Genomic DNA, 260,479 nt, shown 5'->3' with positions numbered 1-260,479 from the left:
CTCTTATTCTGTGTCCTGTAGTCTCATCCTCCCAATGCTTTGTGTTCTTGTATAAGAAAATGTTATTTAAAAAAACAACAGCATTTCTTCTTCGCCTTGCAGCTTCCTACATGCTTCAGTTGTGGAAGTAGTAGCTTGCCAGCTATTTGAGGTTAAGCAAGAGGGTCAATGAAGGCGCTGCCTCCTTCAATGCCTGAGAAGCCAAGCATGTCCCCTACACCCATAGGGATACATGACAAGACTCCCAACAACTGATTGAAAACACAGACAGTCCTGAAAATCTATATATGAAATGGATTTCTTCCATATGGGACATGCATATGATAAAGCTTGATTTACGAATTGTGCACAGCAGGAGATTGGTAGCAATCACTAACAAAGAAAAATAAAATTTAAGCTAATCCTAAACTACATGCATTAAATATGAAAAAAGACAGTTTGTAAATTAATAATAATAGGTGGGCAACAAATGTAGTTTGGACATGGTGGATAGCAGAATGATTCATATCCTGAACAGGAAGGAGGGTGGTGGAGACATAAAATGTCATTGCACAGCTCCATGAAAGTTACAACCTAAAGCTTTCTAGACACTTATTCTACAATTTTCTCTAATACATCTGACTGTGGTTAAGCATAGGATTACTGAAACCACAGAATGCAAATGATCAGAAAGAGAAAGTCTACTGTCAATACTTACATAAAGATTTCAGGGGCTGAGAAGAGGCACAACTCTCAGTAAGACAGCTCGCAGCTCTTGGAGAGGACAGAAGTTCCATTCCCAGCACCCATGTTGGGCCACTCACAACCAATCGTAAACCAAGCTTTTGGGGATCCAGCACCCTCTTCTGGTCTCCAAGGAAGCTGCACACATATGTGCATACATATCTACAGACATACACGCATACATATAAATAAAAATAAAATAAATCTTTAAAAAATAAAAACTTACAATTTGCTAACTTTCCTGTGGTTGCAAGTGACAGGACTTCACTGTTAAGGGCATTTGGGAGGCAGGTGACACTAGACTGGATGAAGGGTTCCCACACTGTCTAGTTAAATATATCTATGAGGGTGTGTTATGGCATAATATTTTTGTACACTGCGAAGATGTGTCTTTGCCAAGGTGCCTTCTGGTTGGTTTAATAAAAGGCTAAATGGCCAATAGCTAGGCAGGTAGAGGTTAGGCAGGACTTGTAGACAAAAAGAGAACACAGGGAAGAAGAAGGTTGGAGTCACCAGGCAGACACAAAGGAAGCAGGAGGTGAATATGCCATGTTGAAAAAAGGTACTGCCATGTGGTAGAACATAGATAAGAAATATAGGTTAGTTTAATATGTAAGAGCTAGTTAGCAATAAGCCTAAGCTGTCAGCTGAGTATTTATAATTAATAATGTCTCCGTGTCAATTACTGAGGAGTTGGCAGTCCCAACAGAAAACCCCACCTACGAGGGTATTTCAGGGTGAGACCAGCAGGGCTGAGGAGAAGATAGACCTCTCCCCGTTGTGGTGGGCATCATCCAATCCACCGAGGGCTGAACAGGACAAAAGACAGAGGAAAGAGGAATGGCAAGCTCCTCTGTTCTGCTGCACTGTTTGGCTTGAGTAATTTCCTCCCATCTTGTCCCACCATTGGATGGAGACTGATCTTCCATTCTCTTGATGTTCAGGCTTCAAGCTGAAACGAAGTTATACTAACAGCATACCTAGGATTCTAGACTGTAAGTACCAGAAAAACAAAACCCATATGTAAACATGGCTTATATAATACATAATATGTAATTATGTATAACATATATCCTATTGGTTCCATGTCTATAGAGAAGCCTTAGTTACAATCAAGAAGTATAATTCCAGCTCCCCAGTTATTTTGCCTCTGTCACCCACGGTGACAAAGCAACAGATTCTTATCATGCTGCCTTTTACCTGTCCTCCAATCAATAAACGAAGCTAAGAACTGTCTTCACATACCTAAGTTACAGTAGTTCTACATGACAGATACAGAAAAAGTACATATAAATGCTAAATTTTGAGAATGTTAATCATAGCCTTTCTCTAACTCACCAGGAAATACTTCTTAGCCCTCAGTATTAAGAACAGAATGGAAACAAAGATTTCCATCAAAGATGAGGTACAGAAATTGTCTGAAAACATGTTTAAAAGTTTTTGTGTAAGCCAGGCACAATGGTGCACACCTTTAGTCCCAGCCCTTGGGAGGCAGAGGCAAGAGAATCTCTGGGAGTTCCAGACTAGCCTGGTCTACAAAGTGAGTTCCAGGACAGCCAGAACTACTAAGTGAGACCCTGTCTCAAATATATATATAAAATACACACACACACACACACACAGGAGGCCATGGGATGGACTGGATTGGACTGGACATACACAATGGTCCCAACTGACCAAACTGAGCGAATTCAATCACAGTTACTGAAAGTGGTTGGTGGACTCAACGCCTTGTGGCCAAGTATACAAGCTATAACTGAAAGGCCAAGGCCCCAGCAGATCCATAGCCCTAGCACAATCCATGAACACCACCCCGTCTCTGAGCCCAGAGCCAGTGAAAGAAACACACCCTGGATTTGGGACCTGAGCCAGAGAAAGAAACACTTTACCCTGAACCCAGAACCAGAGGGGCGGAAAAACCCACTTTGCCCCTAGAATTAGAGCCTGTTAAAGAAATTTGCCCTATTCCTAAAATTGGAGCCTAAAAGTCAAATAGGACTGGAGAAAGAAACAGTTTGGCCCTAAATCAGAGCAGATTCTGCCCCTGATTAAAAAAAAAAAAAAATCCTTGAGTAACTTATAGTCCAGAGGCATGACCTTTCTGAACCTCCAGAGGGGACAGCCAATCACAAGCCTGCAGGCTTGGAATTCCCCTCACCCTGGGGGCAGCCAAGCGTAAGCCTATAGGCTTGCAATTCCCCAAGCCTGTTCTTCTATGAAAACCCCTCCCCACACCACTGGGGGGGTCTCTTCTGCTCTGTGCCTGTTGCTGCACTGTGCTTTCAAGGGACAAAGGGACCCTGTTTAACTCACAATACTCTTTGCTTTTGCATCAAATTAGGTCTCGGTGGTAATTCAGGGATCCTAAATTTGGGCACAACAATAACGACTGAGCAGTTAGGCTCTAACCACCTGATTGACTGACTAGGTTGTAGCCAATCCAGTGGTTTTCTTTACCCCCAGATCCCTGCCCCTTCTGTATCACATGATCACAATGCTTGGCATTGTTAGAACCTGCTCTGACTCTGGGAGTTGCCTTATTCAACTCTTGTTGATAAAGAAAACTCTTTTCTTGTGTTTTGCTCCAATAAATTCTATTAAATTGGATTGATCTAAAGAACTTTCATCAAATAGAAAATGAGATTTTAAATTAATTTATTCATCTTTTAAAAATTTATTTTTAAAGCCTTTTTTTTTTTTCATAACAACCTCTTTGAAACTTTTTATATACCTTCCAGGGACACCTATATAGTTACTTAGGGACCAATCCATCTGTGACTGATATTTTGATTGGTTTATTCTCCACAAATAATATGAGTCCACAAAACAGAATAAAAATATATAACCAACTTCCCTGGCTTAGGAGTCTGGGAATGAACGTCAACCACAGCTCTTCATTATAGGGATGGCTATCTTCTCTGCTGAGACCTGGCCCCATACGGTCTAAGGACAGTCTAAGACTAAATGAAGGTCGTGGTGGCATTTAGTGACTGCTTCCAAGGAGCCTTGTATCTCACTCATGTTGTCAAGTCAGAGATTTTTATAAGTAGGAAGGAGGCGATTGGAGGCAAAGGCGGGGTGAGGCAGCCTGCCCATACTCCTGATTAGGACTCAGGAGGAAATGCGCAAGTTGGAGTGTGCAGCTATATCTTACGCCTGCAACTCTTGCTAAAAGTTGTAGAGTTGAACCAACCTCACAGAACATCTTGAGTTTTTCCATCTGAATGTTAATTATCTTAATTGAATTAATTTTACATAAAACTTATCCTTGGGGACATTAGCTGTGTGATGATAGCATCTACTTTGTGCATCGGAATCTCTTCGTTTTTTTTAGGAAAAGGATAGTAATAGTTTTTTCTTTGTCTCACTGAGAAAATCTGTGAGCTAATTAGGAAAAAAAAAAAAAACAAAAATGGTATCTCAATACTTCTCCTGACACCTCTGTTCTCTGAGGCCTTGTGACCTGCCTGGGGAATTCAGGATTCCAGAAATTTCTAGTGTATGAAGTCACCACATCCTGTCAAATTACTCACAAATACCATTATTCTCTTATCTGCTTCCTTTAACACAATTACCCGGATGGCCTCAAGACTTCAAGACGGACAGAATCAAATCATCAAACATTCGTTATTATTCATAGTCTTAGCATGTTGATAAGCAAGATGATGATCCCATGGTGGGTCCAAGTATTAAAAGTCACAATATGAAGCTTTTAAGTTGCATAAAGTTGTCAGTAAAATTCCCTGTTCCCATTCCCTTGGTTCTGGGTGTGGAGCACACAGGCTTGGAACCAGCTAGGACTGCTTGACCTTTTGCCTCTCAGGGAGATGTTGAAACTATCTCACAAGCAAGGCTGCCGAAACACAAAGCAGGCTAGCTCCTTCTCACACAAAGGGGGTTTATCAGCCTTGTTTCTGCTAATGGGGTTACAATCTCACTGAGGCAAGTGAGGCTCAAAATGGAGGGCAGAGTTTTCCTGGGGAGTCCCAGTGTGGGTGAATGATCAGCGTGTGCAAATAGCAACTGCAGGTCATAGGAGCCTCACCTTTAATCTAGTCCTAGCACTCAGGAAGCAGGGGCAGGCAGATCTTTGTAAATTTGAGGCCGGCCTTATTTACAGAGTGAGTTCCAGAACAGTCAGAGGTATACAGAGAAACCCTGTCTTAAAAAAAAATAATAAAAAAAAGCACCTGCAGCTTCCTCCTTCAGGATGCTTACAGACAGCTGCAGACTAGGGGCCTGCAGAGACCCCCTACAGAGGCTAACTAACCTCGCCTTGTGTGGTCATCTGATAAAGACGGAGGTTTCAGGTTGCTGGTGTAGTAAGTGCCTGCCACAGGACCACAGCTTTCCCCTACACGCGTCTGTGTGTCTGTCTTTTCTTCACTCCCTCACTGCCCATTGTCAGGGTTCCAGGACCCAAGTCTTAAAACTGCCTGAGAAATTCCAGGTGAGATATAATGCAAGTACCTTTGAGACAGATCCTGAGGTGAGAGAGAGCAATGAGGAGGAGCACTTCAACGTGGGACATCGCTACCTCCATATGGAAGACCCCACATTGCAGCAACCACCGGTGACAATGAGGCGAGAGACAGATTTAACTGCAAGCATCAGCTCGTGTGTGTGTGTGTGTGTGTGTGTGTGTGTGTGTGTGTGTCCCTCCCTACCTTTCTCTTTTATGTCTCATGTCTTAGTGTATGAGTTTCTCATCCTTCCTCTACCTGGGTTAATATTAGAGGTGTACACCCCCACACCTGGTTTATGAGGTGCCAGCATTCACAGCCAGGAGTCTATGCATTCTAGTAAATGCATCGAAACACTTCCAACTGATCTACATCCCCGAGGACCCAGCTATCTTCGTCGGGGTTTCTAATGTTGTGACCAAACACCATGACCAAAAGCAAGTAGGGGAGGAAAGGGTTAATTTGATTTCCACTTCCACATCAGTGTTCATCATTGGAGGAAGTCAGGACTTGAACTCAAACAGGGCAGGGTCCTGGAGGCAGGAGCTGGTGCGGAGATTGGGGGGAGGGGGGCTTACTGGCTTGCTTCCACAGCGCTGACTCAGATTGTTTTCTTGGAGAACTCAGGACCAGCAGTCCAAGGATGGCACCAACCACCATGGGCTGGGCCTCCCTCATTGGTCACTAATTAAGAAAATACCTTACCTCTGGATCTCATGGAGACATTTTCTCTACTGAATCTCCTTCCTCTCTGATGACGCTAGCTTTTGTCAGGCTGACACACAAATCCAGCCAATATATCAGCTTTCCCGTATCCCTAGCACAACCTCCAAGCAGCCTGGCTCTGCGATCAGAGCCCCGGAAAGAAACACACCCTAAAAATGGGACCAGAGCTATGGGAAGAGATATTTTGTCCCTAAACCTAGAGCCAGAGAAAAACTCCCCAGACCCTGAAATCACAACCAAAAGAACACACTAAGCCCCTAGATTCAGAGCGTGCCAAAGATATTTGCCCTAGTCTAAAAATTAGACTCAAAAGGGTAAAAAGAACCAAAGAAAGAAACACAGTCTGGCCTCAAAATCAGAGCCATCTCTGTCCCTGACACAAAACCATCCAATCACTGAGCAGCGAAAACGGACCAATCACTGAGCTCCTAGAGGTTTGACCTTCCCCTCAGGCAGGTACCAACTGTTAGGAATTGCCCTCCACCTGGAAATCCAGTTACATCATAGGGGGCAACCAATCATAAACCCAGAGACTTGGAAGTCTCCAAACCTCTTCCCCTATATAAACCCCACCCCTCTTTTCACCACTCAGGGGCTCTCCTGCCCTGTTCCTGTCGCTGTTCTTGCTGCTGCTGCCACTTAGGACAGAGAAACCCAAGATAACTCACAATAAAGACTCTTTACTTACTAGTTGGATACGGTGGGGATGTTTTGGGGATCCGGACTTTGGGCATAACAGTGTGTATATATGTAGACAGTGTTTTGTATGTGTGCCTGTGTGTACATTAGCATGTGTGAATGTAGACGTGAATAACATAGCAAACGTGGAGGTCAGAAGACAGCACTGGGTGTCCTCATTGGAGACTTTATTGTTTTTCCACTGTATATCATGGCTAGCTGGCCTGTGAGACTCCAGGGATTGTCCTGTCTCCACTTTCCATCTCCCTGTAGTAGGGATGGTATAACAGATGCTTGTACATGGGTCTGGTTTTTATGTGGACGCTGGGGATTTGAACTCAGGTCCTTATCTTTTCACAGCAATTATTATTAACCACTGAGCAATCTCCCCAACCCCAACTTTCCCTCCTTTACAGAGGACTTGGTCTAAGACAAATCCTTTAAATGGATCAGAAAAGGGAAGGAGTCCTCTGGAATTTGATGGTGGTGTGTGGTGTGCAGGATTCACAAAGGCAGTGTTGGGAACCTGGGAACCCTCCTACAGCTCTTAGCTCACTCCTAATCTGGGAGGAGGGCTTTTCCTGATTAACAATGCTGGGCTGTGACCGCCAGCTCCCTCCACTCACGCCACTGACTACCACTCTCAGGCTCGGTGTGAAGGGGCCCAAACTTGTGAATAAAGAAACTAAAGACACAAGAGGAAAGGACACAGAGCACAGGCGGCCTCTCACTTCAGGTTCTCCGTTAAGGTTCCCCTCCCAGGAAGAAGAGAAAAGGATTCATGCAAAAAGACAGAAAGAGAGAGAGGGAGAGGGGGAGAGAGAGAGAGAGAAAGAGAGAGAGAGAAGAAAATTTGACTGTTCATAGGACTGAACATTTGTCGTGTTCTATTACCAGAAATGTCAACAACTTGCTTGAGATAGGATCTAGCTATGTAGCCTGTGCTAGCCTGTCTTCCTGCCTCTACCTTCCAACTGTTGGCCTGGCAGCCATGTACTACCTCAGAAACAACATGGCAGTTTTTCATCAATAGACAAAGAAAGGTTGCCCTGCCCCACTAAAGAACTGAGGGAGATAAAATTTATGATTTTTGACTTTAAGTCATATTCACTAAACCTGAGGGTTGCAGTTATTATTCTTTTAAAGCAGAGGGTGACCCAGAGGCCATGTCTGGTGACCCAAGGGGCAGCAGCAGGCCACAAGGGGCAGCCAGTCCTACCACCTGAGGGCTCCACAGAGCAGCAATGGTCACCCCAGGTCTCAATGGGACAACCTGTCCCACTAGGGGCTGCAGCGGTGGCAGACCATGGCGGGTGAGAGATGGACAAATACACCATGCAAAGAGAGAGTGTGTGTATAGAGTTTATTTAGTGGGTTATGGAAGGGAAGGGGGAAAGGGCGAGGGGGGAGGAAGAGGAGGGGGAAGGGGGTGAGAGAGAAACAACAGCCAACTCTTCAGAAGAGGGACAGGAAGAGAGAGAGAGAGCACGGGCTCAAGGAAGCAGAGTATTTGAAGATCCGCTGGCCTAGGCAGAATGGAGGGGGGTGGTCAGGGCTTGTTTCTTAAGGGGACCGGGTATCCAGTTGACAGGACAGATCATAACAGGGACCTGTCTAACTGAAGCAGTGAGCTGCCAATTCAGTAACAGACTTTGTCTCAAGTAAACAACATAGAAACAAGTAACATCTACCTCTGGCTGCTATACACACATACGCATGCATGCATGAACATCTGTACACATACATACATAGATATACACATGCATGAACAGCTGTACATACACACACTTGCATGAACACCTATATACGCACACATGCATGAACATATGAACACAGTCACACACACAGGCATACACATACATGAACACATGTAAATACAAACTCATGCATGAACACCTTTACACACATACACATGCATGCATGAACACCTGTATGTGTGTACACACACACACACACAGAGATTAAATGCAGCAAGCAATAAAGTCCACATTACAGGCACTAGGGTGCTCTCTGGTTCTGGTTGCAAACGGAGTGAAATGCAGTTTGGTGTAGTAGAGGAGAATTGGTTCAAAATGTCTGCTGCGTACTGTGATGCTGGACATCTGTTCGTCCATCTTTTACTTGGATCTAGTTCTGATAAATATACCATTCTCTATGACTCATCCTCTGGATTCCTAATCCACTTTATTTTGTTTTATTTTTTTCCCCACTTGACCCAGATCCTAATGTGTCCACAGTTCTGAGTGGGAAAACAAAAGCACTAAAAGCAGAGCTGTCTTAAGAGCAGGTCTAAGCTCGCTGGTTCCCTTTTACTCCTCATCAGTTTCCCTTGATGTTTATGTCTCCCATAATTCCTCTCTTTCATTCCTAGAGCAATCAATTTTAAAATTATTCTGAAGCACACATGAGTTCCCTGAGGAGGGAAGTCGAGAAAGCTGGCTTTCTTCTGATCTCATTTATCTAGTACATGTTTGTTTGTTTGTTTTGAGCGGTGTGTGTGTGTGCGCGCGCGCGCGCGCACCCGTGTGCCTCTCATACATGCATGCATATGAACGGCAGTAGGCAACTTGTGGGAGTTTTTCTTCTTCCACCGTTTGGGGCCACATTGAACTCAGGCTGTAAGACTTGGTGGGAAATGCCCCGCCCACCAGGCCATCTCGCTGGCCCTACACTGCGTTTTCAGTTTTGTGTTATCTACTGTGTATTCCATGCCATGGGGGAGGGTACCTGCCCAGCACATCTGTGTCAGTTCTCTCTTGCCACCTCTCGGTAGGTTTTGAGCGTAGAATTACATCACGAGGCTCACTGTACGGGTGCTTTACAAACCACTAGAGAATCTTACCCAGCTTCTTTGTTCAGAGACAGTTTGTCTCTGCATAGTACAGGCTGGCCTTGAACTGTTGTTGGTTGCTTTCTTACTCTTTTGGGGGCCCGCCATCCAGCTCCCAAATAAACACAAAGACTTATTATCCCTTATAAATTACAAATGCCCAGCCTTAGCTTGGCTTGTTTCTTGCCAACTTTTCTTAAATTATCTTTTGCCCCTGGGCTTTTATCTTTCTCTGTTCTGTATACCTTTCTTTACTTCTTACTCTGAGTGGCCATGTAGCTGGGCAGCTGGGTAGCTGACCCCTGGAGTCCTCCTCTCCTCCTTGTCTTGCTTCTTCTTTTGCCTCCTTTTTCTCCTTCTATTTTTTTCTCTCTGCCTGCCAGCCCCGCCTATCCTTTCTCTGCCCGGCCATCAGCCATTTGTCTCTTTATTAAACAGGGAAAGTAGCACAGCTTCACAGAGGGAAATAAAACAACATAAAGGAACGCAACACATCTTTGCATCATTAAACACATGCTCCGCAGCATAAACAAACGTAGCACACCTTGAAATAATATTCTACAACATTGAACTTTCAGTTTTCCTGTGTCTGCCCCCCAACTGCTGCCAGTCTTTATTGCTTCATATGCTCAGAATCGTGTGCAATTAATGTCTCAAAAATATTATTGTTGTTTAAGTAACACTTGAAAACCATTTTTCCTAGACAGTGACAACATGGTCTTGTTTTTAGATTCAATCAAGGTTTTTTTGTTGTCGTTATTGTTTTGTTTAGAGAGAGAGAGAAATCCCACAGAGCATAAGTGTGGAACAGAGGGTGAATAATGACAGCCAAGCTCCTAAAGTAGTGGGAGTGTGGACTTAACATCTGGAGGGAGAAAAGAGATGAAGGGGCTGGGCCTGCTCCCCATCTTCCAGAACAGCAGCAGCATTGCTACCTCAGTTCTCAATGGGAAGAGTTAAAAGCAAAGCGAGTTCTCAGAAACAAAACCTCAGTAAACTCTCTCAGAGATATAGCCAATCACTGCGAGGCAGCACACACCTGCAGTTAAATTTCTCTGTAGGCAGAGACAGCAGAATCATGAGGTTGTGACCAACCTGGGCTACATAGCAAAACCATATTTCAAACACATACCCACACAACTTTTTTAATTCTTAAATTATTTTTTAATAGCTGTAATCCAGAACTGAAGAAAAGTATTCAGAAACAGTCTCTGCTTCTAGACCATCGGTTTTCAGCCTGTGGGTCGCGACCCCTTTGTGGATCAAACAACCAACCCTTTCCCACCTAAGACCATCATCATATCAGATATTTATATCACGATTCACAACAGCAGCAAAATGACAGCTGTGAATAGCAATGAAAATGATTTTATGGTTGGGGGTCACCACGACACTAGGAACTGTATTAAGGGGTCACGGCACTAGGAAGCTTGAGAACCACTGTTTTAGACGTAGTTCTGATACTTTGATACTGTCACAGAACACATTTGAAAGCCCCTACAAGGTTACCTGGGCCAGTCTCATTTCCAGACATAAGGAAAGGCTAGAAGGGCGTTGGGTTCACTGTCTGTGTACGGGTGACCTACATCTGCTGATGGAGCGCTGCCTACCCCAAGTGGAATCTTTTCAAAATAGATCTTCTACCCTAAAAAGAATTATTTTGGGACCTTCAAAGATAATGCCTCAGAAGCATGATATCCCTGGTGTTTTTTTTCCTCCTCTGTGTTTTTCTCCCTACATATGGAATCTCTGGCATCGCCTATCCAAAGCACTCAACACTGAAGCTATTTGGGAGAATCCATGGCTGAAAAATATCCATGCATAAATTATCCATTGCTATTTTTAATTTGAATTTGCATTAACTATTCCCTGTTTGCCTCTCCAATAAAGAAGGTGGGTAAATTTTGCTAAGCAATACTCTTCTGTTAAGTAAGAGTTAATTGATATGTCATTCTCTTTCCAGTTTTTCTAATGAGTCCTCTTATTCATAGCCAGATCTTTGAAGGCTGAAACGGGAGAGGATAAATCATCTAATAATAGCATGTACTGCTTTAATGCTTTCAATATCGTTTGCTGTTTCCCTGTCACTTTTTTGGTACAACTCTGTCCTGAGCACTAAGTCACAGCAACACACTTGAATAGGGCAGGTTCTGTCCTCATGGCTCCCACCACTGGCAACCCCAGAGACAAGAGTAATGAGTAGTTCTCAATCCTGTCTGTGATTGTCTTCCCTTGTTAGAAGCATGAAATATGGACCAGTTTACCTGGATCCTGGGCCTTTGCATGTGGAATATTGCCATGGCCACATTGATCCTCAGGGCTCAGTTAGAACATTTGAAACATCTAGTTAGCCTGTGATAGAATATCCCTGAGGGTCCCAGCTATTTGGTAAGTAAGCTAAAGCAGAAGGAACAGTTACACCTAAGAGTTTGAAGCCAGCCTGGGCTACAGAGCTCAAAGAAGCTGTTGTGAGACTTGAATCTCCCTTCTCTAGTCATCAACAGAGGGCAGGACAGGGTGCGGACGTGCAGAGGTGCCTGTGGGACAGAGCCCAGCTTTTTACAAAAGCAGAAGCTGTTATTCACTCTGCTCACCTGTAATGATTGGAAGTGGAGATCTGCCTGGCAAGACCTTCTTTAATTCTTTTTTTATATTTATTTATTTAATATGTATACAATATTCTGTCTGTGTGTATGCCTGCAGACCAGCAGAGGGCACCAGACCCCATTACAGATGGTTGTGAGCCACCATGTGGTTGCTGGGAATTGAACTCAGGACCTTTGGAAGAGCAGGCAATGCTCTAAACCTCTGAGCCATCTCTCCAGCCCCCCTTCTTTAATTCTTATAACGGAGAAAAATTCATAGCTCAATAAAGACAACAACAACAAAACAGAATCTTTCACATTTGCATGATTGTCAGGTATGGATTATACTGGTCAACAAAGATCTATAAAGAAAAGCATTGAGGTCTAATATTAATAAAGATCATAGTTCTATGTAAAGTTAATAGGATCAGACAGGGTGAGCCTTTCTAATTCTTGGAAAAATCGTTGATGTTACATGCATGTCATATGAACAGCAAGTACCAGCCTGGAAGAAGTGTCTACGAGGACCTTTGCCTTGACGTGGCAAATAAATCCCACCAGAGAATTGTTTGATCTACTTATTTATGGTTCCTAGGTCCATTAGAGATCCACATTCCATACCCTTCTCTTTAATTCTCTAAATTACAAAATCTCTAGTTGTACCTGATAACTTTGCAAACAAAGCAAAACATTGGAGCTGGAGAGATGTTAAGAGCACTGACTCTTACAAAGGACCTGGGTTCAGTCCTCAGCATCCACCTCCTTCCTGTAACTACAGTTCGGGGCAGGGGGGGGGAGATTCCATCTTTATGCTCCTTGGGCTTCTGTACATACAGTGCACATATATACATCTGGCACTTACACATATACATAAAAACGAATCTTTAAAAACAAAACAACCATATGTCAATAGGGAGTTATAAGATCCTTAAAATGAGCATAATAATAAGCATTGAGAGACATGAACCCAGAGTATTAATTATTTTCACATACATACCAATGACCAAAATAACAGAGTGAACCCTTTGAAAGAGGAAAAGATTTATTTTGCTCAGGATTTCAGAAGGCTCAGTTCACAGTCACTTGGTTTCGTCACTTAAGCAGAACATCATGGCCATGGGAATATGTGGCAGAGGACAGATCACTTCCTGGTACCGAGGAGAGAGAAGAAGGCAGGTCTGGGAGAGTAGGCCTTCCAGAGAATGTCCTCAGTGACTCACTCCCTCCATACAGTCTTAACCTCTGAAAGTTTCTAGAACCTTGCAAAATAGTGCCACCCTCTGGAAGCCAAGCATTTAAACACGTGGATCTTGCAGGGTGGGGGGGTACATTTTATAATTAAGCATATTATCAGGTTGTAGGCCACTGCACCAAGACAGAGGGCAAAGTCAGGTAGGAATGACTCTCCCAGTAAAATGGCAAAGCTTCTGTTGGAAGAAGAAGAACTCAGGAAGAGGCTGTACAGGGGAATCCTAAGTGAGCAAGAATGATAACAGAATTCCCCAGGGCAATTGCGACACTGAGTTCCTGTCCTGGGAGTACAGGTGTCTGTGTTAAAGTTCCAGACTTCCAATAAGTGTCCAGCTGTCTGCAACTCAGGGTGGAGAGAGGCAGGCAACTCCCAAGGCCTGCCTTCAGGGCAGAGAGGAACAGGTCAGACTTGTTCCTGCTTATCCTGCTCTGAGGGGTAGAGACTGATCCTGACAGCACTATGTGGCATTTTGCAAAGCTGAGCAAAAACTGAAGTCTTGAGTGACTTCGGAGGTAGAGATGCTTCACTGTCTCTAAGGGACTCCACAGGTAGAAATTCAGGATGCCATGAGCAGGAAGAAGTAGATGCTAGCTCAAACTTTTTCCTTCCTTGTATAAACTTACAGCCTGGACAGCACACACAGGCAGGGTCATTGCTCAAGACTCTTCATACAAGCATGGAAACAAAAATACGGTGTGATAGTCACTTTTCAGGTGCTGTGACCAACCAAATACCTGACAGCAAACAACTTTAGGGAAGAGACATTCATTGAGGTTCATAGCATGGAAGGCATGGCAGAGAGCAACACCCTCTGTGGTGACAGAAGCTTGCAGAATAGCTTGCTCATGTCTCAGAAGATCAAAAGCAGAGGGGTCAGGCTGAACCAGAGCTTTAGCTAGAACCCATAAGCACCAACTCTACAGTCCTGTGTTTACTGGGTAGTTTGAGTGTCCAAAATGTTTCACAATCTCCCCCAAAACATGCCACCAGCTGGGGACCAACTGTTCAAATACGTTAGCCTGTGGGGGACATTTCACACTCAGGCCACAACAGATGGTGTTCACAGGCTGATGTCACTGATATCACAAGCAATGGAGCTCTGCTGTCTCATCTACTTTTTCTGTCCAGGCTTCTACTGATGGTGCCAAGCTCTTCGAGTACCCCTCTACACACTCACTGCCAACTGTGTCCCCCCTTTGGCCAAAGACGACCATTGTGGGGTGACTAACTACTGAGGACAAGAGACTCTTAGACAAACTATATCTACTTGGCTAAAGCTCAATAGTCAGCCATACAGAGCACCCAAGATACACATCCTCAGCCAAAACCCAATTACGTTTCTCAGCCCTGGTCAAGGCTGAGAATCCAGAACAGCAAAAGGGAAAAATCTAGGCTAGAAAACAGGAGGAAAGAATCAGTATCAAGTTCTGAAGTCTAAGGATGAAAGCCAGATGCAAGCTGCCAGAAAGGAATAAACGAAGAAGCCAGCGTTTAGAGCCAGGAGTCAAATGACCCCAACTTTACAGTCCAGACCCAAGTCATCAAATCATAGCCTTGGTCTGGTTGAGTGATATTAATTATTGAATGGGATGCAAGATGGTCAGACTGGAAGATCTGCAAGTAGAATGTAAGAGCCAAGTTTTGTTAACCCTCAGCTGTTCAGTTTCTTATCCAAAAAATTGAGGCTAGCTCACCAAAAGTTTAAGGAAGAACTAGAAATTCAATTTTCACTAAAGCCAAACTTATTCTCTCACCTCCATCAAGATAAAGCAACAGAAGGACTTTTAAGCACCAAATTCCATATCCTGATAGCTGGAGTTAGCAAAGACTCTGGACCACACAGAGGACCTGGTGGGTTCTGGACCACACAGAGGACCTTGTAGGCCAAGCAAAAGCGGAACCTCACTGCAGTCAACTTGGCCTTCATTTCATCGTGCCTTTTCTCTCCAGTAAGGCATGACTTCTGGAAAGCCTCTAAGAAGCAAAATCACTCCTGTCATCATTTCTTCTTCTGTTTCCCAGAGGAAGAGAAAGGAAGGAGTATGAGACTTGAAGGAAGGAGGCCAGCGGGGCAGTTAGATACTGATGTACATGAAGATGAACAAAAGCAAATCCGAGCTTGTGTGGCATAATGGGAACGTGGAACACTCAGCCCCAGACTGACTTAAGTTTAATCTAGGAACTAGAGAGGGTGGCTCAGCAGTTGGGAGTATATACTATTCTTGCTGTGTGCCCAAGTTCAGTTCCCAGCACCCACATCCAGCGGCTCAAAATAGCCTTTAACTCCAGCTTCAAGAGATCCCATGCTCTCTTCTGGACTATGTGGACACCTATATTCACTTTTGCATGCATGCATGTGCACACGCATATCCATGTGTACACACACAATAAATTAACTAATTAATTAATCTTTAATTAATTAATTAAACTAAACCTAATGGCGGTTGGTTGTGGAAGACTCAGTTCTTTCTTACTTCCTGTGTGTGACTCTTCCTGGGTGACATGAACAAAAGTCTGCTCCCCAGATAAAGCACCAGCAATAAACCTAAGAAACAATTCCACCTAAGTCAGGTCTATCTCAGAGCTGTGGGAATTACTTACAAGAGCATGGGTGGTTCAAAGAAATCTGCAACATTGAAAAACTCGCTCCAACAAGGGTGAAGATTCATCATGTCCGCATCCTTGGAGATCCTTGTCTAACGTGCTAACGTGCAGAGAGCTTCAGGAAGGAGTCTCTGTTTCGTTACCAATTATCTACTGCTTCTGTAACTTCCTGGAGTGGCCATGAAAGTCATCGCTTTCTAAATTTCCTGAGTCTTGTAAGTTTCAGGATGTTCTTGAGCCTTCTAAGTTTTAATGACTTCCTGAGTCTTATGAGGTCCTCTTTTCTCTCCAAGAGTTTCAGAATGTCCCAACTCAGAGAAAAAACTACACAAGACAGTTCGAATAGCTGTTTCCCATGAATCAAATATGCCCTCACAAAGTTGGGCTGGTGATCTATATTGAATACTTTTTAAAAAGAATAAATGGACAGGTGGTAGTGGTCCCCACCTTTAATCCCATACTTGGAAGGCAGAGGCAGGCTGATCTCTGTGAGTTCAAGGTCAGCCTGGCTCCAGGACAGAGAGAGTTCCAGGGCTTCCAGGGCTACACAAAGAAACACATCTCTAAAAAGAGAAAAGAATAAATGAACATATGCATCAGTCAATCAACTAAGTATGGAGCTGTGTAATCTCATCAAAAAGGGAAAATCTTAAGGTAAAAATAAAAGAGCTGCTCCTTCTATGATTAAGAGAGTCACAAATGTGGCTAGAGAGACAGATCAATATTTAAAAGCACTGGCTGCTCTTCAAGAGGACCTGGGTTTGTGTCTCAACACCCACATGGTAGCTCATAACTATCTGTAACTCTGATTCTAAGGGATCTGATACACTCTTCTGACCTCTGCAGGCACTGCATGCATGTGATGTATAGACATACAAGCAAGCAAACACACACATGCATAAGATAAAAATAAACAAATTTTAAAAATGCATATTCATAGACACATACACATATGAGAAAGAGATGACCCCCCTAGTAAAATGGGGGAAAAAATCTCAACCAAGAAAAAGGCAAGGGCCAGATGATTTTAGCACAGAATTCTACTAGACTTCCAATGCCAACACTCCTCAATTTAATACACAAAACAGAAACAAAAGGAACATTGACCAATTCGTTTTATAAGGTCACAGTTACCTTCTACACAAACCAAATCAAGATCCAACAAAGAGAATTATAGACTAGTCTCCCTTATGAATATAAATCCAAAAATACTCAATAAAACACTTTCAAACCGTGACCCTCATGCTCCCAATTTACTCAGGAGATCTTGACTGGGGGTCACAAGAGAGAGTAGAAAGTGGGGAAGAGGAAAAGAGGGGAGTCCTTCTATATACGCATGACAAACAGACTGAGAAAGAAATCTGGGAAATAACACCTTTCACAATGGCTTCAGATATTCTAAAATATCTTGGGCTAACTCTAGACTTGTATGATTTAAAAAAAAACTTAAAGTCTTTGAGGAAAGAACTTGAAGAAGATATCAGAAGATGGAAAGATATTCCATGCTCATGGTTCGATAGGATTAACACAGTAAAAATGACCATACTACCAAAAGCAATCTACAGATTCAATGCAATAACTACCAAATTCCAACACAAATTTTCACAGATCTTGAAAGGACGACTTTTAGCTTCATATAGAAACATACACACACACACATACACACAACCGAGTAAGTGAAACAATTCTGAACAATAACAGAACTGCTGGAGGTATCACTATTCCTAATTTCAAGTTGCACTACAAAGCTATAATAATAAAAACAGCATGGCATTGGCATAGAAATAAAAAAGTAGATCAGTGGAATGGAATTATGACTAGACATAAATCCACGCACCTATGGCCACCTGAATTTTTGATAAACAAGCCGGAAATATGCACTGAAAAAAAAAGAAAACATCTTTGACAAATAGTGTTAGTCAAACTGCATGCCTTCATATAAAAGAATGCAAATAGATCCATATCTATCACCCTGCACAAAACTCAACTCCAAATGGACCAAAGACTTCAACATAAAAGCAGATACACTAAACCTGACAGAGGGAAAGTGGGGAGTAGCCTTGAACTTGTTGGCACAAGAGAAGACTTTCTGTTAGTACAGGCACAAAGATCAAAAATTAATAAATAGAACTTCATAAAACTGAAAAGTTTCTGTAAGGTAAAGGATACTTTAAGTCTTTTGGACAAAGTGGCAGCCTTGACAGTGGGAAAAGATTTTTATCAACTCCATATCCAATAGAGGACTAATGTCCAAAATATGTAAAGAACTTAAGAAACTAGGCTTAAAAATATAAGCATTTTAAAATATGGGGTTCAGATCTAAACAGAGAATTCTCAATAGAGAAAAGCAAATGACTGAGAAACAAACACTTAAAGAAATGTTCAACATCCTTATCCATCAGGGAAATGTAAATCAAAACTACTATGAGATATTACTGTGCTGGCTAGACTTATGTCAACTTGACAAACAAACTAGAGTTATCTCAAAGGAAGAAACCCTCAATTGAGAAAATGCCTTCATAAGATCTGATTGTAAGGCATTTTCTTAACTAGTGATTCATGGGGAGAGCCCAACCCATGGTGAGTGATTCCATCCCTGGGCTGGTGGTCCTGGGTTCTGTAAGAAAGAAGGCTAAGCAAGCCAGGGAATGCAAGTCTGTAAGCAGCATCCCTCCCCGGCCTCTGCATCAGCTCCTGCCTCTGGGTTCCTGCCCAGTTTGAGTTCCTGTCCTGAATTCCTTGAACAGTGCTGTGGAAGTGTAAGCTGAATAAACCCTTTCCTCTCCAACTTGCTTTTTGATGACAGTGTTCATCCCAGCAATAGAAACCCCAATAAAGACAGACACCACATTACACCTGTCAGAATATCAAAGGTCAATAACACAGCTCATGCTGGAGAGGATGTGTAACAAGATGAATACTCCTTCATTGCTGGTGGGAGTGAAACTTGTATAGTCACTATGGAAACCAGTGCAGTAGTTCTTCAGAAAGATGGAAACCAATCTACCTCAAGATCCAGCTATACCACTCTCGAGCATGTACCCAAAAGACACTTCATGACAAGACTGTTTGTTCAACCGTGTTCATTGCTGCTCTATTTATAATAGCCAGGAATTGAGCATGACCTAGATGTCCCTCAACAGAAGAATGTGTAAGAAAATGAACTATGTTTGCACAATGGAGTATTACTCAGCTGTTAAAAAATGGCATCATGGACTTTGCAGGCAAATGGATGAAACTAGAAAACTTTTCCTGGGTGATGCAACCCAGACCCAGAAAGATAAATATGGTATATATTTACTTATCTGTAGATATTAGCCAGCAAGTAAATGATAACCAGGCTACAATCTGTAGACCCAGAGAGGATAGATGCAGAGAAAGGAGCAAGGCGGGAATGCATGAATCTTCCTGGAAGGGGAAAATAGAATAGATTTTATGGATGGACTGGGAGTAGGGAGGACAGGGATGGAAGGATCTGGGGTGGGGGGAAGGGAAATAGGATTGAAGGAGCAAATGTAGGAAAAGACAGCAGACTTGAGGAGCGTTTGGGGGTGGATATGGAAAACTAGCGCAGTAGAAACTTCCTAAAACATATAAAGGCAATCCTAATGAAGTCTCCAAAAAATTGAGGAGACAGAGTCACAACTGACCATATCTTGCTACCAAACTAATCTTATAGTACAGAGACTGAGTTACATCCAATTGAGTTGTTAGCCAAAGGATCCCATAGGAATCCCCAAACAACCCTGGCTATTGTCAAGACTGTAGGTTGCTCTCCACAAAATGACAGCAAGGCCCCATTGTTGAAGACAACACCCACACAACTCATTAAACATGGAGAGGTAGAGCTGGTGCCTACATGGAACACTTCACCCCTATGTTCTGGTGTCTTTGATATGGGAAGATACTCTGTAGGCTACCAAAAGAGAAACATATACAGAAATCCAGCCAAAAATATTTTTTTATCTACAACATTGTCCTGACTACAAAATATACTAAGGCAAATCTTATGGGAGTAACCAAGCTTAAGTCTGATTTGACTTAAGGCTCACTGTATGAGATATCCTATTCCACATGAAACTGCTTGGGTGACCAAGAACCATAGACTAGATAGCCCAGAGACCTAGGGTAAAACAAATACTACTGGCCTTAAAAGAAAAAAAAGTAGTGATAAAATGGCTCCTAATGATATTCTGCTATGTTCTGTTCAACCATCATCAGAGAAACTTCCTCCTGCAGCAGATGGAAACAAATACAGAGACCCACAGCCCGACATTATGCAGAAAGAGAGAGAAATCTTGGAATACACAGTTCTAAATGGGATGTTTTCATGAAATCCCTCCCCTCAGAAGCTCAGGAACCCCGAGGAAGAGATGGCAGAAAGTGTATGAGCCAGAGGGGATGGAGGAAACCAGGAGAACAAGGCCTTCTAGATCAACTGAGCAAAGCTCATATGAGCACACAAAGATTCAAACAGCAAGCACAGGGCCTGCGCAGGTCTGCACCAACTCCTCTGCATATACAGTATGGCTTTTAGTTTAGGGTTGTTATGAGACTCCAGAGTGTGTGAGCAAATGCGTCTCTTAGTCTTGTTGGGCTCTTTTCGTTCAATTGGTTTGCCTTGTCCAACTCCAATATGATGGGTTTTGTTTTCTTTTATTATATTTTATTTTGTTATCTTGTTGTTATCTCTTAGATGCCTGTTCTTTTCTAATGAGAGACAGTGGATCTGGGTGGGAGGGGAGGTGGAGAGGAACTGAGAGGAGTAGAGGGAGGGAAAACTATAGTCAGGGTATATTGTATGAGAAAAGAATCTATTTTTGATGAAGGGGTGGAGAATGGCTTTCTCCAGTGTCTATACAGCAATTTCTACTAAAAGTCTAAATGTCTCATCAATAAGTTTCAAACATCACTATTTCTTTGATGGGCAAACCCAAAAGGGTTGTTGAATTGCTGAATGTGATGGCATGTGGAAGATAGTGAGGGATGGGAGGGTAGCGGCCTTTGAGGTTTGAATTCCTTGACATTTAGAGAAAACTACATTTTATCACATTATCTGAGTATTTTCCCAAGATTGAGTCTGATTTTCAATAATTTTGCTAAGGAGTTGCATGGGATGGAACAGTGAGTCCTTTCTGTTATCCTTCCTTCCTTCCTTCCTTCCTTCCTTTTTTGGTTTTTATTAAAGAAATGTTACATTCTTAGAATTTTTCCTAAATACATATATTAAAATTTCGGAGACCTGTTTGATTTCTAAAAGATACTTGATTTTTCCAAACAATAAATCATTATAGAATTAAGTACAAATTGAAATATAAGCCATAACTGTAGGTGTTATATAATCCAATACACGGGATGAAAAAGACACATTCAGCTGTACAAACAATTCACTTAAAGCATCATTCTGAATATTGAATGCAATTCTAACTTCCTGCCAAACTGCATCCATAATCCATGGAGCTAAAAACATTTCCTAAACTGTTGGCCATTGTCACACCCTTAAAACTTTCTCTAAAGAAGAGGATTATGTTCTTCCTTCCTTACCTCTTTCTTTCTTTTCCCTCTCAATAGGTTAATCTTTGCTTTAAAATTAAGGTCTTCATATGTACCCAAGGAAGTAACTCATCTTCCTGTCTCAGCCCCACAAAGGGCTGGGCCTGCAGGTATGTGCCACCATATCCAAATTTTCCCTTCTGTCTCAAATGGGTGATTAGGAGGTCAGCACTTCTGCTCCAATTAGAAAGGTTACTCTCTATATCATCCTCTAGTTAAGGGTTTCCAGAGTTACTGAGAAACTCATCTCGTTGGTGGTGGCCTCACCCAATAATTCGTTTACTCCTGTTCAACATCTCCAGCTTTGGATCCACAGTCTCCTCATCACACCCTAAACCACTGTGGTGGTGAGCTTTGCCTGCCTGATACAATCGAGAATCACTTGGGAAGAGGCTTTCAGTAAGGGACTTTCTACATTGTGATGGTCTGTGGGCGTGACAGCAGGGGCATTGTCTTAACTGAGCTAATTGGTCCAGAAAGACACAGTCCACTGTAAGAGGCACCAATCCCGACGCAAGACATCCTGAACTGGATAAGAAATCAAGTTGAGCCGGGTGGTGGTGGCGCACACCTTTAATCCCAGCAGAGGCACGCGGATCTCTGTGAGTTCAAGGCCAGCCTGGTCTACAAGAGCTAGTTCCAGGACAGGAACCAAAAAGCTACGGAGAAACCCTGTCTCTAAAATCCAAAAAATAAAATAAAATAAAAAAAAAATCAAGTTGAGCACCATCAAGCAAACAAATGAGGATGTCTATGGATGTGATACGATAAATTATCTCAGTTTTCCTGCAGCGATAAACTATAATTGGGAATCATAAGTTAAAATAAATCCTTTCACCTTGTCACTTTTCGTTGAGGTATTTTATTCACGAAACTACAGCATTTCAATCTGGAAGCTCAGTGTTTACATCTCAAATTTTAACGTTTTCTGGCTGGGGCACACTTTCCTCCCCATCCTTCTCCCCTAGTATCCCTATCCCCCCCCCCCACCAAAATACAACCCAGCAACTTAGGGTCAGCTCATGTCTCATCTCTTCTCACACCCCTTGTCTATTTCCTTGATGGCCAAGACACGATGCTTCAAACACTGTCTATTTCCGTTCTGTATCCTGCCACTGTAATCATGCTCACGGAGGGAAGACATCACCTTATTCCTCCTCCAGTTCTGTATCAGGTGAGCAGCTGTGACTTCCAGGGCGTGAGCCAGTTCCGCATGACTTAGCTCTTCAACATGGAGGAGCACATGTATCCCAGCAGAGACGGCAGCGTGTGATCTCCCTCTCTCCTCAGCCAGTCTCTTGAGAAACCAAAATAAAGTTCAGAGCTGGACCAACTGGCTTATTTCTGTAATCCCAGTACTCAGGGGGCTGAAGCAGCAGGACTGTGCATGAGAGTGGGACCAGCCTGGGCTACACAGTGAGTTCCAGGCTAGCCAGAGAAGATAGATGAATGAATTTCAGAACAGTGGCTCATTACTCAAAATTCAGCTGCCGAGGTCTCATACCTTTTCTCTATGACAAGCTTGCAGCTGTTGGGATGAACAAGGACGACCAAGACACACTGTGATCGCGACCTCTGGCTTCTTCACCAGGGTGGCACTCCATTCAACTCTACTTTTCTCTCAGCCTCTGTTTCTATTTTCTTCCTCAGCTAAATGATCAACCACCCATGCATCACAAGTTCAGCTCTCCAAGAGAGAATCTAATGTGGCTTCCAAACTTTCTTTGAAGTGCTGCTTTCTCTCAGGACCCCTTGATGGTGTGACCCTGTAGAGACTCCCTCCATGCCTTCCTAGAAATGACATGTGATGGGGTCCTTCCCATCCAAGAGGGCGGTGAGAAACCAGGCAGACTGAGGCACTGCCCTGCCAGTACTGAGCAGAATGGTTTCAACTGTTAGTGACACAACATAATGGACCGAAACCAAATGCTCATTTCCTTAGAGAACAAGAAATCTGAAATGGATGGTTCTAGATTTCAGTGGCTCTGAGACCCTGACAGGGACATCTTTTTGCCTATGCACAGTTTCTAAACAGTGGGTGTAGTTGAATGAACACATCATTTTCTTAAAACTTCTGCTGATGCCTTCTGGAGAAAATATTCTATCTCGACAACAAATGAGTCACAGTCCCACTTCCAGCTGCAAGGGGGGATAGGGAAAGTGAGTTGGTAGATAACTTTGCAATGTCACCAGGGGAAAGTGAACTCTAATGACAAAGTCAAGGTGGCACATTGTATAGGTCAAGTCCCTGCCCAAATAGACAACTGCAACACACTACTGCAAGGGATACAGTCGCTTACTAAAACATCACTTTGGATAAGTTATGAGATCTATTTGAGGCTCAGATTCCTAAAATGGAAAATGAAGACTCCTGACTGATATTAAATAATGTATGTTTAAATGATATATTTTTAAATAATAGATTTTAAAACTCAGCTTTCATACTTGATATATATATATATAAACACATGTATACATATATAACAAATACTGATACATATCAAGATTTCTATATCAAGATATATAATGAGTATATATGTATTTGTTGCATAAAAATATGTGTCAAGAATCAACATTGTTTATCTGGAATATTATCCTTTCCATTTTTGTTGTTTGTAAAAAGGAATAAAACGAGGTCAATTTGACATGCAAAGTAAAAGTAAACATGGAAAAATTTAAACACAGACATGATAGGAATTCATTTATAATGCAATCATACTTCATTGTGTTTAGGGAAAAACTCACAACTGCATCTAAGCATCTAACACATCCTCTTCTGGATTCACCTGGTTTACCCATTGTCCCCCACACTGAGGCTGGGCATTGTGGAGCAATCTTCCCTTCTTTGCTGGAACTGTAGCAACTTAAACTCTTAATGTCCTGTGCACTCTCCCAAGCCCTCTACTGCAGAGTCCCAGGAACTACAGTTAGGGTCATTTCTCATTTGAAACAGAACACATCAACTCCAGTTTTGCCTCCAGGTTTGCTTTTGTCCAAATGGTCCAAAACAGTTTAACATCCAATTCTCACCCCTGCATCTTTGACAAGATAACAGAGGAAATTTTCTGTAATGGGTTCAACTTATTCACATTTGATATAAAAAAAAAACTCTATCAGATGATCCCTGAATAAATTACATTCCAGCTCCATTTATGGGTCCTTTCCTTGTCAACCATGCAAAAGACCTTCCGTTCTCTTCTTTCTCCCACAACTTGTCATCACAGGTGCCTGCTGTCTGCCCAGGATCCCAGAATTCTTCCTAGGAGTCAAAACTCCTCTCAAAGCCCACCTTCTCCAGGAAACCTGAATCAGTAGAGTGTGAATTTTGTTTCTGATCTACAAAACAAGACCAGATGAATGTCTGGTATTGAACAAGGCTGAAAAGCAACAGATAATAATAAGCTTTTTTCAATGAACTAGAACCCTTTCAGGCTTGCTTATGAGGTCTAGACTACAGTGTTCTCTCTCTCTCTCTCTCTCTCACTCACTCTGTGTGTGTGTGTGTGTGTATGTGTGTGTGAGAGAGAGAGACAGAGAGAGATGCGTATGTACATGTCAGATATCTTCTGCAGTGTCTACTTTACTTTTTCAAAACAAGATTTCCTCACTAACTTTGGAGCTCACTGTTTTATTTAGGTTGGCTAGTCTCCACACCCCCCCTTGTGTTGGGGTTACAGATGTTTGCGGTCACAACTAGATATTTATATGGGTTTTGGGGACCTGAATTCAGGTTCTCAAGCTTGCAGGGCAAGCACTTTGCCCATTGAACCATCTCCCTAGTCCCTAAAGTTCTCAAAGCCCAACTCACACTGACTCAAAGGAAGAAAGAGATAACTCTCACTTTAAACCTTAGTGGTCTTTCTGGCACTCTGCGCTGGGTGGCAGAGGTGCCGTTGGTCTCTGGACTGGTCTGTCACCTCTTCCTCTCAACTTTGGAGGTGGAGCCTCAATTCCAAGACAGTAACAATCTCTCATTAATGTCTTGTTCTTCAAATAATGTTGCAGTGAATGTCTTTGCAAGTTTCTCATAGTAGTTTTGCCTCTCTCACCATGGGAGATTGGTCCTGAGACAGTGATACCCTGTAGTTACCCAAATCCATGGATGCTCAGATCCTTTATATGAAATGATGTAGCATTTGCATATAACCCATGAACATTTGTCCCTATACTTTGTCATTTCTAGATGACATGTAATGCCCAGTACAATGTAAAATAGTCATTATATCATATTGTTCTAGGAACAAAAAAAGTCTGTCCATGTTCAATATAGACTTTATAATAAAAATAATAATAATAAAAATATTTTCCACCTTTAGTTGATTTAATTCATAGATATAGAATTCTCAGATTCAGAGGGCTGACCAGATGTACAAAGGGTAAGTTCTCCATAGATATGGCAAAATTGTTTTCCAAAGGATCTGCACTAATTGGTGCTTTGGCCAGCAGTACAGAATCCTATCCATTTCCTTACATAGTCACCTTGCATGCTCATTCTTTGACCTTTACCACAGACCAGAAGCCTGCTTAGGAAAACCAACTCGCTTAGTCAGAAGACTGGATGGATACGTCATCCCAGATAGGTAAAGTTGAACCCGCCGAGATGTTCTGAGAGAAGGGAAACATGGAAGGAAGAAAGAAGAGAAAGAAAGAAAAGGTGAGAGAATAAATATCTTCAATATGTGTGGGAAATGATGCCCTAAGTTTGGATTACAACCTGACCGGGGTGAGGCTACAGCACTAGGTGGATGTGAACTTGGTCTCCTGTGTGTAGACTTGGGCCACACTGCTCCCCATGGTGAGAGTGAGCTTCTAATCTTGTATCAGCAATGACACTTTAATGTTGAGCTGATGAGGTGGTTAATCATGTTCGTCAACCTATGGAATTTATAATCACCAGGGAATCAATTTCCGGACCTTTCTTTGAGGAATTATCTGGATTGGACTAATGGAGCGGGAAGACCCATCCTAAATATGAGCAGAGCCATTACATGCGTTGGGATCTAGAAGTGAAAAAAAAAGGGAAGAAGTAAGATGAACACACGCTTCCATCCCTCTATGCTTCCTGACTTTGGGAAGGTGTGATCAGCTGCCACACCCTGATGTCACAGTGGACTGTGACCCCTGGAACTAGAAACCAAATGGCCTCTTCATCTTGCAAGCTGATTGTCAGGTTTTGTCTCAGTACCCGGACAAGTAACTAACACAGACAATGCCAGCACACAAGTGAGCTAACCGTCTCCATGTTGCATTTTCACTATGTTGAAACAGGCACTTTTTGAACAAAATATGTCTTCAGAATTCGTCAAAACCAGGGATCTATGACAGCCTCCAAGCAAATCGGACTTCTGCTGACTCCATGACTTCCCATTCAGGGAAAGCTACAAGATGTCTGTATGGACCAATAGTGTTTGGATTCTCTAGAGTCCCCTCTTCAAACTATCATCAGGAAGAACACGTGAAAAGAAGACGCACGTTTCTTTATGCTAAGAACTTTCCACTTAACTCTTTCTTTCACTTTGAAATCAAGCCCCTCTGCCCCTGAGGGGACCTTTAGAATCCCTGGCTTTGTGGGAGCCTAGGCAGTTTGGATGCTCACCTTACTAGACCTGGATGGAGGTGGGCGGTCCTTGGACTTCCCACAGGTCAGGGAACCCTGATTGCTCTTCGAGCTGATGAGGGAGGGGGACTTGATCGGGGGAGGGGGAGGGAAATGGGAGGCAGTGGCGGGGAGGAGGCAGAAATCCTTAATAAATAAATAAATTTAAAAAAAAAGAATCCCTGTGAATTCCTAACTAGTCAGAAAAAGCACTGGGACATTCACTGTATATTCATGATTAAGAACAATTGAGCTTGGGGACATCTTCTCTGTCACTTTTTGGTCAGAAAAAGCCACAGTAAAATTTCACAGGGTCAGGAAACATAACTCATTTATGTCAGTGGATCTAAGATAGTAAATATGTAAGTAAGTATGAACAGTTTGTAGGTGCCATGCTATCACAATAACCACGGCATGGAACCCATCTCCAGTTGAATGGATGAGGAAAGCATAGTCTACACACACCATGGTATTGCATTGACCATCAAGAATAACGAAACTGCATCACTAGTAGGAAAATGGACAGAACTGGAAATAACCATGCTAAATGAAATAAGCCAGATTCAGAATTATTAATTTTTTTTTTTTTGGTTTTTCAAGACAGGGTTTCTCTGTGATTTTGGGTATTGAACTCACAGAGATCCACCTGCCTCTGCCTCCCGAGTGCTGGGATTAAAGGCGTGTGCCACCACCGCCCGGCTGTCATATACAGTCTTAGTTACTCTTCTATTGTTGTGAGGAGACACCATGACCAAGGCAACTATGCCAGAAAGCATTTAATTGAGGGCTTCCTTACAGTTCCAGAGGGTTGGTCCATGATCATCCTGCTGGGAAGCACAGAGGAAGTCAAGCTGGTATGGTGTTAGAGCAGAAGCTGAGGGCTCCCATCTGATTCGTTAGTGGTAGTCAGGGGGTGGGGAGGAGACCTGTCAGGGGCTTTTGAAACCTCAAAGCCCACCCCCAATGACACACCTTCTCCAGAAAAGCCACGCCTCTCATTCTTCCTAACAGTCTACCACCTGGGAACCAAACATTCGAATGCATGTGCCTAGGAAGGATATTCTAGTTAAAAACCACAATTTGTGGTATCAAGACAGAGAGAGAGAGACAGAGAGAGAGAGAGAGAGAGAGAGAGAGAGACAGACAGACAGAAATAATTTGAAAGTAGAAAGGGATTGACGGACGGTGGTGGCAGAGAGTTCAAGGCCAGCCTGGTCTACAAGAGCTAGTTTCAGAACAGACTCCAAAGCTACAGAGAAACCCTGTCTCAAAGAACAAAAAAAAAAAAATTTAAAAAAAGTAGAAAGGGAGCTACATGGAGGGGGAGGGTGAAGGGGCCTAAAGGAAGGGGTAAGCAAGAACAAAAATGATAACAAGAGGGGAAAAAACAGCAAATATATCATGTTCTGTCTCATATGCAGAACTTGTATTTAAATATATATGAATATTGCATATATGTGTTTATATACTATGTGAAAGCAGAAAGTGGATTATGTAAATCGGTAAGGGGAATAAGGAAAGATGATGGGGGAAAATAGGAGCAAAGCACAATGATATAAATGTATGAAAATATTATAAAGAAAACTATTATCTTGTATGATCACTAAAAAGTATGACAGCTGGTACATTGAGAACCCTTTAATCCCAGCATTTGGGAGGCAAAGGCCGAGTTCAGTGAGTCAAGGCCAGCTTGGTGCACAGAGTTTCAGGGTAGCCACGGCAGTATGGAGAGAGCCTGTTTCAAACAAACAAGCAAATAAAACAACATAATGATGATGAAACAGCCGTGGATAGAATGTGGCCCTGTGATCAGGATCAAAGTGTCTCTGGTTTCGCCAATGACAACGAACCTATTTTTATCTTAGGTAAGGGATGCAATTCCCCCAGTTTCAGTTATCACCTATTATGAGAAATGTTAATGACTATGTGAGCTATATAAAAAAGAAGCCATAGAAATGAAACAAAAAAAAAAGCAGAAGTAGAAGCACTTTGAAGAAAAAAAGGACTGTGGTAATGTATAATCATGATAGAGTAACATCATAATTACATGTAATTCAATTACCAAAGTAATCATTATATAGATATAATTTTTTCACAGCATTACATACTGTATTAATGTAATATGTTATTATGATACAATAATTACAAATAGAATGTAAAACTCTTGTTAGAAGAGTTCTGCTTAATAACATTGAAAGAAACATTTCCTAGGGGCACTAGCAAAGACTGGGCAGACAGAAGACAGGAAGGCTTTAGGAATACACAGGCATGGTTTTGAACCCTGATTCACACTCATGAGTGAGTGTGGCTAATTTATTTTAGCTTTCATATCAAAGTTTATTCCCTTTTTACTGAAACAGATTCTTTTCTCATACAGTTTCCCCTCTCTTTAATCCTCCCAGGTCCTCCCCCACCTTTCCTCCCCTCCGATGCATTCCCTTTCTGTCTCTCATTAGAAAACAACAGGCTTCTAAGAGATAATAATGAAACATAACAAAATAAAATATAAGATAAAACAAAACCCATCATATTGAAATTACACAAGGCAAACCAACAGAAGGAAAAGAGCCCAAGAAGAATCAGAGACACACTCATTCACACACTCAGGAGTCCCTTAACTAACACTAAAAATCACTAACCTGAAAGCCAGAGTGTATATGCAGAGGACCCGGGGCAGACCTGTGCAGGTCTGAGTCTGCTGCTCCCGTGAGTTCATACCAGCCTTGTTCAGTTGGTTTGGAGGACCTTGTTTCTTGACGTCCCCCAGCCCCTCTGACTCTTACACTCTTCAAAGCCTCTTCCTCAGGGTTCCCTGAGCCTTGAGGGGAGGGATTTGAAGGATATAGTCCATTTAGAGCTGTATATTCCATGCTTGCTCTCTCTCTCTCTCTTTCTACCCCCCCCCATCCTGTGTGTGTGTGTGTGTGTGTGTGTGTGCGCGCGCGCGCGCGTATTTGGCTGTGGGTTTCTGCATTTGTTCCCATCTGCTTCAGGAGGAAGCTTCTCTGATGACAGCTGAATAAGGCACCGATCGATGAGTATAACAGAATATCATAAGGAGTCATTATATCACTTTTTTTTTTTTAATTTTTCGAGACAAGGTTTTGCTGTAGCTTTGGAGCCTGTCCTGGAACTAGCTCTTGTAGACCAAGCTGGCCTGGAAGTCACAGATTTGCCTGCCTCTGCCTCCTGAGTGCTGTGGGATTAAAGGCATGCACAACCACTGCCCAGCTCACTACTTTTTTTTTTTTTAAAGATGAGTAGTATTTGTTCTACCCTAGGTCTTTGGGCTATCTAGTCTATGGTTCTTGGTCACCCAGGCAGTGTCATGTATGAGGTCCATCTTGAAGAGCAGGCCTTGAATCAAATTAGACATTGATTGGTTATTCCCACAAGCTTTGTGCCACCATTGCCCTGGCATATTTTGCATTCAGGACAGCACTGTAAATCAGAAGTTTTGTGGCCAGGTTGGTGTATATATTTCTCCTGTGGTAGCCTGCAGAGTACCTTCCCATACCAAAGACACTAGAACACAGGCATGAAGGTTCTATGTTCAGCTCAACCAGCTCAGCTACTCCATGTTCAATGAGTTATGCTGGTATTGTCTTCAAAACTGGGGCCTTGCTGTCATGTTGTGGAGAGCAACCTATAGTCTTGACAACAGCCCGAGTTGTTTGGGGATTTTCATGGGACCTCTTTCGGCCAACAACTCAACTGAATGTAACCTAATCCCAGTGCTGAAGTTTCATATGGCAACAAGAGATGGCCAGTTGTGACTCTGTCTCCCCTACTCTTTGGAGACTCATTAGGACTGGCTTTATATATTTTAAGAAGTTTCTACTGCACTGTTTCCATACACCTCAAATTGTCCTCAATTCTCTCTCTCCCAGCATCCCCCACTTCCTGATGCCCCAGTTCCAGTGCTGCCTGCCCCCAGTTCACCTGGAACATCTATTGTATTTCCTCCTCTCAGGGAATCTGTGTCTACCCCTCCAGTCCCTTCCTCCATACCTAACCTTTCTGGGTCTACAAATTGTAGCTTGCTTACATTTACTTAACAACTAATATCCACATAGAAGTGAATACATACCATATTTATATTTCTGGGTCTGGGTTACCTCATGCAGGATGATTTTTTTTTCCAGTTCCATTCATTTGCCTGTAAATCTCATGATGTCAGTATTTTAACAGATGAGTCATACTCCATTGTGTAGATGTACCACATTTTCTTTATCCATTCTTCAGTTGTGAGACATCTAGGTTGTTCCCAATTTATGGCTATTGTGAACAGAGCAGCAAAGAGCAAGAGTCTCTTTAGTAAGATGAAGCATTCTTTGGGTAGCGCTATAACTGTATCTTGAGGAAGATTGATTCCCATCTTTCTGAGGAATTGTCCCGCTGATTTCCATAGTGACTGTACAAGATTGCACTGGAGTGTGGGTAAATTCTTTTAACATCTCTTACTCTCCATTTTCCGATTGGAAAATTGTACAGGCAAAGTAAATGCAAAACCTATTTTCCAACATGTTTAGAGGAAGTGTAAGTCCCAGTCTCGCACCTCCATCCCGATCCCTGAGCTCGCCAAACCTTGATCCCGCCCCCTAGGAGGGGCAAGGTAGCCTGCCAAAACTTTTGACCACTTTTCCCCAGTCTATTTAAACTGCTCCCCGGAAAGTCCCTGTGTGGTCTCCCCTAACCCCCACCCCATGGCCGCCTCCTTGGTTTCCGCGTTCCCCTCGGGGCTACCCAAGAGCACAGGAGTCCCATTAAAACCTGGATTTGGCTTGTTGTGATTTGGCTTGATTGGGATTTTTGCGTTGGCAGAGAGCTTGTATTAGGAAACTTCCTAACAGGAAGTTCTAGAGTTCTGTTATACAAGACTATACTTATAGTTAATGATACTTTATTGGGCATTTTAAGATGGATTATGTGGGAAAATCTTATATTGTGTTCTTGTCACAATTAAAATTTCAAGTAATAATACATACAAAATAGATGTAGGAATCACTAAGGACTTTTAAGAGTAGTAGTTAAATATTGTTAAATTTTGGTTATATGGGCTGAGGATGTAGCTGAATTGATGGACTGTTTGTCTAACACAAAGTCCTGCATTTAATAGCCCAGCAAAGCCTAAAACCTGGTTCAAGGTCATCCGTGGCCACAAGCAAACTACAAGGCCAGTCTGGGAGGTGTGAGACCTTGTCTCAGGAACAAAACAACCACAGAGAAAGGGTTTTGTTTTGTTTCTTTTTGGTTTCCTTATCTTTCAATAGACAGTAAGGTCAAGATTAGCAAACAGCTTCTGTGGCAAGCATTCTGTTATAAACTGCCAGAGTTGCAGGCTTTGCAGATGGCTGTCCTGACTGCAGACGGAAGACCCTTCCTGAGCACAGTCTACCTTCTCACTACAGTTTAGGTGTGAAGTTTGGTCTGAATCCAAGTTGGAGAGCTTCTTCTAGCATACCTTCTGGAAGCTGGATGCTGTAAAGTCTGGTTTGGAATTTGGCACCAGTGAGCGTGAAACCTTAGTTGTTTAAAGACATTATTTACTCCTTTGTGAGGTCAGGATTTGGTTAGCTGTCTTTCATGTTTTTAGAAGAACTTTGATAGAGAAATAAACTGCATCGCACAGTAAGCCTCCCTAGACCTGCAAGAAACATTGGGGCTCTATTTGCTTTGTCACATAACCACCCACCGCCCCTTCATTTATCCACACTCAGTAGATTCTGAAGCAGCGCAGAGGCAATGTGTTGCTAAATGGTGGCAATCTGGGTCCCGGGTGGAAGTCTTGATTTGTAGCAAAGGCTGATTTCTGTCCTGTAGCTTGTCAACATCACTGAGCTCACAGTTGAGACGAGAGTGGTATATCTGAGCTCTGTAGAAGTCAGTGTGGGGGGCTGGAGAGATGGCTCAGTGGTTAAGAGCATTGCCTGCTCTTCCAAAGGTCCTGTGTTTAATTCCCGGCAACCACATGGTGGCTCACAACCATCTGTAATGAGGTCTGGTGCCCTCTTCTGGCCTGCAGACATACACACAGACAGAATATTGTATATATAACAAATAAATAAATAAATATTAAAAAAAAAGAAGTCAGTGTGGTACAGCACCATAAAATGTGTGCTCATTTTTATGGCTTTAGCTTTTCCTTTTTCTTTTTTTCTTTCCTTCCTTCCTTCCTTTTTTTTTTTTTTTTTGAGGGGATGAGGCAGAGCCTACTGCTATGTATACTAGAAAAGTGTTCAGCAGCTGAGAGGCACCCTAGCTCTCTTTGCCACTGTTAGTTTATGGACATTAGTGTCTCAAGTGAAGATAGCTGAGTGTCTTCCATGCCTCCTCTGTCCTTCATAGTAACTTCACCTTTAAGACAATCTTCCAGGGACAGCCAAAAGTCCTAATCATTCAGAGTAACTCAAGTGGGTACCATACTCGGTCTCCTTCCCTGGGAATAACAAATCCATCCCATCATTTGCTTCAGAGCTATAAAGATTGCACTCCATTACACACCAATTGAAGGTTTATCATGAAGAAGCACCTTTGCCTCTATGGCATCTTAGACAATCTTCTCCCTTCTACTCCTCCCATCTCTGGCCTTTGGCGGACTAGACATGAGAACCAGGTACTCACATGTAATTCTTGGGAGAAGTCTCCATTTAAGAAATGAATCGATTGCATCTCTCTTTCCTACCATTGTTCTTTGAGCTCACAGTTTCCATAGTCTCTGCTTACAAACCAGGAGAAATAAGGCAATAGAGTCACCAATTTGGCAGCTTTCTAGCACTTCTAAAAAGAACTGTAACAACGCCACATGCTTCATAGATGTCATCTGTGTTTATTTTGAAATATGAGATTTGGAAGCATTGCTCCTAGGGAACTGCTGGTAGACCAGGCCTGTGTTTATAGAGATCAGAAAGCAGTGTGGTTTAAAAGTGCCCTTGTTTACAGAAGGAAGGAACCTCCCAGCCCCAAAATAAGAACAGTCATCCTTCTCCATGGCATCATCTGTGTCTTCTAGAATTTTCAGTGAGGTTATACTTTGAAGGCCAGATCAATGCACCAACACTGGGGTTTTATAGTATAGCTAATCTGTATTACCTACTGTGCCACTAACAATAAGAATAATATACACAGAATAGTCAGTAATGTGAAGTAAAAAGCAGAATCTGAATTGCCATAAAAATGCATTTCAAATGTACACTTTCTTCATTTTCCCTTCCTTCCCTTTCATCTTTTTCTTATTTTGGATAGGGTCTTCTGTTTAGCCCATGCTGGCTTGGAACTAGTAATCTTGCCTCAGTTTCTCTAGAATTGGGATTACAGGTATGTTCTCCAAGGCTCAGGGCAAACACGTAATTTGCAGAAGTGCAAGAGTGGTGTGGAATTACTTTTCAAAAGAGATGGAGAAGGCAAACACAAGTCCAGAGATCCATTGTCAGGGATGTCACCGTAAACTCTTGGTTGGAATGAGTTTTTGAGGTATACTCAGGGGCACAGACAGTGAGCACAGTTAGCAGTAAGAAACGAGTCATTTAAAAAAGACTTCCTCTTGGTCTCTGCTTTAATTTAGGATGGCAGGTACTGCTGTGTAGTCAGATACTTGGAATTTTGGGGTTGTAACACCACGCCTACTTATTCCCCACAAGTCTGTGGGGGTGAGGCATGGTGTTGACTTCTGCTGGTCTCCCACACATACCTGTGGCCAGCTGGTGGACTAATCAAGGACTGGAGACCAGATGTGGCTAAGCCAAGCTTTTGCCCACCGTAGGGAAGTACTCAAAGAGACAGAGGAGAACCATAAAAGGCCTCAGTTACCCCATTTCTTAGTCCCCTTATGACTTTATACTCATTTCTCTCTACTGACTTTTGGACCGACCATATCCTCACATTCTAGGCTCAATTCCTTAAACCTCTCTTCAGGTGTTTTGATATTTCCTATCTTCTGGAGAAACAAGTTAGTTTGGTAAACAAACATACAGACTCAAGATGAATCTCTAAAGTTCAGTTTTAATCAGGTATTTCCTTTGGATACTTATTGTTATCTCTCTCTCTCTCTTGATTCTCTATAGTCCTAGACGTCCCCAGCCCACTTCTTATTTACATTATGGTGTCAGAGAAAAAAAAAAAGAGAAAAAACACTCAAATGTATTTTTGAGGTCCAGCGCTATGTCGCTTTACAACTAACATGACTATTCTCCCATAGACAGATTCATTTGTATACTTTTTCATAACCTTGCATACATGGCTGAATTCCAAGTCCGTGAGAGACCTTGTCGCAAAACAACTAGTAGATGGCATCTGAGGAATGAGTGCCAAGGTTGTCCTCTGGCCTCCAAATACCCAGGCACACCTGTATGTGCATCTGCACACATGAACATGGACACATACACATAACTTTTATAATTGTTTTGGCTTTAAATTGTACGTTATATAAGTGTTGTGTCCCTGGTTACACTGAGTTGTATCACTCATACCTACAAGGATTGCTACTGCTGGAGAACAGAAAAGAAAGAAGTGGGCCAGGGAAGGGACAACAGGCATGGAGAAGACAGAGAAAAACCCTTTGGTATTCTTGCTAGTGAAAGACTCTAAATGCATTTGTAAGCCCCCTCAACCCTAAGACATTTTTCTAAAACCTTACACTCACTCTATCTTGGAAAGGGACAGTCGCCCCCCCCCCCCCCATACTGGACTGCTTATCCTCCTGTGTCCTTGTAAATAACCACATACTGGACTGCTCATCCCCCTGTGTCCTTGAAAATAATCTTCAAACGTAACTCCATTTTGGGAATTGAGGCAAATACAGCCCACAGATGTTGACTCAGTTCCTGATGTATTAATTTAGTCACTGAACCAAAGGGCAGGATGGACCACAGATGCTCTCCCTTATCACCTGACCACGCAGCTATTCTCCTGCCCTGGAATAGACCAATCACTGCTAGTAACCCTTTGAATAAGCCAATCCAATAAGTTGGAAAACAACCTACAGCCCCTCCTCCCCTTGTGTCTGTGGCTTTTCGCTTTAAAAGATGGGCTGTAACAGCTATCGATGTCCTTCATATCCCGAACCTGAAGGACCCTGTCATGACAGAATAAAAATCCTCTTGCTTTTGCATCAATTTGTGGTTATATGAATTGTGTCTGGAGCAACTCTTCCCTGATGTTTGGACATCTAGTCCAACACTAGGAACATACATGGAGCAGTTGCTATGGACGCCAACGACCGGTTCCTCACACACTTCAACACCGTACAATTCAGCAACGTTACTTCTGCTTGTAGTTTCTGGCAGAACTGAAAGCGAGGTCTGGCTTTTACAGTATCTAAAGCATGGGAGAAACACAGTGCCCACCAATGGGCGAACTCCTAAAACACGTACACAACAGAACGCAATGTAGCTTTCAAATGGAAGAGGAAACCCAACACACGCTTTAACATACAAGATGTTGATTTATGTGAAATAAATCAGTATAAAAAATTGAAGAGCTTATATGATTTTTTCACAATAATCAAATTTATGTAAACAGAAAGTAGAACAGTAGTTGCCACAGAAGATGGAAACGGGAGCTGTTTAATGATATAGAGGTGCAGTTCAGCAGGAGGACAAATGTTCTAGACATCAGAAGTATGCTGTGAAAGCAAACTCCATACTCTGAAAATGGCTGACAGGAACTTTTATGTTGTGTATTTTATGGAAAAAAAAAAGCAAACAAGACCATCTACACAATCGTGTCTTCTTCTAATAGAAGATGAGCCAAGTGGGAGGTGAAAGTCCCAAGAGTCACTTTTAACACACTGGTGAGCACTCTGCAGAAGTGTTTCCCCCTCAACTAAACCTTGGATTTCATCTCCCCGAAGCTGCCACTTGGCTCTGACTCCCCAGACTCCTGGATGAAGCCACAGACAGAGGAGTAAAGCCCCTTTGAGACACTGTTTCTGGACATGATAATAGAATTTAGGGCTCCTCCAGGGCTGTCCTGAAACTGTTATCTCCTGGAAAAGATTAGTATTCTGCCAAAAAACATTTGACTTATATAAGGCTTCAATCTAGCACTGTGTAAGTGCCTGGCACAGCTCCTTCCCATGCCGCAGAACAGCCGCTCCCTGCTTGTCATTATTTCCTGATGTTCACTGGATTCTGATGCCCTCTTCTCCAGGATTGTTTCCTCAGTCTCTTCCCCACTTAGGCAGTGTTTCTTGAAAGCTGAAATAAAAATGTGCTCCTTTTCCTATGCCTTGGAGTTTGAAAACTGCTTGAGAGAACCTGTTGTAGGCACGGATCTGAGTTCAGAGGACACCTGACTCATGTGTCCCAGGATAAAAGACTGCACCACATGGTTAGACGTAGAGAAAGTTGATTAAGAAAACGTGAGGCCACAAGTCATATGACCCTTTGCAGGACCCTTACAGAGCAGCAACCTCGCACATATTTGAATACAATATGTTTTTCTTTCTTTGCTTTTCTTTTTTAAAATTTTGCTTTTTATTTTACATGCCAGGCCCAGTTACCCCCTCCCTCTTCTCCCACCTCCCCCATCTCCCTCATCCCACACCTCCATCCATTCCTCAGATGGGGTAAGAACTCCCTTGGGGGAGTCAACAAAGAATGGCATACCGAGTTGAGGCAGAACCAAGCCCCCCCCCCCCCCCAAGGCTGAGCAAGGTATCCCATCATAGGGAATGGGCCCCCAAAAGTCAGTTCATGAACCCAGGAAAAGTCCTGGTCCACTGCCAGTCCTGCCCCAACAGATCAAGCCACATAACTGTCACTCACATTCAGAGGGCCTAGTTTGATCCTATGCAGGTTTCACAGCTGCCAGTCCAGAGTCAGTGAGCTCCCACTAACTCAGGTCAGCTCTCTCTGTGGTTTTCAATCCCATGCTCTGTGAGCCAAGGGGAAGAAAGGCTCCCAGGCTGTCTGCCTACTTTCCTTCACATGATAATCCTGATGTTAACTCCCAGTCCATTCTCCTGTCACAGATCCCTGGGACAGGTTAAAAAGCAGCTCTCATAGGATCCCTCCTGGCTAGGTCTCTGTTGCCAGGTTAGTTATTCAGCTGCTTATGTTCATAGAGATGAGGGCAGGAATCTCACTCATCTGTGTCTGCCTTTACCCTCAAGTCTGTATCTTCTGGCCTCACTGACTGTCTCAGAAATGGTTGCAACTGTTAAGGACAAAATTGCATTTTCTCTATGTTTGGGTCCCATTTATACTTTTTCCAAGAACATCAAACAAATGTTGGACTTTGAAGTTGCTCTGCAATTTTTGTCTCTTGGGCATTCTAGCTCATAGCATTTTAACCATATTCTCTTGTGTGTGTGTGTGTGTGTGTGTGTGTGTGTGTGTGAGAGAGAGAGAGAGAGAGAGAGAGAGAGAGAGAGAGAGAGAGAGAGAGAAAGAGAGGGGGGGAGCGGGTTCCCCTCATTGCATTAAAACATTAAAATTCTCGGGAGGCTTGTGAGGATTTTTTCCTCTTCATAGAGTTTTGGTAACTTTCTCAGCAATTGCCAGCATAAGACTGCCTCACGGACTTCCGGTGGTCTGGCAGGATCTTTTAATTTTTCCTATCTCTGGAGAGCAAAGAGTTGCTGTGGGAAGCATTTATCAGCAGTGACTTTCACCTGCATCTTATCTGGGACACAAGGGAGAGTTTCCTTCCTCTATCCCCAGCCCTTTTATTTTTTCCCTGAAACAAGTCTCTTGTAGCCTAAGATGTCCTTGACCTGTGTAAGGGTGGACGCTGGTCCCAAGAACTCCTAATCCTTTTACCAGGCTTGGGCCACCAAGCTTGGCTTCTTTCCTTGCCCGTTTTCCTGATAAGAGGAGGATTTCGACAACAATTAGACCCGTTTGCTTGGAGGTCTAGGTCACGACCTTCACGTAGAAGGCAGGACGACCGGCCAGAAACTACCCAATCCCCCCCTCCCACCCCCAATTGGAAGTCAAAATGTTCTGTTCTCAGCGGAACCCATCTAGATCAAATAAGAACCGCTGTGGTAATTTTCTGTTTAGGGCTGAGGTAGCTTGCAACAGGGAGGTGGGGAGGTTGGAGCACTCTGACTTTGTCTTGATAAGCATTAGATATGGAAAGAGCGAACGGAAAATTTTCAAGTACGTGTGGGAGAGAAGGCAGGGAGAGCGTCAGGAAATCGCAGGCCTGAGTGAAAAAAATTCCGGCAGCTGAGGAACACATGGACGTAGAGGATCGCGAAACCAGTCCTCGCAAACGCTGACGTCCAGCACAGAAATCCAGCACCCGGTGACCTAGACCTCCAGGAGCGAAGCTACGAACGCAGCCCCGGGCAGGCCACGCCCCACCCCCTGCGGCCTCGGTCTCGGCTCGCCAGTCGTGCCCCGCCCCCACGCTCAGACCTCAGGGCTCGAGACTGAGGAGGAAAGGGCAGGCCTGGTCGAGCCCTCCTGACGGCCCAGGTGGGCGGGGCCGCGCCAGCTGAATGGGCCCGAGCCTGCCAGCGAGGTGGGCGGGGCAGTGTCGGCCGAATGCGGCCGAAGCGGGCTAGCGGGATGGGCGGGTCCTCGGCGGCTGAGGCGGAAGCGCGAACGCGAGACCCGCGGCGCCTTACCCGCTGAAACAGGCGGAAGTGGGCAGGCGAGCTGGGCGGGGCCATGGCTGCCGAGGTGGGCGGGAGCGGACGGGAGAGGCGGGCGAGCCGCTGAAGGGGGGGGGGACTCGACACTTGGGCGGGGCCCACGCCGACTGAGGCGGGCGGGACGGCGGAGACGGGCGGGAGCCGCAAGCGAGCGGGCGGGGCCGGACCGGCCGCGGTGGGCGGGACCTGTGGGGTGGGCGTGGCCGCGGGCTCCACACTCGGGAGCCCGAGGGTGGGCGGCACTAGAGAGAGCCGCGGCCGCGCCCGCCCTGTCGCGCCTCGCTTGCCGCTCGGAGCGCCGCCTCCCCAGCCGCTCGGAGCCGCCGCGATGGCGGAGGACAGCGAGTCTGCGGCCAGCCAGCAGAGCCTCGAGCTGGACGACCAGGACACGTGCGGAATAGACGGAGACAATGAGGAGGAGACGGAACACGCCAAAGGGTAGGAGGGGGCATGCGGACGCGACGGGCGGCAGGGCGGGGACCGCGCGCACCTCGGCTCCGGCGCCGGCTCGCCCGGGGGGGCGGGGAACGGGTGCCCCTCGCCCGGAGGTTCCGCTCGGCGGTCGTCGCGTCCCGAGACCATTGTGAGGTGCCGGGCTCCCGGCTCTCGGGGAGCGCGCGGGGTGGGCGAGGCCCGAGGTGGGCGGGGAGACTGCGACTCGGGCCCAGGGACCCGCGTCTCGGCTGTCACCTGCCGCGCGCCCCCGCCGGCCGGCCTCACCCCGCGGCGGCGAGCGGCTCCGGGTGGGAGCCCAGCAGGGGCGCCAGGCCTTTCCCTCCCTTTGTGGCGGCGGCGCCCTGGGCCGCAGGGGCGAGCGGGATGCAAGAAGTGCCGCTTGCGCCTCGACATCCTTCTAGTACTTTCTCGCCATCCCCTTCCCCCCTAGCCGCCCCTGTGGAGACGAAACCCGCAAGGCCAGGCGTGCGGAGTGGGAGAGGGATGCGCCCTTGGCGATCTCCGGGTTGCGCAAAGTTCTGCCTCCTAGGCCCCGCGAAGGTCGCCTGGGGGGGGGGGGGGTCCAGGTCCCGGCCGCGATGCCCGAGGACATTCAGCTTTGCGGCCTCTGAGCTAGTCCGTAGAGCTTTCTAGAGCCGAGCCGACGGGCGGACTGAGTTCCCGCGGCCGCGACTTTATCCTGTCTGCAGACCTGGCGACTGACCCCCAAAGCCAAATGTACCAAGTTCTTTTAACACTTGACCGCTTTCTCAATCTGTGCCTGCCCTCTTTTCTCCCCTGCAGACCCGATTCGTTCCTCTCTTGGAGAAAAGACTGCTTCTGGTTAAGGCTGGTATTGAAGTTCTGGTTTAGAGGCGGGGATTGGGGGATCATTTTAAATAAAGCCCCGTGGCCTTTTGTAGGTACTGTTTGCCTCAGCCTTTTACCCTGTTGGATTCAACCATGCGCTGGCACAGAGCCGCTACTGCTGCCCCTTAGAAGTGAGATCCTGCGAACCATGGTGACTGTAGAAATGGGTCAACCCAAAAACACGCTAGGGGAGCCTGAGTCACAGATGACTTATTTATTCAGTTCATGGAGAATCTTTCAAGTATTTGTATTTTATTCAACGTTTACTTTAAGCTATATTTAAGAGAGGCGGCTTTATTGATCTTGAATATGTTATAAAATATTAGATGACAAATGAAGGAAAAGAAAAGCTGACTATATGTATCTCCCTTTGGCAAGTTGCTTTTTAATTTTTTCAGTGAGCAGTTTAGTGGCAGCTGCAAGTACTGAATGTTGTCATTCAAGTCTAGATTTTTTTTAAGCCAGAAGAGGAAATTCTACAGAAATCTGAGCTTTAGTTCTGTTTATGAGTAATAGAAATTTGTCTGTGATAGCCAAATATGAATGTATTTTTGAAACACTAGCTCTTGCCAGAAATCGGTCCAGATGAACGCTGATAGATACCTCAAATAACTTCAGCATCTGTCTTATCTTTCTGGGGAGACCCTGGACCTCTCTTCCAGTTTCTTCTTGTTCTGTGTCTGCTTGATATTCTAGGTTGGGGTTTTAATTAAAGCTTCCTTGCCTACACAGTCGAGGATACCCTTGATACAAAGAATTACTAGTGTGGAAATGGGACTATCTGATAACTTGCTCTGTAGACTGTTGACGTTCCCAGAAGAGCATCCAAAGGTATTTTGGGGCTCTCTTCAGAGGCTTCCTGATTTATGCATCAGCACATTAATTATATGCTACTATGTTTAATCAAAATTAAAAGCTGCCCAGTGGATTGGATTGTTTTAAACCAGGAATAGGCAATGTGATAACAGCTTGTAGTTGGAAAAGATTAATTTAATAGATTTATTGTTATCTGTTAAAATGTAGAGAGATAGTAAAACTCAAGTTGTTGTTCTCGGTGAAATGCCTTTTTTATTTTTATATTGCAATTTAAACAGTACAATTTAAGGAAGTCATCCTGTTTTATTTGGCTCACGAATTGATAGTGCTCTGTAGAAACTCAGATTTTTTTTTTTTTTAAGTAGCTCAGGTTTGTCAGTGTTAAAATATGGGAAACTTTTCTCTCCTCATTTAGCCTTTTCATTCTCCACTAGTCTAAATAAACAACAAACAATGAGCCTTTGGAGAATGAGTAGATAATGCTTTACCTCAAATAGGCAGAGTATTGCTTCTGAGCCAGTAGACAGTGGTCAGTATGTAGAGCAGTAATTTGTTCAATAGCTCCCCTGTGGCCTGAAAGGATTAATATGCACCCAACATTCAGTATGATGCATTTACAAATCGTTTTAGCTTACCACGTTGAAACTATAGGTTCAAATAAAGGAAAACTACCCAGTAAGATATTACTATGCTTTTGGTTTTGTAGAACTTTCCTTATTGACTTTTTATTTCACTTTATGAGTAATATTGAAAGTCCATAAACAAAATGTGAAGTTTTATGTTTAAAACAATAGTTTAATTACAAAATACTTGAAGGTCACCATTTTCATGGTATTTTTTTTGGAAAATGTACTCTAACTGTTTGGTCCATAAACCAAGATGGTAACAGCATATCACTCTAAAAAGTATATGCATTCTCAAAATATTGCCAAAGGGAGAGATTGCCACTTTTAACTAGTGAGGTGATAGCTCAGATAATGTAGTTTTACTATTTTCAAATAATATGTAGAAAATTATAAGTAGGGTAATTGAGACCTGTTTTAGTAACTTGCTTTACCACATGATTTAAAAGTGGGATAAAATAAATAGGTATCAGTAAAGAGCTTAAGGAATCTTGAAAATTTCCGGGCAAATTAAAAGTCAGGATGACTGAAGATTCCATTTCTGTCCTGAGAAGCAATGGCAGGAAAGAGGTTATCTACAACATTACTAGGAACTTGCCAACCCAGGTGTGAGACTAAGGAGGTAATCCAAGATCCTTCATGCTAAATATTCCTCTCATTCTTTGTTCCGCCTTCTCAGTTTCTGAAGGGACTTGGTAAAACTGTTGAAATTGGGCACAATGTTAAGTCCACTAAAGCTCATGATCTTGCTCCATTGAGGTGTGTTTCTCTAGTTGTAAACTACATCCTAGAGGGCTCCTTAAGCTTTACCCTACACTGAGTACTGTGCTAGTTAAATACCTGAGAGAAACAGTTTAAGATTGAAAGATTGATTTTGATTCAAAATTTCAGGGCTTCCTGTCCATGGCCTGTTAAGTGTTTTAGGACAGAAGCCCAGGATAGAATGATTTGAAGGAGTAAAGTTGCTCACCCGTGACTATCAGGAATGGGGGTGGCAAGTATAAAGATATACCTCCCTGGTAGAGCACATGCATTTTGCTCTGAGTTTGATACCTGATACCACAAAAAGCTTTAGCCAAGTATGGTGGCACATGTCTGCAATCCTGTGCTGTGGGACAGAAATGGTCTTTTATTGGCTAATTTGGCCAATAGCCAGGCAGGAAGTACAAGAGGGGCCATGAGAATAGGAGAATTTTGGGAAGAGAAAAAAACTTAGTCTGCAGTCTTCATCCAGTTGCAGAGGAAGCAAGATGAGAATGCCTCGCTGATAAAAGGTACCAATCCACATGGCTAACCCAGACAAGAATTATGGGTTAATGTAGGATGTAAGAGTTAATAAGAAGCCTGAGCTAATAGGCCAACCAGTTTATGATTAAGATAGACCTCTGTGTGTTTCTTTGGGACTTAATGGCTGCAGGACAGAAACCTCAATCAACAGTTCTGGCCTAAGGAAGCTGAGGGGAACCTTGAGTTTGACACTAACCTGGATTTCATAGCCAGACATTATTTAAAAAAAAAAAGAAAAAGAAAAGGAAGCTTGAAACAAACAATAAGTCATTTTATGTTGATTTGGGGTTCTTTGGACATATTCCCAGGAGTGGCATAGCTGATCCATAAAGTAGTTCTGTTTCTATTTTATTAGTATTATTTAGGAACCTCTATACTGATTTCCATACAGGTTAGGCTGATTTACATTCCTACCAGCAACATATAGGAGCTGCCCTCCCACAACCATCCTGGTTACCATTTGTTGGCGTTTGCTTTCTTAATGATAGCCTCTCAGACTGGGGGTGAGATGTTTCATTCTATTTTTTATTTTATTTTTTTTGGTTTTTCGAGACAGGGTTTCTCTGTAGCTTTGGTTCCTGTCCTGGAACTAGCTCTTGTAGACCAGGCAGGCCTCGAACTCCCAGAGATTCACCTGCCTCTGCCTCCCGAGTGCTGGGATTAAAAGGCATGCGCCACCACCGCCCGGCTAATTTTTAATTCTAATGGAAGAATGCTGATTGGTTTTCTTTCTTTTCTTTTTTCTTTCTTTTTTTTTTTTTTGATTTATTGACATTTTGTGTTTCATCACACTTGCCTGTTCATTCCCTTAGCCCATTTACTGAGTGGATTGTTTGGTTCCTTGGTTTGGTGGTCTTTTGAGTTCTTTATGAAGTCTCAATACTTCTGTCAGCTACAAAGCAGCAAAGATTTTCTCCCACTGTAAGCATCTCTTCACTTGTATAGAAGCCTTTTTAACTTCATCAGTCCCATTTGCCAGCTTCTGCTGAGCTGCTTCAGAAAGTCCCTGCCTTTGCCAGTATCTTTTTTTTTTAAATATTTATTTATTTGTTATGTATACAATATTCTATCTGTGTGTATGCCTGCAGGCCAGAAGAGGGCACCAGACCTTATTACAGATTGTTGTGATCCACCATGTGGTTGCTGGGAATTGAACTCAGGACCTTTGGAAGAGCAGGCAATGCTCTTAACCACTGAGTCATCTCTCCAGCCCCCTTTGCCAGTATCTTTAAGTACTTTCCTTACCTTGCCCTCTAACAATTTCAAAGTTTCAATCTTACATTAAGATATTCTATTGTTTTTTTTTCTTTTTTTGGGGGGGGGGTACAAAGTAAGGGGTATGGATCTAGTATTATTCTTTTACATATGGATATCCAGTTTTGCCAGTGCCATTTATTGAAAGGGCTGGCTTTTCTTCAAAGTAGAGTTTTAGCATCTTTGTTTAAAAAAAAAATCAGGTGCCTGTCATTGTGGATTTTATTCTGTATCCTCTATCTATTCCACTGATCTACAAGTTTGTTTTTGTGCCTGTACCATGCATGCTCTTTTTGTTATGGCCTGTAGTGTATCTTGAAGTAAAGTACCACCAGTATTTATTTATTTATTTATTTATTTTTTGGCTCAGTCTTGCTTTGGTTATTCGGTGTCTTTTGTGCTTCCAAATGAATTTTTTGAATTTTTGTTGTTGTGTCTATGAAAAATGTTGCGACTTTGACAGTAATTGCATTGAATCTGTAGACTGCTTTTGTAAAACATATTAAAAATTCTTTTCTTAGAAAAATAAAAATCCGATCCGGGCGGTGGTGGCACATGCCTTTAATCCCAGCACTCGGGGCAGAGGCAGGTGGATTGCTGTGAGTTCGAGGCCAGCCTGTTCTACAAGAACTAATTCCAGGATAGGAACCAAAGCTACAGAGCAACCTTGTCTTGAAAACAAAAAAAAAAAAAAAAAAAAAAAAAACAAACAAAAAAAGAGAGAGCCTGGCGGTGGTGGCGCACGCCTTTAATCCCAGCACTCAGAGGCAGGTGGATCTCTGTGAGTTCAAGACCAGCCTGGTCTACAAGAGCTAGTTCCAGGACAGGCTCCAAAACCACAGAGAAACCCTGTCTCGAAAAACCAAAAAAAAAAAAAAAAAAAAAAAGAGAGAGAGAAAAAAAAAGAGAAGATCCAGTATGTCCTGAAGATCAAATCTTTTGTTGTTTGTTTTGTTTTTGAGACAGGGTCTCAGTGTTAGTCAGGCCAGTCTAGTCTGGAATTTACTGTGTAGTCTGGACCAAACCCCCTTCCCTCAGCCTTCCTTGTTCTAGGATTACAGGTATGAATTGTCACATACTTTGGGATTAAGAAACAAAAACAATAAACCTTTCTTGTACCACCCTCGAGTGCGGGGAGGGAGGTGAAGATAACAGTGTACTGGCTATTGTTGAAACTGGCTATGACCACTTCCCTTAGTCAACTGCATGGAATCAGTGAGAAAATGCAGAAACATAACTGTAGCTCTAAATTCTCATCATGGGAAATTTAAGGGGTTATTCAAAGCTGCTCTTTTTGAAATGTGATCTGCTATCAAATGTATAGATGGTAAGATAAACAGCCCCAGTCCAAGGGATCTCCTCGATCAAGAAATACTGAAAACAGTGCTCAGATATCAATTAGGACTTGCATCTTTGAGGATGATGTCACCTTTGGCCCAGAGCAGACTTTCCCCAGAAGCTGGCTGAAATACAGAGTTTCTAAGGACAGGATACTTACTTTGCCATCTTTGTTAATCACTGTCAATGTATAGCACTTTTTTTTTTTTTTTTTTTTTTTTTGGTTTTTCGATACAAGGTTTCTCTGTGGCTTTGGAGCCTGGCCTGGCACTAGCTCTTGTAGACCAGGCTGGTCTCGAACTCACAGAGATCCGCCTGCCTCTGCCTCCCGAGTGCTGGGATTAAAGGCGTGCGCCACCACCGCCCGGCCCAATGTATAGCACTTTTAACAGTGAAAAGCTGTTCAAGTTAAAAAAAATCAATTGGTTTGTCATCATTCCATTTGAATGATTATATGAGTTACTGGTTATATAAGTAAAACTCGTAAAACTCGCAGATTAAAATATAAAAGTAAAGTATACAGAGAGCAAAATTCCTTGGTTATCCTATTTCTTTGTACCCCAGTTTAATTGATAGTGTATTGATTCACAATTTAGTATTTGCCCAGTCAATGTAAATAAGATCATGCTTTATGGGATTCATTTGCAGCCTTGTTTTTCTACCATGATTGTTTGCTAGCATGTTTTGAGAGGGTAGAAATGCCCAGTGCAGTGTCATTATTCATATGGAGCTGTTGAGCACTTGCATGTGGCTAGAGTGCCTGAGGAACAAACATTTCAATTCATTTAAATTAACTTACCAAAAAAAGCCTTCCACAGATGGTGACTGTCATATTATACAACTCAAATAATATGTACCTTTGAGTTTCCTGTTTTTAAATACTTAAACATTTATTTTCGTCTTTAGCAGACTATAACATTTTCATTTTTTTTTCCTTCTAGGAATTCGTTAAATTTTTAACAAGCATGTTTTAACCATATTTCTTTATCATTGTCACATTTTTAACCACTACCAGCTAGGCACACGTCCCTGCAGTCTCAGCATTTGGGAGTTAGAAGCAGAAGGATCAGGAATTAAAGGTCATTTGCCCCACAGTAAATTGGAGGTCAGGCTGAGCTCCATGAAACTTTATCTTAAAAAACAAAAACAAAATTGTAACCACTGTCTAAAACATTATACCATTTTACTTTTTGTTTTTGTTTTTTTGATATAGGGTTTTACTGTGGCTTTGTAGCCTATCCTGGAACTAGCTCTTGTAGCCTAGGGTGGCCTTGAACTCAGAGCTCTCAAGTGTTGGAATTAAAGGTGTGTACCACCACTGCTTTTACCACTCAATTTTATTTTTGGTGCTCCTTCTTAATTTTTTTATTTTGTAATTTACCCCATTCAGCTTGCACCTTTTTCATTATAAATCTTCATTAGAGTTACCACTAAAGCACATAACAGAATCTATAGTAGACTGTTTTGAAATTTCCTCTGCCAACTGAATCAATCCAGAACTCATAACTCTAGCCTCAGGCAGACTTTCAGACAAGGGCAGAAGCAACCACTTACGTCACCAAAATATCGTAAGACCGATTTCTAGGCAACTTAAACTTCATTTCATGTGAAACTTCTTGAACTTCCTCCCACTCCGCTCCATCTTTCACCCCTTACCCCTATTCAAATCATTCTTAGCACCTCTGTATGCCATACTCACCAGAGTCCAGATTCCTCCAAACAAAAGCATGGTCAGGTCTATCAAAGCAATACTTTAGTCCTTGGTACCAACTTTCGTCTTGGGTTTTTTTTTTTTTTTGATTTTTCGAGACAGGGTTTCTCCATAGCTTTTGGTTCCTGTCCCGGAACTAGCTCTTGTAGACCAGGCTGGCCTCGAACTCACAGAGATTCACCTGCCTCTGCCTCCCGAGTGCTGGGATTAAAGGCATGCGCCACCACCGCCTGGCTTTGTCTTGGGGTTTTTATTGCTGTGAAGAGATACAGTGACCACGTTTTTCTTAAAAAAAGGAAAATAATTTAATTGGGGCTGGCTTACAGTTTTGAGGTTCAGTCCACTATCATGGTGTGACATCGTGGCATTTGTAGTTGGTAGAGCATGAGACTCTTAATCTTAGGGTCCTGGGGTCGTAACCCACGTTGAGCACCAATTTGTAGTAGGAGGCCACTTGTTCATTACCAGCCGCCCAGACCACGAAATAATCACTCAGAAACTATATTATTTGCAACACTGTTTGGCCAATAACTTAAGCATATTTCTAGCTAACTCTTATATCCTAAACTAACCCATCTCCATTAATCTGTATATGACCATGTGGCTGTGGCTTACTGGGTAAATTCCATCCCTGGCGTCTGTCTCTGGTGGGGCTACATGGCTTCTTTTTGACTCTGTCAACTCTCTCCATATATCTCTTTCAGCCTGGCTTTAGTCTGTTAAGCTATTGGCCAAAAGCAACTTCTTTATTAACCAATGGCAATAAAACATATTTACAGCATACATTACCTCCCACATCAGGCATACAGGCAGACATGGTGCTGGAGAGGTAGTTGAGAGTTCTATGTCTTACAAGCAACTGGAAATGGACTGTCTCACTGGGAGTAGCTTGAGCAAAGGATACCTCAAAGCCCACCCCCAAAGTGACACACTTCTTCCATCAAGGATCTACTCTAATAAAGCAACATTTCCTAATGATGGCACTCCTTTTGGGGGCCATTTTTCTTAAAAAATACCATATACTATAACCAAGGGGTTTGAATATCCTTATTCTTTCTATATCACCATTCTTTTGTTTTTAAAGCAAGATAAAATGGCATATACTATAGTTAATAGATGATAAATATCCATGGTTCTTCTCAAGTCTGTCCAGGCTGCTGTATTATTTGACCTTTCCATGTCAGAGATGGAGTGAGCTGGTTCCAGTGGCAGGTTTGACCAAGGCCCAAAATCCATCCCCACCTCACATTTCCAGCTCAAGATAGCAAAGTTCAGAATTTATGTGGATCTTTCGTGAGTAATCTCAGGGAAGAGGGACATGGAGCTCTTCTTAGAGTTGGAGAGATTTTTATGGAGAGGCAACATCATTTCCACTGTTGGCGTTTCTGGACTTAGTGATCAAACAGGATTCTGAATCAGACTTCACTGAATTTCCGTGTGGAACCTTTTTCTAACAGGGTTTCTTTCCTCTTTTACTGTCCCAGTGCCTGCTCAGCATTTTGTCTACCCAGGCTTGTGACATCTCTTTCTGTTATGTGTTCTTTCAGAGCCTGTGGCCTTCTGTAGCAAGCAAATTCCAATTAAGCAGCTCTTACGGTTCTGGATCTGTTTAGGTCTCCCTGATCCTGGTACCCTAGGCATAGTAGTTCACTAGCTAATATTTTTAAAAGGTTTCATTGAAATAAAATTTACATACCATGCAATTTTCCCATTGAAAGCTTACAATTTAGTAGCCTTAATAACATCTACAGACTTGTACAACCATAACCACAGTCCATTTTAGAAATGATTTTTATCATCCTAGAATGAAATCCACATCCCTAAGCAGTCCGTTGTAGTCAGATCTTTCTTTGGGCCGCCAGCTCACAGATAATGACACCGAGACTTATTGTTAATTATGAACACTTGACCTTAGCTTAGACTCATCCCACCAGCCCTTATAATTTACATTAATCCATTTATTTTAATCTTGGTTCTGTCACATAGCCCCTTACCCCATTTCTTCATACTGCCCATGCTGCTTCCTCCAATGCTGGTATCTGGCTAGCAACTCCTACCTTTTTCCCAGATTTCTCGCTCTACCTGGAAGTCCTGCCTATACGTCTGCCTAGCTATTGGCCATTCTGCTTTTTATTAAACCGCTCACAGCAATACATTTTCATGCAAAGTACAAATATCCACATCAGTCCATCCCCTAGGCGCTCTCTACTAGTCACTTTCTACTTGCAACAAAAGCAGATCAAGACAGCTTTTCTTTGTAAAGTTTATGGTGAGGAAGGGAAGGCAACAGGAGCAGTTGCAGAGTGCCCACATTGCATCCACAGTCAGGAGGACATCATTGCATGCTGGTGCTCAGTTTGTTTCTCCTCCTTATGCACTTTAGGACCCCAGTCCATGAAGCAGAGTCACCCACTTTTGGTGTGGGCCTTTTCACCTCATTTAGCCTAATCTATTTAATCCTTCACAAAAGCTCAGAGGCATCTCTTTGGTGATTCTAGACCATGTGAAATTGACAATATTAGCCATCCTACTCTCCTGCTCTGCTCCTGACAACTACAAATGTATCCTGTTCCTGTTTGGACATTTTATATAATAGAACCATTTAATAAGTCAGCTTTACAACACTGGCTTCTTATACTGAAATATGTGTGTATAAGTGCTGCATTTTTAAATTTTTGAATAGTAATCTATTATATGGATATGCATCACTTTCCTTATCTGTTCATCAGTTGATAGGTTTCCATTTGAGGTATGAATTTCCACATACAAATTTCTGTGTAGATATATTTTATGTTTGTTTGTTTAGAAACCTGAGAGTATAATTGTTGAATTACATTAGGATTATTGTTGAAAGTTCTGAGGAGGGGATGGAGAGCTGACTCTGTATTTAACAATGCCTGCTGCTGAGCAGGCACATAAGAATCCAGGTGTACCTTGCAATACGACTTTAACCACAGCTCCCATGGAGGAAGAAACAGGAGGATTTGGGGCTTTACTGGCTTCTAGCCTAGAGTAGGGAATGTGTACTCCAGGTACAGGGAGAGATTCTGGCCTGAGAGGATTGTTCAGAGAGTGATAGAGACGGATATCTGACACCTTCTTCTGGCCTCTTGAGTGTTTAGAAAAGAGCACACAGTCACAAACATGCGTGCACAATTACAGATAAATAAATCAGTTCTGAGGAACTCAGAAATTCCAAAAATGGATTATTGTTTTGAATTCTTTATAGTTCAGCTTATCTTTGTCTTTGTATTATCTTCAGTATTACCACTACTCCTCTTACTATTATTATTATTAGTTGTGTATATGTCTATGACTGCTTGTCTGTAGGTGCCCATCGAGGCCAGAAGAAGGTGTCAGAATTCCTGGAACTGGCTTTATAGAAGGTTGTGAGTTGCCCAGTGTGGGTGCTGGGACCCAAACCTGGGTCTTTTGCAGAACTGTAATGAGCTGCTCTTCAGCCACTACTTACTGTCACTGCCAGTAGTCATATTTTGAGGAGTAGGCTGGCCCCAGACACATGATTTCTTTTAGCCTTGCTGTCTTGGATGTTGGCATTGCAGTCACACCATTTTGATCCCTTCACTGTTTTTTATTGTTGTTGTCTTAATAATATAAGGATTACTAATATTACTAAGTAATATGAGGATATACCCCTGTCAACTCTTACTCCCTACCCTAGTTTTCTTAAGGCTTCTGAGAAATGGAAAGTAGCTTGACCTCATTTAAGGATTGGGAAGGTTGGAATAGGTATACAAAATTCGAAGAAGAGATAAAGCATTTGGTGCCAGCTTTTGTAGTTCATTGCCAGTTTTTGATGATTAGGTGAGCAAGGGAAGGGAGAATTTATAAACAAGGCCTAGTTAAAGTTGAGTATATTTTCTTCATTATACCAAAATTAAAAAGTACCAGTTTAAGTGGGTGTAGTAGCACACACTTTAAATCTCAGCCTTTGGGATGAATCTGATTGAGGCAGATGTGTCTTTATAAGTTTGAGGCCATTCTGGTCTACATTGTGAGTTCTAGGTAAACCAGGACTGTACAGTAGAGACCTTGTCTTTAAAGAAGAAGAAAAAGAAGAATTCTTTCAGCAAAGAATTTAGGGAAGAAGTTTGGGTGAGTAGTATTAACTAACTCTCAGAGTTTAATTAATACAAAGTTTCATCACATTACAGTCCTAGTTTATATTATAGGTGATAAACTTATTTAAGGATTTTTTATGAGATAATCTGGTATTTTTGCTTCTGATGTCTCTGTATTCTCTCCAATATCTTAAATATATATTTGCTTGAAAGCCACACATGACAAACGTGTGTACACTGAAGATGATTTCATAAAGTTTCAAGCATGCACACAATCATGGATACTCATTCCCTATCCTACTGTAAGAAAGTGCTTTAAAAATCTGGGCTATTTAGACTCCTGGTGGTTTCTAGAAAAGGGTTCTGACAGAGAGGTGCTGCCTGTCTTAAGAAGCAAGGGTATTTCTTCAGAGACTTCAGCTTCCCTATGAACACAATACAGTGCTGAATATTAAGTAAAAATTTAGAGAATGTTTGGTATTAGGTTCAGTAATCTTTACAAGAAAGGTGGGGCAAATTGTTACTTTTCAGGGGGGTTTTACTGTCTGGCGGTACATGACTGGAGCTACCCTGAGAGCCAAACATTATACACCAGTCACTCTTTCAGCCGGGTAGTGGTGGTGCACGCCTTTAATCCCAGCACTCGGGAGGCAGAGGCAGGCAGATCTCTGTGAGTTCTAGACCAGCCTGGTCTACAAGAGCTAGTTCCAGGACAGGCTCCAAAACCACAGAGAAACCCTGTCTCGAAAAACCAAAAAAAAAAAAAAAAAAGGTATTTGTTATATCTTTTAACAGGCGGCATTAGGAACTCTTGATGTCAGTATGAACTGATTTCTTTTATTTCATGCACATACACATGCATCTACATGTGACTCCCACATAATCACAGTACTGTCACCACTTCATAAGGTGCCAACTTAAAAACATCTAGGAGGAAAACCTAAAGTATCCTTGTTCCAAATCAGAATATCCCAAACCAGGCTTATCTACAGCATGTTTCTAGCTCCAGTACCTGGCTCTGATAACTCATTTCAGTCCAGTTGTCAGTCAACTATTTATGGGCCCCCTTAATCACCAGATAATTTTAAATATAAATATGTTGATCGTAAGTTTGATTCTACCGATGAAAATAAACTGCTCATTTTGGGGTGGGAATGCATTACTATTTTTAGGCCACCAGGGTACCACTTGACAAGGTCTTAATAGATCCTCAGCAGTAAATACTGCTTTCTATTTTAGGGTTAGGAACAGGGAAACATGAATCTACAGCTGCATATGTTTTTGTATTTTGGACTTAGAAAGGAATGAATTATCCATGTAAAATGTAATGCTTATTACTTTAACACATGAATAACTGATAAAAGAAGGAATACTGTATGATGGTGGGCATAAAGATTATTGTGTGCTAGAGTGTGAAATAGTAATGGACAACCTCACAGTTGTTGCTTAAGTCAGTGAAGGCATATTTCTGTCTTACTGCACAAATCAGAGCTCTTCAGCTTCTGATTCACCCAGAGACCTTGGCTCCAGGACAAAAGACTCCTTGGCATGGAAGTCAGGACAGCCAAAAGAGAGTATATGGCTCTGTTTGTTTATAAGGCAAAAGCTGAAAAACCAGCCTGGGATACATACTAAATTTGAGGTCTGCCCAGCTTAAATACTGAGAATCCTGTCTTTAAAACAAAAGGGAAGGAAAGAAAAGGACCTTTGGTTCCTAAAATGGAGAAGTGCTGAAAGGTAGGGGTTGGAACTTGGTTGTAAGATGTTGGTCATGTGGACTGGGGGTATCCTTGTGAGTAATATCTTACCCTTGCCCCTTCCCATATTCTCCTTTCTATGTGTGCTGGTGGCCCATTGTAGTCTGAAGATACTCCAATCACCATGGGTTTCTGCCCACATGCATGGTTGCCAATTAGCCATAAATTGAACCTTCTAAAACCCCGAGTCCAAACAAATCTTTACTCTCTTATGTCGTCAGATGTTTCCATTACAGCACCACAAAAGTAAGTTCTACAAAGTCACAGTTGGAGTCAGACTTTGGGCCCCCTGAGCTGGATCTATGTGATTCACTTACATGGATGGTCACTATGCTGGACCTGAGCCAGAAGCTCCGTTTCCAACTCAACCAGAGAGTCAACATGGGCCTCATCATCATGGCAGATTCTTAAGGGAGCCAGGCTTATGAGAGTGTTAGAAGAAGGGATGCATGGCCTTTTGTGACCTGAAAGTCACATAGTGCCACTTCTACTACAGTCAGAGCAAGTCAAAGGTCACTTAGTCCCAAAGGAAGAGAGAAGGAGCTCCAGCTCTCCATGAAAGATGTCAAAAAAAAAAAAAACCTGCTTTAAATCTGCTCACAACTGCAGCAGCATCTAGGGATGCTACAAGCCACAACATACAGTAATTAGTCATCTTTTCCTGAGCAATTTATCAGAGCTAAGTGGTTAAGGTTAAACCGTAATTCAAGGAAATTTTGACGTTATTGCTTTGTGAATAAAGTAATGTTTTGTTTTTTTGCTGTATATTTTCACTGTAGCTCTAATTCCCTTTCTGTTACATATTTGGGAATTAATTCCCACAGTTCAGAATTGTTTCCTGTGTTTTGGGGGCTTACTAATCACATTCCCCTACTACATGTGAATACAGTTTCCCTCTGCCAAGCCTTTGTTCTTCTCTCCTGGGTAATTGCAGAGATCTGCCTTCTGCAATTATCTTTATCAGCAGTCAGTGTTTAGGGTTCAGGCAAGAACATTCCATTTAAGATATTCACAGATATCCAAGGACATAGAATTACTTCTTGCCCAAGCTGCTGCTCTGGTTTTACCTCATTAAAAAATTCTTAATTCCTAGCCGGGCGATGGTGGCGCACGCCTTTAATCCCAGCACTCGGGAGGCAGAGACAGGCGGATCTCTGTGAGTTCGAGACCAGCCTGGTCTACAGAGCTAGTTCCAGGACAGGCTCCAAAGCCACAGAGAAACCCTGTCTCAAAAAACAAAAACAACAACAACAAAATTCTTAATTCCTTACACTCACTTTCACCTCACCTCAGTTTACTGATGACTTTTGTTCAGGAAGTTTACTGCTTGTGTTTTACTCTCAAGGACAGCAGAAGAGATCTAGAACCACAGACCCACTATGCCCACAATCAGAACAGCTTATAACAGCATACCCTGTTAGTATGATAGTTTAGAGGTCTGGGTCTCCTCTGTTTCTACTGCCTAGAGCAATAATAAACATAAACTCCAGACTTAGGCACATAGAAACTGCAGCATCTGGTGAATGCTAATCAGATCAGGAGCCATTAGCTTCTCCTGACTGTTTACGTAGGTGCCTGGTTACCCAATATCCTCTATGCATGCTGGGAGAAAAGAAGCGGTGGTGTGTAGTAATAGGGGCAGCAGGGCTGCGTTCTCAGCACCCCCGGCTAGCTTATGCCCAAAATAATTACACAGACACTGTATTCTTTTAATCACTGCTTGGCCCTTTAGCCCTAGCCCTTACTGGCTAATCCTGTTATCCCGATCAACCCATCTCTAATAATCTGTGAGAACCGGTCTTACCGGGAAGATTCTAGCCTAGTCCATCCTGGCTTGGAGCTTCATAGCGTGCATCTGCCCAGGAGCATGGCGTCTCTCTCTGAGGCGTCTCTCTCTGGCGTCTGCTCCCGAGAGAGCTGTGGAGTCTCTGACCTCACTTCCTCTTCCTCCCAGCGTTCTGATCTGTTTACTCCACCTACCTATGTCCTAACCAATAAAATGGGCCAGGGCAGTTCCTTTATTAGCCAATGACCTTCCTCCATCAGTGGTGGGCTAATTTAAAATACTATCTCTGCCCTATTCATAATTTTACCATAAAGTTTTAAACAGTTACACTGAATAAAGTATTTATGATTGAAACAGCTAGCAGAAGCCAGAAGATAACAGTCTGGGGTTTTGTGAGGCTCAAATGAGATTAAGTGCAGCTGGAGAGATGGCTCAATATATAAAGTACTTGTGAGAATCCCCCAAAACCTACATAAAAACTGGGCAGGCATGGTCACCAGCTGTAATCCCAGCACTTGAGAGGCAAACTGGGGGAATCCCCTAAGTTAGCGGGCTACCAAGACTGTCTAAAATATGTGAACTTTTGGTTCAGTGAGAGACCCTGCCTCACTTAGCAAAGAGGAAAGCAATCAGGAAAGATATCCAATGTCAGCTTTGGGTTGATACATGTGCATGTATTTGTGCATGTATGCATACTATATACATATACATTAGAAAAATGAGAATGTGTATTCTGAGTACTAAATAAATAGGTATGGATGGATGCTTTCATAAAGGGAACCTGTACATTATTTTTAGGGAATGGCTGATAGAAAGGAGGCATAAAGAACCAATTCTTGAAATGACATAAATAATCAATAGGGAAAATGTCTAGCCCAAGTCTTGATTTAATGATTAAATAAATGGAGTCTGTGAATTTCTCCCAACTCTGTGTTTAAGACTATTTCAAATGAGAAAACATGATACAAGTACAGTACTCCTGAAGGGGGAAGACAGTGATACCCTCTTATTTCCTGCTGATGCACATGGAAATCAGTGTAGTATTTAGGGGAGAGTCTTAATTACTTACCAACACTCAAAGCATGGTCTTTGAACTAGCATTTCTGCCTGTGGACAAGCCGACCCAAAAGTAGGAAGATAGATGTGCTGAAATACTTCTGCACTAACAGCCTTTTTTGTACAGGAATGTTTCAGCAAAATCTGGCCAGTCTCCATGCAGCTCCTGGGCAGATGTAGCTTACTTAGTGTAGACTCCCAGGAAAAGAAGAGACTAGAGTAGGTTTCACAATTTTACGTTTCCAATTTTGTTAGAAAATGATAGGAAAATGAAAATATGATTAAAGAAGACACATTTGTAAGCAGATATACTGGAAAACTACTGTCTTTGAGAGAGTATCATAAGGCTTCGAGTATACATTAATGACTTTGAATCTTGGAGGATGACTGTATATATTCTAATTAGGTAGAAGTCAGGAAAGAAAATAACCAGGGACAAATTGATTTACAACAGTGGAGCAAAACCAGTTGATTCCATTACTTTCTCCACATAGGCAAAAAATGTAATGATAATCTTTGATGTTAAATTTTATTGTACCTTCTATGAAATTCATGGTAGAGTTAGATAGTAAGTGAAAATTTTTAATCTTGTGTCTCTGGTTTTCTCTCTTTTTCAGAATACAGCAATGGGAAGGGTTCCAAATAAAAATATTTTATTCAATAATATTTTTGATACTTAGGAATTTTTTTTTGAAAATATATTACGTTTTTATTTAGTGGTGGTGGTGGCGGCGGCAGTGTGTGTGTGTGTGTATGTATGTATGTATGTATGTGTGCATGCGTGCACATGATATAGTGTGCCTGTGGAGGTCAGGACAACTGGAGGAAAGGAAAGCAGTTTTCTTTCCACCCTGTGAGTCCCAGGGATTGAACGCAGGTTGTCAGGCTTAGTAGCAGGTATCTTTACCTACTGAGTCATTTCACTGCCACAAACCTTAAAGATTTTATTGATCAACATAAAATTTTTAATTAAAAGAAACTTTCTCATGTGGAAAAACTGTTTCTATTGCTTTAAGGTAAGTAGTTTGATGTACTAGGGATATAGCTCAGTAGTAGAGTGTTTATCTAGTATGTTCAAAGCCAAATAAATATGAAAAGGATGAATAGTGTCACCCCAAAGAGGTACCTATAATATTTTTATACACGTAGGTCTTTTTCTAAGATTTATTTTTAATGTCTATGAGTGTTTTATAAGTTTGTGCACCATATGCATGTCTGGTGCCCTTACTGGCCTAAAGAGAACATTGGATTCTCTGGAACTGAGTTACAGGCAGTTGTGAGTACAGTGTGGGTGCTTGGAACCAAACCCAGTTTCTCTGCAAGAGCAGCCAGTGCTCTTAACCTCTGAGCCATCACTAACCCCAGATGTATGTCTTAAGGGCTAAGTAAAAAGTAGGTTAGTTAGAGTTGGAGTGATTGTGAATGTTCTTTGATTTCGGTTATAAATGTGGTTTGTGTCTACAGTTTTTATGTTTAGGAAGCATCTGAACACTAGCTATATGACAGAGCAAGAACCAGTGTTTGATCATAGACATTTCAACCTGACACTCTCATATCCCATGCATCCTAACATAGTTGTCCTTCACTGTGAAGATCACATGGGTTTTTCTAAGTAATGGCTTTTATGAACTCAGTTTTATATAATGATTTTTTTCCTTTGCTTTGTTTTTCTCTCCTTGCATTTCCTACAGAAGCCCTGGAGGGGATTTGGGAGCAAAAAAGAAAAAGAAGAAACAGAAGAGAAAAAAGGAGAAGCCGAATTCTGGGGGTACCAAGTCTGACTCTGCATCTGACTCCCAGGAGATTAAAATTCAGCAGTCTTCAAAAGTGAGAGCCTGTTTTCTTGTCACAGCTGTTGTTTCCCAATACAGAAGAAATGGGTTTGGGTGCCCTTTGGGTTAGATGTGTAGCGAGTGATTCATTTGGCTGTGTTGAATGGCAGTAGTAACTGGAGGGTATTTATAGCTTCCCTGAAGCTCATGGTGATATCTGCATAACCAAGAGGTACACACTGGGCTTCTGTATGTGTACAGACATCTCATCTCTTCTCTGTGTAGTAGTATGTAAATTATAGTCATAGAAGGATGTCTCTCTGGGAGCCTGGTAGGAGTTTTTTGTTTTTTTGTTTTTTGTTTTTGTTTTTCTGTTTTTGCTTTGTTGTTTTGTTTTGTTTTGAAGTTACACTTAATCTGTGATTACTTTTAGTTCAGAAGATATTCACATTTTAATTTTTCTGGGTGTCTGTCTAATTACCTGCATAGCACAACGCCATCTGGCAGCAGATTTCAGCGGGAGCAGCCATGGGTAAGTCTTCTGTTGACTTTGAATCAGCCTGGTCTGCAGTGGCCATCCCTCATGCCATTGCTAAGGGTGGGAAACACCTCCTCATGTTCTCCCTTAGGACACCCCTATTTTAGACCAAACTTGTTCATCTGGGTCCCATGTTGGCAGATAGCCTGCTGAAGAGCTAGTTGTGTTGTACATAGGTCTGGTGATGCAGTTGGCAATTACCTGTTTGTGGAGATCCCTACTTCCTGTCACACAGGAGAACACGGCCCTGGTGGTACAGGAAACCAGAGCCAAACAAACTGAATAGAAAATAACAACAAATATGACAAATGGTTGTAGCTTCAAGTCAATCTTTCTGGGCCAGTAGCGCCAAGATCTGGCACATGGCCTGACTCCATTCCTCACATCGTATTGCTTATCTTTGAATCTGTTTCCTTATCCTGGAAAGCCCATTTCCCCCAGTCTGTAGAGTTGTTATGAAGTTAAAGTGACATCTTTTTAAATGAAGATTGCTTTGTTTTCTAAAGTACAGTGCACATGGCAAACAGCACCTGTAAATTGTGTGGATATCAGTTTTTATATGAAGTTTATATTATGTCACATAAATCAGTCTTTGGAAACTTTTGTTGTTGCTACCTGCTTTATATGAAAGAACTAGGAGTCTCTTGCCCTGAGTGACTCTGAGGGAAAGAACACAGTTGAATCTTTTGCCTTAGCTTTCCTCTTGACCTCAGGTGATCAATGTTCCACTGGACAGAACTTCCACCATCAGCTTGCAAATATTTTCCCATTTCTTGGTGTTGCTTCAGCAGATAAACGCATCACTTACCTGCAGTTGTGGGCAGCTCTTTGCTTCTACCACGCCATTGGCTTTACCCTCAGGGATTCTAAGCACTCACTCTGGGTACTGATAAGAAACTGCAGCCAACTGAGTGAGAGGAACTACTACTGCTAATATATATATGGTAGAGAGTTTGTTTTTTAAACATTAGAAGCTAATGTTTAATGAAACTGCTTTAATGTGGGATTTTGTTTATTACATTTTTCTTAAAAGCTGAAGTTTCTTCCACCCCACTCCTGTAAATTTATAGCAGGTATAGATAATGCCATACGATGACAGTAGATATATTTAGAGAATTATCTGATTTACACTTAAGGATTAAAGTTAAAATACTTGTCTGAATTCTTAACAGATTTCTATATGTGGTGCTGGGGGTTGAACCCAGGGCCTTGTGCATGCCAGGCAGGCACTTTACTGCCTGAGCCACAACCCCAACCCTTTTTACAGACATTCTAGTGGCAGAAGACTTGGACAGATTTCTCCTAAGGTATTCATTTTGTAAAATAATGGGCAAAGAATGTAGCTGATATTTAGTATTCTTTAGGAAGCAGATATGGAAAGAAGTATGAATTTCTGCCTCTTAGGTAAGAACATAATAGTGGGCAGTTAATTGGGGGCTAATGCACATTCTCGCCTTTCTCCCCAGGTGGTGATACTATGGAAGGTGAATGGATAGATTTAAGAATGTATCATAAGGTGAGCGTGGTGGCGCCCGCCTGTAATCCCAGCACCCAGGAGGCCTAGGCAGGAGGATTGTGAGTTTCAGGCCAGCCTGAGCTACATAGGGAGACCTTGTTTCAAAAAAGAAGAAAAGATTAATCCTAAGGCCGAGGGTGTGGCCCAGTGGTTGAGCATTTGCCAAACATGATGTGCAAGGTTTTTGCATTTAATCCCCAGCATTTCAAATAATCACAGTCTTTAAAAAAAAAAAATTAACTGTGAATTTCCTTACTTTGACATAAGTTTAAAAGTTGTATATTTATTTGTACCAATTTTAGAAAGCACTTAAATAGTGAACATTTGGGGAAAATGTGTCACAAATGGCCATTATTTGTAGCACAAGTCAGCCTGGTGACACTGCGTAGATAGCACATATAAACTACTCTAGGGACTCCCTGGAGCTGGAATATCATTGGCTCCTACAGAACCAAGATGTTGCTTCATGATCACTTCAAAATAATTTCCTTTTTGCTGTGTCTTGGAAGATTTAGCCCAACTATCAGAAAAGAAAATTTACTATAACAAACTCAGTACAGGCTCTGTAGACAGATTTTTTTAAGCCTAGATTCTACTTTGCATTTTCAAGTCAGGTTAAATGTATTCAAGCATTAGTTGAACTGTGTTGTAAGCTCGGTTCCTGTTGTAGGTCTCTTAGTAGATTATGTTGGAAGTTCAAGTGGTTATTAATTTTCTTATCTTAGAAATCAGTTACTTAAAGTGTTAGAAAATAAAATAGACCAAAGGTGGTTGTTTTTTTAATGCAAAAAATGATTGAATTAAAACTAAGCACTTCACATGAAGTTATGTATGAAATCAGCAGGCCAAAAGAAAACTGGAATTAAAACAACTTACATACATGAACTAAGAATAGCTAGATACACACTATTTTGTTGTTATAAGAGAATAATTACATTTGAGTATTTACGCTAAGAAAAATTGACAACATGGCTGAAAAAAAATGCAGGGCCATATGTTGTGGTTCATGCCTGTAACAGTTTCTATTTGAGAGGTTGATGTGGGAAGATCTCATATTCAAGGTCAGCGTGGCCAACTTAGTAAACCCTATCTCTAATTTATCAAAAAGCTGAGATAGATAGTGGTAGAGCCTTTTTTTGTCTAACATGTATGTGGCTCTGGGTTCAATTCTTAGTACCACTTCCAAAAGGGATAGAAGGGAGGAAGAGGAGAGAGAAAAGGAGTGCAATGATTAGAACAGGAAAGTATTCGCTATAATTTGTATGTGTCGTTAAGGTATGGCCCTATCTTTAAAATAGCTTCTAGACTCAGTGGCAGTAGAGCTGTGCTCATGGGAGCTGAGTGGAGGCAGTAAGCTGTTGGCCTGCTCCAGTTAGACTTCATAGCTTTATCTACTAGGTAATGTCAAGAACCTAAAGAAACCCAGTAAATAAGGCAGCTACAGGACAGCCTGTTTTGTACTTCAATTAGAGAAGCTTTTCAAGTTATAAAGGGCTTGTTCAGAGCACAGATTTCAGACTCAAAATTGAGCAGAAGTCCAAAGTTGTTGGAGAGTCCATTGTCCCTGTGCTTCATGTTCAGTGTACTGATACACAGCAAAATCTAATGGCTCTGAAATTTCTTCCATCCATTTCTAAATCACAATGGAAAGTATTATTTGAGTGGTATCAAAATCCTTAAATTCAGTTGTTTTACATATTGGGGGAAAAAGCCACTGATTCTATATCCAGTCCCAGGTCCTGTGTCTCATTTTGAATGTAATCTCAGTTTCTGTGTATTATTATTACATTTGAAGAATTAAGTAGATGGGAATCTGTAAGAGAAAACCTGGAATATGGACTTTGAGAAAGGAATTTTGGAATTAAAATACTGCCCACTTTATAGATAAGAATATGTTTTACTTAAAAATGAGGCTAGTTTTCCATACTTCTGTTGAGTGAATAAGCAGTGGTTGCCAAGGATTATGGTTTGCAGAGCAGCTTTTTTTCTGCCTTCTGTCTCAGGGCTCCTCTAGTGTGAGAAAGGCTGGGTATGGTCCAGGAGAGAGTAGTAGCAGGGTTAGTGGTTTCTTCTTAACCATTTCCTTCCCAGCATAGCCCTAAGGTTCTCTTTTCTTTTTTTCCCTCTTTCCCTTCTAATCATCTCTTGTCTGTCTAGTTTCTATTCTAGAAGTTGTTTCCTCTGCCCCTCCATTGCTGCTGCAGAGCATTAACGCTAACAGCACAACCGAGGCTCCTGGCTGCCTGGCTGCTGTGTGACAGTAATGCATGCCTGCATGTCACTTTTTGCCTTCTTTTCCCAAAGGAACAGTGGGACCGGCACAGATGGGCGGGAATCTGAAGCAAAGGGTGCTTCTGTGTACTTAGCATTCCCAAACCACCAGAGTCCCCATTGAAACTCCATCACAGTGGTCATCTGCAACAGTGCAGGTGTTTCATCTCGGTATATTCACAGAGAGCCTTCAGCAGGCTTCCAGGAGGTGGGACAGTGTTTAGGAGTTGCAGCCTCTGAGGCCAATACACAGAGTTGCCCTGTGTTCCAAAGTGGTGGCAGCTTCCTCATATCATGTGTCTGTGTCTCTGCTCTCCTAGAATCCTACCATCCCTATTCAGAAGCTACAGGACATCCAGAGAGCAATGGAGCTGCTGTCTGCATGCCAAGGCCCAGCCAGGAACATTGATGAGGCCACAAAGCGCAGATACCAGTTCTGGGACACACAGCCAGTACCCAAATTGAGTAAGCTCATATGCGTGTTTCCACAATCCAGCGTGAAGACCTGGACGCAGTCTTGTGTCATACACTCAAAATTAACACAAAAGATAGTATCTGTCTTCTTGAAGTATAGATACACTAGTAGGGACATTTGTTTTCAATAACACTGATTGTAGCCTAATTGCTGTTTCTGTTATGTTATCCAACTGTCCCATATTTGAAATATGTATATATCATAATTTTCTATTAGACTTTCCTATATGTATGTTTACAATAAAATATATAATACACTGTATACTAAAATATACTGTATATAATATATAAAAATGTGCTACGTTCTGCAATATAACTAATATATAGTTTATATAATATATAATCTACATATATTATACAGAAAGAGAGTTGGTTTTTTTTCTCTCATTGCTGTTCATTGCTTCTGATCTTCATGAAGTTGTTTTTTTCCTAGGTATGGTATTTTGAAGAATTTTTAAAATTTTTTATTGGATGCATACGACTGTTTTGCTTGCATACATACATAAGAGCCATTTGTATGCTTGGTGTCCATGGAAGCCTGAAGAAGGCAATGGATCACCTGAAAGTATAGTTAAAGATAGTTAGTTGTGAGGTATTGTGTGGGTGCTGAGAACCAAACTTTGGGTCCTCTGCAAGAGCAGCAAATGCTCTGAACCTCTGAGCCATCTCTCTAGCAACCCCTCTGTCTCCCACCACTTTTTTTTTCAGCATTTCCTACACCTCAGGAATTCTAAAGGACTCAGATTAAAAAAAAACTTCTCTATAATATCTCACTAAGTGGATAATTGTGTGGTGCTGAACATGTAGAATAGGGGGAACACGAGTCAGATGATCCCAAACTAACTCCAAATAGAGTATTCTAAGGTTTTTCTTTATTAAAAGGGAAAGCTCACAGAACAGGAACGGGTGTCAAAAATCAAGGTGTGGAGCACAGGAAGCTAGGGGTGAGTGGGTGGGATTGTGACCTTTTGGCACCCCAAAGCCACGCTTCAACCTGGTCCAGCCTCTTAAAGGCCATTGGCTGAAGGAGGTTCCTCATCATCCCTTTTGTCTAAATAAGAGCTTCAAACCCACTACAGAATTGTATACAATAAGAACAGATATCATGTATAAAAATTAGAATTATAACCAGCATAAACTATTAAGCAAGGAACGTATGCTAAATGTTTTAATAATCATTCTATCCTAAGAAGTCTAAGTCTTGTATTAGAAATGGCTTAGCTAAATCATAAGAGGAAAGTAACTATGACTATCTAATCTTTAACCCCTTCGAAGGGAGAAGGGAGATAATATTACTTGAGTAGGCCGGAAGTACAGTCAGACGGCTTTCAAAATGTACAGTAGGTGACAGAGACAACTGACTACCTGATGAGTCACCCAAAGTCTCATTTGCAGTGTTGGAGCAACCAACGTTGGCTAAGACCTAGAGTAATTGACAGACCATCTTTAGAGGCAGGAAATATTTTTTAAAACTATCTTACCCTATCTTGGCAAGGTTTGACAGTCTTTTTACCCTGTTTGTCTAGTCCAGACAATGTGTATTTTGTCAGTGGTCGAGGCATGGGCAGTCCCTTACCCAAAGGCCAGTTTTGGAAAGAAGAAAACAAGCTCCAAGTGGAGTGTCTTTAGTGCTCAACTTTTTCTTGGGCATAGATCAATGCTGCCAGGAGCAATTGTGTCTCATGTCAACAGAACCCTAAATTATTTAAATGCCATAGTCTACAGTTATTTGAAGTAGTTGAAAATTACCTATCAATGTGGAATACAATCTCTATGTATCTAAAAAACCTGATTAGTCTAACTATATATGGATGACTATAGACCTATAACTGCTTAATACCTATATAGCTTAAATACTAAGACTTCTATGAATATTAAACAATCTTTAAACCACTGTGCAACAAATGAGAACAGTGACTTAAAAATGTAAACAATGTACAAGTATCTTCATCGGAGGTAGAAATGTATAGTGCAATATGATAAATATATCCTAAAATGTATCAGTATACAAAATTTCTTAAAGAGAGGTAGAAACATGCATGCATACAATCTGACAAAATAACTTTGCATAGGTGTACAAATATTATAAACAGAAATAGGAGTATATTCAATACAACAAATATAATTTGAATTTATATCAATATGTAAGAATCTATGGGCTGGAGAGATGGCTCAGTGGTTAAGAGCATTGCCTGCTCTTCCAAAGGTCCTGAGTTCAATTTCCTGCAACCACATGGTGGCTCACAACCATCTGGAATGAGGTCTGGTGCCCTCTTCTGGCCTGCAGACATACACACAGACAGAATATTGTATACATAATAAATAAATAAATATTTTTTAAAAAAAGAATCTATACCAATGTAAATTGTCCATAAATAGCTCACAAGTATGCACGCTATTACTCACTATTATTATTCCTATTATCCCATTCAGTTTCCCCTTTTTTCTTTCCTATTTTACAAAGGTGAGATTATTAATAATATGAAAGCATCCAAATTACATGACAGCATAAATGTCCTACTTTGACTTAGAATTGTGCCTACTAACATGTTGATTATTTAGGTTCCAATCAGTATATAAAGGGTCACTTGCACCTAAAACTCTAAACATCCCAGTTATATACAGATAATCCATTTTGATGCTATAACTCGAGTAATGTTTTCCTGAGCATTGGAAGTATCAGTTAGGTTTTTCCAATCCTTTCCCACACATATCCACACCAACAGCTAGAGAAGGACATCATCTAAGTAGGCAAGAAAGGAATAAGACTGAAAATTGGGAGTATGCCTCAGTGCTAGAGCACTTACCTAGGATATGAGGCCCTGGACTCATCTCTTACACTGGGAAGGATGGGAGTGGGTCTACCTTTTTTCTTTCAGCTTCTAGAAATGTGTCTGGTAATGGAGGAATATTCTTTAGAATAAATTTACAAAGTCTTTAATGACACCTAATTAAATACGTATTAGTTGAAGGATCTAGATTTATTGATTGTGGTGAATGTGGTTCACTAAGCTGCTTTCTTGCCATCCAGAGAAGACACCTAATCTCAGGGCTCCTTTTGGGAAGAATTGCCTGGGGCTCATCCTCCTTTCCTCTCCCTGCCCCCAGCCCTTGCCCTAAATTTTTACAGGGTTCTCAGAATGCTAGAGCTCCTAGTATACCTCAGTTCAGTCAGAGACCATGTCTGCTGAGGGAGTCATGTTGTGCAGAAAAGGAGCCCTGACAGAATACATAGAAACTGCCTCTCTAGTTCTGTCTGGGGTGTGACACAGTCCAGGCTAAACACACCCAGCTGCTCCAAGGTGCCTGCATCTTGTAAGCGTTATATAGGCTTCATGGGGATTATATATATATATATATATATATATATATATATATATATATATAGTGACCAGGAATTGAGCCACAAGGGTTCCCAGGAGAAAGTCTGAGGACCTGGTGCAAGTCGTGCACTTCTTTTTTTTTTTTTTTTTGGTTTTTCGAGACAGGGTTTCTCTGTGGCTTTGGAGCCTGTCCTGGAACTAGCTCTGTAGACCAGGCTGGTCTCGAACTCACAGAGATCCGCCTGCCTCTGCCTCCCGAGTGCTGGGATTAAAGGCGTGCGCCACCATCGCCCGGCTAAGTCGTGCACTTCTTGTAGAAGGATTCTATAACTAGATGTACCGGATCCATACTCCGCAGATAGTAAGTAATTGCCAGGGTCACAGGTCAAGAAATGGTCATGGAAAGTGGGACAGAGGTAGAAAGGAGTTGTATAAGGTGATCAAGCAGAACAGAGAGCTTCTATAGCTTTCATAGGAAAAAAGCTTTAATTGTTGAAAATTGTGAGAAAACTGTGAGAAAATGACTTGTGAACCGAGACATTCCCAGGGACCAACATCTTAATGACCAGAGGACAAGGCCTCAGCAAAACGGAATGCCCTGAACTAAGACAAATTCTTAAGGTCAGAGGCTATCATACTGGGAGCAGGACTATGGAGATATGCAGAGATGCCAGGCAGGCTAGAGCCACAGAGAAGCGTCTACATTTTATTCTAAATTACACACTTAATTCAGAGAAAGAATTGGAAAGGAGAAGTTAAGGGCTGGGCTGATTTAATTGTAGCGTGCTTGCCAACTACAAACAAAGCCTTGAGTTTTGTTCTCAGCACCGTGTGGTTACATGCCTGTAATCCTAGCATTAAGGAAGTAGAGATAGTAAAGGTAGTGTGGTAGTCCAATTGTAATTGGCCCCCATAATCTCATAGGGAGTGGCATTATTAGGAAGTGTAGGGTCTTGTTGGAGTAGGTGTGGTCTTGTTGAAGGAAGTATGTCACTGTGAAGGTGGGCTTTGAGGTCTCATGTGCTCAAGGTACTGCCCAGTGTCTCAGACCACATCCTGTTGCCTATAAGATGTAGGAATCGCAGCCACTTCTCCAGCACCATGTCTACCTGTGTGCCACCATGTTCCACCATGATGACAATGGACTGAACCTCTGAACTGTAAACAAGCCACCCCAATTAAATGTTTCCTTTGTAAGAGTTGATGTAAGGTCATGGTGTTTCTTCACAGCAGTAGGAACACTAACTAAGACAGGTAGGGAGAAGTAATCAGTTTAGAAATTTGTGTTAGGTTTTGCTGCTGGAAGGCCTCCACACCCTCAATTTGTGGATGTGAAATAAAAAAGAGAGACCATTTCTAATGCTGTTATATCATGCTTGTATCGCTTATGGTTGTGGTTGTAGTGTAGTGCAACCTAGGGCTGAGGCTGAGAAATTATTTTATAATGTCACTATGTGACATTCAGTTTCTCTTTTGCTTAACTGGTGAGATAATAGTCCAAAGGAATCAACAATGTGTTAGTTATTCCTACATAGCATGCACTAATATAGCTGCTCTTACCATTTGGATTATTTTGAGCTCAAATGTCCAAAATCTGAAAGTGTCCTTTAACTTCTGTTGCTATTTGTGGGATTGTCAGATTATTATGTAATATGATATCCTTTCTTTTTCCTTTTTTTTTTTTTTCCCAGATGAAGTCATAACATCTCATGGTGCAATTGAACCAGACAAGGACAATATCCGCCAGGAACCGTATTCTTTGCCACAGGGTTTTATGTGGGACACTTTAGATTTGAGTAATGCTGAAGTGGTAAGACTTGAATTCAACAGCTACATTCACTGTCATTGTTCTAAGGTACATTTACTAACATGGTGCTCTGAGCACCTTAGACAGTACACTTTTTTTGTCTTTTAGCTGAAGGAGTTGTACACTTTGCTGAACGAGAATTACGTGGAAGATGATGACAATATGTTCCGCTTCGACTATTCGCCTGAGTTTCTCTTGTGGTATGCCTGGCTGGTCATGGGCCATTGATTGGTTGTTGACTGAGGAGGTTTTGTTTGGTTCCTTTGTTCTTGGATCCTGACTGGTGTTTCTTTTCTCTACCTCAGGGCTCTGCGTCCCCCAGGCTGGCTTCTGCAATGGCACTGTGGGGTCCGAGTGTCTTCAAATAAAAAGCTAGTAGGTTTCATAAGTGCCATCCCAGCAAACATTCGAATTTATGACAGGTATGTGTTAAAGCCTGTGCATGTGTGTTTGTGCACTCCAAATTGTAATTAAAACAGGCTTTTAAAAGTTACACAGTATAGAACCAGGGTGATGGAGCTCGGTAAAAAGTGCTTGCTATGCAAGCATGAGGACCTGAACTTGGATCCCATCCCCACCACCCATATTAAAAGCCAACTGCTATGATATATGCCTGTAATCCTGGAATTAGGGTAGCAGAGACAGGGAAATGGAGGGTGCCAAGAGCTTCTTGATTGGTCAAGTTATTTGAATCTGTAAGCTCCAGGTATAGTGCCAGTCCTGCCTCAAAAATAAATAAAAAAATAAAAAATAAATAAATAAAATTGTGGAGAAATAAATAAATAAATAAAATTGAGAAAGACAGTAGATGTTTACCTTTAGTGTTGCCGGCTTGTGCCATGTAGTAAAATTCTAAATCAAAAGAACCAAAGGACAAGAAATGTAGCTCAATTGTAGAGTGTCTGCCTGGCATGTGTGTGGCTTTGGGTCTCTGGTGCCAAAATAAGTAAGTCAATGATTACTAAACTTGGCTGTTGATAGCAAGATTGCTTGGGAGAGCTGTTTAGGAGCTCTTTGTACACTGATACTGTAAACTTAAAAGTCTAATAGTTAGATTTATTTAGGTTTTTCTTTTTTAGTTAAAGGAAAACTTGGACAAGAGGTGAGAGAACAGTGCTGTCTTTCTATCCCTCCATCTGTCCAACTATACCTCACTCCACTTTCCCATTGATCCTCCCTCCCTCCCTCCATTCATTCATTTATTTATTTTTGATTTTCCAGACAGGGTTTCTCCGTAGCTTTCAGTTCCCATTCATTCATTCATTTATTTATTTTTGATTTTCCAGACAGGGTTTCTCCGTAACTTTCGGTTCCTGTCCTGGAACTAGCTCTTGTAGACCAGGCTGGCCTCGAACTCACAGAGATCTGCCTGCCTTTGCCTCCCTAGTGCTGGGATTAAAGGCGTGCGCCACCACCGCCTGGCTCTCCCTCCTTATTTTTATTTTACTCTCTGCCTCTCAATCTCATACATGCACACAGCTTTATTTATGTATATAATTATGTTCATAGAATAAACAAAGTCATCAACAGGTATTTCAGAAAAAATTAGCAATTTTAAAGGCGATTATAAACTCTGTCCAAAGGATAAATGTATTATACATTTGCTCTGGATTGCCAGCCCTAAGTCAGGTACGCAGATAAGAATATCAGAGGTCTAATAGCTAATATGTCTGTTTACCATAGTGAGCTGCCTAGCTGAACTGATAAAAGCATGTGCTCTCAAGAACACTTAAGCCGGGCGATGGTGGCGCACGCCTTTAATCCCAGCACTCGGGAGGCAGAGGCAGGCGGATCTCTGTGAGTTCGAGACCAGCCTGGTCTACAGAGCTAGTTCCAGGACAGGCTCCAAAGCCACAGAGAAACCCTGTCTCGAAAAACAAAAAACAAAACAACAAAAAAAAAAAAGAACACTTAAAATACACACATTCCTCACGTCAGAACTGAACTTTGAAGTTCTGGGAGGATTATGGTAGCTTGGAATAGTGTCAGCTCTGGTCTGATGAAGGCCCTTCTCCAGGGATCTTGGGGAATCTGTCATGTTTGAACAATACCTTGCCATTTCTACTTTAGAGTGGATGGGAGTGGTGGGATATTATTTAGTTGGTTTTGTTGTTGTTGTTATTGCTGTGTTGGGGTTTTTATTTGCTATATTTGTTTGCCATAATTATATATGTTGCAGGAAAAAACATACAGGAACACTTCTTGAGACCTATCTGATCTAGCATCTAAAATTATAAAAATAGACCAAAGTTTTAAATTCTAATTGAGGTCAATTAGAATTTGATTGATCATTGTAATCTAGATCTCCCTGACCTAGAGTTGACCATTTTGACAATGGGTATAGAAAATGGTATCTAGTCTGATTTTGTGAATGCCTGCACAATGCAGTGTTTTTCGGGATGCTTTTCATGGTCTTTTTTTGGAATTTTATAAAAATGTTGCCCTGCTTTTTAAAGTGTGCTCTAATTGTCCCGTCTGTTTGTCAGCGTGAAGAGGATGGTAGAGATCAACTTTCTCTGTGTCCATAAGAAGCTGAGATCCAAACGGGTAGCTCCAGTGTTAATTCGAGAGATAACTAGAAGAGTGAACCTAGAAGGGATCTTCCAGGCTGTTTATACTGCTGGAGTGGTTCTTCCTAAACCTGTTGCCACATGCAGGTAATAGCACCACACAAACATCAGAAGTTTCCCCTTTGCCAGATGGGATGGGTTGTAACTGTTCTCCTCTGATTTAATCCACAGGGATTGGGCTTGCTGGGGACAGTAGTTTGTTGGTATCTGATGTAGAGACAAAACTCAAGCCATTGACTCCAGTATTCAGTATATCTTGTAGCACTCTCGGTTGTTATTAAGTGTAAAATTTACCCACTAATGATGCTAGATTCACGTTTCCATGTCTGCTCCGTCTGATGTCTGTGCATGGGGAAACCTGTGGTGTCGCAGTCTAGAAATGCCCATCCAGTGTCACACTGCTAAATGTGACGTGTTGTCAGTCAGAAGTCTGAGGGTTCTTGTTGGCTAACCAGGCTCGCAGAGATTACTCCAGAGGGAGTGCAATCAGACTGTTAGTGGTCTAACCTGCTTTTAAGACATCAAAAAATAATTTCCTTCCACAAATTCTCTTGATTCAAGTAGGATGAAACTTGAAATGAATATAGTACAAAACTGTAAAATCACTATAGCTTACTAAATTATTACATTAGTAAATAAACAGAAAAATTGGCATCATAGGTATATTTCAGTAAAAATAATGTATTATATACCAAAACTGAAATCAAATTGAAGGATTTCCTCAGAATTAGTTTTCTTTGATGGTATCTACTAATAGGTATGGTTTATTTTGCAGGAATATTTTCATGATCTTAAATTTCTTGTTTGGTTTGCCTCACAAAATCACGAGGCTTCTTAAAATTTACATACATCTTTTATTAAATAAAATACAAAATATAAAATGTGTAATATTCTTATTTAGGGGAAGATATGAAAGACCACAAACTCCAAAGGAACATATCTAGCAGCAAGTCAATTTTATGCCTTGGGTTTTGTTTTTCTTTATATCTTCAGACAAATTAATACATATAAAATGGCCAGCGCCATCAGTGCACCTGGTACAACGTAAGTGTTAAATAGATGCTTCTAGAACAGCTAAGACAGAGTAAAACCTCCATTGTCTTCCAGGTATTGGCATCGATCCCTAAACCCCAGGAAACTGGTAGAAGTGAAATTTTCTCACTTGAGTAGAAACATGACCTTACAGAGAACAATGAAGCTTTACCGACTTCCGGATGTAAGTAAGAGGAATGTGCTACTTTCTAAGTTTGTAACCATTGACGCTTTTGACGTCAGACTGAAGCTGTGCCTATAGCTGGGAAAGGAGAATGCCATAATTTTTGAGCATTGCCACTTAATGAGGGAGAAAAGTTTTTTGTTTTTTTGTTTTTTTCAATTGTTAATGTTTTTGTTTGATTGATTGTTTTTGAGACAGGGTTTCTTTATGAAGTCCTGACTGTCCTATAGAACTAGGTCTGTAGAGCAGGCTGACCTCAAACTCAGAGATTCCCTGCCTCTGCCTCCTGAGGACTGGGTTTAAAGGAGTGCACCATCATGTTACACTTTGTCCCATAGAACTCAGATTCCAAGCTTAAAGAAAAGATTTGGGCCGGGCGGTGGTGGTGCACGCCTTTAATCCCAGCACTCGGGAGGCAGAGGCAGGCAGATCTCTGTGAGTTCGAGGCCAGCCTGGTCTACAAGAGCTAGTTCCAGGACAGGAACCAAAAAAGCTACGGAGAAACCCTGTCTCAAAAAAAAAAAAAAAAAAAAAAAAAAAAAAAAAAAAAAAAAAAAAAAAAAAAAGATTTGGGAAGTGAAAATAATGTATTCGTTTATCTATTATTTTTTTTTTTTAAAAACTTTTTAGACAGAATCTTGCTGTATAGAAGTGACTGTATATAGCCTAGACTGTCCTCAAAAATCTTAAAATCCACCTGCTTTAGTGTCTGGGGTTACAGGCATAGGCACCAGTCCTGGAAGCTACCTTGTTTCGTTTTGTTTGGTGTATGTAGTGTGGAACATGCTCATAACGTCTGTGGGTGCCCATGGAGTAAATATTGATGTGAAGTCAGGGATTGATATCAATGTCTTTCTCTACCACCCCATTTTAATTATTGAGGTAGGGTCTCTCACGGAACCCACATTTGGTTAGACTAGCTAACAAGCTTACTCTAGGGCTTCCCTATCTCTGTTTTCTGAATGCTAAGATTACAAGTGGGCCACCAGACCCATATGGGTGCTGGGGATCCAAACTTCAGTTCTCAGGTTCAGCAAGCACTTTATCCATTGAGCTGCCCCCCCTCCCTTCATCTTTTTAAACTACTACTAGAGTCATGATATGAAAAATTGTTGTCGCATAAAAAATTTAAATATAGTTGAGTGATACATTATGTATCTTTTGCTGATTGTCAGAAACCAAACAGCTTCAAACAGCTGCTTGGTTTGTTTGTTTTTCTGAGACAAGGTTTCTCTATGTAACAGTCCTGGCTGTCCTGGAACTCACACTGTGGACTATTAGCCTCAACACAACTCAACAGAGATTTGCCTGCCTCTGCCTCCTGAGATTAAAGATGTGAGCCACCACTACCCTGTTCTCTCTCTCTCTCTCTTTTCTTTTAAACAGTTATGTTTAAACCAGTCATTGTGACACATTCCTATAATCGTAGCACTCAGAAGAAGACTGAGACAGGAAAATAAAGAGTTGAAGTCCAGTTTGGGTTACATAAAAATACTGTGATTTGGGATTGGAGAGATGGTTCAGCAGTTAAGAGCACTGGCCTCCACATGGTAGCTTGTGGCCATCTGTAATTTCTGGCCTCTGTAGGTGCCATTTACACATAGTGCACAAATATACATGCAGGCAAAATATCCATACACATAAATAATTAATTTAAAAAAACATGTCCTGTCTAAGCAAAAACACCATGCACATTTGTTTTCATATGTGTTCCAAAGAGCACACCACTTAACTGAATCTTCTGCTTCTGGCCATCTGAGTGTCAGTCAGCCAGGACCAGAGCTGTGTATACTTTGACTGGGGAAAGAGCCACTTTTCGGCTCATAGGGCTGTTAAAAAGACTGATTTTCCTTCTGGTTGGTGGGCTCAGAGCCATTTCTGCTTGTCAGCTGCCACAAGCTGTTCTCAGTTCCTTGCCACAGGGTCTTCTCCACAGGGCAACCCATAGCCTGGCAACTTATCTCAAAGCCAGTAAGAGCTGTTTATAGAAGGGGGGTTGTGCCAATTAGATGAAAAGCAAAACCCTCTTCCATGGAGAGGGGAGAAGATGGAAGGGAGCAGAGAAAAATGTATAGTGCAATAAAAACAATTTAAAAAACATTCCAAAGAAAGAAAACCAGAACCCTGTACAGCCAAGTCCTAAAAGAGATGTCCAGTCACTACTGTTGATTGGAACAGTTCAAACCAGACATGATCTCTAAAAGGTGGACTGTCCTGACAGTCTCAGCTACAGATAAGATCTCTGATGTGCTGTTTTGTTATGTGAATTGAAATTAAAACTGCATCCATGCTTAATTTTTCACCAGGAAGGAATGCTGCTCCACATTAGTCTCCCAGGACTCTGTATTAGGCACAAAGCAGTCTAGTGTATATGTAAGGAAAATATTCACATGGAGGTTACCTAAAATGGAACAAAGGAAAAGCAGTTGTATTACCTATCCCAAGTTTATTTTGGCTAGTAAAAATACTCAACTTGGCCTTTATAGTTCATGCATAAAAATTAATCTCACAGACAACAAAGTTTGGTAAATTGGTGGTGAATCACAAACAAGCTTTTGTTCTAAAAGCAGACTTTGGCATGGTTCTAACAGTTGGCAATGTTCCTTCTGTAGCAGCCATGTTGCCAAAGTGTTGAGTTTTTTTGCCGAGTAAGCTTAGGTTTATAATATGCTTTTACATACATTAATCCATTTATTTTTACATCTTTAGAAGTTAGTACTTCTTATTTCTATCATACACATGAAAAATTGAGGTTTAGGAAGGTTGATATTTAGCTCAGGGTATAAAACCAAAAACAGTAAGACCTGTGATGTCCCATCCTCAGCTTCAAAGGTTTCCGTTAGACCCCTTTCCTTATGGTGCTTGCTCTCACACATTCCTGTAGGAGTACCATGGCCCAGGCTCGCAAGGTGTCCCACTGTGCCGTTATTACCATATACGTGAGATCAGAAAAGAACAGTTATCAAGGTTCCGGCAGATTTCGTTAACATGTTCTAAGCATCTTTCTTCTATTTCAGTTATAGGAAAGAGGAATGAAGAGTAGTTTAGTTTCATTCTGTTGCTGATTTAAAAAAAACAAAACACAGAATGACCAGAAACAGCTTTGGAAGGAAAGGGCTTATTTCACTCAGACTTCCAGGTCACAGCCCATCATTGTGGAAAGTCAAGGCAGGAACTTGAAGCAGGAATGTTGAAGCAAGACTCATAGAGGAATGCTGTTTACTGGCTTACTCTGTGCCTCATGCTCAGTTAACTGTCTTATATGGACCAGGCCAACCTCCCCAGGGATGGTGCTGCCTACAGTTGGCTGGTCCTCAGTCATCAATCAGAAGAGTCCCTCAGGTTATAGGTACAAGCCAACAGGATCTGGGCAATCCCTTGGTTGAGGTTCCTTCTTCCCAGGTAACTCTGGGTTGTGTCAGGTTGATAGTATAGACTGAATAGCGTAGTAGTTGGTAAATAAAGAGGGAAGAGAGAGCAAAAGAAATAAAAATACAGATAATAGAAAGTTGAAAGATGCCAACAAGCAATCACCCTGATGACTCTTGATTAAGGATAGATGGTGCAGCTGCTAACAATCAAGCCACTTGTACCACTCAGTATAAGGGAACCTTCTGGAATATACACCATGGTTGTTTCTTTTATACCATTACCATTTTTCTTACAGTTCTTTTGTGTCTTAGGCATAGACTTCTGAACCTAGGTACTAATGTTTATCAGGCCAGCATTGTACTAGAGAATGAACATTTATTATCTCATGCACTTGCTTGAGCAGTCACAGGATGGCGGGCTATTATCCCTATCATAGAAGCTGACATGGAAAACCAAGATTGGCATGTGGAGTCTGCTTTGTAAGAACAGAGCTGGCCTGGCACTCATTGTGGCTAGCATTTCCCAAAGGCTAGGCTTACCTAAGAAATATATCTTCCTGTGTCTCCCTGCTGTTTGATGTGCTTGTTTATTTGAAGTTCGGGATTAAGATGGAGGGAGGGGCTTAAAAATAATTCGAAGTAGATTAAAAAGTAGGATTAATCAACCAGCATGTCTATGCTTTGTGCCGTTAAAAGGGATACACTTGCTAGGGCGCATTAAAGCATATGGTGTTTTATATTTTTAATAGCACTTGATGATCTTAGTACTTAGAAACTCCCTTCTTTATCATATAAGTAACCATAACCATTACTGCCAACTATCTCCAAATCAGCTCATACCATGTTGACAGGTAACACTTTTGTTTTTCAGTGGAGTCTGAGTTTTTTCCTTATACAATTGTACATACAAGCTTCAGATTATGTGGAGTTGAAAAAATAATTGATACTAGTTGAGGCTGAGAAAGTACCTAATTCAGACACAGAATTTGCTTAGGAAATGTAACTTGCTCCTATTAACCAGGAAAGTTTCTTTGCTTTATATTGAACTCCCAGAAAACTTGAGTGTTTTATTCAGTTATACAAAAGCATCCTATTTTTACCTCAGTTTGGGTCTTCCCAGTTATTCTTGAAGACTGTCATAATTGTCTGATCTATGAAGCATCCTAGCTGAAAATATTGTCTTCTTTTGTGCCGCTTGTATGTGCTGTTCAAGCCTTCTGTACTGAGCTACATAACTCGGCACAAGAGAATTTTTAGGTAACTTTGGCATATAGACACATTTTAGATGGTTTTGGTCTTTAACTAGCATTCAAAAATACATATTTATTTTACTTATTTCCCTGTGGGACTGGACATTTCTTTTTGCAGTACTAGGATTTAATCCATTGTTTTGTGCACACTAGGCAAGCACTTTACTGGGACTAGATGTTTCTGATCTTTCGAAAGCCACAAAAAGATTAATAAAAGTGTGAGCTGCTTATTCAGTGTTAGGGATTTAGTTCTCCAACTTTAGATAATTAAATGGTATTTTAGTTGAGGTTCCATGTGTTTATAGAGTACGTACTCCATCCTTGAGCAGCTTGTTGTAAACGCTCAACCCTTGGGCCTGGAAATGTAAAGCATCCATTGCTAGCTTCCTTGCCTTCTCCCACACTAACCAGTAATCAATCAACACTGTTGGTCATAGAGCCTTGGAAACATCTCTAACCCTCAGTAGTAGTTGATTATAGCTGCCACAAGATAATAGGGTACTTCAGAAATCATAATATTCTAATTCTATGAGTTTTATTGTTTTGTGTTTTTTTTTCAAGTTTACCTATTTAGTTGTGTGTATGTGTATCCATTCGCATGCATGGTGCATGTGTAGAGGTCAAAGAATAGCTTTATAGCGTTGATCACAGATGCACACCACCATATCTAGCCTTTATAAAAATGTGGTTTCCGGGGATCAAATCCAGGTTGTTAGGCTTGTATGGCAAGTAGTTTTACTTGCCTAGTCTTCTCCCAGGTTCTAGGGGTTTTTAGTTTAGAAATATTCACAAGTAATTGAGAGCAAAAAAGTATATTAGCAATATTTGTGCTACTTCTTAAAATTATCCAATATTTCTTCAAGTGGAAAAAGCATAAAATTTGATGCTGTTATTCATATCTGTTAAATTCTTGTTATAGCAGTTTGTAATGTTCCATTTAGTTTGTTTGAATACAAAGATAGGACACAACCTAGACAGTGGTGGCACACGCCTTTAGTCCCGGTACCCTGGAGGCCAGCAGATCTCTGTAAGTTCAAGGCCAGCCTGGTCTACAGAGCAAGTTCCAGGACAGCCAGGGATACATAGAAAGACCCTATTTTGGTTTTTGAAAAACCAAAATAACAACAGCAACAAGAATATAGGACACACATTGCTTATCGACTTTATCTTCGTTGAGAGTGCAGGCTGTCATACGTTTGCCAGGTGCACTGGTGGAGTTCAGAGGACAGCTTGCAAGAGTTGCTTCCCTCCTTCCATCATGTGGGTCCTGGGGTTGAATTTATGTGCTCAGGGTTGGCAGTGGGCTTATTTATCCCCTGAACAATCTCACTAGCCCTCATCATCTTTCTTTTTATCCAGGCTCAATAAGTTGCCCAGACTAGCTTTGTACTCACTGTATATTCCAGTCAGGCCTTGACCTTGCAATGAATTCTCATGCCTTATCCTCTCAAGTAGCTGGGATTATATAGGCCCAACCATTTAGACCCAGCTTTGGGTTTTAATGGATTCATGGTATACTGCAGGTTCTGATTCACTAAGGCAGGTCTGGAGCCAAGAGTTTTCAGTTCCGAAAATTTCCCATAGGTACTGCAGGCCTGTGGGTCACACTGAGCATGAAGTAATTTTATTTTACTCCTCTTCATTGTACTTCTGACTTTGCTTTATTTTCCTTCTAACAAGGTTACAAAGACTTCAGGTTTGAGACCAATGGAACCAAAAGATATCAAAGCAGTCCGAGAACTGATCAACAGCTACTTGAAGCAGTTTCATCTAGCTCCTGTGATGGATGAAGAGGAAGTGGCCCACTGGTTCCTCCCCAGGGAACACATCATTGACACATTTGTGGTGGAGGTAAAGATAAGCTGATAAAATAGTCCTGAGAACAGGTTAAAGCTTCTTTGAGGAGGATTGCAGCATGCCCATGTCCTTCATCCATGACTACTGCCTTTGCTAGCCCTACCACAACTGCTTCTAGTCCTGGGTTTGAGCGTTTTCCCTAGTTACTAAAGGGAAATTAGGGTGCTTTTCTTTGTTTGCTGTGCATTTGGTCTTCTCATTTTGAAAAGCTAGTAATTACTTTTGCCTCATCCTAGATAGCTATATTCCAGAGTTTAATATTATTTGGAGTTGTGTATAGCTGGCTGGATCTGAACTGCCATTAGTTGACACAGATTCAGCCCCTTAATTCTTGTTCAAGGAAGGGAAGGAAAAGGAGCCGTCTGTATTCTCTGACCGTTGCCTTAGTGGGACTTAACACCTTTTTTTCAACCTTGATTACAAAGCTTGGAATTGGTTGTTCAGATGGTGTCTCGCTCGGTGGATTGAAGTGGAGTTGAACTAAGAAAATGGGATTTTTTGGTAAGCAATTTGAAGACAGTGGAGAAGGCCAATAGAAGTGATTCTAGGGATTTGTTTATATCACTTGTAAACAGAACTGTTAACTTAGCACTGTCAAGCATTGTCAGAACTTATGATCATAGGTCCAGTTAGGGCAGTCTTGGAGAGACTGGCCCATGGTGAGAATGATCCACAAGACATTTATAAAGAACAAGTGAGCAGACAGTTTCAAAATTTGTATTTCTAAAAACTCTGTACACAAATCTTTTTATACTTGTATGTCTCCGGAGCCTCATAAACTGCCCAATCTCAGGACTTAATAGCTAAAGAATTACTCAGAACCCAAGAGAGTTTCTGCTATGGATTAGGTCAATAGTTATTTACCATACTCAATAATGTAACAATAGTAAAGCCATTGCATGTTACCTAAAGAACATCAATACATGAAAACTAATTTTTCTCAAACCACAAAGATTAGTGAAAGAACAATTTTACGTTTTTAAAAGTGCGTGCCCTTTCCTTGGTTTTGCTTTCAATTCATTGTGACATACTACTACCTTGATTGAATTACACGAAGAAGATATCTCCCAAGAAGTAATGAAGATTTGAAAATAGTGGGTAATTTAATCCTTCATATAATTGCTGTTTTTTTCCCTTGTGAGATGGGGTCTCAGTATGTCACCAACTCAGGCCCACTATGTAATTCAGGCTGACTTTTAGATTCTTTTTATCTTATGAGTATGGGTGTTTTGCTTATATGCATGTCTGTGCATTACATTATGTCTGTGTCTTTGGAAACCAGAAGAGATCCCCTGGAACTGGAGTTATAGAAGGTTGTGAGCTTCCACGTGGGTGCTGGGAAGAGAACCTGGGCCTCTTGTAGAGCAACCAGTGCTCCTAGGCACTGAGCCATCTCTCCAGCCTCTGGCTTTAGATTGCTGATTCTCCTGCCTGAGTGTCCTGATTCCTGGGATTACTAATGTACAGTACCACACACAACTCTTTTAAGATAATTATGAATACTGTGACCGGAAATTATCAGTGAATTTCTATTCTCTTGATCTGAAACTCATTGGTCTGTTGTCCCCCCATCTTTGTCCTCTTTCTTTCTCTGTGTGCCCCTTCTCCCCAGCAGTTTTTATACACACCACGCAGATTCTCTACCACTAACTTATATCTGGTTCTTCAAATGAATCTTATTTACATACAAGTTTGCAACATCATGCATTGGCCTCTTGGAAAATGTAGATTTACTGAGCTACATAGATCTTTCAAATACTGACATTTCATTTGATAGTATTTAAAATTACATTCATGGGTAAGACCTTTGTCATCAGAAAGATTATAAGGTACCATATGATAGAGAATATGATTTTTTTTATCCTTCTTTAAAAGTTTAGCTTAGACCCTGAGATCTCAAATGTTATTAACAAATCTTATTCACTTCTAAGAAAAAGTGCTAGATACCAAGGCTAAGTGGCCATGTGCTTTGAAATGGTGTTCTATTCACCACTGGGTGGCTAACTTGGCATACAGCTTTGTTTCCTCCTGGCAGCAGACCATATATACTCCAGTGTGAGTGAGGAAGGCAGCTTCTGGTCCTCAGCTTAGAGGCTGCAAATCTGCTCCTGTGACTGTCCTTGTCATTGTGAGCATTGACTCATCAGTCGGCCTGGAGTAACTTTCCTTTAGGACCTGCTTTGGAAGAGTCTGAATATCTCCCACTAACACTTTGACTAAACTGCAGTCCACTTATTGGTCTTTACTTAGTATAAAGGACTTAAACTGGGTTATAGAAAAGAAAATCTCAGTTGTTGCTCGTTTAGACAGAAAGTTTTGCGTAAGTCATAGGTCAGCATCAGCTGAATGCTTGTTCAAGGAAACACTCACTTGCTGTTGCTTACCTCTGTCCTTCAGAGCCCTAGTGGGAAGCTGACTGATTTCCTGAGCTTTTACACGCTCCCCTCCACAGTTATGCACCATCCCGCTCACAAGAGCCTCAAGGCTGCCTATTCCTTCTACAACATTCACACAGAGACTCCCCTGCTGGACCTCATGAATGATGCGCTTATTATAGCCAAGTTGGTGAGTGTTGTTGCTTTTGTACTACAGGGCTCTCCTTAAGCAAGTCAACTTAACAGAAAGGTCCTCTGCAAGAGCAGTGTAGCTCTTGACCATGAAGCCACCTGTCTGGTCCCCTTCCCCAATTGTCTTTATAATACAATCTTCTAAGATGGTTCTTAGTCTTTGGCTTTATATTGTAGATACTTAGCCTTATAGGTGCATATTTAAGTTATTGTAGAGGAAATGATGTTATACAGAAATATATACACAAAGAATACATTAAGCCATTGGTATTTTAAACTTTTTATATTGGCAGAAAGGATTTGATGTATTCAATGCACTAGATTTGATGGAAAATAAAACCTTCTTGGAAAAACTCAAGTTTGGTATAGGAGATGGCAACTTACAGTATTATTTGTACAACTGGAGGTGTCCAGGGACAGACTCGGAAAAGGTGAGTAAGCTTGTTATGACAGTTCCATACCAGCTTCCTTCAGGATAAAGGGGCTTTTACTATTTCTGGGGTGGTACAGCATATATGGAGGTCAGTGGACAGCTATGGGAAGTCAGTCAGTACTCACCCTCTACCAGGGCTCCAAGGACTGAACCAAGGTCATCAGGCTTGTGTGGCAAGTGCCTTTACCTTCATAGCCAGCATCATGGCCCAAGGGAACTTTTAAAAACACAGATATAGTGTGCTCTATTATAACTCAATTTCCTCTTCCATTTATTTGGTCTAATCCCATTTTTTTTTCTTTCTTTAGGTTGGACTTGTTCTACAATAGGTGGATATGTTACTTATAGAAGGCTGACATTCTCATTTGTTAATACTCGATTTAGTGAATCCTGGAACTGCCATTCCAAAGAAGAATAAAAGCACAAGTTGAGTGAAATTGAAGTAGTTGCTAACAATCAGAACAGATGGCCAATAGTACACATACCTAGTTAGGATGTTGAGAGCCAATCTCTGCTGTTGACAGATGTGTGGGAGGGATGAAGGTGTCCACAGAGTTCTCATGGTAAAGAGAGGATGTTGTTCTTCCACTCTAGAAGTGGGATTGTTTCTCTGTGAACCAAACAGAAGTGGTGGCATCATGTTAAGAAAACCTTTGCTGTTAGGAGAGTCACTGCTGCTTTTCTGTTTATTAAGTGGTGATACACTTGTATAACAGAACAAGGATCCATATGTGTATCACCTTACATAATGCTACTGGGAATGTTTATAGAATTGACATGTGGTAGATAATTACGTATGGAGCAATATGAAAATGTACCAGTGACTTAGCACATTTATTATTCCATAAGAAGCATAGTAGCCAAATCAGCAAACATAACAGGTCTATCCCATAAGCATAGTAGCCAAATCAGTAAATATGCAGGTCTGTCCTTTGCTCTTCGGCAGGTCAGTGGATTGTTTCAAAAGCAAAATTTGGGCAAATGTTCAGCATGCTCACTAAAGAGTACACACCGACTGACCAGACCTTGAGACTGCTTGCAATCTCATTACTCAGCAGTGTCAAGGATGTATGAGGGAAAGGAAGTAAAAGCTCTAAGGTCAGATTAAATGCCCAGGAGTATAGTAGTGCTGTCAGCACACAGATGGTTTGAATGTTTTTATTATGCAAAATTGCACATGTTCCTTTATGCTGACTTTAATTTATCATGAAAATTGTCATGCTAATGGAAAATGTCTTACTTGTAAATACGTATTCATAATTTTGTTACTGATGTTGTTTTTACCTAGAATTTGAAAAACAAGTTTCACAGTGTACATATGTGTGTATATGCTGCCACTAATCCAAGGGAAAGTAAAATACTAAATAAGGCCATTGTATAGACTGGCCTTTGAGTCAGATGCCGCAAAGTAGATACTTCTTCCTGCCTTTACTACAGTGCCTCCGCCCCAGTCCAGAACACTACTTCAGACAATATGGCATTTCCTTCCCTACTAGAAAGGACTCACCAAATGTTACTTTTAGGTCGAGTCTTACCTGTTGGCTGTTCTGTACAGCTAGCAAGTTGAGAATGGTCGTTATTTTTTTTGAATGATTAGGGGAAATGGCCAAAAAACTGACATTTTTGTAGCATGCAAATCTTAGGAAATTCAAGTTTTATCAGAATACAGCCACATCTTCATTTATGACCTACCTATGGCTGCCTCATGCTACGAAGGGAAATTAAGTAGTTGTGATAGACTGGATTGTATTGCCTGCAAAGTTAAAATAGTTGCTGTCTGGCTGGCCTCTTAGCATATTTACGTACTGAGGTCCTAAGTAGGCCACAAATTGTGCCAGACCTGATAGCACCACTAGAGGGAGCACCTGGGCCTCACAAGTGGTGCAGAAGTGGGACCAGTACTGTCTGTCCCTAAAGACACATGACAGATTTCTTATTTCATATGGTCCATGCCCAACTGTCACATTTTTAAGAGAACATCTTCAGAAAATTAAACTACCTATTCATTGGAATACTGTTTAGAAAGACAGTATTAGGTAAGCGAGTTTAGTGAATCTGGATTTACAGCTCTTTGGAAATTGTTTCACTCCTTTTTTGTCTTAAACAAATTGAGTTTTCAGTTAGAAATGCCAGTCAGGAATTTTTTCATGGGCTTATTTACCTCATGAGGAAGCTTTTAAACCATCCCTTTAGAGGCTTACTGCACATTGCAGTTGTTAAAGAACTCATCGTTTTAAATACACTAATAGTTAACATTGGCATATTCATAATTTAAGCACATGATCCGTATTTTACAAATCAGTAACCAGTGCAATTGCTCGGATATAAAAATAGCTGTTAAAACCAGATACAAATGCAAAGTCTTCAGAGTTGTGTTTAAGTTGCCCCGTCTCTATATCCAAAATGTATTATAAGGTTTCTTTTCTTCAAAAAATGGAAATTTGTCAGATAGAACAAAGCTGGCACAGCCCATGAGTTCAACCAGAACTTGAGGTAAAAGTTTTAATATCCCATTTACTTCCTCCTAGAATGATTTTCAAGACACATAGTCAGTTCCTATCCAAAGCACTGGCAGCTTCGTTTCCTAGCCGGAAGACCCATTGAATCTCTCCTCTTGCCACATTTCACCTAAGTTACTACTGTAGTTAATTTTTGTTGTTAGTTTTACTTTTTTTTGTTTGTTTTGGTGCTGGGGATCAAGCCAGGGATTATGTGTGCTAAGTACATGTTCTATCACAGAGCTATACCCCCCAATGTATTTTGATAGATGTGTTAAGTATTGCAAGGAAATTAATGATATGCAGGGAGGGAATTCTTATTGAAATAACCTTATCAGGCTTTTCCCCCCTGTATCAATCAAGTCTTTCTCCAAGCTTGTGTCAATGCTTACCTACAAAGAAAGTCAAATTACCACAAGTAAAAATGGTATGCCGCTTTTGAAGACAGTGTACTGCTTAGCATTTAGTGTCTCTCCCTTACAACTGAGCACCTTCTCCAGTTGTTGCACCCACCTTATTAGACCATGTCTGTGGCCCATTTTCCAAGTTTGGTAGAGAAATGTTAAGTGCTGTAGGAAACTATGTTCTTGCAAGCAAGCATTGTACCAGCCTTTAAAGCAGTGAATTTATACACGCATGGACATTAGTCTCAATAAACTTTGGTTTTGTTAATCATCGTTTTTGAGTGTTTTCTGTACTTCATTGTTTTGTTTCAGTGTACCTGTTCCACCCAGTTAGAAAGACTTGCCATATCTGAAAGAACAACTCCATGCAGGATCCTAAGAATATATGTAAACATACTTTATTTGTTATAAACCTTATTTAGACCATATCCTTTAATGAAATGATAAGTTCATACAAACTACTTTGAAATGGATGTTTTACTTTTGGGTGGTTTCCTTATCTTATTAGGGTTGGGAATGAGTTTCTTTATTTTAAGGGGTTGTAGTATTACAGCTGAGTCCTGCCCACCTTCAGCAATCTTTCTCTTACTAAGTTTTGTAAGGTCATCAAATGAAGTGTCCAAAATCTCTTTGTCCTGGCTTTCCAACAATTCAATCTCTAAATTGTCTTTAGGATCTTGGGTTCTGTCTTGAAGCCATGGCACATGTAAGCTGGGCACCCTGGGAATGATGGCTCTTACTTCCTCAGCAAAGTCCATGGTGTTCTTTCTGAAGCCCAAGGCTAGCACACATTTTAAGCCAATGACAGGAGCAATTCTCTCGCTGAGCTGAGGAACCTGACAAGCAGGAACAGTTCTGCTTATACTCAGCTGAATCATGTGTGAGGTGATGATGGCAGGCTTGACTGACTTGCACACTAGAACCAGCAGCAGTTCATTCCTCTCCAGAGCTCTGGTGACTTCATTAACACCAATGACCAGCTGTTTTCTGACATGGGCTGGCGTCCACCCTGATACCTGTAGACTCCCATCATGCTCCTTCTTCAGATGCTTACTAATCTCAACATCTGGGGTACATCTTTGCTTTTCTACAAAAGGAGTTTTCTTCCGTTTCTTATCTTCAATTTTCTGAAATCCAATTGATTTAAACTTGTCTTCGAGGGTCTGTAATATAAAGTGTATGTCCTCTCTCTCCAAGGTGCTCCAGGAAATGACATATGGGTTGTTCAGTGATGTCTTTACAACCAGAGGTCTAGTCTTCCGAATAGATCCCCTCTTTGGTGCTTGAGGGGCTGCGGCCATCTTGAAAACCCTTCAGAAAGAAGCAAGATGATGAGATTCTCATGTTAGCAAGGCAGGTTCTGAGTATTTTGGTTCTATTCTCCAGTCTCGTTTTTTTATTCCAGATTGATATACTGTAATAGCAAGTCTAAGGCCCAATGAGGTAACCAGAAACATAACTTTTATGGTAAAATGAACTAATTTTAATTTCCCCTATTTTTTCATGGTATCAGGCAATGTGTGAATGGCTGATGTTAATTTGTTAGCTTCTTCTAAACTCTAGCTGGTGCCTTCCACTCATTTATTTTTAAAAAAATTAGTAACATTGAATAGGTTTGTGGATCACATCATAGAGCACACGTAGGGGTCAGAGGTTCTCTCCTTCTACCATGGAAGTCACAGGGAGAACTCTGGTCACAGGCCTTTATTCTCTGAATCATCTCATTTATCAGCACATGCATTGAGCTTCTCCATTGGGCAGATGGTGTTCTAGGCACAGCTGCGGGTAGGCAACAAGACCCTGTGCCCACACAGAGCTTATACCCTTTAATTTCTGAAAGTAATCATTAACCTATTTCCATGGCTAAAACTTCTATACTTTGTTAAGTCTCCTTCCTCCCATGATCTCCCAGGTTCCTTCCTAAAACACTCGGGATATACTGGCACATTTTTCCCTTTACATGATCACATGACTACTGCTTTGGCAGGCAATTTCATGAAAACTAAAAAAAATATTTGTGATGAAATAAAGATTAATCCATTAGGGAGAAATAAAGGGCTAGGCTCCTTCCGAAAGCATATTAAAAGCCATTGGCCTATTCATAATCTAGAGACCATGGTATTAACCTTAGAGTTAGTTAGGATGTTCTCAATCGCTCTCTAGTTGAGCATTCATTCATTTAGATTCAGTTTCCCTTTCCCAAAGGCAACTGTATACTTCCTTCTCAGTTTTCTCATTCCTAGAGTTCATCTGAGGGCTGTAAAGACCCAGTTGACAAACTTTAAGGAAGTCCCCTCTGATTAAGGGTCTTCTAATTCAGGGTACTTTCCACAACCCAGTTCTCTAACCCATGTGTAGGGTTCCCCAGTGTGTGGGTGGGTTAGGAAGCAGACTCACAGTCCAAACTGAGAATTAGTTTTTCTGAAGACTTCCTTGAATTACGGCTCCATCTCAGAAATAACAGGTAGCTTTTAGGAACATAAGGGTGGCTTATTCTCACCCTAGAGCTATTGAGCTGTGGGGGTGCTCCCGAGCCATGGGGGCTGGTAAGAAGATGCCCAGGTGAATTGGGTTGCCTTTCCAAACTACAGCCCTAAGAAATGGTATTGCAGACTCATTCCCCATCCTTATTCTTCTAGTCACCTTCATTCCAATGAGACCTGCAGCCTTGGTCCCATCAGTGCTACCCACTGGTATTAATACTTTTTCCTTCCCATTACTGCACTGCACTCTCCCAGTCAACTCATTAGCTCTGCTCCCCACAAACTCGGATTGAAAAACAAAAAGTCATCCAAATCTAGTGAGGTGACTGCCAGGAACTGGAAAGATAACGGCCCCACGACAGCTTTTTTCTTTTCCTTTTTTTTTTTTTTTGGTTATGTTTTTTGAGACAGGGTTTCTCTGTAGCTTTGGAGCCTGTCCTGGAACTAGCTCTTGTAGACCTTGAACCCACAAAGATCCGCCAGCCTCTGCCTCCTTAGTGCTGGGATTAAAGGCGTGCGCCACCACCGCCCGGCTACAGTTTTTACCAAACTGCAAATCAGTTACTGTATCTGACTAAACCATCCATTGGTGTAAGAGGGACATTCACACCTAAGATGTGCTGCAACCAAGGGGCAGCAAGATTGGGATCACTTCTCTGATACACAGAACCTGAAAGGGGAGCTTTAAAAGCTCTGTCTGCATAAGGTGACTGCCATGCCATATGAATTTTTTAAATGCTGATTAATAAGAACGGACCTTCACAGACAGAAAAACAGGGTGGACTTGCAAGTGCCTTGTCATCTATGTCTGCAAGCTGCTAGTGCCTATAGGATCAACTGCAAACTCAAGGGTTCCCTTTTTTACCCTCCCATTTCTCATAAGCTTTTCTCCTTTCACCCACCAGGCATATTATAGACTCGGCCTATTTAATGAAGCTTCTGGTTTCTCATGTCCGTATTCGCGTACACCCTGCCTAGGATACTACTCATAACCACCACACCGTTTCTTCATCAAATTCTTAAGGATTATCTTTGATGCCCGAAGCCATTAGGCTTTAAGCAAAGCAAAAGCCTCTGCGGGTAATAAGAGCGGCTGGCTCACTTTAAAACCAGAGTAGTGAGAAGGCAGGAGAGGCTTTTTCCTTAGGGTCAGGAAAAGGCTTTCTGGAGGAAGCGAATGCTATCTAAGAATTGCTTCCAAACGAAGTAGGAAGTGGGCAGCGGTGAATCCCAGAAGAGTATTAAAGCAAGTTTAGTGTCGCTGGGACAGAGGTGCTGGACTTGGAGTTACAGGATAAAGACAAGATGGTGGGCTCTAGAGTCTTGCAGTATTTAGCGCGATTAGAAAGGCGTCGCAGAAAAGACGCTGACTTTGGGAAGGGACCCTGGAAAGGCTGTCAGCAGCACAGAAGCTCCCGTGGTTTCGGGAGACTCAGGGACACTCACGTAACACCACACGAAGGAACACCCCCTCCCGGGGTGGATCGTGAGAACAGTTGGAAAGGGCCGCAGGGAGACCTGGAGTTGGGTGGCCGCAGAAGCGGGCACAGCCCCTTTCCCACCCGCCCCGCCCCGCGGTGACCGGGGTGCCCACGGGCTGGGACTCGGACCACGGGCGCGTGCCCACCTTTGCAGAAGCTCCCTGCGGAGACCACGTGACAGATGGATTCCTTGCTGCGACTCCGCCGTCACTGAGGGCACCAGTGTCGCCTCCACGTGCGCCTGCGCCGCGCCTGCGCAGAAGGATATCCCTGGCTGCCTGCCCTCGGCATGACGTCACACCCAGTAAGGTACTTAAACTGCAGCTGGCGACAGGTCGATCCGGGTGAGGGTGGGGGTGGGGGTGGGGGTGGGGGTAGGGGTGGGGATGGGGTGGGGGTGGGGGTGGGGGTGGGGGTGGGGGTGGGAGGAATCCCTAAGCGCGGAACAATGCTCCAGAGCAGCACTGCACAGGCTTTTAATCTGTCTCGCGAGAGTCTGTGGTTGCTGTAGTAACCAGCCGCTCTCGCTCGGATGCTTGTTTAAAGTTCTTGGATCCTGTCTTTCTGGTTTAGCCCAGTTGCTTTAGCCTTGGAATTCTGGCCCGCTATCTTTTTTCGTTCTAGGATCACAAAGTTCCAGCCCTTTTAGCCATCCATTCTCTGCACATGTCCCCGCGCCACGAAAATTAAATAAACAGGGGTTGTAGGGTTGAATGTAATTACGATTTATGTCATCTTGACAGCCCAGCATGTCTCTTTAGAATCATAGTCTCCTACCCTGGTCCTCAAAGACCCACTTCCATCTAATAAGGCATAGTCCATTCACTACAAACTTTGTAGGAGTGAAATCGCTGGCTTAGGCACTAACTCAGTATTAGCACATAAGGAAATATAAACTTTTTCAAGAGTAAATGGACCACCTTGTATCCCCAGAGGCAGCATTTGAGGTGGACATCTGTTACATATGCCATGTGTTTCACCTCAGATCTACGGGATATATTTGATCCTTCAACTCATATGGCCAGAAATAAGTAGAAAACAATACGTCAGGCTCTGGACACAATTGTAGTTGTGATCATACACAGCATGAACTAGGAAGTGGGTTGGCTGATCTCAGGAGGGGGTCTCTGTACAGGCTCAGGTCAACATAGTCCTGGTGGAAGAAGCTGCAGCCAGTACTTTCTACACATGTTGAGTTTGCTGCAGGTCACCCACTTGTCAATATCTGTACTCCAGCCAGAGGAAGGCAGTGACGTTCCCGTGAGTGAGACACGTGGTGGTGCAAGTGTCAATTCACGCGGGACTTCGGCTTCACATTGTTCAGCTGTGGGCCTCTGTATTTGTTCCCATTGGCTGCAGGGGGAAGCTTCTCTGATGAAGGCTGAGGAAGGCGTTGATCTACGTACGAGTATAGCAGAATGTCACTGGGAAACATTTTATTGCTATGCTCCTTTTGCAGAATCAGTATTTGGTTTCCCCCAGGTCCCCAGCTTATCTAGACTCTGGTTCTTGGCCACCTAAGCAGTGGCAGGTATGGGTTACATCCAGTAATCCAGTTAATCCAGTCAGGTATTGGGTGGTTACTATCATGAGCTTTGTGTCACAATTGAGCCAGCGTAGCTTGCATGTAGACGGGGTAGGGGTGGGGGGGTTGCAGCTGGGTTGATGTTAACCTTTCTCCTTTGGTGATGGGCAGAGTACCTTCCAGGACCACTATCTCTAGTCGGTATGGGTTAAGGCTCTAGGTAGGCAACAGCTTGACATCTGTGTTCTTTGGGTTGTGTAGGTGTTGTCCTCAGCAAGAGGACCTTACCATTAGTTTGTGTAGAACATCCATTAACCTTGACGATAGCCTAGTTTCTTCAGGAGTCCCCATGAGGCCACTTTGGCCAACACTTCAATTAAATGTCACCCATTCCCAGTACTTTGGAAGCTTCATTAATGACTACTTGATCATGCGGATGGTCTTTTTGATGTTTCATGTATTTGGTTTTTGAAAGTATTTTATTGAAAAATTTTGAGTCTATTTTCATTAGGGATATTGGTCTGTAATTCTCTTTCTTTGTTGAGTCTTTATGTGGTTCGGGTAACAGGGTAACTGTGATTCATAAAATGAACCAGACAATGTTCCTTCTGTTTCTATTTTGTGGAATAATTTGAGTATTGGCATTAATTCTTCTCTGAAGGTATGGTAGAATTCTGCACTAAACCATGTAAAACCATCTGACCCTGTGGATTTTCGCTTGGGAGACTTTTAATGACTGCTTCTATTTCACTAGGGTTTATAGGCTCATTGAACTTGTTTAACTGATCTTGATTTAATTCTGATAGGTGGTATATATCAAGGAAATAATCCATTTCTCTTAGCTTTTGCACCTTGGCAGAGTATAGGTTTTTAAAGTATGTCCTTATGATTCTGTGTATTTCCTCAAATCCTGGAAATTCATCCTCCATATCTATAGGCTTGTATTGCTGTCCCAGAACCATCAGCTGGACCGTAGAGATCCCTTCCTTTATAAATCTTATGATATTGTTAATGATGCAAGGTCCATAAGTCAAGGCCAATGGTAAGAAGACCTAGGGCCCACTCAGAGCCGAAAGGAGTATAGTTAACTAGGGTGACCAATTGAATAAGGATTTATACTATAATATGCTTCTTTCCTACTTTCCTAGTTTTATTTGATTAGGTTTATGGAGGCTTTTATGACACCTGAGTGGTTAGCATAAAAACAGCATTGTTCTCCCAGAGCCAGATATAGAACCTCCCCCCATTGAAGGAACAGTAAGTCTAAACCCCTCCTATTATGGGGGGCCACCCCAGCTAAAGAAGAGAGTGATTCCTCCAGATGGGTGATGAAATTTCTAGGGTGGCTGTGTCTGCATCTATGGCTGTGCTTGAAATCTTATAATTCCGATCTTGGAGGATTAGAGCTGAGGTTTCAGCGCCTATGAGAATGGATATTAGGACAGCTGGGAAAACCTCACATTTGGCTTATCCAACTGGTTGTAACTGATGGAGACTTCCTCAGGGAAACAAGCTATTTTTGTGACCAGCTGCACCAAGACAGAAACCCTGAATATCAGTTAAAACTTGCGCATGTATGCCGGGAGTTAAACCTGTGGTACAGGCCCACCAAGTATCATCCGGCAGAATTAAATATCCTGTCCCCAGTGGGTTGAGTTTCACTGCAGAATCAACATAGTTAGGTGGGGTTCGGCCCATGCAGAGGCTGTTTCCTGTTACCGATTGTAGTGTTAGTCTCCGTCTGCCTGAGTGTTGCCATCTGCATGACTGCGTGTCAGGGGAGCTGGTATAACGTCCCTGTGTTGCAATCTCCTCATTATAGTGTGGTCTTGTGTCTAGGGAGAGTGAACGAGCCCTGGTGAGTCTTTGCTTTGAGGCATTCAGAACCAGATAGGTATATCTTTGTAGATTAAAGAGGCCTGGATTAGAGGGTTGATTTGTGGGGGTAGAATCAGTTGTCAGAGACAAGGTCTTAGTTTTAAAGGCTTAGATTTCTTAGGCTTTGCTCTTTTTGACATTTGGGTGTTCATTACCCTATTGAGGCCCAAAGGCTTTTGTGGCTGTAGGGGCTGAACGTCTAACTGGAGATGAACAATGTTCCTGGGTCTTCCCCTATATCATCCCACCTGGTCATACAACCTTAAACCCAGGTTTTTCCTGAAGCCCAACTAAACATTTTTCTACCAGCACCTGTGAATTGAATTAATATTTGGTTACATGTCCCTGCTCCAGCAAACTTAGTTCATCAAGCACTCAAACATCTTGGTTGGTCTACCTACTTTCCCTTGACAAGGTCTCCATTCTTTGGGGCCTTCTGCCAGATATGACCCGTGGAGACACAGCTCCATGAAGCACAGAAATAGTCACTGACTCCTCCACTGGCCTCTACCTGTCTCTTTATCTGTTATACCCAGGACAAACATTAAAATGGGTGACTTCTTGTAATGTAGTATCACACACCTCAGTCCAACCATAAAGCATCCCCAAGTCAAAGTATAGATCAGGTCCCTATAGGTACTGCATGGGAAGTCCAGCTCAGGATCCTTCCCGTGCCAGCATTGATGATTTCCTAGGTGAGAATAAAGGGTAGGTGGGGGTTGTGGTCCCCTAGAGTGACCAGACTGGAAAGCCCCTGCAGGCACATGCTGAGGAAGCATAGGGACAAGCCCGTCACTTAGCTGGATTGGTGAGTTTCTGAATTCTCAATTTTAAAGAATCTCATGGAGGTGCAATGGCTCTCCAGGGTTGACTTCCTCTGGAGCGTAGCCCTTAGGATCAGCGTGTGGGTCTACGGGCTTCACATAGGGATGGTGACTCCAAGTAGGTACTTCGTCTACTTTGACAGCTGTGAGCATTGTCAGGATGACAGTGTAAAGTCCCTTCCAACCACCCAAGGGCTCTTTTCTGTGTCTCTTGATGATCACCAGATCTCCTGGCCAGAACTGGTGGGGCACAGTGTTGTGATCCAGCTGCCCTCACTCCCCGTGACTGACAGTGGAACTTCCTTGTGGTCTGTAATTGACAAGGATGTTTGTGTTCTTTCTGCCTTGTGGTTTTCCGCAGAAGCAGTAGGGGTATAAAAGGCTTTAGCACTGGGCAAAATAAAGCTTGCTGTTTTTCCACCTGAAAGCCTCCGTGTCTCAATCCTGGCGCACCACCCCCCCCCCCCCAGTCTCAGCTATCCAGGCTGCACTGGCTGCAGCAGCACAGGATACAGTACCTTCTTATAGATTGCACACAGCTGAGGCCAGAGTTGTTTCTGCACCTGAGACGGAACTTTAAGGGAGGAGAGAAATCTTTGGTCATCAAATTTAGCCAGCAATTCTGCCCTAAGATTAGGCAGAATGGGTAGTGACCTGACATACATGATCACCAGTGTGGTCTGGCCTAGAGTCTAAGGAGAATGGCAAACCCAATAGGGAGCAAAGGGGAGGAGAGACACCTAGTCACTGCCAGACTCAAGGGGTAATTTGGTTAAGTTCTCCTTTGTGGCTGGGTCCATCCTTTCTACCTGACCCAAACCTTGGAAACACTAAGCACAATGAAGTTTTCCAATTGGTCCCCATAGCCTTAATTAGTTTTTGTGTTACATGAGAGACGAATGCAGGTCTGTTATCTGAGCCCAAGAGCACAGGGAGGTCATACCTTGGGATAATTTCTTCCAGCAACTTCTTGACCACCATGGCAGGCTTCTCGTGCTTAGTTGGGAAAACCACAGTTCATGATGAAAAGGTATCAATAAAAACTAACAATTATTTATAGCCATACAGGCCTGGCTTGGCCTCTTTGAATGAAGTCAACTTCCCAGTTAGCTCTGGGCCAAGTTCCTCTCTCTTGGTGTCCCGTTCTCATGACTCCACTTTTTGCATTAACAAGACGGCATGCGGGTCATCGACCTACAGCTTCTGCTGTTTTGGCCTTAAGGTCAAAGACCTTAAGATGCGCTCTTCTCAAGAGGTCCTGTGTTGTTCTTTCTCCCAAGTGAGTACTCTGGTGTATTTGTCGGACTGGCTGAGTGGCAAAGTTTGATGGGAGGATGATCCATTCATCGGGGTCCCGTGTGCACGAGCGTATTCTCTGGAGCCCTTGGTCAGTGTAAGCTGGAAATTCTAGCAGTGTGGGTGTTCCCATCTTTGGTGGTGTGGTCAACAGGATGGCTGTTCTCTGGAGGGCAGCCTGCTTTGCTGCCATGTCTGCCCGACTCTTCCCCCTTGAGATTGGGTCCTCTCCTTTCTGGTGCCTGGGGTAGTGTATGGCAGCGCTCTCTTGGGGTAGCCATATTGCCTGTAAGAGGTATAAAATCTCCTGTTTGTTCTTTTGTAATAGTCTTTCCTTCCTCGTTCACCATTCCCCTCTCCCTGTAGATGGCACCATGGACATGGATCGTGTCAAATGCATACCAGCTGTCAGTACAGATATTAAATCTTTTCCCCTTATCCACTGCACTGCCTTTCTTAGAGCTATCAGCTCGGCCCTCTGGGCTGATATCCCAAGAGGTAGGGCCTCTGTCCATATGACTGCTGCTTCAGTTGTAACTTCTGCTCCTGCATATCTGATACCATTTTTGATGAAGCTACTGCCAATTGTTAAATCATGTTAGCTTAGCCCTTCACAAAGGGGTGTTCTTAAGGTCTGGTCCGATCCATGGAGATGGCTCAGGATATCCAGACAATCATGGAGAGGCCAGTCCAGGTCCGGGTCTGGGAGAACGGCAGAGTTCGAGGCACTGCTGTGGGTGTATTGATCCTGGGTGGGGTTAAGAGCCAAGCCAGATGATAAGTCAGTGGAGCATTAGTAAGTTATCTACTAGGAGGATGTTTGTTTAAGAACCCCCCTCAACAGCATGGTGTGGCCACTTTAAGAGTTGGCCCCAAAGTTAGTCTGTCTAGTAAAGCTGATGCTGCCATTATGCATAGGCAAGGAGGCCAAGTAGTAGCCACTGGATCCAGCCTTTTTTGGACAAGGAGGCTACTGGTCTTTTCCGTGGACCCAGGGTTTGTATCAGGACCACTTTGGCCACTCCCTTCTTCTCATCCACATCAGGTGGAAGGGTCTGGTGGTGTCTGGTAGCTCCAAAGCAGGTGCAGTCAGTAGAACAACCTTAATTTCACTGAAGGCCTTTTCTATCTGTGGGGTCTAATTGAGGGGAGTCCCTTCCCATCGTGGCCTCATAGAGGCCGAGTTAATTCAGCAAACCCAGGGATTCAAGCCTACAGAACCCAGTGGACCCCATTCTCTCACCTCTTGGCGATTGCTGTGTCTGGAGACCCTCTCGATGGTCTCTTTCCTTGCTTTTGACAGCCATCTTTTCCCCCCCCCGCCCCCCCCCGTCAGCATGTACCCCAGGTAAGTTACCTCAATCAGGCAGAGTTGAGCCTTCTTTGCTAATACACTATACTCCAAGTCTCCTAAAGTTCTAAGCAGCCCTTCAGTGGCAATTTTGCAAGCTTCTAAGTCAGGAGGTCATGCACATACTGTCATGAGCTGATGTTGGGTTGGGCTTATCGGTAGTCACTCTAGTCCTCATGGAGGACTCATCAAAGATGGTAGGAGATGTCTTGAACCCTTGGGACAGTCGTGTCCAGGTCAGCTGTCCATTGAATCTGTCCTCTGGATCCATCCATTCAAAAGCAAACATAGGCTGACGGGCTAGAGCCAGTGGCAGGCTAAAGAAGGCATCCTTAAGGTCCAACGAACACAGTGTAGATGACCCGTTCTGGAGGCAAGACACTTAGAAAAGTATAGGGGTTGGGAAGTGTTGGAGGAATGTCCTCAACCCTTCTACACCTCCCAGAGGTCATGCACTGGTCTATAGTCATCGGAATTGGGCTTTTCAACCAGTAACAAGGGCGTATTCCAGGTCCCAGGTCTCTGAGGCACTTAATATGGGGAGTGATCCCCTGTGGGCCTCTCTGGGCATTGGGTGCTGTTTGACATGCGTTGGCATTACACCAGCCTTCAGTTGTATTGGTAGTGGGGTGTTGTGCTGCAATCCCAGGTCCCCCGGTTTCTGCCCATGCTTGTGGAATTGTTGGGAGCCAATTTTGAAGCAGGTCTCTACTGTCTCTTTGATTTGAGGGGCCCACAAAAAATTTGTATTCATCCACTAGTGACCTGGTGAGCACGTGTATTGACTCTCCCTTTTGATCAATCACTGATATTCCAGTCTGGTCAAAATGGATGGGGCCCACAAAAAATTTGTATTCATCCACTAGTGACCTGGTGAGCACATGTATTGACTCTCCCTTTTGATCAATCACTGATATTCCAGTCTGGTCAAAATGGATGTGGGCCCCCATTTTAGTTAGTAAGTCTCTTTCCAACAGTGGTGAATATGGGCTCTCAGGGATGACTATAAAAACGTGGGGCACTCGGCCCTGTCCTGTGTCCACTGATCTTCCAGTAGTCCACAAGTGCTGGTTCATCCCTTTAGCCTCTTGCAACCAGGACTGTGTTGGTGACATTTTGCTAGGGGTTGTTTTAGAATGGAGTGTTGTGCTCCTGTATCCCCCAGAAAAATCTATGGGTTTACCCTCCACCTTTAGGGTTACCCCAGGCTCAGGAAGGGGCTCTCAGCACTGTCGCCTTCAATCACTTATCTCTTCCAGTTCCACAACCTTCACTCTTTAGCCCTGTAATTCAGGGCATTTATTCTTTCAGTGACCCAACTTCCTACAGCAGGCACATTGGTCTTTCTGCAGACTAGGACTATTGCACAAACTTTGCTTTAGACCTTTCCCTTAATGGGTGAATCTGCAAAGGTCAGTGCCTGTCTTCTAGTCTCTGGGCTTCTTGAGGCAGCTAGAAGGACTTTGTGTGCCCCTGTGTCTGTCTTTCTAAAACTCTTGTGAGCCCCTTTGTCTGCCTTCCTTCCAGGGTTTCCCTATTACAAAGTACGTTCTCAGCAACCACAAAGCATCCAGCCAACCTCTTGCCTTCAAAACCTGTTGTTCTCTGCAACTTCCGGCAGATATCTGGTGCTGACTGGTTGACAAAGGCCAGGCTGACTGCAGACTGATTCTCAGGTGCTTCGGATCCGAGGGTATATAGGTCTTACAAGCTTCTATCAGCCTCTCTAGGAATGCTCCTGCTGTTTCTTCAGGCCCCTTGAAGTATCTGACTGACTTTGGACAAATTTGTGGGCCAATTCGAGGCAGCCTGGAGATCCCCTGTTAGAGTCTGGCGGTAGACTTAGCCTTTCCCTACCTTCCTCTGTGTTGAAATCCCAGTTGTGTTGTGTCACAGGAAAACCATTATTTATGAGGTCTGCATTGGTGGTAGGTCTTTCATCTGGGCCTGGAACCAGTTTCTGAGCCTCTGTTATAATCTGGCCCCTCTCTTCAGTAGCGAAGAGGACTTGGAGCAACTGGAAACAATCATCCCATGTTGTCTGGTAAGTGAGAAGGACAGAATCCAACAACAGGTCAGTAAGCCTGCAGGCTTTTCAGAAAGCTCAGGATTTTGTCATTTCCAATTATGAAAGTCGCTAGCGGCAAAGGGCCAATGACTCGGTGCTGCCTGCCCTCAGCATCAGGTGGGCACACAGCACACAATGAAAGGGTCATGGAGTCAATCCCAGCTGGTGGGTCCTACCTTGGAGAATGCGCACGTGTAAGAGAAGGCCCCTCCATGCCCCCAACCTTCCAATTTTTCCCATCCCAGCATGCCTCTGGGTAAGGTGGTTGGATTGAAAGGAACTCTCCAAGTTGCCTGGAGAAGGAAGACAGGGTACAGGGATGCAGTAGACAGTGGCCTGTTCTCCTCCTTTAGTTTTTCCTTTTTGTTCTTCAGTCACAGCCACAAATGCCCCTAAGGGAGGGAGAAAGGGTTTTAGCTGTGCAGGGGGTTTTCTATAAGATATTGCCAGGTGGTAATATAAGGGACCTGTCAGGAAGCCCCTGTGACCCATAGATTATGTTCTTGACTCAATAGACAGTTGAGAGGTCAAAGTTTCCCTCTTCTGGCCTTCCTACCTTCATTCCTACAAAAGACAAGGAGTTTTCCCATTTGGACCACTACTCCCTAATCTTCAGATGCCTATAGCCAGATTCCGCCTGTAACCACCTCTAAGTATGGTGGTCTCTGAGCCTCTGCCTTCTCTTCATGAAATACAGTCAAGATGAATAGAGAGTTGTATGAAATTGAGCAGAGGTGTGTGGGCCTAGTAAATAGTATTACTCCCTCTATGGGTTCTGAGAAGGGTCAGCCAACAGGAAGCCATCCTCCACCATACAACAGGCCTGAGCTCCTGGGACTGTAGTGCAGGAGGGAACATGGGAACCTTCAAGTTCAGTCATATTTCAGAGCAAAGTCATGGCTGGCGGAGTAGGAACAAAGTGACTGATGGAAGACATCTAACTGGTTGGAGACAGACAAGCTGAAGAAGAAAGCTGTCACAGGAGCCTGTGTTTTACACCATTTGCCCAGCCTCTCTGTGCATTCTGGGGTAGCACACCAGTGCATTCAAACAACCGCAAGATGAAGATACTCAGAACCATGGCCAGAGAGATGACTCAGTAATAAAGTGCCTGCTGTGGAAGAACGAAGACCTGAGTTTGGATCCCTGGTGACCCATGAAAACCTGTCATAACAGCTCATGGCTCTAATCTCCTTGCTACTGGGGGCAAAGATAAGATGATCTGAGGGCTTTATTGGCCAGCCAGTCTAGTGAAATAGGTGATCTCTGGGTTCAATAAGAGACATTGCCTCAAAAAGCAAAGTAAAGAGAAACAGATGATGGCCAACATTGCCTCCACAAGAAATGTACCTACACACGAACACATGCACATGCATACACCACACACATGAAACGGCCAACATTGCCTCCGCAAGAAATGTACCTAAATATGAACACATGCACATGCATACACCACACACATGAATGCACATACACATGGAGACTGTAAAAAATAACCAGGAAAAAAGCTGTTCCTGTTTTCAGTGCGTGTAAATGTTTTCCTATTGTTTTGCAATGGAACGGGACAGCTGTCCACACAATGTGAACACGGCCGTACGAGTTGAAATGATCTAGAGTGGGCTTAAGACTTATGTGAGATGTAGGTGGAAGATCTGTCCATCATCCAGCTCCCAAATAACGACATGGAGACTTCTTATTAGTTATAAAAGTTTGGCTGGTAGCTTAGGCTTGTTACTAACTGCTGCAATTTCAGTTAACCCATTTTTATCAATCTACAAGTAGCCACATGACTCATGACATTTACCTGTCCTCTTCCATGTCTTGTTCCATCTCCACCTGACTGGTGACTCTGCCCTTCTTTTTCCAGAGTTATGGCTGCCTGGCTCTCCTGCATATACCTACTCCAGCCTAACAATTGGCCACTTAGCTCTTTATTAAATCAAGGAGAGAAGCTCATCTTTGCAGTGTACCAAAAGATTATCATACAACAGGGAAAAAACCTATAGATTATTGCGAACACTCCACTATTTTCTTCAAGGGACTTGAGCATCTACAGGAATGAGTTACGTTGTATGGAGACCCAAATCTAAGCACTGTGAAGTAATGTCCTTTGTACAGAATGGCAGAATGGCAGAGAATGTGCACTTGTGAACGATACTTCAAACCACTCCAGATTGCTTCTAAGACAGAGTAAGGGCAGTGTGCATAGTTGGTAGACTGTATAATTTAGGGGTTATTTATAGGAAAAGAAATTTTTATGTATTCAATACAGATGCAAACTGTTTTACTAATATTTTTGTTCCGAGGTTGGTGGAATTCACAGATGTGGAACAACAGGATTCTAGGACAGACTGTGTGCATTAATTATTTATATGTATATCTACATATATGAACACAGCATTGTGTTTATCTCTATATATATTCTATTGGCTGTCTGCTATGAATAGTTCCAGGTAATGAAAAACCAAACATAGTTTTTTTTTTTTTTTTAGCATTCTCTTTCTCTCTCTCTCTGTTGCCCTTTTCATTCCTTTTCATCTCCTATTGTGCTTGTCTAGAGTAGACACTGAAAATATCTGAGTAAAGCCTCCCTTAAGCTGCCAAAGCCCAGGGCACTCTGCATCCACCAGGGATGAGTTGTGGTGAGTACATTGGTGTACTCTTTGGCAGGGTCCTGGACCGGGAAGGAGGTCACAGGACAGGGAGCAATAACGCTTGCTAGTGCCAGCTCCAAGGTTCTGGCTTCAAGCCTTCCTTTATTTTTTTTTAATTTTTATTTATTTATTTATTAAAGATTGCTGCCTCCTCCCCGCCACCGCCTCCTATTTCCCTCCCCCTCCCCCAATCAAGTCCCCCTCCCTCATCAGCCCAAAGAGCAATCAGGGTTCCCTGCCCTGTGGGAAGTCCAAGGACCACCCACCTCCATCCCGGTCTAGTAAGGTGAGCATCCAAACTGCCTAGGCTCCCACAAAGCCAGTACGTGCAGTAGGTTCAAAAACCCATTGCCATTGTTCTTGAGTTCTCAGTAGTCCTCATTGTCCGCTATGTTCAGCAAGTCCGGTTTTATCCCATGATTTTTCAGACCCAGGCCAGCTAGCCTTGGTGAGTTCCCAATAGAACATCCCCATTGTCTCAGTGTGTGGGTGCACCCCTCGCGGTCCTGAGTTCCTTGCTCGTGTTCTCTCTCCTTCTGCTCCTGATTTGGACCTTGAGATTTCAGTCCGGTGCTCCATTGTGGGTCTCTGTCTCTGTCTCCTTTCATCGCCTGATGAAGGTTAATATTCAGGAGGATGCCTATATGTTTTTCTTTGGGTTCACCTTCTTATTTAGCTTCTCTAGGATCATGAATTATAGGCTCAATGTCCTTTATTTATGGCTAGAAACCAAATATGAGTGAGTACATCCCATGTTCCTCTTTTTGGGTCTGGCTTACCTCACTCAGGATAGTGTTTTCTATTTCCGTCCATTTGCATGCAAAATTCAAGAAGTCCTTGTTTTTTACTGCCGAGTAGTACTCTAATATGTATATATTCCATACTTTCTTCATCCATTCTTCCATTGAAGGGCATCTAGGTTGTTTCCAGGTTCTGGCTATTACAAACAATGCTGCTATGAACATAGTTGAACATATACTTTTGTTGTATGATAGGGCCTCTCTTGGGTATATTCCCAAGAGTGTTATTGCTGGGTCCAGGGGTAGGTTGATCCCTAATTTTCTGAGAAACCGCCACACTGCTTTCCAAAGTGGTTGCACAAGTTTGCATTCCCACCAGCAATGGATGAGTGTACCCCTTTTTTCCACAACCTCTCCAGCAAAGGCTATCATTGGTGTTTTTTATTTTAGCCATTCTGACAGGTATAAGATGCTATCTTAAAGTTGTCTTGATTTGCATTTCCCTGATCGCTAAGGAAGTTGAGCATGACCTTAAGTGTCTTTTGGCCATTTGAACTTCTGTTGAGAATTCTCTGTTCAGCTCAGTGCCCCATTTTATAATTGGATTGATTAGCCTTTTATGGTCTAGTTTCTTGAGTTCTTTATATATTTTGGAGATCAGACCTTTGTCAGTTGCGGGGTTGGTGAAGATCTTCTCCCAGTCAGTGGGTTGCCTTTTTGTCTTAGTGACAGTGTCCTTTGCTTTACAGAAGCTTCTCAGTCTCAGGAGGTCCCATTTATTCAATGATGCCCTTAATGTCTGTGCTGCTGGGGTTATACGTAGGAAGTGGTCTCCTGTGCCCATGTGTTGTAGAGTACTTCCCACTTTCTCTCCTATCAGGTTCAGTGTGTTCGGACTGATGTTGAGGTCTTTAATCCATTTGGACTTGAGTTTTGTGCATGGTGATAGATATGGATCTATTTTCATTCTTCTACAGATTGACATCCAGTTTTGCCAGCACAATTTGTTGAAGATGCTCTCTTTTTTCCCATTGTATACTTTTAGCTCCTTTATCGAAAATCAGGTGTTCATAGGATTGTGGGTTAAAGTCAGGGTCTTCTATTCGATTCCATTAGTCGACTTCTCTGTTTTTATGCCAATACCAAGCTGTTTTCAATACTGTAGGCTCTGTAATAGAGTTTGAAGTCAGGGATGGTAATGCCTCCAGACGATCCTTTATTGTATAAGATTGTTTTGGCTATGCTGGGTTTTTTGTTTTTCCATATAAAGTTGATTATTGTCTTCTCCAGATCTGTGAAGAATTTTGATGGGATTCTGATGGGGATTGCATTGAATCTATAGATTGCTTTTGGTAGAATTGCCATGTTTACTATGTTGATCCTCCCAATCCAAGAGCAAGGGAGATCCTTCCATTTTCTGGTGTCCTCTTCAATTTCTTTCTTCAAAGACTTAAAGTTCTTGTCAAATAGATCTTTCACTTCCTTGGTCAGAGTTACCCCCAAGATATTTTATGCTATTTGTTCAAGCCTTCCTTTAAATCACTCTGCACATACAATAGAGAGCCTGGTGGGTTTTCTTTTTCTCTTTTGTGCAACGAAGTTGGAGAACTGTGAAATGAAATTCTTTAACCTCTTGGAAGCAGCCAGCAGCAGGCAGTAGGAACTGACAGCAGCTGTCATTAGAGAGTCCCAGCACAAATGGGGTCAGAGTGCCGGGAGCATTTAAAGCACCTCAGAAGATCCCCAGCAGGGATGGCCCATGGCTTGCCTACTATGACTTTGTTTGGGTCTTTCAGAGGAGGAAGTATTCACACTGAGCGAACCTGCGCATCACTGATGAGACAAAAGGAATCCAAAATAAGCTGAGGATTTCAGCTCCCTTCCTCCTCCACAACAGCAGCCCCTGTTCAGTGTCAGGCCTGGCAAACATTGGTGCAGTTCTCTTGGACTCAATGAGTGTTTCAAGAGGGAACTCTTTGGACCTAACTTCCTTATCTGCTTTCCTGCCCTTGGTGTTCCCAGAGGAGTCAGGTGACTTCTCATGGCCTGAATTCCCTGGAGTGTGCGCCTAGGGACTCTGCCAGGTGTTTCCTAAGACAGCCTATTTCTGAATCACCTTTCAGGCATTGCTATTTCTTGCCACTGGTGAGGCTTAGCATTAGTTAAAAAGAAATGAACCGGCCAGGCGGTGGTGGCGCACGCCTTTAATCCCAGCACTTGGGAGGCAGAGGCAGGCGGATCTCTGTGAGTTCGAGACCAGCCTGGTCTACAAGAGCTAGTTCCAGGACAGGCTCCAAAACCACAGAGAAACCCTGTCTCAAAAAACCAAAAAAAAAAAAAAAAAAAAAAAAAAAGAAATGAACCTTCTAGGTAGTGGTGGTGCATGTATTCAATCCCAGCACTTGGGAGGCATAGACACATAGATCTCTGTGAGTTTGAGGTCAGCCTGGTCTACAGAGTGAGTTCCAGAACACCCAGGGTTATACACAGAAACCCTGTGCAAAAAACATAACAAAACAACAAAAACCAAAGAAGCAAAAAAACTAACCTGCCTGGAAAAACACAGTACAGGTACACCAAAGGAAGAGTACAAACTAGAGCATATCATAAGCTCATGTCATATTGCTTGCTCAGTTAGCAGAGACAAGAAGTTTCAAAGAGGAGGGGCCAGGCCTGAGCAAGAGACAGTCCACTGAGCTAAAGTCCTCATCCCACCTCCAGTCCTCACCCGGTGCAGTGTGCACATGTTCTAACCTTTTCCAGATGAAGTCTAGACTGAGCTGTGGTACACTGGAGTTTATATGCTTGAGTATGTGTGTAGGAGCACTCCCCTGCTGGGGCGTGTGGTGACCACAGACTGACCTCAGAACATCTTCCTCCAGCTTCCCACCGTATGTTATGCCACAGTCTCTCACTGAACCTGGAGCTTGCCAGTTTGGCTAGACTGGCTGAGCTCCCAGAATCTGCTAGACTCTGCCCTTCAGCACTGGGGTTATGGACCCCTGCTCCACCACATCTAAGTTTTTACGTGGTTGCTAGTGATGTAAACCCAGGCATTCATGCCTTTTCAACAAACACTGTACCCAGTGAGCCATCTCCACAACCCCTAAGTAGATTTTTATCCTGAAATGCTGGTCAATCTCTGTGTTTGGAAACCCAAGTTCTCACACTGACTTGTTCTTAATGCCACAGTTAGTGAGTTTATGTAATTACCACTCTTTCTTTATTGCAAGCATTCAGTTGTGTGGGAAGGATAGTCTCGAAAGCATCAGGCTTACGGAAGCAAATGAAGGAAACAGGAAATCAGGAGCCTCAAGATCTTCTCAAGTGTCTCCTCCAGAATCAAGTGCAGACTTCTGTAAGATCATTTGGGGTCCACAGGTGTGGGGTTGTGTTTGGTAACGTCATATTCTCCTTTGCTGCAGTTGTTCAAGCTGGATTTCCTAAGAGCAGGCTTGAACAACATCAAAGGTTAATGTCTTAATATGTTCCATTTGTTCTTGAAATTAAATGAGTATTTAAATCCTGGAACAGCCTTTATATTGAAGTAAGGGTTTTCTCAATCTAAGCCATTGTTAACGTGATGGGAATTCTAAGCCTTCTGGGACTGACAAGAGGGTGAGCAGGTGACTAGGACTATTCTAATACAGCTCACCCCATGGAGAGGAAAATGAGCCCTGTAACCATGGCACAGGCTCCATTTCTGTTTCTGGGCTCCACCTCAGCTGACTTGTGAGTCACGTGCATCCTTGCTGTGGAAAAGAAAGAAAGGCTATAGAACAAGGGACAGAAGAATCTAGTGCGTCCTAACCCACACGTTCTCCTCACCCCCTCTCCCAGCAGAGACTTCACACACGCTGGTCTGCACATTCTGAGATCTTTTGAGAGCACGCCTGCTCATATCCATTACTGCATTCCTTATGTCTCTTACAGAAACATTACTGTTCCATGCTGTAGCTTTAAAGTTGTATTTCTTTTTTTTTTTAAAGTTGTATTTCTTCACTCAGGACTATTTGACTAGGACTGTGAGAATGCCCAAAAGGCACAAAAATCAAATTCAGGAAAGACAGATGTGAATCATGAAATATGCAGATATTTGTAAGAATTTAGCTCTGGCAGGTGGAAGGGAGGAGGAGATAAAGGGGCATTCCAGACAGGAAGTAGCAAGTGTACAAGCCTGTCAAGTGGGAAAGATGAGGCCAAAAAAAAAAAAAAAAAAAAAAAAAAAAAAGAAATATGGCTTCCTTCCCTAGGTTCTGAAAATCTTAGAGAAATTCTAGTGTCTGTATGACAGATAAACCAAAGTCACATGAGGGAATCAGTTAAGAAATGGTTGGGTTTAATAAGAATGCTGATGTTCCCTACACTGGAGGGTTGTGTGTGTGTGTGTGTGTGTGTGTGTGTGTGTGCACATGCTCATGCAAGCAAAAGTTATAAAGAGCAGAGACAGATTGTCAGGCGAATGTGGCCAGTCATTTATCTGACAAGGTTTCCTGAGAACCTTCTATGTGCCAGGCTCTGTCTTAGGCCCTGAGAACTCAGCAGTGAAGAAAGGAGTGTGGCTGAGCCTCATGGAGCTCACATTTTGGGAACAGGAGAAGAGCAGTAGAGGACATGTGGTTCTCAGCCTGCACCACCATCATCCACCAACTGCTGAGCTGCCTCTGAGAGCTGACCCTTGTTGGAGGAGGCTGCTTGGTTACTCGTTCAACCCGGCCACCCAGAACCAAAATAAACATACAGAAACTATATTCAGTCCAGTCCTCCCCACCTACCTAAGTTCTGCCCTATCAATAGGCCAAGGCAGTTTTCTTTATTCATTAATGGCAATCACAGAGGGGACTCCCACATCAGACCCTCCAGTGGATTTGCTTGAACTGTCTCATGGTGGCTTCTGTAAAAAACAAAACAAAACAAAACAAAAAAGCTAACGAAACAACAACAACAACAAAAGACCTGTTCCTTCTACACTGTATCATCTAGCAGACACTTCAAAGATTAAAATATATATTCACTGGTGTTTATTCTTTTTGCAACGCAATTGATTTTAGGTTTACACTTTTATACAAGTTCCTTTCCAATGTAAACATCTGTAGCCCACAGTCCTTGTGTTTTGAAGGCCTCTGAATAACAAAAGGGTAAAATCCAGGAATGTTTGGCTAACTTGACACTGTGGGATCAAGATGTCTGTCTGGACTGCCGCAGATCATTGTGATCCTGGCAGAAGGTTCACTGGTCAAACTCACGTTTTGTGTTAGTCCCTCCAGACAGGAAAAGGATGATCAACCTGAGGCTGTGAAATTCTAACCTGTTTGACCTGCACCTTTATCCAGGCTTTGGCTGATAGTTTGTATTCACGTGGCCACCACACAAAGACATCTGTAACCCGATTTACTGAGTAACCTGTAGCTTAATATTACAGGATACTCTTGTAGCCATCGATCAACCAATCCCAGCAATGATGCTTCAGCCAATCACAGGCTACCATTGAATCACATGGTAGGACCAGCTGCCTGCAGCCAATCAGGCTGCCTGTTTCTGAACTGTTCCCTGCTCTTTGGCGGTTTAACTGCCCGGTCTCTGGTGCTGCAGGATGGAGAAGCGCTCAGCCCTTCTTAATCTGTCTGCTGACAGGTGTCCTGTAAGGATCCCCACCAGCAGAGAACCTGTCTTTGTCCTCTGTGGCGTTTGCTGGGAATTCAGAGGTGCTGGAGCTGCTGAGTCTTGAATGAGAAGCTGAGTTGCCCAGCAGTATAGAAGTCACAGTATCTGGGGCCTCTGACCTCCCCAGAGCTCAGTGTTACACTGTTAACTGTAGCCCAGCCTGAGAGTCTTGCAGCATCTGGCATTGGGAGGAGATAGTGACAGCAGATTTCAAAGCATGGGAGGGGTGGAGGAGGCTGAGGGGACCAGAAAGGGGAGGAGGTTGCTAGGGCAGTGCAGACAGGGAGAGCTGAAGGGGTCCTTGGAATTCTGGCTCTACACCACACCTGTGGACTCCCAGGAAGGTGAAGGCCTCCACATTGTAGGTTAAATGGCCACCACCTCCAGGTTCCTGACTCCCCCTCCCCATAGCCATAAAGGTTGAATTTCTCTCTGATTTCAGAGTCCATGCAACCTGCTCTGTTGCAGACACTTGTTCTCACTGGAGAAGAATAAAGAAGTGGTTGACATGCGTGGTCCTATGCACACATTTTCAGCCTTCCAGGCAGGTGAGTCCACAGCAATCAACACTTTGTATTTCTTTCAGTGCCATTGTCATTCATTTACCTTATTGAACGCTTAATTATCAGTGAGGGTTTGTGTGGCTTGGCTTTGCCTAACTGCAGTTAGTTGAAGCAAGTGTTCTGAACACAAGCTCGTCAGGCCTGAGCTGTGATCTTGATAGGTCTGATCATTCCATTTCAAAATCAGGAAATTCATACCTGGATGGGGTTTTGGCATGTGACCCCGTCTTGAGTTGAGGACCATCTGTATATGGTTTCAAGATTTCAAAGAAACAATCTGAGGAAGTAGGTAGGACTCTAGAGTCAGGGCTTCTCTCCTTCCCTATCTTCCCCTCCTCCTCTAATCCCACACATCTCAAAGGAGGAATTTCAATCTCTGGATGATTATATGGTGGACAGTTTGAAACTGGGATGATTAAATGAGAGTAGAACTATGTTAGATGGGATTTACTTAATGTCAGTCATAAATATCTGCTTTAGTGATGTAAATATCACTAAAAATATTGGTAAATCTGAGTCCTAAGAAGTTTTAGGAAAACTTAATAAAACATATCACAGAGAGAGTCAAATCCAGACAGAGGAATTTGATGGAGAAACAAGTTCAGTATTGCCGTATAAGAACAGAGAGGAAGAGAGCATAAGGTTTTCAAACAGCCAACTTTAATTTATCCAGTCATCTTACAGGAACAATTGCCAAATGATAGATTTCCCCAAGGCTATGCAAGAGTTAAATGGACTCTTGTGAAAATGTTAGATTTAAGAAGGTTCAAGGAAGCAATAGTCTCATATAGCATGCATTCACCTTTTGTGAAACAGGTGTTAAACTCATGGTCAGTTTGTAAGAGAATTCTCCCTAAAGACAGCATAGACTTGATTAAAGCTTTCTCAGGGCCTGGCCAACAATTGCAATGATGTTCCTGATTCTGAGAAGAGGCTTAGACCATTGAAGAACAAAATAGGGTTAGAGGTATGGAAATCTCCCAAGATCAACTTCCTAGAGAGGGAGTTTATGATGATGCACCATGGCATTCTCTATATGATGACCATGCCATGGATTTTTGCCATGCAGCAGCTTTGAATGCTTGGGGCAGAATTGGAGAAACAGGAAAAAAAATGAGTCATCTACTAAAATCATGCAGGCCAAAGGAAGGCGTCACAGATTTCTTCCAACGACCAAATATATCAGTAAATAGAATGATATGAAATTCAGAAGCTATACAAATAATAATTGAATATATGGCTTTTGAAAATGCTACTTCTCAATTAAAATGATAATTAGGCCCATTTAATTTTTATTTTATTTTTTTAAAAAAGGAAAAAATTATCTTTTTCCATTTTATTACCAATCCCAGTTTCCACTTCCTTCACTCCTCCCATTCCCTCCACCTTCCCCCCATAGTCCCCCATCTCCCCATCTACTCCTCAAAGAGGGTAAGGCACATTGCTTTGTGGAAAGTCCAAGGGCCTCCCCACTATATCCAGACTGAGCAAGGTTCCATCCAATGAGAATGAGTTCCCCAAAGCCAGTGCATGGAGTAGGGATAAATCCTGGTGCCACTGCCAGTGGCCCTGCAGTCTGCTCCAGCCATCCAACAGCCAACCACAGTCAGAGGCTCTAGCTTGGTCCTATGCTGATTCCTTCCCTGTCCAGCTGGAGTTGGTGAGTTCTCATCAGCTCGGGTTAAACTGTTTCAGTGGGTGTCCCCATCGTGGTCTTGACCTCTTTGCTCATATTCTCACTCCCCTCACTCTTCCATTGGGCTTTGGGAGCTCAGCCCAATGTTCTGCTGTGGGTCTCTGCCTCTGTTTCATTCCGGTGCTAGATGAAGGTTCTATGGTGACAATTAAGATATTCATCAGTCTGAATACAGGGAAAGGCTGGTTTGTCCACCCTCTCCTCTATTGCCTTGGGTCTTAGCTAGGGCCATCCTTGTTAATTCTGTGAATTTAGAGTCAGGTTTCTTGCTAGCCCCCATAGTGCTCCTTCAATTAAAATATCTCTTTCCATGCTCTCATCTCAAATATCCCATTCCCTCAAGTTCTCCTCCCCTTCCACCCTCCCTTCTTCCCTCATCCCCATGCTCCCAATTTTGTCATGGTCACTGCCCCAGCTCCAAGGACACAGTGGATCTATGTCACCATGAGGAGTTTATAGCACACTGTTTACAGAGCCTATTTAAGTTCAAGACCCCCAGCAAGAGCCAGAGTTTCATGCAATCAGCACAAACCTGGAAGCCGACTCTTAAAGAAGCTGGTCAGTTTTGCTGCTAAGGCTGAGTCTGGAAGCCTTCTCTTAAAGAAGACGTGCCTCTGCTCGTGGCCAGAAAATAGAGCCTACCTGAGAAAATGCTGCTACCAATAAGCCGTCCTTAACACTGCTCTTTCGTCTCTTAACTCTGTTCTTTTGTGTCTCAGATTCCTTCCCAAGTTCTCTCAGGTTTTATGTGGATGTAATTGGCCTATGTTTGCACCATTATTTAACTGGACACTGATAGTTAGTTCATTTCCCAGCCCTCAGATCTGAAATAATCACAAAGAAAGTATATTAATTACAAAACTGATTGGTCAATGTCTCAAGCTTATTTCTAGTTATCTCTTATATTTTAACATTACTCATTCCTAACTTCTGGCCTTTCCTGCCTTAGCTCTAACCTTTGTATTTCTACCTTCACCTTATGCTCATTGTACCCATAGTCAGATGGGTACTGTATACACAATGTACCAGAAGAAATCACAAATGACCATGGGTCTCTGCACCTGCCACGTCATGAAAAGTTGTCAGTGACATGCAGGCCACCATTCTGAGATTGAAGGCAGACATAGGATAGAGTAACATGGCTTTGATATCCAGGCCAAGCTGGGAGGGCCTGGAAAACTCAGCTGGTTGCCCATCTCCAATTAGTTGAGTAGGAAGTCCCTAGGGTCCCTAGGTCCTTTATTCTTCGTCATGATATCCAGAGGCCATGATTCATCTGCTGTGAACTCAAGGATGCCACACTACTGTCCTGATGACTGTGCCTACTTTGTGACTTGGGTAGACACTGGGCTGGCTCTCTGGTGCCTCTGTACACAGCTACACAAAGATCAGGTGAGAGCAGATCAGGAGAAAGACAAGGTTAGATGACGTTTAGGCTGGGGTCTTACGTGGTTGACTTAGCACTCTCTCCAGTCCTAAAAATTTGTTTGTTTTGGTCCTGTAGGGTTGACTCAGCCCAAACACCACCCTCAGAAGGAAATCTAAAGACTTTTGTTTCCTTCGTTACAGTATAATTGCCACTAACTACAATGACGGAACTAGGAGATGGTGAGACCTCAAACGGCACTATCACCTCTTTGTCGATTCATATCCTCTCCGGAAACAGTACTCCAAGGTGGACCAGATACAGACCTTTCCCTGTGGCCTTGCACTGCAGACAGGACCTCAAGATAAATCATACACAGAGAAAGTAATGCCTAAAGATTTCCTTGCTTTCAGATGGGGTCGCATTTGCTTTTCCAGATTGTACCCTTCTACATAGGCAGTGCCTCAGACAAATGGACAGGGCTGCCTGGGACACATAGTGCCTGTACCCTGTGCTGATAATCGCTGGCTCAGGACACAGGATCTCTGCATATAGGATGACCCACGGCTTCCATTTGCCTTTGGCTGCTTGACCATGTACTTTAGGATTGGAGTGATGAACACAGCTAGTATTTGAATGTTTTGTGTTTTTGGGAATCCTGTGGTGGCAGACATGCCAACACACTGGGTCTTGAGCTGGTTCATTGTATAGAGTTTTCTTTGCAGGAGCACATCTATGGATAATCCCCAATTTCTCTACTGGAGTCTATCCAACAGAGCTTGTGAGGTCCTGTTCTTAGCGACCTGTTGGGTCATGAAGAGTCTGCTCAGGACTGACCCTTGGTTTTGTGTATTGGAGGATAAGCCCTTGAGCTGTTGTGCAGAGTTCTCTTGCACTTTAACTTTGGAGGTCAAAATGAAAATACAAATCTTTTTATGCTGTGCCCAACGGTCTTTTGATAGCCATGTGACCTCTCAGTTTGTCTAGGACTTGTCCCTGCATTTCTGTCTGGGACTTCCAGGCCCCTCTATTTTACTGTTTGCATTAAGCACATGGCTATGCCATGCTCCTGGGGTTTTAAAATATTGGGGACGATCCCTTCTCTAGAGAGGAAAGGATTCCTGTCCTGGGAGCCTGACTTGGTTGTAGCAGGCACAGTCGTGAAGCCTGACTGAGAGGCTCTGGAGGCGAGGATATCTGCAGCAAGCAGAACCTCGGGGGCACAGTCTTGAAAGGACTTCCCAGTGGCACAGTCCTGAAGGACAACGCCAGCGGCCGAGCAGTGAGTTGTGCTCAGGCCCGAGTCTTCTGGATCCTGGGGAAAAGTCTCCAGCAATTCACTGTTTTGAGACTTACCCTCATCTCTGCAGATTCCGTGGGGAGTGCTCACTCACAGGACTCTTCCTCTTCTGTGCCCTACAGCCCCTGCTATCCCTGGTGCTTGATGCCTGGGATGTCACACTGATCTCCCGAACTGAAACTTCTTTGTTCATTCTCCTAAAGCCACATCCTCACTGTCCTGTGACTCACAGACATGGCTTGACTAGGGTATATTTGCCTCTGGATGGTCTGTGCAAAATCCAAGAACCATATCACTGTTCCAGGCTCTGCACACGATGCTCTGTGAGGTGGACACTAAAGTCGTACTCTACTCATGGTTAGTTCTGTTTCATTACCTTAAATGAGGAAAAGCATTTGCTTTTTTAGATCATACCATTATGCAGTGCCTATGACAATGGACAGGGAAGCCTGGGGCCCGTGGTGCCAGTGCCCTGCGCTGAGAGTGGCTGTCTACGGACCCAGTTTCTCTGCACATAGGTTGGCCATAGTACATCCATTTGTCTGGGAAAGGTTGACTGTACCTTTAGGATTGGCCTGGGAACAATCGCTAGTGTTTGTTTGTTTTATGTTTTTCTGTCATCGGAGGTCATGGGGTCATGTCCTTCAGTGGCCTGTTGGGGGAGAATAGTCTGCTCATACTGATACTTGTGTTTGTGTCGTGGCTGATAAACCATTGACTTTCCGTGGAGAGTATTTCTGCAATGTTTTTTGGGGTCAATATGACAATAAAAAGCCTTTTATCCTGTCCCCAAAATTCTTTTCATTATTATTTATATTGTAGGCTTCTACAGGCCTCATCTCTATAAGCTGTATGTCCTTTCTGTGACTTGTATATTCAGTTTTGTCATTATTTGGACAAAAAATACGGCTATGCCATGTGTCCCGGAGTTTGGAAATGGTAGGGACGTTCCCTTCTCTTGATAAGAAAGGATAAATAAGGGCCATGGAGTCTACAATAGGTGAACCTAAAGAAGCTAAGTAAGAAGGTGAACCCAAGGAAAAACATATAGTTATCCTCTTGGCTAAGGGAAGTAGACCAAATTGCCGGGGAGAAAATTAGGATCTTGGGGGTGGGGTGGGATGGGGGTAAGGGGAGATGGGGAGAGAAAAGGTAGAAGGGAAGGAGGGGGGACTTGGGGAATCAGGAGAATTGGGATAAAGGAAAGGTGGATAGGGGCGCACGGAACCACAATTCTTAGTTAAGGGAACTACTTTAGGGTGAGCAAGAGATTTGACCCTAGAGGGGCTCCCAAGTGCCCAACATGAGGTTCCCAGTTAGTTCCTTGGGCAGCTGAGGATTGGGAACCTGAAATGACCCTATCTAGAGCAATACTGACGAATATCTTGCATATCATCATAGAACCTTCATCTGGTGATGGATAGAGATAGAGACAGAGACCCACACATGAGCACTGGACTGAACTCCCAAGGTCCCAATGAGGAGCAGAAGGAGGGAGAACATGAGCAAAGAAGTCGGGACCACGAGGCGTGCACCCACCCACTGAGACAGTGGAGCTGATCTACTGGGAGCTCACCAAGGCCAGCTGGACTGTGACTGAAAAAGCATGGGATAAAACCGGACTCTCTGAACATGGCGAACAATGAGGGCTGATGAGACGCCAAGGACAATGGCACGGGGTTTTGATCCTACTTAATGTGCTGGCTTTGTGGAAGCTTAGCCAGTTTGGATGTTCACCTTCCTAGATATGGACGGAGGGGGGAGGACCTAGGACTTACCACAGGGCAGGGAACCCGGACTGCTCTGTGGACTGGAGAGGGAGGGGGAGAGGAGTCGGGGGAGGGGGAGAAGGGTGGGAGGAGGGGGAGGGAAATGGGAGGCTGGGAGGAGGTGGAAACTTGTTTTTTGTTTATGTTTTTTTTTCTTCTTTTCTTAATAAAAAAAAAATTTATAAAAAAAAAAAAAAGGATACCTATCCTGGAAGGATGACTGGGTTGTAGTGGGCACAGTATTGAGGCTGGACTGGGAAGTCCTGGCAGCCAGGATATTTGCAGCAAACCAAAGCTCTGGGGCACAGTCTTGGAGAATATTTTGTACAACAGTCTACGGGACAATCCCAGTGCCCAGCAATGAGGTGGGCTCAGGCTCCGGTCTTCTGTATCCTGGGAAATAGTTCTCCAAGTGGATGGACTTTCACTGGTCTCCAGCGATTCCTTATTGATGTCAGAGACAGTTAGCCATTTCCCAGCTTCCACAGGGAGTGCCCACTCTCAGGAGACTTCCTTCTTTGCCTCTTCCAGCACTCTTGTGTGCCTGCTACTTGGTGATTGGGATGCCACACTGACCCTCCAAACTGACACCCCTGGTACATTTCTCTGAAATCACAGCACTTGTATCCACCACACCCTCACTCTCCTGTGACCCAGAGGCCTCCTTGACTAGGCCTGGACTTGGCTCTGGATTGTCTGTCCAAGATCCAAGAACCGTATCCCTGTGCCAGGCTCTGTCCATGAGGAATCCTACCGGATGGCAGAAGGACAGTTACATGTGGACAGAGATTCCACAGTGCGAGTTCTTTTTGTCACGTCCTCTGCTGGGCCTTTCTGAAAAGGTTTTCCCCGGATTGGACATTTGGACAATCTCTAGAGTTCCAGAAGGACAAAGAGGCATTGCCGGACTGTGGAAATGGCAAAGCCTTGTTCAATTGAAAACAAATATGATGTGCAGCCTCTGAGGGGCAGGCTCCATCTGTGCTACTCCAGGCTTCTTGTAAGAAGTGTTTCCAGCAACTTGTGAGTGCTGGGATTGAAGAAGGAAGGCCCATTAGAAGTTCTCTTGCAGCTTGTTGAGGGATTCAGAAAAGGTTATCTCCTCGTTTCCTTATACTCTTGAGTTTTCCAGGGATAAAAATGGACGTTCTGTTGACTGAGCTTCCTGACTATTATTGTTTTGGCGGTTAGTACTATCTCTGTCTTTCCTATTCAGAAGAAAGAGGCACTTAAGATACTGTTCTATTTCTTTACTCATTGTTTGATTATTAAGAGTTTGTGCCTGCTGGAAAGTCCTTGAGCAGCCAGTACATTTAGTAGGAATCAGAAATGAATAAAAATGCCTGCAGCAGCACAACTGTCATCATTCTAGAGTCTAGGAAGGTTGAATGCAGCTCCTGGTCCCCACTTCTGACCTTTCTGCAAGTTTGGGAGTGGCTTTCATGACTAAGTGTGAGAGTGGGTGGAGACACTGCCAGAGCACTGGGAGGATCCAAATGTAGCTTAGCAGTCTACAGTTAGCTGGTATGGTCAAAAAAGGCTAAAAAAACTCTCAGTAAAAGAGGTGGAGAAAAAAATCCTCTAAATAGATTCCAGTGTGTCTTAAAATGTGCATTGACTCTAGAAAGAAAAAAATGTGTAATGGCAGTCATAGCGAGAAATAAATTAAAAATAATAAAGTTTTTTTAAAAGCTTAAAAATAAGCTGCCACATGAAGATGGGAAACACACAGGGAGTCTGGTTCCTGTATTGTATTGTGTTGATTTTTAATTATTTTTGATTGCTGAAAAGCAAAGGTCAGCTGCTAAGAGTTCTAGAATTAAAAGAGGGATTGTGGAAATAAACCAGTCTAGTTATTTTAAGAATGTCTAACTTTAAAAAATGATAAAAAGAAATGTATTTGTCAAATGGAAATCACAAATGCATTGGAGAAGAGACTTTTCTTCTGTTTTCGCAGGAAAGAAGAGGCTATGTGTTTGATCCAGCTTGATTTGGATCTAGTTTGATCAGGGAAGGCCTCCTGAAACTTGCCAGGTGATACCTATCAAAAAAAGTTATAACTGATATACCTAGGGCTTGGTCACCATCTCAAACTCTTTCTCTGGGACCCTAAAGATACTTCGCCCATATTCAGCAGGAAGTAGTCTAGAGAACACAACGTCCACATTCTCAAGAGGAAAGGGGATGTGGGTGGTCTTTGGTTATCTTGTGGTTCATGGATGTTTGTTATTATAATGTTTATATAGGAATATAGAATAAAAAGAAAACTATCCCAGATATTTTGTATCAGCATGCATTCTGTTATGTAGGTACATATTCAAAGTCAATTTTGTTACACTGTATATATGTTTTCTTTCCTGTTAAAAAGAATTTCATGTTGATACAAATTTAAGACACTTTTTGTTGCAACACTGTGTATATGTTTCTACTCTTGTTTAAAGGATTTTTTGTTGATAAGATTTACGTTTATTTTTGTTACAACATATTGTATATATGCTTCTGTTCTTTCTTAAGGTACTCTACCTATGCAGTTCATTTTAAAAATGTAAGGTAAAAGATATTAGTTATTAAAAAGTGTTATTATGAACTATTTAGGATAATCAAGAAACACAGGTCAGTAGTTAATCATCTATAATATTCTAATTTGTAGATATGCTTGGTTTGTTTTCCATATCATATAAGATTTATTTTAAATAGATAGATGGACTTTAATCCTTTCAAAGACGTATAGAATTTTGAATGCTTGTCAATTTAGGGCTGTTTCTTACAATGAGATACACTTGCTCCTGGCAGCACTATTTACTTCAGAGATGATGGGCATTGAAGAATCTCCTAGTGGAGTTTGCTGTCATTGTGACGAGATTAGCCAGTCGAACAAGAAGATGTTCTATGTTCTGGCTTGGACTATTTGAAAGTATATTGTATATACTGGGCATGCAGTACCAACAGGAAAGGGATCATTGAACTTTGCCAGACTGAAAAAGGTGGGAAAGTCCTTCAGGGTTCCTGCTTTACAGAAGAAACTACCAGACATTCTGCAGGACACATAGGAAAGTGACTTACAACAGCTAATATAGAGGAGACAATCATTCAAATATCCTGTTTAATTTAAAGGCCTTTTGGATTCTATGGGCCTGTATGCTGTTGATGGATTCCCCAACATTGGAAAGGAAATTTGAGTGACTGTCCAGGCATTCAGATGTTTTTGTCATTTCTAGAGATTTTTGAAGTCATTTGCAATGCACATTTTGTTTTTTAATTATCTGGGGTCTTTGATAAAGTTGAAGACCAGATATAGTTACAGGGTTTTTTTTTTTAATGATAGAAGGTAAATGAGGTATAAAACTGTAGATTGAATAAGATAGGAAATAATGGGGTATTTTATTTTAATGTGCCAGACACAAATCAACTAGAATTCATTACATTATGAATGTAATCTTTACTTGATAATTGTTCCTATTGTATCCAGTGTTACTATATTTAGAAAAAGAGGAAATGTTGGGGAATATTAGTTTCAGGTGTTACTTTTGTTTATGCCTCGTTGGTTTAACTCTGTGAAGCTGTGTTAATGTGCCTGTCTATAATACCTGATGGTCTTCATAAAGAGATGAAAGGTCAATAGAAAGGCTGGAACAAGAATAGTTGGGGCTAACAGGCAGAGATCATAAATAGAAGGAAAAATCTGAGGGAAGAGAGAACAAGGTGCAGGAGAACAAGGAGAAGAAGACACCAGGGCCAGCCATCCAGCTACACAGTAAACCATGAAGAAAGAAGCAAAGATGGGTATACAGAAGTAGAGAAAGATAAAAGCCAAGAGGCAAAAGGTAGTCAGGTTAATTTAAGTAAAGCTGGCAAGAAACAAGCCAAGCTAAGACTGGGCATTCATAAGTAAGAATAATCCATTACATATGCTTACTTGGCAGCTTGGTGGGCCCCCTGAAAAAAAAAGAGCAAAAACACCACGCAACAGTTTTCAGCAAATGGTCTGTAAGAGAATTGTAGACATATTAATGGAGGGAGGATTAACAAAGATATCATGAAAGCAAAGAAGGCATCCCTAATCCTAGATGAATCTGGAAGCTTCTCTGACCTCCCTAGGCAGGGAGAGAAATAGGGAGGAGAATGAATAAACTTGCAGAAAGAAGAAAGGATCCCCAAAAGGCTACGTGATGATTTAGATGGGTTTCAGCCTCCCAGGTGACCATCCAGTCTCCTATCCTTCATCCAATTTAGTCCTCTGTGAATGGTGGGATTAATATAGCAAGGAACCTATGATGATGGAGTCCTTGGTGTGTTCCTGCATGGACTCTTCCCCAAGTGCCTAGTGTGGGATTCCACTCTGTATTCTGTATATAAGTTTTATTACTATTGCATAGTAAAGAAGGTTTGTTGGCCTATGGCAGGGAAGAATATGACTAAGAAGGAAAACTAAACTGAATGCAGAAAGTAAGAAGGCAGTTCCAGGCAGATAACCACGTAGCTGCCAAAGGAGAAGGATGCCAGAATCTTACTTGTAAGCCACAGCCTCATGGTGATACACAAATTAAAATAAATGGGTTAATTTAAGATTTAAGTGCTAGCTGGGAATATGGCTGAGCCATTGGTCAACCAGTGTTGTAATTAATATAGTTTTGTGTAATCATTCAGGTCTGGGAGACCAGGAAATGAAAGCACAGTCTCCAGAAAATGGTGTCCAGTTATTTGGCACAAGTTTCCACATAAAGCCTGAGCAAGCAACAACAACAAAAAAGATTCTAGACAGAAAAGAACAGATCCAAGTTGTGGCAATTAATGTGGCTTCTACTTAAATCTCCATCACGAAGCTGGACTCTCAAAAAGCTAAGTAAAAGGATGAAGCAAACCATCAAAGCCAAAGCTTTAATCCTAGATACATCACTTAGCAAATTAAAGGCCTGTGTGCTAAGAAAAAAATAGAAATATACAGGAAAGAAGAATTCATTAAAAAAAAAAAGAACCTCTAAACACAGGGTGATTATGGTGTGATTAAATTACAGTGTGCTTAAAATATACATAGGCTTGGGAGATAAAAGAAAAGAATAGAGAAAGTCCATTAAAAGAAAAGAAAAAGAGTAGTTGGGTATGGCACATGCCTTTAATTCCAGCACTTGGGAGGCAGAGGCAGTCATATATCTTGAGTTCAAAGGCAGCCTGGTCTACAAAGTGGGATCAAGGGTTGCCAGTGCTCCCCAGAAAAAACATTTTCTAAAAAAACTTATCAATAAAAGAAATAGAGTAAAAAAATTACATAAAGATGGAAAATAGACAAAGGGTCAAGATTATGTATAATATTGTATTTTCTTTGAATTTTTTGATTGTGACTAAGCTAACTATAGAGAGAAACTTCATTATACGGACTGCAAAGTTAGGCCAACATATTTATTTTAAAGGTATCTTGACTTTAGATTTTGAGTTGAAGTATATGTTAGTTTGGAAAAGAGATTCTGTGTTTGTTTTCACAGAAGAAAAGAACCTATGTATTCCTTCCAGATTAATATTTTTGGAAAAAGACCCCTGAGAGTTCTCTTTGAACCCTAAAAATACTTTGCCCAACAATCAGCAGGAAGTAGTTTTAGCAAAACAACACCCAAATTCCCAAAATGATTTTTTGTGAGGTTTTGTTTTTATTTAAAGTGGTTGATTATAATAAGTTAATGGTCACAGACAATCTCTATCTCAAAAAAAATGGTGGGGGATGTATATAAAAATAGAAATGAATGCTTTTCTTGGTATGGACATTGGTTTATGGATATAAATTTAAGGTCAGTTTGTTATATGCATGTTTCTACTCTTGTTTAAGATATGTTTAGACAGCTTATTTAAAAATGCAATGTATAGTTAAGAAATACAGATTAGTAGGTATTCTTCTATAGTAATCAAACTTTTAATTACATTCTGTACATTTTCTGGATATACATAGATCTGTAAGATAATCTTCAACACCTCAAAGACCTATAGAATATGTTATTAAAATTTTTAGGAACTTAGAATATTCTTGACAGTGAAACATGTCTGCTTCTGGCAGCAGCAATTACTTCTGAGAGATTGATGGGCATTGAAGAAATTCGTTATGGAATTTGCCTTCAATGTGACAAGCTAGCCATTTGGGCAAGGAACTACTCTTGTCTGGACTGCTTAAGGGTACACTGTATAAACTGGACATGCAGGATTCACAGAAAAATGACTGCTGGACTTTCTGAAGGTTCTATGGTAATATGCAAGATATTCATCAGTGTGGCTATGGGACAAGGCCAGTTTAGGCACCCTCTCCTCTACTGCCCAAGGACCAAGCAGGGGACATCTCCGTGGACACCTGGGAGCCCGTTTAGAGCCAAGTCTCTTGCCAACCCTAAAATGGCTCCCTTAATTAAGATATCGTCTTCCCTGCTCCCATATCCACCCTTCCTCCATCTCAACCATCCCACTCCCCCAAGCTCTCCCCAATCCTCCTCTTCGCCCTTATCCTCCCCTTCTCCTTTTCCCTCTACCCCACCCCCACACCCATGCTCCCAACTTTTGCTTCTAGTTTCCAGGGGGATCTATATATGTTTTTCTTTGGGTTCACCATATTATTTAGCTTCTCTATGATCATGAACTATAAGCTAAATGTCCTTTGTTTTTTGCTAGATTCAACTAATGAATGAGTACATATCATATTCATCTTTTTGGGTCTGGTTTATCTCACTCAGTATAGTGTTTTCTATTTCCATCCATATGCTTGCAAACTCAAGATGTAATTGTTTTTTTTTTTTTTTACTGCTGAGTAGAACTCTATTGTGTATATGTGCTACACTTTCATTATCCATTCTTCCATTGAATGCACCGAGGTTGTTTCCAGGTTCTGGCTATTACAAATAGTGCTGCTATGAACATAATTGAACAAATGCTATTGTAGTATGATTGGACATCTCTTGGGTATATTCCCAAGAGTGGAATTGCTGGATTCTGAGGTAGATTGACTCCCAGTTTCTTGAGAAACTGCCTCACTGATTTCCAAAGTGGTTGCACAAGTTTGCATTCCCGTCAGCAATGGATGAGTGTTCCCCTTATTCCACATCCTCTCCAGCAAGCTTTATCATTGGTGTTTTTGGTTTTACCATTCTGAGAGGCATAAGATGGTATCTCAAAGTTGTTTTTATTTGCATTTCCCTGAATGCTAAGGAAGTTGAACATGACCTTAAGTATCTTTTGGCCATTTGAACTTCTTCTGTTGAGAATTCTGTATCCAGTTCTGAACCCCATTTTTAAAATTGGGTTATTTAGAATTTCAATGTCTAGTTTCTTGAGTTCTTTATATGTTTTGGAGATCAGGCCTTTGTCTGATGTGGGGTTGGTGAAGATCTTTTCCCATTCAGTAGGTTGACTTTTTGTCTTAATGACAGTGTCTTTTACCTTCCAGATGCATCTCAGTTTCAGGAGATCCCATTTATTCACTGTTGCTCTTATTGTGTGTGCTACTGGAGTTATACGTAGGAAGTGGTCTCTTGTGTCCATGTGTTGCAGACTACTTCCCACTTTCTCCTCTATCATGTTCAGTGTGGTCAGATTTATATTGAGGTCTTTAATCCATTTGAACTTGAGTTTTGTGCATGGTGATAGATATGAATCTATTTTCATTCTTCTACAGGTTGACCTCCAGTTATGCTAGCACCATTCGTTAAAGATGCTTTCTTTCTTTCATTGTATAATCTTAGCTCCTTTATCAGATGTTCATAGGTTTGTGGATTAATATCCAGGTCTTCCATTCGATTTTGTTTCTCGACATCTCTGTTTTTATGACAATACCAAGCTGTTTTCATTACTGTAGCTCTGTAATAGAGTTTGAAGTCAGGGATGGTAATGCCTCCCGAAATACTTTTATTGTATAGGATTGTTTTGGCTATGCTGGGTTTTTTGTTTTTCCATATAAAGCTGATTATTGTCCTCTCAAGGTCTGTGAATTTTGTTGGGATTTTGATGGAGATTTTTGTTGGGATTTTGATGGGGATTGCATTGAATCTATATATTGCCTTTGGTAGAATTGCCATTTTTACTATATTGAACCTACCAACCTAAGAGCATGGGAGATACTTCCATTTTCTGGTATCCTCTTCATTTTCTTTCTTCAAGGTCTTAAAGTTCTTGTCAAATAGATCTTTCACTTCCTTGGTTAATGTAACCCCAATATACTTTATGCTATTTGTGGCTATCCAGAAAGGTGAAGTTTCTCTGATTTTTCTCTCTGCCTCTTTATTCTCTCTGTGTGTATAGTGGGGCTACTGATTTTTTTGTTGATATTTTATCCTGCTACATTACTGAAGGTGTTTATCAGCTGTAGGAGTTCTTTGGTAGTGTTTTTGGGATCACTTATGGACACTATCACATCGTCTGCTAATAACAAAGTTTGACATCCTTTCCAATTCGAATCCCCTTGATCTCCTTATGATGTCTTATTGTTATTGCTAGAATTTCAAGAACTATATTGAAGAAGTATGGAGAGAGTGGACAGCCTTGTCTTGTTCCTGATTTTAGTGGAATGGCTTTAAGTTTCTCTCCATTTAATTTGATGTTAGCTATCGGCTATCTGTGTATTGCTTTTATTATATTTAGTTATTAACCCTGTATCCTTAACTTCTCCAAGACCTTTATCATAAAGGGGTGTTGAATTTTGTCAAATGCTTTTTCATCATCTAATGAAATGATCATATGTTTTTTTATCTTTCATCTTATATATATGATGGACTACATTGATAGATTTTCATATGTTGAACCAGCCCTGCGTCTCTGGGATTAAGCCTACTTGATCATAATCAATAATTTTTGATATTATCTTGGATTCAGTTTGCCAGTATTTTATTGAGAATTTTTGTGTCGATGTTCATGAGTGCGAGTGGTCTGTAATCCTCTTTTTTGATTAAGTCTTTTTGTGGTTTTGGATCACGGTAACTGTAGCTTTTTAAAAAGAGTTTGGTAATGACTCTTCTGTTTCTATTCTGTGAAACACATTAAGGAGTATAGGTATTAGCTCTTCTTGGAAGTTCTGGTAGTATTCAGCATTAAAATCATATGGTCCTGGTCTCTTTTGGTTGGGAGGTTTTTGATTACAGCTTCTATTTCTTTGTGACTTATAGGTCTATTTGAATTGTTCACCAGGTCTTGATTTAATTTTGGTATATGGTTCTTATCTAAAACATGCCCTTTTCTTTTACATTTTCCAATTTTGTGGCATATTTTGTAGTTAGTCCTAGTGATTTTCTGAATTTCCTCAGTGTCTGTTGTTATGTCCTCCTTTGCATTTCTGATCTTGTTAATCTGTGTGTTCTCTCTCTGCCATTTGATTAGTTTGCATAGGGATTGTCAATCTTGTTGATTTTCTCAAAGAACCAGATCTTTGTTTCATTGATTCTTTTTTTTTAAAGATTTATTTATTTATTATGTACTCAGTGTTCATCCTCCACACCTGCAGGCCAGAAAAGTGCACCATATCTCATTACAAGTGGTTATGAGCCACCATGTGGTTGCTGTGAATTGAACTCAGAACCTTCGGAAGAACATTCAGTACTCTTAACCTCTGGAGCCATTTCTCATTGATTCTTTGAATTGTTTTCTGTTTCCATTTAGTTGATATCAGCCCTCAGTTTGAGTATGTCCAATCTTCTCCTCCTGTGTGAGTCTGCTTTTTTTTCCTAGAGCTTTCAGGTGTGCTATTAAGTCTCTAATGTGTGCTTTCTCCATTTTCTTTATGTGGGCACTTAGTGCTTACTTTCCTCTAAACACTGCTTTCATAGTGTCCCATAGGTTTGGGTATGTTGTGTCTTTATTTTCATTGAATTCAAAGAAGACTGTAATTTCTTTCTTTATTTCTTCCTTGACCTAAGAGTGGTTCAGTAGTTGACTGTTCAGTTTCCATGAGTTTGTAGACTTTCTGGGGGGGTTGAATTGTTGTTGAATTCTAACTTTATTCCATGGTGATCTGTTAGTACACAGGTGGTTACTACAATTGTTTTTGTATCTGTGGATGTTTGCTTTGTTTTCGAATATGTGATCAATTTTTGAGAAGGTTGCATGAGATGCTGAGAAAAAGGTATATTCTTTTCTGTTTGGGGGGGGGTGGGGAAATTTTCTACAGAAGTCTGTAAAGTCCATTTGATTCATTACATCTGTTAGTTCTCTTATTTCTCTGTTAAGTTTCTGTCTGGTTGACCTGTCCATTGGTGAGAGAGGAGTGTTGAAATCTCCTGTGCCTATCTCCTATTTGGCCTTAGGAGCCATAACATCATAGGTGAGTGCAGCTGTATGTAGCTTTATTTGGATGTTCTGGGGTTTGAACACAGGTCTTTAGGATTGTATAGTAAATGTTATGTGTGTATCACAGACCTGAAAACTCAGGAAGCTCTTTTTAGTTGTTAACATATACTACATGTTGGATATGAAGAGTTTCTGAAAAGGTCTTGTATTGAACGCTTGGTCCTAGCGGGTGGATCTCATCACAGAGAGGTGATTGAACAGTGACAGCTCTGACACGATCACGAGACTAATCCACTAAAGCTGTCATAAGTTAGGGGCATTATTGAAAGCTGAGAGAAAACTCCTGAGGTGCCAATGTCTTTTATGGTTATGTCTTAGGTCAATCTCAAAGCTAGATTGTTTGGTGTCCTTCTTCAATGTTTCCATTTTTCTCTGCTTCCAGGAAGCGTTGAATTAAACTGTGCTAGTCCATCATGTGCAACTTTGCATATCTTCTACTGCAGGCCCAAAACTATGGGGCCGGGGAACCATGGACTACAAATCCCAGCAACTGTGAGTCATAAAACTCTTCCTATGTGAAGGCTTCTTTGTCTTAGGTATCTGCCATGAATTTCTAACATGATGCATTAAAAACTGCAATGCATTGTGAGTCTTTGTTGGCTAAGTAAGGACATTATATGTTTAGTTCCCAAACTCGTAGGGTAATAACTTCTTGTTGCATTGTCTCTGACAGAAGAAGGAAAGAAATGGAAGAACCCATAAGCCCATATCCTCAGAGAAGCACCATTTGGACAGCTCATTTATTTATTTATTTATTTATTTTTGATTTTTTTGAGATAGGGTCTCTCCGTAGCTTTTTGGTTCCTGTCCTGGAACTAGCTCTTCTAGACCAGGCTGGCCTCGAACTCACAGAGATCCACCTGCCTCTGCCTCCTGAGTGCTGGGATTAAAGGCATGCGCCACCACCACCCGGCTGGACAGCTCAATTATTATGACAGTTAGCTGTTAGCTTGTTTGATCTGAGTCCCCTCCTGCCTTCTTCCTCACTTGTGATTTAAAAATGGTTAGTTAGAGTCATTACAAAATATAATTCTGTATAGACTGCTTGCTTAAACATCTGGGAAGCCCTATTTTATTCCTAGTACTATGGAAATATGCCTAGAATCTGAGTCCACATTTGAGAACTTTTGTTATGGTGGCCGGACAGGATATCTGCAGCCAGCAGAACAATGGGGGTTCACTCCTGAAAGTACTGTTGGAGCTGATTGGTGCTGTAGCTTTGGGAGAGAGGATGGATCATGTGCCTGGATTTGGATTAAGCCACTGGTAGCAATAAGGACCAGGACTGATTCTGAGTCAAATGTTTGGATTTGACAATTGATGAAACAAGGAATTCTGAGAAAGAGCTGTGGAGTTATGATAGTCCTCACTTGTTTAGGGGTGTAATAGATCGTCTGTTGGATTAGATGGGGAGGTGATCTAGTGGGGATGCTGCCGTGTTGACAGTAACCACGGGGGACTCATTGGAGAGAAAGTAGAAGTCCCAGAAAAACTGGACCATTTCTGCTGTAAATTGTTGTCTAAAACCTGGTAAGGGAACTTTCAAGAACTTGAAAACTGCTCTGATTTGCAGTTTCATCTGCAAACGGAGCATGAGGTGGTGCTGACCTGCTTCCGGCTTCACTACTAGAGGATATGGTCCATGCAGCTTAAGGCACAGTCAGATCTCTCTTTTCATTTCCACTTCCAAACTTTCAGTAGGAACGCTATTCCTAATCTGAACTTCCAGCATCTCCTGGATATCAGGGTTGATAAAAGAGAGTTCCCAGCCTCCATCTGCCTGTATGTGGAGCCTGTCCCTCAGCAAGGCTTCTTGGATGCTGAGGGAAAGTTTCTCTTGCTAGGACTGACCATGTGAGGATTTGGGGTGGCACCAGGTTTTGGCAGCTACCTGGTACCTGGAAAGGCCTGAGGCAGGCCTACTTGTGTCATCAAGGCTTGTAGAGATTGAGGTGGACCAGCTTCAGTAGTCAAGGCATGTGGCGGTTGGGATGGAAGCTGAACCTTAGGGTAGGGTCTTACCTGGTTGACTCTTCACGTGCCCTACTCCTAAAGACTTCTTGTTTATGTCTTCTAGGGTTCATTTTGACTCCTCCCTGCATACACACAAACACACATTCACACGCGGGCATGCATGTGCACACACACACACACACACACACACACACAAATCCTAAAGCCCTTTATTTCCATATTTACAGTATAAATGACTCTAATAACAGTGATGGATCTTGAGGGTGGTTCTGACCCCCTTTGTGGAGCCATGTCCTCTCCTGATGCAATACTCTAAGGTGACCACATGCAGACATTTCTTTGTGGCTTAGCAAGCAGATATAACCTCACAATAAAACATACTTAGAGGAAGTAATGTCTAAAAGTTTAATTTGGGGATAGACTTCTTTGTAGATCATACTTTAATGCAATGTCCATGCCTCGGACAGTAGACAGGGATCCCTGGAACATGTGCAACATGGGCTCTGTCCTAATAGGAGCTGGCTAGGTAGACATGGTCTCTGGATGCCAGGGCCTGCTTGTTACCGTAGGGCATCCCTCCATCAGGTTAAGGTTGACTCTGAATCTTGAGCTTTGCATGACAAACTGTGCTAATGTTTTTTTGAATCTCTGGCTATGGGTCATCGATGGTACACCCTTGCATTTTTCTTTGGAGTTGTCTGACACTTTATATTTTGGGTTTAAAATTGATAGTAAAACTGTCTTCATTCTATCCCAAAACTTAACATTATTTGATGTGTATGCTTAGTCAGGCTTCATCCCTTTAAGTTGTATATCCTGCCTGGGAGGACTTCTGTATTTATCTTTTTGGATATTTGTGACATATCTATGTCTATGCGTGTGACTCCTGTATTTGTAATACTTGAGGACATTGCTATCGCTTCCTAAGAAAAGGGGACCTGTAATGGAAGGTTGGCTTGATTGTAGCGGGCTCAGTCTTGAGTTTGCACTGGACGGCCCTTGAAGCCAGGATCTCTGCAGCAAATCACAACCTCCTGGTTCCAGTGTTGGCATAACTCGCCAGTGGCACAATCCTGCAGGATGACGGCAGCCACTGAGCAGTGAGGTGTGCTCAGGCTCAAGTCCTCTGCATCCTGGGAAAGGTTTTAGGTAGATTTCCACTTGCCTCCAGAAACTGATTGATTTGAAAATCAGCCATCTTCGCAGTGTCCATGGGGATTGTCCACTCACAAGATTCTTCCTCCTCTGTCTCCTCCAGCTTCCTGGTACCCCTGTTCCTTGAGGACTGAGAAGCCCCACTGATCTCTTGAACTGAGACCTCGTTGTCATAATGTCTTAAAGTCTAGCCCTCATTCTTCCGGATTCGGCCTGATTAGGCTCTGGGTATTCTTCCCAAAATCTAACAAGTGTATCTTTGTGCCACGCTCTACCCATGAGGCTCTCTCGAGTGGACACCGAAGTCACATTGTACCCGAGGGCAGTTGTAGGGGCTTCAGAGGGCCCAGAAATGTTACTAGGTGGAGAATCTCTCAGGAGTGCTGTCTGGAGGGCAGGACAGTTCTGTGTGGACTGAGATTCCACAGAGAAAGCTTTTGTCTTCATGTCTCATTATGGGGATTACTGGATGGGTTCTCCCAGGTTACTGGCCAGTTGCATGATAGAGTTGTCTGTAGAGTCCCAAGACAGAGACTCAATGGAGGACTGTGGAAAGGGTAAAGTTGTGTCCTTCTTCATCTTCAAAATATGTATCGTCTTGAGGCCTCTGAGGGGCAGGCTCCATCTGTGCCTCACCAGGTGTCTTGTAATATGTGCATCTAGCACCTTCTGGGTGCCCAGATCTAGGAAGGAAGGCCCATTAGTAGAGTTCTTTTTAGTGATTGCTCCATTGAAGGATGGTTTGTTTGAAGTTTCCAGATTTGGCTTGGAGATTTCAGATGGGACCAATGAGTGCATGGTCTACACATTTGTCATAACAGACTCTGCCTGACAACTCAGTGTCACTGGTCTGCTTTCTGTTAGGATTTGCGTTGTTTCTCATGGTGCCTCCTAGCTGTTTCTTTCCTGGTCCCACTTTGCAGGTCACTTGTTTGGCATCTCATGTGTCAAGATTCCCCTTTTGTCTCAGAGAAGGCCTCAAGAATTTTGCCCAGGGAACCTTCTGGGGGCCTGTGCAGATCTTTTTCCAGAGCTCTTCCCAGAGGGGTTGGAAGATCCTTGTGTGGGGTCCTCCATGGTTGTAACATCTTTTGACCTTTAAATGAGACAGTCTGTAGATACTAACCACTTTCATTTGCCTGTGCTGAGGGACATGAAGTCCTATGATTAACTTCTGCCTGACCCAGGCCAAGAGATAGCTGAACTTTGGGGGGCCATGGACCTTGGTGTTGTATGAGTCTCTTTTTGAAATCTTCTTCTGTCTGCTCCAGTAGCTTGGGGATAATGTAATCCCCCTGGAGATGGACAACAGACCCCTGACTGTTGCAAGCCCCAACTGTTGGAAGTCTGTTGATTAAATGCTTCCTGTGATTTTTTTTAACCAATACTGGCAAATCACTCCAGATTTCTTGGTGTTTCTTCAAAAGGTAGCGCTCTAGGTGTCGATCACTAGGTGAGACAATAAATTGGGCTCTCGGAGGCATAAGACGAGAAGCCCCATCTTTCCTAGTGGAGCTGAATTGCACGACAGCTTTGAGAGAGAGGATGGGTCATGGGCCTCGGCTTGGATTCTAGTCTCTGATGGTGTTCGGGACTAAGAAAAATTTAGAGTCAAAGGATCGGATTTGACCAAGTGTTGAAGCAAGGGCTTTGGAGAACAGAGCTGTGGAAGGCCTTTAGTGTTACCGTGTAACGGGCTGTAAGTAGAGAGTCCATTAAACAAGATGGAGGGGGGATCTAGTGGGGACCCTGCCATGTTGACAGCAGCCACTAGGGACTCACTGTGGAGCCAGGGGAGACCCCAGTAAAGCTGCATATATTTGTCCTTTAAGTCATTAGCTATGACCTTCTGGTGACCCGACAGCTGCTCAGAATTGTTGTCTTTGCTCGAGAAGAGCCGTGAGGTGATATTGGCTTCCTTGCTGCTGCAGACATGCAGCATACTGCCCATACAGCCATAGGAAAGGTCTGATCTTCCTTTTCCTTTTTCCTTGCAAAGTTTTAGTTGGACTCTTTTGCGTATTTGTACTTCAAGCATCTCTTGTATAACAGGGCTGATGAAAGAGGGTTCCCCAGGCTCTATCTGGCTGTCTGTGGGGCCTGTCCAGAACGAGGCCTTGTGGATGGTGAGAGAAAGATCCTTTTGCAAGGACTCATCCGGTGAGGAGGTTGAGCTGCACAAGGTTCTGGAAGTTACCTGGTACCTGAAAGGGCCTGGGGTAGGCCTCCTTGAGTGTTCAAGGCCTGAGGTGGTTGAGGTAGGCGTTCTTGAGTGTTCAAGGCCTGAGGTGGTTGAGGTAGGTCTTCTTAAGTGATCAAGTCTTGAGGTAGTTGAGGTAGGCCTGCTTAAATGGTTAAGGCCTGGGGTGGTTGAGGTAGGCCTGCTTAAATGGTCAAGGCCTGGGATGGTTGAGGTAGGCCTGCTTAAGAAATCAAGGCCTGGGGTGGTTGAGGTAGGCCTGCTTAAGAAATCAAGGCCTGGGGTGGTTGAGGTGGGCCTGCTTAAATGGTTAAGGCCTGGGGTGGTTGAGGTAGGCCTGCTTAAGAAATCAAGGCCTGCAGTGGTTGAGGTAGGCCTGCTTAAATGGTTAAGGCCTGGGGTGGTTGAGGTAGGCCTGCTTAAGAAATCAAGGCCTGCAGTGGTTGAGGTAGGCCTGCTTAAATGGTTAAGGCCTGGGGTGGTTGAGGTGGGCCTGCTTAAATGGTTAAGGCCTTCGGTGGTTGAGGTGGGCCTGCTTAAATGGTTAAGGCCTGGGGTGGTCAAGGTAGGCCTCCTTGAGAGGTTAATGCCTGGGGTGCCTGGCATGGGAGAAGGCAAACCTGGCCGAGTTTGTGAGCTCTGTGAGGTCACTGCCATTCTGAGATCTGGCATGGGTGGAGGATAAGCCATAGGATCCAGAGGTTGAGATGGGTAGGAAGGTGCCCATTGTTGTGGTGGTGAATGCCGCCCTCGGTTGTCAAGGTCTCTGGTGGCCAAGAGGTCCACTCAGAAGTCTGTGACTCAATCGGTGAGGAATTCATCAGGACAGGAGACAATAGTTTAGAATCCTTGAGCAACAGGTGTTCGTTGCAAGGAGCAGAGGAAGTCTCTAGGGATGACATGGTGGCCACAGACTTCCCTGTGGGCTGCCTAGGTGGCAGGTGGGCTTTGACAGCATCGGGTTTGAAGGCTTCACCTGAGGCATCTTGTCCTAAATGCTGGCAAATGCTGATGGAATTGATAAGCCTCTCTGGCATGCTGTAAGAGGCAGGAGAGATGATTGCAAGCAGGAGCTCATGGGGCCAGGAGGTGGGGCTAGATGAATAGGGAAGGACCCTCGCAGCCCATCAGAACCATTGTTCAACACTCTGGTCTTAGGAGACCTTGTTATCTTAACCTCCAGGGCTGTACTCATTTCCCACCCATTCAGAGAGTTCCTATTCCCAGGATAACTGTATGCCCTGGTCAGTGGTGATCACATAGAGACAGTAGGAGTGAGCCAGACAGAACTGTAGATGGCTCACCTGTGCAGATGTGAACCCAGGACCTTGTCCTCCTTAGGTTTCTTCCTGCTGCCTCTGTAAGCTGGAGTTGGAGACTGGGTTATTGGTGGGTATAGGAGGGACTGGGTATCTTACCCGAGGCTGAATGAACTGTCCTTTCCGGAGAAATGAAAGTTAAACAGGAGCTCTGTTATCCATGAGCAAGGCTGGGTGCCCAAATGCATGGAGAGCTGGGCACATGTTGGGAAGGACAATGCCATGAACCAGGAGCCTCCACTTCTAATGACCTCCGTAGGCGTCATTGTCTCCCTGTGGAGGGCAGGGAAGGACCAGAGCTCTGAGAGAGGAAATTGTCTCTCAGAAGGGGCAAACCACCAATTTACCTCCAAATCCAGGCAGCATGGCCCCACTTCATCCCATGGCACCACTTCCTGCCACACCATCCCTCCCCAGGCAGTACCCAGTCTGGCGGTCCATAGCTTCATTCCAAGCACAGGACCTGGGAAATGTCTTCAACTCTGGGTTCCTTCCCAGGAGCTGTCTCCTCGAGGGTCCTGCAACTCATTAGTGTTATAGTAGGATGGGGGGCTGAAGTCACCTCGCCAGGGGAAGAAAGTAGCCTACCTTTCACAGTCCTGATTTTCTTCCTGACTTTTCTGTGCTCCTTCCTCAACACCTGAGAGAGAGAGGAGAGACAGAGAGAGAGAGAGAGAGAGAGAGAGAGAGAGAGAGAGAGAACCTGCGGCTCCATTCTGTGGGCAAATATGTGTTCTTTTTCTCTTGGAAAACTCAAATGGGGACCGTCTCTGTGAGAGCCACATGGATGTCAGTGTTGTTCTGCTCAGGGACCAGAGGCTCAGCTCTAAAGTACCAGCAGTCACTTCCTGATGTCCTGGAGGTCATGGCCCCCTTCATATCAGCTCGATCAACCCTATAAGCTTGGATGTTAGAAGGGGACATAGAAACCATGGCTCAGAACCTTTCCTTTCTCTGAGATCCCTATCCAACCCAAGAACGCCCCCCCCCCCCCGACCATCAAGTCACAGGGCCTCCTCCAGGTATGGATGGTCTGAGAGCAGACATCTTGGAGCCCACTCTTCCTCTCCCCTACCTGCCAGGTCTCAAGAGGATAAGGTCCGGCTCTTGGCTGAGATGCCCTCTCTCCACCTCCCTATTTGATTCAGAAAGTGAAGCCTGGAGAGAAGGAACTATTCTTCCTTGGGTTGGACCTAAGGCAAACTTACCTTCTGTGGGGTGGTGTTTTCTGCTGGTGTAGGTGAGGGTGAGTCAAGGGGGAGGAGGGGTAATAAAAGGCAGAAGAGCCCCAGCCCACACACAAAGGCAAGAATCATGTCCATTGCCCAAGTGGTGGAGCTGGGGGTCAGCCATGAAGTTTCAACGCTTTCCAGTAGAGAGAGAAAATTCTCCATCTGAATCGCCCTGTTGCTCTCAGGCAACTGAACTCTGAGAGTTCTCTCTGGGAGTTGGCAGCTGGGTCAGGTCCACATCACAGAGCTCCTGTCTCCCTGTCACAAAGGGCTCCTGGGTGTGGGAGAGGGGCGCTAGGAAGAGCCTACCAAACAATCACTCCCTGTCCTCCAGCCTGGATGGGCTGCATCCTCCACAGCCTTTTGTGTCTGTTTCCAGTTCCATCTGCACACTCCATCAGAAATGGAGTCTTGTCCAGTTTCTCTTCCTCTCCTATGCCCAGACAGAGGCTTGTCCATGTTCTGTGGGCTTCAGACCTCCTTGTCTCCTCCAGTGACATACCTCCTTCAAATGGCCCTGCCTCCTAATTCCTTCAAAAGTTCTACCAACTACAGACCAAGCACTCAAATATATGAGCCTATGGGGGTTTAGTCCACCCACCACAGTCCATTCTCTGGCCCTCCATAGGCTTGCAGCGATCATAAAGCAAAATTCACGTAGTCAAAGTTCAAAAGTCCCCATAGTCTTTCACAGTCTTAACACTATTTCAAAGTCCAAAATCTCTTCTGAGACTCAAGTCAATCTCTTAAGTGTAACGCAATATACAAGTAAAACTCAAATTGCCGGTTTCAACATACAATGCCACAGAAAACATATTTCCATTCCTAAAGGAGAAAAGAGGGTGTTGTGAGGAAAGGCTGGAACAAAGCAAAAGCAAACCCCAGCAGGGCAAAGCCCAGACTCTGCATGTCCATGTCTGATATCAAAGGGCTCTTCTGCTCTCCAGTCCTCTCAGCTTAGTTGACTGCAGCACACTCCTTCTCTTGGGCTGTGTCCACTCCTGTCAGCAGCTTTCCTTGGCAGAGATCCACAACTCTGGCATCTCCAACATCCTAGGCTCTCCAAGGATTCTAGGCTTCACCTTTATAGCTCATGTATTGTCCTCTCTAGGCCTCCATGCAGGGACACCCCCGACTTATGCCTGGTCTCAGCAGCTTTCCTTAAGCACAGAGGATGATCCCACTACCCCTTACTCAGGTTCCCTTCGTGACTCTATCACCAGAACCACATGACCAAAGTAGCCAAGCGTTGCTGGCCGCTTAGCGTGAAACCTGGAACCTGGACCCTTCTTGAATCTTCTTTAGGGAAGAGTCATTCCTTGAGGTATTTTCTTCCCACCGTTGCAGGATTAGCTGGCTGGGGCCTTGCCCTGTGGGTATGCCTCCCTTTACTTCCTTCTAATTTATCTCTTCAGCACCAAGCAAGGCTCCAACACTACATTTCTGGTGCTCTTTGTCCCTTCTAACTGTACCTTTGTATTTCCTTCTGCCCTGTTTGATCTTTCTCATTGTAGGTGTGCATAGCAATGATTGATCTTTAAAAACCACACAACAGAGACAAGAGTAAACTGTCCTGAAACCTCTCTGCCTTGAATGCCTTGGCACAGGAGACCAGTTCCTAAATATAACACCAGTAGCACAGACACTGAGAGCAATAATTAGTAAATTGGACATCCTGAAGCTGAGAAGCAACTGTAAGGCAAAAGACAAGGTCTTTAAGACAAAACGGCAACCTAGAGAATGGGAAAAGATCTTCATCAACTGCACATCTGATAGAGGGTTGATCGCCAAAATATATAAAGAACTCAAAAAAACTAGACATCGATATACCAAATAATCCAATTAAAAATAAGGTACACATCTAAATAGAGTGTTCTTAACAGAAGAATCTCAAATGGCTGAAAGACAGTTAAGGAATAATTTCAAATTCCTTAGGCATCATGATAGAGCAAATGGCAATGACAATAGATGGCAATTCACACCTCTCAGAATGTCTAGGATCAAAACAGTGGCCACAGCTTATGTTGGGGAGCGTATGTGGAGTAAGGGGAGCACTCCTCCACTGCAGGCCAGAGTTCAAACTTGTGCAACCCCTCTGGAAATCAGTATGGCAGTGTATCTGGAAACTGGGAATTAACCACCTCAAGACCCAGCAGAAGACAGTTTCTTCATCAGGATCAAGAAGAAAATGAACAGCATCGTTAATGTAAGACTCTGCTCTGCACCCTAAGCATTTATTTCAGGGATGGTGTGTCAAAAGCATAATGGCGAAGGGTGGGAGGAACAAGCACACTAAGACAGTTTACAGGACCGCACACGGGGCAAACCACTGCTGCTGCAATCTTACCTTGTCCTATCCAGAAAGATTTGAAAATCCCTCTGTTGGGATCCTCAGAGCCCTGTGCTCAAGTGTAGTCACCGTATCCTGGGTGCAACCCACACTACAGAAAGACCACCGAGTATTTAGCTTACACAGTGCAGATGTTATGGTTTCTGTTTACCAAAGCCTCATGCTCATTGTTCAACAGACCACGGAGGACTTGCCAGCCGGCAGTGCCAATCAGCTCTGAAAGTGGCAAACTGCGCACCAACTGCCATACCCCTGCCCTGCTCTGACCCCTGCCACTCAATCTAGCTTGTACTTTCTTGATGAAAAGGCCACTCACTCACCGTCCAGATTTCTAGACTCACAGAGGAAAGATCTCAGGACTCCCAGGTGAGTTCCAAAGCCTGGGGAGACCTCTCTTAGCTTCCTGCAAACAACCTCTTGAGGAAAAAGAAAAAAATTGAAGTGTGAGCCAGGAGCAGAGAGATAATAATCTAGCAACTTTTTCCTAGTAGAGGCAGCCTAGGCCCCTCCTCTGAGAGACTGGGCTGGTACAAGCCGTCGTCCGGCTCCGCCCCTCAGCTTCTGTGACCAGTTAGAGTCTCCCATGCCGAGAGCACAACCTATAGGAGAGGCTGGAGGAGGAGCTCTTCTCTCTAAGCAAGTGGCCAAACCCTGGGGACTGGGACCCAGAGCTGGAGAGCCACAGCCTACTTTACCTCATCACTATGTCCCTGCAGGTAAGCCAGATCTGGGAAGGCTTTGCAGGAACAACTCTCCAAGGAGTGCTCTGATGGAGCGAGAGGAGGCATGACGGCTCTGGGGCAGGGCAGAGGCAAGTGGAGCGCTCAGGGGCGCCCAGCTGTGACCCTGCAGTCACTCCCCACACCTGCCTAAGTGTCTTGTTATTTCACCTTAGACTGCACTGCGCCATCTGTTGACAAGGACCCAGGTTCTCCATAGCAACCCCTCTGGGCTCCAGGGATGGTTTAAGTTACACAGACCTGAAAAATTGACAAGCTTCCCTCCTTCACCTCTCTCTCAACAACTCGGGCAAGCAGGTGACATCCACAGGGGTCTCAAGTCCCCTTGCTCTTGGGACCTCCAGAGGTTCTCATAGGCAAGGGTTTGGTGGCTGGCATGGCCTTGGCATGGCTAGTTCCTCTATGAAGTATAACCTACCGTTTTATTGACAGAAGTGGAGAGAATACAGATGAATAAATTAAAAACCAGGAGAGCCTTCCCCTAGTAGACAGCCACATGGTAGGTTGCTTTCTTAGGTCTTTTTTCCATTTGTGTGATTATAGGTATGTGAGCATTATACATTCACGATTTGCTTATGTAGCGGTTACCTTAGGAACACTTCCTCACTATGTCACCTTCTAAGATGCACATTGTTAATGCTTACCATATTCTATCATGAGTATAGCCAACTTCTTTAACTATTTCTTCAGGCAGGATGATATCACGGCTGAATGACATTCCCCAGAGACATTGTGGTTTGCATCTCCCTCTTAGACTGTGACATGTTAATTCTCCCTCCCTCTCTCCCTCCCTCCCTCCCTCCCTCCCTCCCTCCCTCCCCCCTCTCTCCCTCCTCCCTCTCTTTCTCCCTCCCTCCCTCCCTCCCTCCCTCCCTCCCCCCCCCCTCTCTCTCTGTGTGTGTGTGTGTGTTTGTACACCTCAGTTATCGTCTTCTCTCAGAGCAGAGGAGTGGGGCCAGGTGCCTTCTGGCAAACTTGGTTATGTGAATTCAACCCTTGGCACCCATGTAGTTGACAGAGAACTGACTGTTGTCTTTGTTCCCTAAGCTGCACATCCACACCATGGTCCCTGTGCATGCGCACTCACAAAACAGGTGTTGGTGGCCTGTGCCTTTAATCCAAGCACTCAGGAGGCAGAGGCAGGTGGATCTCAGTGAGTTCAAGGCCATCCTGGTCTACAAATCGAGTTCCAGGAGAGCCAAGAGTGTTATGCAGTAATCCTGTCATCAAAAACAAAAACAAAAAAGAAGGAAACAAAGATTCTAGTTTTAAAACACATGCTTACTTGATATCAGCATCAGTATGATCAAAGAATGCTTGAATTATAGCCACTGCAATTGTTTATACTTGAATAAAGTATTACAGATGAACTTTTGTTAAAACGTATGCTTATTATTTCAATTTGAAATCCTTACAAATGTAATAATATAACAATAAATACAATACGTTCTGGGGGAGAGCGGTAGTTCAAGCCGGGTGTAGTAGTACACACCTCTACTCACAGCACTCAGGACTTGGAGACAGAAGGATCAGGAATCAACATCCATGCTTCGCTACACAGCAGCTTCAAAGCTACACTGTACTAATGAGGCCCTGTCTCAGAACAAAACACACACCAAAACAAAGTAGTTTGAGCAGAAAAGAAAGATGAAGGCAGGTGGGAAGTCCATTTAAGAAATAAAGGGGATTTGGCTTGTGTGGTTCAATTGGTAGGGCACTTAGTATGCGGGAGGTCCCTGGAGTCATTTGCCACCACTAGAAAAACTGAAGGGGGGTGGGATGTTTTAAGCCTGGATGTTCTGGGATAGCCTGGGCTTAACACACATGCACACACACACACACACACACACACACACACACCAGTCTATACTGTTAGTTCATTTGCACACTGAGAGAACGGGAAGTAAGGACTTGTTACAAAGACGATACCCAGGAAAACCTGGCAGGTAATAAAGATGTGGTATTTTTATGAATTGTATTTGGTCTAAAATTATTTCAAAAATCAAAATTGTAAATAAAGTAAACAATATACTGAAAAGCCAACATCTAGTAGCTGGTTAGCATATTTAAAGCTCTTCTCTCTTCAAAATGGAAATGGAAGAAGATAGACATTATGTGCCTCCTGGTAGCTGTTAGTGGCTCACTAGTTGAAGGGACAGTGAGGGTGCATTCACTATTGTTCTAGAAGTGAAAACACGGATGGAATTCCTAATTCAGTTATAATCTCCCAATTTTATATGTAAATTGTAATATAGGCCTTTTGTTTATTTTATTTAACTCAGGCTAGCCTCAACCTTTGCCTGATCCTACTGCCTCAGCTTCTCTGTTGCTAGGATTACAGGTGTTGCTTCCACACCTGGCGGGACTGTCACCTTACTCAGACGTTTCCTTGCTCGAAGATGGCGCTAAGGCAGTGGCCTGGGTGTTGTGTGTTTTCTGGGCAGTAGATGCAGCTCAATAGTAAAAAGCTTGCCAGAGACCCTAGGTTTGATTCCAAGACACAACAAAAAATGGTGGGGCAGCAGGGGAGTGGTGATGTTTACACCCAGAACACACACACACACACACACACACACACACACACACACACACTTGTGTGACTCAAATAACTGAGGGATTTATCTTCCTCATGCAGTCCTTCATCAAGGGAGACTTGCTCAAAGGGATTTACCAGGCTGATATGTAAGCTGACTGCTCAGTTCACTCTCTACAAAAGTGAAGGGAGGCAAACTGTGAGCCCCCTTCAGAGGCTGTCTTCAGAGGGGTGAGCTTTGAATGGAAGGATCCAGAGGCCACAGGGTCATTCTTTGAGATTCTGTCCTGTGCCCATTATGGGAATCATCACAACCACAGGAAGGGTGGGGACAAGAGGGCATTGGAGCACACTCGTGACTAGAAGAGGGGCATTGTTCGCAAGTGAGAGGAATCACAACGACACACATTCAATAAGAATGCGGGACACTCACATAGCCAAAATAGAGACGCCAGCCACACAGAGTCCAGCTCCCTGGGCATGGGAACATAAGGAGTGTGCCATTACCTTTGCCCAGAATGCTTTGAAATTCACTGCCAATGGCAACACATAAAGATATATCACTGTGGTAATATTCTGATCCACCCACCAGGATCTAATAATGGTCTGTGATCAGGTTCTTGCCAACAGTCAGCAGACAAGGGTAAAGAGTTGTGTCTGCCCTTTATTGTGGATGATCAGGGGAACAAACTGATGTGATTCGGCCCACCCTTTATGTTCGACCCTGGTGAATTCTGTCTGGATGGTCAGGACTGCCTTTGCCAGCTCTTGTCTTCTCACTGGATTCCTGTGCACCCTTTCCCAGGAGTCACTGCAAGCACCAGCCTCTGAGGCAGGCTCCTCCAGATGTGTTTCCCGGTAGCTATAGTCCGGCTCTGTGCTCACACCAATGACTGCTAACCAACTTTTTTCTTTCTAAAGTGATTGCTCTTCAGCATTTGTTATAGAGGGAGGGAGGAGAGCAGAGAGGGGAGGAGAGGGAGATATTGCAAAACAAATTTTTCCTCGTGATAAGACACATTTGCCACTCAAACCAATGTAAGCTAAACAGCTTTACTGGAAGACAGTTGGCATGAGACTTACAATAAAACAATTAGATTTCATGTGCATGTCTTACTTGCAGGTGTGTATACACACCACATATGCACGTTTTGTGTTCTTGTTGTCTTTTGTCTTAGGCTAATTTTGAGCAGGCCGCACAAGACGTGAGGAAGCTGAAAAGAAGACCGGAAGATGAAGAACTCAAAGAACTCTACGGGCTGTACAAACAGTCCATCCTCGGAGATATCAACATTGGTGGTACCTGGTGCTTGTTTTAGACAAATAGATGGGCTTGCTTGAGTGTCTGTAGAAGTGTACAGTGAAAAGTAACATTGCAACTCTCTCCTCCTCTTGACAGCATGTCCAGTAATGTTAGATATGAAGGGCAAGGCCAAGTGGGAAGCATGGAGCCTCCAAAAAGGTTTTTAACTCTTAAATAAGATAAAAAAAAACCCTTCTTAATCTCGACTTACACAAGTCAGTTAGATAACGTGTTTTTATCTCTCTAGGTTTGTCGAAGGAAGATGCCATGAGTGCCTATATTTCTAAAGCAAGAGAGCTGATCGAGAAATACGGAATTTAGAACTTGACAGGGGAGACAGATCTCCTTTGAAAGCTTTCATAATAGCCACATGGTGTGTAGGGGGAAATGCATTGACAACTGTATAAATCTTGTGTATTTTCCTAATAGCATGCATTCTAATACTTTGGACTATGTCAACATAATTACCTAATTTTACTTGCTTGTGAAAGGTGACTTTAAAAAGTCATTTTGTAGTCTGCATATAAACTTAAATAAATATCTGTTTCCTTTTTGCGTTTAAGTCTGTGTATGGGTGTTCATATGTGTGTGTTACACATCATGTATGCGCGCATGTGGAGTCCAGAGAATCACCTTGGCTGTTATTCTAAGATATGTTATTTGCTTCCTGTGAGGCAGGGTCTCTCCTTGCTTGGAGCTCAACAAGTATGCTCGACTGACTGCCCCAGATATCCTCTTCCCTCTGCCTCCCCAGGACTGGGGTTACAATGTGTTCCATCATGATTGGCGATCTGGGGCTTGAACTCAGGTCCTCATGTTTATAAGGCAAGCACTTTAGTGACTGAACCATCTCCCAGCCTCAGTGTTTGTTTTCTTGACTTAATCTGTTCATATACGATGAGTTAGTGCTACTGGGCAAAAAGAAAAGTTTGCTCAGAATGAATAGCAGGCAGACTATTCTGGATGCTTCAGGAAGTGGAACCAGGAGAGTCATGGGTTAAGAACAACCTAACTACATGAGACCCTGTGTCAAAACTGGAAAGCCTAATACTGAAGGAGAAGGTGAGTAGGTTGGAGAAACAGAACAGTTCAGTTCCTTTGCTGCACCGTGTACTGCGGGCTCCATGAATGTGGGCACTCTGGAGTGATGGGTGGATTTGCCTCCTGGCCACTTCCTGGCTTCCTATATGATATGGACAAGTGACCTAACCAGGCTGTGGTTTGGCTGCCCATGGAAGGGCTCTGAGTGCCCGCCAATCACTGCCGGGGCAGCAGGAACACAGGACAGCTGGGTTGTAAGCACCCCGAGGTCTTCCTATCACGATGGACAGTAATTGTTTAGTATTGTATTTTCTTAAAAAGCTCTTTCTTATGCAGTAGGTCTAGTGTATATTTCTATAGATTCTATAGACTACATTACAACTTGAGTCACAGTGTGGTGATGGAGAAATGATCAATACCTTCTGTCCATCACTCTTGCCCCTAGAATAATGCAAGAGGCTTCAGGTGTAACCCCACCTGAAGTGAAGACACTTTGTTGATAAAACTTTATATAAAAGTCAATCAAATTAGATTTTAATTAAAGGATAAAGGACACTAGCAGAAGTTTTCTTCCTCTAACAATATTTTTATTTATCCTTTGAACTTTGCCTAAATGCATACATGTGTTTTGATCATATCCACCCGTCACTGGCCTTTCCAACCCGCCCCCCACGGATGTCCTTCAATGTGTACCCCTCCCAATTCTGTGCCGCTCTTCTCATTTTCTTTGTAAACAGCGCACTGAGTCCAATTCGAGCTGCCTGCTGTGCCACCAGGGAGCACACGGAGCATGAGTAACCGACCAGTGGGGTGCACACGGAGCATGAGTCACCGACCAGTGGGTTCCCAGGGAGCATGAGTAACCCACCAGTGGGAGAACACGGAGCATGAGTAACCGATCAGTGGGTGCACAGGGAGCATGAGTAACCGACCAGTGGGTGCACAGGGAGCATGAGTAACCGACCAGTGGGTGCACAGGGAGCATGAGTAATTGACCAGTGGGAGAACACGGAGCATGAGTAACCGACCAGTGGGTGCACCCAGAGCATGAGTAACCGACCAGTGGGTTCCCAGGGAGCATGAGTAACCCACCAGTGGGTGCCCAGGGAGCATGAGTAATTGACCAGTGGGTGCATAGGGAGCATGAGTAACTGACCAGTGGGTGCACACGGAGCATGAATAACTGACCAGTGGGTGCACACGGAGCATGAGTAACCGACCAGTGGTTGCACAGGAAGCATGAGTAACTGACCAGTGGGTTCCCAGGGAGCATGAGTAATCCACCAGTGGGAGAACACGGAGCATGAGTAACTGACCAGTGGGTGCACACGGAGCATGAGTAACCGACCAGTGGGTGCACAGGGAGCATGAGTAATTGACTAGTGGGTGCACAGGGAGCATGAGTAACTGACCAGTGGGTGCACACGGAGCATGAATAATTGACCAGTGGGAGCACAGGGAGCATAAGTAACCAACCAGTGGGTACACATGGAGCAGGAGTAACCGACTACTGGCCACATCCCCCAAAGAAAAGCAGCCCCTTCCTTCTGCAGCTGTCAGCTACAGCAGCTCCTCAGCTTCCTGACCCTTAGCATTAGCCATTTCCCAAGATAGAGAGATGCTCCATGAAGAAATCCATCAATGTGCACCTTCCAATCTCTGGACACTAAAGTGCTCCATCTCAGGAGCTAGAAGGACAGCTTGTGATTGGTTTGCATATTGAAGGCCCATCTAAAAGCAAGCAAGTAACGACACTTCCAAACACTTGGTTATATAGTTCTTGATGAAGTTCTCGTTGTTAGGTTCCAACAGATAAAAGTGGTCACCTGGCAGCATGTGGCTGTCAACCTTCCCGCTGGTTATGTCTTCCCAACCTAAGGAATATACAGCATTGTATTTAGTAACCAATGGCATCAGCCAATGACAGCAGAAGACATACTTCCAGGTACTATTTCACTAAAAGCTGACACTCAGTGATAGAGTTACCTCCAGGGTCTCAGGTTCTGTGTATCCCGTGTTTTTTGTTTCTTTAAGAGCTGCCAGAATTCAGTGGTGTGACCCGTATCTTAAATTTTACAAGAGACCAGCATCTCTTTGTTCACACACAGGAAATCTTAGGCTGATTTTCTATGCGTTTCAGTGAATGTTAGCTGACATATGCCGAGAACCCTCCAACACATCTTTCAAGAAAATACCCCGAAATATAAAAGCAATTTCACCTTTTATGTCCTTTACTGTATCTTCAGATCCAAAAAAGCATGTTATGTCCTGAGAAAGAAGAGCCTCCGAGGGCGTGTCAAAGCTGTAAATGTGAAAAGGCTGTTTGTAATTTCATTTTTTTTTTTTTTTTTGGTTTTTCCAGACAGGGTTTCTATGTGGGTTTGGAGCCTGCCCTGGAACTAGCTCTTGCAAACCAGGCTGGTCTCGAACTCACAGAGGTCCGCCTGCCTCTGCCTCCCAAGTGCTGGGATTAAAGGCATGTGCCACCACCGCCCGGCTTGTAATTTCATTTTAACATCCCAGTCTTCTCCTCTTCCCGACTTCACTGAAAGGAAGCAGGGTATACAGCCTTGCTTCTTCCTTTTCTTTGGCTGGTCCCAACAAGGAAGATAATCACAGGGACTGCCTCTCTCCATTAGAACAGACATGAAGTTCATGGGGAAGGAGACAGAGCTGGGAGAAGTCACAGGCTTTGATCTCTCCCAGCTGAAAGTGGGCTAATGGTCTGCACCTTGGTGATGGAGATGGAAAGGGCTGAGAGATGCCTGTGGGCCTCGTGTGATATATTTTAAGAAGCTGAGAGCTAAGGAGTGGGGAGGGCAGGGCAGATTTGGAACCAGGAAGGAAGGAAGGGAGATGAGAGAAGATTCAAGAGCAGATTGGAAAGCGCCTTTGGAGTGTGGAGGAAGCTAACTGTGAGGAGACAGCCCAGTGTGAGTCCCTGAGAAGAGTGTGAATGTTGAGGGCACTTCTCACGTGCAGAGGGCCATCCCTGGGTGACTCTATGTTTGTGCTACTCAGGCTACTTGGAGTGAAAAAGGTCAATGGGTGCCATGCTTGTTGTATATTCCTTTCAAAGTGACTTTTTCTGGGGCTGTGGAGATGGCTCCACAGTTTCTGCTCTTGCAGAGGACCCAGGGTTTGGTTCCTGGTGCCCACCTGATAGCTGGAAACTTGTCTGTGTCTTCACTTTCAGGGGAACCAATGCCCTCTTCGGGTTTCCTCAGGCACTGCATGTATATGACACTTAGATCCATGCAGACAGAAGACCCACACACATACAATAAATCTTTAATGTGACTTTGGGTAAGAAATGGGCTAAACCTAGCGTGATATCATTTAATCATTATAACCCCATAAGGTGTTACTAACGTTTCACTGCATAGAAGAAACCCAAACTCGTAAATGCATATGCTCAAAATCTCACAGCTGCTAACAACCTGGATAGAAAATTTATTTTAAAAGATGGGCTCTGAGGAGGGCATGTTTGTCCACTGAGTACATTTTCATTATGAAGGCTAGTTTTTCATACATAATTTCATTAAATTTACATGATGATATAAACCTGGAAACAACTGAGATGCCCTTCAATGGAAGAATGGATGAAGAAAGTATGGAATATATACACATTAGAGTACTACTCAGCAGTAAAAAACAAGGACTTCTTGAATTTTGCATACAAATGGACGGAAATAGAAAACACTATCCTGAGTGAGGTAAGCCAGACCCAAAAAGAGGAACATGGGATGTACTCACTCATATTTGGTTTCTAGCCATAAATAAAGGACATTGAGCCTATAATTCGTGATCCTAGAGAAGCTAAATAAGAAGGTGAACCCAAAGAAAAACATATAAGCATTCTCCTGAATATTAACCTTCATCAGGCGATGAGAGGAGACAGAGACAGAGACCCACAATGGAGCACCAGACTGAAATATCATGGTCCAAATCAGGAGCAGAAGGAGAGAGAACACGAGCAAGGAAGTCAGGACCGGGAGGGGTGCACCCACACACTGAGACAATGAGGATGTTCTATCGGGAATGCACCAAGGCCAGCTGGCCCAGGTCTGAAAAAGCATGGGATAAAACCGGACTCACTGAACATAGCAGACAATGAGGACTACTGAGAACTCAAGAACAATGGCACTGGGTTTTTGATCCTACTGCACGTACTTGCTTCGTTTGAGCCTAGGCAGTTTGGATGCTCACCTTACTAGACCTGGATGGAGGTGGGTGGTCCTTGGACTTCCCACAGGGCAGGGAACCCTGATTGCTCTTTGGGCTGACGAGGGAGGGGGATTTGATCAGAGGAGGGGGAGGGAAATGGGAGGTGGTGGCGGGGAGGAGGCAGAAATCTTTAATAAATAAATGCTAAAAAATATTTAATATATGAACATAAAAAAATAAATTGTTTCTCAATTAAAAATTATTTGTGCCTAGGCATAATCCCAGCAGTCAGGCTGCTGAGGCAGGAGGATAGCAAGTTCAATACCCATCAGGCCTACAGAGCAAATTCATGACTAGCCTGGGCTACACAGTAGGTTCATATATCAGAAACCCAGGAGCTGGAGCAGTGCCGCAGTAGGAGAATGCTTGCTTAGGCTGCACAAAGCTGCGGGCTATGCACCTCCCACACCACCCAGAACTCATAAGCTGACCTGTATGACTGTCCCAGTGTGATGTTTGGTTACTATGAAGACTATAGCGAGGAAGTGACGCTATCCACCGTCTCATACACTTGGCCTTGTGATGGAGGGAACATTTAGAACCTGCTGTCCTCATATCAGCTGTACGATATGACGCCCAATGGATCTTGTTAAAACTGTGTTCTTGTCAAGTGGAGCTCAGGGCTCTGCTCAGTGACTCCCCATTCCTCCCCTCCCCTCTGGCAGATGGACGCCTCCATCTATCCCTACATCTATCTGTTGACTTTTATAGATCCATATATGCAAGGCTGTGCCATGTTATCAGATATATAATTTGTAAATACTTTCTCCAGATCTGTAGGTTTCTTTGTTGATTGTTTTCTTTGCTGTGTTTTCAGATCACATAAAAAATTTATCATTTAAAAATAGTCATGAAATTTCTCTGTATATTTCCTTCCAGAATTTCCCTAAATTCAGACCTATTGTTTCTATGGTTTCCTTAAATTCATTCTGAATTACATATATATATATATATATTTCACAAGATTTTTGTACATAAACATACACATATATTATTGTATGTGTGTGTAAAGTAAAAATCCAATTTCCTACTTTTACATTGGATATCCCATATCCCAAAATTGTTTATTAATTAAAGAGACTGTACTGGGCTAAAGATGGCTCAGTGGGCAAAGATGCTTGCAACCAAGCTTCATTACCTGAGTTCAATTCCTGGGACCCACACGGTGGAAGAAAAGAACCAACTTTCAAAAGTTTCCAAAGTTATCTGACTTCCTCATGTATACTTATGCATGCGCATACACATGCCTCCCACACTGAGAGTAAATAAATTAACGAATAAATAATAGTTTAAATGTATTAGAATGTCCTTTCCCCATAGTATATTCTCGGCATTTTCCTGTTTAGCGTATATATATGAATTTATTTGTGCCCCTTCTAATTCTCTGCATTAGTTGGTATGTCTTTTCTTATGCCAGTACTATGCTGTTTCAATTCCTAAAGCTTTGTTTTTGGTTAATAAAGTTTAAAAGGATTTTAGGTGATAAGGGAAAGCAGAGGCTGCAGAGGTGTCTCGTTGTCCCTGCTCTTGGCAGCCCCTTGCCCTCCCAATGGACGCTTCTTTCCAAGTTACTGCTTGAATGACAAAGGCAGGGGGATGGTGAAGACAGCTGAACACAAACTGATCTTTCTGTGCCAAGAACGTCTTAAAACACTGCCCTTAGCAAACCTCAAGACAACAACATAGAGTTCCGGACTGTAGCCGCTGTTGCTACCGACTCTTCCACAGACCTGCGTGTGTTCTCTAGTTGCCTTCCTTCCTATGGCTCTATAGTGTGATTGGAAATCAGGTGTGGCGAGACCCAGTGTCGCATTGTTTTTTGTTTGTTATTTGTTTGTTTTTGTTCAGGACTGCTTTAGAAATTTGGTCTTTTGTGCTTCCATATGAATTTTAAGAATTATTTCTCTATTCCTATGAAGACTATCACTAGAATGTTAATGGGCACTAAAGGGAGTATTTAGATCGTAACTGAATACAGCCTTTAGAGTATTAGATTCTCGTATGCACAGCCTCTGTGAACTGCTGATCTATACCATTCTTCATTTTCTTTCGGGTGAGGTTTCAAGACAGAGTTTCACTATGTAGCCCTGTTTGTCCTGGAACTCACTCTGTGGACCAGGCCTGCCTCGAACTCAGAGATCCACCTGCTCCCTGAGTGCTTAATGTTGAGATTAAAGGAATGCACCACCCCCACCTGGCCTGTATTTTTCTATAAAAATAAACTCATGCGCACGTGCATGTGTGCATGCGCGTGCGCACATACACACACACACACACACACACACAGAAAGAGAGAGAGAGAGAGCGAGAGAGAAGAGAGAGAGAGAAGAGAGAGAGAAACAGAGAGAGAGAGAAACACAGAGAGAGAGAAACAGAGAGACAGAGAGGCACCTTTCTGTGTACAACAGAAGTTAAATACCTGTGGCCAAAAAATACAAACGCTTTATTCTGGACCACGGTAAACAGAGCAGGCACAATTTCATCAACTATCTGGGAGATGTCACTTGCGAACAGTTCTTGGGATCGAGTTTCTCTTCCAGCCAGCCTTACCGAATGCACTGGAAGAGAAAGTCACTTACACACAAAGAGGACTCTGAGACGCTGTAAACAGGTTAACACAGATGGATGAGATGCCATGGCCTTGTAAAAGGCCTTATATTCACATGATGTCAAAGAAGCAGATAATGGTCAAGCACGGCATGGTCGCTCTGAGGTCAAGCTTGGTTCTCACTTGATTGGAGCTGGAGGCCAGTAGGAGACGTGCTTCTGATGGATGTGTGACAGTTTTACCAGGTGGTTTCCCACCTACATTCCTGTTTGAGTTCCTGCCCTAACTTTTCTCAACAATACACTCTATTCCGGAAGTGTAAGCCAAATAAACGCTTTTTACCCCCAAGCTGCTTTTGGTCATGGTCTTTATCAGAGACACAGAAAGAAAACTAAACAGCATCCTTTTCAAATAAATGAGAGTACTTAGAATAAAGTCATTAAAATCCATTCATGTATGAATCACAGCATTTTCTTCTTTCAATAAATGAAGAATTTGAGCTGAGCTTAATTACAGCTGGAGCCAAAAGAAAAGATTAAGAAATTGTGTGTGTGTGTGTGTGTGTGTGTGTGTGTGTGTGTTTTATTTCAAGACAGGTTTTTGTAGTCCTGGATATCCTGGAACTAGCTCTATACCTCGGGCTGGCCTCAAACTCACAGAGATCTATGTGCCTCTGCCTCCCAAGTAGTGGGATTTAAGACGTGCACCAACACTAACCAGAAGGATATAAAATTCTTGAGGGAACAGAGAAAAGTTGGGAAGACACCAACTTTTGCACCAACTTAAAAATAAAGGGCTGAAGAAAGAAAGGGATGGAGCTAAAATTCTATAGTAACATGAAGATATCAAAGCATAAGAAAAATATTGAACCAGCAAGCTAAGTAAACAAGATACCAACGCTTTCTCGAAACTACAGTTCATTGTATCAACACAAGAGGGCACTCGTGAACTAAGAAAACTGAATTAGCAAGGCATCCCCTCATACCCAGCACTACTGCTTAGAAGGAAAAATTCAACACAAGAGCAAACCTAACACCAAATACAAAAAGGGAAGATCAGACTTCTCTGTCCAGTGAAAATATTTATTAAGGAACTCATGGAGGAGAACAAACAATGCTCCCAAGTGAATTAACTCCAATAAGGGATGTAAAAATGATCTTTGTAATTTGGAAATTTAAAATCCTTACTAGAAAGAGACAACTGCACAAAATTGTCAGGGAAAAAAGTTGAATAAGAAGACAAAAGTTAATTTTTCAAAATCGAAAAATAAATCCTTTCCTTGTGATCAGACAGGGCAACGTATCTGTGGATACAGAGAACCGGAATGAAATAACTAGGGAAAGAACAGAAAACAAAGTAGGTTGCCGGGGAGGCTGGAGAGAAGGCAGTTAAGAGTATGGCTGCTCTTCCAGAGAACCTGGGCTTGATTTCCAGCACCCACACTGTGGCTCAAAACCGTCTCTAACTTCAGGCCTGGGAAATCCAATATCAGGCCTCCGGGGGTACCTCACTGACATGGGACAGACACCAATACAAATAAAATAAAAGGAAATCATGACAATAATAGAAGATTGCCAAAAAAAAGGGGGGTAGCAGTTATGGAAGTCAGAAAAATTCATAAGAAATCATGTAAAACATCCTTGAATAGACAGGGAACCCACAATAAAAGAATGTAGGGTCTTCAAGATGGCTCAGAACATAAAAGCCACTTCTGCCTGATGACTTGAGTCTGGCCCCTCACTCCCTCTCCCAGCAGAGACTTCACAGATGCTGGCCTGCATTTTCTGAGATCTTTCAGAGCATGCCTGCTCATATTCATGAGTGCATTCCTTATGTCTCTTACAGAAACATTACAGTTCCATGCCGTAGCTTTAAAGTTGTATTTCTTCACTCAGAACTATTTGACTAGGACTCTGAAGATGCCCAAAAGGCACAAATATCAAATTCAGGAAAGACAGACCTGAATCATGAAATACCCAGATATTTGTAAGAATTTAGTTCTGGTAGGTGGAAGGGAGGAGGAGAAAAAGGGGCATTCCAGACAGGAAGTAGCATGTGTCCAAGCCTGTCAAGTGGGCAAGATGAGGCCAAAATAACAACAACAAGAACAACAACAACAATAATAATAATAAACAACCATGGCTTCCTTTCTAAGTTCTGAAAATCTTAGAGAAATTGTAGTGTCTATATGTCAGATAAACAAAAGTCACATGAGGGGATCAGTTAAGAAATGGTAAGGTTTAGTAAGAAGGTTGATGTTCCCTGCACTGGAGGTGTGTGTGTGTGTGTGTGTGTGTGTGTGTGTGTGTGCACAGGCTCATGCAAGCAGAAGTTAGAGAGAGCAGAGACAGACTGTCAGGTAAATGTGGCCAGTCATTTATCTGACAAGGTTTCCTGAGAACCTTCTATGTGCCAGGCTCTGTCTTAGGCCCTGAGAACTCAGCAGTGAAGAAAGAAGTGTGGCTGAGCCTCATGGAGCTCACATTTTGGGAACAGGAGAAGAGCAGTAGAGGACATGTGGTTCTCAGCCTGCACCACCATCATCCACCAACTGCTGAGCTGCCTCTGAGAGCTGACCCTTGTTGGAGGAGGCTGCTTGGTTACTCGTTCAACCCGGCCACCCAGAACCAAAATAACCATACAGAAACTATATTCATTATATCACTATTTGGACCATTAGCTCTGGCTTCTTATCGGCTAACTCCTACATCTGAATTTAACTCATTTCTATTAATCTGTATAACAGTATGAGGTCATAGTCTACCTGCACAATTTCAGCACGTCTGTCTCTGGCAGGGGATCCATGCCTACCTAAGTTCTGCCCTATCAATAGGCCAAGGCAATTTTCTTTATTCATTAATGGCAATCACAGAGGGGACTCCCACATCAGACCTTCCAGTGGATTTGCTTGAACTGCCTCATGGTGGCTTCTGTAAAAAACAAAACAAAACAAAACAAAAAAACTAACGAAACAACAACAACAACAACAACAACAAAATACCTGTTCCTTCTACACTGTATCATCTAGCAGACACTTCAAAGATTAAAATATATATTCACTGGTGTTTATTCTTTTTGCAACGCAATTGATTTTAGGTTTACACTTTTATACAAGTTCCTTTCCAATGTAAACATCTGTAGCCCACAGTCCTTGTGTTTTGAAGGCCTCTGAATAACAAAAGGGTAAAATCCAGGAATGTTTGGCTAACTTGACACTGTGGGATCAAGATGTCTGTCTGGAGTGCCGCAGATCATTGTGATCCTGGCAGAAGGTTCACTGGTCAAACTCACGTTTTGTGTTAGTCCCTCCAGACAGGAAAAGGATGATCAACCTGAGGCTGTGAAATTCTAACCTGTTTGACCTGCACCTTTATCCAGGCTTTGGCTGATAGTTTGTATTCACGTGGCCACCACACAAAGACATCTGTAACCCGATTTACTGAGTAACCTGTAGCTTAATACTACAGGATACTCTTGTAGCCATCGATCAACCAATCCCAGCAATGATGCTTCAGCCAATCACAGGCTACCATTGAATCACATGGTAGGACCAGCTGCCTGCAGCCAATCAGGCTGCCTGTTTCTGAACTGTTCTCTGCTCTTTGGCGGTTTAACTGCCCGGTCTCTGGTGCTGCAGGATGGAGAAGCGCTCAGCCCTTCTTAATCTGTCTGCTGACAGGTGTCCTGTAAGGATCCCCACCAGCAGAGAACCTGTCTTTGTCCTCTGTGGCGTTTGCTAGGAATTCAGAGGTGCTGGAGCTGCTGAGTCTTGAATGAGAAGCTGAGTTGCCCAGCAGTATAGAAGTCACAGTATCTGGGGCCTCTGACCTCCCCAGAGCTCAGTGTTACACTGTTAACTGTAGCCCAGCCTGAGAGTCTTGCAGCATCTGGCATTGGGAGGAGATGGTGACAGCAGATTTCAAAGCATGGGAGGGGTGGAGGAGGCTGAGGGGACCAGAAAGGGGAGGAGGTTGCTAGGGCAGTGCAGACAGGGAGAGCTGAAGGGGTCCTTGGAATTCTGGCTCTACACCACACCTGTGGACTCCCAGGAAGGTGAAGGCCTCCACATTGTAGGTTAAATGGCCACCACCTCCAGGTTCCTGGCTCCCCCTCCCCATAGCCATAAAGGTTGAATTTCTCTCTGATTTCAGAGTCCATGCAACCTGCTCTGTTGCAGACACTTGTTCTCACTGGAGAAGAATAAAGAAGTGGTTGACATGCGTGGTCCTATGCACACATTTTCAGCCTTCCAGGCAGGTGAGTCCACAGCAATCAACACTTTGTATTTCTTTCAGTGCCATTGTCATTCATTTACCTTATTGAGCGCTTAATTATCAATGAGGGTTTGTGTGGCTTGGCTTTGCCTAACTGCAGTTAGTTGAAGCAAGTGTTCTGAACACAAGCTCGTCAGGCCTGAGCTGTGATCTTGATAGGTCTGATCATTCCATTTCAAAATCAGGAAATTCATACCTGGATGGGGTTTTGGCATGTGACCCCGTCTTGAGTTGAGGACCATCTGTATATGGTTTCAAGATTTCAAAGAAACAATCTGAGGAAGTAGGTAGGACTCTAGAGTCAGGGCTTCTCTCCTTCCCTATCTTCCCCTCCTCCTCTAATCCCACACATCTCAAAGGAGGAATTTCAATCTCTGGATGATTATATGGTGGACAGTTTGAAACTGGGATGATTAAATGAGAGTAGAACTATGTTAGATGGGATTTACTTAATGTCAGTCATAAATATCTGCTTTAGTGATGTAAATATCACTAAAAATATTGGTAAATCTGAGTCCTAAGAAGTTTTAGGAAAACTTAATAAAACATATCACAGAGAGAGTCAAATCCAGACAGAGGAATTTGATGGAGAAACAAGTTCAGTATTGCCGTATAAGAACAGAGAGGAAGAGAGCATAAGGGTTTCAAACAGCCAACTTTAATTTATCCAGTCATCTTACAGGAACAATTGCCAAATGATAGATTTCCCCAAGGCTATGCAAGAGTTAAATGGACTCTTGTGAAAATGTTAGATTTAAGAAGGTTCAAGGAAGCAATAGTCTCATATAGCATGCATTCACCTTTTGTGAAACAGGTGTTAAACTCATGGTCAGTTTATAAGAGAATTCTCCCTAAAGACAGCATAGACTTGATTAAAGCTTTCTCAGGGCCTGGCCAACAATTGCAATGATGTTCCTGATTCTGAGAAGAGGCTTAGACCATTGAAGAACAAAATAGGGTTAGAGGTATGGAAATCTCCCAAGATCAACTTCCTAGAGAGGGAGTTTATGATGATGCACCATGGCATTCTCTATATGATGACCATGCCATGGATTTTTGCCATGCAGCAGCTTTGAATGCTTGGGGCAGAATTGGAGAAACAGGAAAAAAAATGAGTCATCTACTAAAATCATGCAGGCCAAAGGAAGGCGTCACAGATTTCTTCCAACGACCAAATATATCAGTAAATAGAATGATATGAAATTCAGAAGCTATACAAATAATAATTGAATATATGGCTTTTGAAAATGCTACTTCTCAATTAAAATGATAATTAGGCCCATTTAATTTTTATTTTATTTTTTTAAAAAAGGAAAAAATTATCTTTTTCCATTTTATTACCAATCCCAGTTTCCACTTCCTTCACTCCTCCCATTCCCTCCACCTTCCCCCCATAGTCCCCCATCTCCCCATCTACTCCTCAAAGAGGGTAAGGCACATTGCTTTGTGGAAAGTCCAAGGGCCTCCCCACTATATCCAGACTGAGCAAGGTTCCATCCAATGAGAATGAGTTCCCCAAAGCCAGTGCATGGAGTAGGGATAAATCCTGGTGCCACTGCCAGTGGCCCTGCAGTCTGCTCCAGCCATCCAACAGCCAACCACAGTCAGAGGCTCTAGCTTGGTCCTATGCTGATTCCTTCCCTGTCCAGCTGGAGTTGGTGAGTTCTCATCAGCTCGGGTTAAACTGTTTCAGTGGGTGTCCCCATCGTGGTCTTGACCTCTTTGCTCATATTCTCACTCCCCTCACTCTTCCATTGGGCTTTGGGAGCTCAGCCCAATGTTCTGCTGTGGGTCTCTGCCTCTGTTTCATTCCGGTGCTAGATGAAGGTTCTATGGTGACAATTAAGATATTCATCAGTCTGAATACAGGGAAAGGCTGGTTTGTCCACCCTCTCCTCTATTGCCTTGGGTCTTAGCTAGGGCCATCCTTGTTAATTCTGTGAATTTAGAGTCAGGTTTCTTGCTAGCCCTCATAGTGCTCCCTCAATTAAAATATCTCTTTCCATGCTCTCATCTCAAATATCCCATTCCCTCAAGTTCTCCTCCCCTTCCACCCTCCCTTCTTCCCTCATCCCCATGCTCCCAATTTTGTCATGGTCACTGCCCCAGCTCCAAGGACACAGTGGATCTATGTCACCATGAGGAGTTTATAGCACACTGTTTACAGAGCCTATTTAAGTTCAAGACCCCCAGCAAGAGCCAGAGTTTCATGCAATCAGCACAAACCTGGAAGCCGACTCTTAAAGAAGCTGGTCAGTTTTGCTGCTAAGGCTGAGTCTGGAAGCCTTCTCTTAAAGAAGACGTGCCTCTGCTCATGGCCAGCAAACAGAGCCTACCTGAGAAAATGCTGCTACCAATAAGCCGTCCTTAACACTGCTCTTTCGTCTCTTAACTCTGTTCTTTTGTGTCTCAGATTCCTTCCCAAGTTCTCTCAGGTTTTATGTGGATGTAATTGGCCTATGTTTGCACCATTATTTAACTGGACACTGATAGTTAGTTCATTTCCCAGCCCTCAGATCTGAAATAATCACAAAGAAAGTATATTAATTACAAAACTGATTGGTCAATGTCTCAAGCTTATTTCTAGTTATCTCTTATATTTTAACATTACTCATTCCTAACTTCTGGCCTTTCCTGCCTTAGCTCTAACCTTTGTATTTCTACCTTCACCTTATGCTCATTGTACCCATAGTCAGATGGGTACTGTATACACAATGTACCAGAAGAAATCACAAATGACCATGGGTCTCTGCACCTGCCACGTCATGAAAAGTTGTCAGTGACATGCAGGCCACCATTCTGAGATTGAAGGCAGACATAGGATAGAGTAACATGGCTTTGATATCCAGGCCGAGCTGGGAGGGCCTGGAAAACTCAGCTGGTTGCCCATCTCCAATTAGTTGAGTAGGAAGCCCCTAGGGTCCCTAGGTCCTTTATTCTTCGTCATGATATCCAGAGGCCATGATTCATCTGCTGTGAACTCAAGGATGCCACACTACTGTCCTGATGACTGTGCCTACTTTGTGACTTGGGTAGACACTGGGCTGGCTCTCTGGTGCCTCTGTACACAGCTACACAAAGATCAGGTGAGAGCAGATCAGGAGAAAGACAAGGTTAGATGACGTTTAGGCTGGGGTCTTACGTGGTTGACTTAGCACTCTCTCCAGTCCTAAAAATTTGTTTGTTTTGGTCCTGTAGGGTTGACTCAGCCCAAACACCACCCTCAGAAGGAAATCTAAAGACTTTTGTTTCCTTTGTTACAGTATAATTGGCACTAACTACAATGACGGAACTAGGAGATGGTGAGACCTCAAACGCCACTATCACCTCTTTGTCGATTCATATCCTCTCCAGAAACAGTACTCCAAGGTGGACCAGATACAGACCTTTCCCTGTGGCCTTGCACTGCAGACAGGACCTCAAGATAAATCATACACAGAGAAAGTAATGCCTAAAGGTTTCCTTGCTTTCAGATGGGGTCGCATTTGCTTTTCCAGATAGGCAGTGCCTCAGACAAATGGACAGGGATGCCTGGGACACATAGTGCCTGTACCCTGTGCTGATAATCGCTGGCTCAGGACACAGGATCTCTGCATATAGTACGACCCATGGCTTCCATTTGTCTTTGGCTGCTTGACCATGTACTTTAGGATTGGAGTGATGAACACAGCTAGTATTTGAATGTTTTGTGTTTTTGGGAATCCTGTGGTGGCAGACATGCCAACACACTCTGTCTTGGGCTGGTTCATTGTATAGAGTTTTCTTTGCAGGAGCACATCTATGGATAATCCCCAATTTCTCTACTGAAGTCTATCCTACAGAGCTCGTGAGGTCCTGTTCTTAGCGACCTGTTGGGTCATGAAGAGTCTGCTCAGGACTGACCCTTGGTTTTGTGTCTTGGATGATAAGCCGTTGAGCTGTTGTGCAGAGTTCTCTTGCACTTTAACTTTGGAGGTCAAAATGAAAATACAAATCTTTTTATGCTGTGCCCAACGGTCTTTTGATAGTCATGTGACCTCTCAGTTTGTCCAGGACTTGTCCCTGCCCTTCTGCCTGGGACTTCCAGGCCCCTCTATTTTACTGTTTGCATTAAGCACATGGCTATGTCATGCTCCTGGGGTTTTGAAATCTTGGGGACGATCCCTTCTCTAGAGAGGAAAGGATTCCTGTCCTGGGAGCCTGACTTGGTTGTAGCAGGCACAGTCGTGAAGCCTGACTGAGAGGCTCTGAAGGCGAGGATATCTGCAGCAGATACCTCAGGGGCACAGTCTTGAAAGGACTTCCCAGTGGCACAGTCCTGAAGGACAACGCCAGCGGCCGAGCAGTGAGTTGTGCTCAGGCCCGAGTCTTCTGGATCCTGGGGAAAATTCTCCAGCAATTCACTGTTTTGAGACTTACCCTCATCTCTGCAGATTCCGTGGGGAGTGCTCACTCACAGGACTCTTCCTCTTCTGTGCCCTACAGCCCCTGCTATCCCTGGTGCTTGATGCCTGGGATGTCACACTGATCTCCCGAACTGAAACTTCTTTGTTCATTCTCCTAAAGCCACATCCTCACTGTCCTGTGACTCACAGACATGGCTTGACTAGGGTATATTTGCCTCTGGATGGTCTGTGCAAAATCCAAGAACCATATCACTGTTCCAGGCTCTGCACACGATGCTCTGTGAGGTGGACACTAAAGTCGTACTCTACTCATGGTTAGTTCTGTTTCATTACCTTAAATGAGGAAAAGCATTTGCTTTTTTAGATCATACCATTATGCAGTGCCTATGACAATGGACAGGGAAGCCTGGGGCCCGTGGTGCCAGTGCCCTGCGCTGAGAGTGGCTGTCTACGGACCCAGTTTCTCTGCACATAGGTTGACCATAGCACTTCCATTTGTCTGGGAAAGGTTGACTGTACCTTTAGGATTGGCCTGGGAACAATCGCTAGTGTTTGTTTGTTTTATGTTTTTCTGTCATCGGAGGTCATGGGGTCATGTCCTTCAGTGGCCTGTTGGGGGAGAATAGTCTGCTCATACTGATACTTGTGTTTGTGTCATGGCTGATAAACCATTGACTTTCCGTGGAGAGTATTTCTGCAACGTTTTTTGGGGTCAATATGACAATAAAAAGCCTTTTATCCTGTCCCCAAAATTCTTTTCATTATTATTTATATTGTAGGCTTCTACAGGCCTCATCTCTATAAGCTGTATGTCCTTTCTGTGACTTGTATATTCAGTTTTGTCATTATTTGGACAAAAAATACGGCTATGCCATGTGTCCCGGAGTTTGGAAATGGTAGGGACGTTCCCTTCTCTTGATAAGAAAGGATACCTATCCTGGAAGGATGACTGGGTTGTAGTGGGCACAGTCTTGAGGCTGGACTGGGAAGTCCTGGCAGCCAGGATATTTGCAGCAAACTGAAGCTCTGGGGCACAGTCGTGGAGAATATTTTGTACAACAGTCTACGGGACAGCCCAGTGCCCAGCAATGAGGTGGGCTCAGGCTCCGGTCTTCTGGATCCTGGGAAATAGTTCTCCAAGTGGATGGACTTTCACTGGTCTCCAGCGATTCCTTATTGATATCAGAGACAGTTAGCCATTTCCCAGCTTCCACAGGGAGTGCCCACTCTCAGGAGACTTCCTTCTTTGCCTCTTCCAGCACTCTTGTGTGCCTGCTACTTGGTGATTGGGATGCCACACTGACCCTCCAAACTGACACCCCTGGTACATTTCTCTGAAATCACAGCACTTGTATCCACCACACCCTCACTCTCCTGTGACCCAGAGGCCTCCTTGACTAGGCCTGGACTTGGCTCTGGATTGTCTGTCCAAGATCCAAGAACCGCATCCCTGTGCCAGGCTCTGTCCATGAGGAATCCTACCGGATGGCAGAAGGACAGTTACATGTGGACAGAGATTCCACAGTGCAAGTTCTTTTTGTCACGTCCTCTGCTGGGCCTTTCTGAAAAGGTTTTCCCCGGATTGGACATTTCGACAATCTCTAGAGTTCCAGAAGGACAAAGAGGCATTGCCGGACTGTGGAAATGGCAAAGCCTTGTTCAATTGAAAACAAATATGATGTGCAGCCTCTGAGGGACAGGCTCCATCTGTGCTACTCCAGGCTTCTTGTAAGAAGTGTTTCCAGCAACTTGTGAGTGCTGGGATCGAAGAAGGAAGGCCCATTAGAAGTTCTCTTGCAGCTTGTTGAGGGATTCAGAAAAGGTTATCTCCTCGTTTCCTTATACTCTTGAGTTTTCCAGGGATAAAAATGGACGTTCTGTTGACTGAGCTTCCTGACTATTATTGTTTTGGCGGTTAGTACTATCTCTGTCATTCCTATTCAGAAGAAAGGGGCACTTAAGATACTGTTCTATTTCTTTACTCATTGTTTGATTATTAAGAGTTTGTGCCTGCTGGAAAGTCCTTGAGCAGTCAGTACATTTAGTAGGAATCAGAAATGAAGTAAAATTGTGAGAAACAGCACGACTGTCATCATTCTAGAGTCTAGGAAGGTTGAATGCAGCTCCTGGTCCCCACTTCTGACCTTTCTGCAAGTTTGGGAGTGGCTTTCATGACTAAGTGTGAGAGTGGGTGGAGACACTGCCAGAGCACTGGGAGGATCCAAATGTAGCTTAGCAGTCTACAGTTAGCTGGTATAGTCAAAAAAGGCTAAAAAAACTCTCAGTAAAAGAGGTGGAGAAAAAAATCCTCTAAATAGATTCCAGTGTGTCTTAAAATGTGCATTGACTCTAGAAAGAAAAAAATGTGTAATGGCAGTCATGGCAAGAAATAAATTAAAAATAATAAAGTTTTTTTAAAAGCTTAAAAATAAGTCGCCACATGAAGATGGAAAACACACAGGGAGTCTGGTTCCTGTATTGTATTGTGTTGATTTTTAATTGTTTTTGATTGCTGAAAAGCAAAGGTCACCTGCTAAGAGTTCTAGAATTAAAAGAGGGATTGTGGAAATAAACCAGTCTAGTTATTTTAAGAATGTCTAACTTTAAAAAATGATAAAAAGAAATGTATTTGTCAAATGGAAATCACAAATGCATTGGAGAAGAGACTTTTCTTCGGTTTTCGCAGGAAACAAGAGGCTATGTGTTTGTTCCAGCTTGATTTGAATCTAGTTTTATCAGGGAAGGCCTCCTGAAACTTGACAGGTGATACCTATCAAAAAAAGTTATAACTGATATACCTAGGGCTTGGTCACCATCTCAAACTCTTTCTCTGGGACCCTAAAGATACTTCGCCCACATTCAGCAGGAAGTAGTCTAGAGAACACAACGTCCACATTCCCAAGAGGAAAGGGGATGTGGGTGGTCTTTGGTTATCTTGTGGTTCATGGATGTTTGTTATTATACTGTTTATATAGGAATATAGAATAAAAAGAAAACTATCCCAGATATTTTGTATCAGCATGCATTTTGGTTTGTAGGTACATATTCAAAGTCAATTTTGTTACACTGTATATATGTTTTATTCCTGTTTAAAAGAATTTCATGTTGATACAAATTTAAGACACTTTTTGTTGCAACACTGTGTATATGTTTCTACTCTTGTTTAAAGGATTTTTTGTTGATAAGATTCACGTTTATTTTTGTTACAACGTATTGTATATATGCTTCTGTTCTTTCTTAAGGTACTATACCTATGCAGTTCATTTTAAAAATGTAAGGTAAAAATACTAGTTTTTAAAAAGTGTTATTATGAACTATTTAGGATAATCAAGAAACACAGGTCAGTAGTTAATCATCTATAATATTCTAATTTGTAGATATGCTAGGTTTGTTTTCCATATCATATAAGATTTATTTTAAATAGATAGATGGACTTTAATCCTTTCAAAGACGTATAGAATTTTGAATGCTTGTCAATTGTTTATGACAATGAGATACATTTGCTCCTGGCAGCACTATTTACTTCAGAGATGATGGGCATTGAAGAATCTCCTAGTGGAGTTTGCTGTCATTGTGACGAGATTAGCCAGTCGAACAAGAAGATGTTCTGGCTTGGACTACTTGAAAGTATATTGTATATACTGGGCATGCAGGACCAACAGGAAAGGGATCATTGAACTTTGCCAGACTGAAAAAGGTGGGAAAGTCCTTCAGGGTTCCTGCTTTACAGAAGAAACTACCAGATATTCTGCAGGACACATAGGAAAGTGACTTACAACAGCTAATATAGAGGAGACAGTCATTCAAATATCCTGTTTGATTTAAAGACCTTTTGGATTCTATGGGCCTGTATGCTGTTGATGGATTCCCCAACATTCGAAAGGAAATTTGAGTGACTGTCCAAGCATTCAGATGTTTTTGTCATTTCTAGAGATTTTTGAAGTCATTTGCAATGCACATTTTGTTTTTTAATTATCTGGGGTCTTTGATAAAGTTGAAGACCAGATATAGTTACAGGGTTTTTTTTTTTAATGATAGAAGGTAAATGAGGTATAAAACTGTAGATTGAATAAGATAGGAAATAATAAGGTATTTTATTTTAATGTGCCAGACACAAATCAACTAGAATTCATTACATTATGAATGTAATCTTTACTTGATAATTGTTCCTATTGTATCCAGTGTTACTATATTTAGAAAAAGAGGAAATGTTGGGGAATATTAGTTTCAGGTGTTACTTTTGTTTATGCCTCGTTGGTTTAACTCTGTGAAGCTGTGTTAATGTGCCTGTCTATAATACCTGATGGTCCTCATAAAGAGATGAAAGGTCAATAGAAAGGCTGGAACAAGAATAGTTGGGGATAACAGGCAGAGATCATAAATAGAAGGAAAAATCTGAGGGAAGAGAGAACAAGGTGCAGGAGAACAAGGAGAAGAAGACACCAGGGCCAGCCATCCAGCTACACAGTAAACCATGAAGAAAGAAGCAAAGATGGGTATACAGAAGTAGAGAAAGATAAAAGCCAAGAGGCAAAAGGTAGTCAGGTTAATTTAAGTAAAGCTGGCAAGAAACAAGCCAAGCTAAGGCTGGGCATTCATAAGTAAGAATAATCCATTACATATGCTTACTTGGCAGCTTGGTGGGCCCCCTGAAAAAAAAAAGAGCAAAAACACCACACAACAGTTTTCAGCACATGGTCTGTAAGAGAATTGTAGACATATTAATGGAGGGAGGATTAACAAAGATATCATGAAAGCAAAGAAGGCATCCCTAATCCTAGATGAATCTGGAAGCTTCTCTGACCTCGCTAGGCAGGGAGAGAAATAGGGAGGAGAATGAATAAACTTGCAGAAAGAAGAAAGGATCCCCAGAAGGCTACGTGATGATTTAGATGGGTTTCAGCCTCCCAGGTGACCATCTGGGTGGATGTCAACTCCAGTCTCCTATCCTTCATCCAATTTAGTCCTCTGTGAATGGTGGGATTAATATAGCAAGGAACCTATGATGATGGAGTCCTTGGTGTGTTCCTGCATGGACTCTTCCCCAAGTGCCTAGTGTGGGATTCCACTCTGTATTCTGTATATAAGTTTTATTACCATTGCATAGTAAAGAAGGTTTGTTGGCCTATGGCAGGGAAGAATATGACTAAGAAGGAAAGCTAAACTGAATGCAGAAAGTAAGAAGGCAGTTCCAGGCAGATAACCACGTAGCTGCCAAAGGAGAAGGATGCCAGAATCTTACTTGTAAGCCACAGCCTCATGGTGATACACAAATTAAAATAAATGGGTTAATTTAAGATTTAAGTGCTAGCTGGGAATATGGCTGAGCCATTGGTCAAACAGTGTTGTAATTAATATAGTTTTGTGTAATCATTCAGGTCTGGGAGACCAGGAAATGAACGCACAGTCTCTGTTCAGAAAATGGTGTCCAGTTATTTGGCACAAGTTTCCACATAAAGCCTGAGCAAGCAACAACAACAAAAAAGATTCTAGACAGAAAAGAACAGATCCAAGTTGTGGCAATTAATGTGGCTTCTACTTAAATCTCCATCACGAAGCTGGACTCTCAAAAAGCTAAGGGAAAGGATGAAGCAAACCACCAAAGCCAAAGCTTTAATCCTAGATACATCACTTAGCAAATTAAAGGCCTGTGTGCTAAGAAAAAAATAGAAATATACAGGAAAAAAGAATTCATTAAAAAAAAAAAGAACCTCTAAACACAGGGTGATTATGGTGTGATTAAATTACAGTGTGCTTAAAATATACATAGACTTGCGAGAAAAAAACAAAAGAATAGAGAAAGTCCATTAAAAGAAAAGAAAGAGTAGTTGGGTATGGCACATGCCTTTAATTCCAGCACTTGGGAAGCAGAGGCAGTCATATATCTTGAGTTCAAAGGCAGCCTGGTCTACAAAGTGGTATCAAGGGTAGCCAGTACTACCCAGAAAAAACATTTTCTAAAAAAAACTTATCAATAAAAGAAATAGAGTAAAAAAATTACATAAAGATGGGAAATAGACAAAGGGTCTAGATTATGTATAATATTGTATTTTCTTTGAATTTTTTGATTGTGACTAAGCTAACTATAGAGAGAAACTTCATTATACGGACTGCAAAGTTAGGCCAACATATTTATTTTAAAGGTATCTTGACTTTAGATTTTGAGTTGAAGTATATGTTAGTTTGGAAAAGAGATTCTGTGTTTGTTTTCACAGAAGAAAAGAACCTATGTATTCCTTCCAGATTAATGTTTTTGGAAAAAGACCCCTGAGAGTTCTCTTTGAACCCTAAAAATATTTTGCCCAACAATCAGCAGGAAGCAGTTTGGGCAAAACAACACCAAAACTCCCAAAATCATTTTTTTGAGGTTTTGTTTTTATTTAAAGTGGTTGATTACAATAGGTTAATGGTCACAGACAATCTCTATCTCAAAAAAAATGGTGGGGGATGTATATAAAAATAGAAATGAATGCTTTTCTTATATGGACATTGGTTTATGGATATAAATTTAAGGTCGGTTTGTTATATGCATGTTTCTACTCTTGTTTAAGATATGTTTAGACAGCTTATTTAAAAATGCAATGTATAGTTAAGAAATACAGATTAGTAGGTATTCTTCTATAGTAATCAAACTATTAATTACATTCTGTATACTTTCTGGATATACATAGATGTGTAAGATAATCTTCAACACCTCAAAGACCTATAGAATATGTTATTAAATTTTTTTAGGAACTTAGAATATTCTTGACAGTGAAACATGTCTGCTTCTGGCAGCAGCAATTACTTCTGAGAGATTGATGGGCATTGAAGAAATTCGTTATGGAATTTGCCTTCAATGTGACAAGCTAGCCATTTGGGCAAGAAACTACTCTTGTCTGGACTGCTTAAGGGTACACTGTATAAACTGGACATGCAGGATTCACAGAAAAATGACTGCTGGACTTTCTGAAGGTTCTATGGTAATATGCAAGATATTCATCAGTGTGGCTATGGGACAAGGCCAGTTTAGGCACCCTCTCCTCTACTGCCCAAGGACCAAGCAGGGGGCATCTCCGTGGACACCTGGGAGCCCGTTTAGAGCCAAATCTCTTGCCAACCCTAAAATGGCTCCCTTAATTAAGATATCGTCTTCCCTGCTCCCATATCCACCCTTCCTCCATCTCAACCATCCCACTCCCCCAAGCTCTCCCCAATCCTCCTCTTCGCCCTTATCCTCCCCTTCTCCTTTTCCCTCTACCCCACCCCCACACCCATGCTCCCAACTTTTGCCCAATGATCTGGTCTGCTTCTAGTTTCCAGGGGGATCTATATATGTTTTTCTTTGGGTTCACCATATTATTTAGCTTCTCTATGATCATGAACTATAAGCTAAATGTCCTTTGTTTTCAACTAATGAATGAGTACATATCATATTCATCTTTTTGGGTCTGGTTTATCTCACTCAGTATCAGTATAGTGTTTTCTATTTCCATCCATATGCATGCAAACTCAAGATGTATTTTCTTTTACTGCTGAGTAAAACTCTAATGTGTATATGTGCCACACTTTCATTATCCATTCTTCCATTGAGGGCACCGAGGTTGTTTCCAGGTTCTGGCTATTACAAATAGTGCTGCTATGACTATAGTTGAACAAATGCTTTTGTAGTATGATTGGACAACTCTTGGGTATATTCCCAAGAGTGGAATTGCTGGATTCTGAGGTAGATTGACTCCCAGTTTCCTGAGAAACTGCCTCACTGATTTCCAAAGTGGTTGCACAAGTTTGCATTCCCACCAGCAATGGATGAGTGTTCGCCTTATTCCACATCCTCTCCAGCAAGGGTTATCATTGGTGTTTTTGGTTTTACCATTCTTAGAGGCATAAGATGGTATCTCAAAGTTGTTTTTATTTGCATTTCCCTGAATGCTAAGGAAGTTGAACATGACCTTAAGTATCTTTTGGCCATTTGAACTTCTTCTGTTGAGAATTCTGTATCCAGTTCTGAACCCCATTTTTAAAATTGGGTTATTTAGAATTTCAATGTCTAGTTTCTTGAGTTCTTTATATATTTTGGAGATCAGGCCTTTGTCTGATGTGGGGTTGGTGAAGATCTTCTCCCATTCAGTAGGTTGACTTTTTGTCTTAATGACAGTGTCTTTTACTTTACAGATGCTTCTCAGTTTTGGGAAGTCCCATTTATTCACTGTTGCTCTTATTGTGTGTGCTACTGGAGTTATACGTAGGAAGTGGTCTCTTGTGTCCATGTGTTGCAGACTACTTCCCACTTTCTTTTCTATCATGTCCAGTGTGGTCAGATTTATATTGAAGTCTTTAATCCATTTGGACTTGAGTTTTGTGCGTGGTGATAGATATGAATCTATTTCATTCTTCTACAGGTTGACCTCCAGTTATGCTAGCACCATTTGTTAAAGATGCTTTCTTTCTTTCATTGTATAATTTTAGCTCCTTTATCAGATGTTCATAGGTTTGTGGATTAATATCCAGGTCTTCCATTCGATTTTGTTTGTCGATATCTCTGTTTTTATGACAATACCAAGCTGTTTTCATTAATGTAGCTCTGTAATAGAGTTTGAAGTCAGGGATGGTAATGCCTCCCGAAATACTTTTATTGTATAGGATTGTTTTGGCTATGCTGGGTTTTTTGTTTTTCCATATAAAGCTGATTATTGTTCTCTCAAGGTCTGTGAATTTTGTTGGGATTTTGATGGAGATTGTTGTTGGGATTTTGATGGGGATTGCATTGAATCGATATATTGCCTTTGGTTGAATTGCCGTTTTTACTATATTGATCCTACCAACCTCAGAGCATAGGAGATACTTCCATTTTCTGGTATCCTCTTCAATTTCTTTTGTCAAAGTCTTAAAGTTCTTGTCAAATAGATCTTTCACTTCCTTGGTTATTGTAACCCCAAGATACTTTATGCTATTTGTGGCTATCCAGAAAGGTGAAGTTTCTCTGATTTTTCTCTCTGCCTCTTTATTCTCTGTGTGAGTATAGTAGGGCTACTGATTTTTTTGTTGATATTTTATCCTGCTACATTACTGAAGGTGTTTATCAGCTGTAGGAGTTCTTTGGTAGAGTTTTTGGGATCACTTATGTACACTATCATATCGTCTGCTAATAACAAAGTTTGACTTCCTTTCCAATTCGAATCCCCTTGATCTCCTTATGATGTCTTATTGCTATTGCTAGAATTTCAAGAACTATATTGAAGAAGTATGGAGAGAGTGGACAGCCTTGTCTTGTTCCTGATTTTAGTGGAATGGCTTTAAGTTTCTCTCCATTTAATTTGATGTTAGCTATCGGCTATCTGTGTATTGCTTTTATTATATTTAGTTATTAACCCTGTATCCCTAACCTCTCCAAGACCTTTATCATAAAGGGGTGTTGAATTTTGTCAAATGCTTTTTCATCATCTAATGAAATGATCATATGTTTTTTTTTCTTTCATCTTATTTATATGATGGACTACATTGATAGATTTTCATATGTTGAACCAGCCCTGCGTCTCTGGGATTAAGCCTACTTGATCATAATCAATAATTTTTGATATTATATTGAATTCAGTTTGCCAGTATTTTATTGAGAATTTTTGTGTCGATGTTCATGAGTGCGAGTGGTCTGTAATCCTCTTTTTTGATTAAGTCTTTTTGTGGTTTTGGATCACGGAAACTGTAGCTTTTTAAAAAGAGTTTGGTAATGACTCTTCTGTTTCTATTCTGTGAAACACATTAAGGAGTATAGGTATTAGCTCTTCTTGGAAGTTCTGGTAGTATTCAGCATTAAAATCATATGGTCCTGGTCTCTTTTGGTTGGGAGGTTTTTGATTACAGCTTCTATTTCTTTGCGACTTATAAGTGTATTTGAATTGTTCACCAGGTCTTGATTTAATTTTGGTATATGGTTCTTATCTAAAACATGCCCTTTTCTTTTACATTTTCCAATTTTGTGGCATATTTTGTAGTTAGTCCTAGTGATTTTCTGAATTTCCTCAGTGTCTGTTGTTATGTCCTCCTTTGCATTTCTGATCTTGTTAATCTGTGTGTTCTCTCTCTGCCATTTGATTAGTTTGCATAGGGATTGTCAATCTTGTTGATTTTCTCAAAGAACCAGATCTTTGTTTCATTGATTCTTTTTTTTAAAGATTTATTTATTTATTATGTACTCAGTGTTCATCCTCCACACCTGCAGGCCAGAAAAGTGCACCATATCTCATTACAAGTGGTTATGAGCCACCATGTGGTTGCTGGGAATTGAACTCAGAACCTTCGGAAGAACATTCAGTACTCTTAACCTCTGGAGCCATTTCTCATTGATTCTTTGAATTGTTTTCTGTTTCCATTTAGTTGATATCAGCCCTCAGTTTGAGTATGTCCAATCTTCTCCTCCTGTGTGAGTCTGCTTTTTTTCCTAGAGCTTTCAGGTGTGCTATTAAGTCTCTAATGTGTGCTTTCTCCATTTTCTTTATGTGGGCACTTAGTGCTTACTTTCCTCTAAGCACTGCTTTCATAGTGTCCCATAGGTTTGGGTATGTTGTGTCTTTATTTTCATTGAATTCAAAGAAGACTGTAATTTCTTTCTTTATTTCTTCCTTGACCTAAGAGTGGTTCAGTAGTTGACTGTTCAGTTTTCATGAGTTTGTAGACTTTCTGGGGGGGTTGAATTGTTGTTGAATTCTAACTTTATTCCATGGTGATCTGTTAGTACACAGGTGGTTACTACAATTGTTTTTGTATCTGTGGATGTTTGCTTTGTTTTCGAATATGTGATCAATTTTTGAGAAGGTTGCATGAGATGCTGAGAAAAAGGTATATTCTTTTCTGTTTGGGGGGGGGTGGGGAAATTTTCTACAGACGTCTGTAAAGTCCATTTGATTCATTACATCTGTTAGTTCTCTTATTTCTCTGTTAAGTTTCTGTCTGGTTGACCTGTCCATTGGTGAGAGAGGAGTGTTGAAATCTCCTGTGCCTGTCTCCTATTTCGCCTTAGGAGCCATAACATCATAGGTGAGTGCAGCTGTATGTAGCTTTATTTGGATGCTCTGGGGTTTGAACACAGGTCTTTAGGATTGTATAGTAAATGTTATGTGTGTATCACAGACCTGAAAACCCAGGAAGCTCTTTTTAGTTGTTAACATATACTACATGTTGGATATGAAGAGTTTCTGAAAAGGTCTTGTATTGAACGCTTGGTCCTAGCGGGTGGATCTCATCACGGAGAGGTGATTGAACAGTGACAGCTCTGACACGATCACGAGACTAATCCACTAAAGCTGTCATAAGTTAGGGGCATTATTGAAAGCTGAGAGAAAACTCCTGAGGTGCCAATGTCTTTTATGGTTATGTCTTAGGTCAATCTCAAAGCTAGATTGTTTGGTGTCCTTCTTCAATGTTTCCATTTTTCTCTGCTTCCAGGAAGCGTTGAATTAAACTGTGCTAGTCCATCATGTGCAACTTTGCATATCTTCTACTGCAGGCCCAAAAGTATGGGGCCGGGGAACCATGGACTACAAATCCCAGCAACTGTGAGTCATAAAACTCTTCCTATGTGAAGGCTTCTTTGTCTTAGCTATCTGCCATGAATTTCTAACATGATGCATTAAAAACTGCAATGCATTGTGAGTCTTTGTTGGCTAAGTAAGGACATTATATGTTTAGTTCCCAAACTCGTAGGGTAATAACTTCTTGTTGCATTGTCTCTGACAGAAGAAGGAAAGAAATGGAAGAACCCATAAGCTCATATCCTCAGAGAAGCACCATTTGGACAGCTTATTTATTTATTTATTTATTTATTTATTTATTTTTGATTTTTTTGAGATAGGGTCTCTCCGTAGCTTTTTGGTTCCTGTCCTGGAACTAGCTCTTCTAGACCAGGCTGGCCTCGAACTCACAGAGATCCACCTGCCTCTGCCTCCTGAGTGCTGGGATTAAAGGCATGCGCCACCACCACCCGGCTGGACAGCTCAATTATTATGACAGTTAGCTGTTAGCTTGTTTGATCTGAGTCCTCTCCTGCCTTCTTCCTCCCTTGTGATTTAAAAATGGTTAGTTAGAGTCATTACAAAATATAATTCTGTATAGACTGATTGCTTAAACATATGGGAAGCCCTATTTTATTCCAGTACTATGAAAATATGCCTAGAATCTGAGTCCACATTTGAGAACTTTTGTTATGGTGGCCGGACAGGATATCTGCAGCCAGAAGAACAATGGGGGCTCACTCCTGAAAGTACTGTTGGAGCTGATTGGTGCTGTAGCTTTGGGAGAGAGGATGGATCATGGGCCTGGATATGGATTAAGCCACTGGTAGCAATAAGGACCAGGACTGATTCTGAGTCAAATGTTTGGATTTGATAATTGATGAAATAAGGAATTCTGAGAAAGAGCTGTGGAGTTATGATAGTCCTCACTTGTTTAGGGGTGTAATAGATGGTCCGGTCCGTTGGATTAGATGGAGAGGTGATCTAGTGGGGATGCTGCCGTGTTGACAGTAACCACGGGGGACTCATTGGAGAGAAAGTAGAAGTCCCAGAAAAACTGGACCATTTCTGCTGTAAACTGTTGTCTAAAACCTGGTAAGGGAACTTTCAAGAACTTGAAAACTGCTCTGATTTGCAGTTTCATCTGCAAACGGAGCATGAGGTGGTGCTGACCTGCTTCCGGCTTCACTACTAGAGGATATGGTCCATGCAGCTTAAGGCACAGTCAGATCTCTCTTTTCATTTCCACTTCCAAACTTTCAGTAGGAACGCTATTCCTAATCTGAACTTCCAGCATCTCCTGGATATCAGGGTTGATAAAAGAGAGTTCCCAGCCTCCATCTGCCTGTATGTGGAGCCTGTCCCACAGCAAGGCTTCTTAAATGCTGAGGGAAAGATTCTCTTGCTAGGACTGACCATGTGAGGATTTGGGGTGGCACCAGGTTTTGGCAGCTACCTGGTACCTGGAAAGGCCTGAGGCAGGCCTACTTGTGTCATCAAGGCTTGTAGAGATTGAGTTGGACCAGCTTCAGTGGTCAAGGCATGTGGCGGTTGGGATGGAAGCTGAACCTTAGGGTAGGGTCTTACCTGGTTGACTCTTCACGTGCCCCAGTCCTAAAGACTTCTTGTTTATGTCTTCTAGGGTTCATTTTGACTCCTCCCTGCATACACACAAACACACATACACACGCGGGCACCCATGTGCACACACACACACACAAATCCTAAAGCCCTTTATTTCCATATTTACAGTATAATTGACTCTAATAACAGTGATGGATCTTGAGGATGGTTCTGACCCCCTTTGTGGAGCCATGTCTTCTCCTGATGCAATACTCTAAGGTGACCACATGCAGACATTTCTTTGTGGCCTAGCAAGCAGATATAACCTCACAATAAAACATACTTAGAGGAAGTAATGTCTAAAAGTTTAATTTGGGGATAGACTTCTTTGTAGATCATACTTATTGCAATGTCCATGCCTCAGACAGTAGACAGGTATCCCTGGAACATGTGCAACATGGGTTCTGTCCTGATAGGAGCTGGCTAGGTAGACAGGGTCTCTGGATGCCAGGGCCTGCCTGTTACCATAGGGCATCCCTCCATCAGGTTAAGGTTGACTCTGAATCTTGAGCTTTGCATGACAAACTGTGCTAATGTTTTTTTGAATCTCTGGCTATGGGTCATCGATGGTACACCCTTGCATTTTTCTTTGGAGTTGTCTGACATTTTATATTTTGGGTTTAAAATTGATAGTAAAACTGTCTTCATTCTGTCCCCAAACTTTACATTATTTGATGTGTATGCTTAAGTCAGGCTTCATCCCTTTACGTTGTATATCCTGCCTGGGAGGACTTCTGTATTTATCTTTTTGGATATTTGTGACATATCTATGTCTATGCGTGTGACTCCTGTATTTGTAATACTTGAGGACATTGCTATCGCTTCCTAAGAAATGGGGACCTGTAATGGAAGGTTGGCTTGATCGTAGCGGGCTCAGTCTTGAGGTTGCACTGGGCGGCCCTGGAAGCCAGGATCTCTGCAGCAATCACAACCTCAGGGTCCCAGTCTTGGCATAATGCGCCAGTGGCACAATCCTGCAGAATGACAGCAGCAGCTGAACAGTGAGGTGTGCTCAGGCCCAAGTCCTCTGCATCCTGGGAAAGGTTTTAGGTAGATTTCCACTTGCCTCCAGAAACTGATTGATTTGAAAATCAGCCATCTTCGCAGTGTCCATGGGGATTGTCCACTCACAAGATTCTTCCTCCTCTGTCTCCTCCAGCTTCCTGGTACCCCTGTTCCTTGAGGACTGAGAAGCCCCACTGATCTCTCGAACTGAGACCTCGTTGTCATAATGTCTTAAAGTCTAGCCCTCACTCTTCTGGATTCGGCCTGATTAGGCTCTGGGTATTCTTCCCAAGATCTAACAAGTGTATCTTTGTGCCACGCTCTACCCACGAGGCTCTCTCGAGTGGACACCGAAGTCACATTGTACCCGAGGACAGTTGTAGGGGCTTCAGAGGGCCCAGAAATGTTACTAGGTGGAGAATCTCTCAGGAGTGCTGTCTGGAGGGCAGGACAGTTCTGTGTGGACTTTGATTCCACAGAGAAAGCTTTTGTCTTCACGTCTCATTCTGGGGATTATTGGATGGATTCTCCCAGGTTACTGGCCAGTTGCATGATAGAGTTGTCTGTAGAGTCCCAAGACAGAGAATCATTGGAGGACTGTTAAAAGGGTAAAGTTGTGTCCTTCTTCATCTTTAAAATATGTATGGTCTTGAGGCCTCTGAGGGGCAGGCTCCATCTGTGCCTCACCAGGTGTCTTGTAATATGTGCATCTAGCTCCTTCTGGGTGCCCAGATCTAGGAAGGAAGGCCCATTAGTAGAGTTCTTTTTAGTGATTGCTCCATTGAAGGATGGTTTGTTTGAAGTTTCCAGATTTGGCTGGAGATTTCAGATGGGACCAATGAGTGCATGGTCTACACATTTGTCATAACAGACTCCGCCTGACAACTCAGTGTCACTGGTCTGCTTTCTGTTAGGATTTGCGTTGTTTCTCATGGTGCCTCCTAGCTGTTTCTTTCCTGGTCCCACTGGGGAAACACTTTGCAGGTCACTTGTTTGGCATCTCATGTGTCAAGATTCCCCCTTTGTCTCAGAGAAGGCCTCAAGAATTTTGCCCAGGGAACCTTCTGAGGGCCTGTGCAGATCTTTTTCCAGAGCTCTTCCCAGAGGGGTTGGAAGATCCTTGTGTGGGGTCCTCCATGGTTGTAATATCTTTTGACCTTTAAATGAGACAGTCTGTAGATACTAACCACTTTCATTTGCCTGTGCTGAGGGACATGAAGTCCTATGATTAACTTCTGCCTGACCCAGGCCAAGAGATAGCTGAACTTTGGGGGGCCATGGACCTTGGTGTTGTATGAGTCTCTTTTTGAAATCTTCTTCTGTCTGCTCCAGTAGCTTGGGGATAATGTAATCCCCTTGGAGATGGACAACAGGCCCCTGGCTGTTGCAAGCCCCAACTGTTGGAAGTCTGTTGATTAAATGCTTCCTGTGATTTTTTTTAACCAATACTGGCAAATCACTCCAGATTTCTTGGTGTTTCTTCAAAAGGTGGCGCTCTAGGTGTCGATCACTAGGTGAGACAATAAATTGGGCTCTCGGAGGCATAGGACAAGAAGTCCCATCTTTCCTAGTGGAGCTGAATTGCACAACAGCTTTGAGAGAGAGGATGGGTCATGGGCCTCGGCTTGGATTCTAGTCTCTGATGGTGTTTGGGACTAAGAAAAATTTAGAGTCAAAGGATCGGATTTGACCAAGTGTTGAAGCAAGGGCTTTGGAGAACAGAGCTGTGGAAGGCCTTTAGTGTTACCGTGTAACAGGCTGTAAGTAGACTGTCCCTAAACAAGTTGGATCTAGTGGGGACCCTGCCATGTTGACAGCAGCCACTAGGGACTCACTGTGGAGCAAGGGCAGACCCCAGTAAAGCTGGATATATTTCTTCTCTAAATCATTAGCTGAGACCTTTTGGTGACCTGACAACTGCTCTGATTTGTTGTCTTTGCTCCAGTAGGGGAGTGAGGTGATGTTGGCTTCCTTGCTGCTGCAGGCTTGCAGCATACTGCCCATACAGCCATAGGAAAGGTCTGATCTTCCTTCTGTGTTCCCTTCCATGGTTTTAGTTGGACTCGTTTACTAACTTGAACTTTGTGCATCTCCTGTATAACAGGGCTGATGAAAGAGGGCTCCCCAGCCTCTACCTGGCTGTCTCTGGGGCCTGTCCAGAGCAAGGTATTGTGGATGGTGAGAGAAAGATCCTCTTGCAAGTGAGGAGGTTGAGTGGCACATGGTTCTGGATGCTACGTGGTACCTGAAAGGGCCTGAGGTAGACCTACGTGAGTGTTCAAGGCTTGAGGTGGTTGAGGTAGACCTACGTGAGTGTTCAAGGCCTGAGGTGGTTGAGGTAGGCCTGCTGAAGGGATCAAGGCCTGAAGTGGTTGACGTAGGCCTGCTTAAGAAATCAAGGCCTGGGGTGGTTGAGGTAGGCTTGCTTAAGAAATCAAGGCCCGGGTTGGTTGAGGTGGGCCTGCTTAAATGGTCAAGGCCTGTGGTGGTTGAATGGTCAAGGCCTGGGATGGATGAAGTAGGCCTGCTTAAGTGGTCAATATCTAGGCTTGCTGAAGTAGACCTGCTATAGTAGTTAAGGCCTGGGGCTGTCGAGATAGGCCTCTTGAGAATTAATGCCTGGGGTGCTTGTCATGGGAGAAGGCAAACCTGGCAGAGTTTGTGAGCTCTTTGTGATCACCAGTATTTTCCAGTCAAACTCATGAACTTCCATGTTGGGATCTGCCATGTGTAGAGGACAAGCCACCTGATCCAGAGGGTGAGATGGGTAGGAAGATTCCTGTTGGGTGGCGAATGGCATCTTCCAGTTGTCAAGGTCTCTGGTGGCCAAGAAGCACTCTCAGATGACTGTGACTCAATCGGTGAGGAATTGTGCAGGACCTTAGACAAGGGTTTTGAATCTTTGACCTCATTGCGAGGAGAAGAGGAAGTCTCTAGGGATGACTTGGTGGCCATAGACTTCCTTGTGGGATGCCTAGGTGACACATAGGCTTTGGCAGCATCTGGTATGATTGCTTCATCTGAGGCATCTTGTTCTAAGTGCCGGCAAATGCTGGTGGTATTGATAAGCCTCTCTTGCATGCTGTAAAGGCAGGGGATATGATTGCAGGCAGGAGCTCATGGGGCCAGGAGGTGGGGCTAGATGAATAGGGAAGGACCCTCGCAGCCCATCAGAACCATTGTTCAACACTCTGGTCTTAGGAGACCTTGTTATCTTAACCTTTAGTGCTGTACTCATTTCCTACACATCCAGAGAGCCCCGATTCCCAGGATAACTGTATGCCCTGGTCAGAAGTGATCACATAGCAGACAGTAGGAGTGAACCAGACAGAACTGGAGATGGCTTACCTGTGCAGAAGTGAAGCCAGTACCTTGTCCTCCTTTGGTTTCTTCCTGCTGCCTCTGTAAGCTGGAAATGGAGACTGGTTTATTGGTGGGTATAGGATGGACCGGGTATCTTACACAAGACTGAATGAACTGTCCATTTAGTAATGAAAGTTAAACAGTTCTATTATCCATGAGCCAGGGCGTGTGCCCAAAGGCATGGAGAGCAAGGCACATGTTGGGAAGGACAATGCCATGAACCAGGAGCCTCCACTTCTAATGACCTCCATAGGCGTCATTATCTCCCTGTGGAGGGGAAGGAAGGACCAGAGCTCTGAGAGAGGAAATTGTCTCTCAGAAGAGGCAAACCACCAATTTACCTCCAAATCCAGGCAGCATGGCCCCACTTCATCCCATGGCACCACTTCCTGCCACACCATCCCTCCCCAGGCAGTAGCCAGTCTGGCGGTCCATAGCTTCATTCCAAGCACAGGACCTGGGAAATGTCTTCAACTCTGGGTTCCTTCCCAGGAGCTGTCTCCTCGAGTGTCCTGCAACTCATTAGTGTTATAGTGGGATGGGGGGCTGAAGTCACCTCGCCAGGGGAAGAAAGTAGCCTACCTTTCACAGTCCTGATTTTCTTCCTGACTTTTCTGTGCTCTTTCCTCAACACCTGAGAGAGAGAAGAGAGAGAGAGAGAGAGAGAGAGAGAGAGAGAGAGAGAGAGAAAATGCAGCTCCATTCACATCTATATTGTGGGCAAATATGTGTTCTTTTTCTCTTGGAAAACTCAAATGGGGACCGTCTCTGTGAGAGCCACATGGATGTCAGTGTTGTTCTGCTCAGGGACCAGAGGCTCAGCTCTAAAGTACCAGCAGTCACTTCCTGATGTCCTGGAGGTCATTGCCCTTTTCATATCAGCTCAATAGACGCTATAAGCATGTATGTTAGAGGGGCACATAGAAACCATGGCTCAGAAACTTTACTTTTTCAGAGGTCTCTAACCAACCCAGAAACACTGCCCCTGACCACCTAGGCACTGGGCTTCTTGCAGGTATGGATGTTCTGAGAGCAGACATCTTGGAGCCCACTCTTCCTCTCCCCAACCTGCCAGGTCTCAAGAAGATGAGGTCCAGCTCTTGGCTGAGATCGTCTGTCAGCCACCTCCCTATTTGATTCAGAAAGTGAGTCCAGCAGAGAAAGGAAACTAATCTTCCTTGTTTGGGGCCTAAGGCAAACTTACCTTTTGTGAGGTGGTGTTTTCTGCTGGTGTAGGTGAGGGTGAGTCAAGGGGGAAGAGGAATAATAATAGGTGGAAGAGCCCCAGCCCACACACAAAGGCAAGGATCATGTCCATTGCGCAAGTGGTTGAGCTGTGGGTCAGCCATGAAGGATCAATGCTTTCCAGAAGAGAGAGAAAATTCTCCATCTGAATTGCCTTGTTGCTCTAAGGCAACTGAACTCTTGAGAGTTCTCTCTGGGAGTTGGCAGCTGGGTCAGGTTCATACCACAGACCTCCTGTCTCCCTGTCACAAAGAGCTCCTGAGTGTCTGGGAGGGGTGGTAGGAAGAGCTGACCAAAGAATCACTCCCTGTCCTCCAGGCGTCACATGAGCTCCATCCTCGACAGCCTTTTGTGTCTGTTTCCAATTCCATCTGCACACTCCATCAGAAATAGAGTCTTATCCATTTTCTCTTCTTCTCCTATGCCCAGACAGAGGCTTGTCCACATTCTGTGGGCCTTCAGACCTCCATGCCATCTCCAGTGACAAAAGAGACCATGTGCAAGTGGGCTGGTATCTTAAAGGCTATTGGCTGAAGGAGTGGAAGTAGCTCCCACAGCACCTCCCCCTTTTGTTTAAGGAAGAGAGTTCCAAACCCAATTCAAAACAATATACACTAGGAACAGATATCAAGTATAAGATTAGACTGTCAATCAGCATAAACAATATTAAGCAAGGAACATATGCTAAATGTTTTAATAAACATTCTATTCTAAGGATTCAAAGTCTTGTATTGGAGATGACTTGGCAAGATCATAAGAGGACAGTAACTACTACTAATCTTCAACCCTATCGACTGCCTGAGAAGGGAGATATTATTACTTGAGCAGGCAGGAAGTACAATCAAGTAGCTTCCAAAGGGAGCAATTAGTGACAGTGACAATTAGGTACCTGAGCAATCACTCAAAGTCTCATTTTGCAACATTGAAGAGACCAACTTTGGCTATGGTCTAGAATAACTGACAGACCATTTTCAAATGCAAGAAAATCTTCAAAACTGTCTATCCTGTCTTGGCAAGATGTGACAGTCCTGTTTATTCATTTCTGTATACTATATCTTGTCAGTGGTTGAGGCATGGGCATTTCTTTGCCCAAAGGCCAGTTTTTGCCAAAAAGAAAACAGGCTCCAAGTGGAGTGTCTTTGGTGCTCAACATTCTCTCAGGCATAGATCAGTGCTGCCAGGAGCAGTTATGTCTCATGTCAACAAAACCCTAAGTTATTTAAATGTTATGTTCCTTGAAGTGGTAGAAGATTATGTATCTATACAGAATATAATCTCTATGTATCTAAAGAACTTGATTAGTCTATGTATGACAAACATAGATGACTATTGATCTATAATTCTTAATTCCTATCTAACTTTTAAAGACTAAGACAATAAACAACAGTGCAATAAATGAGGACAATGACTCCAAATGTAAACAGTGTATAAGTATCTTGATCAGAGGTAGAAATGTACACTGCAATATAGTAAATACATATGTATATATATATTTGTCAATACATAAAAATGTTTTAAACAGAAATAGAAGCATGCATGCATACAATATTCAATATAATTTAACTTTGTATCAATATACAAGAATCTATACCAATGTAATTGTCTATAAACAATAACTCACAAATACCAATCTATTATCCAATTTTCCCTCTTTTTCTTTAAAGAAAGTTCCCTGAGCTTAAAAAATTCCTCTCCCAACCCTCAACCGTATACCAATTATAATCAACCCCTAAATGATGTGCCAAAGCCTGAGGACTAACTTTGCTGGGAGAGGGGACATTGTCCTCTAGAATTACTTCCAGCTGTCATGGGGGCGACGTTGTTTCTAGGGGATCCTGTGAAAGTAAAATAATAGTTAAATTTCAAGATAATGTCTGGTAAGATTGCAATTAGTCTCTGAGTATTTTGCGGAGGTCTGGGCAAAACATTGGAAAAGATGTGCACCATTTTAGCTAACCAAGATGGAACCATCTTGTGCAGCTGGTACCCAAAACAGGTCTTGTAGCAGCGCTATCAGTATCATGACATCATATCAACTAGGTGGAGTTGTTGTTATAGGGCCCCATTTCTTCCTGGAAACTTCAAAGATTACTGCAGGAAAATTCATTGTTCATTGTGGAAAACTTAAACATTTTATATATATATATATATATATATATATATATATATATATTCAATGAAAGGTATGATAATGACAAAAATAGATACGAAGAAAAGCAAAGATGTTTTCTAAATTCTTTTTTCTTTCTGTCCCATATCAAATGGCTTTTGACATGAGATAGAAACTCTGGGTTTTTCTTTTAACAACATTTTTAGATTTAAAGAAGGACAGAGCTGTTGTCCAAATCTAAAACCAGCTCTATATATTCATAAACATATACATACATATATATAGATATAAATATGTATACATTGTATCATTTGTAATTATGAATCATATTTGATTGTCTTGATGATCCTTATTGGATAGTTATTTTTCTACCTGTCATCATTCAAATATCAGGGGTTTCTTGAATTTTTGAAGATGAGTATTTTCCTGCAAAGACAAGAACAGGACCCTGCCCCCATCCTAAATGCTTTTCTTACCACCTGTATGGTTATCAGCAGTGTGGATGAGCTACCATTTCTCTGTTTCAAGAGGTTTCTCCTTTTCAAAGCAAATCTTTATTAATTTTGGTGGTATCCATAATTTTTCATCTTCTGTGGAAACAAGAGCAAACCACTTCCCAAACGTAGTACATCCCCTGGTTTCTATGGTGAGGTCAACGCATCCTTGAAATATACTGGTTGATTCAATTCAATATACTTTTTCCCCAATTATCCAATGCCTCTCCGCTGCTGTTGTTCCTAGATGCCCCTCAGTGGAAGAACAGATAAAGAAATTGTGGAATATATACACATTAGAGTACCACTCAGTAGTAAAAAAAAAATGACATTTTGAATTTTGCACGCAAATGGATGAAAATAGAAAACACTATACTGAGTGAGATAACCCAGACCCAAAAAGATGAATATGGAATGTACTCACTCATTTCTGGACTCTAGCCATAAACCAAGGACATTATGCCTATATTTCACAAGCCTAGAGAAGGAAAACATGGTGAACACAAAGAAAACATACAGATCCTGCTGGAAATTGGAAGCAAACAAGATTGCTGGGCAAAGGTGTGTACATGTTAGTGGGGGAGGGGTGGGGCTGAGGTTGGGAGAAGGGAAGAGAGGGAGAGGGAAGTGTTGTGGGAGCTGCGAGCTGCATTCCTGCCACCCGCTTCCTGGCCGCTTGGCTAGCTTATACCCCAAAATAACAACACACAAACTGTATTCTTTTTAAACACTGCGTGACCCATTATATCTAGCCTCTTCTCGGCTAACTCTCGCACCTGGACTAGCCTATTTCTAATAATGTGTGTAGCACCCCAAGGTGCACTTATGCTGAAGATTCTAGCCTATGTGTATCCTGGGTCGGGGCTTCATCGTGGCTGCCCCAGAGAGGAGAGCTATCAAGTCTGAGCTCACTTCATCTTCCTCCCAGCATTCTGTTTTGTTTACTCCACCCACCTATGTTCTAACCTATGAGGGCCAAGCAGTTTCTTTATTTTTTAACCAATGGCCTTCCTCCATCAGGGAAGGGAGAAAGGAAAGACTGGAGAGCTTGGGGGAGTGGGATGGTGGAGATGGAGGAAGGGCAGATATGGGAGCAGGGAAGAAGATATCTACATTAAGGGATCCATTTTAAGGTTGGCAAGAGACTTGGCTCTAGAGGGGTTCCCAGTTGTCCATGGGGATGTCCCCAGCTAGGTCCTTGGACAGCAGAGGAGAGGTTGCTTGAACTGTCCTTGCCCCACTATCACACTGATGATTATCTCGAATATTACCATAGAATCTTCATCTGGTGACTGATGGAGATAGAGACAGAGAGCCTCATCAGAGCAATGGACTGAGCTCCTAAGGTCCAGTTGAAGGGCATAAGGAAAGAGAAGATGAGCAAGGAAGTCAGGACCGCGATGGGTTGGTCCACTGACTGAGGCAGTGTGCCTGTTCTAATGGGAGCTCACAAAATCCAGCTGGACTGGGTCCGAACAAGCTTGTGATCAAACCAGACTCTCTGATTGTGGCTGACAATGGGGACTGACTGAGAAGCCATTGATAAAGACACTGGGATTTGTTTTTATGGCATGTTCTGCCGGTTTGGGAACCTAGTCTATATGGATGCACAGTTTCCTAGGCCTGGTTGTAGTGGGGGAGGGCCCTGAACTTCCCACAGGGCAAGGTTCCCTGCTCTCTCTCAAGCAGGGAGGGGAAGGGAGAAGGATGAGTGGGGAAAGCGGGAGGGGGTTGGGAGGGGGGAAGGAACTGTAAATACTTGAATGGAAAACCAAAAAAAAAAAAAAAAGAAAGAAAATTCAAGGTTAATAAAGCATTTTGCGATCTATTTCTGGGGGTATTTTCAGTCCCTTTTTGTTTGTTCAGCATATCCTTTATAGTACAATTTGACCTTTCTATAACTGCCTGACCTGTAGGATTATTTGGTATACCTGTAATGTGCTTTATAGTATAATAAGCAACAAAAGGTTCATTTTTCTAGATACATATGCTGGACCATTCTTGGTCTTTAAATGTGCAGGAATACCCATGATGACCATACCTTTCAATAAATGTGTGATTACTGAATCAGCCTTTTCTGAGCTCGGTCAGTTGCCAATTGAAAACCTGAATAGGTGTCTATGGTGTGGTGTACATATTTCAATTTTTCAAATTGCATAACGTAGACCACATCCATCTGCCAGATTTTATTCCTTTGAGTACCATTTGGGTTACTCCCTGCAGACAATGGTGTTTAATTATAGAAAAAACAAGTAGGACACCTCTTTATAATCTCCTTAGCTTGTTGCCATAGAATAGAAAACTCTTTCTTTAATCTTCTACTATTGACATGATTTTTTTTAACAAAGAAATATCTCTTTAATGATGGTACACAGCCATCTCTGCCTGAAACTCAAGGAAGAACCAACTTAGACAGATTTTACATTCCACATGTGCTATCATCCTCACGTGTCTTTTGGGTTCATGCTCCATGTTAGACTTTGAACAATTCAAAAGAGATAGGCAATCTGTACGTCTAGCCACCCAGGCAGACAGTAGGGTTAGACAGCAAAGATATTCCAAGAACAATTTTTTAAGTACACCAATGGCATAAAACAGCGACAGAGTCCTGTGGTGAAGGTCACAGGGGATGAAGAAGATAGGACAAGTAGAAGGTAGAGAAGCAGAAAGTAGCTGAGCAGTGGTGGCACAGGCCTTTAGTTATAGCAATCTAGAGGCAAAGAAGGCAGATCTCTGGAAGTTCGAAGCTAGCATGGTCTACAATAGCTAGTTCTAGGACATGGTCAGAAGCTAAAGAGAAGCTCTGTCTCAAAAAATAAAAAAAAATAGAAAAAGAAAACAGGAAAAGAAATGAAAAGATAAAAGATTGGGTGGGGATTTCTTGCACATGCTAAGTTGCATGCCAAATAAGTTTCTTTTTTCTCTTTTGCTTTTCAAATAATTTTTCAGGCTTTCTGATTTTTGTTTCTATTTTTATTTTTAAAAAATTTTAACCTCCTCACATCCTCTCATTTCCCTCCCGCCACCCTCCCCTTACCCCTCCCTCTCCAGTCCTAAGAGAAGTCCTAACAGAAATGCCCTGCCCTGTAGGAAGTCCAAGGCCCTCCCTCCTCCATCCAGGTCTAGGAAGGTGTGCATCCAAACAAACTAGGCTCCCAAAATGCCAGTACATGCAGTAGAATCAAACCCTGGTGTCATTATAATGAAAATCTGAGGTCTGCAACATACTTCCAATCAATAATTGATCAATTTCCGCATTACCTTGTGCTAGAGGATCAGGCAGACCTGTATGGGATCAGACGTGTGTCATGTACATATGACAAAGCCTATTCCTGTTTATGTCTTGAACCAGGATAAACAATGAAGTCAATTCTGTATCATCTGGTATAAATTCAGCGGTTTGAATATGCAAGATGACTCTTTCTGTATATTGTGAATATATAACTATATTAACAGGTTCTTTAAAATCCCTTAGCACCACAAGAATGGCATATAATTCTGCCTTCTGGACAGAATTATAAGGCTTTGTTCCACCTTACTCAATTCTTCTGATTTGTAACCTGCTTTCCCTGATTTATTTGCATCAGTATAAAATGTACAGGCTCCAGTTGTTGGTGTATCATGTACAATTTGAGGAAAGATCCAAGAAGTTCTCTTCATGAGGTTAAATCTATCACTTTAGGGATAGCAGCTATTAATTTCTCCAAAAAAGTTATCATAAGATCTTATCCATGGTTCATTGTCTTCCCATAACTTTTTTTATTTCCTCAATAGTAAAAGGCCTATAATTTCTGCTGGGTCTATACCTGCTAGTTGGCAAAGTCTTAGATTTCATTTTATAATTAACTCAGAGACTTTTGCCATGTAAGTTTTTAATTTTTTACTTGGTTTATGTGATATAAATATCCATTCTAAAATAATATTTTTCCTCTGCATTAAAATCCCTGTAGGAGAAATTCTGGAAGGTGATATGACTAGGATACAACTAAGATTTGGACCCACCCTATCCACATGGGTCTCCTATAATTTTTCCTCAACCCTTGTCAGGTCCTTTTCTGCTTTAGCTGTTAATTCTCTGGGACTATTCAAATCTTTATCACCATCTAAGGTTTTGTTTAAATGAATTATTAGATCAGGTGTTATCCCAAGAGCTGGTGGTAGGCTGGAAATGTCTCTTAACAATCTTTGAAAGTCATTAAGAGTCTGTAACCAGTCTCTCCTAATTTGTGCCTTTTGTGTTCTAATTTTCTGTAAACCTATTCTGTAACCTAGGTAATTAACAGAATCTCTTCTTTGAATCTTTTCAGGAGCAATTTGTAATCCCCATTTAGTCAAGACTTTCTTTACTTCTTCAAACATCCTTTCTACAGTATCTTAATTTGAATCAGATAACAAAATGTCATCCATGGAATGGTAAATTATAGATTTAGGAAATTGCTTACGAGTTATTTTCAATGGCTGACTTACAAAATTTTGGCACAACGTGGGACTATTGAGCATCCCCTGTGGGAGGATGGTCCCTTGATATATCCTAGTAGGCTGAGAATTATTATAAGTAGGCACTGTGAAGGCAATTTTTTTCTATACTTTTCTTGTAAAGGTATAGTAAAAGAATAATCTTTCAAATCAATAACTATAAGAGGCCATCCTTTTGGTAATTCATACATGGAACCAGAAACCCAGAATCCAGGGGTAGAGAACTGCAACCCAGAAGCCGCGTATGCCTTCACGTGACAAAGAGTCGCCCCGAGGGGTTGCAGTGTTCGGCTGCCACTTGCACTCTGACTTGTGCTGCTTAAGCACTGCATTGCAATGGGGCATTTAAAAAAAACCCTCAGAAGAGAGCAGACCAGGAGGGCAGAGATTTTCCAGGCCCATGGAGCCCAGGAGTTGTGGAGTTTAAATCGACGTGGGGAGGCAAATGATAGTGTGTGTCAGGACTTGAAGCTAATCCCAGGCATGTAAAGAGAAAATATAAAGAATTGCAGCTAGAAAAGCCACTGTGTGATATTCTATATTGAACTGCTGGCTCCCCACACAGGTTATGGCTAAGGGTGGGCTCATACCAAGCCAAGCTGTGTGCAGGCAGCCAATCAGCGGGAAGGGGGTTTTCTAAGACCAAATGTTGGGTACCAGATGAAGGCTTAAGTCACAAATAATACGATACCAGTTTGGAATTATGAATAATAAAATGGTTATTTATTTAAAGGGAAAAAGCTTACAGATTACCATCCTAGACAACAGCCCTCACCGTGATCAGGAAAGGAATCTAGTAGCCAGAAGAAGAACCAAGCAAGCACACGGCTACGCTGCTTTTTAGAAGAAAAGTTACCACAATCAAGAGGTCTGGTATCTTAAAATGTATTGGCTGAAGGAGCTAAAATAGCTCCCACAGCACCCTATGAATTTATTTATTTTATGGTTTCTGTTTACCAAAGCCTCATGCTGATTGTTCAGCAGACTACGGAGTAGGTGCCAGTCGGCAGCACCAAACGTCTCTGAAAGTGGCAAACTGCACGCCACTGCCATACCCCTGCCCTGCTCTGACCCCCACCACTCAATCTAGCTTGTAATGTCTTGATTAAAAGGTCAAACTCCTTTTGTATTTAGTTGCCTTTTCTATTCATTGTTCTTTGAACTACCTACCTTTCACAACATTGACAGTTAGCAATACAACATAATTGTTCCAAATAGGAACCTTCCAAATCTGCCAATCTTGCTCTATGGCCTGATTCTTGTTTTTGGTTAGGCTGTCCATCACCCAAGCTGGTGAGATTCCTGGATACCCAGGGAAGGTCACAGCTCCTCTCTCTGGCCTAGTTATTTATTTTCCCCTTTTAGATAAGGAATCCTATGGAACTGGGCGCACACACATTCCTTCTCAGCCCATCACTAAGACTCAGGACTCACTCAGGCCACTCCTTACTTCGACTCCATGTTCAAGGATGGCCCCACCAGACTCAGTCCACAGAATCTCTGCACTGGCTAGGTGACATCTTGTTCAATGTGAGTCCCCTGGTTTCCCCCACCTCACCTAGTCATTTATGAGGTAAGTGTTCCCTCAAAATTCATGACCATGCAGAATTCAGATGTGACCCACCTGATAAGTGTCTTTGTGGGAACTTAACTAGCAAGCAACCCAGAGAAAAGAGAAACATCGCCTACTCTAAAGAGGGAATATTTTTTTCACTCAAAGAAAACATACTTCTACATTGAGTTCAGAAAATGAAGAGTAATAAGGAAAGAAAAAAGAAGAAAAAAACCTTTAAGTTCATATCACACAAAATCCTCTACCAGTGTGAAACATTTGAGACTAATAGAAGTTTTTCCTTTTTACAGACATTACAAATAAAAATTTGTAACCAGCCCCTTTTAATGATGACAGATATTTATAGTAACCAATTCCAGTTTTTCTGTTTAGTATGTGAAATCCTATTGAGATACATCTGTCCCTACAACTGTTTCTGGCAGCCTTGCTACATTGTAACAGCAAGGCTGCATAGCCTTGTAAAAATGTTGGATTTAAGGAGGTTCAAGGATGCAGTAGTGTCACATAGCATGCATTCACCTTTTGTGAAAGTTGTATTAAATCCATGGTCAGTTTGTAATAGAATTCTCCCTAAAGACAGCATAGACTTGATTAAAGCTTTTTAGGGCCTGGTCCACAATTCCAATGAAGTACCTGATTCTGAGAAGAGGCTTCGACCATTGAACAACAAAATAGGGTTAGAGGTATGGAAATCTCCCAAGATCAACTTCTTAGAGAGGGAGCTCATGATGATGAACAATGGCATTCTCTATCTGATGACTATTCCTTGCATTTATGCCATGCAGCAGCTTTGAATGCTTGGGACAGAATTGGAGAATTAGGAAAGAAAATTAAGTCAGCTACTAAAATCATGCAGGGCCAAAGAAGTCTTCACAGATTACTTCCAAAGACTGACTTCATCAGTAATAGAATGATAGAAAATCCAGAAGCTATACAAATAATAATTGAATATATAGCTTCTGAAAATGCTAATTCTCAATAAAAATAATCATTAGGCCCTTTTATTTTTTATTTTATTTTTTAAAAAGAAAACAAACACTATCCATTTTACTTACCAATCCCAGGTTCTACTTCCAACATTCCTCACATTACATCTACCTTTCCCCCATGACACTTCCCCCCCATCTACTCCTCAAAGAGGTTAAGGCATATTGCTTTGTGGAAAGTCCAAGGGCCTCCCCACTATATCCAGACTGAGCAAGGTTCCATCCAAAAAGCCAGTACATGCAGTAGGAATAAACCCTGGTGCCACTGCCAGTGGCCCTGCAGTCTGCTCCAGCCATCCAACAGCCAACCACAGTCAGTGGCTCTAGCTTGGTCCTATGCTGATTCCTTCCCTGTCCAGCTGGAGTTGGTGAGTTCCCATCAGCTCGGATAAATTGTTTCAGTGGGTGTCCCTATCATGGTCTTAACCTCTTTGCTCATATTCTCATTCCCCTTACTCTCCCATTGGGCTTTGGGAGTTCAACCCAGTGTTCTGCTGTGGGTCCTCCCCCCCTCTGTTTCATTACAGTGCTAGATGAAGGTTCTAAAGTGACAGTTAAGACATTCATCAGTCTGAATACAGGTGAAGGCCAGTTTGTCCACATTCTCCTCTATTGCCTAGGGTCCTAGCTAGGGCCATACTTGTGAATTCCTGGGAATTTAGTGTCAGTTTTTGCTAGACCCCATCCTGCTCCCTCAATTAAAATATCTCTTTCCATACTCTCATCTCAACTATCCCATTCCCTCAAGTTCTGCTCCCAACTCCCCTTCCACTCTCCCTTCTTCCCCCACCCCCATGCTCCCAATTTTGTCATGCTCACCTCCCCAGCTCAAGGGACACAGTAGGTCTATGTCGCCATTAAGAAATTTATAGCACACTATTCACAGACCCCATTTAAGTTCAAGTCCTCCAGAAAGAGCCAGAGTGTAGTGATGAGGCAAGCAGGCCTGCTTTTCATCCTGCCCGGCTCCCGCATAGTTAGCTTTACACCCAAGAAAACAACACACAAATTGTATTCTTTTAAACACTGCCTGGCCCATAACTTTCTACCTTCTTATTAGCTAACTCTTACATCTTGATTAACCCATTTCTAATAATCTGTATAGCACCACAAAGTGGTGGCTTACTGGGAAAGATTCAGCATGTCTGACCTGGCGGCTGGCTCCATGGAGTCTGACCAACTATGCTTTCTTTCTTAGAGCATTCTGTTCTGTCTACTTCACCTATCTAAATCCTGCCCTATCAAAAAGCCAACGCAGTTTCTTTATTAACCAATGAGAGTAACACATAGAGAGATGACTCTCTTCCATCATTCCCCCTTTTCTGTTTAAACAAAGAAGAAAGTCTTTAACATAGTAAAATTACATATACCAAAACAGTTATCAAGCAAGAATTATAGGTACAATATTTATATCTACTTTATCATTTATCTTAACTAAGGAAAACAATAACTATCTATCTATTCTTCAAGTCCATCAAATACTCCAGAAGGATATAATATTATCTAAGTAAACAAGAAGTAAGAAACTTCCAAAACTCTAGAAGTGACAGAGACATCTAACTGCCTGGACAGTCACCCAAAATTCTTTTGTACCCCTAGGGCATTCATCCTCAGCCTTCAGGCCCATAGTATCTAGAGACATTTCCATGAAGCAGGAAATTTCAAAGGCAGTTCAGTCACTATCTGCTGTGTCCTGCAGAATGTCTCGCAGACTCTTCCATGAATCAGGAACCCCAAAAGATGATCTCACATTTAGGCAAGTTCATCAGTCCTCTCTCTGCTGGTGCTCTGTGTCCAGCTTATGCATCAGTCCAGGCAGGAGCAGTTTCTTGCCCAAATGGCTAACCAACTCCATAAGGAGCCTCTGTGATGCCCATCTTCCTCTCGAAGTAGATTGGTGCTGCCAGGAGCAGGTGTGTATCATTGTCATGAAAAGCCCTAAGTTATTAAAACATGTAAATGCCATATTCTGTAGTCTTTGAAAGATATGAAGAATGCCTATCTGAAATATATCAATGCACATCTAGAAAATGTAACTAACATGACTATAAGCTTAACTATTATTGATGATTATCCATTAACAACCTATATTTGCTAATTATACATACATTTTTAAATGAACTACACAATCTCACTACCTTAATCAAGAGCAGGAAGACATATACATGTAACAAAATTGACCTTAATATCCATACCAAAGCAAATTATTCATATCTATATCATATCCCTTTTAAATGTAAAAGAACATTTATAAACAATATTTGGGAATATGGACGTAGTTATTTTTCTCCAAACTGCTTCTTGCTGTATAGGGGTGCTGTTAATCAGGTCTTTCATGGTGTAATGTGTGTGCCAGGTTCATCTCAGTTGGCAGTTGAGTAAAGGAAATTTTTGAGGGTGTTCACAGCAACCTTTCAGGAGGGCGTAGTCTATCATACAATATTGGGATATAAACAACCCACAGGGTTCCATCCTCTGTGAAAACATAAGAAGGACTTTTCCAAAGCATCATAACCTTAGATCCAAATTTTGAAGTCAAGGTATTTTCAAAATATCTATCTTGGATTAGTTCAGCCACATGTATAAACAAATATCTTTTGGCAGCTGTTGCTCCTTCCTCAGCATTCAAACAATTCAAAGAGATCATAATAGCATACAGTATCAAGATTATCTGTGTATTTTCCATCTTTGTGCGGCTTTATTTTAACCTCTATTTCATTTATTTTTACTTTTATTTTTTGACACAGGTTCTGTATATCTTTGTCCTGGAATAACTCTGTAGACCAGGCTGTCCATGAACTCACAGAGATCCATCTGTCTCTGCCTCCTAGGCATTAAGATTAAAGGTGTTTCCTGCCATACTTTGAAGTCACAGAGCTCAATCTACCTCTGCTCCTTGAAGTCACAGAGGTCAATCTACCTCTGCCTCCCAAATGTTGGGATTAAAGGTGTGTACTACCACACCCAACTACTCTCTTGCTTTCTTTTTTTTTTTACTTTAAGTACTTTAACTTTTAGCTTGCATATATTTTTAACACACTGTAAATCTTTTAGAGGTTTTCTTTGTTTTTGAATCTCTCTTTACTGTATCTCTCTGTCTTTTTCTGACCACACGAATCTTTAAATTAATGAGCAATATGGGTAGGATTAAATCTGTACTTGGCCAGTTATATCCAGCCCATTTTTATTGCCACAACTGAATGGCTTTCCAAGGTCCCTGACATCCAGCAAGCTCCAGGATTCTGCTCACAGACTGCACTCAGTCGGACTATCTGCCTGAAAGAGTCAAGAGTTTGCCCTGGCAGGATGGCCCAGAGAGCTAGCATTTTACAATGGCACAGCTTTTGTCCCGCTACAACTGAACCGAAAACCATGCATTCAGCTTTTCATCAGCACCATTTAAGTGTTTTGTGGCAGGACTTCTTAAAAGAGCTGCAAGGTTTTGCAGGTAAAGCTGAGTCAGGAAGACTCTCTTAGATGAGAGTGCTTGCTTGCCTCTAGCAAGCAGAGCAGACCTGAGAAATTGCTGATACCAAGAAAACATGCTTTAACTCTATTCTTTCCCAAGCTTTCTCAGGCTTTTTGTGGATTCAGTTATCCATGTCTGGGCGCCATTTGTAGTGATGAGGCAAGCAGGTCTGCTTTTCGTCCTGCCCAGCTCCCACATGGTTAGCTTTACACCCAATATAACAACAAACAAATCGTATTCTTTAAAACACTGCCTGGCCCATTAGTTTCTAGCCTCTTATTGGCTAACTCTCACATCTTGATTAACCCATTTCTAATAATCTGTGTAGCTTACCAGGAACGATTCAGCATGTCTGACCTGGCAGCTGGCTCCATGGCGTCTGACCAACTATGCTTTCTTTCTCCCAGCATTTTGTTCTGTCTACTCCACCTATGTAAATCCTGCCCTATCAAGAAGCCAAGGCAGTTTCTTTATTAACCAATGAGAGTAACACATAGACGGATGACCCTCCTCCATCAACAGAGATTCATGTGACCAACACAAACGAGTTAGCTGACTCTTAAAGAAGCTGGTCAGTTTTTGCTGCTAAGGCTGTGTCAGGAAGCCTTCTCTTAAAGAAGACATACCTCTGGTCGTTGCCAGCAAACAGAGCCTACATGAGAAAATGCTGCTACCAATAAGCCGTCCTTAACACTGATCTTTCGTCTCTTAACTCTGTTCTTTTGTGTCTCAGATTCCTTCCCATGCTCTCGCAAGTTTTATGTGGATATAATTGGCCGATGTTTGCACCATAATTTAACTGGACACTGATAGTTCATTTCCCAGCTCCCACAAAGAAACTATAATCACAAAGAAACTATATTAATTACAACACTCTTTGCTCAATGGCTCAAGCTTATTTCTAGTTATCTCTTATATCTTAGCTTTACTCATCTGTTCATCTGTGTGTTACCACAATGCTGTGGCCGACCGGGTAAAATTCTGGGCATCTGTCTGTTTCAGTAGTTACATGGTGTCTCCTTGACTCTGCCTACTCTCTCTCTATTCTGATTTCCCAGCTGGCTTTACTCTGCTAAGACATTGAGCAAAACAGCTTCTTTATTAACCAGTGGTAATGAAAAATAACCACAGAATACAGAGGGGCTTCCCACAGCAGTGGTTGTCGGTGAACATATTATGACATCTGTGGGGATGTGCGTGTGGATCTGTGGAAATGTCCAGGACTGGAGAATGTCAGGGGGATTATCATGAGGGACTTGAAAGATGTGTGTGCATTCTGTGTTGGGGAAGTCTGAGAAAGTGCTCGGTTGGGCTTCTGGCAAGGGTTTTTGGGGTCTCTATCTATGGATTTCTGCCAAGCACTCTAGCAACTTCCTTCTGAGGGTTCTGTGTGGAAGTCTCTGTGGAGAGGCTTTGGGATCTGGTGACTTTATTCATGAAGTTCACTAAGGTTAGTTTCTGAAATTCTGGAATGTTTCTCCGTGTGAATCTGTGTCAGCAGCTCTGTAGAGAGCTCTTCTGAGGTCAATCAGAGAGAATATTGTAGAGGTTTCTATGAGGTTCTCCAGGCCCAGAGCATATCCACTATAGTTAACAGGGCTGATGATGGCAGCTCCGTTCCTGCTGCTGCCTGCTCGCTTGGGACCACTACCTCCAGCCCTTGTATCCTGAGGACTCCTGGGACGCAATAGGAAGACTTTCCTAACCCTGAATTTCTGAGAGGACAGAGAAGTACCAGTCTCCCGGTTCTCATACTACTGGAGAGGCTGCTATCATTGATATGGAGCTGCTCAAGAGAGGCCTGTGTTTCCCATGTCCACTAATTAGCTGCTGAGTATCACATGGAGAGTCTCAGTTCGTGTGCTGGAACAGGCCGCATGTCCATGTTCTCGGCCTTGGTGGAACATTCTGGAACCTAGTGTTCTCCCAGGGAGTACATGACACTGTTGGAGCTGTTCACTGGCTGCCGTCTGTGAGGAACCATGCAGGCCTCCCTGGGAAATGGCTGCTCTTGTGTGCAGTGACCTCCTCGGGTTTCCTAAGACCACAGAGCCCGGGGCAAGGAAACCTGGAAAGTAGCTGAGTGATGCCCAGGAAGGGATCCACTCTGGCCAGCCCAGAGAACCAAGGATCATTGGCATTTTAGACAAGTCCCTTCTGCTGTGTGAACCAACACTGTGAGGGGTCCTGTTCTGCTGGTCTCATGGGAAGTCAAGGGCTGGAGGCCTAGAGACTTGCTCTGTGAGCACAGCGCATCCCTCAACCCTTCCCAGGTGTCCTTCCCTTAAGAGTAATGCTGGCACAATGTGTGCATGCAAAACCACCAGGCCATAGGAACATCCAGAATTCCTAAATTCTGGCCTTTCTGCCTGCTTTGGCTCTAACCTTCGTATTTCTACCTTCACCTTATGCTCATTGTTCCCACAGTCAGATGGGTACTGTATACACAATGTACCAGAAGAAATTGCAAATGACCAGGGGTCTCTGCAGCTGCCATGTCACGAAAAGTTTCAGTGCCGTGCAGGCCACCATTCTAGATTTAAGGCAGATATAGGACAGAGTGACAAGGCTTTGTCATCCAGGCTGAGCTGGAAGGGCCTGGAAAACTCAGCTGGTTGCCCATCTCCAATTATTTGAGTAGGGAGTCCCTAGGGTCCACAGGTCCTTTATTCTTCCTCATGATATCCAGAGGCCATGATTCATCTGCTGTGAACTCAAGGATGCCACACTACTGTCCTGATGACTGTGCCTACTTTGTGACTTGGGTAGACACTGGGCTGGCTTTCTGATGCCTCTGTACACAGCTATACAAGATCAGGTGAGAGTAAATCGGGAGAAAGACAAGGTTAGATGACATTTAGGCTCTTAGGGATCTTACATGGTTGACTTAGCACTCTCTCCAGTCCTAAAAATTTCTTGTTTGTTTAGTTCCTGTAGGGTTTACTTAGCCCAAACACCACCCTCAGAAAAAAATCTAAAGACTTTGTTTCCTTCATTACAGTATAATAACAACCGCTAGTGTTCATTTGTTTTATGCTTTTCTGTCAAAGGGTCAAGGGGTCATGTACTTCAGTTTCTTGCGAAGGGTGAGGAGTCTGCTCATATTGATACTTGTGTTTGTGTCGTGGCTGATAAACCATTGACTTTCCGTGGAGAGTTCTCCTGCACTGATTTTTGGGGTCAATATGACGATAAAAAGCCTTTTATCCTATCCCCAAAATTCTTTTCATTATTATTTGCCTTGTAGGCTTCTACAGGCCTCATCTCTATAAGCTGTATGTCCTGTCTGTGACTTCTATATTCAGTTTTGTCATTATTTGGACAAAAAATACGGCTATGCCATTCGTCCTGGAGTTTGGAAATGGTAGGGACAATCCCTTCTCTTGATAAGAAAGGATACCTGTCCTGGAAGGGTGACTGGTTTGTAGTGAGCACAGTCTTGAGGCTGGACTAGGAAGTCCTGGCAGCTAGGATACCTGCAGCAGGCAGAACCTTGGGGGTACAGTCTTGTAGAATATTTTGTACCACAGTCTACTGGACAACCCCAGTGGCCAAGCAGTGAGGTGGGCTCAGGTTCCGGTCTTCTGGATCCTGGGAAATAGTTCTCCAAGTGGATGGACTTTCACTGGTCTCCAGCGATTCCTTATTGATGTCAGCGTCAGTTAGCCATCTCCCCAGCTTCCACGGGAAGTGCCCACTCTCAGGAGACTTCCTTCTTTGCCTCTTCCAGCACCCTTGTGTGCCTGCTACTTGGTGATTGGGATGCCACACTGATCTTCCAAACTGACACCCCTGGTACATTTCTCTGAAATCACAGCACTTGTATCCACCACACCCTCACTCTCCTGTGACTCAGAAGCCTCCTTGACTAGGCCTGGACTTGGCTCTGGATTGTCTGTTCAAGATCCAAGAACCGCATCCCTGTTCCAGGCTCTGCCCGTGAGAAATCCTACTGGAGGGCAGAAGGACAGTTACATGTGGACAGAGATTCCACAGTGTGAGTTCTTTATGTCACGTCCTCTGCTGGGCTTTTCTGAAAAGGTTTTCATGGGATTGTACATTTGGACAATCTCTAGAATCCCAGAAGGACAAAGAGGCATTACCAGACTGTGGAAATGGCAAAGCCTTGTTCAATTGAAAACAAATATGTTGTGCAGTCTCTGAGGGGCAGGCTCCATCTGTGCTACTCTAGGCATCTTGTAAGAAGTGTTTCCAGCAACTTGTGAGTGCTGGGATTGAAGAAGGAAGGCCCATTAGAAGTTCTCTTGCAGCTTGTTGAGTGATTCAGAGAAGGTTGTCTTCTCATTTCCTTATTACTCTTGAGTTTTCCAGGGATAAGACGCATGTTCTGTTGACTGAACTTCCTGTCTATTATTGCTTTGGCTGTTAGTGCCATCTCTGTCATTCCTACTCAGAAGATAGAGGCACTTAAGATACTCTTCTATTTCTTTACACATTGTTTTATTATTATGAGTTTGTGCCTGCTGGGAAGTCCTTGAGCAGCCCATATATTTGGTAGGAATAAGAAATGAAGTAAAATTGTGAGAAACAGTACAACTGTCATCTTTCGAGAGTCTAAGAAGGTTGGATAAAGTTCCTGGTCCCCACCTCTGACCTGGTTGCAAGTTTGGGCGTGGCTTTCATGATGCAACCTGTGAGTGGGTGGAGGCAGCTGTCAGAGCACTGGGAGCATCCAATGCAGCTTACCAGTCTATAGTCAGCTGGATAGTCAGAAAAGGCTAAAACAAATGCAGTAAAAAAGGGCGGGAGAGAAAAATCCAGTGTGTTTTACAATGTGCATAGACTCTAGATAGAAAAAAATGGGTAATGGTAGTCATAGAAAAAAATAAATAATTTAAAAATAATAAAGTCTTTAAAAAGCTAAAAATAGGCAGCCACGTGACAATCCTGTATCGTTTTGTGGTGATTTTGAATTTTTTTGATTGCTGAGAACAAGGTTAGCTGATAAGTGGTCTGGAATTGTGATGTGGGAGTAATTTCTTATTAATAAAGAAACTGTCTAGACCCATTTGATAGGCCAACCCTTAGGTAGGCGGAGTAAACAGAACGGAATGCTGGGAGAAAGAAGCTGAGTCAGGGAGTCGCCATGATTCTCCCACTTCAGACAGACGCAGGTTAAGATCATTCCTGGTAAGCCAGCTCTTGGGCTACACAGATTAATAGAAATGGGTTAGATCAATATGTAAAAGCTAGCCAATAAAAAACTGAAACTAATGGGTCAGGCAGTATTTAAAAGAATACAGTTTCCGTGTAATTATTTCGGGTAAAGCTAGCCGGGTGGCGGGACACAGCCTCGCCGCTCTGTATTTCAACAGAGTGGCGCCCAACATGCTAATGAACTCCACGTAAAACCTGAGAGGGCTTAAAAAGGAGAGAGAGAGAATTTAAGACAGCTTTTTGCTGTTTGTGGGTTGCGTGCCGCAAAGAAATTGTCCTGACTCAGCAGCAGGAAAAAACTGGCTGTTTTAAAATGTCGGCTTTCTGGGCTGTGCCGCCATTGCGATCTCTGTCTGGCTCCTGCGGGAGACAGAGCTTTTAAATGGAGCATTTGGAGTAAAGCTCTACGGCTTGCTTGATGGCAATGTGGACTGCTGTGTGCCTGGAACTGTGTGTGGCTCAGGGGCACCAAATGGCTCTGAGGCAGGAGCGGCTTGGCTCAGCTCTGCCATGCTGAACTGTGCTGGTCTCAGGCAGGAACTACCGTAATTACCATAAAAACAGTACATTTAAAGTTTCAACTGGGCAGGACACAAGCGGTACCGTATTACCTGTACATGGTGCAACTTAAGTTTTTAAGAAGTGCTTAACATTTTAAAAAATGCTCCTGGATAGTAAAAATATTACAGATTCACAATAAAACAGATTCAGACATAACAGACCTCAATGGATCACAGTGTTGGATGAATGTACATAGGCTTGAGAGAGAGAAGAATAAAAATATAGAGAATAAAGTAAATGTCTTAAAAAAAGGGTAAAGTCTTTAAAGAGACAGAGTACAGATAGTTAAGAGATTAAAAAAAATAAAGAAAAATAAGCCACGTAAGAATGGAAAATTCACAGAGAGTCTGGATTATGTACATTGTGTTTTCTTTAAAATTTTTGACTGTAAAGGAGCTAAGTACAGACAGACATTTCATTACATGGGCTGCCAAGCTAAACCAAAATGAATATAAAGGTATTACGATTTCAAAATTTGGGTCTAAGGATATGATACTTTGGAAAGGGTCTTCTTTTGTTTTCACAGAGGACCAGACCCTATGGATTGCATCTATCCCGATATGGTATGATAGACCACGACCTCCCGAAAAGTTCCTGTGAACACCCTCAAAAAATTACTTCACTCAACTGGCAACTGAGATAAACCTGGCACACAGGTTACACCCTAAATGATCTGATTAACAGCGCCCCCATTCAGCAGGAAGCAGTTTGGAGAGAAAAAACTGCGCCCATGTTCCCAAAATATTGTTTGTAAATGTTCTTTTACATTTAAAGGGGGAAATGATATAGGTATGAGTAATTTGCATTGGTGTGGATTTTACAGTCAATTTTGTTATATGTATATGTATTTCTGATCTTGATTAAGGTATTGTGATTGTGTAGTTCATTTAAAAATGTAATATATAATTAAGAAATATAGGTTAATGGATAATCATCAATGATAGTCAAGCTTGTAGTCATATTAGTCAGATTTTCTAGATATATAGAGATACATTTCAGTTAGATAGACATTCTTCATATCTTTCAAAGACTGCAGAATATGGCATTTAATGTTTTAATAACTTAGGACTTTTCATGACAATGAGACATATCTGATCCTGGTGGCACCAATCTACTTCGAGAGGAAGATGGGCATCGAAGAGGATCCTTATGGAGTTGGATAGCCATTTGGGCAAGAAACTGCTCTTGCCTGGACTGTTGCATAAAATGGACACAGAGAACCCGCAGAGAGAGGACTGCTGAACTTGCCTAAAGGTGATACGGTCTTTTGGGGTTCATGACTCATGAAAGAGTCTGCGAGACATTCTGCAGGACACAGCAGATAGTGACTGAACTGTCTTTGAAATTTCCTGCTTCATGGAAATGTCTGCTGGATACTATGGGCCTGAAGGCTGAAGATGGATACCCCAACCGTACAAAAGAACTTTGGGTGACTGTCCAGGCAGCGAGATGTCTCTGTCATTTCTAGAGTTTTCTTATTTCTTGTTTATTTAGGTAGTATTATATCCTTCTGGAGTCTTTGATGGAGTTGAAGAATGAATAGACAGTTATAGTTTTCCTTAGTTATGATAAAAGATAAAATAGATATAAATATTAAAACTGTAATTCTTGCTTGATAACTGTTTTGCTATATGTAATTTTACTATGTTAAAGTTAAAGCCTTTTTTGTTTAAACAGAAAAAGGGGAAATGATGTGGGAGTAATTTCTTATTAATAAAGAAACTGCCTAGACCCATTTGATAGGCCAACCCTTAGGTAGGCGGAGTAAACAGAACGGAATGCTGGGAGAAAGAAGCTGAGTCAGGGAGTCGCCATGATTCTCCCACTTCAGACAGACGCAGGTTAAGATCATTCCTGGTAAGCCAGCTCTTGGGCTACACAGATTAATAGAAATGGGTTAGATCAATATGTAAAAGCTAGCCAATAAAAAACTGAAACTAATGGGTCAGGCAGTATTTAAAAGAATACAGTTTCCGTGTAATTATTTCGGGTAAAGCTAGCTGGGTGGCGGGACACAGGGACACAGCCCACCGCTCCGTATTTCAACAGAATTGAAAGAAGGATTGTGAAATATGTTGAAGGTGCTGCAGGCTGCGTTCCTGCCTCCCAGCTCCCGGCCGCCAGGTTAGCTGATGCCCCAAAATAACGACACACAAACTGTATTCATATAAACACTGCTTGGTCCATTTCTATTAATATGTGTTGCACCACGAGGTGCACTTGCCAGGAAGATTCTAGCCTATGTCTACCCTGGGTGGGAGCTTCATTGTGTCTGCTCCAGAGAGGAGAGGAAATGGTGTCTGTCTATGGTGTCTTACCTCACTTCCTCTTCCTCCCAGCATTCTATTTGTTTACTCCACCCACCTATGTTCTAACCTATCAGGACAAGCAGTTTCTTTATTAACCACTGTCCTTCCTCCATCAGAAATAAACCAGTCTAGGTATTTTAAGAATGTCCTAACTTTAAAAAATAATAAAAAGAAATGTATTTGTCAAATGGAAATCACAAATGCATTGGAGAAGAGACTTTTCTACTGTTTCCACAGGAAACAAGAGGCTATGGGTTTGTTCCAGCATGATTTGGATCGTTTGATCAGGGAAGGCCTCCTGAAACTTGACAGGTGATACCTATGAAAAAACGTTATAACTGATACACCTAGGGCTTGATCACCATCTCAAACTTTCTCTCTGGGACTCTAAAAATACTTTGCCCACTTTCAGCAGGAAATAGTCTAGAGAACACAATGTCCACATTCCCAAGAGGAAAGGGGATGTGGGTGGTCTTTTTTTATCTTATTGGTCAGGGATGTTTATTATATTATTCTATTGTTTATAAAGGAGTATAGAATAAAAAGACAACAATTAATCCCAGAAATTTTGTATTAGCATGCATTTTGGTATGTGGGTACATATTCAAAGTCAATTTTTTACACTGTATATATGTTTTTATTTTTGTTTAAAGGAATTTCATGTTGTTACAAATTTAAGGTAATTTTTGTTGCAACACACTGTGTATATGTTGCTATTCTTGTTTAAAGGATTTTTGTATGTTGATAAGATATTAAGGCTATTTTTGCTACAACATATGGTATGTATTCTTCTGTTCTTCCTTGAGGTACTATACCTATGCAGTTCATTTAAAAAATGTAAGGTAGAGGCAGCCGGAACAAGGACGCCCAGCGCAGCCGGCGGGGACCGACTGGGACAGGCTGGAAACGGCTGGGACCGGAGCGGCAGCAGAGGACACAGGCTGCTGGTGGCGGGAACCATCCCAGCAGCAGAAGCAGGCTGCAGGGACCACGCGAAACACCGAGAACAGATCGCCCCACTACAATTAAACCAAAGAGGTAGGCCTTCGGTTGGGGAGGTCCCTGGCAAAGGAGGAGCCGGGTCCTATTCCTGAAGACCCTTCTGAGGGGTGAGAGGGATCCTGGCCCTCTGCAGGAACCAGGAAACAGAGCAAGGGCATTTTGTAAGAGGAGCCCCTGGCCAGCAGGGAAACCTGAACCAGTTTTAACAGACCCCTTTGATAGCATGGATAGGAGGAGATGGGCAGGCGCCAAGGAAAGAATTCACCCAATAATCTGAAAAACAACATGAAAACACCAGAACCCAATGATCTTACAACAGAAGGTCTCCAACACGCTAACACAGAAGAAGTGGAAAAAATTGACTTTTTGAAAGCAGTAGAGTCCCTTAAACAACATGTGAAAAATGCCCTTATAGAAATGGACGAGAAGTATAACCAAAAATTTGAAGAAATGAGTAAATACGTACATAATACCCTGGGAAACCAAGAAAGAACGATCAAACAGGTAATGGAAACAGTTCAAGAATTGAAAACTGAAATGGAAGCAAGGAAGAAAACACAAACTGAGGACCAGCTGGATATGGAAAATCTAGGTCAACGAGCAGAGCCTACAGAAACAAGCATAATCAATAGAATACAAGAAATAGAAGAAAGAATCTCAGATTCTGAGGACACCATAGAGAAAATAAATGCTCTGATCAAAGAAAACTGCAAAGCCAACAAATTCTCATCACAAAACATTCAGGAATTATGGGACACAATAAAAAGATCAAATCTAAGAATAATAGGAATAGAAGAAGGAGAAGAGTCACAGCTCAAAGGCCCAGAAAATATTTTGAACAAAATTATGGAAGAAAACTTTCCCAACTTAAAGAAAGATATTCCTTTGAATATTCAAGAAGCATACAGAACACCAAACAGACTGGATCAAAGGAAAACATCTCCTCGCCGTATAATAATCAAAACACAAAATATACAAGTTAAAGAAAGAATACTAATTCGAGAAGTCATTGTTTTTTAGCGCAGCGTAGTACTCTAGCGTGTATATATTCCATACTTTCTTCATCCATTCTTCCATTGAAGGGCATCTAGGTTGTTTCCAGGTTCTGGCTATTACAAATAATACTGCTATGAACATAGTTGAACAAATGCTTTTGTCATTTGATAGAGCATCTCTTGGGTATATTCCCAAGAGTGGTATTGCTGGGTCCAGGGGTAAGTTGATCCCGAATTTCCTGAGAAACCGAAACACTGACTTCCACAGTGGTTGCACAAGATTGCATTCCCACCAGCAATGGATGAGGGTACCCGTTCTTCCACAGCCTCTCCAGCAAAGGTTATCCTTGGTGTTTTTGAGTTTAGCCATTCTGACAGGTGTAAGATGATATCTCAAAAATCCTGAGTGAGGTGTCCCAGACCCAAAAAGATGAATATGGGATGTACTCACTCATAATTGGTTTCTAGCCATAAATAAGGACCACGGAGTCTACAATAGGTGAACCTAAAGAAGCTAAGGAAGAAGGTGAACCGAAGGAAAAACATATAGTTGTCCTCTTCGCTAAGGGAAGTAGACCAAATTTCCGGGGAGAAAATGGGATCTTGGGGGGGGTGGGATGGGGGTAAGGGGAGATGGGGAGAGAAAAAGTAGAAGGGAAGGAGGGGGGACCTGGGAAACGGGAGAATTGGGATAAAGAAAGGTGGATAGGGGAGCACGGAACCACAATTCTTAGTTAAGGGAGCCACTTTAGGGTGGGCAAGCGACTTGACTCTAGAGGGGCTCCCTAGTGCCCAAGATGAGGTTCCCAGTTAGTTCCTTGGGCAGCTGAGGATTGGGAACCTGAAATGACCCTATCCTAGAGCAATACTGACGAATATCTTGCATATCATCATAGAATCTTCATCTGGTGATGGATAGAGATCGAGACAGTGACCCACACAGGAGCACTGGACTGAGCTCCCAAGGTCCCAAGGAGGAGCAGAAGGAGGGAGAACATGAGCAAAGAATTCGGGACCACGAGGCGTGCATCCACCCACTGAGACAGAGGAGCTGATCTACGGGGAGCTCACCAAGGCCAGCTGGACTGTGACCGAAAAAGCATGGGATAAAACCGGACTCTCTGAACATGGCGAACAATGAGGGCTGATGAGACACCAAGGACAATGGCAGGGGGTTTTGATCCTACTTAATGTGCTGGCTTTGTGGGAGCCTAGCCAGTTTGGATGTTCACCTTCCTAGATATGGACGGAGAGGACCTAGGACTTAACACAGGGCAGGGAACCCGGACTGCTCTGTGGACTGGAGAGGGAGGGGGAGAGGAGGGGGGGATGGGGAGAAGGGTGGGAGGAGGGGGAGAAGGGTGGGAGGAGGGGGAGAAGGGTGGGAGGAGGGGAAGGGAAATGGGAGGCTGGGAGGAGGTGGAAACTTGTTTTTTGTTTATGTTTTTTTTCTTCTTTTCGCAATAAAAAAAAAAAGAAAGAATACTAAGAGCTGCAAAGGAAAAAGGCCAAATAACTTATAAAGTTAAACCGATCAGACTTACACCTGATTTCTCTATGGAAACAATGAAAGCCAGAAGGTCCTGGATAGAAGTACTGCAGAAGCTAAGAGACCGTGGATGCAAGCCCAGACTACTATACCCAGCCAAGCTTTCGTTCACTATAAATGGAGAAATCAAGACATTCCAGGATAAGAACAAATTTAAACAATACGTAGCCACGAATCCAGCCCTACAGAAAGTAATAGAAGGAAAATCGCAACCCAAGGAATCCAACATTGCCAACACTGCCTACAATAACTCAGGCATCTAGCGACCCTTCACTAGCACAACTCAAAGAAGGGAGACAAACAAATTCTACTTCCAAATACAACAAGAATATCCGGCATGAACAACCACTGGTCATTAATATCACTTAATATTAATGGTCTCAATTCACCTATAAAAAGGCACAGGCTAAGAGATTGGATACGAAAACAGGATCCAACATTCTGCTGTTTGCAAGAAACACATCTCAACCACAAAGACAGGCATCTACTCAGAGTAAAGGGTTGGGAAAAGGTCTTTCAAGCAAACGGTCCTAAGAAAAAAGCAGGTGTGGCCATATTAATTTCTAACAAAACTGACTTCAAACTAAAATCAATCAGAAGAGATCGAGATGGACACTTTATACTCATAACAGGAACAATTTGTCAGGATGACGTCTCAATCCTGAATATCTACGCCCCTAATATAAAAGCACCCACGTATGTAAAAGAAATATTACTAAAACTCAAGGCAGACATCAAACCACACACACTAGTAGTAGGAGACTTCAATACACCTCTCTCAGCAATGGACAGGTCAATCAGACAGAAACCTAATAGAGAAATAAGAGAACTACTGGAGGTAATGAAGCAAATGGACTTAACAGACATCTATAGAACACTCCACCCAAATAGGAAAGAATATACCTTCTTCTCTGCAGCCCATGGAACCTTCTCGAAAATTGACCACATACTCGGAAACAAAGGAAACCTCCACAGATACAAAAAAATATCAGTGTCCACCTGTGTCTTATCAGATCACCATGATTAAAGTTAGAATTCAACAACAATCCTACCTCCAGAAAGCCGACAAAGTCATGGAAACTGAACAGTCAACTACTGAACCACACCTGGGTCAAGGAAGAAATCAAGAATGAAATTAAAGTCTTCCTTGAATTTAATGAAAATAAAGGGACAACATACTCAAACCTATGGGACACTATGAAAGCAGTGCTAAGAGGAAAGTTCATAGCACTAAGTGCCCACTTAAAGAAAACAGAGAAAGCATACATCAGAGACTTAACAGCACACCTGAAAGCTTTAGAAAAAAAAGAAGCAGACACACCCAGGAGGAGTAGAAGACTGGAAATAATCAAACTGAGGGCTGAAATCAACAAAATAGAAACCCAGAAAACAGTCCAAAGAATCAATGAAACAAAAAGTTGGTTCTTGGAGAAAATCAAAAAGATCGACAAACCCTATCCAAACTAATTAAACGACAGAGAGAGAACACGCAAATAAATAAGATCAGAAATGAAAAGGGGGACATAACCACAGACACAGAGGAAATTCAGAGTCATTAGATCTTACTACAAAAGCCTGTATGCCACAAAACTGGAAAATGTAAAAGAAATGGACACTTTTTTAGATAAATACCATTTACCAAAATTAAACCAGGACCAGGTGAACAATCTAAACAGACCTGTCAGTCACGAAGAATTAGAAGCTGTTATCAAAAACCTCCCTTCCAAGAAAAGCCCAGGACCAGATGGTTTCAATGCAGAATTCTACCAGAACTTCCAAGAAGACCTAATACCTATACTCCTTAATGTATTCCACAATATAGAATCAGAAGGGTCATTACCAAATTCCTTTTATGAAGCTACAGTTACTCTGATACCAAAACCACTCAAAGACTCAACCAGGAAAGAGAATTACAGGCCAATCTCACTCATGAATATCGACGCAAAAATCCTCAACAAGATACTGGCAAACCGAATCCAAGAACACATAAGAAAAATTATCCATTATGATCAAGTAGGCTTCATTCCTGAGATACAGGGCTGGTTCAACATACGAAAATCTATCAATGTAATCCAGCATATAAATAAACTGAAAGAAAAAAACCATATGATCATTTCACTAGATGCTGAAAAAGCATTTGACAAAATTCAACATCCATTTATGTTAAAAGTCTTGGAGAGATTAGGGATACAAGGGTCATACCTAAATATAATAAAAGCTATTTACAGCAAGCCGTCAGCTAACATTAAATTAAATGGAGAAAAACTCAAAGCCATCCCACTAAAATCAGGAACACGACAAGGATGTCCACTCTCTCCATACCTCTTCAATATAGTGCTTGAAGTTCTAGCAATAGCAATAAGACAACATAAAGGGATCAAGGGGATTCGTATCGGAAAAGAAGAAGTTAAGCTCTCGTTATTTGCAGATGATATGATAGTATACATAAGCGACCCCAAAAACTCTACCAAAGAACTCCTACAGCTGATAAACACCTTTAGTAATGTGGCAGGATACAAGATCAACTCCAAAAAATCAGTGGCCTTCATATACACTGAGGATAAGAAAACAGAGAGGGAAATTAGAGAAGCATCACCTTTCACGATAGCCACAAATAGCATAAAATATCTTGGGGTAACTCTGACCAAGGATGTGAAAGATCTATTTGACAAGAACTTTAAGTCTTTGAAGAAAGAAATTGAAGAGGACACCAGAAAATGGAAAGATCTTTCTTGCTCCTGGATTGGGAGGATCAACATAGTAAAAATGGCCATTCTACCAAAAGCAATGTATAGATTCAATGCAATCCCCATCAAAATCCCATCAAAATTCTTCACAGAAGGAGGGAGAACATGAGCAAAGAAGTCGGGACCACGAGGGATGCACCCACCCACTGAGACAGTGGAGCTGATCTATTGAGAGCTCACCAAGACCAGCTGGACTGTGACTGAAAAAGCATGGGATAAAACTGGACTCTCTGAACATGGCGAACTATGAGGGCTGATGAGACGCAAAGGACAATGGCAAGGGGGTTTGATCCTACGTAATGTGATGGCTTTGTGGGAGCCCAGCCAGTTTGGATGTTCACCTTCCTAGATATGGATGGAGGTGGGAGGTCCTAGGTCTTACCACAGGGCAGAAAACCATGACTGCTCTTTGGACTGGAGAGGGAGGGGGAAAGGAGTGGGGGGAGGGGGAGAAGGGTGGGAGGAGGGGGCGTAGGGGGGGAGGAGGGGGAGGGAAATGGGAGGCTGGGAGGAGGTGGAAACTTGTTTTTTTTTCTCCATTTCTCAATAAAAAAAAAAAGAAAAAAAAATTCTTCACAGATCTGGAGAAGACAATAATCAACTTTATATGGAAAAACAAAAAACCCAGGATAGCCAAAACAATCTTATACAACAAAGGAGCGTCTGGAGGCATTACCATCCCTGACTTCAAACTCTACTACAGAGTTACAGTATTGAAAACAGCTTGGTATTGGCATAAAAACAGAGAAGTCGACCAATGGAATCGAATAGAAGACCCTGACATTAACCCACAAACATATGAACACCTGATTTTCGATAAAGGAGCTAAAAGTATACAATGGAAAAAAGAGAGCATCTTCAACAAATTGTGCTGGCAAAACTGGATGTCAACCTGTAGAAGAATGAAAATAGATCCATATCTATCACCATGCACAAAACTCAAGTCCAAATGGATTAAAGACCTCAATATCAGTCCGAACACACTGAACCTGATAGAAGAGAAAGTGGGAAGTACTCTACAACACATGGGCACAGGAGACCACTTCTTACGTACAACCCCAGCAGCACAGACATTAAGGACCTCATTGAATAAATGGGACCTCCTGAGACTGAGAAGCTTCTCTAAAGCAAAGGACACTGTCGCTAAGCCACAAAGGCAACCCACTTACTGGGAGAAGATCTTCACCAACCCCGCAACTGACAAAGGTCTGATCTCCAAAATATATAAAGAACTCAAGAAACTAGACCGTAAAAATCTAATCAACCCAATTATAAAATGGGGCATTGAGCTGAACAGAGAATTCTCAACAGAAGAACTTCAAATGGCCAAAAGACACTTAAGGTCATGCTCAACTTCCTTAGAGATCAGGGAAATGCAAATCAAGACAACTTTAAGATACCATCTTACACCTGTCAGAATGGCTAAAATAAAAAACACCAATGATAGCCTTTGTTGGAGAGGTTGTGGAGAAAGGGGTACACTCATCCATTGCTGGTGGGAATGCAAACTTGTGCAACCACTTTGGAAATCAGTATTTCGGTTTCTCAGAAAATTCGGGATCAACTTACCCCTGGACCCAGCAATACCACTCTTGGGAATATACCCAAGAGAGACCTTATCATACAACAAAATTATATGTTCAACTATGTTCATAGCAGCATTGTTTGTAATAGCCAAAACCTGGAAACAACCTAGATGCCCTTCAATGGAAGAATGGATGAAGAAAGTATGGAATATATACATATTAGAGTACTACTCAGCAGTAAGAAACAAGGACTTCTTGAATTTTGCATACAAATGGACGGAAATAGAAAACACTATCCTGAGTGAGGTAAGCCAGACCCAAAAAGAGGAACATGGGATGTACTCACTCATATTTGGTTTCTAGCCATAAACCAAGGACATTGAGCCTATAATTCATGATCCTAGAGAAGCTAAATAAGAAGGTGAACCCAAAGAAAAACATATAGGCATCCTCCTGAATATTAACCTTCAGCAAGCGATGAAAGGAGACAGAGACAGAGACCCACATTGGAGCACAGGACTGAAATCTCAAGGTCCGAATCAGGAGCAGAAGGAGAGAGAGCATGAGCAATGAACTCAGGACCATGAGGGGTGCACCCACACACTTAGACAATGGGGATGTTCTACTGGGAACTCACCAAGACCAGCTGGCCTGGGTCTGGAAAAGCCTGGGATAAAACCGGACTCTCTGAACATAGCAGACAATGAGGACTACTGAGAACTCAAGAACAATGGCAATGGGTTTCTGATCCTACTGCACACACTGACTTTGTGTGAGCCTAGGCAGTTTGGATGCTCAACTTACTAGACATGGATGGAGGTGGGGGTTCCTTGGACTTCCCACAGGACAGGGAACCCTGATTCCTCTTTGGGCTGACGAGGGAGGGGGACTTGATTGGGGGAGGGGGGGGGAAATAGGAGGTGGTGGCGGGGAAGAGGCAGAAATCTTTAATAAATAAATAAATTAAAAAATTTAAAAAAATGTAAGGTATAATAGTAGTTTTTAAAAAATATTATTATGTACTATTTAGGATAATCAAGAAACACAGGTCAGTAGTTAATCATCTATAATATTCAGATTTGTACATAACCTAGGTATGTTTTCCATATCATATGAGATTTATTTTAGATAGACTGATGGTTTTTAAAACTTTCAAAGACCTACAGAATATGGCATTATAAATGCTTTGTCAATTTAGGGTTGTTTATGATAATGAGATACAGTTGCTCCTGGCAGCACTAATTCACTTCAGAGATGATGGGCATTGAAGAATCTCCTTATGGAGTTTGCTGTCATTTTGATGAGTTTAGCCAGTTGGACAAGAAGATGTTCTGGCTAAGACTTCTTGAAAGTATATTGTATATACTGGGCATGCAGGACCGACCAAAAAGGGATCTGTGAACTTTGCCAGATTGAGAAAGGCAGGATAGCCCTTCAGTGTTCCTGCTCCACCAAAGAAACTGCAAGACATTTGGCAGGACATAGAAGAAAGTGAGTGACAAACTGCCAATGTAGGCAGAACAGACCTTCAAATGTCCTTCTACCTAGAATAGACTGCCAGATATTATGGGCCTATAGGCTCTATATAGAGGCCCCAACATTACAAAAGAACTTTGGGTGATTGTTCAGGCAGTGAGATGCTTCTGTCATTTCAAGAACTTTGGAAGTTGTTATAATTTACTTTCTATTTAAAGTCAAAAGCTTAGTGTAGAAAAAAGAAAAACTCAATCATAGTTTTAAAGTTTATATAAACTCAATTACAAGAAAAATGCAAGGTATTACCGGAGGTACTGATTCATATGCAGCTGCTAACACATTTTAAAAAAGATGGAGTTTGCATTGGTCAGCTTACCAACATGTAAATGAAATACTAGGATCAATTAATTTATAAAAAGAATATATTTATTTCATTTTGGAGGTGGGCATTTTAGCCACTGATTAAATTATCTTATTGCTTTCTTCCTCTGACAATTGAGACGATGGTAGGTAGAGCTCAGAGGCAAGCAAACTGCTCACCTCATAACCAGAAAAGAAAAGAAGAAAAAGTAGAATAAAGAGGCTGCAATACCCAGAGAGAGAGAGAGAGAGAGAGAGAGAGAGAGAGAGAGAGAGAGAGAGGATGTTCCGGGTCATCTAAGGGCCTCCAATGACACTTGAAGTACTCAGGTCCTGAGCATCTCTCCAAGGTGCCAACTTGTGTACCAAGTCCTCTTCACATGTGGACCTCTGGTTGAAACATATCCAAACCAGAGACAGGCCTTAGCATTCTAAAAGCATTTCAGCCTTGAAAGTATCCCTGCATTGTTCTATCCCAGGATGCAATGTTACAGTATCCTTCACTCTTTCATTGTGAGTCTATTTGGAGCATCTAATTTTGCATTGAGTCCTTAGTGTGTTCATATTTTAATTTTCTACTCTCTTTCCCCCTTATTATATTAGCTGACTTTTGTATACTAATGAATTGGAACCACTATTCATGCAATATTCACGGTAATTACTGCTCTGAGTGTTAATAAGTATTTATTCTTATTTTATTAGTAATGATGTCATACTGGGACACAGACATGTGTGAATTGATAATGAGGCTCCTCAAAAAAGCCTTTGAAAAAGATGAAAAAACCAGAGTAAATACAGCTAGCTTCTTTAAAAAATTCCTTGCTAAAATAAACAAATAATGGTTGCTAAGGCAATTTTTCAGTTACAATAACAGAGCATGAAGAATAAAGAAATGTGGTATTCGGTCTACAATTTGTGTGTGAAGATTATTCTAAGAACCCCTAAATGCATTTTTATTTTGTTTGCTTTGCTTCAAAAGAATGTCTCAGAACCCTGACTTAGAATAGCAATGTACTTTTTCTTTTCCATAGAGATACAAAATAAATGCTTACAGCAGACAGAAGTAGTTTGTCCAATGACCTCAGACCATATTCTGATATATAGGTTTCCAAGAAGTGTTGAAGGGGTGCACGGGGCCCCTTTCAGTCCCATTAGCTTACACCCAAAATAATCACACAGAAACTGTATTCAATTAAATATTGCCTTTCCCATTAGTTCTAACCTCTTATTGGCTAACTCTCACATCTTGATTCAACCCATTTCTAATAATCTGTATGTGGCCTCAAGGTCATGACTTACCGCGAAAGATTCAGCATGTCTGACCTGGCACTTCCATGGCAGCTCTCTCTGCCCTTCATCCCAGCATTCAATTCTGTCTATTCTATCTACCTAAGTGCTGCCCTATCAAAAGGCCAAGGCAGTTTTTTTATTCAACCAATGAAAGCAACACATAGACAGAAGTATCTCCTACACCATATGGAGAATTCTGTATTCCATCAATTACGTTTTAAATAAATGCTGATTGGCCCATAGCCAGGCGGGAAAACCAGACAAGAATTAGAGATGAGGAAATGAGAACAGGAGTATTCTGGGAAGAAAGAAGCTCTCTCCCCAGTCCTGTGCAGACCACCAAGAAGCAGGATGTGATGTGTCCCATCAAAATGGTACAGATCCATGTGACTAACATAGATAAGAATAATGGGTTAATATATGTTTTAAGTGCTAATACGAAGCCTGAGCTAATGATCCAATCTGTTAATAATCTTATGGAGACCTCTGTGTGATTTTCTTTGACTTGCCTGCTATGGGAACTGGGCAGGACAGAAACCCCAACAAGCCGGCCCTCATTTTTCAAAGAAAGTTATACTTAATATTCAGTTACAGGCCTTGAAGCAATGTATGTGAACCACAATCACTCCTGAACATCAATAAAATGCAGTACTGTGACAATGGTGATGGGACTGTAGGATAACAACATGGGGGCTCACCTTGGAGCACTGAGCTGTTAGATCTGAAAGTTGCCTTCCAAATGAACTGCTTGATTAGTTAGTCTGTTTATCGCCCAGTGGCAACAAAGATGCTAAGATATCAATCAATAAGATGCTTCATTGCTGATGTCCAAACACTCTGTACTAAAAAACACCACGTGATACTTTTTATTTTTTTGAGCATGAAGCAGCCTCTAGTTTTCAAATACTGGGCTAAGAAATGAAACTGGGAGGGATTTGGGGTTTGACCTTTGATACCAACCCCTGCAAAGCCTTTACTGAGACTTTTAACCACGTTGCGCATTGGTCTTGTTATACATGTGATACACATGACAATGCTGAACAGTTCCTGAGGGTGTGCGATTAGTTGACATTTAGGAAGTGACTTAAAGACAGGTGCCATGTGAGATCTGAGTGATTAACGTAAATCAACAGGGAGCTGATGGGCCTTGCATCTGAGTGCAGTGCAGGAGACATGCAAATAGCTGGAAGTGATAACAGCGACATTTGGAATATAAAAATAAAAGTCCTAAACTCTGGCAACTAATCCAGAGCTCACAGGGCAGCCACATAACTAATTACTATAACTTTGTCCTTTGACACACACTGCAACATGCTGGAAGCTTTATTTTGATCCTTCTTTTCAGTGGTTTGGCTCCCAACCACAGAAGGAAGAGTAAAAGTCCTCCAGTTATCCATTATAAGCACCATGCACATAACAACCCTTCACAATGCATATTCAAGAGAAACGGAAGGAGGTCTGGAAACCAATAGCTGAGAGATAGACTAGACATGCCCAATATAAAAGGAGACCAATGGCTTCTTGTTTTCTTTTTAAAGAATTACTTAATTTATTTTCCATGAATGAGTTTTGCTTGTATGAATGTAAATGCTGAATGCATATATCAACAGAGGATAAAAATGTGCCAGATGCCCTAAACCTGGAACTAATGGTTATGAGTTATATCATGTGGAAGTTGGAAACAGACCCTAGGTCTGTGAGAGGGCAGCAAGTGCTCTTAATGCTGACCCATCCCTCCAGGTGTCAAAAAAGGTGGGGACACCTTTTTGAGACAGATTTTCCTGTGCAGCCCCAGCTTTCATGAACTCATTCTGTTGACCAGACTGGCCTCAAACTCAGAGATCTGCTTTCCTCTGCCTCTCAAGTGCTCGATTATAAGGTGTGTACCACTGGCACCCCAGCTAATTTTCTTAAGTTTATCTCTGTATATGCGTGGTATATATGTGTGTATGATTGTTTGTGTGTGAATGTGGACAGAAACCTGACAATGGTACACATGTGGAGGTCAGAGGAGATCCAGATCCAGTTGCCACCCTTCATTTTGAAGCAGGGTCCCTTGCTCCTTGGGCGAGCTAACCAGTGAGATTCTAGGCCTTTCCTGTGCCTGTCTCCTATTTGGCCTTAGGAGCCATAACATCATAGGTGAGTGCAGCTGTATGTAGCTTTATTTGGATGTTCTGGGGTTTGAACACAGGTCTTTAGGATTGTATAGTAAATGTTATGTGTGTATCACAGACCTGAAAGCTCGGGAAGCTGTTTTTAGTCATTAACATATACTACATGTTGGATATGAAGAGTTTCTGAAAAGGTCTTGTATTGAAAGCTTGGTCCTAGCGGGTGGATCTGATCACAGAGAGGTGATTGAATAGTGACAGCTCTGACATGATCAAGAGACTAATCCACTAAAGCTGTCATAAGTTAGGGACATTATTGATAGCTGAGAGAAAACTCCTGAGGTGCCAATGTCTTTTATGGTTATGTCTTAGGTCACCAGCAATGTCAAAGCTTGATTGTTTGGTGTCCTTCTTCAATGTTTCCATCTTTCTCTGCTTCCAGGAAGCGTTGAATTAAACTGTGCTAGTCCATCATGTGCATACTGCAGGCCCAAAACTATGGGGCCAGGGAACCATGGACTACAAATCCCAGCAACTGTGAGTCATAAAACTCTTCCTATGTGAAGGCTTCTTTGTCTTAGCTATCTGCCATGAATGTCTAACATGATGCATTAAAAACTGCAACACATTGTGACTCTGTGTTGGCTAAGGAAGGACATTATTTGTACAGTTCCCAGACCCTTGAGGTAATAACTTCTTGTTGCATTGTCTCTGACAGAAGAAGGAAAGAAATGGAACAACCCATAGGTCAGTGTTATCCTCAGAGAAGCACCATTTGGACAGCTCATTTATTATGACAGTTAGCTTGTTTGATCTGAGTCCCCTCCTGCCTTCTTCCTCATTTGTGATTTAAAAATGGTTAGAGTTGTTACAAAATATAATTCAGGATAGACTACTTATCTAAACAAATGGGAAGCCCTACTTTAGTCCCAGTAACATGAAAGTTTGGTTAGAATATGAAATCAAATGGTTCTCATAATTTAACGTAAGAAAAGCTAGCAAGAAACAAGCCAAGCCAAAGAGCTTTGATGAGTAAGAAAACAAAGGTCTATATGTCAAAATACATGAGATATGTAAACAAGGCATAGGTTGTCCACAGCTATGGTCAGATGAAAAAATGTAGTAAAGAACTTGTTTTGATGAAATAATTCTCCCACAAATATATAAGAGACTAAAATACAGAATTACTGAAAAATGAAGGATTGAGTACACTCAAAGAAGCAAAGTGATTAATATCCAGGAGATATTTGTAAAATTATGAAAAAATAACATAAAATGAAAAGTTTGAAAATACAAAAGCCAATTCCAACAAATATTGTGACCTAGCAAAATTTATACACCGTAGTTGAAGAGAAATTGAAAATATTTCTGGGGCGATGAGACAAGGAAGTAAAATTGTGTTGGTTTTACGTTCGGATGGCCTTATCACCTGAGCAGAAAATGATTTTGAAATCAGAGGTTCAAGTGTTACATTTTTCAAAATGTTGACATACAGAGACATTTGAGCCTGTATTTTATACTTCAAGCAATATTACTGAAGATACCTCATACCTATGTCTATCTTATGTTCTATAATACCTGCTATATTTGATTCTATTTTAGACACTCACATTAATATTGACTATTGATGTAACTGTTTAATGTATATCATGACTGTAATTACCCCCCTTTTTTTAACATATACATCACTTCACTTGTCCTCAATGTGTGCTTCTCTGGTAGTCAGGGAACATTCTGCATACTTTATTTTATCTCTGAGCTTATCATTGACTCTTCTGCTTAAAAATTGTGTTAATGTGTGTCTTGGGTATTTTCTAGTGCACATTTACTTTGACCCTGTTTCCCTGTAAAATTGAACTACTCTATGGCTTCAGAGTTAGTTTTGTATTTCATTACATTTGAAACTGACCCATATATTATACTTATTTCTTTATAAGAATTTGTAATATACTCTAGAATCATGATAGTTTACTATTAGTTAAAGACCACTGTTGTAACATGAGGGCTGGGCAGTTTGGGTTTATGTCCTGCCCTAGTTTCCACAAACAATAAGCCCCAAAGAAACCACGCTGATTGGCCAGGCAGGAAATATAGGTGGGAAAACCAGACAGGAAGTAGAAATTATGTAATGAGAACAGGAGAACTCTGGGAAAGAAGAAATTGATTCCTTCCACTCCTGTCCAGACCACCAAAGCAGCAGGATGTGATCTGCCCCACTAAAAAAGGTACTGAGCCACATGGCTAATATAGATCAAAACAATGGGTTAATGTGAGAGTTAGCCAGTGAGAAGCTAGAGCTAATGGGCCAACCAGCTTATAATTTATGGAGACCTATGTGTGATTTTCTTTGGGGCTAAACAGTTATGGGGTACTGGGCACGACAAAAACACCAACAACAAGCAGGCTCCGTTGGTGTAACAAACAAACAGCCCCCCTTCATGTTACAATAGGGCACCATTACAATGAGAAAACCTTTAATTATGTTATAAAGGTCTGATATTTTAGGAAAGTGTCATTTCAAAATAAACATAACATTTAATTATCATTGATACGTAACTTGTAAAAAATTATAAATATCACCATATAATCCTGAGATCATTTTATTACTTTTGTAGTCATTTAAGAATTTTAGGGTTTTCAAGTAACAATGCCAAAGCTAGCCTCTTTCCAGGTTCTTGGTGCTGTGTGAAGAACCCCATGATGTTCTGGTGGCATGTTTTACAAAAAGACTTTTCAAAATACATGGGGAAAGTGTACATTATTTTCAGAGAATATGAAATTACACAGTGTGCTGTAAGTTGTTCAACACAAACACTTAGTTTTATTAAATGTAAAATAGAAATCTCCAATTCCTATTAGAGCATTGAAAAGATCATGGATAATTGTTAGATCTCTGGAAGGCTACTTTAGAAGTAAAACCCAGGTTCATCAATAGTGACGTCGTCTGGCTGACGTGGTGGCCTCTACAGATTACTGAAACATGCATGATGTGCTTACATGGTGCACAACTGTCACAGCTGTCATGATATGTCATACATGACAGTTGTCTCTCACAGACGATTTTAATGAATAAGGGCATTCCTGCTCTACAGTAATTCAGTGACCAACAGAAGACATCAATGCTCACAGTGTCAAATGGCCTTTATGTCTAAGAGCCACATCTTTATAGCAGTGGTGGTGAGAACATCGTTTTGCATTTTGTTTTTTTTTTTAATTTATTTATTTATTAAGGATTTCTGCCTCGTCCCCACAACCGCTTCCCATTTCCCTCCCCCTCCCCCGACCAAGTCCCCCCTCCCCTCATCTGCTCGAAGAGCAATCAGGGTTCCCTGACCTGTGGGAAGCCCAAGGACTGCCCACCTCTATCGAGGTCTCGTAAGGTGAGCATTCAAACTGCCTAGGCTCCCACAAAGCCAGTACGTGCAGTAGGATCAAAAACCCACTGCAATTGTTCTTGAATTCTCAGTATTCCTCATTGTCCGCTATGTTCAGCTAGTCTGGATTTATCCCATGCTTTTTCAGACCTAGGCCAGCTGGCCTTGGTGAGATCCCAATAGAACATCCCCATTGTCTTAGTGTGTGGGTGCACCCCTCGTGGTCCTGAGTTCCTTGCTCGTGCTCCGTCTCCTTCTGCTCCTGATTTGGACCTTGAGATTTCTGTCCGGTGCTTCCGTGTGGGTCTCTGTCTCTGTCTCCTTTCATCGCCTGATGAAGGTTAATATTCCTGAGGATGCCTATGTGTTTGTCTTTGGATTCATCTTATTTAGCTTCTCTAGGAACATGAATTATAGGCTCAATGTCCTTTATTTATGGCTAGAAACCAAATATGAGTGAGTACATCCCATGTTCCTCTTTTTGGGTCTGGCTTACCTCACTCAGGATAGTGTTTTCTATTTCCATCCATTTGTATGCAAAATTCAAGAAGTCCTTGTTTTTTACTGCTGAGTAATACTCTAATATGTATATATTCCATACTTTCTTCATCCATTCTTCCGTTGAAGGGCATCTAGGTTGTTTCCAGGTTCTGGCTATTACAAACAATGCTGCCATGAACATAGTTGAGCATATACTTTTGTTGTATGATAGGGCCTCTCTTGGGTATATTCCCAAGAGTGGTATTGCTGGATCCAGGGGTAGGTTGATCCCGAATTTCCTGAGAAACCGCCACACTGCTTTCCAAAGTGGTTGCACAAGTTTGCATTCCCACCAGCAATGGGTGAGTGTACCCCTTTCTCCACAACCTCTCCAGCAAAGGCTATCATTGGTGTTTTTTATTTTAGCCATTCTGACAGGTGTAAGGTGGTATCTTAAAGTTGTCTTGATTTGCATTTCCCTGATCGCTAAGGAAGTTGAGCATGACCTTAAGTGTCTTTTGGCCATTTGAAGTTCTTCTGTTGAGAATTCTCTGTTCAGATCAGTGCCCCATTTTATAATTGGGTTGATTAGCCTTTTACGGTCTAGTTTCTTGAGTTCTTTATATATTTTGGAGATCAAACCTTTGTCAGTTGCAGGGTTGGTGAAGATCTTCTCCCAGTCAGTGGGTTGTCTTTTTGTCTTAGTGACAGTGTCCTTTGCTTTAGAGAAGCTTCTCAGCCTCAGGAAGTCCCATTTATTCAATGATGCCCTTAGTGTCTGTGCTGCTGGGGTTATACATAGGAAGTGGTCTCCTGTGCCCATGTGCTGTAGAGTACTTCCCACTTTCTCTTCTATCAGGTTCAGTGTGTTCGGACTGATATTGAGGTCTTTAATCCATTTGGATTTGAGTTTTGTGCATGGTGATAGATATGGATCTATTTTCATTCTTCTACAGATTGACATCCAGTTTTGCCAGCACCATTTGTTGAAGATGCTCTCTTTTTTCCATTGTATACTTTTAGCTCCTTTATCGAAGATCAGGTGTTCATAGGTTTGTGGGTTAATGTCAGGGTCTTCTATTCGATTCCATTGGTCGACTTCTCTGTTTTTATGCCAATACCAAGCTGTTTTCAATACTGTAGCTCTGTAATAGAGTTTGAAGTCAGGGATGGTAATGCCTCCAGACAAACCTTTATTGTATAAGATTGTTTTGGCTATCCTGGGTTTTTTGTTTTTCCATATAAAGCTGATTATTGTCTTCTCCAGATCTGTGAAGAATTTTGATGGGATTTTGATGGGGATTGCATTGAATCTATAGATTGCTTTTGGTAGAATTGCCATTTTTACTATGTTGGTCCTCCCAATCCAAGAGCAAGGGAGGTCTTTCCATTTTCTGGTGTCTTCTTCAATTTCTTTCTTCAAAGACTTATAGTTCTTGTCAAATAGATCTTTCACTTCCTTGGTCAGGGTTACCCCAAGGTATTTTATGCTATTTGTGGCTATCGTGAAAGGTGATGCTTCTCTGATTTCCCTCTCTGCTTCCTTATCCTTGGTGTATAGGAAGGCAACTGATTTTTTGGAGTTGATCTTGTATCCTGCCACGTTACTAAAGTTGTTTATCAGCTGTAGGAGTTCTTTGGTAGAATTTTTGGGGTCGCTTATGTACACTATCATATCATCTGCAAATAACGAAAGCTTAACTTCTTCCTTTCCAATACGAATCCCCTTGATCTCCTTATGTTGTCTTATTGCTATTGCTAGAATTTCAAGCACTATATTGAAGAGGTATGGAGAGAGTGGACATCCTTGTCGTGTTCCTGATTTTAGTGGGATGGCTTTGAGTTTTTCTCCGTTTAATTTAATGTTAGCTGTTGGCTTGCTGTAAATAGCTTTTATTATATTTAGGTAGGACCCTTGTATCCCTATTCTCTCCAAGACCTTTATCATAAAGGGGTGTTGAATTTTGTCAAATGCTTTTTCCGCATCTAGTGAAATGATCATATGGTTTTTTTCTTTCAGTTTATTTATATGCTGGATTACATTGATAGATTTGCGTATGTTGAACCAGCCCTGCATCTCTGGGATGAAGCCTACTTGATCATAATGGATAATTTTTCTTATGTGTTCTTGGATTCGGTTTGCCAGTATTTTATTGAAAATTTTTGCGTCGATGTTCATGAGTGACATCGGTCTGTAATTCTCTTTCTTGGTTGGGTCTTTTTGTGGTTTTGGTATCAGGGTAACTGTAGCTTCATAAAAGGAATTTGGCAATGACTCTTCTGATTCTATATTGTGAAATACATTAAGGAGTATAGGTATTAGTTCTTCTTGGAAGTTCTGGTAGAATTCTGCATTGAAACCATCTGGTCCTGGGCTTTTTTTCGAAGGGAGATTTTTGATAACCATTTCTAATTCTTCGCGAGAAACCGGTCTATTTAGATCATTCACCTGGTCTTGGTTTAGCTTTTGTATATGATACTTATTTAAAAAAATGTCCATTTCTTTTGTATTTTCCAGTTTTGTGGCATACAGGCTTTTGTAGTAAGATCTAATGATTCTCTGAATTTCCTCTGTGTCTGTGGTTATGTCCCCCTTTTCATTTCTGATCTTATTTATTTGCGTGTTCTCTCTCTGTCGTTTATTAGTTTGGATAGGGTTTGTCGATCTTGTTGATTTTCTCCAAGAACCAGCTTTTTGTTTCATTGATTCTTTGGACTGTTTTCTGGGTTTCTATTTTGTTGATTTCAGCCCTCAGTTTTATTATTTCCAGTCTTCTACTTCTCCTGGGCGCGTCTGCTTCTTTTTTTTCTAGAGCTTTCAGGTGTGTTTTTAAGTCCCCAATGTATGCATTCTCCGTTTTCTTTAAGTGGGCACTTAGTGCTATGAACTTTCCTCTTAGCACTGCTTTCATTGTGTCCCATAGGTTTGAGTATGTTGTCCCTTTATTTTCATTCAATTCAAGGAAGATTTTAATTTCTTCCTTGATTTCTTCCTTGACCCAGGTGTGGTTCAGTAGTTGACTGTTCAGTTTCCATGAGTTTGTCGGTTTTTTGGGGGCAGCGTGGTTGTTGCCTTCTAACTTTAATCCGTGATGATCTGATAAGACACAGGTGGACACTGATATTTTTTTGTATCTGTGGAGGTTTCCTTTGTTTCCGAGTATGTGGTCAATTTTTGAGAAGGTTCCATGAGCTGCAGAGAAGAAGGTATATTCTTTCCTATTTGGGTGGAATGTTCTATAGATGTCTGTTAAGTCCATTTGCTTCATTACCTCCAATAATTCTCTTAATTCTCTATTAGGTTTCTGTCTGATTGACCTGTCCCTTGGAGAGAGAGGTGTGTTGAAGTCTCCTACTACTAGTGTGTGTGGTTTGATGTCTGCCTTGAGTTCTAGTAATATTTCTTTTTCATAAGTAGGTGCTTTTATATTGGGGGCGTATATATTCAGGATTGAGACGTCCTCCTGATGAATTGTTCCTGTTATGAGTATAAAGTGACCGTCTCGGTCTCTTCTGATTGATTTTAGTTTGAAGTCAGTTTTGTTAGAAATTAGTATGGCCACACCTGCTTTTTTCTTAGGACCATTTGCTTGAAACACCTTTTCCCAACCCTTTACTCTGAGTAGGTGCCTGTCTTTGTGGTTGAGATGTGTTTCTTGCAAACAGCAGAATGTTGGATCTTGTTTTCGTATCCAATCTTTTAGCCTGTGCCTTTTTATAGGTGAATTGAGCCCATTAATATTAAGTGATATTAATGACCAGTGGTTGTTTACTCCGGTTATTCTTATTGCTTTTGGTAGTAGAGATTGTGTGTCTCCTTTCTTTGAGATGTGCTCGTGAAGGGTCATTAGATGCCTGGGTTATTGTAGGCAGTGTTGGCAGTGTTGGATTCCTTGGGTTGCGATTTTCCTTCTATTACTTTCTGTAGGGCTGGATTTGTGGCTACGTATTGTTTAAATTTGTTCTTATCCTGAAATGTCTTGTTTTCTCCGTTGATAGTGAACGATAGCTTGGCTGGGTATAGTAGTTTGGGTTTGCATCCATGGTCTCTTAGCTTCTGCAGAACCTCTATCCAGGACCTTCTGGCTTTCATAGTTTCCATCGAGAAGTCAGGTGTAAGTCTGATCGGTTTACCTTTATAAGTTACTTGCCCTTTTTCTTTTGCAGCTCTTAATATTCTTTCTTTAACCTGTATATTTTGTGTTTTGATTATTATATGGCGAGGAGATGTTTTTCTTTGATCCAGTCTGTTTGGTGTTCTGTATGCTTCTTGAATATTTAAATGAATATCTTTCTTTAAGTTGGGAAAGTTTTCTTCCATAATTTTGTTGAAAATATTTTCTGGGCCTTTGAGCTGTGACTCTTCTGCTTCTTCTATTCCTATTATTCTTAGGTTTGGTTTTTTTATTGTGTCCCATAGTTCCTGAATGTTTTGTGTTGAGAATTTGTTGGCTTTGCTGTTTTCTTTGATCTGTTCGTTTATTTTCTCCATGGTGTCCTCAGCATCTGAGAGTCTTTCTTCTAGCTCTTGAATTCTATTGATTATGCTTATTTCTGTAGACTCTGCTCGTTGGCCTAGATTTTCCATATCCAGCTGGTCTTCAGTTTGTATTTTCTTCTTTGCCTTCATTTCAGTTTTCAATTCTTGAACTGTTTCCATTACCTGTTTGATGGTTTTTTCTTGGTTTCCCAGGGTATCATGTACGTATTTACTCATTTCTTCAAACTTTTTCTTATACTTCTCATCCATTTCTATAAGGGCATTTTTTACATGTTGTTTAAGGGACTCTATTATCTTCATAAAGTCGATTTTTTCCACTTCTTCTGTGTTAGGTTGTTCAAATACTTCTGTTGTAAGATCATGGGGTTCTGATGTTTTCATGTTGTTTTTCGGATTATTGGGTGAGTTCTTGCCTTGGCGCCTGCCCATCTCCTCCTATTGATCCTATCCAATGGATCCTTTAGAAACCGGATCAGGTTTCCCTGCTGGCCAAGGGCTCCGCTTACAAAATGCCCTCACTCTCTTTCGTGGTTCCTGCTGCAGGCCAAGAACCTTCTCACCCCTCCGAAGGATCTTCAGGACAGGACCAGGCTCCCCTTGTGCCAGTGACCTGGCCAACCAAAGGCCTACCTCTTTGATTCAATTGTAGTAGGGCGATCTGCTCTCCTTATTGCATGCCTGTCCCCGCAGCTTGGGTCTGGCTGCCGCTCTGCCACGTCTGGCGCCGCCGCCGCCGCCGGTCCGCCTCTGTGCGGCTGGCGCCGCCGCCGCTCCGCCTCTCTCGTTTTGCATTTGAAGGCATAAATAATACATTTTGGTACAGCATTCAACTATGCTAAGTGATTTTTTCATATTCAAATCGAATCTTTTTAATTTTGATGATATGCATAGCTTTTCTTCTCCTGTGCAAACCAAAGCAAAACCTATTCCCCAACTCTCTTCAGAGCCTCCATCAGGATAGGCTGCTGGCCTGCTCGTGGCATTAATATCCCTTCTAATACACTCCAGATCCTTAACAACCCATGTCAATGTCCCTCCTGGGTCCACATCTGAGACCTTTTGTATGCTTAAAAGAAATCCCACACTACCTCAGAATGAAGAAATTTATTTATTATATAAAGTCCATTATTATTACGGGGTAAACTCGCAAATCAGAATCCTCTGCTTAATGGATTGAATCACGTGATCCAAAGAAGCAGCTGGCAGAAAAGAGCAAGGAGAAGGAGAACAAAGGGACTGACATCCGGTCGGATTCCATGTATATTGTATATGAGACCACACCCCAGAAGGCAGGTAATTTACAAGGTGTAATACTTCCTACAGCAACCTTTCCTGTGGGGCTGCATGAGGTCTTGTTGATAGTCCCCTGCGATCTCAGCAGGTGACTGTGTATGAGTTTTGTGATAGGTCTTTCCATGAAAACTCTCTGTGAGACATACAGATGTTCTGTGTGGAACCCTAAGGGACGATGTGAGGTCTCTGGAAGTCTGCATCACCTCCATGTGTCACGAGAGGTCTCTGAGTATGGAGAAAGCCTGTGTGATTGTCCTTCTGAAGGGGCTGTGTGAGGGTCTGGAAGGCTGAGAGTTATCACTGTGAAGGAGTGTGTGTGGCACCCTTAAGCTACCAAGTGACATCTCTACTTAAGTCTTGGGAAGCTTCTGAGGTCTCCCTTAGTGTCTCTATCAAAAGTGTCTTTGAAAACTCTGTGTGTACTCTGAAGTTTGTTCCTTTTGCATGTTGTAGGATGTACCGACCATCAGAAGTCTCTTTGGGGGTCATTGTCAGGGTTTTAGTGCTGATCTTTGTTGGTGTATTTCTGTGGAATTCTGAAACTCTGGGGGTGACATCTCTCTGTGTGGGTCTCAGTAGAGGTCTGCCTTGGGTTTCTGTGTGCATGCCCGTGGAGGGCTGAGTGGGTTTCTGCTGAAGTGTGCTGGAGCAGGCCCCATGTCCATGTCCTTGATGACACCTTCTAGAAGCACATTTTCTACCAGGGAATAAGTGACGCTGCTGGAGCTGTTTCCTGGCTGCCTTCTGTGAGGAACAGTGCGGGCCACCCTGGGACTAGGCTGCTCTTGTGTGCAGTTGTACGCAGTTATGCCCACGAGATTCCTAAGAAACAGAGACGGGGGCAAGGAAACCACGGAAGGTAGCCAAGCAATGCTCAGGAAGGGACACATTATGCCAGTCCAGAGCCGCATTTTAGACAAGTCCCTTCTGCTGTGTGAACCAGCACTATGAGATGGCCTGTTCTGCTGGTCTCATGGGAAGACAAGGGCTGGAGGCCTAGAATGCCTTGCTGTGTGAGCACAGAGTTTCCCCTCAAAGATTTCCAGGTGTTGTCCCCTCTTTTCCCTTGAGAGTAATTCTAGGACAATGTGCATGGGAAGACCACCAGGCTGTGAGGGACATTCAGAATTCCGACCTTCTTGTCTTTCCACAAACTCATCTCTAGAACTCATAGGGAAGAACATGCAGATTGCTGGATGTGCTGTTGGGAAGCTACCCTCTATTTGCAAAAAGTCAAGGGTTTATTAGCCAAGATACAAAGACAAGGGTCAGTTGTGAGCAGATTATTCATGCCTCAACAAGTTACTGAAGGAAAGGACCTCATGACCTCTGTTGGATTCAATCTGGAGGAGAAACTGGGGCTTCACAAGAGGTGCGAAAGAAAACATAAACAAAGAAACACCCAATGCTCCATCCAGCAAGGCGGCTTGTCTACCACCACAGGATTACTATGGTACAATCTAAGAAGATTCACGGAAACAGTAACTGTGTTAGCCAAAGCAACCCTAAGGTGCACAGCCAACTTTCCACAGACAACTGGATGCCTTATGATCATTGTATGTGCAGAGAACCTGGGTTTTAAGCTATCCTGTATTATCACAGGGTACAGGCACCATGCATCACAGGGATTCCTATCCACTCTCCAAGGCGCTGCCTCTGCAGAAATGTACTATCTGGGAAAGCAAGTGCTTTACCCAACATAAATTAATTAAACACAATGATCCAGGAGGACAAGATGACTTTTGAGTCCACACCATAGAGCCTCATGGGCCGAGCCTGAAACAGTGATACAGTTTTTGAATCTTGGACAGGCTACCCAGAGGAATCCAGGCCTACACAATAATATCTATGAGCTACAGGAGTGAGGGTTTTGGCTTTAAAAAAATGTACAAAGGGGTGTCAATTCAGGAGATCAATATGCAATCCAACCTGCCAAGTAACAGGGATAGCAGAGATAGCAGGAATATCAGGGAGCTGGAGCAGACAAAGAAGGACGAGTCCCGTGAGTGGGCATTCCCCGTGAAAGCTCTGGAGATGGGTAACTCTCAAATCAATGAAATGCTGGAGAAAAGAAACATCTATCTAATTCTACAACTATTTCCCAGGTTCCAGAAGACTCGGGCCTGAGCACACCTCACTGCTCAGGTGCTGGCGTTGTCTTCAGGACTGTGACAACGGAAAGTCCCTTCAAGCTAAAGGGCTCCTCCCGTCCATGGTAGAGACTGGGCTGAAGTTAGGTGTGTGGCTCTGACCCCCATGTCAACAGTCTGTCCTGGAGGGGCAGGGGATTCGCATGCATGGAAACTATTAGGTCATCCTCACATTACATAGCCACCTGCCTTGGCTCTAAACTTAGTATTTTCTACCTTCTCCTTAGGATTATCATGCCCATGGTCAGATGAGTTCTGTATATACAGTTTTCCAGAGAGTATGACAAATGACCAGGGGTCTCTGCAACCACCACCATCATGATAGTTGTCTGTTCCATGCTGGCCACCAACCTGGCATTGTATGCAGACATAGGACAGGGTGACATGGTTTTGTCATCTAGGCCCAGCTGGAAGTGCCTGAAGAACTCAGCTGGTTGCCTGTCTCCAATGAGTTGAGTTGGAGGTCCCTATTATCTCTAGGTCCTTTATGCCTCAGCAGGATATTTGGAGGTGACTGTTCGCCTGCTTTGAACTCAAAGATGCCACACTACTACTGTCCTGATGACTGTGCCTACTTTGTGACTTGGGTAGACACTGGGCTGTCTCTCTGGTGCCTCAGGGGCCCACTCCTGAAAGAACTTTCCCTTCTTGGAGCTGATTGGTGCTGTAGCTTTGGGAGAGAGGATGGATCATAGGCCTGGGTTTGGATTCCAGCCACTGGTGGCAATCAGGACCAGGACTGATTCTGAGTCAAATGTTTGGATTTGACAATTGATGAAACAAGGAATTCTGAGAAAGAGCTGTGGAGCTATGATAGCCTACACTTGTTTAGGGGTGTAATAGATCATCCATTGAATTAGATGGAGAGGTGATCTAGTGGGGACCCTGCTGTGTTGACAGTAACCAAGGGGGACTCATTGTGGAGAAAGGAGAGTCCCCAGAATAACTGGACCATTTCTGCTGTAAATCATTGTCTAAAACCTTCTGGTAAAAGAACTTCTGAGAACTTGAAAACTGCTCTGATTTGCAGTTTCAGCTCCAAACGGAGCATGAGGTGGTGCTGACCTGCTTCCGGCTTCGCTACTAGAGGATATGGTCCATGCAGCTTAAGGCACAGCCAGATCTCTCTTTTCATTTCCACGTCCAAACTTTCAGTTGAACCCAATTCCTAATCTGAACTTCCAGCATCTCCTGGATATCAGGGTTGATAAAAGAGAGTTCCTAGCCTCCATCTGCCTGTATGTGGGGCCTGTCCATAGCGAGGCTTCTTGAAACCTGAGGGAGAAATCCTCTTGCTAGGACTCACCATGTGAGGATTTGGGGTGGCACCAGGTTTTGGCAGCTACCTGGTACCTGGAAATGCCTGAGGAAGGCCTACTTTTGTGGTCTAGGCCTGGGGTGATTGAGGAAGGCCTGCTAGAGCGGTCAAGACCTGCGGTGGTTGAGGAAGGCCTGCTTGAATGGTCAAGGCCTGGGGTAGTCTGGATGGGAACTGACCCTTAGGGTAGGGTCTACGTGGTTGACTTATCATGCTCCCCATAACTAAAGACTTCTGTTTGTGTCTTGTAGGGCTGATTTTGTTCTCCCATCAACACTCACACACACGCGCGCGCACACACACACACACACACACACACACACACACACAAAAATCCTAAAGTCTTTTGTTTCCAAAATTACAGTATATTGACTCTAATTACAGTGATGGAACTTGGAGATAGTTCTGTCCCCACTTTGTGGAGCCATATCCTCTCATGAAGCAGTACTCTAAGGTGGACCAGATGTAGACATTTCTTTGTGCCGTAGCAAGCAGATATAAAATCAAAATAAAACATACTCAGAGGAAGTAATGTCTAAAAGTTTAAGTTTAATTTGGGATAGACTTGTTTATTATACTTTAATGCAATGTCCATGCCTCGGACAGTAGACAGGGATCCCTGGGACATGTGCAACATGGGCTCTGTCCTGATAGGAGCTGTCTAGGTAGACAGGGTCTCTGGATGCCCGGGCCTGCCTGTTTCCATAGGGCATCCCTCCGTCAGGAGAAGGTTGACTCTGAATCTTGAGCTTTGCATGGCAAACTGTGCTAAGATTTTTTTGGTTTCCCTGGCTAGGGGTCATCGATGGTACACCCTTGCAGTTTTCTATGGAGTGGTTTGTTACTTTATGTGTTGGGTTTAGAACTGTTAGTAAAACTCTCTTCATTTTGTCCCCAAACGTTACATTATCTGATATGGAAGCTTGGTCAGGCTTCGTCCCTTTGAGTTGTTATGTTCTGCCTGGGAGGACTCCTGTATTTCTCGTTTTGGATGTTTGTGCCATATTTATTGGTGTGCTGTGGCTCCTCTAATTTGTGATTCTTGAGGACATTGCTGTCTCTTCCTAAGAAAGGGGACCTGTAATGGAAGGTTGGCTTGATCGTAGCGGGCTCAGTCTTGAGATTGCACTGGGCGGCCCTGGAAGCCAGGATCTCTGCAGTAATCACAACCTCGGGGTCCCAGGGTTGGCATAACTCGCCAGTGGCACAGTCCTGCAGGATGACGGCAGCAGTTGAGCACTGAGGTCTTCTCAGGCCCGAGCTGTCTGCATTCTGGGGAAGGGTCTTAGATAGATTTCCCCTGGCATCCAGAAACTGAAAATCAGCCATCTTCACAGCTTCCACGGGGATTGTCCACTCACAAGATTCTTCCTCCTCTGTCTCCTCCATCTCCCTGGTACCCCTGTTCCTTGAGGACTGAGAAGCCCCACTAATTTCTCCAACTGAAACCTTGTTGTGGTAATGTCTTAAAGTCCCACCCTCACTCTCCTGGATTCGGCCTCGATTGGGCTCTGGGAATTCTTCCCAAGATCTAACAAGTGTATCTTTGTGCCAGGCTCTGCCCACGAGGCTCTCGGGAGTGGACAACAAATTCTCACTGTACCCCAGAGTAGTTGTTGGGGCTTCAGAGGGCCCAGAATCGTTCCTAGGCAGAGCCTCTCTCATGAGTGCTGGCTGGAGGGCAGGACAGTTCTGTGTGAACTGCGATTCCACAGAGAAAGTTTTTGTCTTCACTTCTCTTTCTGGGGCTTGCTGGATGGGTTCTCTACTGGCCAGTTGGATCATAGAGTTGTCTGTAGAGTCCCAAGAGAGAGAATCATTGGAGGACTGTGGAAAGGGTGAAGTTGTGTCCTTCTTCATCTTTAAAATATGGATGGCCTTGAGGCCTCTGAGGGGCAGGCGCCATCTGTGCCTCACTAGGTGTCTTGTTATATGTGCTTTTAGCAACTTCTGAGTGCCCAGATCTACGAAGGAAGGCCCATTAGTATTGTTCTTGTTAGTGACTGACTCACTGAAGGATGGTTTGTTCCAAGTTTCCGGATTAGGCTTGGGAAATTCAGACGGGACAAAAGCATGGTCTATACATGTGTCGTAACAAATTCCACCGGGTACTTCAATGTCGCTGGTCTGCTTCCTCTTAGGATTAACTTCCGCCTGACCCAGGCCAAGAGATAGCTGGACTTTTGGCGGCCATGGACCTTGATGTTGTGTGAGTTTCATTTTGAAATCTTCTTCCGTCTGCTCCCGTAGCTTGGGGATAATGTAATCCCCCTGGAGATGGACAACAGGCCCCTGGCTCTGCGAGCCCCAACTGTTGGAAGTCTGTTGATTAAATGCTTCTTGTGAATTTTTCACCATGACTGGCAAATTGCTCCTACTTTCTCGATGTTTCTTCACAAGGTGGCGCTCTAGCTGTCGAACACTCGGTGAGACAATAACTTCAGTTCTTGTAGGTGTAGGACAAGAAGCCCCATCTTTCTTAATTGGAGCTGAATTGAACGACAGCTTTGAGAGAGAGGATGGGTCATGGGCCTTGGCTTGGATTCTAGTCTCTGATGGTGTTTGGGACCAGGAAACCTTTGGAATCAAAGAATCAGATTTGACCAAGTGTTGAAACAACGGCTGTGGAGAACAGAGCTGTGGAAGGCCTTTAGTGTTACCGTGTAACGGGCTGTAAGTAGAGAGTCCATTAAACAAGATGGAGGGGGGATCTAGTGGGGACCCTGCCATGTTGACAGCAGCCATTAGGGACTCACTGTGGAGCCAGGGGAGACCCCAGTAAAGCTGCATATATTTGTCCTTTAAGTCATTAGCTATGACCTTCTGGTGACCCGACAGCTGCTCAGAATTGTTGTCTTTGCTCGAGAAGAGGCGTGAGGTGATATTGGCTTCCTTGCTGCTGCAGACATGCAGCATACTGCCCATACAGCCATAGGAAAGGTCTGATCTTTCTTTTCCTTTTTCCTTGCAAAGTTTTAGTTGGACTCTTTTGTGTATTTGTACTTCAAGCATCTCTTGTATAACAGGGCTGATGAAAGAGGGTTCCCCAGGCTCTATCTGGCTGTCTGTGGGGCCTGTCCAGAACGAGGCCTTGTGGATGGTGAGAGAAAGATCCTTTTGCAAGGACTCATCCGGTGAGGAGGTTGAGCTGCACAAGGTTCTGGAAGTTACCTGGTACCTGAAAGGGCCTGGGGTAGGCCTCCTTGAGTGTTCAAGGCCTGAGGTGGTTGAGGTAGGCGTTCTTGAGTGTTCAAGGCCTGAGGTGGTTGAGGTAGGTCTTCTTAAGTGATCAAGTCTTGAGGTAGTTGAGGTAGGCCTGCTTAAATGGTTAAGGCCTGGGGTGGTTGAGGTAGGCCTGCTTAAATGGTCAAGGCCTGGGATGGTTGAGGTAGGCCTGCTTAAGAAATCAAGGCCTGGGGTGGTTGAGGTAGGCCTGCTTAAGAAATCAAGGCCTGGGGTGGTTGAGGTGGGCCTGCTTAAATGGTTAAGGCCTGGGGTGGTTGAGGTAGGCCTGCTTAAGAAATCAAGGCCTGCAGTGGTTGAGGTAGGCCTGCTTAAATGGTTAAGGCCTGCGGTGGTTGAGGTAGGCCTGCTTAAGAAATCAAGGCCTGCAGTGGTTGAGGTAGGCCTGCTTAAATGGTTAAGGCCTGGGGTGGTTGAGGTGGGCCTGCTTAAATGGTTAAGGCCTTCGGTGGTTGAGGTGGGCCTGCTTAAATGGTTAAGGCCTGGGGTGGTCAAGGTAGGCCTCCTTGAGAGGTTAATGCCTGGGGTGCCTGGCATGGGAGAAGGCAAACCTGGCCGAGTTTGTGAGCTCTGTGAGGTCACTGCCATTCTGAGATCTGGCATGGGTGGAGGATAAGCCATAGGATCCAGAGGTTGAGATGGGTAGGAAGGTGCCCATTGTTGTGGTGGTGAATGCCGCCCTCGGTTGTCAAGGTCTCTGGTGGCCAAGAGGTCCACTCAGAAGTCTGTGACTCAATCGGTGAGGAATTCATCAGGACAGGAGACAATAGTTTAGAATCCTTGAGCAACAGGTGTTCGTTGCAAGGAGCAGAGGAAGTCTCTAGGGATGACATGGTGGCCACAGACTTCCCTGTGGGCTGCCTAGGTGGCAGGTGGGCTTTGACAGCATCGGGTTTGAAGGCTTCACCTGAGGCATCTTGTCCTAAATGCTGGCAAATGCTGATGGAATTGATAAGCCTCTCTGGCATGCTGTAAGAGGCAGGAGAGATGATTGCAAGCAGGAGCTCATGGGGCCAGGAGGTGGGGCTAGATGAATAGGGAAGGACCCTCGCAGCCCATCAGAACCATTGTTCAACACTCTGGTCTTAGGAGACCTTGTTATCTTAACCTCCAGGGCTGTACTCATTTCCCACCCATTCAGAGAGTTCCTATTCCCAGGATAACTGTATGCCCTGGTCAGTGGTGATCACATAGAGACAGTAGGAGTGAGCCAGACAGAACTGTAGATGGCTCACCTGTGCAGATGTGAACCCAGGACCTTGTCCTCCTTAGGTTTCTTCCTGCTGCCTCTGTAAGCTGGAGTTGGAGACTGGGTTATTGGTGGGTATAGGAGGGACTGGGTATCTTACCCGAGGCTGAATGAACTGTCCTTTCCGGAGAAATGAAAGTTAAACAGGAGCTCTGTTATCCATGAGCAAGGCTGGGTGCCCAAATGCATGGAGAGCTGGGCACATGTTGGGAAGGACAATGCCATGAACCAGGAGCCTCCACTTCTAATGACCTCCGTAGGCGTCATTGTCTCCCTGTGGAGGGCAGGGAAGGACCAGAGCTCTGAGAGAGGAAATTGTCTCTCAGAAGGGGCAAACCACCAATTTACCTCCAAATCCAGGCAGCATGGCCCCACTTCATCCCATGGCACCACTTCCTGCCACACCATCCCTCCCCAGGCAGTACCCAGTCTGGCGGTCCATAGCTTCATTCCAAGCACAGGACCTGGGAAATGTCTTCAACTCTGAGTTCCTTCCCAGGAGCTGTCTCCTCGAGGGTCCTGCAACTCATTAGTGTTATAGTAGGATGGGGGGCTGAAGTCACCTCGCCAGGGGAAGAAAGTAGCCTACCTTTCACAGTCCTGATTTTCTTCCTGACTTTTCTGTGCTTCTTCCTCAACACCTGAGAGAGAGAGGAGAGACAGAGAGAGAGAGAGAGAGAGAGAGAGAGAGAGAGAGAGAGAGGACCTGCGGCTCCATTCTGTGGGCAAATATGTGTTCTTTTTCTCTTGGAAAACTCAAATGGGGACCGTCTCTGTGAGAGCCACATGGATGTCAGTGTTGTTCTGCTCAGGGACCAGAGGCTCAGCTCTAAAGTACCAGCAGTCACTTCCTGATGTCCTGGAGGTCATGGCCCCCTTCATATCAGCTCGATCAACCCTATAAGCTTGGATGTTAGAAGGGGACATAGAAACCATGGCTCAGAACCTTTCCTTTCTCTGAGATCCCTATCCAACCCAAGAACACCCCCCCCCCGACCATCAAGTCACAGGGCCTCCTCCAGGTATGGATGGTCTGAGAGCAGACATCTTGGAGCCCACTCTTCCTCTCCCCTACCTGCCAGGTCTCAAGAGGATAAGGTCCGGCTCTTGGCTGAGATGCCCTCTCTCCACCTCCCTATTTGATTCAGAAAGTGAAGCCTGGAGAGAAGGAACTATTCTTCCTTGGGTTGGACCTAAGGCAAACTTACCTTCTGTGGGGTGGTGTTTTCTGCTGGTGTAGGTGAGGGTGAGTCAAGGGGGAGGAGGGGTAATAAAAGGCAGAAGAGCCCCAGCCCACACACAAAGGCAAGAATCATGTCCATTGCCCAAGTGGTGGAGCCTGGGGTCAGCCATGAAGTTTCAACGCTTTCCAGTAGAGAGAGAAAATTCTCCATCTGAATCGCCCTGTTGCTCTCAGGCAACTGAACTCTGAGAGTTCTCTCTGGGAGTTGGCAGCTGGGTCAGGTCCACATCACAGAGCTCCTGTCTCCCTGTCACAAAGGGCTCCTGGGTGTGGGAGAGGGGCGCTAGGAAGAGCCTACCAAACAATCACTCCCTGTCCTCCAGCCTGGATGGGCTGCATCCTCCACAGCCTTTTGTGTCTGTTTCCAGTTCCATCTGCACACTCCATCAGAAATGGAGTCTTGTCCAGTTTCTCTTCCTCTCCTATGCCCAGACAGAGGCTTGTCCATGTTCTGTGGGCTTCAGACCTCCTTGTCTCCTCCAGTGACATACCTCCTTCAAATGGCCCTGCCTCCTAATCCCTTCCAAAAGTTCTACCAACTACAGACCAAGCACTCAAATATATGAGCCTATGGGGGTTTAGTCCACCCACCACAGTCCATTCTCTGGCCCTCCATAGGCTTGCAGCGATCATAAAGCAAAATTCACGTAGTCAAAGTTCAAAAGTCCCCATAGTCTTTCACAGTCTTAACACTATTTCAAAGTCCAAAATCTCTTCTGAGACTCAAGTCAATCTCTTAAGTGTAACGCAATATACAAGTAAAACTCAAACTGCCGGTTTCAACATACAATGCCACAGAAAACATATTTCCATTCCTAAAGGCAGAAAAGAGGGTGTTGTGAGGAAAGGCTGGAACAAAGCAAAAGCAAACCCCAGCAGGGCAAAGCCCAGACTCTGCATGTCCATGTCTGATATCAAAGGGCTCTTCTGCTCTCCAGTCCTCTCAGCTTAGTTGACTGCAGCACACTCCTTCTCTTGGGCTGTGTCCACTCCTGTCAGCAGCTTTCCTTGGCAGAGATCCACAACTCTGGCATCTCCAACATCCTAGGCTCTCCAAGGATTCTAGGCTTCACCTTTATAGCTCATGTATTGTCCTCTCTAGGCCTCCATGCAGGGACACCCCCGACTTATGCCTGGTCTCAGCAGCTTTCCTTAAGCACAGAGGATGATCCCACTACCCCTTACTCAGGTTCCCTTCGTGACTCTATCACCAGAACCACATGACCAAAGTAGCCAAGCGTTGCTGGCCGCTTAGCGTGAAACCTGGAACCTGGACCCTTCTTGAATCTTCTTTAGGGAAGAGTCATTCCTTGAGGTATTTTCTTCCCACCGTTGCAGGATTAGCTGGCTGGGGCCTTGCCCTGTGGGTATGCCTCCCTTTACTTCCTTCTAATTTATCTCTTCAGCACCAAGCAAGGCTCCAACACTACATTTCTGGTGCTCTTTGTCCCTTCTAACTGTACCTTTGTATTTCCTTCTGCCCTGTTTGATCTTTCTCATTGTAGGTGTGCATAGCAATGATTGATCTTTAAAAACCACACAACAGAGACAAGAGTAAACTGTCCTGAAACCTCTCTGCCTTGAATGCCTTGGCACAGGAGACCAGTTCCTAAATATAACACCAGTAGCACAGACACTGAGAGCAATAATTAGTAAATTGGACATCCTGAAGCTGAGAAGCAACTGTAAGGCAAAAGACAAGGTCTTTAAGACAAAACGGCAACCTAGAGAATGGGAAAAGATCTTCATCAACTGCACATCTGATAGAGGGTTGATCGCCAAAATATATAAAGAACTCAAAAAAACTAGACATCGATATACCAAATAATCCAATTAAAAATAAGGTACACATCTAAATAGAGTGTTCTTAACAGAAGAATCTCAAATGGCTGAAAGACAGTTAAGGAATAATTTCAAATTCCTTAGGCATCATGATAGAGCAAATGGCAATGACAATAGATGGCAATTCACACCTCTCAGAATGTCTAGGATCAAAACAGTGGCCACAGCTTATGTTGGGGAGCGTATGTGGAGTAAGGGGAGCACTCCTCCACTGCAGGCCAGAGTTCAAACTTGTGCAACCCCTCTGGAAATCAGTATGGCAGTGTATCTGGAAACTGGGAATTAACCACCTCAAGACCCAGCAGAAGACAGTTTCTTCATCAGGATCAAGAAGAAAATGAACAGCATCGTTAATGTAAGACTCTGCTCTGCACCCTAAGCATTTATTTCAGGGATGGTGTGTCAAAAGCATAATGGCGAAGGGTGGGAGGAACAAGCACACTAAGACAGTTTACAGGACCGCACACGGGGCAAACCACTGCTGCTGCTATCTTACCTTGTCCTATCCAGAAAGATTTGAAAATCCCTCTGTTGGGATCCTCAGAGCCCTGTGCTCAAGTGTAGTCACCGTATCCTGGGTGCAACCCACACTACAGAAAGACCACCGAGTATTTAGCTTACACAGTGCAGATGTTATGGTTTCTGTTTACCAAAGCCTCATGCTCATTGTTCAACAGACCACGGAGGACTTGCCAGCCGGCAGTGCCAATCAGCTCTGAAAGTGGCAAACTGCGCACCAACTGCCATACCCCTGCCCTGCTCTGACCCCTGCCACTCAATCTAGCTTGTACTTTCTTGATGAAAAGGCCACTCACTCACCGTCCAGATTTCTAGACTCACAGAGGAAAGATCTCAGGACTCCCAGGTGAGTTCCAAAGCCTGGGGAGACCTCTCTTAGCTTCCTGCAAACAACCTCTTGAGGAAAAAGAAAAAAATTGAAGTGTGAGCCAGGAGCAGAGAGATAATAATCTAGCAACTTTTTCCTAGTAGAGGCAGCCTAGGCCCCTCCTCTGAGAGACTGGGCTGGTACAAGCCGTCGTCCGGCTCCGCCCCTCAGCTTCTGTGACCAGTTAGAGTCTCCCATGCCGAGAGCACAACCTATAGGAGAGGCTGGAGGAGGAGCTCTTCTCTCTAAGCAAGTGGCCAAACCCTGGGGACTGGGACCCAGAGCTGGAGAGCCACAGCCTACTTTACCTCATCACTATGTCCCTGCAGGTAAGCCAGATCTGGGAAGGCTTTGCAGGAACAACTCTCCAAGGAGTGCTCTGATGGAGCGAGAGGAGGCATGACGGCTCTGGGGCAGGGCAGAGGCAAGTGGAGCGCTCAGGGGCGCCCAGCTGTGACCCTGCAGTCACTCCCCACACCTGCCTAAGTGTCTTGTTATTTCACCTTAGACTGCACTGCGCCATCTGTTGACAAGGACCCAGGTTCTCCATAGCAACCCCTCTGGGCTCCAGGGATGGTTTAAGTTACACAGACCTGAAAAATTGACAAGCTTCCCTCCTTCACCTCTCTCTCAACAACTCGGGCAAGCAGGTGACATCCACAGGGGTCTCAAGTCCCCTTGCTCTTGGGACCTCCAGAGGTTCTCATAGGCAAGGGTTTGGTGGCTGGCATGGCCTTGGCATGGCTAGTTCCTCTATGAAGTATAACCTACCGTTTTATTGACAGAAGTGGAGAGAATACAGATGAATAAATTAAAAACCAGGAGAGCCTTCCCCTAGTAGACAGCCACATGGTAGGTTGCTTTCTTAGGTCTTTTTTCCATTTGTGTGATTATAGGTATGTGAGCATTATACATTCACGATTTGCTTATGTAGCGGTTACCTTAGGAACACTTCCTCACTATGTCACCTTCTAAGATGCACATTGTTAATGCTTACCATATTCTATCATGAGTATAGCCAACTTCTTTAACTATTTCTTCAGGCAAGATGATATCACGGCTGAATGACATTCCCCAGAGACATTGTGGTTTGCATCTCCCTCTTAGACTGTGACATGTTAATTCTCCCTCCCTCTCTCCCTCCCTCCCTCCCTCCCTCCCTCCCCCCTCTCTCCCTCCTCCCTCTCTTTCTCCCTCCCTCCCTCCCTCCCTCCCTCCCCCCCCCTCTCTCTCTGTGTGTGTGTGTGTGTTTGTACACCTCAGTTATCGTCTTCTCTCAGAGCAGAGGAGTGGGGCCAGGTGCCTTCTGGCAAACTTGGTTATGTGAATTCAACCCTTGGCACCCATGTAGTTGACAGAGAACTGACTGTTGTCTTTGTTCCCTAAGCTGCACATCCACACCATGGTCCCTGTGCATGCGCACTCACAAAACAGGTGTTGGTGGCCTGTGCCTTTAATCCAAGCACTCAGGAGGCAGAGGCAGGTGGATCTCAGTGAGTTCAAGGCCATCCTGGTCTACAAATCGAGTTCCAGGAGAGCCAAGAGTGTTATGCAGTAATCCTGTCATCAAAAACAAAAACAAAAAAGAAGGAAACAAAGATTCTAGTTTTAAAACACATGCTTACTTGATATCAGCATCAGTATGATCAAAGAATGCTTGAATTATAGCCACTGCAATTGTTTATACTTGAATAAAGTATTACAGATGAACTTTTGTTAAAACGTATGCTTATTATTTCAATTTGAAATCCTTACAAATGTAATAATATAACAATAAATACAATACGTTCTGGGGGAGAGCGGTAGTTCAAGCCGGGTGTAGTAGTACACACCTCTACTCACAGCACTCAGGACTTGGAGACAGAAGGATCAGGAATCAACATCCATGCTTCGCTACACAGCAGCTTCAAAGCTACACTGTACTAATGAGGCCCTGTCTCAGAACAAAACACACACCAAAACAAAGTAGTTTGAGCAGAAAAGAAAGATGAAGGCAGGTGGGAAGTCCATTTAAGAAATAAAGGGGATTTGGCTTGTGTGGTTCAATTGGTAGGGCACTTAGTATGCGGGAGGTCCCTGGAGTCATTTGCCACCACTAGAAAAACTGAAGGGGGGTGGGATGTTTTAAGCCTGGATGTTCTGGGATAGCCTGGGCTTAACACACATGCACACACACACACACACACACACACACACACACACACACACACCAGTCTATACTGTTAGTTCATTTGCACACTGAGAGAACGGGAAGTAAGGACTTGTTACAAAGACGATACCCAGGAAAACCTGGCAGGTAATAAAGATGTGGTATTTTTATGAATTGTATTTGGTCTAAAATTATTTCAAAAATCAAAATTGTAAATAAAGTAAACAATATACTGAAAAGCCAACATCTAGTAGCTGGTTAGCATATTTAAAGCTCTTCTCTCTTCAAAATGGAAATGGAAGAAGATAGACATTATGTGCCTCCTGGTAGCTGTTAGTGGCTCACTAGTTGAAGGGACAGTGAGGGTGCATTCACTATTGTTCTAGAAGTGAAAACACGGATGGAATTCCTAATTCAGTTATAATCTCCCAATTTTATATGTAAATTGTAATATAGGCCTTTTGTTTATTTTATTTAACTCAGGCTAGCCTCAACCTTTGCCTGATCCTACTGCCTCAGCTTCTCTGTTGCTAGGATTACAGGTGTTGCTTCCACACCTGGCGGGACTGTCACCTTACTCAGACGTTTCCTTGCTCGAAGATGGCGCTAAGGCAGTGGCCTGGGTGTTGTGTGTTTTCTGGGCAGTAGATGCAGCTCAATAGTAAAAAGCTTGCCAGAGACCCTAGGTTTGATTCCAAGACACAACAAAAAATGGTGGGGCAGCAGGGGAGTGGTGATGTTTACACCCAGAACACACACACACACACACACACACACACACACACACACACACACACTTGTGTGACTCAAATAACTGAGGGATTTATCTTCCTCATGCAGTCCTTCATCAAGGGAGACTTGCTCAAAGGGATTTACCAGGCTGATATGTAAGCTGACTGCTCAGTTCACTCTCTACAAAAGTGAAGGGAGGCAAACTGTGAGCCCCCTTCAGAGGCTGTCTTCAGAGGGGTGAGCTTTGAATGGAAGGATCCAGAGGCCACAGGGTCATTCTTTGAGATTCTGTCCTGTGCCCATTATGGGAATCATCACAACCACAGGAAGGGTGGGGACAAGAGGGCATTGGAGCACACTCGTGACTAGAAGAGGGGCATTGTTCGCAAGTGAGAGGAATCACAACGACACACATTCAATAAGAATGCGGGACACTCACATAGCCAAAATAGAGACGCCAGCCACACAGAGTCCAGCTCCCTGGGCATGGGAACATAAGGAGTGTGCCATTCCCTTTGCCCAGAATGCTTTGAAATTCACTGCCAATGGCAACACATAAAGATATATCACTGTGGTAATATTCTGATCCACCCACCAGGATCTAATAATGGTCTGTGATCAGGTTCTTGCCAACAGTCAGCAGACAAGGGTAAAGAGTTGTGTCTGCCCTTTATTGTGGATGATCAGGGGAACAAACTGATGTGATTCGGCCCACCCTTTATGTTCGACCCTGGTGAATTCTGTCTGGATGGTCAGGACTGCCTTTGCCAGCTCTTGTCTTCTCACTGGATTCCTGTGCACCCTTTCCCAGGAGTCACTGCAAGCACCAGCCTCTGAGGCAGGCTCCTCCAGATGTGTTTCCCGGTAGCTATAGTCCGGCTCTGTGCTCACACCAATGACTGCTAACCAACTTTTTTCTTTCTAAAGTGATTGCTCTTCAGCATTTGTTATAGAGGGAGGGAGGAGAGCAGAGAGGGGAGGAGAGGGAGATATTGCAAAACAAATTTTTCCTCGTGATAAGACACATTTGCCACTCAAACCAATGTAAGCTAAACAGCTTTACTGGAAGACAGTTGGCATGAGACTTACAATAAAACAATTAGATTTCATGTGCATGTCTTACTTGCAGGTGTGTATACACACCACATATGCACGTTTTGTGTTCTTGTTGTCTTTTGTCTTAGGCTAATTTTGAGCAGGCCGCACAAGACGTGAGGAAGCTGAAAAGAAGACCGGAAGATGAAGAACTCAAAGAACTCTACGGGCTGTACAAACAGTCCATCCTCGGAGATATCAACATTGGTGGTACCTGGTGCTTGTTTTAGACAAATAGATGGGCTTGCTTGAGTGTCTGTAGAAGTGTACAGTGAAAAGTAACATTGCAACTCTCTCCGCCTCTTGACAGCATGTCCAGTAATGTTAGATATGAAGGGCAAGGCCAAGTGGGAAGCATGGAGCCTCCAAAAAGGTTTTTAACTCTTAAATAAGATAAAAAAAAACCCTTCTTAATCTCGACTTACACAAGTCAGTTAGATAACGTGTTTTTATCTCTCTAGGTTTGTCGAAGGAAGATGCCATGAGTGCCTATATTTCTAAAGCAAGAGAGCTGATCGAGAAATACGGAATTTAGAACTTGACAGGGGAGACAGATCTCCTTTGAAAGCTTTCATAATAGCCACATGGTGTGTAGGGGGAAATGCATTGACAACTGTATAAATCTTGTGTATTTTCCTAATAGCATGCATTCTAATACTTTGGACTATGTCAACATAATTACCTAATTTTACTTGCTTGTGAAAGGTGACTTTAAAAAGTCATTTTGTAGTCTGCATATAAACTTAAATAAATATCTGTTTCCTTTTTGCGTTTAAGTCTGTGTATGGGTGTTCATATGTGTGTGTTACACATCATGTATGCGCGCATGTGGAGTCCAGAGAATCACCTTGGCTGTTATTCTAAGATATGTTATTTGCTTCCTGTGAGGCAGGGTCTCTCCTTGCTTGGAGCTCAACAAGTATGCTCGACTGACTGCCCCAGATATCCTCTTCCCTCTGCCTCCCCAGGACTGGGGTTACAATGTGTTCCATCATGATTGGCGATCTGGGGCTTGAACTCAGGTCCTCATGTTTATAAGGCAAGCACTTTAGTGACTGAACCATCTCCCAGCCTCAGTGTTTGTTTTCTTGACTTAATCTGTTCATATACGATGAGTTAGTGCTACTGGGCAAAAAGAAAAGTTTGCTCAGAATGAATAGCAGGCAGACTATTCTGGATGCTTCAGGAAGTGGAACCAGGAGAGTCATGGGTTAAGAACAACCTAACTACATGAGACCCTGTGTCAAAACTGGAAAGCCTAATACTGAAGGAGAAGGTGAGTAGGTTGGAGAAACAGAACAGTTCAGTTCCTTTGCTGCACCGTGTACTGCGGGCTCCATGAATGTGGGCACTCTGGAGTGATGGGTGGATTTGCCTCCTGGCCACTTCCTGGCTTCCTATATGATATGGACAAGTGACCTAACCAGGCTGTGGTTTGGCTGCCCATGGAAGGGCTCTGAGTGCCCGCCAATCACTGCCGGGGCAGCAGGAACACAGGACAGCTGGGTTGTAAGCACCCCGAGGTCTTCCTATCACGATGGACAGTAATTGTTTAGTATTGTATTTTCTTAAAAAGCTCTTTCTTATGCAGTAGGTCTAGTGTATATTTCTATAGATTCTATAGACTACATTACAACTTGAGTCACAGTGTGGTGATGGAGAAATGATCAATACCTTCTGTCCATCACTCTTGCCCCTAGAATAATGCAAGAGGCTTCAGGTGTAACCCCACCTGAACTGAAGACACTTTGTTGATAAAACTTTATATAAAAGTCAATCAAATTAGATTTTAATTAAAGGATAAAGGACACTAGCAGAAGTTTTCTTCCTCTAACAATATTTTTATTTATCCTTTGAACTTTGCCTAAATGCATACATGTGTTTTGATCATATCCACCCGTCACTGGCCTTTCCAACCCGCCCCCCACGGATGTCCTTCAATGTGTACCCCTCCCAATTCTGTGCCGCTCTTCTCATCTTCTTTGTAAACAGCGCACTGAGTCCAATTCGAGCTGCCTGCTGTGCCACCAGGGAGCACACGGAGCATGAGTAACCGACCAGTGGGAGAACACGGAGCATGAGTCACCGACCAGTGGGTTCCCAGGGAGCATGAGTAACCCACCAGTGGGAGAACACGGAGCATGAGTAACCGATCAGTGGGTGCACAGGGAGCATGAGTAATTGACCAGTGGGAGAACACGGAGCATGAGTAACCGACCAGTGGGTGCCCAGGGAGCATGAGTAACCGACCAGTGGGTGCACCCAGAGCATGAGTAACCGACCAGTGGGTTCCCAGGGAGCATGAGTAACCCACCAGTGGGTGCCCAGGGAGCATGAGTAACCGACCAGTGGGTGCACAGGGAGCATGAGTAACCGACCAGTGGTTGCACAGGAAGCATGAGTAACCGACCAGTGGTTGCACAGGAAGCATGAGTAATTGACCAGTGGGTGCACAGGGAGCATGAGTAACTGACCAGTGGGTGCACACGGAGCATGAATAATCGACCAGTGGGAGCACAGGGAGCATAAGTAACCAACCAGTGGGTACACATGGAGCAGGAGTAACCGACTACTGGCCACATCCCCCAAAGAAAAGCAGCCCCTTCCTTCTGCAGCTGTCAGCTACAGCAGCTCCTCAGCTTCCTGACCCTTAGCATTAGCCATTTCCCAAGATAGAGAGATGCTCCATGAAGAAATCCATCAATGTGCACCTTCCAATCTCTGGACACTAAAGTGCTCCATTTCAGGAGCTAGAGGGACAGCTTGTGATTGGTTTGCATATTGAAGGCCCATCTAAAAGCAAGCAAGTAACGACACTTCCAAACACTTGGTTATATAGTTCTTGATGAAGTTCTCGTTGTTAGGTCCCAACAGATAAAAGTGGTCACCTGGCAGCATGTGGCTGTCAACCTTCCCGCTGGTTATGTCTTCCCAACCTAAGGAATATACAGCATTGTATTTAGTAACCAATGGCATCAGCCAATGACAGCAGAAGACATACTTCCAGGTACTATTTCACTAAAAGCTGACACTCAGTGATAGAGTTACCTCCAGGGTCTCAGGTTCTGTGTATCCCGTGTTTTTTGTTTCTTTAAGAGCTGCCAGAATTCAGTGGTGTGACCCGTATCTTAAATTTTACAAGAGACCAGCATCTCTTTGTTCACACACAGGAAATCTTAGGCTGATTTTCTATGCGTTTCAGTGAATGTTAGCTGACATATGCCGAGAACCCTCCAACACATCTTTCAAGAAAATACCCCGAAATATAAAAGCAATTTCACCTTTTATGTCCTTTACTGTATCTTCAGATCCAAAAAAGCATGTTATGTCCTGAGAAGGAAGAGCCTCCGAGGGCGTGTCAAAGCTGTAAATGTGAAAAGGCTGTTTGTAATTTCATTTTTTTTTTTTTGGTTTTTCCAGACAGGGTTTCTATGTGGGTTTGGAGCCTGCCCTGGAACTAGCTCTTGCAAACCAGGCTGGTCTCGAACTCACAGAGGTCCGCCTGCCTCTGCCTCCCAAGTGCTGGGATTAAAGGCATGTGCCACCACCGCCCGGCTTGTAATTTCATTTTAACATCCCAGTCTTCTCCTCTTCCCGACTTCACTGAAAGGAAGCAGGGTATACAGCCTTGCTTCTTCCTTTTCTTTGGCTGGTCCCAACAAGGAAGATAATCACAGGGACTGCCTCTCTCCATTAGAACAGACATGAAGTTCATGGGGAAGGAGACAGAGCTGGGAGAAGTCACAGGCTTTGATCTCTCCCAGCTGAAAGTGGGCTAATGGTCTGCACCTTGGTGATGGAGATGGAAAGGGCTGAGAGATGCCTGTGGGCCTCGTGTGATATATTTTAAGAAGCTGAGAGCTAAGGAGTGGGGAGGGCAGGGCAGATTTGGAACCAGGAAGGAAGGAAGGGAGATGAGAGAAGATTCAAGAGCAGATTGGAAAGCGCCTTTGGAGTGTGGAGGAAGCTAACTGTGAGGAGACAGCCCAGTGTGAGTCCCTGAGAAGAGTGTGAATGTTGAGGGCACTTCTCACGTGCAGAGGGCCATCCCTGGGTGACTCTATGTTTGTGCTACTCAGGCTACTTGGAGTGAAAAGGGTCAATGGGTGCCATGCTTGTTGTATATTCCTTTCAAAGTGACTTTTTCTGGGGCTGTGGAGATGGCTCCACAGTTTCTGCTCTTGCAGAGGACCCAGGGTTTGGTTCCTGGTGCCCACCTGATAGCTGGAAACTTGTCTGTGTCTTCACTTTCAGGGGAACCAATGCCCTCTTCGGGTTTCCTCAGGCACTGCATGTATATGACACTTAGATCCATGCAGACAGAAGACCCACACACATACAATAAATCTTTAATGTGACTTTGGGTAAGAAATGGGCTAAACCTAGCGTGATATCATTTAATCATTATAACCCCATAAGGTGTTACTAACGTTTCACTGCATAGAAGAAACCCAAACTCGTAAATGCATATGCTCAAAATCTCACAGCTGCTAACAACCTGGATAGAAAATTTATTTTAAAAGATGGGCTCTGAGGAGGGCATGTTTGTCCACTGAGTACATTTTCATTATGAAGGCTAGTTTTTCATACATAATTTCATTAAATTTACATGATGATATAAACCTGGAAACAACTGAGATGCCCTTCAATGGAAGAATGGATGAAGAAAGTATGGAATATATACACATTAGAGTACTACTCAGCAGTAAAAAACAAGGACTTCTTGAATTTTGCATACAAATGGACGGAAATAGAAAACACTATCCTGAGTGAGGTAAGCCAGACCCAAAAAGAGGAACATGGGATGTACTCACTCATATTTGGTTTCTAGCCATAAATAAAGGACATTGAGCCTATAATTCGTGATCCTAGAGAAGCTAAATAAGAAGGTGAACCCAAAGAAAAACATATAAGCATTCTCCTGAATATTAACCTTCATCAGGCGATGAGAGGAGACAGAGACAGAGACCCACAATGGAGCACCAGACTGAAATATCATGGTCCAAATCAGGAGCAGAAGGAGAGAGAACACGAGCAAGGAAGTCAGGACCGGGAGGGGTGCACCCACACACTGAGACAATGAGGATGTTCTATCGGGAATGCACCAAGGCCAGCTGGCCCAGGTCTGAAAAAGCATGGGATAAAACCGGACTCACTGAACATAGCAGACAATGAGGACTACTGAGAACTCAAGAACAATGGCACTGGGTTTTTGATCCTACTGCACGTACTTGCTTCGTTTGAGCCTAGGCAGTTTGGATGCTCACCTTACTAGACCTGGATGGAGGTGGGTGGTCCTTGGACTTCCCACAGGGCAGGGAACCCTGATTGCTCTTTGGGCTGACGAGGGAGGGGGATTTGATCAGAGGAGGGGGAGGGAAATGGGAGGTGGTGGCGGGGAGGAGGCAGAAATCTTTAATAAATAAATGCTAAAAAATATTTAATATATGAACATAAAAAAATAAATTGTTTCTCAATTAAAAATTATTTGTGCCTAGGCATAATCCCAGCAGTCAGGCTGCTGAGGCAGGAGGATAGCAAGTTCAATACCCATCAGGCCTACAGAGCAAATTCATGACTAGCCTGGGCTACACAGTAGGTTCATATATCAGAAACCCAGGAGCTGGAGCAGTGCCGCAGTAGGAGAATGCTTGCTTAGGCTGCACAAAGCTGCGGGCTGTGCACCTCCCACACCACCCAGAACTCATAAGCTGACCTGTATGACTGTCCCAGTGTGATGTTTGGTTACTATGAAGACTATAGCGAGGAAGTGACGCTATCCACCGTCTCATACACTTGGCCTTGTGATGGAGGGAACATTTAGAACCTGCTGTCCTCATATCAGCTGTACGATATGACGCCCAATGGATCTTGTTAAAACTGTGTTCTTGTCAAGTGGAGCTCAGGGCTCTGCTCAGTGACTCCCCATTCCTCCCCTCCCCTCTGGCAGATGGACGCCTCCATCTATCCCTACATCTATCTGTTGACTTTTATAGATCCATATATGCAAGGCTGTGCCATGTTATCAGATATATAATTTGTAAATACTTTCTCCAGATCTGTAGGTTTCTTTGTTGATTGTTTTCTTTGCTGTGTTTTCAGATCACATAAAAAATTTATCATTTAAAAATAGTCATGAAATTTCTCTGTATATTTCCTTCCAGAATTTCCCTAAATTCAGACCTATTGTTTCTATGGTTTCCTTAAATTCATTCTGAATTACATATATATATATATATATTTCACAAGATTTTTGTACATAAACATACACATATATTATTGTATGTGTGTGTAAAGTAAAAATCCAATTTCCTACTTTTACATTGGATATCCCATATCCCAAAATTGTTTATTAATTAAAGAGACTGTACTGGGCTAAAGATGGCTCAGTGGGCAAAGATGCTTGCAACCAAGCTTCATTACCTGAGTTCAATTCCTGGGACCCACACGGTGGAAGAAAAGAACCAACTTTCAAAAGTTTCCAAAGTTATCTGACTTCCTCATGTATACTTATGCATGCGCATACACATGCCTCCCACACTGAGAGTAAATAAATTAACGAATAAATAATAGTTTAAATGTATTAGAATGTCCTTTCCCCATAGTATATTCTCGGCATTTTCCTGTTTAGCGTATATATATGAATTTATTTGTGCCCCTTCTAATTCTCTGCATTAGTTGGTATGTCTTTTCTTATGCCAGTACTATGCTGTTTCAATTCCTAAAGCTTTGTTTTTGGTTAATAAAGTTTAAAAGGATTTTAGGTGATAAGGGAAAGCAGAGGCTGCAGAGGTGTCTCGTTGTCCCAGCTCTTGGCAGCCCCTTGCCCTCCCAATGGACGCTTCTTTCCACGTTACTGCTTGAATGACAAAGGCAGGGGGATGGTGAAGACAGCTGAACACAAACTGATCTTTCTGTGCCAAGAACGTCTTAAAACACTGCCCTTAGCAAACCTCAAGACAACAACATAGAGTTCCGGACTGTAGCCGCTGTTGCTACCGACTCTTCCACAGACCTGCGTGTGTTCTCTAGTTGCCTTCCTTCCTATGGCTCTATAGTGTGATTGGAAATCAGGTGTGGCGAGACCCAGTGTCGCATTGTTTTTTGTTTGTTATTTGTTTGTTTTTGTTCAGGACTGCTTTAGAAATTTGGTCTTTTGTGCTTCCATATGAATTTTAAGAATTATTTCTCTATTCCTATGAAGACTATCACTAGAATGTTAATGGGCACTAAAGGGAGTATTTAGATCGTAACTGAATACAGCCTTTAGAGTATTAGATTCTCGTATGCACAGCCTCTGTGAACTGCTGATCTATACCATTCTTCATTTTCTTTCGGGTGAGGTTTCAAGACAGAGTTTCACTATGTAGCCCTGTTTGTCCTGGAACTCACTCTGTGGACCAGGCCTGCCTCGAACTCAGAGATCCACCTGCTCCCTGAGTGCTTAATGTTGAGATTAAAGGAATGCACCACCCCCACCTGGCCTGTATTTTTCTATAAAAATAAACTCATGCGCACGTGCATGTGTGCATGCGCGTGCGCACATACACACACACACACACACACACACAGAAAGAGAGAGAGAGAGAGCGAGAGAGAAGAGAGAGAGAGAAGAGAGAGAGAAACAGAGAGAGAGAGAAACACAGAGAGAGAGAAACAGAGAGACAGAGAGGCACCTTTCTGTGTACAACAGAAGTTAAATACCTGTGGCCAAAAAATACAAACGCTTTATTCTGGACCACGGTAAACAGAGCAGGCACAATTTCATCAACTATCTGGGAGATGTCACTTGCGAACAGTTCTTGGGATCGAGTTTCTCTTCCAGCCAGCCTTACCGAATGCACTGGAAGAGAAAGTCACTTACACACAAAGAGGACTCTGAGACGCTGTAAACAGGTTAACACAGATGGATGAGATGCCATGGCCTTGTAAAAGGCCTTATATTCACATGATGTCAAAGAAGCAGATAATGGTCAAGCACGGCATGGTCGCTCTGAGGTCAAGCTTGGTTCTCACTTGATTGGAGCTGGAGGCCAGTAGGAGACGTGCTTCTGATGGATGTGTGACAGTTTTACCAGGTGGTTTCCCACCTACATTCCTGTTTGAGTTCCTGCCCTAACTTTTCTCAACAATACACTCTATTCCGGAAGTGTAAGCCAAATAAACGCTTTTTACCCCCAAGCTGCTTTTGGTCATGGTCTTTATCAGAGACACAGAAAGAAAACTAAACAGCATCCTTTTCAAATAAATGAGAGTACTTAGAATAAAGTCATTAAAATCCATTCATGTATGAATCACAGCATTTTCTTCTTTCAATGAATGAAGAATTTGAGCTGAGCTTAATTACAGCTGGAGCCAAAAGAAAAGATTAAGAAATTGTGTGTGTGTGTGTGTGTGTGTGTGTGTGTGTGTTGTATTTCAAGACAGGTTTTTGTAGTCCTGGATATCCTGGAACTAGCTCTATACCTCGGGCTGGCCTCAAACTCACAGAGATCTATGTGCCTCTGCCTCCCAAGTAGTGGGATTTAAGACGTGCACCAACACTAACCAGAAGGATATAAAATTCTTGAGGGAACAGAGAAAAGTTGGGAAGACACCAACTTTTGCACCAACTTAAAAATAAAGGGCTGAAGAAAGAAAGGGATGGAGCTAAAATTCTATAGTAACATGAAGATATCAAAGCATAAGAAAAATATTGAACCAGCAAGCTAAGTAAACAAGATACCAACGCTTTCTCGAAACTACAGTTCATTGTATCAACACAAGAGGGCACTCGTGAACTAAGAAAACTGAATTAGCAAGGCATCCCCTCATACCCAGCACTACTGCTTAGAAGGAAAAATTCAACACAAGAGCAAACCTAACACCAAATACAAAAAGGGAAGATCAGACTTCTCTGTCCAGTGAAAATATTTATTAAGGAACTCATGGAGGAGAACAAACAATGCTCCCAAGTGAATTAACTCCAATAAGGGATGTAAAAATGATCTTTGTAATTTGGAAATTTAAAATCCTTACTAGAAAGAGACAACTGCACAAAATTGTCAGGGAAAAAAGTTGAATAAGAAGACAAAAGTTAATTTTTCAAAATCGAAAAATAAATCCTTTCCTTGTGATCAGACAGGGCAACGTATCTGTGGATACAGAGAACCGGAATGAAATAACTAGGGAAAGAACAGAAAACAAAGTAGGTTGCCGGGGAGGCTGGAGAGAAGGCAGTTAAGAGTATGGCTGCTCTTCCAGAGAACCTGGGCTTGATTTCCAGCACCCACACTGTGGCTCAAAACCGTCTCTAACTTCAGGCCTGGGAAATCCAATATCAGGCCTCCGGGGGTACCTCACTGACATGGGACAGACACCAATACAAATAAAATAAAAGGAAATCATGACAATAATAGAAGATTGCCAAAAAAAAGGGGGGTAGCAGTTATGGAAGTCAGAAAAATTCATAAGAAATCATGTAAAACATCCTTGAATAGACAGGGAACCCACAATAAAAGAATGTAGGGTCTTCAAGATGGCTCAGAACATAAAAGCCACTTCTGCCTGATGACTTGAGTCTGGCCCCTCACTCCCTCTCCCAGCAGAGACTTCACAGATGCTGGCCTGCATTTTCTGAGATCTTTCAGAGCATGCCTGCTCATATTCATGAGTGCATTCCTTATGTCTCTTACAGAAACATTACAGTTCCATGCCGTAGCTTTAAAGTTGTATTTCTTCACTCAGAACTATTTGACTAGGACTCTGAAGATGCCCAAAAGGCACAAATATCAAATTCAGGAAAGACAGACCTGAATCATGAAATACCCAGATATTTGTAAGAATTTAGTTCTGGTAGGTGGAAGGGAGGAGGAGAAAAAGGGGCATTCCAGACAGGAAGTAGCATGTGTCCAAGCCTGTCAAGTGGGCAAGATGAGGCCAAAATAACAACAACAAGAACAACAACAACAATAATAATAATAAACAACCATGGCTTCCTTTCTAAGTTCTGAAAATCTTAGAGAAATTGTAGTGTCTATATGTCAGATAAACAAAAGTCACATGAGGGGATCAGTTAAGAAATGGTAAGGTTTAGTAAGAAGGTTGATGTTCCCTGCACTGGAGGTGTGTGTGTGTGTGTGTGTGTGTGTGTGTGTGTGTGTGTGTGTGCACAGGCTCATGCAAGCAGAAGTTAGAGAGAGCAGAGACAGACTGTCAGGTAAATGTGGCCAGTCATTTATCTGACAAGGTTTCCTGAGAACCTTCTATGTGCCAGGCTCTGTCTTAGGCCCTGAGAACTCAGCAGTGAAGAAAGAAGTGTGGCTGAGCCTCATGGAGCTCACATTTTGGGAACAGGAGAAGAGCAGTAGAGGACATGTGGTTCTCAGCCTGCACCACCATCATCCACCAACTGCTGAGCTGCCTCTGAGAGCTGACCCTTGTTGGAGGAGGCTGCTTGGTTACTCGTTCAACCCGGCCACCCAGAACCAAAATAACCATACAGAAACTATATTCATTATATCACTATTTGGACCATTAGCTCTGGCTTCTTATCGGCTAACTCCTACATCTGAATTTAACTCATTTCTATTAATCTGTATAACAGTATGAGGTCATAGTCTACCTGCACAATTTCAGCACGTCTGTCTCTGGCAGGGGATCCATGCCTACCTAAGTTCTGCCCTATCAATAGGCCAAGGCAATTTTCTTTATTCATTAATGGCAATCACAGAGGGGACTCCCACATCAGACCTTCCAGTGGATTTGCTTGAACTGCCTCATGGTGGCTTCTGTAAAAAACAAAACAAAACAAAACAAAAAAACTAACGAAACAACAACAACAACAACAACAACAAAATACCTGTTCCTTCTACACTGTATCATCTAGCAGACACTTCAAAGATTAAAATATATATTCACTGGTGTTTATTCTTTTTGCAACGCAATTGATTTTAGGTTTACACTTTTATACAAGTTCCTTTCCAATGTAAACATCTGTAGCCCACAGTCCTTGTGTTTTGAAGGCCTCTGAATAACAAAAGGGTAAAATCCAGGAATGTTTGGCTAACTTGACACTGTGGGATCAAGATGTCTGTCTGGAGTGCCGCAGATCATTGTGATCCTGGCAGAAGGTTCACTGGTCAAACTCACGTTTTGTGTTAGTCCCTCCAGACAGGAAAAGGATGATCAACCTGAGGCTGTGAAATTCTAACCTGTTTGACCTGCACCTTTATCCAGGCTTTGGCTGATAGTTTGTATTCACGTGGCCACCACACAAAGACATCTGTAACCCGATTTACTGAGTAACCTGTAGCTTAATACTACAGGATACTCTTGTAGCCATCGATCAACCAATCCCAGCAATGATGCTTCAGCCAATCACAGGCTACCATTGAATCACATGGTAGGACCAGCTGCCTGCAGCCAATCAGGCTGCCTGTTTCTGAACTGTTCTCTGCTCTTTGGCGGTTTAACTGCCCGGTCTCTGGTGCTGCAGGATGGAGAAGCGCTCAGCCCTTCTTAATCTGTCTGCTGACAGGTGTCCTGTAAGGATCCCCACCAGCAGAGAACCTGTCTTTGTCCTCTGTGGCGTTTGCTGGGAATTCAGAGGTGCTGGAGCTGCTGAGTCTTGAATGAGAAGCTGAGTTGCCCAGCAGTATAGAAGTCACAGTATCTGGGGCCTCTGACCTCCCCAGAGCTCAGTGTTACACTGTTAACTGTAGCCCAGCCTGAGAGTCTTGCAGCATCTGGCATTGGGAGGAGATGGTGACAGCAGATTTCAAAGCATGGGAGGGGTGGAGGAGGCTGAGGGGACCAGAAAGGGGAGGAGGTTGCTAGGGCAGTGCAGACAGGGAGAGCTGAAGGGGTCCTTGGAATTCTGGCTCTACACCACACCTGTGGACTCCCAGGAAGGTGAAGGCCTCCACATTGTAGGTTAAATGGCCACCACCTCCAGGTTCCTGGCTCCCCCTCCCCATAGCCATAAAGGTTGAATTTCTCTCTGATTTCAGAGTCCATGCAACCTGCTCTGTTGCAGACACTTGTTCTCACTGGAGAAGAATAAAGAAGTGGTTGACATGCGTAGTCCTATGCACACATTTTCAGCCTTCCAGGCAGGTGAGTCCACAGCAATCAACACTTTGTATTTCTTTCAGTGCCATTGTCATTCATTTACCTTATTGAGCGCTTAATTATCAATGAGGGTTTGTGTGGCTTGGCTTTGCCTAACTGCAGTTAGTTGAAGCAAGTGTTCTGAACACAAGCTCGTCAGGCCTGAGCTGTGATCTTGATAGGTCTGATCATTCCATTTCAAAATCAGGAAATTCATACCTGGATGGGGTTTTGGCATGTGACCCCGTCTTGAGTTGAGGACCATCTGTATATGGTTTCAAGATTTCAAAGAAACAATCTGAGGAAGTAGGTAGGACTCTAGAGTCAGGGCTTCTCTCCTTCCCTATCTTCCCCTCCTCCTCTAATCCCACACATCTCAAAGGAGGAATTTCAATCTCTGGATGATTATATGGTGGACAGTTTGAAACTGGGATGATTAAATGAGAGTAGAACTATGTTAGATGGGATTTACTTAATGTCAGTCATAAATATCTGCTTTAGTGATGTAAATATCACTAAAAATATTGGTAAATCTGAGTCCTAAGAAGTTTTAGGAAAACTTAATAAAACATATCACAGAGAGAGTCAAATCCAGACAGAGGAATTTGATGGAGAAACAAGTTCAGTATTGCCGTATAAGAACAGAGAGGAAGAGAGCATAAGGGTTTCAAACAGCCAACTTTAATTTATCCAGTCATCTTACAGGAACAATTGCCAAATGATAGATTTCCCCAAGGCTATGCAAGAGTTAAATGGACTCTTGTGAAAATGTTAGATTTAAGAAGGTTCAAGGAAGCAATAGTCTCATATAGCATGCATTCACCTTTTGTGAAACAGGTGTTAAACTCATGGTCAGTTTATAAGAGAATTCTCCCTAAAGACAGCATAGACTTGATTAAAGCTTTCTCAGGGCCTGGCCAACAATTGCAATGATGTTCCTGATTCTGAGAAGAGGCTTAGACCATTGAAGAACAAAATAGGGTTAGAGGTATGGAAATCTCCCAAGATCAACTTCCTAGAGAGGGAGTTTATGATGATGCACCATGGCATTCTCTATATGATGACCATGCCATGGATTTTTGCCATGCAGCAGCTTTGAATGCTTGGGGCAGAATTGGAGAAACAGGAAAAAAAATGAGTCATCTACTAAAATCATGCAGGCCAAAGGAAGGCGTCACAGATTTCTTCCAACGACCAAATATATCAGTAAATAGAATGATATGAAATTCAGAAGCTATACAAATAATAATTGAATATATGGCTTTTGAAAATGCTACTTCTCAATTAAAATGATAATTAGGCCCATTTAATTTTTATTTTATTTTTTTAAAAAAGGAAAAAATTATCTTTTTCCATTTTATTACCAATCCCAGTTTCCACTTCCTTCACTCCTCCCATTCCCTCCACCTTCCCCCCATAGTCCCCCATCTCCCCATCTACTCCTCAAAGAGGGTAAGGCACATTGCTTTGTGGAAAGTCCAAGGGCCTCCCCACTATATCCAGACTGAGCAAGGTTCCATCCAATGAGAATGAGTTCCCCAAAGCCAGTGCATGGAGTAGGGATAAATCCTGGTGCCACTGCCAGTGGCCCTGCAGTCTGCTCCAGCCATCCAACAGCCAACCACAGTCAGAGGCTCTAGCTTGGTCCTATGCTGATTCCTTCCCTGTCCAGCTGGAGTTGGTGAGTTCTCATCAGCTCGGGTTAAACTGTTTCAGTGGGTGTCCCCATCGTGGTCTTGACCTCTTTGCTCATATTCTCACTCCCCTCACTCTTCCATTGGGCTTTGGGAGCTCAGCCCAATGTTCTGCTGTGGGTCTCTGCCTCTGTTTCATTCCGGTGCTAGATGAAGGTTCTATGGTGACAATTAAGATATTCATCAGTCTGAATACAGGGAAAGGCTGGTTTGTCCACCCTCTCCTCTATTGCCTTGGGTCTTAGCTAGGGCCATCCTTGTTAATTCTGTGAATTTAGAGTCAGGTTTCTTGCTAGCCCTCATAGTGCTCCCTCAATTAAAATATCTCTTTCCATGCTCTCATCTCAAATATCCCATTCCCTCAAGTTCTCCTCCCCTTCCACCCTCCCTTCTTCCCTCATCCCCATGCTCCCAATTTTGTCATGGTCACTGCCCGAGCTCCAAGGACACAGTGGATCTATGTCACCATGAGGAGTTTATAGCACACTGTTTACAGAGCCTATTTAAGTTCAAGACCCCCAGCAAGAGCCAGAGTTTCATGCAATCAACACAAACCTGGAAGCCGACTCTTAAAGAAGCTGGTCAGTTTTGCTGCTAAGGCTGAGTCTGGAAGCCTTCTCTTAAAGAAGACGTGCCTCTGCTCATGGCCAGCAAACAGAGCCTACCTGAGAAAATGCTGCTACCAATAAGCCGTCCTTAACACTGCTCTTTCGTCTCTTAACTCTGTTCTTTTGTGTCTCAGATTCCTTCCCAAGTTCTCTCAGGTTTTATGTGGATGTAATTGGCCTATGTTTGCACCATTATTTAACTGGACACTGATAGTTAGTTCATTTCCCAGCCCTCAGATCTGAAATAATCACAAAGAAAGTATATTAATTACAAAACTGATTGGTCAATGTCTCAAGCTTATTTCTAGTTATCTCTTATATTTTAACATTACTCATTCCTAACTTCTGGCCTTTCCTGCCTTAGCTCTAACCTTTGTATTTCTACCTTCACCTTATGCTCATTGTACCCATAGTCAGATGGGTACTGTATACACAATGTACCAGAAGAAATCACAAATGACCATGGGTCTCTGCAGCTGCCACGTCATGAAAAGTTGTCAGTGACATGCAGGCCACCATTCTGAGATTGAAGGCAGACATAGGATAGAGTAACATGGCTTTGATATCCAGGCCAAGCTGGGAGGGCCTGGAAAACTCAGCTGGTTGCCCATCTCCAATTAGTTGAGTAGGAAGTCCCTAGGGTCCCTAGGTCCTTTATTCTTCGTCATGATATCCAGAGGCCATGATTCATCTGCTGTGAACTCAAGGATGCCACACTACTGTCCTGATGACTGTGCCTACTTTGTGACTTGGGTAGACACTGGGCTGGCTCTCTGGTGCCTCTGTACACAGCTACACAAAGATCAGGTGAGAGCAGATCAGGAGAAAGACAAGGTTAGATGACGTTTAGGCTGGGGTCTTACGTGGTTGACTTAGCACTCTCTCCAGTCCTAAAAATTTGTTTGTTTTGGTCCTGTAGGGTTGACTCAGCCCAAACACCACCCTCAGAAGGAAATCTAAAGACTTTTGTTTCCTTTGTTACAGTATAATTGGCACTAACTACAATGACGGAACTAGGAGATGGTGAGACCTCAAACGCCACTATCACCTCTTTGTCGATTCATATCCTCTCCAGAAACAGTACTCCAAGGTGGACCAGATACAGACCTTTCCCTGTGGCCTTGCACTGCAGACAGGACCTCAAGATAAATCATACACAGAGAAAGTAATGCCTAAAGGTTTCCTTGCTTTCAGATGGGGTCGCATTTGCTTTTCCAGATAGGCAGTGCCTCAGACAAATGGACAGGGATGCCTGGGACACATAGTGCCTGTACCCTGTGCTGATAATCGCTGGCTCAGGACACAGGATCTCTGCATATAGTACGACCCATGGCTTCCATTTGTCTTTGGCTGCTTGACCATGTACTTTAGGATTGGAGTGATGAACACAGCTAGTATTTGAATGTTTTGTGTTTTTGGGAATCCTGTGGTGGCAGACATGCCAACACACTCTGTCTTGGGCTGGTTCATTGTATAGAGTTTTCTTTGCAGGAGCACATCTATGGATAATCCCCAATTTCTCTACTGAAGTCTATCCTACAGAGCTCGTGAGGTCCTGTTCTTAGCGACCTGTTGGGTCATGAAGAGTCTGCTCAGGACTGACCCTTGGTTTTGTGTCTTGGATGATAAGCCGTTGAGCTGTTGTGCAGAGTTCTCTTGCACTTTAACTTTGGAGGTCAAAATGAAAATACAAATCTTTTTATGCTGTGCCCAACGGTCTTTTGATAGTCATGTGACCTCTCAGTTTGTCCAGGACTTGTCCCTGCCCTTCTGCCTGGGACTTCCAGGCCCCTCTATTTTACTGTTTGCATTAAGCACATGGCTATGTCATGCTCCTGGGGTTTTGAAATCTTGGGGACGATCCCTTCTCTAGAGAGGAAAGGATTCCTGTCCTGGGAGCCTGACTTGGTTGTAGCAGGCACAGTCGTGAAGCCTGACTGAGAGGCTCTGAAGGCGAGGATATCTGCAGCAGATACCTCAGGGGCACAGTCTTGAAAGGACTTCCCAGTGGCACAGTCCTGAAGGACAACGCCAGCGGCCGAGCAGTGAGTTGTGCTCAGGCCCGAGTCTTCTGGATCCTGGGGAAAATTCTCCAGCAATTCACTGTTTTGAGACTTACCCTCATCTCTGCAGATTCCGTGGGGAGTGCTCACTCACAGGACTCTTCCTCTTCTGTGCCCTACAGCCCCTGCTATCCCTGGTGCTTGATGCCTGGGATGTCACACTGATCTCCCGAACTGAAACTTCTTTGTTCATTCTCCTAAAGCCACATCCTCACTGTCCTGTGACTCACAGACATGGCTTGACTAGGGTATATTTGCCTCTGGATGGTCTGTGCAAAATCCAAGAACCATATCACTGTTCCAGGCTCTGCACACGATGCTCTGTGAGGTGAACACTAAAGTCGTACTCTACTCATGGTTAGTTCTGTTTCATTACCTTAAATGAGGAAAAGCATTTGCTTTTTTAGATCATACCATTATGCAGTGCCTATGACAATGGACAGGGAAGCCTGGGGCCCGTGGTGCCAGTGCCCTGCGCTGAGAGTGGCTGTCTACGGACCCAGTTTCTCTGCACATAGGTTGACCATAGCACTTCCATTTGTCTGGGAAAGGTTGACTGTACCTTTAGGATTGGCCTGGGAACAATCGCTAGTGTTTGTTTGTTTTATGTTTTTCTGTCATCGGAGGTCATGGGGTCATGTCCTTCAGTGGCCTGTTGGGGGAGAATAGTCTGCTCATACTGATACTTGTGTTTGTGTCATGGCTGATAAACCATTGACTTTCCGTGGAGAGTATTTCTGCAACGTTTTTTGGGGTCAATATGACAATAAAAAGCCTTTTATCCTGTCCCCAAAATTCTTTTCATTATTATTTATATTGTAGGCTTCTACAGGCCTCATCTCTATAAGCTGTATGTCCTTTCTGTGACTTGTATATTCAGTTTTGTCATTATTTGGACAAAAAATACGGCTATGCCATGTGTCCCGGAGTTTGGAAATGGTAGGGACGTTCCCTTCTCTTGATAAGAAAGGATACCTATCCTGGAAGGATGACTGGGTTGTAGTGGGCACAGTCTTGAGGCTGGACTGGGAAGTCCTGGCAGCCAGGATATTTGCAGCAAACTGAAGCTCTGGGGCACAGTCGTGGAGAATATTTTGTACAACAGTCTACGGGACAGCCCAGTGCCCAGCAATGAGGTGGGCTCAGGCTCCGGTCTTCTGGATCCTGGGAAATAGTTCTCCAAGTGGATGGACTTTCACTGGTCTCCAGCGATTCCTTATTGATATCAGAGACAGTTAGCCATTTCCCAGCTTCCACAGGGAGTGCCCACTCTCAGGAGACTTCCTTCTTTGCCTCTTCCAGCACTCTTGTGTGCCTGCTACTTGGTGATTGGGATGCCACACTGACCCTCCAAACTGACACCCCTGGTACATTTCTCTGAAATCACAGCACTTGTATCCACCACACCCTCACTCTCCTGTGACCCAGAGGCCTCCTTGACTAGGCCTGGACTTGGCTCTGGATTGTCTGTCCAAGATCCAAGAACCGCATCCCTGTGCCAGGCTCTGTCCATGAGGAATCCTACCGGATGGCAGAAGGACAGTTACATGTGGACAGAGATTCCACAGTGCAAGTTCTTTTTGTCACGTCCTCTGCTGGGCCTTTCTGAAAAGGTTTTCCCCGGATTGGACATTTGGACAATCTCTAGAGTTCCAGAAGGACAAAGAGGCATTGCCGGACTGTGGAAATGGCAAAGCCTTGTTCAATTGAAAACAAATATGATGTGCAGCCTCTGAGGGACAGGCTCCATCTGTGCTACTCCAGGCTTCTTGTAAGAAGTGTTTCCAGCAACTTGTGAGTGCTGGGATCGAAGAAGGAAGGCCCATTAGAAGTTCTCTTGCAGCTTGTTGAGGGATTCAGAAAAGGTTATCTCCTCGTTTCCTTATACTCTTGAGTTTTCCAGGGATAAAAATGGACGTTCTGTTGACTGAGCTTCCTGACTATTATTGTTTTGGCGGTTAGTACTATCTCTGTCATTCCTATTCAGAAGAAAGGGGCACTTAAGATACTGTTCTATTTCTTTACTCATTGTTTGATTATTAAGAGTTTGTGCCTGCTGGAAAGTCCTTGAGCAGTCAGTACATTTAGTAGGAATCAGAAATGAAGTAAAATTGTGAGAAACAGCACGACTGTCATCATTCTAGAGTCTAGGAAGGTTGAATGCAGCTCCTGGTCCCCACTTCTGACCTTTCTGCAAGTTTGGGAGTGGCTTTCATGACTAAGTGTGAGAGTGGGTGGAGACACTGCCAGAGCACTGGGAGGATCCAAATGTAGCTTAGCAGTCTACAGTTAGCTGGTATAGTCAAAAAAGGCTAAAAAAACTCTCAGTAAAAGAGGTGGAGAAAAAAATCCTCTAAATAGATTCCAGTGTGTCTTAAAATGTGCATTGACTCTAGAAAGAAAAAAATGTGTAATGGCAGTCATGGCAAGAAATAAATTAAAAATAATAAAGTTTTTTTAAAAGCTTAAAAATAAGTCGCCACATGAAGATGGAAAACACACAGGGAGTCTGGTTCCTGTATTGTATTGTGTTGATTTTTAATTGTTTTTGATTGCTGAAAAGCAAAGGTCACCTGCTAAGAGTTCTAGAATTAAAAGAGGGATTGTGGAAATAAACCAGTCTAGTTATTTTAAGAATGTCTAACTTTAAAAAATGATAAAAAGAAATGTATTTGTCAAATGGAAATCACAAATGCATTGGAGAAGAGACTTTTCTTCTGTTTTCGCAGGAAACAAGAGGCTATGTGTTTGTTCCAGCTTGATTTGAATCTAGTTTTATCAGGGAAGGCCTCCTGAAACTTGACAGGTGATACCTATCAAAAAAAGTTATAACTGATATACCTAGGGCTTGGTCACCATCTCAAACTCTTTCTCTGGGACCCTAAAGATACTTCGCCCACATTCAGCAGGAAGTAGTCTAGAGAACACAACGTCCACATTCCCAAGAGGAAAGGGGATGTGGGTGGTCTTTGGTTATCTTGTGGTTCATGGATGTTTGTTATTATACTGTTTATATAGGAATATAGAATAAAAAGAAAACTATCCCAGATATTTTGTATCAGCATGCATTTTGGTTTGTAGGTACATATTCAAAGTCAATTTTGTTACACTGTATATATGTTTTATTCCTGTTTAAAAGAATTTCATGTTGATACAAATTTAAGACACTTTTTGTTGCAACACTGTGTATATGTTTCTACTCTTGTTTAAAGGATTTTTTGTTGATAAGATTCACGTTTATTTTTGTTACAACGTATTGTATATATGCTTCTGTTCTTTCTTAACGTACTATACCTATGCAGTTCATTTTAAAAATGTAAGGTAAAAATACTAGTTTTTAAAAAGTGTTATTATGAACTATTTAGGATAATCAAGAAACACAGGTCAGTAGTTAATCATCTATAATATTCTAATTTGTAGATATGCTAGGTTTGTTTTCCATATCATATAAGATTTATTTTAAATAGATAGATGGACTTTAATCCTTTCAAAGACGTATAGAATTTTGAATGCTTGTCAATTGTTTATGACAATGAGATACATTTGCTCCTGGCAGCACTATTTACTTCAGAGATGATGGGCATTGAAGAATCTCCTAGTGGAGTTTGCTGTCATTGTGACGAGATTAGCCAGTCGAACAAGAAGATGTTCTGGCTTGGACTACTTGAAAGTATATTGTATATACTGGGCATGCAGGACCAACAGGAAAGGGATCATTGAACTTTGCCAGACTGAAAAAGGTGGGAAAGTCCTTCAGGGTTCCTGCTTTACAGAAGAAACTACCAGATATTCTGCAGGACACATAGGAAAGTGACTTACAACAGCTAATATAGAGGAGACAGTCATTCAAATATCCTGTTTGATTTAAAGACCTTTTGGATTCTATGGGCCTGTATGCTGTTGATGGATTCCCCAACATTCGAAAGGAAATTTGAGTGACTGTCCAAGCATTCAGATGTTTTTGTCATTTCTAGAGATTTTTGAAGTCATTTGCAATGCACATTTTGTTTTTTAATTATCTGGGGTCTTTGATAAAGTTGAAGACCAGATATAGTTACAGGGTTTTTTTTTTTTTAATGATAAAAGGTAAATGAGGTATAAAACTGTAGATTGAATAAGATAGGAAATAATAAGGTATTTTATTTTAATGTGCCAGACACAAATCAACTAGAATTCATTACATTATGAATGTAATCTTTACTTGATAATTGTTCCTATTGTATCCAGTGTTACTATATTTAGAAAAAGAGGAAATGTTGGGGAATATTAGTTTCAGGTGTTACTTTTGTTTATGCCTCGTTGGTTTAACTCTGTGAAGCTGTGTTAATGTGCCTGTCTATAATACCTGATGGTCCTCATAAAGAGATGAAAGGTCAATAGAAAGGCTGGAACAAGAATAGTTGGGGATAACAGGCAGAGATCATAAATAGAAGGAAAAATCTGAGGGAAGAGAGAACAAGGTGCAGGAGAACAAGGAGAAGAAGACACCAGGGCCAGCCATCCAGCTACACAGTAAACCATGAAGAAAGAAGCAAAGATGGGTATACAGAAGTAGAGAAAGATAAAAGCCAAGAGGCAAAAGGTAGTCAGGTTAATTTAAGTAAAGCTGGCAAGAAACAAGCCAAGCTAAGGCTGGGCATTCATAAGTAAGAATAATCCATTACATATGCTTACTTGGCAGCTTGGTGGGCCCCCTGAAAAAAAAAAAGAGCAAAAACACCACACAACAGTTTTCAGCACATGGTCTGTAAGAGAATTGTAGACATATTAATGGAGGGAGGATTAACAAAGATATCATGAAAGCAAAGAAGGCATCCCTAATCCTAGATGAATCTGGAAGCTTCTCTGACCTCGCTAGGCAGGGAGAGAAATAGGGAGGAGAATGAATAAACTTGCAGAAAGAAGAAAGGATCCCCAGAAGGCTACGTGATGATTTAGATGGGTTTCAGCCTCCCAGGTGACCATCTGGGTGGATGTCAACTCCAGTCTCCTATCCTTCATCCAATTTAGTCCTCTGTGAATGGTGGGATTAATATAGCAAGGAACCTATGATGATGGAGTCCTTGGTGTGTTCCTGCATGGACTCTTCCCCAAGTGCCTAGTGTGGGATTCCACTCTGTATTCTGTATATAAGTTTTATTACCATTGCATAGTAAAGAAGGTTTGTTGGCCTATGGCAGGGAAGAATATGACTAAGAAGGAAAGCTAAACTGAATGCAGAAAGTAAGAAGGCAGTTCCAGGCAGATAACCACGTAGCTGCCAAAGGAGAAGGATGCCAGAATCTTACTTGTAAGCCACAGCCTCATGGTGATACACAAATTAAAATAAATGGGTTAATTTAAGATTTAAGTGCTAGCTGGGAATATGGCTGAGCCATTGGTCAAACAGTGTTGTAATTAATATAGTTTTGTGTAATCATTCAGGTCTGGGAGACCAGGAAATGAACGCACAGTCTCTGTTCAGAAAATGGTGTCCAGTTATTTGGCACAAGTTTCCACATAAAGCCTGAGCAAGCAACAACAACAAAAAAGATTCTAGACAGAAAAGAACAGATCCAAGTTGTGGCAATTAATGTGGCTTCTACTTAAATCTCCATCACGAAGCTGGACTCTCAAAAAGCTAAGGGAAAGGATGAAGCAAACCACCAAAGCCAAAGCTTTAATCCTAGATACATCACTTAGCAAATTAAAGGCCTGTGTGCTAAGAAAAAAATAGAAATATACAGGAAAAAAGAATTCATTAAAAAAAAAAGAACCTCTAAACACAGGGTGATTATGGTGTGATTAAATTACAGTGTGCTTAAAATATACATAGACTTGCGAGAAAAAAACAAAAGAATAGAGAAAGTCCATTAAAAGAAAAGAAAGAGTAGTTGGGTATGGCACATGCCTTTAATTCCAGCACTTGGGAAGCAGAGGCAGTCATATATCTTGAGTTCAAAGGCAGCCTGGTCTACAAAGTGGTATCAAGGGTAGCCAGTACTACCCAGAAAAAACATTTTCTAAAAAAAACTTATCAATAAAAGAAATAGAGTAAAAAAATTACATAAAGATGGGAAATAGACAAAGGGTCTAGATTATGTATAATATTGTATTTTCTTTGAATTTTTTGATTGTGACTAAGCTAACTATAGAGAGAAACTTCATTATACGGACTGCAAAGTTAGGCCAACATATTTATTTTAAAGGTATCTTGACTTTAGATTTTGAGTTGAAGTATATGTTAGTTTGGAAAAGAGATTCTGTGTTTGTTTTCACAGAAGAAAAGAACCTATGTATTCCTTCCAGATTAATGTTTTTGGAAAAAGACCCCTGAGAGTTCTCTTTGAACCCTAAAAATATTTTGCCCAACAATCAGCAGGAAGCAGTTTGGGCAAAACAACACCAAAACTCCCAAAATCATTTTTTTGAGGTTTTGTTTTTATTTAAAGTGGTTGATTACAATAGGTTAATGGTCACAGACAATCTCTATCTCAAAAAAAATGGTGGGGGATGTATATAAAAATAGAAATGAATGCTTTTCTTATATGGACATTGGTTTATGGATATAAATTTAAGGTCGGTTTGTTATATGCATGTTTCTACTCTTGTTTAAGATATGTTTAGACAGCTTATTTAAAAATGCAATGTATAGTTAAGAAATACAGATTAGTAGGTATTCTTCTATAGTAATCAAACTATTAATTACATTCTGTATACTTTCTGGATATACATAGATGTGTAAGATAATCTTCAACACCTCAAAGACCTATAGAATATGTTATTAAATTTTTTTAGGAACTTAGAATATTCTTGACAGTGAAACATGTCTGCTTCTGGCAGCAGCAATTACTTCTGAGAGATTGATGGGCATTGAAGAAATTCGTTATGGAATTTGCCTTCAATGTGACAAGCTAGCCATTTGGGCAAGAAACTACTCTTGTCTGGACTGCTTAAGGGTACACTGTATAAACTGGACATGCAGGATTCACAGAAAAATGACTGCTGGACTTTCTGAAGGTTCTATGGTAATATGCAAGATATTCATCAGTGTGGCTATGGGACAAGGCCAGTTTAGGCACCCTCTCCTCTACTGCCCAAGGACCAAGCAGGGGGCATCTCCGTGGACACCTGGGAGCCCGTTTAGAGCCAAGTCTCTTGCCAACCCTAAAATGGCTCCCTTAATTAAGATATCGTCTTCCCTGCTCCCATATCCACCCTTCCTCCATCTCAACCATCCCACTCCCCCAAGCTCTCCCCAATCCTCCTCTTCGCCCTTATCCTCCCCTTCTCCTTTTCCCTCTACCCCACCCCCACACCCATGCTCCCAACTTTTGCCCAATGATCTGGTCTGCTTCTAGTTTCCAGGGGGATCTATATATGTTTTTCTTTGGGTTCACCATATTATTTAGCTTCTCTATGATCATGAACTATAAGCTAAATGTCCTTTGTTTTCAACTAATGAATGAGTACATATCATATTCATCTTTTTGGGTCTGGTTTATCTCACTCAGTATCAGTATAGTGTTTTCTATTTCCATCCATATGCATGCAAACTCAAGATGTATTTTCTTTTACTGCTGAGTAAAACTCTAATGTGTATATGTGCCACACTTTCATTATCCATTCTTCCATTGAGGGCACCGAGGTTGTTTCCAGGTTCTGGCTATTACAAATAGTGCTGCTATGACTATAGTTGAACAAATGCTTTTGTAGTATGATTGGACAACTCTTGGGTATATTCCCAAGAGTGGAATTGCTGGATTCTGAAGTAGATTGACTCCCAGTTTCCTGAGAAACTGCCTCACTGATTTCCAAAGTGGTTGCACAAGTTTGCATTCCCACCAGCAATGGATGAGTGTTCGCCTTATTCCACATCCTCTCCAGCAAGGGTTATCATTGGTGTTTTTGGTTTTACCATTCTTAGAGGCATAAGATGGTATCTCAAAGTTGTTTTTATTTGCATTTCCCTGAATGCTAAGGAAGTTGAACATGACCTTAAGTATCTTTTGGCCATTTGAACTTCTTCTGTTGAGAATTCTGTATCCAGTTCTGAACCCCATTTTTAAAATTGGGTTATTTAGAATTTCAATGTCTAGTTTCTTGAGTTCTTTATATATTTTGGAGATCAGGCCTTTGTCTGATGTGGGGTTGGTGAAGATCTTCTCCCATTCAGTAGGTTGACTTTTTGTCTTAATGACAGTGTCTTTTACTTTACAGATGCTTCTCAGTTTTGGGAAGTCCCATTTATTCACTGTTGCTCTTATTGTGTGTGCTACTGGAGTTATACGTAGGAAGTGGTCTCTTGTGTCCATGTGTTGCAGACTACTTCCCACTTTCTTTTCTATCATGTCCAGTGTGGTCAGATTTATATTGAAGTCTTTAATCCATTTGGACTTGAGTTTTGTGCGTGGTGATAGATATGAATCTATTTCATTCTTCTACAGGTTGACCTCCAGTTATGCTAGCACCATTTGTTAAAGATGCTTTCTTTCTTTCATTGTATAATTTTAGCTCCTTTATCAGATGTTCATAGGTTTGTGGATTAATATCCAGGTCTTCCATTCGATTTTGTTTGTCGATATCTCTGTTTTTATGACAATACCAAGCTGTTTTCATTACTGTAGCTCTGTAATAGAGTTTGAAGTCAGGGATGGTAATGCCTCCCGAAATACTTTTATTGTATAGGATTGTTTTGGCTATGCTGGGTTTTTTGTTTTTCCATATAAAGCTGATTATTGTTCTCTCAAGGTCTGTGAATTTTGTTGGGATTTTGATGGAGATTGTTGTTGGGATTTTGATGGGGATTGCATTGAATCGATATATTGCCTTTGGTTGAATTGCCGTTTTTACAATATTGATCCTACCAACCTCAGAGCATAGGAGATACTTCCATTTTCTGGTATCCTCTTCAATTTCTTTTGTCAAAGTCTTAAAGTTCTTGTCAAATAGATCTTTCACTTCCTTGGTTATTGTAACCCCAAGATACTTTATGCTATTTGTGGCTATCCAGAAAGGTGAAGTTTCTCTGATTTTTCTCTCTGCCTCTTTATTCTCTGTGTGAGTATAGTAGGGCTACTGATTTTTTTGTTGATATTTTATCCTGCTACATTACTGAAGGTGTTTATCAGCTGTAGGAGTTCTTTGGTAGAGTTTTTGGGATCACTTATGTACACTATCATATCGTCTGCTAATAACAAAGTTTGACTTCCTTTCCAATTCGAATCCCCTTGATCTCCTTATGATGTCTTATTGCTATTGCTAGAATTTCAAGAACTATATTGAAGAAGTATGGAGAGAGTGGACAGCCTTGTCTTGTTCCTGATTTTAGTGGAATGGCTTTAAGTTTCTCTCCATTTAATTTGATGTTAGCTATCGGCTATCTGTGTATTGCTTTTATTATATTTAGTTATTAACCCTGTATCCCTAACCTCTCCAAGACCTTTATCATAAAGGGGTGTTGAATTTTGTCAAATGCTTTTTCATCATCTAATGAAATGATCATATGTTTTTTTTTCTTTCATCTTATTTATATGATGGACTACATTGATAGATTTTCATATGTTGAACCAGCCCTGCGTCTCTGGGATTAAGCCTACTTGATCATAATCAATAATTTTTGATATTATATTGAATTCAGTTTGCCAGTATTTTATTGAGAATTTTTGTGTCGATGTTCATGAGTGCGAGTGGTCTGTAATCCTCTTTTTTGATTAAGTCTTTTTGTGGTTTTGGATCACGGAAACTGTAGCTTTTTAAAAAGAGTTTGGTAATGACTCTTCTGTTTCTATTCTGTGAAACACATTAAGGAGTATAGGTATTAGCTCTTCTTGGAAGTTCTGGTAGTATTCAGCATTAAAATCATATGGTCCTGGTCTCTTTTGGTTGGGAGGTTTTTGATTACAGCTTCTATTTCTTTGCGACTTATAAGTGTATTTGAATTGTTCACCAGGTCTTGATTTAATTTTGGTATATGGTTCTTATCTAAAACATGCCCTTTTCTTTTACATTTTCCAATTTTGTGGCATATTTTGTAGTTAGTCCTAGTGATTTTCTGAATTTCCTCAGTGTCTGTTGTTATGTCCTCCTTTGCATTTCTGATCTTGTTAATCTGTGTGTTCTCTCTCTGCCATTTGATTAGTTTGCATAGGGATTGTCAATCTTGTTGATTTTCTCAAAGAACCAGATCTTTGTTTCATTGATTCTTTTTTTTAAAGATTTATTTATTTATTATGTACTCAGTGTTCATCCTCCACACCTGCAGGCCAGAAAAGTGCACCATATCTCATTACAAGTGGTTATGAGCCACCATGTGGTTGCTGGGAATTGAACTCAGAACCTTCGGAAGAACATTCAGTACTCTTAACCTCTGGAGCCATTTCTCATTGATTCTTTGAATTGTTTTCTGTTTCCATTTAGTTGATATCAGCCCTCAGTTTGAGTATGTCCAATCTTCTCCTCCTGTGTGAGTCTGCTTTTTTTCCTAGAGCTTTCAGGTGTGCTATTAAGTCTCTAATGTGTGCTTTCTCCATTTTCTTTATGTGGGCACTTAGTGCTTACTTTCCTCTAAGCACTGCTTTCATAGTGTCCCATAGGTTTGGGTATGTTGTGTCTTTATTTTCATTGAATTCAAAGAAGACTGTAATTTCTTTCTTTATTTCTTCCTTGACCTAAGAGTGGTTCAGTAGTTGACTGTTCAGTTTCCATGAGTTTGTAGACTTTCTGGGGGGGTTGAATTGTTGTTGAATTCTAACTTTATTCCATGGTGATCTGTTAGTACACAGGTGGTTACTACAATTGTTTTTGTATCTGT

The 260,479-nt window shown here is 42.7% G+C and overlaps 4 protein-coding genes across 6 annotated transcripts; 3 read left to right on the top strand and 1 right to left on the bottom strand.

The window, feature by feature from the left end:
* The first annotated feature begins 39,719 nt into the window (after positions 1-39,719).
* Nmt2 (N-myristoyltransferase 2) lies at positions 39,720-84,764 on the top strand. 3 transcript variants are annotated; one of them, XM_041630738.1, is made up of 14 exons: positions 39,720-40,052; positions 58,321-58,456; positions 58,891-58,933; positions 60,406-60,455; positions 63,047-63,191; positions 68,215-68,333; positions 68,439-68,530; positions 68,636-68,752; positions 70,817-70,987; positions 72,008-72,116; positions 78,418-78,588; positions 80,992-81,159; positions 81,455-81,592; positions 81,903-84,764. In XM_041630738.1, the coding sequence occupies exons 1-14, from the start codon at positions 39,943-39,945 to the stop codon at positions 81,921-81,923; spliced, it is 1,590 nt and encodes a 529-aa protein (XP_041486672.1). In that variant the 5' UTR covers positions 39,720-39,942; the 3' UTR covers positions 81,924-84,764. The 3 variants fall into 3 exon arrangements, with proteins under 3 accessions (XP_041486672.1, XP_041486671.1, XP_041486670.1); XM_041630737.1 differs by lacking the exon at positions 60,406-60,455 and having other exon boundaries at positions 39,722-40,052; positions 58,324-58,456; XM_041630736.1 differs by lacking the exon at positions 60,406-60,455 and having other exon boundaries at positions 39,724-40,052.
* A 120-nt stretch (positions 84,765-84,884) lies between these two features.
* Rpp38 (ribonuclease P/MRP subunit p38) lies at positions 84,885-88,803 on the bottom strand. The gene is made up of 2 exons (XM_041630748.1): positions 88,607-88,803; positions 84,885-85,807 (listed from the first exon to the last, which is right to left on the bottom strand). The coding sequence occupies exon 2, from the start codon at positions 85,795-85,797 to the stop codon at positions 84,955-84,957; it is 843 nt and encodes a 280-aa protein (XP_041486682.1). The 5' UTR covers positions 85,798-85,807; positions 88,607-88,803; the 3' UTR covers positions 84,885-84,954.
* Positions 88,285-138,780, top strand: LOC121432574. Its single transcript, XM_041630609.1, has 7 exons — positions 88,285-88,425; positions 88,518-88,769; positions 106,903-107,008; positions 123,842-123,951; positions 138,141-138,261; positions 138,362-138,424; positions 138,513-138,780. The coding sequence occupies exons 1-7, from the start codon at positions 88,285-88,287 to the stop codon at positions 138,584-138,586; spliced, it is 867 nt and encodes a 288-aa protein (XP_041486543.1). The 3' UTR covers positions 138,587-138,780.
* A 10,939-nt stretch (positions 138,781-149,719) lies between these two features.
* LOC121432573 (acyl-CoA-binding domain-containing protein 7-like) lies at positions 149,720-233,961 on the top strand. Its single transcript, XM_041630608.1, has 5 exons — positions 149,720-149,760; positions 150,233-150,338; positions 233,322-233,442; positions 233,543-233,605; positions 233,694-233,961. Exons 1-5 carry the CDS (start codon positions 149,720-149,722, stop codon positions 233,765-233,767), a joined length of 405 nt encoding a protein of 134 aa, XP_041486542.1. The 3' UTR covers positions 233,768-233,961.
* The last annotated feature ends 26,518 nt before the right edge of the window (positions 233,962-260,479 follow it).

The sequence above is a fragment of the Microtus oregoni genome, unplaced genomic scaffold, assembly GCF_018167655.1.
Source record: "Microtus oregoni isolate MIOR12 unplaced genomic scaffold, Mior012 000035F_ref0000213, whole genome shotgun sequence".
NCBI classification, from domain to species: Eukaryota; Metazoa; Chordata; class Mammalia; order Rodentia; family Cricetidae; genus Microtus; species Microtus oregoni.
This window is presented reverse-complemented; position numbering and strand designations above follow the sequence as displayed.

Excerpts from the sequence above, each read along its gene's own strand:
- Nmt2 (XM_041630738.1), top strand. The coding sequence starts at position 39,943 with ATGGCGGAGGACAGCGAGTCTGCGGCCAGCCAGCAGAGCCTCGAGCTG. Across the intron at positions 40,053-58,320 it reads GAGACGGAACACGCCAAAGG|AAGCCCTGGAGGGGATTTGG; the intron begins GTAGGAGGGGGC and ends CATTTCCTACAG. Across the intron at positions 68,753-70,816 it reads AACATTCGAATTTATGACAG|CGTGAAGAGGATGGTAGAGA; the intron begins GTATGTGTTAAA and ends TCTGTTTGTCAG.
- Rpp38 (XM_041630748.1), bottom strand. The coding sequence starts at position 85,797 with ATGGCCGCAGCCCCTCAAGCACCAAAGAGGGGATCTATTCGGAAGACT.
- LOC121432574 (XM_041630609.1), top strand. The coding sequence starts at position 88,285 with ATGGTGGGCTCTAGAGTCTTGCAGTATTTAGCGCGATTAGAAAGGCGT. Across the intron at positions 88,426-88,517 it reads GGAGACTCAGGGACACTCAC|AAGCGGGCACAGCCCCTTTC; the intron begins GTAACACCACAC and ends GGGTGGCCGCAG. Across the intron at positions 123,952-138,140 it reads GACTACAAATCCCAGCAACT|GCTAATTTTGAGCAGGCCGC; the intron begins GTGAGTCATAAA and ends CTTTTGTCTTAG.
- LOC121432573 (XM_041630608.1), top strand. The coding sequence starts at position 149,720 with ATGGAGAAGCGCTCAGCCCTTCTTAATCTGTCTGCTGACAG. Across the intron at positions 149,761-150,232 it reads CTTAATCTGTCTGCTGACAG|AGTCCATGCAACCTGCTCTG; the intron begins GTGTCCTGTAAG and ends CTCTGATTTCAG. Across the intron at positions 150,339-233,321 it reads ATTTTCAGCCTTCCAGGCAG|GCTAATTTTGAGCAGGCCGC; the intron begins GTGAGTCCACAG and ends CTTTTGTCTTAG.